Source organism: Columba livia, chromosome 3 (assembly GCF_036013475.1).
Source record: "Columba livia isolate bColLiv1 breed racing homer chromosome 3, bColLiv1.pat.W.v2, whole genome shotgun sequence".
Classification (NCBI taxonomy): Eukaryota; Metazoa; Chordata; class Aves; order Columbiformes; family Columbidae; genus Columba; species Columba livia.
Genome location: NC_088604.1, coordinates 57,657,516 through 57,945,873, shown reverse-complemented (window position 1 = coordinate 57,945,873; position 288,358 = coordinate 57,657,516). Strand labels below are relative to the sequence as shown.

The window sequence follows — 288,358 nt, the reverse complement described above, 5'->3', positions numbered from 1 at the left end:
ACAGCAGGCAGGTCATTTGTGTCTGCGGGTGTCCGCACAGGGGAGGTCAGGGCTGTGCCTGCGATACGCATGGCAAAGGGCCCAGAAACAGTTGACCCCGGGGCAGGAGGGCACAGACCAGCTGAGTGAATCATGACCATCTCCCATTTCTTGAGCTGCCCCTGGGGCTCCCAGGGTGATTCAGGTATTGTTGGGGGGCTCTGTCTCTCAAGGCAGATGTTTTCCAGCCTGCCACACCATGGGGCTTGCAGTGCCCAGCCACCCCCACATTTTTCCCTCTTGTTCTGCCCTGTCTCCTTGGCACGGCAAAGAACGTTTTCTTGTCTGGAGCCTGTTCTTTGGGCCAGAGCATAAACAACCCATAACAGAAGATAAAATGGACACTTCACAGGCCAGAGCTCCCAAGTTCTCACAATAGTTTATATTCCACTATTGAGGTCAGAGCACATTAAAGGATTCAGGGAAATATCCTAAAACCACAGAGCAGGTAAAACTGGTTTTGAAGTCAGGGACTCCTGGTGGTCAAGGTCACCCTGCTGTTTATATAACAATCTGCCTTTTCCTGACATGACACACAATCTCAAACACATTGTTTTGCTATAAACTCTTTCTGCTTGGAAGGCATTTTGGAGAACTGAAACATGTTTATTAAATGAAAAGCATGAGATGTGGAAAGCCATTATACCCTTGTGAACTGGTCTGGAAAAATATGCGTATGAAATAAGTCAATGGAGGAAGGCATAGGAGGCTGCAGTCAAGATCAAGCAATATTTTTTATTAGTTTGCCTTCTGTTGGCACTTTCGAGTTTACTTTTCTTTGCAATTCTCACATCTGAGATTGAATCTTCTAAAACTTCCCAGAATTTTTGCATCATGCTTCACTGAACATTTCTTCAAGGAGCCAAGGAACAAAATTACAATTGCATTTCTCATTATCTAATGGCACATGAGGGATGTATTTACCTCTGCACCATGTTCTGACTGCCCCTGACCTGAAACAGTCTTGACAGAAAAGTCCAGTTAGCCTCCCTGATGGGTAAACAGCACTTTGAAAATAATTTCCAGGTTTCCCCCATATCTCTTCCTAGGTTGGTAAGTCAGGTATTTTAAAAACAAACTAGACTACAATAAAAATATTCATATATATGTGTAGCTGTTTCTGCAAGGAACCACCCAGGAATGATGTGTTCTGGAAGTTGTGTACTGAAAATACACAGTGTGGATTAGTCCCTACACTGACAAAACCCAACAATATTAGATAGGAAGGAAACTTTTTTTTTTTTTTTTAAAAAAAAAAAAAAAGAAAAAGGAGAAAGAGGAGGAAAAAAATAAACAGGTGGCTTGTTCCAGGCCTGCCAAGAACATTGTGGAGCCTTGAGAATATGCACTCCCCTGCTTGGCTGAGTGTTGTTTCTGCTTTGTTCACTGCGTGATTTCTGTCTTACCCACCGCTTCCTTCTGCCGCCTGCAAATAACCTGCTCTCTGCCCCTTTTGTCTGTTCTCTGGGGGTGGGCCTTACCATCTCGTTCTCCACCTATTCTCTTCCTAGTGTCAAATCTTCCTGGTTTGCAGATGCCAGCTGCTCATAGAAGATTGCTGTCTTTGTGCTGTCATCTTCCTCATCCTCCCCATTCTTCAGCCCTGCCAAATAAGTCAACACTTTCCAAATGTTTTACTTTGTGACTGAAACTGCTGCAGTTTCTGTGTGATATCTTGAGTGTACTGGTGAATAGAGATGCTCAGAGCAATCATAAGCAAAGGTATGATCTTCCCTCAGCTCACTTGTCCTCCTTTTTCATCACTGAAAAACAGTCCAGCACTTATAGAAAAAAAGTATCTTTTCATTTTACTTTAGTAATACCAATGAGTCCCTTGGGCTGCAGCTAGTCCTCTGACTTTAATAAAAGCAGGATACTGTCCTCAGTCCTCCCCATGCTTTAGAAATCCAGTTCATTCCAACTAGGAGTATTAAAATGAATTACAACATTGACAAACAGATTTATTTATGCTTTTTCTTGCTCAGTAGAGGACCGCATGTTCCCTGAAATGCTTATATAGTCCCAGGATTACCTCCATAAAATCTCTACCGTACTTCATTAATACAGAAGTAGTGCTTTCATATCTCTCTGTATTTCTTAAACATAAATGAACACGCATGTGCCATACAACATTGTGCAGTTAGTTCAGTGCATCCAAGACACATTAAACTCCAAAGCTTTTGTACTATTCATTTATGCATGTGCAGTGTCTGCCCATTTGGGATTTCCAGATGTCTGGAGCCTGGCCAAAGCTACTCCTTCATCAGGGCTGCCATACATCTGGATATTACAGACAAGTGGCCAAAGCCCACTTTTTATGTGAACAATGTTTCTGAGGTGAAAAAGAGAACATATACAGAAACCCTAGACAAGGTGAGGATACTTTGAGTGTAATACAAAAAAAGAGAATGTTAAGGAACAAAACCAAAACGAAAAAAATCTCTATCTCCTACTGCATGCCGTTAGCAGATGAGTACCAAATTTGTCTTCGAGCTTCTTTTGTTCTGTCTTTACAGTGGAAACTTTTCTAACTGTCACTCAACTCAATACACTTTAAAGCTCCCATGTTTACTTCTCTCTGTATGTTCAGCATTAGTCTTATTTTGTTGGCTTTTTCTTCTCCATGGCTTTGTAATTTATGTTTCTCGGGGGACCAGTAGGCTATTTCTTACTGATATACCACTCGCTACATGATATGTGTGTATGTCTTTATAATACTACTATATAAATATTTGATATGAGCTGCGCATTGCTTTATGAAACTACAAATGATTAGGCAGTTGTTTCATAACCAACCAGGCCTACATCACTCCTAGATTTTTTTTTTTTCTAGACTTCACGAATAAATGGTAAACTGTAATTCATCCTAAAAACAATGTAGTTAAAGGAAATGTTCATGCTTAAAATATTTGGGACAACTGAATATGCATGGACACTTTGCTGCTACTGTGGGATGAATCTAAGTCCTGATTAATGGATATAAATTCTGTGGTCAGAATGATAAATTGGACAGTAAGATTGCAAAGAGACTGCTTTTTAAAAAGTTTTATAGACCCATTGGGAAGACATTTGTATCCCAGAATCATCAAAGGAATTTTGGCCAGATGGTTTGCAGTTAATTTGATATACTTGTCTTCTAAATTAACAATTAATCATGGATATTAGTACACATTAATAGATAGAGTAAAAAAAAAAAATAAAGATAGGTAAAAAGTAAACAGTATCAGGTTTAGGAAAGTAGGAAATATTTCAGATCATCATCCTGATAAGACTCACACCTGGAACTAATGTCAGGAGCTGATTTTAATGCCAGCACTGAAGGGTCTTTTCAGATAGTTAATTCTTTTGCCTACATGTTGGTAATCTGTGTTGAAACTTTCTTTACTTTTTTGTTTATAACTGTAAATCTATTCTATTCCCCTGTTCAGTTTTTATATTGGTGTGTAGACTATGAATGATGCATTTGACCAGCATTTTTTGCTTGCAGAAATGACTGATCAAAGAATAGTCATTTGTAAGTTCCTTGACATTCTTGCCAGAGGTGGAATTTTCTTTAATTGTATGGAACCACTGTGAGAAATCACATATAGAAAAAACAACCAAGAGAAATAACCAGGGCAATTATCTACGAGAATAAATAATTGCAGGCAAAGCTCTCTGTAGCCTAGAGAAAGTATGAGAAAATTTATTTTAGTATAAAATTGTCAATAAATCAAAGAGTGTTTGAAAACTCAAACGAGTTCCTTAACTGTATTTGGGCACTGGACAACGTGGGTGGGTGTTGCTATTGCCTGCAGCAGATAGCTTTCTTCAGTGAAAATGATGTGGCTTAGTCTTTATTTAGTCCGTAGGTTGAACATTTTATTGTTGCAAACTTAAATAAGTCATCCTGTTATTTTTATATACTCAATAAATATCCTGTTTGAAATGAATCTGAGAAGAATAATTATTACTGCTTTCTAAGGACATGACAATGAGGGGAAAACAAACAAACAAACCAACCAATCAAACATTCTATGGTTTGAAAATTCTGGTGGAAATTTTTGCAGCTTCATCTGGTAGTTTTCCTCTCCTAGACTGTTCCATCTTTTAATGTCAGTATTAATTCCATTTAGAACCACTGGGTTTTCCCAGACTGCATTTGGTTATCCAAGACTTTCAAGGCCAAAGAATTGTGTAAGCAACACCCACAGGCATTTCAAATAAATCCAGTGCAGGTCCATGTTGACACAGGGGACAGCCTGCCTAGGAATAAATTATAGAATTAAAACATACTTTAAGTTGATCTTAAATGTGTCTTAATTTTATAAAAACAGAAAAAATCCTTTTAATGCATTACTTGGAACTACATAAGATCCTGGAAAGCTTAGTGAACTCCTATACATTTTTTTTTTTTTAATGAACAACATGTATTTTCAAGTTTTCTTATGACCTTGATAAGTAGGTTAAGGAAGTAGTGTGGTTAGAAACTTGACTCTTAGCCCATGAAAGGAAAACTAAACCAACAAAGAGTTAGGTCATCCTGAAAGAAAAAAGAATGTGTTCTGTAAAGGATGAAGGGTTCATATATTCATTTTTAGACTAAAGACCACATGCAGAATCTTTCTTACTTTTTAATATATCGGAACAGATGAAAGTAGGAAGATAATAATAAGTGTGTGAATATGTATTTAAAAAAAATATGAAAGCATTTTAACTCAAAGCAAAGAGCTGTAAACAGAACAATCTGATCTCTGTTTCTGTGTTGGGTTTTGGGCTTCTGATTTGTTTTGGGTTTTGTTGCTGTTGTTGCTTTTTGTGGTTTTGTTTTTGTTTGTTGCTTGTTTGTTTTCCACACAGGGGCTCTTGAAAGCCCCTTTTTGCATTTACTCCCTATGCCAATTGTAATACTGGCCTTAAGATGTGGGGGTGATATCTTTCAGTGAAAGGTAGTATTAAAATGCAAAATATTTCTATTAATAATGGTCATCATTCATTACTAGTATAATCAAAACACTAGGCAAAAAGGCATTAAAGTTTGTATAATATTAATATGTAAAGGAAGTGAACTCTGATGAAAGCTAATATTTTTATGGAATATATGATAAAGTACTTTAGCTGATGAGTTGGAGGAAACAATGGATTCCCAAGCAGATTTCAAATGGATTTCAGTTGTATTGAAATAATGTTTAAAAAAGAGGGAGAAAAAAGTCTAAATTATCCAAGAATACCTGTAATCTGTAATTTAATGCATAACAGCTGCTCTAGCCCAGACATTACCCTACCACAATCTGACTCATTAATGTATAAAAATGACTACCTTGAAAACGCTGAGTGCTGTATGAAATGAAGTAGTATTTACATTTTGAGTGGAAAAATCTTCAGGCATTAAAGTTTCTTTCCAGGTCTTTACCAAATTGCACATCTGACCATGTTAAGAAAGGAAAGATAATAATTGTACCTGCATGCCCGTAAAAAAATCTGAACTCCTTTATGGCAGTACTCATTTTCAGGAATTAAAAACCTCCTTCTCAATCTACAGGTAAAAGCCCATGTTCTGCTAATCCGTATTCACTTGAGAAAGCAGATGGGATTGCTAGAATGAGTAAAAATTTGCATCAGTGGGTTCTTTGGCAGATTATAACATTTTAAAACTCAGTTTGAGTGATTATTCACTGTAACACATAGTTTTGGGAAGTGAAGTGTATTCTACCTGTTGCATGTTTCTCACTGAAAACTTGTTCCATATGAAGAGCAATTTTCTTTCCACTCAGAGTGAAAAATAGAGATCAGACAAAAAACAATTTAGTTCCTTGTTTGAGAAATCACAATTGTCACATTCAGTTGTTAGTTTTTTTGGGGAAAGATTAACTTTTAATTTCAATTCTTGAAGGGTAAACTTACAATTCTATTTTTTGTAAAAATCTACTGATCCTATATAACAGAGGAAAAGTTTAATTTGTTTTCTTATAAATGTTAAAACCTATTTCTTAACACCTTTTCCTGAAGGTTATATCTTGTCCTCAACCTGATTCAACCAGTTTGAAATGTTTCAAACTAAACTGCCTCTCTTCACAATTCTGTTGACTGACACAGTAATTTATTTGTCTGAAAACTGTGGTGGCTTTGACAATAGAAGACTATATTTCTTGTTCTTTATTCTGTTGAGTGGTATTGATTATGGTGTTTGGAAGCAAAATGCTCCTTCATCCCTCATAATTCTTTTGTCTCACATGCTTTCACGAGTTTTGTCTTTGGATGCATCCACACAACATAAAGCAGTGCCTTGGAAGTCTATCCAAGCTACAAGCTACAAGCAGTAGAGCAACATTAACTCAACAATCTGTCTAGATTAATTAACCCAGCTGAGAAGATACGTAGGTGGACCGTCATGCTGATACTGTAGCCTTTATTGCACCAAAACTAGGCTGCAGGATATTTCTGAGCAATAGCACAGCCTTATCCTTCAATATTTGTAGTGTCAGAGGCTGCAAAGGGACAAAACCTTCAGCATCTCAAGCAAGAAGATCAGGATAGAGCTCTGAGGGTCAGAAGACTTGCACAGAGAGCCCCTTGGTCTGCCTTGGCTATTGAGTCCACTGCCATCATTAATTCCTGACAAGGGCTGGTGAAGACTGAAAGCATCTATCTGTGACTACCTGTCTGACTTCAGTCTGGAAGAAATTCAAAGTAAAAAATTCTCCCCAAAAGACAACAACAACTTTTCTTCTCTTCTTTTCTTTTCTTTTCTTTTCTTTTCTTTTCTTTTCTTTTCTTTTCTTTTCTTTTCTTTTCTTTTCTTTTCTTTTCTTTTCTTTTCTTTTCTTTTCTTTTCTTTTCTTTTCTTTTCTTTTCTTTTCTTTTCTTTTCTTTTCTTTTCTTTTCTTTTCTTTTTTTCTTTTCTTTTCTTTTTTTTCTTTTTTTCTTTTCTTTTCTTTTCTTTTCTTTTCTTTTCTTTTCTTTTCTTTTCTTTTCTTTTCTTTTCTTTTCTTTTCTTTTCTTTTCTTTTCTTTTCTTTTCTTTTCTTTTCTTTTCTTTTCTTTTCTTTTCTTTTCTTTTCTTTTTACTTATGTTTGTCTCTCTAATGACTGATAGGATACACACATGCAAGCAAAAATAGTCTGTAAACTCAAACAGATTCATAATGTGCCCATCTTTTTGTGAATGGCTACAAATGAAACTAATCCTATGGCTTTGATTTGTTCTTTGGAACCAGAAATGGAATAATGGAAAAGAAAATATTCATGGTATGTTACTCTTGTATGCAAGATCAGCTCCTGTAACATAATTGGGCTAATGGATAAAGTTACAGATGTGTATGTTTGCTGATAACAGGTTGGAAACAGGAGTCATTCTCTGCATAAGCCATCTGTATGGATTGCTCCAACTCAAGACTTTAAATGACTGCAAAGGAATTACTTTATATTTTAGAAAAATATGTTGGTCAATAAACTGTTGGAATATTCAGGAGTTATACAGGTCCTTTTGCAAAAAAGAGGGCATTTAGTAAAGTATGGTGATGTTTACTGCAAGTCAGACTATTAAACAAACTTCCATTTGCAGTAGAGTCACTATGAGTACAGCCAAATTAATTAATTAATTAAAAGAAGTCTTGTTAATTACCACTAGCTGTTAATTTTTCTTATGGTATTTCTGTTTAAATTCAAATAGCTGTGCCTTGCAGTGGCATTGGCTGGAGGTAGAATTGTTATGCAGTGGGCATGTATTAACTGCAATTTTACATTGATTGTTTACACCGAGATTATTTCTGGCAAGAACCTGTTTTAGAGCTGACCAGAACCTCAGAAATGGCATTTTAAGCAACTCAGAGATCTCTGTACTGATGAGCTCATCAGGCCATCTATACAGTAGAAAAGCAGGACCATGCAAGTTGAGCTGTTCACTTTGCCTTACTGTAGGCAACTGCAACTCCTGATTTGTTTAATTGACTGAGGTCAGACCTGGTGTGTCTTGAGGATTTACCTGTTAAACACTCCTTGTAGCTCCCAGGAGTGTTATTAAAATTGGCTTGCAGTGTAGCTATGTGTTCTGGTTTCTGCTTGGATAATTGATTTTCTTCTTGATAGCTTGTATAGTGCTAGGTTTTGGATTTATTATGAGAATAATGTTGATAAACACTGATGTTTTAGTTGTTGCTGAGCAGTCAGGGACTTTTCAGCTTCGGACAATGAGGAGGCAGGAAATGCACAAAAGGTTGGAATGGGGTACAGCTGGGACAGCTGATCCCAACTGTCCAAAGGGATATTCCACACCATATGATGTCGTGCTCAGTAGAGCTGGGAGAAGAAGAAAGGGCAGGACATTCAGAGTGATGGCATGTGTATTTCCAGGTAACAGTTACGTATGATGGAGCCTGGCTTGCCTGGAGATGCCTGAACACCTGCTTGTCCATAGGCAGCAGTGAACAAATCCCTTGTTTTGCTTTTCTTGTGTGTGTGGCTTTTGCTTTAGTTATTAAACTGCCTTTATCTCAACCCATGAATTTTCTCACTTGTACCCTTCTGATTCACTCTTCCATCCCACCGGGGGGGAGTGAGCAAAAGGCTGCGTGGTGTTCAGTTGCCGATTGGGGTTAAACCACGACACTGTGAAATACTGTCCAGAAGGTGGGTCAGCAGCAAATGCATTTACAGATAGTTTTTGAATTAACACAGCTATATCACTTAGTGATTAATCACTACAGTAGCTCAAACATATATGTTACCTAGTCATGTGAAGCTCAGGATGAAGGCAAATGCCCCAAATTCCTGTTCAACAGGGTTGTGAAAAGGGCTTTAGAAATTTTCTGCCAAGTACTTAGATATTTTATCTAGCCTTTCTTTTTAAACTTGGTGCAAATCTTTGTCACGTGTATATTTATACAGCCTTTTGTAGATTTGACACAGAATGAAATGACGTATAGAAATAAAGAATAAGAACAAGCAAGATACCTGACATTGCTGATGGGTTGACAACAGTCCCACTAACCACTGCTGATCTTGAGCATCATGAGATTCTTGTAGCTAAACAAGACACCAGTTCTGTACTAAATGCCTTTAACCAGTAGTTACCTGTCCTTGTCTCAGTCTTGCTTAGTAAAGGGGGATTTCAGATCAAGAAACTCAGAAAGGTGAATGTAGGGTCAGATATCCCATGGAGTCTTCAGCAGAGGCAAAGCTTGTTTGTGGAGGTGAAGCTTGTTGTTCAATCACTGTATAAGCACTGAGTGACAAGGGCTCATAGCAGGGGAATATGCGTGATGTGTAAAGTGTAAATAAATGTTTTACAAAAGTAAGGAAAGGAAAGGTAGGACTGCATCTAGCTTCCCTAGACTATATGTTGGCTACATGGTTAAGCAGGATGTACCAAAAGGAAGGACCTGAAAAAAGAAACCAAAGGACTAGGGAAAGCAGGTGAGCAGATAGATTACTCTTGAGGAGGGTGCACATGCAAAAATGGTATGCTTTTTCTTAATTCAAGATGATTCCTGAACCATGTCAGAATATAGAAGATTAACAAAGCTACTAGCCAGCCTGCTGATACAGCTCCTGCTCAGGAGTGAACTGCCTCATCAAATCGTAACATTTAGAAAAGGTCCTAGAACGTATCCTGTGTCTGTAATATTAGGACCCTGATTAAACAGGATCACAAACAGGATCATCAGTATCCAGTTATACAGAGCAATGTTTTCAAAAATTAAATCACTTTGATTTACAACAGATGAACTTGTGAGCTGCAGAAATGAGCATTAGAGAAGAGCCTAGGGCAGACACAGGGACTCCAGCAGCTACATCTGATATACCAAGTCATCAATTGGAACTCAAATAATTTTTAACATACTTCTAGTAAGTGTGAAAAAGACAATATGCATCTGAAAAAGATACCTATTTTCTTTTACTAATTATGTATAAAACACTACAGTCCTTGCACTGGTGTGTAAAAAACTACTGTTAGGAAACAAGTTTTTTAATAAACATGCATGTTTTTGGGGGATTTTGGGGGATGCAGATTACTCCTGTGTATGTTTCAAACAGGAATCCTCAAAGCAGAGCCAACTGTGGTAGAATGATTTATCTTCACCCCTGCCATCCGTGTGGTGTTTTCAAATGATCGCTCTGTATCCATGTGTGTGTATGTGCACATATGCATGGAAGGGCCCTCTGGTCACACCCTTACTGGTTTCAGAGGCTTTCAATGGACATCTGTAAGAGAAAGATGAAGGTGGAATTCCTTCAGGAAGGTTTACCTGCTGAGGAAACTGTTTGAAAGTTGTTTGGTTTGACAGGGCTCTGAAAACACTTTTTTAATGTGTCATAATTTTTGTTTTCCATTTTGTTTGATTTTTCATGCAGGGATGGGAGAAGAGAAGGTCCTACTATGAATAAATAAAGAGAGTCTTCAGTTGCTACGTGATGGGAGTTTTGCATTTTTAAGGTTTTGCATGGGCTCCCAGGAACTACAATCTACTATTAAACCCGTTCCTTGCATAAGTGACTTTTTCACACTCTCAGGATGGCATGGGCACACAGAGATCCTGTGCCTTTGATGTCAGTGCCTATGGGTGGTGTGAAAGAACCTTCCTTTAGGGATTCCTCCTGGAAGGGCTTAAGTAGTTTTCTTTGGATTTCATGCATTCAGTTCTGTGAACAGAGTTTGCCAGACAACTCATTGCACATTCAAATGTTCAGTGCAATTAATTCAGTATGTACCGTTCTGCACTTCTGTAAGTCCAGGTGCAGAAGGCTACAGATGTATTATTCCAGATGTAGGAAAGTATACTAGAGCATGTTGGTACAGAAAAGGTAGTTAAGTATGCAAGCCATGGATTTTTTGAGATAGATAACACTGCCTGTTCTGCTGCCCTAAGATCTTGGGAATATATCTGTTGATGTAGCACAGGTTGAATCAAGACTATTTCTATTATTCATGCTACTAACTGAAGCAGATGGGAAAACAAGAGGAGTTTCTGCACTGCATTTTAACGTTGTGTTGGAAGAAACAGAAGATGAAAATCATTCAAAGGCTAACACTTCTAAATCTGAATTTTCATGTGAAGGGTTTTTTTCCAGCTAGATTCTGACATCTTGGGCAGCACAAACCAGCTAATGCATTGATTCGGTCAATGAAAAAAATCTCCAGAAGATAGATTTTCTGTGAGGTATGATTTGCCCACACATTTGAGATCAGTACACTTCAAATGGTTCTTTTACCATGCCATATTCTGTCTTTAAATGTAGATTTTAAGGAATTAAGCAAAATAGTAAGTTTGAGGATCTGATACTCTGCACATGCTTAATTTGTCTTACTTAAGGTTTCATTCACCTGTGTGAATAACAGTCTGCCTATGCCGCACCCCACTGGATGATAAATATTAATGACACATTGATTATTTCAGTTAGATGTAACAGTTAATAAAAAACAGTTAATAAAAAAATCTTCAGAGAAAATCACAAGCTTAGGCAGAAACAGATCTTTTTTTGGTGCTTATTCTGGAAAACATAGAGGAGACTTTTAACAAAATTATTTGAACATGCACAATAATTGACCAATGCTTTTGTACAACATAAATTTCAGCGAAAGTAACGATTTCTGTGTGCCTCTATTTTTCTTATGTTTCCATGTATATGTGCATATATTATTTTGTCTTAAGCAGTTAGTAGGTGCTAATCTTTAATAATTAAGGGTTCACTCAATAATTTACATATGCAAGACAGCGAATAATTCAGTCAGGGTGTTTAATATGTCCTTAAAATAGAACAGGTGAAGTTCAAACAATTAAAGTTTTAACATTTGGCACTCCTTCATGCAGAAATAATTCCAGTCCTTTCTCTTCCTTCTTTTCTGCCCTTGTCTTACTTCTCTATGGTACTGTGAGGATTAATGGCTATTATATGGAGCCCATTCTCAGCAGCGCCCAAAGAAAGCTTCTAGCTAAATGCCACATAACAAGCATATGCAAAGTGTAATAAACCCATCTGTGGGCATAATGATGGACGGTCTAATAATTCCATTCAGTATAGCCTGATATTTTCACCCAGACTTGGGCATGTTTTACTTGATATTAGATCTAGCAACTATTAATATTTCCAAATGTTTGCTGAAGAGACATTGAATACCTTTCTTGTAGCAAATTTTAAGTAACTGTTACTGATTTGCAGCATATGCAAGTTTACCTGACATTAATTCTTAAAAAAAAAAAAATAAAAGAGGAAAATACTCAGTATTCTGTTAGAGTATAATTGGATGAGCCCTAATTTGTGACTTGGGAAAAAAAAAAAACCAAACAGCCCACATTATAATGCACAAGACTAGATTCCACTCAATTATGCTGATATAAATCCACTCTAATTCCATTAGTCAATGAAGTTTTTCCAGATTAATGCCAAAGTGACTGAAATTCAAATGCTTCCCATAATTTCTCTTGTCATCTTGAAGCAAAAGGCAAAGTCTTTCAGTCTTTCTCTTTCTTATCAGGGAGTTTTTAAAGAGGGACTGAGGGAAGAGTAGGCAGAGATTAATAGTATGTCACTTAAGGGATTTTTATTACATGAAGGAAAACATTTTGGATCTCTATAAAAGATTGTGGAAATACCACCTGCTCTGCAAAAGAGGTCCGAGTGGAGGATTGCAGACAAGCTGGTCAGGCTGGGGGTGTTCCCAGTGGGCACAGAGCACACCTTCAATTCACTTTGCTGGTTTCCTTATGTAAATATGTACGCCTTTTTCCAGGTGTAATGATGCAGTATCACTACCACTGCTTCCTACGTGTAGCTAGAGATGACCAGGCATCAAAGGCTGATGACTGCAGGATTTTTTCCATATACCCATCCATTCCAGGAGCTGTCCATTTTTTTTTTTTTTTTCCTAGATCAGTTATAAGCAATAAAAATAAGGTGAGATTACGTCTGTGTCCCATTATGATGAATAATTCCTTCAGTATGACAGGACATTTAGTCCTGAAAAACTGAATAGTACCGTTATGCATAGAAGTGCCTAAGGAGAAGAACTTTGAAAACTGGGGAAATTGTTCCTAAGAATATTTTAAATTAAGTTCTTTTAAAAATGTATTTTATCAAATGTGTGTCTATTTGGAAGAACTTTTTGAACACCAAGCATGCTTCTGCAGCCCATACCAGAAAGCACATGAGCATATTTTGGAAATTTCAAGAATCTCTGCAATGTACAGTTGGAGCAAAATGTAATGGCATGCTTGAAGCTACTTGTTTAAGTCTTTTTCAGTTATACACTTTTAGGGAGAAAAGGGAGCCTTTAAAAAAGACTTTTACAGTATATCTAAATTACATAACATGAATGCTTAGACTGGACTCTTTCTTCATGGCAATCATGCATTACTGTATCGGTAAGTTACATGAGTTTTAACTTCTATTGTTTACTTGTTGATAGTTTCCTGAAGTGAGCTCATTTGGAGTTGAGCTTAGAAGCACAATCACATCAGATTGCTTTGAAAAATCTGGTCAAAACTTTTTGAAATGGTCATTGACATGAAAACTTGAGGGCAGTCAGTTCAATCCCTCTTCTGTTCACTGTGTGCTGTGAAGAAGAAAAATCTCTTTGCCTTGGAATCAAAACCATTGGGCCAGATGCTGTCACCATGCAATACGAAGTATAGAAGTAACATGTTTCAAATGGTGAGGCTGTGTGTCAGTTCTTGAAGTGGATGGACTTCCACATTTGATATGGAAATAGGAGAATGATATCAGGTACCTGCATCTTCTTATGTTATTTGCATTAATGCTAACACAGCCTACCTCCTTTGTGGAAGGAAGGTACATTTATAAATAATGTTAAAGTCAATAAGAATAGGTAGGTGCCTCTGGGTGTTCATTTATCTAGGTTTTCTAGACTGATCCTTAAAACACACTTCATCTTCACCTTAAGAGATCTGACATTTGTTAAGACTTCTCTCCTTGCAGCTGAATTAAATTGGAAATAATTTCAATTTTGAGTACACTGATATTGATGAAAATATTCTGAAGCAAAAAATTTGAACTGAAACAAGGAATGACATTAGAAAATTACTCTCTATACAAAAATTATAGCAGTTCAGTTCCATCCATTTCTTTTACTCTCTATACAAAAATTATAGCAGTTCAGTTCCATCCCTTTCTATCAGACCTGATTTCTGCAAGGTTTTTAAATTGTGTTTTTTTTTTTGTTGTTGTTGTTTTTTTAATAACTTCCACTTATTTGGGTTTCAAAATGATAAAAATGATATGTTGTTGAGCTTCAAAGACACAGAGCCATGCCAGTACACAGAGTGGATGTTTTGTAGATAAGAAAGTGTTGCCTGAGCAGTGACTGGGAAGATATTTTAAATATGTAGAATCAGTTACTGGCATCAGAATGCACTCACTTTAACTCATCATGTTTTCTCTGTTATTAAATGTGATTCTTGCTAGAAAGCCTGGCTAGCTTTAGTCCACAAGGTAAACTAACTTGATAAAGGGTCAGTGATCATTCTGCTCACTAACACGGAACACAGCTTAATTTTCCCAAAGAAACTGTTGTCACTGATACAGAATGACATTCACTTGACATCAACACCTTAGGAGTCCTTGTTTCTACTCATGTTCTGAAATTAACAGTCCCAATCACAGCCATGCAAACGGAGAGTCCCAGGTTCAAACTCCTTTCCAAGCAGAAAAATTATAGACAGCTTAGAAACTCTAAAGACCTCTTACCTTTCCTAAACACGCAATTAGTGTTTCACTGCTGTGTATTTATAAACTTTTGTTATTCGAACTTTTTTGAGGTTTTGACTTCCAGCTAAATGTCTGAGAAATGTGAAAGCAGGACTGCAAATAGTAAAAAAGTGGAAGGAGGGATTTTGTTTTGTATTTGCGAAATACTCAGGTTTTGGTTTCTTTTAATTTCAGTTTTCTATCTAAACCATGCTTTGCAAACAGTAAAGTGATAAATCTATAGTGTGTGCTTAAGCATGAAGCTTCTTATTTAGGGAATAAAATGGTCTTAACTTGTTGCTGACACAGAAACCACAGTCATTGACAGCTTATCTGGGAGAGCATCAGAAAAAGAATCTTGATAATTTTCAAACAGTAGATAGCAGGATTTTATGTTGATTTTAGTGGTTATGACCAAGTGAAACAGCTGAAGCATCACAGCAGCATTTCCTGCCTTCATCTCCTGGCCTGTGAAATCAGGGCAAGGTTACAGCCACATCTGCCTGTGGTAAAGAAAGGAGGGCATACGTTTCATACCAAATTATAACATCTTTACTACAGGACAAGTTGCAATTATGGAGCAATTGCTCTGACTATCTGGTTATGCTAGCACTTTCCTACGGAGTTGGAGAGGGAATCAGGTGAGAAAAGAGACAGGTATGCACCCTCACCCCTTCTCCACCTTTTTTTTCCTTTGACTCCTTTTAAAATTTCACTACAAAGCAAAGCAGACTGGAGAATGTAGAAAATCCAACAAGGATTTTATTTTCCATACTGAACTCTACCACTTCTAATCTCTTCATGGTCTCTGAGACTGTGGTGATTGATAAGCCTTCACTGATAGCAGTCAGTGATGCTTAATGGGGCATGCAGCTGACCAAGTGAGCTGTGGAACTCTCCCTAAGAGGTTTCCAGCTGGGAATAAATTCTTGTCAACCTCAAGCTACTATCTCAATTTGCAGATTAATTTCATTTGGACTGCTGTCACACCACATTAGCTCTATGAACATTTCTGATGGTAGCAAAATACAGATTTGTGGTGTAAAAATGACACAGGAAGATACGGATTTTCTGTTATTCAGTGACTCAAGTATAATCATCGCATAAAAAATAATTCCCCCACATTGGCCTAATTGGTAGCCTTAAGCCCCTAACTTGTGATCTTAAAGGATAGATCTTTCTGCAAGAAGCAGTGGGTGATCTGCCTGCCAGCAGCTGCTCTGATCTGAATCCAGCTGTGGTGGTGGGAGAAGTGGAAGGGCCACTTATCCCTCACTTCACTTATCACTGTTCCTTTATGGGAAATTACTGCCTGTCAGACTTGATGGCTGAACTGCTTGTTTTCTGCTCGTGTGAACTACGTGTTGTATAAACTGCACCTTGACTTGCTTCAATAAAAGTAAGCTAGTTTAAACAATTTACCAAGTAGGCTTTACCAATCTGGCTCTACTTGTTGCAGTTATTACATGAACCTCAGGTCTGATGACATCACAATTCCTGACCCAACAGTGGTCAGGACCAGCCAGGTGTGGTCCCAAGGGGTGATAAACAACGTCTTGCCTTGGCTTTGATAGAGAATGCATGTATCTGCATCCATGGTATGATTATTGTTGGGGGAGAGAGCATTGTGTGCTCTGAAAAAAATTAATAAACCAAAAACTTTCTAAAATGTCACTGAATTCAGCAGAAAACACACATACAGCAACTTGAGTGAGGAAGAAGGTGCTGTTTTCAGATGACGACTTACCCTATTTTTGCACTTTAACAAGACTCCATTCCTTATGAATAGGCTTTTTGCTTTATTTCCCTTTCCTTGCTATGCCCAGGAACAGATCCTTTAGTTGCATCTCACTCTTTGCTGTGTAAGACTGGCATGGAGATATCATCCATTTCCAAACACAGTGTTTTCTGACTTCTTTTTTTCTGCTGCCTTCCCCTGTTCTCACACATTTCTAGTAGTGGAATCATTTTTGTTCTAGTCTAAAAGCATTGATGCAATGGGACAATTAGAAATATGCAGGACAAGTGGCATTTCCCTCACTGATACCTTTCTTAAAATGTCTGTTGGTTTCTTTCTTCAGCCCACAGTGCCAATGATGGCCTGTTGCAGGGTAGAGGCCATCTCAGTGTCTACAGAAAATCTTGAAATTCTGTTTTTAGTGACTGTCTTTTAAAAACAGGGTCATTTTCTCAGTTTCTTGACATACCTTATGATGCCATGTCCTTGGTCTCAGACTTGTAGTTATGCTTTACTGTCTTCCATTTAATTTCACTTAATTCCTTTTCAAGTATCTTCTTCCAGGATCTTTACAAGTTCTAAAATTCAAAGTACACTATCGAAACAAGATCTTTGCTCTGCAACAAATACTGCTGGGGATTTCAAAGCTTCAGCTTAAATTAAAGGCAATTTTTCACACAACTATTTTTGTCTCCAAAGTCATCAGATGGAATAATTTGTGAGAATTTGCATGAGACTCCCAATTGCTTGTTCTTCTTCTCAACACCCCCTATATCTCTGCTTATTTCACCATGGTTACTCCAGGTTTACACATCAGGCTCAAATGAAGTCTATACGAGCTGGCCTTCAATATATAATGCCAAATATGCTGAAAAATTATATCATAGGTATTACAAGGTGGTGAGTGAGAGTTACTAAATACTCTTGATTTAAAAATCTCTGGCCTACATCTGTAACAGGAACGTCCAGGAAGATATCCAGAGGTGTAGTGTCCAGTCAATATGCATAGATAGACCTTCTACTTTTTGCCATGTTTATGCAGAGAACCGCTTACGTCTTGACAGCTCTGAATTGCATGAATCCTCCTCCACAGGTTAACCTCAGCTGGGTTCACAAAACAAGCTCAACTCTGATCCAAAATTTCTAATAGAAAGGGGGAAGTTCTGGATAATGAGGCTGAGTATCGGAGAGACAAGAGAGGCAGGTTGTAGGTCCTGATCTGGTGAAGAGGCACTTTACAAAAGTGAGCTTCATGGAGGAAAACTGACAGCTTAAATTAGTCATGGACAGTATACCAATACCATGGTAAGAAATGTCTGCTGATAATAAACATATCATCTTCTGTTGTGATATTGAAGTGTCAGCGATGCCAGTGGGATACCCTGTGCTGGGGGCCCAGTCTGGTGCTGCACTGCCGAAACACTGCTGGCTCCTGACTTCAACCCTCTGTTTTTCCAGCTGAAGTCGATGCCATGCTGCTGCACTGTCAGAGTACAGGGCTCTCCTCTCCTGAACACACAGTGTGGGCAGTCCATAAAAGATCTCTGCTCAGTTTGAAAATCCCATGCCTTTGAGGGGTGGAGGGCAGAGTTTCTTAGCAAAAGTTCCCCAGAGTCAGGTCCCAGCTCCATGGCAAGAACGAAGCAGTGGGAGAGCAGCAGGGGAGTGAGGAGAAAAGTAACACCTTCTGAAACCTTGTTTCAGATAAACCTACAAGTACTGCAATAGATGGTGGTATGACATATTTGTTTTCAATTTCAGTACTGTCATATCCGATTAGGATTAATCCAAATTAAATCTAGCTATGCAGAAGAAGGATTTGAATATCTTTTTGGTAATGTAGATAAAATTTATTACGTACAGACTATACCGCACAAGAAGAATGGCACTGACTCCATCAACCTGCTGCTCTCTCATTTAATCCCACAAGTATGTCCTCGGCTGTGGATGTTGAGAGGAATGGAGGTCTCCCACTCTGGGAAAAACAGTGTTGAATCTGTACTATTCTAGACAAAATGTTTCTTTGGTTAGCTAGTGATCTTCTTTGCTCTGTTTTTGGCAGACCAGGCACTAAACGGCAGGGTATTTAAAAAGCAGATGTTACAAATTACTTCCTTAATCCTCCTAGGAAACTAATTCCCATGTCCTGGTTCTCAATTTCGAACATAACTACTCCCTCCTACCTTGCATAGGTGTTGAAGAAATGCATTCAGGTCTAAGAAGCACTCAGATATTATAGTGGAGGGAAAAGCAGAAAAGCCTATGGAAGCTAACTCCAACTTCAGAAGAGGTTATAGAGTGTGGCACATGACACTTTGTGAGCTGCATGGTGAAAATTGAGAAGAAAGCAAATAATAGATAGCTAACAGCTGCATGAGAATCTTGTGCTGAATGGGAGGGAGGTAAAAAAAAACAGTTTATCATAAAAGTGTGTCATAATTTGTAGGCTTACAGTGAAATAATTAAGGATCTATAGGCTTATATATGTACAGTGTTTTTCTTCAAAAATGAAGTCAGGTACTTCCCTAGAAAGCTTTTTCTCACATGTCCTAGGATAACTTTCTTACATAAAAGCAAACCTGAAGGCTGTCCTGCTGGAGAAATGGGCTGATTTCTTTAATTCTCTTTTTCTCTTTGTGCACCACCTTTCCCCAGGGTAGACCTGCATGGATAGGTCCCTGCTGGAACTCCATGTTTCACATTTTGTTCACCAGGATCACCAGGCTCCTGTGTCTCCAACCCCTGATATCAGTCCATAGTTTGCCAGATGTGCACCCTGCAGCCTGAGGACAGTTGCGGACACCTGTGGGGTGGCTTCTCCATTGCCCCCCATGCAGGAGTGTGCAGAGCCCAGCCATCACTGGTGTCTGCACAATGTTCTCCTCCCTGCACATCTGCAACCAGCAGCTGCTTGGAGCAGATCAGAGCGGCTTCTGCCTGGTGGAGGTGTTGCTCATTTATTCACAGAGGCAGAGCCGGCAGAAAAGTGTTAAACACACACATCTGTTTATCTGCATGTTGCTTGCCTTTCTTAGAGATTAGATGGATGTCCAGCTGTCTCAGGCACACACAGCCAAAGTCCCAGATTGTTCCCCATGCCTGCTGAAGGCACCACATAGATGCCAGCGTATATATGTATGTATATACTCATCCCTTCGCAAAGTACTGCTGCTTGTCCCACTTCTTGTTCTCTTTTGTCAACATGTTACTCTTTTTTTTTTTTGGATGGCATTTGTCTGAACTTAGATTTGACCTCATCTTTCCTACCTCACAGCAAGCAAGGTATTTTCTGTTAACAAGCTCTCTTTTTGCATCTTGAAGGACTCTGACTTGTGCTGTTCATCGCTCTGACCCACACCTGACAGTCTCAGAGCAGGAACCAGCAGGTACAATAAGCAGCCATGCAAAGCTCACTGAATTCCTCCAGTCTGGGCAGACATTATAATGCAGAGCAAGTGCAATTCTCAGCTTCTTTCCATAGTAACGTTACCTACTCAAATTCTTTTGCACTGAAATCTTTACCACTTTGCATCAGCATAGCCAGGCTTTGGCCTTTGTCAACTTTAATTAACATTTTGAAGGATTCTATGTGATTCCCTTTTGAGGTTGTCATGTAGAAGGCCTTAAGAGGTGAATCCTGCTGAAAGAGGCAGCTTTAGGAACAGTGCCAGCTAACCGCCCTGGGAAACTGATGGAAAAGAGAGCTCTTTAAGAGCAAAAGAGACAGAAGGGACAAATAATTTTATATGTCCTTCCCACATGCACAATGACCTTCTGTTTGCCACTGAAAAGCAGAAGCTTGGAAACATGTAATTAACTTGTCTTTCTATGAATTTCATTTTCAAGCTGTGACTGCAAACAGAAAGCCAGTGATAATCTGTTATCTATAGCAGATACTTCAAAACAGCTCTTCCTTTGCTTAAAACACACTGGAACAAAGCTTCCAGAAGCAACATCAAGATATCAAGTTCATGCACCATAATCAGTGTGCTGACAGAGTAATGCCAGTCCCTCCTGCCTAGAGGAATCAATAAAAACCCATCACTTAAGCTGGTGAAAAAAAAAACAGGGAATCAAAAGAGTATTGCAGTTTGTCAAGTGTCTCACACTGGCTTTCAGATTCTTTTATATCACTAAGCCCATATCTGTGTTTTATATCAAGCCTTTCAGACCATTTATATCTGGATTATGTGCAGATCCTGAAACAGTAGCCAGAGCATGATGGCCATGAGGTTCTGGTGTTCGGCAAAAGTAGATCATCTTCCTCGTGTGGTAAAGTCCATAGTTTGTAAAAATGTCTAGTTTACTGAGATCACTGTTTCCTATGGCCTCAGGTGAACTGGCAGAAGTGGGCAGCTCGGTTTTGGATTGCACAAGATACAGAGAAATTATGCTTCCAAACTAAAAAGAAAAATGATAAGCAAACATGTACAGCTCCAGCTCACTCTTACTAAATCAGCTTTACACTTTTTATGTAGCACAACATGATATTATGACAGGATTAGCTGGCTTTTTAGAACCTGACATTGTGTTGAGAACACAGGGATGGGAACTTTTTTTTCATACCTTACCCAACATGCCATTTACTCTGTCAGTACTGAAACCTGAGCAGACTAAGAGCAGCAATGACTTTTAACAATATTGGTGTACAGAAATCAGCGAATACCAATGAAAATAAAGGCCTCAACTTCATAATTTCTAAAGTTGGATTAACCAAAGAAGATAAAAGTAGATAGATAGCTACACATATATTTTTAATTTTAAAGCTTCAGTAACTTTATGAAATTATGCTTTGTCCTTTTGGTACTACTTCATGCTTTTAATTTCAGAAGTTTGCTCTTGCTTTATTCAGGCATATAGTCTTTCAAGGCTTCAACAGGAGGCAAATAGCTTTGGTTGTGAGACAGAAGCAAAGTGATTTCTCTCTTCTTTCTGGATAGTGGCAAGTAACATCCTTCAGGATCAGCTCAGTTAGGAGGCTTTGGGTTTAATTTTTAATGTAAAAAATACTCCAGAAGAACATATAGTTGGGGGTAATGTTTTTCCTTCCACCTTCTTCATGAATTAGCAGAGAGTTAATAAAGCTTTAAAGAGACATCTCTAATGATCTTTAACAACAGGTGCTAAAACTCACCAGTTTACCCAATACAAGCTGTAAATGAGGGTCCCTCAGGAGAACCAGCCACAGAATGGCTCACTTCTTTTAATAATACCAACCTCTGTTTCTATGGAAACAGCACATCATGTTTGCTGCTTGCAAGACATATGTTTAGCCCCTTTTAAAATAAACTGTGTTCTCTTTACATTGTCTGTAAGACTGAAAGAAGCACCCAGCTTCCAACACACCAAAGTATTAATCCCCCTCCTTCCCCTCTAAGTAATAAAGAAGACATGAGATGGGTAGCCTGTAATTGCTAATTATTGTGAGAAGTAATGGCATTTCTGCAGGTTACTGTTTCCAAGAACAATGGATATTTCACTGCCCTATGGCAGGGCATTGGAAATTTTGGAATAGTGTCTGAAAACAAATGCTATCCTGTTAAAGATGGCAGCCATTTGGCTTAATGAAGCGCATACTCCCCTGCATGCTTTTCCAAATATGGGAATTTGGTGATTTGCACTACCACAATTTGGAAGTGCTTGGTCTTCATATTGCTAGATACTTAAAGATGCTAAAATACCATCTGTTAAATACCTAGTGTGTAGTTTATGCATGTCTGAACTTACCTGGGCCATCAATTTTCCAGCCTGAGTCACTGCTGAAATTAGTGGGGTTTTCCTCCCAAATTGTTGAAAAAAAACAGTATTGGATAATTGTTATGCAAATAAAAAAATATGTTGAAAGTTGCAACTTGCCTACATCATTGATGAGCGCTTAGGTCACACTGAAACAGTTTTATAATCTGATGAGTTCACCATCGAAGCTATTTTTATAGCTGCTCATATCTTGAGCAGTGAAATCGACTTGTATCTTTCAAGCTGTGATGGAATGAAGATTTACAGAGCTGGGACAGGCAAAGGGATGGCATTATAGGGTTGTCAGAGTAACAGGCCTTGGGAATCTGCACTGTTTATGTTTAAAGGAAGAAGTCAGCTGGAGGCAGACATCTGAGGCATGTTGGATTGATTTGCAACTTAAAAGCAGATTGTGGTTGGGGAGAAAAGAATGGAATTCTGGCTTGCAACTGTCTTTCAGAAAATGTAACAAAAAAGACGTTTTCTTGAAAAGATGGTGTTAGCACAGCCTTGCTTCAGCAACAGCACTCATGCAACACAGCCCCACCTTCACAATAGGTCACTAAGAGAGAAAGTCGGTGTCATCACAAACCAAAGCAAATCACTCTACTCCAGTTAAAAATTCAAAAATAAATTTAAAAAGGAGTTATTCAAGGTTCAAAGAAAGATTCATCAGGCATATTTCATACACCACTTCATATAGTATTTGAATACCACTTTTGAATTATGGAATAGATTTGACCCTACATTTCTCACTCAGCAAGCTGCCCTCATTTGCTAGGACTCTCTTCAATGCTCATGAGCCAAGTATAAAAGAATAATTTGGATATTGAACATAAAAGCCAACGTTGTGGTGAGTTTACATTGAGATGAGAGAAAAACCCTCAGATGCTGTAGAGCATTCCCAAGATCTAATGAAGGATTTATTCAGTCTATAAATTAACTCTCTTGAATCACAATGCAAATTTGTCTCATAGAAAACTAAATGTCTCTGTCTTTATCTTGTGGAAAATAGAAGTCTTACAGTGTTAGGAATCTTTTGACACTTCTGTTTCTCTAGTACTTCTCAGAGTTATCCCCTGTACTTCTTTACTACAATGGAATTCCTTGCCTGTTAGTTAAATAATACTGCTCCTTAGCCAATTTGTGAAGATCTGCAATTTCCTGTCTGCTCCTATTGTGTTAAACTGTACTTCTTCTCTTATTACTGTAGCATTTTAAATTCTATATTGATCAACATGGTGCACCATCATTTAGAGGAGAACATTCTCTCTGCAGTTGAAAAGGTTTTGCACAAGACACACAGTAATTTTCTCTTGAAGTGAGTCGTCTTTCCCTCTGCCTTGTTCTGTGCTATTTCTCTGGGTCTTTCCTTTACAAAGAAAAATTTTAATATGAACTTTTAAAAGCACATAAGATGTGTCCTTATTAGAGCTGAAACTGTTGATTAAATGCATAGAGATATTGCAAACTTTTTTTAGTCAGTTCCTCATAGCCACTTTAACCCTCAATTCCACATGATCCAAGCTATTTCTAGAAGCATCTTTTTTATTCTATAATAATAAGGTCTTTAGACCTCTCCATTTTTAATTTCTGTTTCAATAAAAGTATTTTCTGCAATTACCTGGGAATTTCTACCTGGTTCTGTACTGGGGGCTACTGACCATCAATGTGCCTTTTGATTTGCCCTGCTCTATTCCTGTAATTTTTTTTGGCTTCTTTTCATCATAGAGTGCTGGGAAGGGTTGTGTTGACTTGTGCAGTGCATCTTCTATGAACCCTGTAACTATCTATTAAATGGACAGATGCAACAGGCAGATGCTTTTGTGTTCAACAAGAAGAGCCTAAAACACTAGAGCAACACATACATGTAATTTATACATTGCAAGCAAAACAAATATTGCTGCAGGAGAGAGGAACCACACAAGATGAGAGCTCTCATCTCACACAGGAGAGCCCCCCCCATGCCTGCCCCTGCACTTGGGGTGTCCCTGCTATCCCTCACTGCAGCAGGTCCTCTGCTGATGGCATGTCCCATGCACCCCTCTAACACAGAGGGCATTGACAGACTATGTATCAACTTTTCTAGCACAGCTATAACAGTCTAAATGTTGTGTTCAAATTGGTGTTTAGTGAGCTGATTGTTTCTCTGCTGGTAACCAGGCTGTCAGAGAACACTCTCCTTCCTGATCTTTCCTTTCAACATCTGTTTAAAAGTCAGGACTGGATGCAAAAGGAGAAAATACAAGTAAAAAAAAAAAAAAAAAAGTTTCTCTCTTATCTGCAATAGCCAGAGTAAAATAATTGGCTCCAGCTGTTGAAAAATGTAAGCCTCTGTATAACCTTTGTACAATAAATGGAAGAAAAAATACATTTTTGCAAATGTAATGGAGAATTATTCTAGGCTGTAATTGTTAAATTATTTGTTCCAGTTTGTTGATCTTCACCAAATTTTGAAACGCATGCAGGTTCTGATACATATTCAAAAATACCATCTGAAGTTTCACAAGGTGATCACTCTTAATACCAGGAGGTACTATGATTGTGTCAATCTCCTGTTTAAGGTAAACCAGGAAGATGCATAATAAATACAAATTCATGTTGAAACCCATCAGGTTTGTATATTTTACTTCTTTAGTCTTTCTTACATTATTATCATCAGTGTTACTTGTTCACTCTCAAGAAACAGTTACAGCTGTGCAAGGATTTCTTTTAGTATTTAAAATCCTCTTAGTTTTTCTTAAATCTCCAAAAATTTGCATGATGTGATATGACAATGTTTGGTTATACTCAGAATTGTACTTTTTGCTACCTTTGCATCAGTAATTATAGTAATAGTTGTTAGTCCAATCCATAGGATGTCACAGAGCTGAGAATTGTCACAAGAGTTTGGCAACTGGACTCCTCAGTGATCAAATGTGGTTCCAGTACACAGTTTGGCAAAGAAAAGGAGGACATTTCTGCACCCATATTCACTAAAAAAGAAGAAGAAAAAGGGTCTTTTATTACTTGTAGCAGTAAATATGATCAATGTTGTAGACCAACATATAAAGGGAAACTTATAAAAACTGTTATTAAACCTTAATTTTATTTGAAGAGCAGAAGGAAAAGGGAGAAAGTACTGATGAAGCATTTAAATACAGCTTTCTCTCATTTTAATAATTTTCTCTTTTTCTTTTTGTTTGAGCTAATATTGTATGGGATGATTTGCAAAGACATCACCGGCTATTGCACCTCCTTGCAAATTATTCTGAAATAGGAAAGCCTTTCAGCACTGCTGCCACATTCACGTTTAGCTTTTAGGTTGCTTTTCTGGCCACAGCATCACAAGACTGAGCCAGATAACTTTGCTAGAATGCTAGCAATGAGAAGCAGAATAGTCATGGGGAGCACTGGAGAGAAAGGTTCCTCCTTCCAGCCTTCCCTTTATCTCCTACACAATGACCATCAGATAAACAACACTCAAGCACAACTCTGGTTAAAATTAACTGTTTCAAATATAGTTCAGTGATTTCAGCCACAAGATTTTTCATATTTCTAGAATGTTTCAGATTACAATTATTGTTCACAATCTTGAAGACCCTTCAACATAGCTCTTGTAACATAGGTGGTCCATTCAGCTCTCATTTGTCTTTTCTAGACTGGACTACATAAAACTGTTTCACAATCCTAAGCAGGCTTCTGCTATCTCAGGCAATTTAGAATAAAAGTCCCAGCCCTTGAACCTCATCTGAACCATCAGATGCAGATCAGCAGCAGCTCCCAGAGCTAAATGTCAAGGTGGTCCTGCAAGAAAGCTGTGAACTTGATGAATAGAAGACCCAGACAAAAGCCACGATAGACACTGCTGCTTCCTGTGTCCAGCAAATGCACCCAAACAACTAGATCTGCAATTCCGTTCTTCAGTCTTGCTCCCTTTTTCCTCTATTCAAAGTCTTCCCAGTGCAAGTTTTGTGGCACTACTAAGTATCTAGCCTGGCAAGTGACAGCTAGTGACTGAACAAGGACTAGGATTTAAAGAGGGAGAGAACAGAAAGTATAATACAGAAACCTTTCAAGAAGGTAATGAATTAGTGAATACAGAATTGTGATAGTGATCAGTGATTGTACAGAAGTATGAAAATGTCAGGTAATATAAAACAGAATGCCCCTGTTCTCCAAACAAAACCATAATGACTCTCTTTGCTCTTCCTTGGTTGGAAGAACAGAGCTTGACCCATACCAGAAATCAAAATCATGCATGTTCTTATCCCTTTTTCTAGTTTTCCACATAAAGATTCAGCTGATATAAAAAGGGTGGAGTGTGAAATCTCCCATTGAAAGACTTTTTTCTTGAAGTTTGTTGTACCAATCCGTAGGAATCACAGTTTGGATAATTCATTGTAATCCCAGAGACACACAAGTTAAACTTAAACCAGACAATCAACTGAACTTTGACAAATTTAACCTTAGGGACATTTTAATCTTTTTTTTTTTTTTCTTTTTCTTTAAAAATCTACATTTTATTAGAAACATAAATTCTCTTCTGTGTTTTTTAAAATACAGAGAAAGATCCTATGTTTACACTCACTCATATATATATATATTTTTTTCAAAATTAGTGTTTTCTGCAAGTCTGTACATTTTGTCTGTGAAATGGTAGTGAAGAAGTGAGAGGAAATTCAGTACTTCTTTGCTGACCACTATGAATCCCATGTAAACTGGGGCATATGTGTATGCATGTGTTTCTGTGTGTGTGTGTGCCTACGCATGTGCATCTCATCACAGGCTCTGACACCTTGAGCTTCCGTCATCTATATTCCAGCTTCAAGGGTAGGCAAAATGGAAATGAAGAATCATGCCAAAACAGAACTGTATGTATTTATGAAGGGTGATTTAAATATTTTTTTATGTAGAAATCAGCCACTGACATTTTACCTGTGAATCACAGTTTAGATCTAAATCCATAGGCAAAAATTGTAGATGTGATTTTGCTATTTATTCAAACAGATGCTGGTCGTATTTATTCTTTGATTTGTCTAGTTTATCTCTTTCAAATCTCTGGTTACATATTGATGTGGCTTTAAAATCTGTTTTGTTTTTCTGCTAACCTGTGAAAACACCTGTAAGAGTCCAATGTCTCCAGAATGCCACTTCTGGCTGAACAACTTAATGAGAAACTGAAACAAACTGTTCAGGTTTTAAGTCGTGTCACCAATGTTAGCAACCAGGTCTCTCTTGCTTCCCTAATTATTATTCTTTACCAACATTTATTAGCATAATTGCATCAATCTTCTCGGCTTATGTAAAAAGAATAAGGCAAAATAAGAAGGCATTTTTATTGTCACCTCTATATCATAGACTTGCCAGAGACTAGAATTTGCAGGAAGGCTTCAGACTATGCTTGTTACATAGTTGCCAGAATAAATTGCCAGGATCTCTGCTTTTAAGGACAGGCTTCTCATCATAGACTTTCACCAGAGACTGATAAATCTCAGAGATAGCAGGAACCTGGCTACACACGTCAGAGGTGCAGACAACATTGCTCTGCAGAGTTGGCTCTGCTGCTCCTTCTGCTGTCCCGAAAAAACAGCAGGAAAAGCTCCTTTTTCAGGGTGGAATTCAACCTTGCAGCTTTCTCTTCATGCATAATTTCAAAATGTTAGATTTATTTCAGAGTAGACTCCCTGTGGGAATGAGAAGCCGGAACAGACCTCCTGATTCATCAAGGCCAGTCCTCTGCTTTGTCAGGCAGCCACATCACACACTCTTAATAACTGTTTAAGTGCTGTCTTAAAGCTAGATCCACTTAGATATTTTGTGCATTAGGAGACTCTCTCAAAGTGCTTCTTGGGCTAAAACCTCATGATTTCTTAGTCTAATAAACCAAGTAAAAGCATTTGCAACTGGATATATGCTTTCATGACCCAATAGGCTGTAGACTTTATGGGCTCCCTGACTTAAAACCAGTCATGTTTCCACCTCAGGCTGGTCCATTCCCATTCCCCTTATTCACCCAGCCTTTGGCTTGGTATCCCAATTTTCATGTTGGCCCTTTCCCCTGTCCTGTAAGCTCTCTGTGTTCTTAAATATTCTTTTTGAGATGGCTTAAAGATTTTTTACAAATATTTCGCCTTTTTGAGATGACTGAAGTTCCAGATAGGTTGTGATTTAATTTTTGAGTACAAACATTTGATTTCAAACCCTTGAACACTCCAGGCTCCTTTACCGATTTGGATTTGCCATCATTGGTTTTGCCTCCATTCCACCCTAATGATTGCTTCCAGGATTTGTAATTCAGCAGGAGGGTTAAAAGTGTTTGAGCTCATCAGTGCACAAGGCTTGAAAGCATTAAGTATGGAATAAAATGTCTGAGATAAGTACACAGCAATCTGTCAGCAACAAGCAAAATAGAGAGTGGACCAGAAGATTTGGCCAGATTTGATCTCTCTGCAACCTCATGACTCAGTTTTTATGCCAGAGAGGAGGTTTGTTCCAGGGAGGGGAATAAGGAGGTCTGTCAAGCAGTCACACAAGAGTCTGCTCAGGACAGCAGATAGTTGCTTACAAAAGCAGAAATACTCTGAGATGATGGCAGCTGGTGAGGAAGAAGCTGAAAAACGGTAAAACATGTAAATTCAAAATACACCAAATTGCAATCTAACACAACTTCTGAAATGCTCACACTGTTGGTGTCCCACATGGTCTGGCACAGCCTGCAGAGGTCCAGCATGTACTCAGGTTTTCATCACCTCCTCCTGGAGCCTCTTTATTTCTGTAAGCCACAACAGCAGCTACTATGTTCAGCATAAACATGGAGCTATGTGAGACAGTTCTGTAAATAAAGAAATGATTGAAAATGTCTTTTGCCTTCAAATAAACTGTGAAAAGACTGAGCTGTATAGTAGATGAATGAATACTATGGAGGCTTTGCCTTTTTAAATACTTAATAGCATAGCAATCTGTGGGGATCATGTTTTCTGTCAGCTGAAGGAAATTATATACATCTAATGCATGGCCGAAGGCATACTTACAATAGATAATTCTTCACAAGGTGTCTGTTTATTCTATAAATGTTCAATTATTTTGCATGTTATGTATGTGTCAGGCTCAGTACTGTGAGATGAAATACAGCTTAGTGCATGATTCAGTTCCTAAGGGTGTATTGCTCTAATATCTAAACATGGGAAAATGAGTTGCTGATTACTACTCAGTCATTACTTTTGATTTTTTGGTTTTGTAGATTTAATCAGATCTCATTTATTTAAGTACTCAGAATTACCTTGTGATTTAAAACATGCAGCTGGCTATGCTGGTTAGTGTTTAATTCAGTGGACAAATCACTGCTTTTTCACGTTACAGTCTTTGTGTCTTTATATCATGACTAATATAAATGACATAATTTTCTCTCAGTGCTTTTCGTTTTAAAGAGCTTCAAAGCCTTATCACAGGTATAATAGCAATGTGGCTTTTTGTATCTCCTTTATTTTACAATAGTAAAATAATGTGAAGTCTCTTGGCACCATTCCAAGTTATGACTTTCCCAGTATATGCATATGTGAACTACTTTGTGTATAGAAAAATCTCTTTTATGCACTGCATGAGATCTGCTTAAATCTTTGGAAAAATAATTCTTTTAAGCTTTTCATACCAGTGAATGTTTTATTCTTCCAGCAACCTTTTTTCTTCCTTTAACCGCTGTAGGAATGGCACTCTAAGTAGAAAACATATGCCACCAGTATCATAGTAGCTGTATTATCTTAGCCCTAATGTCAGCTAAACTTTAGAAAGCTTCATTTAGGCTCCTAAATTCTTCTAGAAGACTGTCGTGTTGAGGACTACAAATAGAGAACCAAGTTTGAGAAACTCTTTCAGGATTTAACATTCTATTCAAATGAAGCTTAAACTTAGACAGATTGATTTTGTGTTTTTATCATCTGTTCAAGTTCATCACAGAGATTTTTATCATGAGGCAAGCTAACCTCACCAATAAGCAGTGTGTGTCTCAAGATGCTTTCCAATGGGAAACACTGTATTGTAACCATTCCACAACACACAGGTGAGCAGTTCAAGTGGCTGTTAAGATGGTGACCTCTTGCACCTCCAAGTGCCCCCACGTGCTGAGTTATGGCAATATGACCAGATCCAGCAAAGCATAATCTGAGTGTGAGTTATCACATATCATGGATAGCCTCTTCCATGGGTTGCCCAGTCCTTTGAATTATGAGCTCCTAGCAGTGCTGAATGTAAGCCCTTTGTAACCCCAGTGGAAAGTCCTGTGGCTCTGATGGTGTCCAGGTTTCACAAGGATGAGGCAGTGCTCAGATTAGACACCTGTTTAGTGTTCATCTCACTGTGGATTTACTGAAGGATATCAATGACCACAGGGAATCTGTCCTGCTCTTCACACGCATTTTTCTCTATCATCTGCTGTCTTTCAGAAGGCAGTCCTGTCTCTGTGCCTGAAACTGCTCTCTATCACCATGCCTACACTAATATTGCTGTTTTCAACAAGATAACACTGTTTCTTTTTGATGAGTCTCTAAACAGATTCATCAGGAAGTTCCCCACCTACAAGGAGCTGAGGGCCCCACAGCTCTTCCCTGCAGGGATTCCGGCCACCTAGCAAGCCCCTCACAGGCAGCCCTTCTCCAGCAGACGTCCACCTTTGCCAACAAAACACCACTGTGGAATATGAGGGAGACCAGACAACTCAAATTTCTGATACAGAACTTAAGGTAAGGTACAATCAAAGCAGTGAACCTGGAAGAATTTGGTTTTCCACATTGCAATGGCTAACAGAGACAGCAGAGACCTGTGCTACATAGTGAGCATCACCCCAGGCAGAGGTGAGCTTACCCTGCCATGAGAAAATGTAATTCTCCAAGAAATGCAGAGGATCATTTGACTTATCTTGCCAATATCTCCTGATGATGAGACTGTGAAGAGTAAGAAGCTTATGTCAATGCAAGGAGCTGTTCCCAGATATTCTGGCAGTAGAAGTTTTGAAAAATGTAGTTGAAACAGCCTGAGAAAATATAAAACAAACAGATGCTCATGTTTCAAAGCAAAACAGAAGTGTAGAAGTTGATACCTCAATCGGGAAAATCAACTTCACCCTATGAAGCACCATTTATTGCTGTAGGTTTAGAAGTAAATATAAGAGACCATTATTTAGTCTATAAATATAATAGAAAACTAATTATTACATATCCTTTTGAACTAGAAATTGACAGGAAACAGGTTTTTCAAAGTAATGCCTAGCTGTTTTTTCCTACCCCTTTTGCAGGGTAACTGATATTTTCAATCCTTTTTTTTTGAATGACCAGCTGTTCAGTGTGACTGTAAAGCATGAACTCAGAAAAAAAAAACAACCTGAGTACAGTTTGATTCAGAGTGAAAAGTAAATCCCTAAACTGAATTTGTGGATTTATTAGCAAGTATGTATTGGGGAGCAGGCAGAACCCCAGAAGCATGAAATCACTTTCTACGTACACTCATAAATCCCAAAAGCACTATTTTTATAAGCAAGAAAAATAGGTGATGACTCATTTTGTCTTTGTGCATTTGTACATCATCTTGTTTTCTTTGTGTTTTCTTTCTTTCTCCCCTACATATATTCTCTTTAGAGAGTAAGAGCATTGTTTCTACCTGTTTTTATTCTCTAAATGCCATTAAAACTTGTGAAATATTTAGAGGAAGGATGAAAGCTTTGGGCTTACTTCAGACTTAGATAGGTCTGTTAGGTGGTTAGCTAGTGACAGGTATCTACAGGATTCCCAGTAAAAAGTGGAGATGTGGCAACAGAAAATCAGGTGGGGAAATTCTGGCGATTTGTTGTAGGGATACATAGCTTTGCATGTGCAGTGTAGCCCCTGCCCCTTCCACACCCCCCACTGTGATATGGGAAAGGCTGCTGAGGAAAAATGGTGGTTGGGAACAAGCTGTTACATCTGCTAGACTAATTCAGCCTGCCTAAAGCTGGATGTCTAAAAGAGGCAAAGAGGACCAATGGGCCAGGTGATTAATTTTCTCAAGGGCTGGATTTGAATCATAGACTGTGGGCTGAGTGCTCCTCATCTTGGAGTGCTGGTTTGACTTCCCTGCAGGCCACTGAAGGTTGGTTGGATCAGTTTCAGCTCACAGGAAAGAGGCCAAAATGGATATTTCTGAAGTCAAAAGCATTTGTGGGTTGTGGTTTTTTGGTTGTTTTTTTTTGTGTTGTTGTTGTTGTTGTTGTTGTTTTGTGTGGGGTTTTTTTGTTTGTTTTTTTTTTTTTTTGCATGAGCCACCTGCTGTATATTCACACTTGGTGGAAATGGCAAGGAGGAAGTGGTTTTAGGAGCGCTTCCTCACCAGTGCAGAAAGCGGCTTGAAGCCAAGCTGGACACACCCCTTGTGGTCTGTTCATGTCTGTATTTTCAGTGTCTTTGCTATACCTGCTCTGTAGTCATATTTGCCATGTCTGTCTCCAAATCTTTCTCTGCAGTTGTTTATCACTCAACATACCTGGCCTTCAGGTGTCAATTTAGTAGAAGACTAATCACACAAAATCACAGAATGGTTGGAGTTAGAAGGGACCTCTGGAGATCATCTAGTTCAACCCACCTGCTAAAACAGGTTCACCTAGAGTAGATCACACAGAAATGCATTTTTGATGAAGATCATACTTTGCAGCTGTTGATGAAGCCAAGCACAAACCACCTTACATATTAAGGTCACAGATGAACATGCCAGGGGTCAGCACTACAGTGGGCAATTCTTGCACTGTATTTGCGTTTTCTTACTGTCAACCTCATGTTTTTCTAATTTCATTCCCCAGGATCTTGTTAATGTACAGATCATGATAACATTAAATATTTTAGCTTGGGAGGGATATCTGCAGGTATGCTATGTGACTTTTTCAAATGTCATGAGAATGTTTGTTTTCCCTTCCTCTACACACAGGAAAAGGTTTCATCAGAACAAGCTGTTTCTTAGCAATTGTACTTGGGGTCAATAAATCAGTTCACATGTTTACTAGGACCATCCCATTCATTCCTGGGACTACTAGGCCAAATGTTACTACCAATTGGACCATATTTACTTAGCTGCATGTGGAATGAGAATCTAGCTTTCATACCATTTTACTTTTCGCAAGCTAACTAAAAACAATGCAGTGGAATTAAAATTGGTAGTGGTCTACACAGTATCACAAACTAGAAATAGCTGATCTTTAAAGAAGTTCTTTGCCCTTCTGCACAGTGCTGTGTAATCTGCCACAGAAATAAATACTTTGATTCACAGTATTTATACTTCAGAACTTGAAATACTACCTTTAGTTCAAGGCTTTGTGAAAGCCACTGTGTTCTTCTGAAGGTGTTGCCCTCAGAACTCAAAATGCCAACAGTTGTAGAGGAGAGAGAAGAAGACTCATCCTCAGATGTCCGCGCCACTGCCTGGTTAGTGTGTTTGCCTGCTCATGTGTTGAGAGAAGGTCTGTATGATGTCTACTGAAAACAGAGGGTGCACGAATGATCATGTGTTTTCAGAATGCATGAACTGTCAATAGACTCATGATACAGGGCACAGAGTTGTGCAGCCCACAAATGATGATGATGATGACGATGACATGTACAAGGACAATGATATGTGCAATGGGCCCTGACACTGATCTTTTTCATAAACAAATGGGATGTAGGAAAGACCATATTTATTTGGACCTTGCATAAAAGTATATGAAAGAAATATTTCCTCTGATTTTTCTAAAAAGCCTCTGGGAGAAAGTGGATGCAGTGTGACATTGGAAAATATGGTTTCAGCACAATATCCAACCTACTTTGCATGCAGCTATTGCTCAAATGAGAAAAAAAAAGAGTGCCATGAGCCAGCTGGACACATCTTTTGCCCATCTGTTCTGTATTTATTTATTTTCTTAACATTTGATTTACTGTTTAATGTTTACGTTTCTCATGTTTGGTACTCAGAGGAGAACTACAAAAAGCCATCAATGCCTCCTTCCCTCCCAGCTACCCTGAAATTCCCACAGTCAAACATGGCTGCGAAAACAAGCACAAGCTTTGTCACCAAGCAGATTGGTGGTTTATTTATGTGCTTATAACACTTTCAATAACTGTATATTTTCCAGATATCTTCAGGCACTCAATACACCAGTAGCATAATACTCTCCAGGACAAAATAATGTCTAATTTGACTTGGGAGTTTTCTCCTTTCCTTTTAAAGAATGGATAAATTTATTATAGATGAATGAATCATAATCCTAAACCTAGTACAGGAACAATCCTAAATCCTCAAACCCTTTCTTCAGTGCCTGCCTTCAAAAGACAAGAAACATGATGTGTTTATTCTTGGAAAATGTAACAGATATTCTTGGGGGAAGAACTGGAGGGAAATGAATCCTAAAGTTGAACGTGTCTCATAGGATGTGCCTTTCAGTTCCGATTTATATCAGTCATTGCATCTCTGGGAATTGTCAAGGCTGCTAACCTGCTTTGGAAAGCAATTTCACAAGCACAGTCTCAATAAATTAGTTTAGTTTTGTTCTTACAAGACCGTTCCTTCACACTTGTTAATATTTGTATTGTAGCTCTGCTGCCGGAGGGACACAAGAAAAGAGAACTGGGAGAAGAAAAGAGTTACCAAGTGACCATAAACTTAATAAGCATTTAATGATACCAGAGATCCCCTAACAACCACCACTCCTGGCAGCAGGGAGAGTTAGAACCAGATGAGGTTGTTCTTGCTTAGAGCAGCTAAATCCTAAGCACTCCCAGACATCTCAGGCCTATCAAGTGTAGGAAGCCTATGTGCAGAAACTGCAGTTTTGAAGGAGATTAAGACAATGTTACAGGGTTTGTAATCAGTTTCACTGCAGCTCAGCAGTGAGCGCCATCACAAACACCCTCTATCATTTTTGCTGGGTCACAAATATGATCAGAAGTTACCAGTTTTACCAGCACTGCAGAGAAATCTGATTTTCCCTGGAAAGAACAACCACTTGAAATGTTACCCTGCATGTCTAAGTTTGACCATGTCCGCCACTTTTTCATTAATCCATTTTACATGCCATTGTTTGGAAAATCACAGCTACTCAGCTTTCACCTGTTGCCTGAATTCCTCACCTTGTATCCAATATATGGGTAAGCAACTGCATACACACAAAGCAATAGGAAACAACCCACTTTTAATCTGCAGTTCTGCTGTCATTGCTTATGACACCAGTTCTGGTTTTGCAGTTTCACTTGGATTTGTAAATACTTGTTGGGGAACAGCAACAACCATCCAGATGGAACAAGGAAGGAGGATGGAATTTGCACCAACCATGAGGGTAGAGCAGGAGGTGGTCAGCACACCAAGTTCCCCCACTGTTATCGTATACTGCCTGAGTAGAATGAATGGATATCTACTAGTAATATATATGTACTTTTAGACATTTCAGTATTTTCTTATTTAAAACATTGTTAGTGAAATCACAGTATCCAGTTCATTTTGCTATGATGATGGTGGGGTACTGAACAATCCAGGTTTCCTGATTTTCATATTGTACAAATTAAATTGTATTGTACTGTATTCCTGCTGTTCATCTGATTTCCAACATTTTGACTTAGGATTATTATCAGTACCTGGGTTAAGTGACACTTCTATAAACAGTGATCACAGTACAATGAATTTGGAATTGAGCACCTCTCACTTAAGACCATCTTTGTTTCCCTGTGTCTCCTAAAAGTTTGCATGGTGTATTATTTTTTTTTTTTTTTTTTTTTTTTTTTTCCCCCCCAGAAAAAAGAGGACAGAGTGGAATTGTTTGGGAAAAGGTCAATAGAGTATTTTTAATAGCAAATTCAGTGCTCTTGAACTGCATGGGAGCAGCAATACCATCACTGCCAGGAAAGCAGGTGGTCTGGAGAGCTCCAGCAGGACTGGACTACCCACGTGGTTATCCCAGAATCAAGAAGCTGAAAATGCTCACATCACTGGATTCAGTTGGTCAGGAGAAACATCACTGAGACAATTCCTAAGCACAGAATCACAGAATCACAGAATCACAGAATCACAGAATCACAGAATCACAGAATCACAGAATGGTTATGCTTGGAAGGGACCTCTGGAGATCATGTTGTCCAACTCACCTACTAAAGCAGGTATACCTAGACTAGATGGCACAGGAACGTGTCCAGGCTGGTTTTGAATGTCTCCAGAGAAGGAGATGCCACAGCTTCTCTGGGCAGCCTGTTCCAGTGCTCTGTCACCCTCAAAGTAAAGAAGTTTGTCCTCATGTTTAGATGGAACCTTCTATGCTTCAGTGGGGCCTGTTGCCCCTCATCCTATCATTGGGCACCACTAAAAGCAGTCTGGTCCCATCCTCTTGACACTCACCCTTGAGATATTTATAAACATTGATGAGATCCCTTCTCAGCCTTCTCTTCTCCAGGCTGAGCAAATCCAGCTCTCTCCGTCTCTCCACGCAGAAAGGTGCTCTAGGCCCCTCATCATCTTTGTAGCCTGCTGCTGGACTCCCTCCAGTAATTCCTTGTCCTTCTTAAACTGGGGAGCCCAGAACTGGACAGGGTAATCCAAATGTGGCCTCACCAGGGCTGAGTACGGGGGGAAGATAACCTCCCTCAACCTGCTGGCCACACTCTTCTTAATGCACCCCAGGACACCGTTGGCCTTCTGGGCCACAAGGGCACATTGTTGACTCGTGGTCATCCTGTTGTCCACAACTCCCAGGTCCTTCTCTGCAATGCTGCTGTCCAGCAAGTCCGCCCCTAACCTGTACTGGTGCCTGGGGTTATTCCTCCTCAGGTGCACAACCCTGCACGTGCCCTTGTTAAGCTTCATCAGGTTCTTCTCTGCCCAGTCCTTCAGCCTGTCCAGGTCTTGCTGAATGGCAGCACAGTCTTCTGGTATGTCAGCCCTTCCTCCCATTTTGGCATCATCAGCAAATTTGCTGAGGATGCACTCAGTCTCTTCATCCAGGTCATTGATGAAGAGTTTGAACATGGCTGGACCTAATACTGACCCCTGAGGAACCCCACTAACTACAGGCCTCCAACCAGACTTTGCACCATTGATCACAACCCTCTGAGCTCTGACATCTAGCCAGGTCATGATCCATCTCACCATGAATTCATCTAGCCCACACGTCCTGAGCTTGCCACTGACAATGTTGTGAGAGATAGTGTCAAAAGCCTTGCTCAAGTCAAGGTAGACAACATCCGCAGCTCTTCCCTCATCTACCTCACCAGTCATACCATCACAGAAGGCTATCAGGTTGGGCAAACATGATTTCCCTTTGGTGAACCCATGCTGACTACTCCTGATAACCTCCTTTTCCTCCACATGCTTGGAGATGATAGCCAGTGGTTCCATCACCTTTGCAGGGATGGAGGTGAGGCTGACTGGCCTGTAGTCTTCTGGGTCATCCTTCTTGCCCTTTTTGAAGACTGGACTGATGCTGGCAGTCCTCAAGCACCTCTCCTGTTTTCCAAGACCTTTCAAAGACAATGGAGAGTGGGTTAGCAATAACATCTGCCAACTCTCTCAGCACTTGTGGGTGCACCCCATCAGGGCCCATGGATTTGTGGATGTCCAGCTTGTGTAAACCATCTCTAACCTGATCCTCCTCAACCAGCAGAATGTCTTCCTTTTGCCTGACTTTCTTTTCTCTCTCTAGGGTCTGGGGTACCTGAGGGCCAGTTTTAGTAGTAAAGATGGAAGTGAAGAAGGCATTCAGTAACTCTGCCTTCTCCGTATCATCTGTCACCAGGGCACCCTCCTCATTCAGCAGTGGACCTGCATTTTCCTTAACCTTCCTTTTGCTACTGATGTACTTAAAGAAGCCCTTCTTGTTGTCCTTGACATACCTGGCCAGATTTACTTCCAAATGGAGCCTGGCCTTCCTCACTGCATCCCTGCATACTCCATACTGCAGCCTCCTCATATTCCTCCCAGGTGGTCTGTCTCTTTTTCCACGTTACATAAACATCCTTCTTCCACCTGAGTTTTGACCAGAGCTCCTTACTCATCCATGCTGACTTGACAATAAATAGATTGGGGCTGGGCAGGACAAAAATGATTGTAGGACACACGTATGGTCCTGGAGATCCTGAGCATGATTTTAAAATATTTAGATAGCTTGTACATTTGATTAGGGCAGCATCAGACCCACTCTCACTTATGCGAGCTGCCTGGCAAGTGCAGATTGCAACATGCAGGAGACATAAGGTTGGACTTAGTAGGGCCCTGTTGTCTACAGCCAGAGGGGTGCATTCCACTTCATGCAACTTTTTGCCTCTTATATCTGTCACAAGAGGGGGGATAATTTAAAGAAGTTATAGTTTATCTTCATCTGATTTCATGACACAAAGTCACAAGATATAGTTGGGGATCTGTCTGGGAAAAGAAAAAAAATAATTAAGTGAACTGTGCCAAGCTTATCTTCTTTTGTGTATGTGTAGGGTCCAAGAGTTAATAACATTATATTTAAACAGCAAAAAGCACTTTTGCAATTAACTTTCTTTGGAACAGTATCTGGCTTTATAATGTTGATTTTACACTTCATTGGACTGATGGTTATATTGTTGGAGAAGGACTACAGCCTTTTACATATGATTACTATTGTTCAAGACAAAACAGAGTTGAAAGGCTTGCCACCTGCCATGGCTACTACAGGTAACTAAGAGAAACTAGAAATAGTTGCAAAAATGAAAATCATAGAATCATAGAATATTTTGGGTTGGAATAGACCTTCAAAGGTCATCTAATCCAACTCCCCTGCAATGAACAGGGACATCTTCAACTAGATCAGAGCCCCATCCAGCCTGCCCTTGAGTGTCTCCAGGGATGGGGCATCTTCCACCTCTCTGGGCAATCTGCCGTTGTTTCACCCCCCTCACTGAAAAAAAATTTATTCCTTATGTCTAGTCTGAATCTATCCTCTTTTAGTTTACATCACTTCCTCTATACCCATTCCAACTTTCCCGCTAATCTTCATGACCTTTGTCATGAACCCAAACATAACTGATTGGATTTGATTCAAAACGCTGGTGTTTTCTTAGTCTCTGTATTAATATCCAGCACTAGTGCCATGGGATAAAAGAGAAAAAGCAAAACCCTGGAGAGAACTGGCAAGAATATAAAGTACTTCCAAACAAAGCCTGTGGTGTGCTTCCCTCCCCAAACTTCCTTTACAGACAGGCCTAGGCAAAGGGAATGCCAGCGGATGTGTAGTACCGGTGAATCAGCATGGCTCACTCCAAGCACAGTCCATGAGTCCTAATTGGGTTCAATGTACCTGATGACAGCTAAATCTCCTGCACTCACTTTAGCCAGCTCATGTGGGAGGTATACACACAGGTGCAGGGAGAACAATGATCACACGTTATTCCATACGTTGTTCTTCATATTGTGAAGGTGGGGAAAGGTTCTGTTGTGTGCTTTGTTACAATGTATTCATTAAAGTACACAGACACACCCCTGGAAGAGTAGAAACAGTGGTTAGTGACGATAAAATGGCAGAACTACTGTAATAAAAAAATGCCTAATTTATTAATACCTTAAAAAATATCCTAACAAAAACTCTACTTATATGACAAGGTTTTGTTACCAGTTTAGTAACTGCCATTTTTCTCCTTTTATTCTTAGGCCCTACGTTTACGCATGCACAGGAGCATTTTTGGGATCAGACCCTTTGGAAGCAGGGCCTGTGTCTAACTTATGTGAGTACATAAATAACTAAGAGTCAGGCTGTCTCTGTGGGCAAATGTCAGTGTAATAAGATGTGGGGTAAAATGGGGAGCTTGGAGATGTCATTGCTGAAGGGAGTTAAGTCCCTGTCTTGTCCAGAAGGTGAGGATGCCACGTGCCTGAGAGAAGAGTAGTAGGTTGTGTGATGGTTGGGAGCTCCAGGATTTATCTCATGTGGCTCTTCTGCTTCCTTTTCTGTCTGCCAAGAGCTATTAGCCACACACATGCACAAACCAACCAAGAATAGATAGACACGCTTTTTAAAAGCTTGCACTTGAATTGCTGCTTAAAAAAGCATGTTTATACAGCCAACAAAGCCTATAACATCTCCCAGACAGTCAGTCACACACACTGTTACTTGTAAAATACACTCTAATTTCTCCCCTACTCTCCCCAGTCAGGCCTCCCCCACCACAGTGGAGGACCCCTGGTTGCAGCTCCCTACCCACGCACTCCACTTTTGACTCTGTTCAGGCAGTATTAGAAATGCCATGCTCCATCTTGTCACCGGGTTGATGTCTGTCCAGGAGCAATGGCATTCCTCTTTCACACAACAAGAAGCAAAGCTTAGTGCTGGGAGAAGGGGAAAAGTTTCAGGTCCAATAGTCTCCCATGTAAATCCATTTGCACACTCAATGCAGTAGAGCTTGCTGTGCCTGGGTCTTATAGAGGGCTTTGTGTGGAAGAGCATCTTTGTGGGGTCTGCTCTGTTCCTCAAACATGCGCTGCACTTTGAAGTTTAAAATCTTTTACTGGGAAGTAACTGAAAAGTAAATAATTCATAAGCAGAAAAGCACTGAACAATTTGGAGGACACAACAGAGTCGCAGCAGGAATTGGCTGAAAGTTTGATTAGGCTCATTAGTCTATAGATGTTCAAACTCACTAATTAATACTGAGTGGTGATATCGATTATTTAATTAGCAGTCTCCAATGCACTGCAGCTACTGAATTCTGTATTGTAGTTATTTCCCACAAAAGAACATTGCCTTTCTTTCTTGCCTCTTACGAACAGAGTTAAGAAAAAATAGAGTTCAGTGCAAGGTTTCAGAATAGCAATTCTAGGGAGTCAAGTCTTCTAATGATCTAAAGCACCACAGTGCAAACTTTCTCGGCTGCCATGACAATGTGTCTAACAATGCCATGGAGAAGCCCAGCACAAGGTGTTGAGTGGGTGTTTCGTACTCCTTGCTTATCAAAATCTTGGTCTCTGCTCGAACTTTCACAAGGGCTCCCAATTAGTGCCAATTGTGGTGATGATTTTGACCATGTGGATGCTTTTCCTCTAGAAAATGGAGCAAAGTCCCACTGCAGCTCTAAAACAAGGACTCCTCAGTAGGAAAACAAATCTAGGAGCTCCAAGAATAGCATGTCTGGATGCGGTTTGAATCATATATCTTCATTGTATTAAAATCCTTCAGATATCAGGCTTATAAAAATGTATTATGAAGAAAACAATTATAAATAATAATACCAAAATATATTCTGTTCCTTAAGATAGCAGTAGCAATTACTTTTCAGAAACCAGAGAAAAACAGTGATAGGGAGCAGTTAATATTAGTGATAGGCTGCAAATGTGAGATAATTTTACACAAAGCCACTACTATCACAAGGCTTTACTTAAATCATTTGCCTGTGTTCTAAAAATTGTTTGGACCAGCAATACCCTCTTCTGAATACATATCAGTCTCTAGTATTAAAATCAATCTATTCTCCAAAGATATTGTTGAAAGGCATTTTTGCATTTCAAAGAGGCTTTGAGCAGTATTAGGTAGGTTACTTCTGAAATTAAGGCATGTAAGCGATGAGCACTTCTATAGAGACAGAATGACTTGAGGTCAATGCAATTTTGTCTCCATCAAAATTCATTATAGATATTGGGAAATGTAACAATGAGAAAGGACTGGGAACCTTCAGAGGAAGTATAAAGGTTCAGCAGCTTTTTGACTTGGCATCATTACCAAATTCTTGCTCATATAAATTGAATAGAAGGAAAACAGAAACAAAATGGAAGAAAACTCCTGCATATGTGCATCCTAATCCATGTGATCATGCAGAAAGCAAAAGTGGCAGCAGTGAAGACAGAGCTCAGAGAAGGTCTGAATGGCCTGTAAGTGGTCCCCAATGTGTGAGAGAAACAAGAGCACACAAATGTTTACTGCTGCTACCAAATTTCAATGGCTTCGCTACTTTCCCCTTCAAGTTTCAGACCTCTAAGTGTGGACTGGGAGGTGATATTCCTGGCAGACAAGGAGGGCATTTTGTTTTATCGAGGCAAAACCACCAATAACACAGTATTAACCAATACCTGGCCAGATCTTCTGAGAAAGGCAGCAAGGAGGCTCAGCTAGGCAAGTGCAAATTTCTTTAAATATTTTTCTCAAAATAAACTTATGCCCCCATGGATCTCCCTTTCCTTCTTAATCCAGAAGCCTCATAGCAAAATTATTCTTATAAAATGTAAATTTCATCCTAGATGAAACTATCCTGATAAGTATCAGTAGTCATCACTTGGTTGTTCAGGCCAAAGGCAAAAGGCCTCTCTCTTTCCTACTTTAGCTTATTTCTTGAAAAAGAATGTCCTTTTTGTTGAACCAGTAAGAACATCAAGTGCAGAAGGAGGAAGGTGGGAGCTATGTCAATACACAGGGAGAGATGTTAAACTTTTTTTCCCCCATATTAACTATTTGTAAAAGGAATTGCTCTGGAAACAGGATAATTTAATGAAATTGTGTCTTCTCATCCTTGCACCACATACTCCCTCTGCATTTGTACTAAATTTGGCTCAGGTGGTTATTCAGGTTGTCTGTGCAACTAGTCAAAACAACAACAGCTGAAAGGGAAAGATGAGCAGACATGTGTTACGGAATATCTGTACTGTTGAAGGATGATTCAAAGATCCCCTGTAAGAATTATGTTTTGGGGTTTTTTTTTAGTATTGAGGGATACTAGATATTTTCAGCTTTTGAAACATTTTTGTTGAGCATCTTTCTCTTGAAACAGTTATGTGATTTGCTTTGCTTAAAATATCTAAAAACTGCCAAAGAAAATTGACATTTCCACATATCCATTAGATGAACTGGTCAAGTAATCAGATTTATGCACTGTTAGCATATAAATGGATTCTATTTTCATTTATTGCATACAAATTTCTGCCCTACCAGGATGGCCAGTTTTTAGCACAGAATCAGCCTTACACTTCGTCTGTGCCTGTGTAAAACATTAAGTTTGGTCTTTTTGGCAGAGAAATGTGTGTTCAGTCCTTTTCATATATTGTATTAGCCTCTTTGGATCGAGATACCAAGTAGACTGTTATCATGTTATTTTTTGTCCAGGTACAGCCAGCACAGTGGGAAAATTCTGTCACACATTAGCACTCCTGGACTCCTGCTTACACCAGGTGTTCACAAAGAGACATGCTCAAGCTATTACTCCTAACCAGGAAGATTTCTTCCCATCCCATCCCATCCCATCCCATCCCATCCCATCCCATCCCATCCCATCCCATCCCATCCCATCCCATCCCACAGTGACTTCACCTGGTTGTTTATGTTCTTGTCCACACCAGACCACTTCACTGATCTTCACGCCTGAAGACGTCCATCTTCAGATAACCATGAGCAGTCAGAGCTGCTATTTGTCCTCTGCTGTGGAATTTGATGGAATGGAGTCAAGTTCAGGATGTCTGTAAAAAGATGGGCACTTACATTTATGCTAAGTTTAGGCCTAGTATCCCTCTAATAATTGGTAGACAGAGAAGCTTTCTGAGGTGGTCTGAATCACCCTTCCGTAGACTCTACTGTTTACTTAGCATATCTGGGTTTGCAGGGAGCTAAACTGAGTTTTGCACATGACTGAACAAGCACATTCCAGTGAAATCCATTGACATCTACTAGATAAAAAGACACCATCTCTGAGTGGGTTGCAAAATGTCAAAGGCATAATTTTCATTGGTTAGTCCTGTGAGTACCTGCATTTACTTATATCTATGGTGTGCAACAGCTTGAACCTAGAGAAACTGAGAATCTTCACCTGCCATAGAATATAAAAAATACACTGCGTTTGGCTCTCCCACCATACCAGAGATTTCCGCAATGGTCAATGCCATTCCACACTGCCCAAGGAGCTTTTGAATATCTAACTCACAGATACCTTTCCCTTTCTAATTGTTGAGCAGTCTGACCACCTATCTTATGACTATGAATTCTACTAGCTGCCTAGATGCTGTTGTGCTTTAGTATTGTCAGTGTTAAGACTGAAGATACAGCTTTCTCTTAATCTCAGAAAAGCAGATTCCAGAAAAAGGGAGGTTGTAGGTACCTTACCCGATGAAGCCTTAAATAAACAGCTTGTAAGAAAAGAGACTAGACCTCTAAGAGTGAAAAGGATTAGCACTCTGCACCATGGAAGGACACATGACATGTTACTATGTTTAGGACCAAGGATTTTCTCAGCATGTGTTTCAGATACTTAATGCACAGTAAGAATCTATTTTAAGGAAAAATGTTGTAGTTATTTTCTACACGTAGGAACCAGTCAGAGCACACTGAAGATAAAGAAAACAAGTTCATGAACCTTATTGGGCTTTGGACCAGGCTCTTACAGGACAGCAAACATCAAAAAAGAACAGGTCACATTGTGTTTTAGCTGAGCCCAGTGGCAAGGACTACTTCCTTTTCAAGATTTTTTGGTATAATAAAGTCATAGAGAGCATCCTGGGAATTAATTTCCCCCTTTTCTAAAACCAGACAGTCTGCTACATAATGTAAATTACACTTTCAGAGTCTGTAATGGCTTTCATATTTGGTTATAAATCAGTCACTGCTGAGATGCCAGGAAGGTTATAAGGAACTCTGCAGTGTAGCAAAGCCTGGAGGTGTGTTGATGTGTAGAGCAAACAAGAGCTACAGTTTTCCTTCCTGAATCAAAGCACTGTTTCATTTGCACATCTTGGCCTACCTTAACTTCTTCACCAAGAGAGAAGGAATGGGAAAGGCATAATTAAAACCTTCTGCCTTTGCTATAATTGAAAATTGAGGGGGAAAAGTCATTGAACTTATCTTTTTGTATGCAAGCTGTATTTTTGTCAAGCTCTCTTATATCTGCAATGCAACGGTGTTCAGAAAAGTCCTAAGGCCACATCTCAGAAACATCTCACCTAAAGTTGCAATGGCTAATTGTGTTGCAACATAAGTCTGAAAAAATTATTCCCACATCAAGCAACATTTCATGCCAAATTTATATAACTTTCATAGTAAGTTCCCTCCGCTTATGGTTGTCTGTCTGGAGACTATCAAAGTAAGCTTTGCAGCAAATGCTGATAACCATATTAAGTGAAGGGAAATATAACTTTTTGTTGTGATGAATCTCATTTTGCTGTTTTAGCTCTGCCATATGCTCAGTTCAGGTAAATATGATACTCCTTCACTGCAGTTGTACAAAGAGGAATTTTTAGGTTATTTAACTTTGAAGCCTTTACATACTAAATTCAAATATATTTTTTGTCTATTTTGACATAAATGCACACCCACATGTGAGAAAGTCTATCCCACAGCAAGACACATTTATAGAAAAGCCAGCTAGCCATATTGTGCTGCATCAACAATGATAACAGTGGAAACAAAAAAATTCAGTTCACACCTATGTGTTGCCTGTGTCTGATTATTGCCCAAGCTGGACAGAATGACAGTTTGTAGGACCTGCTAAAACAACACTTTGCTTGATGTCAAAGAGAATTGCCTTATGCAACAAGAATGCATTTCAAGAAAATCTTGACATTGTTATTTAGGAAAAAAGTAAAATTGAAAGCCTCTTGCATCCATCCTCACCCTGAAAACAAAAACCAGTAGCTGCTTATGATAATACTTCCTAAAATAGAAAAATAAATATTAACTCAGAATAAATTGGGCCTGAAATGAAGCAGCTACCCTTGCAGCTAGCAGCTTAGATGTCAGCCTTGCTGTATAAGGTTTCAGGTTTTGCTAGGCAACTGTGCATGGACCTTTTAAATATTAAAGGCATTGAATCTACTGTCTGTGGGAGTAAAAATAAATGTTGCACATCACTTGGCTACCTGGGAGAGGTTTTATGCTGAGAAATATATATGTGGTCAATTTATAGCATTAGTGAGGGAAAATGCAGAGAATTAAGTTGGGCATTTTCAACAAAGAAAAAACTTTGAACAAAGCAGATTGGACAACCCAGTGTAAATTAAGAATGACAGTTAATTTAGTATGTGGCATAACAAAGTCCGCAGCACTTCTAGCTTGGTGTTCATCAGACATTTCTACTAGTTGTGAAAAACAACACTTAAATTATAACACATGTAAGTAAAATGTATATATATCACTTTGCAGAAGTGAAGTATTCTGGGTAAAATTCTGAATTCTGATCAGAGATTTTTCTTTTAGGTATGAAGTCTTGGTTTACTAAATTAACTACACAAAGAACATATTTGACCAGGAATTCCATAGTTCTTTCCCTGAACATGGTATTAATTCTGCAAGGTTTCACCTGGTTGAAAAAATTGTGCAAAGTAGGAAAGGGTTATGTTACAAGACCTTGCACTCATTATGTATATATTTTCATATTTCATATTTCATATTTTTCCTATTTATTTTCTTTTTCAGGCAGGAAAGGGAACAAGTCACTAGAGCCATGTTGTCCCATGAGAGACAGGACATGGTTTGACACAAGTAATGCAACAGATCATTTGAATTGTAAAGTATCCACATTTTAATCTCTACATTACATACATATGGATAGTGATAGGATTAGAACCTCTTTCCAAAGATGTTGGTGGTGTTTGGTTTGCTATTAATAGTATTAATATTAATATTAGTACTAATATTAATATTAATGTTAATGTTCTTGATATTGCTATTAATGGAGTGTTTGCAGGTTCTTATTTGGGAGTAAAGCTCTGTTATGCCAGATGTTATGAGCATGCACACAGTGACAGCAGTCCTTCACTGAAAACTCTTTCAAATCAGGGTTATTCAATCATTTATGTATAATTACAATATTTTTCTTATGAGTCAGCCTGTTCCTTAAGCAAGAAACAATTTGATTTTTAGGAGGTCAGAGTTGAACCATTATGGGAATATGTGTCAGTAGTACTCTTCCTCACATTGATGCTGGTGAATGTCTATTTAAAACCAGACATATCACATCATAATGTCCATTAATAAGAATCTTTATTTCAGACCAGCTTAATGCCAGAAATTCCTTAACACTGGCTTATACTTAACATTTTTACTAAGTATATTTCGTATTTTTTTCAGTAGGTGAGTTATTAACTGAACTCCATCATTAGTTTTCATCATTCTTTCCCTGACTTCACTCTGTCTATAGGAACAGGCCGCTTAACTGTTAGAACAATACTACTATTACAACTATAGCTTTGGTTAAAAAGTGTAGGGGAAAGGGACCTGGGGGTCCTGGTGGACAGCAGGATGACCATGAGCCAGCACTGTGCCCTTGTGGCCAGGAAGGCCAATGGCATCCTGGGGTGTGTTACAAGGGGGGTGGTTAGTAGATCGAGAGAGGTCCTCCTTCCCCTCCACTCCGCCCTGGTGAGAACACATCTAGAATATTGTGTCCAGTTCTGGGCCCCTCAGTTCAAGAAGGACAGGGAACTGCTGGAGAGGGTCCAGCGTAGGGCAGCAAAGATGATTAAGGGAGTGGAGTGGAGCACCTCCCTTATGAGGAAAGGCTGAGGGAGCTGGGTCTCTTTAGTTTGAAGAAGAGGAGACTGAGGGGTGACCAAAACATAACTGTCACTGGCAAAGTAAATGTTGCAACTTATTCCCAGAATAAACAGAGAACCTGAGACAGAAATGTTTTATGTTCATTTGAAGAACAACAACAAAAACAGATATCTATTTATTTTTATTCTGTTTCAACAAGCATGAGTATTTTCGTTCACCCACAGTGGCAAGTGCAGCAGTGCTGGCACTTGGAGCTAGAATACCTGTGTGCCTGAAGATGTTGCTCTCTGAAAAATAGTTTCTTTTCCCAGACAGCCATGAAATGATGAAGCAGATTCAATCCTGACACCCACTTCTGACTAACTCCCAGCATGATTAGAAAGCTTCGATTAAAGCCTTTCACTTCTAAAATGAAATAAGAGGAATCAGGCATAGTGTGCGGAAAATGCAAATGCTACAGAAAGTGGCCTGCAGGTAGCTGAATTATTTTGACATGCTTGTTTTAATAGCTGCTAAAGCTGGGAGGATGCTGTAGGCATTCAGGCCTGCCAGAAGTGTTTCGAGTTTCCTGGAACCAGTCAGGTTAGTAAACAGGAGGAGGAACCTGGAGAAGAGGTTGAGCTAGAAATTATACAGGAAGGCAGTATGTACCTGTCACCCTCTCAGATGTCCTTGAGACGGGAGTCCACAGGAGGCAGCTGCCTTCAAAGCCTTGCAAACCATTTAGAAACAGTTCTTGCTGGATCCCTGCTTTGCTTCTCTTTGTGTGCTTTCACTATACTCAGCTGAAAAAGTAAAAGGCTTCAAATAATGGCCTGGAATTGGCTAAAGTTCTACAAAAATACTGATAAAATCATACTGTGCTAATTAGCACAGGGCGACTGTTTAAAGATTGAAGCATAGATAAAGAAATGCTCTGTTTGTAGTCAAGCATTACAAAATCCACTTAGTATGGTAGTTGTGGTAAGGCAAACTGTTGTCTAAGAAGACAGAAATTAAAGCTGAAATTTGACATACAAACTAATTAGCCAACAGGGGAGTAATACATTTCAAAGTTTCGTAGACTTTCATAATGAACTAAGGACTTAGACACACTTTGTTCTATGGTATGATCAACACAAGCACAAGGACTTTTTCAGAAATCATGGTAGCGTTTAGTTACTTTGAATTCTCATTGTCAAAATTTCAAAAGGAACTAATTCTGCACTAACAAGCAAGCAACCTGAAAGATTTCTTGTTTGTAAATCAGGTTTGGTTTAATCTGGAAGAGTTCAAAGAAAACAGCTATGACTACAGAGGATGTAGTGTAGTTACTGGTGGTTTAAGGATATCAGCAATAAAAACTTCAGCTTACTTTCAGATACAGATTTCAGGAAGCATTGCAGCAGCAACTCCCCACAAGCATATGACAAAATAGTAAAGACACAATCTGCCTCCTCAGACCATGTTAAACAAAGAGCTAACTTGAATCACTTTAAGCTCAGGCTATCCTTCTGTAGCACTCAGAGCCCTTGTGAAGATTGAAGATGGTTCCATTCTGTCATATGCTTTGAGACTGAATAAAAATTACCATCCTTGCCCTCTGACAACAAGCTTTAGGTATGGGGGAGTATACAGAAGGTATGAGAAAATATTATTTACCACAGAAGATAATGATTTCAGTACACCAACAATCAAACCACTGTCAAGATCGATTTGGAGGCATGACAGCAAAGGAAACCATAGCGAGGCTTCCATGGTGATCCTGTGGATATTTGCTGCTCAGGCAGGAGGATCAACTGTGACAATAAAATGGCAAGGTAAACTGGTCTTTCAGACCAGTTTAAACGTGTAGGGTAAGGTGGCAATGTGCAGGTGTAACCATCACAATACTGAACGAGAATTGCTGTGTCCCACTCTGTTCAAGAAGATTGTTGTAATCTTCACTGAAAGCAAATTCAGCAAGACGCAACAGCCAAACGGAGAGGTGTGAGGACCAGCACACAGAACAGCCAGGGAGCTGATACATGAGTGGGAGAAGGGAAGGAGGAGCTGGAGGGAGAGGCAGACACAGTGGTCAGTTTTGGGTAGGCTTGAATTGGGAGCAAAAAATGTCGAAAGTAATAACCATGAGTAGTAAAGCGGGAGCTGAAAACAACTTGTGCAAGTGAAGAAGAACCAAGCAAAGGAAAGCAGCCAAGAAATCTCCATCTCTGTGTATGTCAGAAAGTGAGAGGAGGGAGTTGTCAGAGTGGAAGTCAACAAGAGGAGCAGATAACAGGAGGGACAAGTATTCTGTCAGCTTTCTCTTTGAGGAAAGCTACAAGAGCCCGTGCATCAAGAGGAGACAGAAGAGTAGGATGTGAAAGAAGTGACACAAACATAGTAGAACAACAGCAGACTATTAATAAAGATGCCCAGGACTGGTGCTGCCTCCAGCTGCCCCCCGTCTTGCCCTGCTCTGTGGCTGTGAGTGGCCAGGCAGGGCATCAGCATTCAGAGACCATCCCATTACTCTCTGCCCACCTGATTTGGTCACAAGACACCATCATTTTTGCCAGTCTGGCCAGGGCAAGAAAGACTTAGTGGAGTCTTAAAATTTTTTCTCCTTCAAGATTCTCTGAAATTTTAACTCTCTCTAGAGATGAACACAGTGACTCTGAGTCTCTCACCCACTGCCTCACACAGCAGGTTCACCCCAGTGATCCTCCTGATGCCTGTGAGGCCAAAGAATCCTTAAGTCAAGCAAGGAAGGAGTTACCAACTCCATGATTTGGAGTTGGGTGTCTCAATTCTATCAGCTTCTGGCTTTAGTGATCTAAGTATCTCAAAACAGAGCTGCTCAAGGCCCCAGACATGCCCTGAAATGGTAGCCTAAATTAGTCCAAGTGCATCAAATAATATCCCACTCTCTGGAGACGTTATGTCTTAGTCATCAGCCAAAAGTCTTATGCCACTAGTCATGAAAAATACAGCTGATTGATCCTTATCAAATAATTTAAATTGAACTTCAAAGCTATATTTGTACTTTTAAAATATGCCTTTTTATCAGAAATCAGGATCAGAGTACATGTTGATTTAAAAGAGTAGGAAAAGATCAACAAAGAGTGTTCCATAAGTATGTTACATAGTTTGCATGCAGAACAGACTAACCTTTGGGGCAGTGTGTTATCTTACTATTGCCAGGATCATTAATATAGCAAACAGCACATTTTTCCTGGGATGTGCATTGCTTCTCTCAGGAACGAGACTACTTCCCACACACTTCCTTTAGAAAAAATGTAGTGCCTTCCATTACTCCCTGATTAATCACTCAGTCAAAGCCCTGCAAATAAAGAGTTGAGATAAATTTACACTCTACCTCTTGCAATTCTGAGGTGAGACTTAATGGAGAATGTGAACCTGGACCAAGATTACCAATGTGGTTTACACTATTGGTAATCCCTCAGGTAAAAGTATTTCAAGAAACTTTTGTACAGAAAATACTTTAAATACAAACCCAACTCAATTCTCACCAGGTATTTTCCTTAAACAGTTCTTAAAGGATCCAATTCTTTAAATTTCTAAGTGTCTTCTGTGAAGTACTGAGCACTGTCAGTTTTCATGGTCATCAATCATTCCTTTCAGCACAGAAATTCAGGACACTTTCTTCTTTAAGGACCATTAAGGTCAATGAAGAGCAGGACATGGGTGAAAAGAGAGACAAATGCATGCAGAAGTGACACTGCTGATTTGGGGAATCAGGTACAGAGAATAGGAGTTTAACTACTAAAGCAGTCTTTGTTAAGAAACCTGCTGTAGTACCTCTTTCTTATACCATCGGTGTCACAATTTTGTGACAATATATTGATTTCATTTGACACTCCTAATCCTGCAACTGTTGAGTAAAAAATTTAACCACATTGTCTGTTAAAGCCTCCAAGGCTTCCACATTCAGCTGAGAGCTTCAGTGGTTCCATTTGTAGTTATGAATAATGGATACAGCTTTAACATCTCAGAAATCTTATTAGTCCTCCTGTAAAGGGGTTTCTTATTATCAGCACCAAAGTTTCTGTGAGGTCTTATGTGTGATAAGAGTAACAATGCACTGTAAAACACATACCTCCCTGCTAAAATTAATCATCACTCAAATTTGTGCAAGAAAACTCTGTACCTATAGAGGGAAAGTCATCTCCCTGCCTATCTTAAGAGCTCTGTAACTGCAAAAGATGGTCGTCATCCTTCATCTTTTCCCTTCTAACTGTGCTTTCACTCATGTATTCATTTGTCAGTGTATATGATGATTATTGGACATCTAGTGCTAGGCATGTGTTGCTAGTTTAAGTTGCAGAGCCAGGAGTTGGCTACCACTGTGTGTCTCCGGGAAAAGGAATGAGTGATCAAAACCTTGGACTAAAGCTAGACTGTATATACATAGCAATGGATCACTAAGATACCCAGCGTCTTTTTACTTACCATCCTACCATGGCAGTCAAATGTGAGCAAAGAAAGTAGTACCGGGTTCTGCTTTCTGCCGTGGCACTGATTCTCAGTGGAATCTCACCAGATACATCTGGTGTCATGTGCATCCATTTCTTCTGCAAAACAGGTCTCTAACCCCTCACACATATGCTTCTTATTGTATATCTGGGTAGCCATTATAGGCATGACAATATTTTTTTACTGGTCTGTGGTTTCATGAAGATTAGTAAAATTTGCAACCCAGGAAAGATATGCTAGGAAAAATAAAATATTGCTTGAATTTCATTCAGTACAATCCACACATTTAGACATGCTCAACTAATTACTTATCAGCTCTATCAGCGAAAAATCAAACTTTGGTGTAGACAGTATTAGGGCATAAAAAAAAATGGAAAATACTGTGATAAAATAATTTTCATCAAGAAAATAATGTATGAACAAATTATTTCTGCGTCTGAGTCATCTGTTGATAAAAGGTCATCATGTAAAAACCATGGTTTTGAGCCCTGCCATCTGCCTCAGTACAGCTTATCTTCATTAAAGTCAGTGAGTCTTCTCATGAGTGGACCACAGCATCGATTTACACCCCCTTGAAAGCAGCTGGGGGCTGTTCTTCAGAGCATCCAAAGCAGCAGCTGATGGTATTCTTGGAACAGAGAAGATTCATTCAAAATTCAGTTGATAAATCATACTTGCAAGGAAAAAGTTTATCAGCCTTTGGAATACATTTTCATATTGACATATGGTTGTATTTGTTTAACCCATTTTTTCTTCTGTTTTTCAAAATGATACATAGAATACAACAAATTGCTTCCTGTTATATATTTGTCATTGATGTGAGTTCTATGATGGCATTAGGAAACACAGACCATTGCACAAGGCCTTGATTTATTTTTAGTATGCTACATAGCCATTTGTTACACAATTTGAGTTACTATCAGTACAATATCATCCCGTTACTCAGCAAGGGAGCTGTCAGAAGCATGTGAGCAGATTACTGAAATTTCCTATGGCATTTCCCGTATTTACCATAATTATGCTCCAAAATGGTACAGAAGACAAGCAAATAGATTCATGTCAGTCAGGGCAGGAAGAAACTAGAGAAAACATTTCTCTAGTAATACATTAAAGTACACATACATTAACACTAGGCTTTGAAGAATTGCCACAGTATGTATACACTGACTTTCAAAAAATTGGTCTCTGCATGAGACCAATGGCAGAGGGTCATGATGGGAACTTTGCTGATAAAAGGTCTGCAAAACTCTGGTTTTGATCTTATTTAGTATCTGTTCATTAAAGTATAAAATTATTTGTGCTTCAACTCTTTGCATGCAAATATGACCAAAATCTTGCTCTTTACTGCTTTGAGAAAGTGTGTCACATCACCACTTGACTCTTAGCCAAGCCAATGTTTGCTGTTGGGGTGCTATTGAGAAGAGCATAATTTGTTGCAAGCTCAGAAATGCTGATGCATGTGCTTAATTTTCTGCCACAAGTAGCCCTGCAGAAGCCAATTAAGCTATTCTCATCAGCAAAGTTAAACATGCACAAAAATATAAATGGTAACAGGGATCCAGCCTACAGTTATATTCAGACAAGAACTGAAGTGTGTTTGGGGCGAGTTTAGGACATAGATGTCAAAAGGTATCCTGCTTTCTAGTCAGAAATAGTTTTGGAATTACACTTTTGACTTCCGGCTAAAAAAGGTATTTGCAACAACACTTAGTACTGCCTTTGTGTTCTCTGTATCTCCTCAAGGAAAACATTTAGCAAGGCTGTTATGAAGGTATATGACATGATTTTCAAAAACACAGAGGGGAAAGGGATAGGAATGTTTTTTCCATCACACAAAAGAAAAAGAGTATTTCTGAATGTTCTCTGTGTTGGAGGATGAAATGGTAAAAGCTTGATTTTGCAAGAAGATAGTCTTCTCCTGACTTCGGGTGGAGAAAAAGGTGTTTCAGCCTTCATAAAGTTAGAACATTTGTGACTTGCCGTGGTGGAAATTAAAAGAAGTAAGAGTAGACTCTTGTGTACAATTTCTTGTCCTCTGACTCTACACCTATAACAAATCACTGAAGTGCACTCATACCTTGGTGTGCGATTCTATCCATTTATTCCATACCTAAGAAAATGTGCGGCACTTTAAGAATAAATTGCAAGCCTCAAAGCATGCTTAGAGATCTTAAATTAGCAAAACTAAATTTAAATATAGCTCCAGATATGGACCACACAGCTGGTTTATCACGCTAGGCTGGATCATAGCAACTCCACTGAAATAAAAGAGGTAAGACCAGTGTATATAAGAAGCCAATCAGAAGTGATTTGCCACCCCCTTCTCCCATGCCCAACTGCAAAATTAGATCAATTTTTGTGTTAACATAAAACATTTCTGTTTAAATTCATGATAGTATGTAGACATTCACCAGAATATTCAGGATAGATATTTGATTCTCTTGAAAAAAAAGTGATCTTCATTCTTGCCATAAAACATGTTATTAGTTGCAATTTTTGCCAGGAGCAGGGGTACCTCTGATAAGAAATAAATGTAAGAATTTGGGAGATTTTTAGTATAGGAGGAAGCCAGTCTTATTCTTTCACAAATCCAGAATTTTGTACAAAAATAAATTAAAAAATGGGTGGGCAGAAGGAAGATAAAAATCAGTGTCCTACATACAGCCTTTCCTAATAGAATTGTTTAATTACCCATCAGTGAGCTTTCCAATTCAATGAAGAATGATATCCTCAAGTTCATCTTCTTCACATGGAACTACAGAGAAGTAGAGGCGGAAGGGATTTTCAGAGACAGTGGCATCTGTCTCCCTGCTTTGTAGTATAAGCAGGTATACCAACATCATTCATGACAAAAATTGAATATCCTTTTCTTATAATTACTGTCTGCTGAAAACCTTCACATAGTGTCCCTTGGATACAGAAGCAGGGAGGAGAGGAAAGTGGAAGATTCATGAAAAGGTGTCAAGAAGATAACAAAGCAGTGAGCAGCTGCCCTTTTTCACTTGGAATTGAGAATGGGTTGTGACCATTCACGGGAAGCAGAGAGCTGGTAACTAACATTAAACACAGGCATGAAGCAATTCTTCCTGGGAAGGAATGAACATTTCCAATGCAAGGCATCACATGAGAACAAATGATCCATAAGGAACACATACTTCCAACAAGCTGAAGGAGCACTGGTTTTGGATATCTACTTCCTATTACAATTGCTAGTCACTCTTTTCCTCTTAATTGTAATACAAACCTTACTTGCTTCAGTTTAAACCTATTGCTATTTATTATATCCATGCCTCCAGTCTTTCCTCGTGAGCATTGTCACTGCTGGGTTCATTTTAATCGTTCTTCATGTCTCTTGAACCATGGATATGCAATATGGCCTTGTACACAGTTTTTCATAAAGCTATTAATTTTAGTGAGAAGAGATATTCTTGGATGGGTTGTATGAGCATGTAATGAAACAATTTCAAAACATGCAAGACATCTACTACTTTTCTCCCACTCACAAAGCAAATTATCTTGTCCTAGAAGGAGGTTACAGCAGTCTGATGTGATTTGGTCTTGAAAAATCTTTTTTCCTCATTATCTGCTAATTCTCACCCACGCTTTGCTTATTTATTACAGACTTTTCAAGAGACAGAAAGTTACCTGACTGGAGCCAAAACTCTGTCTCTTTTTCCCTCTTTTTTGTAAGGATTACTGCATTAGACTTTTCCATTCTTTCACATGTTTACCCATCAATCACAGCTTTTCAGATCACCACTCTTTATCCCAAAATAGCCTTGCTCTGTTCTCAGGTTACTGTAACTCATCTGAGACCTGCTAAACAATTTGAAAATATCTTAAAGAAACTAACTTAAGCATCTAAACTTTTTGCCCAAAATCTAGCCGTTTTTTTTTAATATTTTTACTCTGCTATTATTAATAGCAGAGTTCACTCTTTATGGTTAGCTTTCAAAAATATATTAACCACTTCAGGCTTCTTTTATCTATTAATATAATTCATCTATTGTTGAATAGCTAGCAAAAACTTTGTCTTCCTCTTAAGAATTAACATGCTTTTAAAATTAAATGTTTTTAGCTTTGCTTTTTGCATACACTTTCATATCGTTCCATGTTTCCTTTATAGGCTATAATTATTTATCTTTCAAATGCATCTTTCAAATCTGATGTTGTTTCTGTTCTATCTACACTTTCTCTTTTTTTTTCCTGTGAGGCCATTGCAGAGTTATTGGTGTAGTTATCTTAGCCTTCTAGTACTTTTCCATTGTTCCTCTCATTGGGGCAGTCAGCATTCACAGTTCTGGTGTTACTACTTTCTGGAACAGTTTCCCAGTATCTGGTCTATCCAGCAGCTTCACTCATAAAGAACAAAAGCTAAAAGTCATCATAGCTATTCCGATATTTTAATACTTCTCCATCCTTTTTTTCACATTTAAGACCACATCCAGAGGTGGAGGAAAACCAAGGCTATTATGCTTCTGATTCTGGATGGGGAAACATTCTCTAATTGCATTCACGAACAGGGTGAAATATTTTCATTCTTTTCAATTTTCTAAAAACAGTTAAGCGTGGAATCATTTTCAACATTAAAAAATAATAAAATACATTGTGAATATTTATGTAAAACCATTGAAGCTATTTTGCTGAGCACTGAAGTTTATAGTATCTCAAACCAAATTGACTACTAGTGTCAATAACAGTGCTTTATGTAAATATTACATAAGAGTTCATTTTGGTAAATATGTGATCTCTCTTACGATTTGCTGTTTAATTTTAAACTTTTTATGTATCAGGAAAGTGCATGAAAAACTGATCCTCAATAACAAATTGAAGTAAAACTGAATTTTATGCTGATTCTATGATAATAGTAGAAGTTCTTTGTACAGATTTAGCACTTCCAGGCAATTTCTGTGTTTTAGAAAAACGTGTTAATGTTCAAGATTTCATATGCACTTTTTATTCATGGAGAAACTGAGTGACTGAATGATGCCACAAGTGTTAGAGTGGTGACTGAAACACAAAGAGTGTTTTATTAATAGAATATCTAAATTCTCTGATGGTAGTGCTAACAAGACCTAAAGTTTTTTTAATTTTAGACTTTTTTTTTCTTCACAGACTCTTGTGAAATTAACATTTTACTTTAGCTAAAACTGTAAAACCTTTGAACAGGATTCTGTTCAGAAAGTTCCATTTTTGTAATGGATGGTAAAAATTCTTCTAGCACCAGATGATGTTCTCTGATTAAGTATGAAAATTGTTGATGGTTAGTTTTGCTCAGAGTACAATAGACGCTTTTACAAGACTACAAACAAACAGATGAGAAGTTTCTAAATATTACTAAACACTCGTCAGTATACCTATTTAAATTTCAGTGTTGCATGCATGATGCTGGCATGTGTGCTATATGGTTTGTTGTTTTCTCTTAATACCAAAGCGGGGGAAAAAAAATCCTTCTCAGACCACCATCAAGGGGTAGGAGGAAGAACTTGAGAAATATGTAGTTATTTTTCTTTGGAGATGCTCAGCTACATTATACCAGGTCATAATTAAATCAACAGAAAATGATATCTCTGGAACACCCATTGTAAAGTCAGACTGGTATTAATCATCTCCAAGGTGATACCAGTTACTATGGGAACTATGATATTTGTTTGTGTTCTTAGCACTGGCTGGTCGCCCAAATTTGGCAGCCTCCTTATAGTAATCTAGCAGATTAGAAATGTTAAGTCTCCATCATGAATTTTTCATTACTGCTGTCAGTATGAATCCATCCTTTACAGAAATAATTACTAATTAATAAATCCTACTCTGTGTTCATATGGGAAAGGTTGTCTATGCTAAACCTGCCCTTTTGTAACCAAGCTGTTTAAACCCTTTTGGATTTTGTCAAGCAAAGAAAGAATCATTTTTTCACTCACTAAACTCTTTTTTCACAAATGTGTAAACTCCTTGCTGTTCCTTTTTACCTGTGACTTTTAGAAATATTTGTTGAAAAAAGATGGATCATCCTGAATGGAGGCTTGACTCAGACTGTTCCCTCTTGTTTAATTAATTTCTGTTCTCCAGCTGATCCAGAGAATTTCTCTGGTTAATGAAAGAATGCCTGAAGGCTCTTGGACCAGCTCTGGCACCCTTTTTGTCTCCCAGAGCTGAGTGGGACCTGTCTCTGCACTCACCAGCCCACTGAGGGAGGCACAGGCTGTCCTGCACCCCACTCAGGTCCCCACCATTCTGGGTACCCCAGCAGAGGCAACATCCCGCAGTGCTCTGGGTGGTCCTGATGACTCCAAGGAGGTCCATCATGCCTCAAACATGGAAAAAGTGCCTGAGATTTGTTAAATCCCATCAAACCCAATGCAGAACATCAAAAGCCTTGAGCTGACTGTCCCAGGAATGGGAAGGGAAGGGAGACAGAGTGGAGAAACATCCTAAAATTCCCAGTAACCCTCAAAAGTAATTTATCACCCTGGAAAAAAATTCTTGTGATCCTTGGCTCTGTGCTAAAAAAGATATCACACAAAAACCTGCATAAATTATTGAAAATGTAATTGGAGGAGGGGAAGGTAAAGTAGACAGCTAGCTGGAGCATTTCGTTTTCCTGCTTCAGTGGATATTTTTCCTCTGTGTAGATGCCATGCTTTGCTTCCCTTTTTATTTTGACAGGAGGGAAGTAGACAGCCCTTATGAAGTCAGTTCTACCAGAATCATCCAGAAAATCTGATCTCACTTTGTTATGAAACAATATGAACTCTCAAAGTCACCTTTATTGCAATGGTAAGGGCCGGAGGTATCACAGTACTTGGTGTATATTTCTCTTTTCTACAAAGACATGCTTACCCTAAAGAAGTTGCAACCACCCTGTCCCTTCTCCTTTTTCTCTCTTTTTTTTTTTTTTTTTTCTGTTAAAGAGTCTGTTTCAGCACCCATTTCTAAACCTTACTCAAGCTTTTCATTTGCTCTGAGCCAAGAACAAGAGAAGTTCAGGTGGCTCACTATGAAGACTTTTTGCAGGAATGGGGCTTTAGTGGTAATACCAGAGAGTAGTCCAGACCTCTAACAGGATGGTAAAATAAATAAGGGAACAACATACAAGATTGGGGTAGGGCAAGGTAGGAGACAGAATCTGGGATGTTTGAAAGGAGAGCACTTCTAGGCAAAGTGGAAATTTTCATCTGAACCCTGTTGCTGATGTCTTATTTTAGCCAAACAAATTCATTGGCAGCATTAATTTGTGCCAAAGAATTTGCATCTCCATTTTAAACAGTGCTGTCTTCCCAAAGGTTATCTGAATAAAAGATGTGAGAACTCCAAGGAAGAATCAGTCAAGTGTTTAGAGCCAACTGAAAGAAAATTTTAGAACTGGATTGTTTGAAAACCTGTACTAGGCAGGTTTGTTATCCTAAAAAACCTGCATTCACCTGAAATACACACACCTACAGAAATCTCAGAAACATCATGTTAGAAAGTGCAGGCAGTTTATACTATGCTAGCAACTCTTCAAAGTATGACTTTATTCCACTGTACACTTTGAATACAACAGTGTAGAAACCTTATCACAACAGTTCGATACAACATAACTGAAATCGGTACACTCAGTAAGAACAAAGAACTTCATTTTGAATGAGACTGAAAAATAAAACTATTAAAATATATCTTCCAAAAACGTGAGAATACTTTTATCTCTATACTTTAGAAATAAAATAGAAACTAAAAAGGAGAAGTTTTCATCCAGAATAAACTGTTCAGGTTCCTAATAAAGCATAAATTTGTCAAAGAATCAGATATTGAAAATTTAGTACAAAAAGTCTCTACATTCTGCCACACCTTTCTGAGTATTTTAACACTGAAATATGTGAAGTGACATTCAGTAAGCATCACTGAAAATATTTACATCAACTTTATAGCACCACAGAAACACAAAATAATTTACAATTTTGGATACAGGGAAAGTAACTGGTGAATTGACTGGTAAAAGGATGGGCCACTGAACACTTTGCATTATTTGAAAAGCCAATAAATATCACCAGTATTTTGAGAATATTGGTTCTTTGTGTATCACAGAGAACTGAAATAAATTATCACCAGGACCATAAATCTACTACCAGGAGTAGACAATGTTATGGAGTTTCTAAGTACGTAATTTACACTTCTCCAATTATCTCTGCCACATATTAAGGAGATTGTTCTTTACTCTTATGAAATATTCATTAGGAAGATTATTTTATATTGTCAAACATTCACAATTGTAATATTCCTTCTTTTTCCTTTTCAATTAAAATAGACTTTTATCAAACCAAGTTTGATTTTCATTTGCCTTGTTCCTTGGAGAAGAAACTTTTCAAAGACAAAAAAAGCAATGGTCACACAGGCAGACATCTAATCCAAGGTTCCTGACCTTGTCCAATCGTTAATCTAATGCTCTGACATGCTGCACCTCATTTAGCTGCAATAAATTAGAATTTTTGACACTCCTAATTTGGAAAGACAAGGCATCCTCATAGTCACAATTCACTGAAGTTTGTGCTACCAACAGGTCATTGCTTAACTGCTCGGACCAAAGAAATGCCACAGGTTTATACCAGTGTATTCTCAACATCAATACTCTAGCCCAGTTGTAGCTAATTTCAATTTAGATACAGTATATGAGTCAGACATGTAGATATGATCAAGCTAGAATTAATTAAGATCCTTAGTCAAACAGAGCATGCCACAAATCGAAGTTAAAAAGAAAAACAAATTCATTTTCAGGTTTGTCTAAGTGGATATTGCACAATACAATTGAGGAATTTGGGTTATTCTCTGCTCAGTTTACCATATTTCATGCATGTGTTCTGTAAAATACTCGCAGAGATTCAAAACTCATTTAAGAGGATATCCTTCCTCATCAAAAATGAAAGAGCACATTACATGAATAACTATGAGACTGAAATTAGCTCTTGTTCCTTAGAGGAGCACCAGGTCTGTCTAGTTCAGAGGTAGTTATGGAATAAAGGCAGCCTTGGTGTCACAACTGTTTTTTCAAATTGATATTGTCAACGGGCTGTGACCACACTCTGTGCGTCACTCACGCAAGGCACCCTCATGAAAAGCATCCTTTTCTGGGACATCTGCAGTCAAAGAAGCTGCTGTGAAGGGGACGATAGCTAAGCCGCTTAATACTTTCATGATGAATTTAGTGCTTGTGAAATGTATCAGATGAAAGGGTGTTCAGAACTGTCTGCCCTCATCATAGGTATGGCTAAATTTCCCCACAGGGATCTGGCAGTGTGCCTTGCTGCTCCAAAAAAGCTTCTTTAAAGATAACAGGGAAGTTCAGCCTTCGCATCCAGCCACTCTTTCGTTCCTCTGCTATCTGCACAGGTAGTCAGCTTGCCTTCCTGCAGCTCACAGAGGGTACAGCCAGCTTACTGGCTTACTGTTTGAATATCAAACTCAGACTGTGTGATAACTATAAAATCTACTAGAGACATTTCATATCTGTTCTGGTGGCTAATGCAGTGATACCAGGCAAATATTTGTAAAAACTAGGTTTTGGTTGCATAAATGCATGAATGTTTGGGAGTTACTGTTCTTCATAACTGTCAGTAACTCCACATACAGAAAAACCTGTGTATAAATAATATTATTCGGTATTTGCTTTTCATTGCTCTTCCGTTTTAAAAGCTCCTGTCACCTAGGCAGGCAACATAGGAAATATTGCAAAATGTAGGGCTGCACTCTCCAAAGGCATCTCAGCAGTTAACTGAGTGGCACCAGAATTTACAAACTCTCATGAGCTCTATTAAGAAGGCAAGCTTGGATGAGCATTCAAATGTCCCAGCTATTGTATAACAACCAGCGACATAAAGAAAAATCAGGTTGGAAAACCCCTTCGGGACTACCACAAAGGTACAAATGGAATTTAATTGGGACTACCCTACTTTTGAATTAGTCGTGGCTAACCAGGTGAATATCTGCCTGCTGTAAGCTTGAGTATTTCTCTCGATATTTCTTTTCCAAATCAATGTTTTACAATAAAATCAAATTTTATGAAACAACGATATACTTCATTTCTGGAAGCAGATTGTAAAATTAAAGCTGAAAACTTTGGAAAAGAAAATGGAAAATTACTTAAATCCTACCAGGAAGCGTGTTGTAAATGTTTGTATGTGTACAGGGCTTTTGGTGGGAGGGAAAGGAGGAGTTATGCTTTAGCATAGCTCTTCATGATAGAAAATTAGCATAAGATCTGCTTTTCCTGTTGCATTTTTATCATCCAAGAACTGAAAAAAAATGAATAGATATGTCATTTCAGCTCTTTAAGTGGAACTGTGCTGAAAAAATACTAAACGGAAAATTGACCCCATGTAAGCAATCATGCAAGAAATAAAAAGAAAAACATTAAATGCTCTGCACGTGCAGTGAGACAGCTCAGATATCAGCCTTTCATTGTGATTTCTTTCTTCCACAGGAATGCATCATTCGCTGTTCTCAGCACTGCATTATAATGAATATCAATTTGATGAATCAGAAAAATTAAACTGAAGACCGCCTGATGAATTCAACTGCCTGCTTCACCTGATGGGAGGTGCTCACCCTGGGACATGCCTAACAGGATCCTGGCTCCTTATGCAATCACCTCGACAGCAATGCCTGCACCCTCCAAAACAACATGAAACTGCAGAAGATTTCACCCTGTGAAGCACTTCTGCAGGTGAACAAGTCATCTTTTAACATCAGCACATTTAAAGATTTATTTGACCTGAGGCAAAACATGAAGTTGTATCTATCTCCTTCATCCTTGCCTTTTGGAAATAGAAGAGAGTTGGGCAAAATTTCTCATGCAAAATCTTGTGCAAGGCTTACCTTCCAGGACTAATGTTTAGACCAGCAGTATGCTGCTCTTTGAAGAAAGAACTCAAACAATTGGTCAACTTCACCTCACTTACAAGTTTGTTTCAAGTATGGTTGATACATGAGTATATGTTTACATGGAAGAGGAAGGAAACGTTTTCAAATGGTTTCAAACTCCTTTGCATAACTAATAAGTTGCAATAGTTTTGTATGACAGTGTACATTAACAAACTTCTGTAGCTATCAGTAAGATCTATTGATTCAAGATTAAATGACAAACTTGTGCATGTTTGTCAGGAAAAGTAACCCCTAAATTTGTCTTCTCTAACCCCTGTGGACCATTTGAGAAACGATGGACAGAATTATTGGTCAGTTGAGATCCAAGTAATTTTCATTATAATTTATTCCCACATCTCAGAAGTCTTTATGACAGAGCCATGTTTGGGGTCATTGGAAGAAATGAAAGTCAGATTGAATGCTACTAATAAGGGAATGTTGTCAGAGTGCTAACAATGCAGTAATGGCACAGATCATCCAGAGAAATGAATAACATTAATGGCTTGCTTTTTCTTTTAATTGCTTTTTCTTTTACTGAAAGATTGAGGTTCTGCTTCCCCTCCAGATCTTTTCACAAGTAATTAGTGGGTGCAAACTTCTGTCAGAAGTGAATATTTTTCCATAGTCCTCAAACCAAAGTAGGCAACAGAACATTAGGTCTGGCATTTCTAATTACGACTCTAATTATATAAAACGTTTTTGCCCAAAACAGCAAGAAATAGTTCCTACTGCTTAATGGGAGTGGAGCTCTCACCAGTCAACATTCTAGTACAGTATTCATCTACATAAAAGTCAATTGCTGCACACTACCAACTGCCAACTGTTACCCACATGTAGCTTGAGTGGCAACATCCATCCAGCAGTCTATGATCTTTCCAGCTTTCTTTAAAATTCTGCCTCAGCATGGTGCTTTTCTTTTTCTAACAAGTGCATTATCAACAATAAACTAATATCTGAAGCAACAGGGAATCGCGGCTGTAAGCCAGTGTGTTTCAGTGTTCTTCATACTACCGCCAATGCAACGCTCTCAGTTCTATATCACTTTATTACTATTTCTGCATCTTACAGCCTGTGAGGTCACTGGTAGTTGATATTGTTCACAGCTAATTAATATGTAGCATTTCTTGCTAATGCAAAATCTTTTACACAGATGAAAGGAAGAAGAATGAAACAAAACTAAACAAATACTCAGAACACAAAGCTAGGACACCCAAAGACAGACTAATTTGTGCCGGATGGGCAGGAAGGAGACCAGGGGAGGTTTCTCATGCTGAATTCTTCTCCACATTGTATTGACTCCTCTAACTTTCTGTCCCCTCCAGGACAGAAAAACATTGTCAACTGCTATCATAACCATGGTTTCCTCCACTTTTTCTGTTGGTTTGGTTTGGTTCTTGTTTGGTTTTAGATGTAAAACAATCTGTGAGTTCACGTGAGTAGAAGACAAAAAAAAAAAGGGCAAACATTTCCCAGCAAAAACAGCTTTCTATCTTTGGGAAATGGCAAACAGCTGGCCAGGAAAGAAACGTATCTTCCCAGGACAGTAGACTCCATAGCATCTAGCAGTGACGGGGAGAATTTTATGCTCTTCATGAACAGTGTTTGGATGTACATGAACTACATCATGCTCCATGTGCATAAGGAGATAAGACCATACTCTTGCCTAGGTGGTTGCACCAGCCTGTAATTTCAGTAAGGTATAGACTAAACCAATTCTTGCAAAGTGCAGAAGTGTTGTTAATACTGTCCTTACTGTAAACAGGCATCCCAGAAAAAGTCAGAGGGAATCTTCCTGCCTGCTGATGCAGAGCTTATGCTCAAATTCTGGAGCACAATTCAAATAGCAAAATTTTACCAAGACTTAATTTTTTTAAGGTATTTAGGTGTCCTTCTCCCACTGCTGCCTGAAAAAAAAAATACAGAGAACAGTGTAGATTTGGCTTCACCCATATAAAGGCAATTTTGATTCCTGTGCTTATATGACATCAGATCTGTGGGCACATTTCCAGTGGTATGTCTGTAATTTCCAGCTGTATTCCCAGAGGCTCAGTACTGTAGAAAGGCTTCTGATAAAAAATGCTGATAAAACAGAAAAGATTCCATTGCAGTTGTGCTGTAGCACTTCCACATCAAACATCTTTCCATGTGCTAAGAACAAATCTCAGGCCTCTGCTGGGAATAACAAAAGTATAGCCCCTAGTCTTTGTCTTACCAGCATAAATTTGTGTCTGAGCCACTGACATTCTCATGTTCACAAAGGCTGAAAAAGTGGTGCAAAATGTTCCTTTGTTTGAGAAAACGCAGAGAAAGAAAGGAATAACACATTTTGTTTTCCTTGTTGCTTGAGATTAAGGGTAAGGATGCTATAGATAGTGACTAGTCATAGTTAGGAAAATTGGCAGAGTCCTCGCTATTAGATAGCAGATCAGCACATGCATCCAGCTAAGCTACAAGGTCATTGATGGAGAAGCACACACAAACACTGAAGAAGAGCAGTGAGAGGGAGCCTGCGAGAAAGGAACCCAGCAGCTCCATTCCCAGCAAATGAGGCATTTCACCACAGGAACAGCTGATCAATATGCCATCAGTCAGCTAATTGTATGATTCCTTACCCAGATCTCCAAAAATGACCTTTTAAATAGATTTCTGCCTTGACTAACAGCCTGAAGCTGGTTTCTCCCCACGTAAGGATCTTACCAGAATTCCTCACTTTCCTTACTCATGAGAACAAGGTGTCAAAGGCATGCACATGCTTAACAAAAACTGCCCCTTTTAGCTAGTTAAAACATTCTTTCCTTCACCTTTAATCTTCCATTTATTGAAAACATAATAATTATAGTCCACCCTCATGACTTTTGCTTCTCCATCCTGCAGGAGAATCAGCCCCAGGCAGGTGACTGCTTGAAGGGAACACAACCATGGAGGGGTTCACCTCTGGGTTCTCCAAGGGCATATATATTGTGGAGGGCTCTGCCATGCAGGAAAGCAGCCCCCATTCTGTGCCTTGCATTGGCCTGTGTTTGCTGTTATACTCCCCAGCTAATGACAGTGGACTCCTTCTGTAAATGGTGTTTTCTTGCATTCTGCATTTGCAGGGGAAATCAAAATACAAATTCACTTATGCTGTAAGGAATGCTTCTTACATAAGAACCATTCTTTCCAATCTTGGTTGCCCCAAGAGTCAGCACATACGTAATCCTCTCTGCCCCAGGGTCTCTCAACTATTTTTACCATTTACTTGATGTCTCCCCATCCACGGGGGGTGAAAGCTCGGCTGCAGCCGGCAAGGCGGGATGGCACTGTGTGTGGGTTAGAATGTATATTTAGCTGTCAAGCAGCAGATGTTTAGGAGCCACCCTGTCTGTCAAGTGCAAAGGAGGGACAGGTTTCAGGGTAGTACAGGCAGAAATGGCAGTGAATCCATCTATTTAAGGGTGCTTATTCCACTCGCATCAGCCTCCAGCCACCAGCACCAGCTAAAGCAAACATTTGACTGGGACAGAAGCAGAACAAAGCCCTTTGTTTCCTCAAGATGCAGTCCCTTTGCAGGCTGGCATGCTTGTGTATATCTGGTGTGTGCATCAAGAATGCATTATGGCAGTCTCCAAGGGTCACACATCTAGTCCCAGGCAGAATTTACCCCACAAAATCTTATAGGCATATGAGTCCATATGGTCCCTGCAGGTTCCTGCATACCAGGTAGTGTTAAACCAAATACTGAGCCACTTTGTTTGAAAACCTGGTGAGCCAAGGGCCTGTAGATACTTAAATATTTCTGCTGATCTTTGGAGTCATGCAGATAGAGCTACACCTGGGAGGCAAATGCTTTTCACTCTTCCTAGCTCACAAGTCAAATGATCTCTTCTCACCTTGCTTTGTTTCAAAAGAGAGGTTCAATAAATAAGGGATCAAGAAGTCAATGGAATTGAATTACAAAACCTTATGCATCTAGGAAATTGTCAGCTTTCACCTTCTTCTGTTCAGCAGCTCTGTGCTTTGACCTGGCACTCACTGAATTAAATAGTTCTTAGTACAGGTATCCTTTCCTGTCAAATCTTGTCATCAGTCACATCAGAATAAAGAACCAGATCATTCAGAAATCCAATCCTGAAATAAATATAGTGCCATGAGAAACATCACTTTTTTTCTCTGTCTCTACACAAAAGCATAGAAACTACAGTTTGAAATTGAGTTTTCTGTTCTTTTCTGCTCTTTCTTCCATGTTCCCTTGTAAAGGCACTAAAGCAAAAAAATGGCAAGAACTGGGGGAAAAGGTATTACAGTATGAATCTCTTCACATACACCTGCAGTTGTGTGGTTAATTCAGGGGGTATAAACTCATCTACCCAGTCAGACATTATGCATTCCACTTACCAGTTCCATGTGCAGCCACGGGACAGAGATTCAGACTCACTTTTGGGACACCCATAGCCTTTTCCACATCAGATAATGTTTTCTTTAGGTCCACACAGCTCTGCAAGGAATTCCCTGTTTCTTCAAGGAGTCAGCCTCCTGAAGCAGACCTCTTATAGCTAGCCCAAATTATCTCCAGAGACAGTTCTTCAAAACTGGGCTAAGTCCAAAAAAATCAAAAGACTCCCTTTAAAAATTTTCAGATGTTCTACAAATCTCTTCTTAAATTTACAAATTTAAGCTTTTCCATGATTTTCTGATTCTGAGTATCCAGAATATCCTCAAGTCACACTTGCAGAAGTTTCTGCAGGACAGAGGATTAAGAATGGAGGAGTTTGTTTCCTCCTCCAGTGAGAGCATATATTGCCATAAATCGCAAGAAAATTAGTGTCTCGAAAATTGCAAGGTTTACAACCAAACCATGACAATTGGCAATATGGTAAGAAAAGTTACAGCAGACAATTATTTGGGTCTTGTTACTTTTCAGGGCTCTTTCCAGTGGCCCTTGTCCCCTTCACTTCCCAAAATACTCGATTTCCAACTCTCTACTGGGTCACTGGCTTTGGCAGAGTCCCTTTAGCTCAGTTCTGGGCCAGCTTGTACTGCTCCTATGGAGAGCCACTCCTCTCTCAGCTTTCCTGCTTGCTCAACAACCTGTCCAGTTTGTTGTCACCAGACTCCTACCCAGTTCATAATCTAGGGCAGCCAAGACCTCAGGCACTTTTGCTGTCTCTAGGCCTGAAAATGCCTGCTGATGCTGATTTTTTTCAGGCTAAGCTTCTGCAATAATCTGTTGTAGCTTTGCTGATTGCCAAGGCTTTCTGCCTGGATGGGGGAGCTGTAGATCTGAAGCTTGGGTTTAGGTTGCAGAACCGAAACAACGGCACGTGGAGCTTCAGGAAACATTAGACAAACTGAGTGGTGGGTGATTTCCTGTATGCAAGACTTTGAGACAAACCAAACCAACAACTATTTGCAAAAATATGCCTATCAGGCACTTCTTCCTTAAAGCCTGTTTTTGGTGTCCAAAGCATAGATCCATTTGTCATTGCTGTGTGGCCCTGAGCTTCTGGGATACAAGGGTCACAAGGAAGGCTATCTTACCTTGCTTTTTGTGGTTTTGTTTGTTGTTTGGTGGTGGTTGTGACGTTTGTTTGCCTGTTTTCTCTCTTGAGAGATGCCAGCTACCTTTCAGTGGAAAAAATGGACATTTTCTCCAGTCAGTCAATCTGTTCACCTTTCCATTACTTCAGATCCATTCTGGCAATTTTCCCTCCATTTTCCTTGGCACTCTTCCCACACAACAAGCTCCTCACTCCTCAGCTGGCTGCCACAGCACTTCATAGGCAGCTCTGTTAGTCACCTGCTATGGCATTTATAGAAAATGCCTCTTTACAAAGGGAAAGAATAACAAAAAATTGCTAATTGTCCCTTTCTTTAACAGCTTTGTGTGGACCAAGAATTAGAAAACCACCCTTATTCTCTTCTCTTTCAAAATAAGCATTTTCACGAAACTTTTACTTTCCAGTTACTCTATTTTGAGATTTTATCACTTATTTCTCTCACTCTTATTCAACACTTTATTATTCTCTCATTTCCATCCATGGAGCAAAGAAGAAGAAACATGTAACGTGTTTGATCTTTCTTACATTTGTAATCAAGACTTGATGGTGAAATCAAGGTCCAATTATGTCCCCTGCCCTGCACTGTCTGCACTCTCTATGGAGGAGAGGAGGCTGTTCTGTGGCCACTTTCCTCATGACTATTACTGAGTTTTGGGTTGGATTTTTCTTTCAGGAAATCAGTTAGTGCCAGGCAGGTAACTAAAAGGAACCTGAACACTAAGCAAAACACCTTCCATCTCACACACAACCTTTAAACTAAGCAAAAGTAAAACAGATTAAAATTAACTGAAGGAACTTCTGTCTTATTAATCTCAACTGTGAGCAGTGCCCTATTGTGAGCACATAAGGTTTCTTTCTGTGGCTGCTTTAGAAACATTCCCAATAACATCAGTTCTTGGTTTTATGAGTGTTCACAGTAATACAGTTCTGTGAACCCAGCAGAAACTGTTGCGTTTAACTTTCTGTAGATGCTCTGAAGCCACTATCTCTTCCTTTGCTCACTCCTCTAAAAGCAAAATGAACTTATGTTTGGGATTCTACAAAGAGATTTTTAACAGGGACTACATTGTTCTCCAGCATTCAATGGCTTTGGTGGCACCTTTGAGCTAAGGAAATCTCTAGCTTGAGGCTCATGATCTCACTGTTGTAAGGTGCAGGCTGTGAAGGATAAGCAGAGATCCTGCAACTGAGGTAGAATGGCATAGAAAAAAGCAACTTAGCCATCGCTTGCAATGGAAAGACTGCAGGAAAGAAATAGTCTGTGGAGACATGAAGAAGACAGCAAATATTAGAAATAGAAAGAAAACTCCAGTATCTGCATAAAGCAATGCTGGAATATGAGGTGCACTGTCTAATAGGAAGTGATGTTAGCTAAAAACGACACAAAACCTTTTTTTTCCCCACCCTTCTTTTTGAATCTGTATGTGGGTGAAATGAGGAAACTTTTAATGGAGAAAACAGAGTGGATGTACACTCTTCACTGTGTGAAGCAGCACATCAGGCACACTAGTCTGAGTTTTATGCCATGACCCTGATTTTGCTGCATTCTCTTAAGTACTCAGTAAATCCTTTCTCTCCATGAGGAGCTAAAGATGCTGCTGTTCCTCCTGAAAACAGCCACAGTTTGAAAAGGATGGACAAAGTCAGGAGGAAAAGCCAGTTAATTTAAGTGTAGCAATTGGAATGGCAAGTGGCTGAAATAGGAAGGATTTTGACAGTCTGCTGGGCAAAATGATTCCCTCTCATTTTCTTATCTGTTAAAGCCAGCATTCACTGTGACAGACAACACAGATTGGTGACAGGTCTAAGAGAAAAAGTAATATAAACCTTAATTCCTACCAACAGAAAATGGAATTTTTGTTACTATAACTGGTTAAATTTCTGCTATATCCAACCACATACACGCCGTGGATGTTCATATACTTTTCAATATGTTATTTATGTTCCTTGGAGAAAGCAAATGTTGTTTTCCTTTCAGATAATGTTACAGCAGTTATATATGTCCTTTGTCACTATTACTTGTGTAGGAGAAAAAACAGATGGTTCCTCCTTACTGAAAAAGGCAAATACTTCATTCTGAGCTTTAGGATGATGCCCACAGGCTTGAGTAACGAAAGAATCCTGAAGGAAATTATTGTAAATTGAACTATGCTGATTCAAAGAGAGAGACAAGCTTAAGTGGAAACTTAGTGATAATTTCAGTGTCTGGATCCTGTTTGTCCTTGATTGCCTTTTCTGATACTGTTCAGCTTTTCCCATGTTATTAGCTAGAAGTCTGGAAACTGACATTTTCATCATTTCTACTAGAAGCTAAGCATCATTTTAAAGTAGCTGAATCCTTTGTAGTATCAGCTACTGGATTTGCAGGAGATATGGCTGACTACGTGAAGATCTGTACCCAACCCTGATGCAAACCTTACTATCCAAGAAAAACAGGCACTGAATAGGAGCTTCTTCCACTTCAGCAAAATTCCCAATGTAGCTAATGTTATGAAGATAATGAAATGTTATTATCCTTTAGAGTTTGGCAGCATATATGAAATAATGAAGGAGTCTTCAATCTGTTTTAGACTCTTTCTTATCACACTGATATTATCGCTAACTTTGGTTATTTAGTTTTTTTCCTACTATTTAAGAGGCATTTAAAAAAAAAAAAAAACAGTTGCCTTTATATTCTGAGAATACTTTCTTTTAAATAGAACAGATGCCTTTTGATGGACAGATATGGAGAAGCCTGCACTTTTATAAAGAGATACTGCCATTCTTACTCTTCTGATGAGCTCCAAAAACCTAAAAAAGAAATAAATTTCAGATAGTTGTGTGCAACAAAGAGTTGGCTAGGACACATTTCTTCAATTCCTTCTGCTCTATAAACGAAAAAAAGAAGCAAAATCCTTATTTCAAACTTGTCCATATAATTTATCCACTCTCTAAGATGGCATGCATCTCATTCTGTCAGCTGGTGATATTTATGTCTTTCCACCGTACCCGGTCTATTCAGAGTTTATTCAGGATTGTGGTTTCTGACAAGGGGCGAGAGTCTTTCAAAACCATTTTCATTCACTTTCTACAGGTTCTGTGACAGACCTTCATCAGAGAGAAGCTGGTCTTGAAAGTTATTTAATTTTTATTCCTGTATGACATCATCTGCTTCTACACCCTGAAAAGAGTAAGACAAAAGACTACACTAGCTTAAGAGGAGAAATGAGAAAAGGCGATGAAAAACATGACCATGTTTGTCCTCCAAGTGTGTACAGTTTTAAATTGACTTATAATTTACATTTTTATACTAGCAGACACTGTTACTCATTCAGGAAGAAAGCCACCTATAGACAATAAAAGCTGAACTCTTCACTAAACCAGGCCCTGGGCTGTTCAGGAGGATATTCAGGTAAACAATTTTGCAGGTTATAGCTGAGTTGAGCTTTCTGGATGCCTAGAAATGCTCCATCCTCCTTATCATAGCACTCAACCTGGATGATCTTCAGTAGCTGCAGAGAATCTATCAGCTTCAGTAGACCGAACTTCCCCTTTCAAGAAAGCCAGTACCAGGGCTCAGGTTGGTGGAAAAGGAATTGTGTTTTTTGCACTGTTGAAATTCATCATTCAAAGTAGATTAGGGAGTGGGAATCCATCCCGTATGTTGGCAGACAACTTTTAGTCATTTTACACCGATCATGAGACCAGAGAATAAAGCATCACTCTAAAGGGGTGTAGGTGCAACTCTAAACATCAGAGAGTTCTGAATGATTTCCAGAAATGTCCTACCGGCAAAAGGAAAATGCAGAGTAAAATGAAGTATTAAGGAAAGGTATTAAAACTTTGCAAAACTGCGTATAGGTAACAGTGAGATAATATCAATCTTACAAGAAAGACAACACTAATTTAAAAAGTCAGTGGACAAGAAAGAAGGTCTATTTTCTTCCTTGGTAGAATAACGAGGACTGTTTTCTGTGGCAATAAGCAAGAGTCCTCCATTTCAGTGTTAGTTATAAGGCATACAGATTTAGAAAGCACAGTTTAAAGTGAACCTAATGTCCATTTTATTAATTTCTAACCCCTCCTAATCTGTTGTATTCACCTGACTCCCCTACACAAGAACCAAAGGGTACTGCCATTTAATTAAGTTATACGTCTAATCCTCTTCTGAGCCCCCATGAAGAGATAATAAAGAACCCTTTTTTTTTTTTTTCCCTGGGGGTAATCCAATATGCTCACATCATATATCAGAGTGCTTCCTGCCTGTTAAAATGATAATGAATTCTCTACAGGTTCAAGACGAGTTTAACTATATTATACCCTCTGTGTGATGATAGTATTTGATGTTCTCCATGTTCTTCATTCATATATTTTTGTTTGCATTCATTGAGACCCTTGAAAAACTAGTGACTGCAATAAGACAGTAAATACAACAAATCTGAGCAACATTCAAGGTGGAATAGAACTTGCCTATGATTATTTCTGAAAAATGCTAAGAAATGCACCCTGGAAATGTTATGACTATACTAAGGAAACTACACAGGTTAATAGTGAAAATATTCTGTTAAATCTATTCCATTAAGTCCACACAACAGTGTTACACTCTCATCTTAGATACTCAGTTTTGGCTCACTGTTTCCAGAATTATTTTGCACAGATATTTAAGACAGACAAGATAAGTAGCTAGAAGGCACAGGAATAGTTTTCCCTGTGATGACTGAATTAAACAGCAGAACTATATTGATCATTGCTAACCAAGTTAAATATTGTCTTTACCTTGAATTTTTACCTTTGCCTTGTAGATGACTTAATTTCCCAGAAAAAAAATGACTGTGAGCAAACGGTGATTGTGACAACTGAGCAGAAATATCCATAGACAGAAGATCCAACAGATGTCTACTGCAAACAATTGCTGTAGCAAGTACCAACTGCCTTTTGTTAAGCACCGCATGTGCTGCAGACAAGATGCTTCTAGAAACTCAAGTGCTCATCCAATTAAGGCTAAACAAAAAGGATAAACTACAGTGGGTCTTCAAGATAAGTGTTGATTTCAGTTGAACAAATTTTGATAATTTCAGAAGAAAAGTTTTTATTGAAACCAGTCAGACAAGAAGGCTGGTGATTTGACTCCCAGGTAAGGCAGAGGGGTTTTTTAAACCAAGACCACACAGACGTGTACCCTGATTGTAGGAACTTCTGGAGACAATTCAAGACCAGGCTGGATTAATGACAGCCTCACCAAAATGACACCAAAAAACCACCACAAGCAAGGAAATACAGTGGGGAAACATACGTAATGGAGCAGACAATGAGTGTGTGAACATGCTACAATGCACAAAGTGTTACATCCAGCTACCCTGTACCCCAATTTAACATTAAACAAACCCCCAAAACCACTGAAAGAGGCAGGTTCATTCCAGATTAAGCCTACATACAAAGTGAATACTTTGCCTCATTCTTCAGCTAGATTAATTATATTAGAAAAAAGTGAAAGGCAAGGAGACTAATAGCAAAAAAAAAAATGATGTGGGAATGGGAGTGTCGAAAGGAGACAGAGAATTGTAGAAAATTGAAGAAAGTGTGAAAATTGAAGCTGTGTAAATCCTCACCTGTGAGAAAGCGTAATGCAAGCCCTGGATGCTCTTACGGTGTGGGGGCGCATGATCTCTATCACACTAGTCTGCAAAAGCTGGCACATGAAAGACATCGTAGGTAAGAATTTCCATACATCTACTGATCCGACAGAGAGAGGGAAGGCAATGTGCATTAAATAATAGTAATCTTTTTAACTCTATTTATGAAATGCCCGAAAAAAGGAAAGAAGGAGTTATCTGTCCACTCTCATGCCTGCTAATATGATCCAGGTAGTATGGAACACTTCAGAAAAAAAAAATCAAGGAACAAAAGACAAGAATGAAAATGGGAAATAGGGTAAGATGCTGAGTAGATGCGCTGAAGACAGATTGTAACACGCTAAACTGATATCTCTTTTTGAAGTAATAATTTTCTAGACAAAATATGCAGTGGATCTCATCTGCTTTGGTTCAGCAATGCATTTGGTACAGTAGCACATCTGAAATTATTAGAAAAGCTGGATAAGAGAATTAGGAGAAATACTGTGCTCAGTATGAACCATCAAATGAGGAGGTGACAAGTTGTGCTGGTAGGGGATGTATAAGGTTTCAGGGAGGTCATTAATGGAGTTTTTCAAGGACATGACATGGAACTAATCTTATCAAATAGCATTTATTAATGAATTTAAGAATAAGGTACATTTGTGCTAATGCAATTCTCAGAAGTCACTAAGGATGTGGCTAAACCAGCAGATTTTTCCAGGTTGATAGTGTTCCTTTGAAACAGATCTCTGAGTTGGCCTCAGGTACCATACTTCAGTTCTTGTCAAAGAGCAATCTCATAGCACACATTGGACTCCTTTCAGAGGGAAAAAAACCCAGGGGGAAATGTCCTCCAGGAGCATAAAACACATTCCAGTTGCCAATGGATGTTCAATCCAACAGTCCCAGGCAGGCTCCAGTTTGACGTAAACTCCTGAAATGCATCTGGTACGAACAGTGGGTCCTCAACACCAAGCACAGACCTAGAGTGGGTAAGCATTATCAATACGGAAGATATCAGAAGGAAAACTGAATTGTCTTTTAATTAGATGGAATTAAATGGAATTTAATATTGAAATTGAAAAAATATGTAATTAGAGACCAAACCAAATACAATATTGCCTACAATGTAGGAACCTATTCTGAGAACAAAAAGATCTAAGTGCTACACCTGTTGTACAGTGAGTCTGTACTCTGAGCAGCCACAGTGGTGAAATTATTTAAAAATACAAAACTCACCCTCTCAGAAATATCTATATATTTACTTTCCTAGTTAATTTTTCTAATAGGAGAGCAGTTGTCTATTGCAATTAAATTAAAGGGCTGATAAGAATTTCAGACTGATAAGAGAAATATATTTATTGGCAAGTCATAATTAAGCTACAGGATTTTGCAAAAACAATATTAGTAAACTGAAGGGCTTAGTGGGATTCAGAAATAAATTAGATGTTTCTCTCACTGTTATCCTGAATAATTACACTAGCTGGCATAAAAACAGATAAGGGACAACAATGATTTTATGATTCTTTCTATAGACAATTCACAGTGATGACTGTAAATTACTCTTCTCTAAAGCTTTATCGATTTGAATTAGAACCAAGACAACAGATTAGACATAGTGCTTTTCATTTAATACAGTGGGTTCTTATATTTCAATTTCAACAAACTATTCTAAAACAAAAGTATTTTAACTATCAAATTTCCATTCTTTAGAAGACTCGGGGTTGTACTTCTGTCAACTGTCATTCAGATAAGTCATATCATTAAAAACTGGGCTTTACTGAATGCATAAAATACTCCAGGCTAATTTGAAATACTGAGTCCTAGAGTACGAAACAACTCAAAATTGCCATACATAGAATATTGATGAAAGGGTTCATAAATGTGACCTGAAAGCTAAACATGTGATAACTACAATCAATTTGCTTCTGATTTTAATTTTAAAAGGTTTAAAAAGAGGGCATGAACTTACCCTTGTGTAGTTAAATCACACTAATTGAAGTGTTCCTATTCTACTTGTTCATCATAAAGTCACAATTGGTAGGAAAATTAACAAAAAGGAAGGTAGTGCTGGGACGATGAAGGAAGAAGTTCCCAGAAAGGGTCAGAAAAAGGCTCATAGAAATAATTTAAGAATGTACAACTAAAGCAATCCAGGAACTCTACAAGCTGCCTGAAAAGCTTTTCAGAGAGAAAACTGCTGCTGTAGATTAAAACTGTTTCCCAGTTTTTACTCAGCAGAAACTCAAGGACTAGTAATAGTGTGTTTTAAGGATAAGCAAAATCAGTTCTAGGTCTGGGAAAGGCACTCTGACATGGTTGCAGAGAATTATTTAACTGTCTGATATGAGATGACAGACATAGATGCCAACCTCCATAACTGGCAGCCTCACCAATTCTGCTCAGTTAAAACATTAAATTTCACTTTCTTTCAAAACCAGAGAGGTAATGCCAGCTTGCCTTTCCATCCTTTACACAGCTCAGGCATCAGAGCAGCCATCGGGGTGGGTAATGCCATGTCAAAGTCCTTTTTCAGCTGAGAAAACCTGTGACAACACCTTCCCATCCATGAAAGCACAGGCCACGGAGCAGCTGGAGCATTTGCCAGTCCCTCTGGCTGAGCCCTGCGCTGCTCTGCGAGGAGGGGTTCGGTTCGCTGGCTCGCAGGAAGAGCAAACTGTGCTCCCAGGGAAGTGGTTAAAATACCAACCTGGCTCGAATCCAGTCCCTGTTTCAAGGATTTTATTCAGCGACTGTTTCAAAATACAGAAGCCAACCTGGAAGAGACAATGTAACTCAGCATTTCGCTCTGTCCCTGCAGTTACACCCTTTGTTTCCTGATGAAACTTGCCCAATAAATGAGCAGTGAAACAGCCTTGGGTAGGGTGGAGGGACAGATCATAACATCAGTCTAACCCATTGGTAGTGATTAAGATGCTTACCTGAGAGGTAGCAAATGTATTTTTTTTAATAGTTGTAGGCAGAAGAAGGACCAAACTCATTGACTGCACAATCTAAACTCTTTCTTTTTGGAGTTATTACATACAAAGGATGCAGTATCAAAACATTTCTTCTGGCTAGATATAAGGTTTAGCTTCTTGCTCCATGAGAAGCCTTGTGGTGTACACTTAAAAAAGGACCACTATTCCCATATATGATGGTACCCAAAAAACAGTCTTTTAAGCTACGATTTAAGGTAGCTATTAAAGGAAATAGAAGCCTTCATCATTCATGTCTTTAACAGGTGTTCTCCACTTTTATAAGAATACTTACCACCAAACTAAAAAGAACAGGATGTTCTTTTTACACAAAATTTCCTTACAGCAAAAGTACTTTGAATATATTTCACATTACGTGAAAAAAATACTCAGGCTTTGCACACGTAGAGATGCCACTGAAATCAATTAGTCATAGCCAAATATCTTGTGGCAGGCTAATATATTAAGCACAATGCTATATACAATATTATGATACCAAATTATACTCTGATATGCAAGATTTGAGATCATAGAGGAAAAAGAGGTCTTACAATGGATGTATATAGATAGACGTTTTATTTTATTTCAAAAAATAGCAAATGTCTTAAGAACACAAACCAGAAAGTTATTAAAAGCTTCATAGCAAAATATTTAGCCAACTCTGTTACAATATATAGGCTTGAGGTTCTAACAGTTAACACCATGCCTCAATTCACTGAGCAAGTACTGCTCTGGACACATAAACATTGCGCAGTTGAAATATGGAGCTGAATGTTAAAAAAAAAGAGGGTATTTTTATCTTTGATCTTTCATAATCAAAGTAATTGAAGAACAATGACACTTTAACAGGTTTGATTCTTTTTGGGAAAAGCCGTTAAAATAATTCCTGAGTATTTAGGATAAGTGAATGCATCAAAAATGACCAATTAAGGCCAACATCCGGTTAGGTGAGCCTTGCAGCTTGACGTGACACTCTCCAGCATGGCTGTGTCATGGCAGAATCGCACCCTAAATACCTTCATGAAATACATAAAAACTTTCTGGTGTGCACATTCAAATTCTCATTTTCTTTAGCGATACAACTGTCAACTGTGAAGCTTGCTTTGCTGAGAAAAACATTGGTTTAAATGTCACTTCCTTTTGCAAAATCTTGTAATGCAAATTGCCACAGCTAAGCCTCCAGTGAATCATCACACCAATAATTATTTGAAATATAGAAATAAAAATTTAGGCAGCGGGCTTTCATACTATGTTGGTATACATATTGAATTGTATGCTTTGTATCAGTATTTTGAACACAGAGACCTGTTTATTTAGCATCTTGTTATTGTAATGAGAGGCAATATATTCATTATTCTCTTCAGATGCATGTCACAATATCATCTTACTATACACCATGTTTCTAAAATCCTGTTGGCATTCAGCAGGTTCCTATGATTATAATTTAATCTGTATATTTTTTTTTTAAAACTGCTGCCAATCAAAGTGGTTGAGAGAACCCTTCCCAGAAGAATTTTCAGATTTCTCACTTTATATGTTTACCCAGAACTACAGGATTAAATTACAATGGATGTAGAAAGATTATTGTATAAAGCATAGTTAATAATTCACAACACTGGTATTCAACTTGACCAATTACAATGAATTCACAAAAATGGTTTCAATTATACCCACTCTTTTCTATCCACTCACCCCAATATGCAAACAAGTTTCTCACAATGACAATGGCAAGCCTGCGGTTACCGAGATGTACCGTATGTGATTGAAAACACCTAGGATAAAGGCCTGGATTTGATAATTCCAGTATGTGCTCCTGATCACTTCCCATTCTAGACCGCAAGCACTGTTTTTAGAGTCTTACAGTCATTAAATAAACATACCTAACAGGTAAATGGAGCTTTTTTCCTAATGCAGGCTTCTGGAGTCAAATTGATAAAAAGTAACATGCTTATATAGAACAAAAATAATGACGTGGGAAAAATTGCAATCAGTCGTACCAAAACTCTGTGAGCAATGACAATGTACAGTATTGCAGCTGTATGCTACTAAGACAAAAAACTCTTGGCATTACAAAGATGAAGTTCTCTGTTCACAACAAGCCAATTTTAATGGGTTATTAAGCATTTGGTTAAAAACAGGCTTGTACCAGTCTCGCTGAAGAAGAAACACTTGTCAAAATGTTCTTTTAAAAAATACTGTATGACATCTTCTAAATTGCAATTTAAAGATTAAAATCTTGTTTCGGAAGTTCCTCGCTTCAGGTTGTTACTCAAAAACTCATCATGTTCAAAACTCAAATTATTATGAGATCTTGATATCATAAGAAGCTTCTCCTTATTAGTAAAGTCTTTCTTGACTGCTGCCTGTGGCACAAGTAACCTGTCCATTGGGTCCTCTTTGTTTTCTAGTTTCATGTACCCCTTACTGTTGCTTCGATCCAGTCTGGGCCAGCTGGGGTGTTTCCTTTGTTCCGCTTGGACAGTGAGCGTAGATGGACCTCTGTCCAAGTCCAGGGACTTTGAGTGTGAAGACAGAAGATGCAAAGATGTGTTGGACCCAAACTGCTTCCTGGCAGCACCAGGGGATAAAAGCTTCCCCGTGCTTGGTCCAAGAGTCATAGAAAACTTGAACTGATCAGATGGCGTGTCCACAAATGAATTGTGTCGTGGTAGCATGGTAGCGGCTGGTCTGTAGGATTCATTCGTGTCTGTTAGTGGAATGGCCAGAGAATCCATCGACAGATTTCTAGAGCGACTCCTAGTGATCTCTGAGTCCTCAGTTATGTTGTCTATACTGGGCTCATCAATAACACAGTTATTCAGTTTAATTACTGGCAGTGTGAAAGCACTAATGGAAGATGACACAATGGATTTTGTTTCACACTTTATAGAGCTAGTGTTTTTGTCATCTGAAGCCTTGCTGGAGTGAGGGTAAAGTCCAAAGCCTGAACTAGATTGCTCAGTCAGCAGAGGTGGCAGGAGACTACCAGCAGTCCTGTCTTCATTTAGAGTAACCTCATCTTCTTCAGCAGAACTATCCATTCTAAAATTGCTTTTGAGGCCAGAGAAAGGTGCCACGGTGTTTGCAGCCAGCCGTGATGCACAAGAGCTCCCGCTGTGCCTGAGTTCTCCTTCTCCCAACAAGCCAGTGAAGGCACCACTCAGCTGCTTTTGTTCCTTGATCCTCAGGGTGTGGATGTCTATTACAGTGGAGTAGATGTCTCTCATGTGTATTATTTTTGTCTCCTTGTCACGGTTTTCATGCAGAATGGCATTTGCGCAAATAAAAATGAAGATTCCAATGCCCATAGTAAAAGGGCCCAGCATTTTCATCTTATCTGAGTGCATGTGCTGTTCAAAGAAGCGAAGCAAAATACTTCCTTGGCTTCTCAAGACTTGGGTTTCATTTACAGACAGGTTATCTTCAGGTCCTAAAAGCTGTTCCTTTTGGGGCCAGTATCCAAGGATGGCCATTGCAATTCCCAAGAATGCGATAAGCACTCCCAAAACAAGGAAGAATCCCGATGGAGAATAGAGCCGGATTTTGCCCCTGACAATTACTACATCTGCCCTGGGCCGGCGTCTAACTGGCTTCTTCTCCTCAGAAGTTGGTGCTGCGGCAAGATTTATATGTTGCTGAGATCTGGCAGAGTCTTGCCTTTTTAAGGCAGCCAGTCCTGTTATGACTCCTCCGGTTGCTATCATAATTCTATATGGTGTCCTGGAAGAAAAAAAAGCAGAAATATTAAGGCAAGCAAAGGTTCTGTCTGCAAATACAAATAACACTTTGTTAATCTGTAGATATTTCTTGATAATCAGACTATTCATGACTTTATAAAAACTACTATATCTTAATCCAGTTATGACATAGTAGCAGTTTTAAGATTCACATGGCATCTTAAAAAAACTTTCCAGAAGTCTTTTATCACTGTAAATATAGGTAATAAATCTTTCATCAGTGATACAGACAGTAGCAGAAAGCTAGTGCTCTTAGTGGTGAAATATCAGGATTAAAGATTAAAATATTCAAAAGTCTTAACAGATGATTTATCTCTGGACTGGTCTGCAGGAAAATCAATAATATATTATTACCTTGTATGTGTTTTGGATCATTTTAGCACTTTAGCTAGCAGTTCTTTTAAAAACTTCTACGACACACAATGACTATGAATACAGATCATTCTACATATCCTTTTTAAGAGCTCTTTCCTCACAGATTTCAGCTTATACTAATACATATTTATTCCATCATTGAAAGAAGCTTTTATTAAGCCCATTCAGATCATCTGAGTCTCAACTACAGAATCATTCTGTCTTTCCTAATAAAGCTGATCCTCTTCTATGCATATCTAGATCTTTTCTTCCCCCTTGATGGTTCCTCACAGACTACAAATCAAGCAGCTCAGTTTTGTTTACCAGATAGGAAATCTTCATAAATTTCAAGTTCATCAATTCAAAGCCTTACCATTATATGAGGAAATTCTTTTCATTTTAAACTTACTTTGGTACTTGGCTGTACCAGCATGGGTTTAAAATAGAAAATCATGTTTGATAGTTTTTTATGAGTAACAAGTGGAACAACACAGTTCAGCATAATTGGATTTTATTTTACAAGACATCTTATAATCAGACTCAGTAAGAGTTTCTGGGCTTAATTAATGAATATTAGAATGAATACTAGATAATATTATAGAGTAAAATTAAGACAGTATATGCCAGGTATGAAAAAATTATGTTCTCTTTGGTGGCCTTACTAGGCTCAGAGATAATGAAAGGCTGGCAGTCTGTTGCAGAGGAAAAGGCTCCATGTCAAAGCTGGGGGTGGTTTAACAAGGAGACAAAGCTGAAGTCGGACTGGGTGAATAATGCAAGACGCTGAAAATCAGAGGAAAACAAACTGATGACTGCTTGTAATTTACAGGCAGTAATTTTCGTCAGAGCTCTTAAAATATTGATGTTTTTAAAAAAATCTCACCAGTGCTCCCCTAGGGAAAAGAGAAGATCAGATCCATCACAGTATGAGAAACAGACACTCTGTATTTGGACACTATCATAGTTTTCCAACACTGCAAGTGGGTGTCACATCCAAAATGTCTCCAACCCACCAACCCACCAATTATGAACTTGATTATTAAATTAAGAAGGAATTTGACAGAGGTGGCCAAGTGGAAGGACTAATCCAGGAAAAAAAAATGTACCCAGTGTTCATTATTATCTGTTCAGCAGCAATTCAGACGACAGACAGAAAGTGCAGCAACCTGAACTCCCTCCCTATACCATCATTGCTAAAGAACAGAGCACATCTTCTCCTTCTGTGAGAAACCTTTTCTTCATGAAGGAAAGACCCAAAAAAAGGCCTAGGGTGCTACGTATACAGCACTTTCTGAATTTCTGAAAGAGAAATTCATAGTATTACTCCAAAAAATCTCAGAAATTTCACTTTTAGTGTCAGGTTTCATGGTTCTAATTTCTCTGGAAATTCTCACCCTTTGTATTTCACTTCCATTTTTATGTTAGCTGGGCAATTTAAATAATTCAATGCCAATTAATTTCTTGGATGCTTCATGAAAAGCTACTTTTTAAAAAATGTAACAATTTAAAAATCCCCCAAAGAAAATTATTTGACATTGACAGTCCTTAAAAACTGAAACAAAACTTTCTCATATGCCTATTTGTTTAAGGGTTTCTGCCAAAACAAAAGATCATTATTCTGTAAAACAATGATTTGAAGCTCTAGACAGAAATAAATAGGACTTATCCACTATAAAAGCTGTGGTATTTTGTCATGACTCAGTCTACTCACATGGTTCACATCTGCTTGCTAAATATTTTAAGCATCCCCCTAGCAAGAGCTCCTCTCTAACTCTGAAAAGTATGGCCAATGAAAACATCTTGGGGGGTCTTGCCATAGAAAGTTCTCACTTGCAAATTTTGCAAAAATTGCAGGAAAATCACATCTCAATTTCATTATTAATTGGGTTCTCGGTAACTTGAAGGACAGACAGAAACTGAGATTTCTTAAAGTGAAAATGAGAGAGAAAGTGAGATCTCTCAAGCTGCCTGGCTGGTTTCCTCCCAGCATTTCAGGGGAACACGCTGTTCCCCTGTCCACTTTACCCGCAGCAGAACTTGAGCACAGGGGAGAGAAAGTCTGGCAGCAACAAGATGCAAATATATTTTATACACAGAGAGGGTTTCTTTCCTATTTCTTGAGTGCACATCTATATTATTAAATCTTTCAGGGAAAAAAAAAGTCACAACCCAGTTTCTAAATAATAATTTGCAATCAGTCACAGTGTTGGTAAGGCTTATAAGCTACTTAACATTAACAGCTGAATTTTGATGTCTTCTACATCTAACAAAATCAATGGTATTAGCAGACATATTGGTATGCGATCATGCTGACAGTTTTTCAGAAACCAATTATAATGAAGGGTATATTAAGAGGGAAACATTTTTTTTTAAATATTATATTTAGAATAAAGTGACATTGTAGATACATTTGATTTATTCTGCAAATCTGCACAGTTTCACCATGTAACAGCCATAATGAGTGCCAGTGACAAATGCTGTTTCTCTTATTTAATTTAGTACAGTGATCACATTTAGTTTTAACCTGAAGCCTGAATTCAAACTTTTCAACAAGCAAACAGAAAACTTTGACCAAAAGGTAAGTAAATATTATACTAAGAGCTCAGACCACATCTCTTTGGTAGCACTGTGAATGACACAGGCTGGCTCTAAAATGAATTGAATAATGGTAAAGTGGATGTGGAATACAGAACCAAAAGAAAGGGATGGGCCTGTAATTAATTTTATAAAACACAACCCTCTTGCTGATACAAAAGTGCCACAGGATCAAGCTCCTTTCGAAGAACAAATGTTGAGTGACTCTCTAATGTTGTAGCTGCTTCGTTTGTGTCATCTTCAGCGAGAATGTCAGGTCCAAAGGCTTGGACAGCTTAGGGCTTTAGTCTTGAAAGAAGCAGTGGCCCAGATTTACCTCTACATTTCACTTTGCTTTGCATTGTGCTGTTGTTACAGAGTGGCCCTGACACCAGCCCTGTCTGCCACTCAAAGATCACCCAAGAAAACCCTGTCCTGACAGAGATCCTGTGAAGCAGCTCCTGCTCACTCTCACTCTTGCTCTCTCTGCTCTTTTTGCACAGAGGAGAATGACCCAGGCTCTTGATGCTTCTGTTCTAACCTCTTCAATGGCCATTAGCAAGATATTCTTTGACTTTTCATCCAGGCTGTAGGCTAAGCCCAGTCCCCTGCATCTGGCATGGTTTCTAGAAGATGCCTTAGAAAACCCCAGCAGCAAAGGGAGTAACAGGTTGTTATGTTCCCCCTTAGCATGAAGAAAGGATGGATTCCTCAGCAGATACTACTGGTAGTTATCTCAGGTCACTGTACCCTCAGTAGGGCTTGCAGAGAGCCATGAGGCAAGAACACAAAAATGGAGATGAAGGGAAAGACCTGGGTAACACCTACGAAAGTATGGGTGGATAAGGAGACACAGGAGGGGATGCAGCCCATCTAAGAAGAGAACACTAGAGCCAGAGGAATCAATTCATGCAGGAAAGGTTTGCAGACATAATGCAAAATCTGTAATGATAAAAGAAGCATCAGCTTGGGATGTTGAGTGACATTTGCTTCTTTCTTACATTACCCTGGCTACCCAAGCCAGAGAGACTGGAAGGGATTCTCCTTTATTACCTTTCCATATGGGGAAAGGTTGCTCAGATGCTCAAGGAAAAGCTGTCATAAAGGAAACTTCAGAAAAAGGGTAAAAACTGCTTTCATAAACCAGTTTGTTGTAACCACTAGACTTGCACTTGCGAAGCAAAGAATGAAGTATTTTCCTAGCCAAGTCAGGAGGTCAGACAATTCAAATCAACACAGGAATGGTAGATTCACTCAGTGATACAAAGGTAAGGCATAAGTAAATTACCATAGACAAACTGTAATTTAGCACAGGTGGATGAGGATCCTGCTCTTCTACCAGCTCTTCAGGCTGTCACTGATGATCAGACGAACACGGTGCATTTATGCTGCTAGCGTTACCCATGGCTGACTGTGCCAGCCCAGAGGAAGGCAGGAGGCAGGTGACCTGGGGACTCGCTGGAGAAGCTGCAGAGCACAGAGCGACCTGAACAGCCTGGACACCTCCCCAGGGAGGGACAGCAGGTAAGAGAGTTGACTCAGAGCCCTCCTGAAGAGAGGAACTGTCTACACAAGTAATACCGGTTATCCTTTGGAAGCTAAGCAAATGACAAAAATGGGTGAGATAGGATTTGATGGGATTTAAGCCCAGTTGACTCACTGATTGATTATCCCAGGTATAAGAGATGTGTCAACTGCAAGAACGTATTACAGATTTCACATTTCTGTTTTAACAGCAGCTGAGGCAAAGAGCTGCTATTTAGACAATGGCTCTAATGCTGGGCAGCCTAGGAAAGCCTGAAAGATGTGTGTGCAAGAGCACAGATTCAACGGAAGGAACTGAATACAGATTCAAAGGAATGAACTGAATTCATAGCATTTTCTAGTGGCCGCAACTAACTTCTCCTGGTTCCATGAACTATAAACTATTTATTTATCTCTTTTACCTAAGAGGCCACCACCTTAATACCCCTTTTTTCTTCCTAATGACTAGCATTACCTTAACCGTACTGCTGTCAACTAACTTTTTTTCAGAGATGGTCTAACTTTTTAAAATCTAATTAATGTCTCAGCAATTTTTCTCAACCTGTAGTAAGCTTTAAAGCTTGGAGTTTCTATTTTAAGTACCTGAAAGCTTATCTATTTTTTTCAATTATTTTGTTACATAAAAATTACTGCTACTACCTACAACTTAGTCTTTTGAATACATACGTAGTCATTTGAATTATACTGAGATCTTACACTTAATTTTAAATACATGCTAGCAGCAAAGACAGGAAGCGAACTAAAGAATACTAGAATTGTATTTTGTTAATATGTGTTATTGAAGATATATTTCAGTGTCCCTTATAACTTAAAATCTTTGTTGTCTGCTTATTTCTTCTTTTTCCTCTCATTTCTTGTTTGGAAAATGACTGAAACTTAATTACATGAAATTACCAGAACTGTACATGCTATTTCCCTGTAGTTTAACTTTACGTAAAACTGTCTGAAAAGTACAGCACTTGTGTTTCAGCAAAGAATTAAATATCACTGCAGTAAAAAGTAGTGTGTGACAGAACCTGATTTCTATTACCATAGCGTTTCCTATCTTACTGTTTCAGCTAATTAGGAAATTTATTTCCCATTAGTACTTCATTCGTTATTATTTAAGTGATTTAATTCCAGACTTTAACAAGAGGACAAATTCTAACATCAAGGAGTTTCTTTTACCTTTGATAAACCTCGAGTCCTAGAAACGAAGGAGGTATGTGAGAGACTGTTTACTTGTTAAATATTTCTCATAATCAAGAGTGCAAATTATAAAGTAAGAAGAGAACTCAAAAAATAACTGAGTAAAAAGTCGATAATAAGCTGTATTTAACACATCAAAACTTTTCTCTTGATGTACAATATATACATATCAATATGTTCACTGTGCATGGAGGTTGTCATCTGGTAGAATCTGTTCTACTCCAAAGGTAAAAATAGGTAACTTTATAGGTCCAAAGCAATAATCATTCTGGTAGAGACAATATAGCAAAGGCAAAACAGAGGGTAGTTCCACAAAAAGCATAAAAAAATCATCTCAAATTACATTTTTATCTAGCAGTTTAACAAGCAGCTTCTTCTAAGTGCCCAGCACACCAATGGGACTACTTTATGATGCATCTCTCGCCTTATATCCATTCCTCAAAAAATTAGCTGACTGAACAGATTAAAAAAGAAAGAAAGAAAGCAAACGACATCTTTTATATTCATGATTATGGGGTATTTTAAGTGTACTTTAATTGATAATAGGTGAGAAGAAAGCATATGAAATGTGGTATTAAAAATCTTTATAACTTCAGCTAGGATTTTAAAGTCATGTTAGCAAAAGCCAAGGATAGGAAATTGCACGCCTATTTAAAACATTAAAGCTTTGAAATTTCCAGCTGAAACAAACTCTTTTGGTTCAAATTCCCTTTAATGGTGCCTCTTTTAGGTTGTAAAGGGATAAGCTTAGAGCCCAATCATGTCCTTTTAACCTCCTGCTTGCCAGTCTGATTATGGAAGCAGGCCAAACCATGCAAGCAGTTTGACAGCATAAAAAGGAAAAGGCAAACTGCACATGGGTCAGGCAATGCGAGAGCACCAGGGTGGCAGCAGCAGGCGGAAGGTCCATTGCAGAGATTAAAATCTGAGCTTCTCTGGATATTGGTACACCATGCAGCCTTAGCGAATGGTCTATATTTGCACTACAATAGTACTATGTTAAACAGTAAAATCTTTTCACTCATAAATGGAAAATAAAAGCTTGGTATTAAGGACACATCAAAATCTTCTGGGAAATTTGAGGTCTGATCATGATCCATTAATTTAAAAAATCCAGATCTGGTAGCGGTTTTCAAACCTGTGGTTCAAGCAAGACCACAGGGGTCCAGCAGTTACCTCCACAGAATCTATGAAAGACAAATAGGAATGGCACATCAGAACTTTCTGTATACATATTTCTAAATATTTTTTTTTTTTTTTTTACAGCTTTAAGGAACCCAGGGAGTCCACAAATTGTGAAGGACAGAAAATCATTGATTTGCAAGGCATCTAGAGGATGGACTGAGCACATGCTGGGAACAAAAGCTCATTGTTTTACCATAAGTTGGATACTGAAACAAACTAAGAAGGGAAAATGTTGTTTTAAAAAACAAATCCAGGCTTTAATGAGAGTTATATAAATCAACAGATCCCCTTTTTTTTACATATTCCTGTAACTATACTATTCCACACTGGTTTGAAATATGTGCAAAGAGGTACCTCTACATCATACAAAGGGGCACAATTCCCTTGTGGCAAGTAGCTGAAGCTTCCTTCTTGCACTACAAGTATGGACACCCTGATGGCAAAACCAGTATTGAGTGATTATTTGCATATATATGCTATATCCACACTGAAGATATCAGATTTCCATTTGGACTTGCATTAACCCTGTTTCATTAGCAATTCCACGCCGTGGTATTCCCTGTCCTGATCTTTATGGCTGTCCACTGCCTTGTCTTAAAGCAAGACTCTCACAGCTGGGAAAATCCAAGCATGACTGTGAGCAGCCCAACTTCCTAATCTAGCCTCCCTCAAGCTGTTACATTGTCTGCATAATGACTCATTGCAAAGGTTAGAAAATTACCTCAATTCACAATCATTACAATAAAAAACTCTTTAATGCTCTACTATTATTTGGAGGGGGGAAAATAAAACCCCAATCCAAAAAGATCCCCTCAACCCAACAAACTAGTCTTATAAAATTATACTGCACTACTATTAAGCGAACCTCTCAACCGGACAAGGAGTACAACTCAGTTACAAAGATCCAACTGATCAATACCCAAACTTTCACAGCTAATCAGCCAGTGTCTGCAGTCACGCAAGTCTCATCTTCCTTTAGAAAGCACAAGGAAGTGAGCTTGGAGAGCATCATTTTATTTTTCACATGAAATTTTGGGACATACTCTCTGAGACTGCTGAGTCAGCAGGTCAGAGCCCTGGTTCACACATACAATGTGGATATGGGATCATATGACCATCGGATATTCCAGGCTAAGGGGGAGCTCAGGAGGTCTGTAGTCCAAACTCCTGCCCACAGCAGGACCAGCTGTGTGGCCAGACCAGGCTGCTCCCTGTATCCCATTTGAACCCCTCTTGTCGCAACTTGGGTCTGTTGGCTCATGTCATGTCATGTCATGTCATAAACCCATGCGGCACTGTGAAGAGCCTGGCTCTTCTTGCTCAGCTCCTTGTAGGTACTGGGGGGCTGTTGTTAGGTCCACCCAGAGCCATCTCTTCCCTGGGGCTGAACCAGCCCCACTTGCTCAGTCTGTTTGCAGGACAATAGAGCTCCAGCACCCAGCCTCCCTGGGGGCCCCATGCTGAACTTGCTCCAGTCTGTGAATGTCTTTCTCCACATTTTACTCATGTGAAATTCCTTTTTTGAAATCACCTAGGATTTTATTTGGCTCTAAACTAACTTGAAATAATGAAAGAATAACTATGAAAATTGAACTAAAAATTACATACTCAGAAATACTGATAAATGGAATTGTAAGATAAGCGAGCATGCCTGTTACCCAGATTTGGGGAATTCCATGACTGCATTCTTTTAATCACTCCAGACAAAAGTCCCTTTTGAATGCCTTCATCACTTACAGTATCTGCCATATACATTAATTATTTCAACTATTATGCCAAGGTCAAAAGGAAGGTGAACATCCAGCAATAGTGCACAAAGATGAATGTCTGAGCTGCTTATCCTCTTTGCTATTATTTCTTCTTCAGCCTGATCCTTTCAGTGGGTCATACATTGTAATTCTGTGCAAAATCAGCAACCTTCAGTATTGGCAGCGTTACACAGAGCTCATTAGCTACTCACAAAAGCACAGAACACACATCAAAGCGAGAAAGAAGGAACCTGAGAGTCCATATTTTGCTTTCAAGACACTGCTCTGACTTGGCCTAGATTTGGTCTACAAGCTTTTGCCTGGCCCAGTTGCACTCACTTTTAAATTTGTTCCTTCCTTAATTACATCTGGTGGCATGCTGCAGTAAATCAGGTGAGAGTCTGTGAGACTTCATGGATTTTACCAACATAAAACTCATGTAACATGAAGTTGGCACTAGGTCTCTTACATCTAGAACAGCTTCCCAGTCATTATAAACTACACCAAATATGTTCTCAGGCCACAAAACACCTGTCTTATGCAGCGTAATCCCACCTGTCCCGCTATCGTCATGTGTGATGTCCTGAATTCCCAGCTGTCCTGCTTCTGTAGCTGCACCAGTTAGCTCAGGTCCTGGATGATGGACTAAAGAAACACAAGCTCTCAGGCACTGAGATATTTGTGGAATGCCTACCATAATCTCTGTATCTAGTGTATTAAATTACCAATAAATTGAGAGGTGTAACTTGTTTTTAGAAGTGTGCACTGATACTGTCTTTACTTATGCACAGAAATGTTTACATCTTATGTATGGATACATCATGTCCTGTTCCAAAATATATCACAGAACTACAATAAAAAGCAAGAGGGAGCTAAAAAAAGACTGGGGAAACAAAAATGGGAAGAAGCTTTATAAGATTTGAAAAAAAGGTGTTTAAAGGGTGATTGACTAATAAGGTTTTTTCCACTTTCTTCCTAGAAGAAAAAATAGACCATGCACACAGGAAAATAAAAGCTGGATATAGTAGGCTTTACTTTTGATTTTATTTGTTTGGATTTCTCAGCTTATCTGAGTTTTTCTACTAAAAAACAGCTAGAGCTTTTTAACCTAAATTGAGTAAGGTGATAACTGTCCTTTATAACTAAAGTGACAAAATCTGTTTCTAAGCTATTTTAGCGCTTTAGCTTACACAAACAATTTTCTAGAGAAAATCAGTGCTACAAATGGAAGAAGATATCAGCTATTTAGCCAAATATTAATAATTATTTTAGACACATTTGTCCATTCACATTATTAATGTTCATATCCAGTAATCAGAAAAGATCACACAGTATCACAGTATGTTTGGGATTGGAAGGGACCTCAAAAGATCATCTAGTCCAATCCCCCTGAAGGTGAAATAAGTAGCCTATTTTAAATATTTTACGGTATGCAATCTGTCTGCTTTCAATATAAATATAAAGTAAACCTTTTTATTGAAAATAATCACTTTATCAGCACAATCTAATTTAAAATGTGTAAAGGACAGATGTGGATCTTTACGCATTTATTCTGGTTTGCTTTTTTTTCAGTTTTCATAATTTAGACATTACAAATAAAAAAGAAGGAATTTCTTTTAGAAGAAAGTGAAAACTGCAAGATCATACTACAGCCCAGTAACCCAAGAACTAAAATACAAACCACACAGAACAAATGGGAATTTTGAAGCAAGCTCACACAATGCAGAGCAGAGTATTAACCAGCTATTGACCACGAGTCATGAAACAAATTTTATAAAAGCCTCTAGAGGCTTCTGAAAGACTGAATGTGTAAAAGCACAGTAAAAGGTATGTTCTCTGTCACCTATTGCAAACATAAGGCACAACTGAACACTCCAGGGCTCAGTCTGCCACATAAATTCAGTTTCCTAGTAAAAACCAAACAGGAAACAAGGTCAGAAATAGGAAATATCTTCATTTAAAAGCACTAGGATTGCTGATACTTCAGTTCTTATGCACAAAATTTCAAATAAAACAGTAGGAGGCCCTTGGTGTAGAGGTACATAAGCACAAGCAATGCTGGAGTGCTTCGGCTGCCGTTTACACTCACATCATCTAGCTGAACTAGCAATCTGTTCCTTGATTTAGTCAGAGGCGAAATCTCCAGCATAAACACACACTTAATGTAGGCAGTGACCAGCAGTCGGGAGACCAAACAAATGTCCTTATCTGCACGACACACTCAGTTAATCAGTTAATTAGCAGGTTCTAACAGCTGTAATTTCCCGTTGTATACACATCCGGTGATTGTAAGATCAAGTAATATCAGGAAAAAAATGAAGTAAGTATTTCAAAGAAGGCTTAAATAATATGCATACTAGATATGAAATCAAATCTATTTCCTCCACAACTATGACATCTGAGCAAAGCTTTTTGTCTTACCTAGAAAACACTTCTTGTTCTATAAAATGTACAGATTCAAAGGATTAGGAGTTATCATTCTCTGTTTACCATCAGAGACTTAGGACCAAGCTTTCAAATACACTCAAATAATGCAAGAGCCTAACACTGAAAAGCACTTCGGTATCTACAATTGTGTATTTGTATTTGAAAATATCAGTGCACGACAGAGGTACAAAAAACATGTTGAGTTCCCAACATAGCAGAATTTAAGAGCCTATGGCTAACAAGTAACTGTGAAAGCCACAAATTTATCCCTGCTACCTGTCCCTTCACCCTGTGTGGCAGGATGCAAACCCCCCTCTTTCCCCCTCCCTCCTTCAGTATGGAAGGAGTAGACACATCTCCCTCTCTCTCTGCTACTTGAGGCTAACAGCTTCTTTTGTTTGGCCCCAGAGCACCCTGGCCAGGGCCTTTAGGAGAAGGGAGTGCCAAGGCGCCAGTGAGCCGCTGGGCGCCCGCGGCCAGTGTGGGGGATGTTTGGAGGCTTCAGGGGCACCCACAGCCAGGGTGGGGGTGCAGAGAAGCTTCTAGAATGCCTGCAGTCAGATCTGATCAGCCAATCTTAAAACGGGACTCTCGTCGAGACTCCGCCCATTGTCGCGGGTCTCTCGGAGCACGAGCAAGATGCTGCCGCTGAGAGCCCCCCCGGGATGGAGACTCTGCTTGCCTTGCCGCCACGGGTGTGAGTAAAACTTCTCACAGGATTGCGAGTATATTTATACTTTCCGTGCACACACACACATGTAACTTTCCATGCTCAATATGAGCACGTGTAAAATCAATCCTCGCATAATTGCGGGTGTATTTTCCTCCCGTGCTTCCACATAAGCACGTGTAACTTTCCGTGCACATTTGCACGTGTAACTTTCCGTGCTCAATACGAGCACGTGTATAAATTATTTCCTCGCACAATCGTGAGTGTATTTTCCTCCCGTGCTTCCACATAAGCACGTGTAATATTCCGTGCACATTTGCACGTGTATTAACCCAGGATTGCGAGTGTATTATAAATTTACCCTCACAGAATCGCAAGTGTACACTTTCCGTACTCACTACGAGTACTCACTACGTGTATCTCTTTAAAAATAATCCCACACAGTGTTCAGGCAAGTGTGTATTCCTCCCGGACTCAGAGACAGCTCTGGCATTGTTTTGGGTGAAGCCATGTGCATGCACTCTGTGGACCGCCTGTTGTATCAGTTGCTGCCCCTTAATAATTTTCCTCAACTGATATCCAAACCTGTATTTAAGTCACTTTTGGAGTGCTAAAACCCTGTTTCTCACTGGTTTAATAAAAGTTGTTTTGGACCCTGTTGTCCCTTAAACTAACCTCAGGGTGCCTCCATGACACCCTGGCAGAATAGTTTTAAATTAGTGGCCAACACACTTGCCTGGAAAGTGGGGCATCCTGGGTGTCAAGCACCTCCATCCTCAGGAGATTCTTTTTCTACATCATTAGAAAAGTCCATGCAAGCATCTTTGGAACATGAACAAGAATTTGGGTTCTTTGAGTGCCCCAGCCACAAGGTGAGAGTATTTATATGGCCAACAGGAACAGCTGCTTAAGGATAGCTGTGGCCCTATCACTACGCTCATCTGGTCTGTCATTGCCTTTTGAAGTCTTCTTTGAGGACTATGACCTAAGGAACACTAAGAAAACATGGGTCAGCATTAGGATGTCTTTTATACTGAAGACCTTTGTGCACGTTAACTTATCCTGCCAAGAAGTAAGACAAATCAGCCCCTCCTAAGGTCTCTGTTGCTGTAACTAGCAAGGTCACAGTATCTGGGCTGTCATGTTTAATGACAGTTCCATCATCTCTACACTAACTTTCAGTGGCTCAGTGGTACAGGTGGACTCTCAGATAGTTACAACAGAATAATTTTCATCCATAGGGCAGAAAAATCAGTATATGAGGTTTATGCTACTCTATGTTGGCAAACCAGTCAGGCCATCATTACACCATAGCTATTATTAGAACTTTAATAATGGAATGAGAATTTTCTTGGGTCTCAGGAATCCCACAAAAATAAGGAAACTGGTTAATGCGATGCTATTCCCAATATGTCAACAATAGTTTCAAAAGCTAGATACAAAAAAGGGATAGTCAAGCACTATTTTGTAGAAAGCATAGTTCAGAAATACTTTTGGTATCCCACATAGTCAACATTTTTTGCCCATTAATGGATGTCGCAGAACTAAATTATTATTAAATTAACAGTAAAACTCAACCATTTCTCCAGCTGCAGACCAGAGGGATCTAGGCAGGCATCCACATGGGGGCATCAGTAGAACCTGCCAATGTTCATATTGCTACCTAGCTTACACATCAGTAAACACAAGTTTCAAAGTACACGTAAGAGCAGCAGTTTCAAGACACAAATTAATATTTCACATGTATAAAATGATAGAAATGTCAGTATGAAGGCTTAAGATCATTTCCATTATGTAAATTATCCCTCACAAACAATTTCTTCTGTGCTTTTAATCAGCCCCACTACTGCTTGCATTTTAATAACCCCTCTGTGTTGCAACACCCAAACCTAAGGATACTGCAAACAGGAAGAACCCACAGGTAGCAAACAAACCTATAAGTAGCAAAATGCTAAGAGAAAGACTTGCTGAAATACTGTGGGTCATATTCTTGGAATAGTATCTTAAGCTTTGGTGGCAGAATTTACTTATATAGATATATGATTGGCTTAGTAAATCTCTTTTTCCTTTTACTGTGAACGATTCAACTCATGCTGTATCACTGGGTGATGAACCCAAACAATTCCTGAGTAGTACACAGAGTAAGGCCAGTTAAATAGAGCAGAACTACTTCCTACACTGCCTCCTCACTTCTGCTTGTTTCCAGGATGCCTACGTGTTGTTCACACAGGGGACATCGCATCTACTACAGAACTTTCTTTCCTGACCCTTAAAAGGTTTCCCTGGCTCACCTCAGACATCCACACTCCAGCGTGTTGCCCCACATTTCAAATATACACAGCTTTTCCATGAGACCATGGCCACTGAAAAATGGCGGTTTCTGTTACTTCATTTCGCATCTGTGAATCAGCATATGCCTTTCCTGCTGTTCTGCAGAAAACCAGCTCCACCCAATTGCTCCAGTTAGACTGAGTCCCTAATAGAGTTTGTGGAACTGTAGCCTGACAGGCCTGAGAAAAATGAGAATATTCCTCATACATGAGGAGTGATAAATGGTACTGCTAGCTAAAATGTGGTGCCCTAGTTAAAGGCCTATTAATGGATGCATTGCCAATGGCACACTGGCTTATCTAGTGTGTCATGCAATTTCAATGCCCTTCATTCATAAAGCTATACATCTGTGTTTTAGCATACTTCAGTTACTCTGTGTAATTTAAAACATTATCACAGTTGATCTGTATGATCAGGACAGATATCAACACTGGCTGATACTTTGTAACATTTCAATTTTAGCAGGAGGTGTCAGCTTTTATTAGCATGTACTGCAGGTTGCAATTTATTCACAAATGACTTGCAGTAGTTTTTTTTAGATCCTCTAGGATTCAGGGGTGTAGAAGTAGTTACATTTATACAGTCCTAAAATTACATTTGGCCCTTTGAAGGCAACCGCAAGGCTGATGTGGCCCCCGGTGAAAATGAGTTTGACAATCCTGCTCTAGGTCCTCACTAACATTGCTATTGCTACATGACCTTATGCTATCAATATTCTACCTACTCTTTTTTTAGCCTAGATATGGTCACTGTTAATCACAAAGACAAGTATTAGTTTATTTTAATGAATATCCTCCTGTCTTACACAAGCCAGCATAACATTCAGAATCAAGCAGTTTTAAGTAGGGCATGTTTAAACCAAAATGACTGAAGTTATTTGAGGCACCTTGTTAAAAACCATTGGTTGATCTGTGATGCAAATATAGACAGCATAAACAACTAATGGATTATTTCAATCAAGAAGACAGAAAATACAGAGTTCAAGTTTTTCCAGTTAGTGCAAAATTTACATTTATGTCTTATGGTTTTAGGGTCTTCTTAGCTCATCACAAAGCATTACAGGCTGGAGAGTTGGGTGGGGAATAACCTAATGAAATTTAACAAGGGCAAGTGTAGAGTCCTGCATCTGGGCAGGAACAACCCCAGGTTCCAGTATAGGTTGGGAAATTACATATTAGAGAGCAGTGTAGGGGAAAGGGACCTGGGGGTCCTGGTGGACAACAGGATGACCATGAGCCAGCACTGTGCCCTTGTGGCCAGGAAGGCCAATGGCATCCTGGGGTGTATTAGAAGGGGGGTGGCTAGTAGATCGAGAGAGGTCCTCCTTCCCCTCTACTCTGCCCTGGTGAGACCACATCTGGAATATTGTGTCCAATTCTGGGCCCCTCAGTTCAAGAAGGACAGGGAACTGCTGGAGAGGGTCCAGCATAGGGCAACAAAGATGATTAAGGGAGTGGAGCACCTCCCTTATGAAGAAAGGCTGAGGGAGCTGGGTCTCTTTAGTTTGGAGAAGAGGAGACCTTATCAATGTTTATAAATATATAAAGGGTGAGTGCCATGAGGATGGAGCCAGGCTCTTCTCGGTGGCAAACAATGATAGGACAAGGGGTAATGGGATCAAGCTGGAACACAAGAGGTTCCGCTTAAATTTGAGAAGAAACTTCTTCTCAGTGAGGGTGACAGAGCACTGGAACAGGCTGCCCAGGGAGGTTGTGGAGTCTCCTTCTCTGGAGACATTCAAAACCCACCTGGACATGTTCCTGTGTGACCTCACCTAGGTGTTCCTGCTCCAGCAGGGGGATTGGACTAGATGATCTTTTGAGGTCCCTTCCAATCCCAAACATACTGTGATACTGTGATTTGTTGGTATCAGTCAGTCCGGTATGTCTAAATCTTTAGCCCAATTTATAGATACACTGTCGAGGATAAAAGAAAGGCCAGTAAAACTCAGCAGATATGCTATGGGTTACTTTTTTGTTGTTATTGTTCTTGTAAGAAAATAACCAGTTTTATGTAAGAAAAGCAGGATGAAGAAATGGGGAGAGATAAATTGAAAATGTAGTCACAGGTTGAGCAGCAGGAAGCTGCCAGCAGTCCACCATAAAGTTTTCAGTTGAGAGTATAGGGGAAAAAGTGAAATACAATGTCATCATTTAATTATTTTTTCAGTAGAAGTTTAGCAATGTGTTACCAAGTTACTTGAAATAGATTTATTTAGACAGCTAAACAACAAGCAAAGCCAAAATTAAAATAATCCAAGCATAATTGAAGGTATTCACTAAAATTCATAGAAAATATACAGAATACTTTTTAAGAAATGTTTGGGTTTGATTCCTTTTTTCTCACAGTTGTGTTTAAAGGTCACCATTCAATGCTTGCTCATCCCAGTTGAAACAGAGCAGCAACACCTATGTAAATATGGATTAAAAGGCAAGAGACATTGAAATACAACAGGCATTACGGAACAGCTGGGATTGTCCAGTTTAGTGCAGTTAACACCAACCAGAGTGTGCCTGAAGCGTAACCAGACTCTCATTTTGCAAGAAACAATCCTAATGGGTCAGTTCTGAAGACAGGTACTAAGTTACCTCTTTCACTTCCTTGTGGAAGCCTTGAGGGCTTTGATGAAAAGCCACTTCCCAGGAAACCATGGGTAGAGTAAATGGGTGAGACAGCTGGATTAGTGTGTATATATATATACACAAGCTCAAGTTCATTATAGGACTAAAATGTGAAGAAAGTAATCACTTATTCATGGCAAGTAAAGTATTGCTGCAATGCCACAGTAAGCCAGAGATATGAGAAAGTAAAAGGACAAGTATTATTTTTTTTCCTAAAATGTGCCCCAGAATTAGCAGAGCAAATATTAGGAGGAAAACATTCTGTACAACATGAACTGAGCTTGACATTTGAAATAGTGGCTGATAGAGCTGCAAACACTGAAGACCACCCAGAGCGAATAAAGAGGTAGAGAAGCATGCAGAGAGATGAACTAGATCATGCAACTATGTGCAAACAGCTGGGAATGTCAGAGATAGAATGCAACTTAACCAATGCAAATGCCAAAAAACAAAAAAAAAAGAAGATAACAAATGAGAACACACTAGGAGGCAAGGAAAAATCAAATCAAGAGACCTATACAAGCAATGATGAAACATGATGGATGAGAATGAAACCAAAAGGGAAGATAAAAGAAGCCTCTGGTTATGAGAACTGTTTGATTTCTAGGTAATGTGTAGGGTCTGTGGGAGTTAACTAGTCAGATACACTTGCAGCTGCTGGCAGATTTGAAGCTGATCACATCTTCCAGGTTCAGCTGGAGGATAAGATTTTACAGAAAAACAACCTCCTTTTCCTTTCACATCACACTGTTGTTTTTCCTCTACAAAAAGGATCAGCCATCACCTGCACAGAGGATGAAATGACCACTTTAGACGTGCTTCATTTAGCTTCTCATTTACTCTTCAGTTTTCTTTATCCTAGAGCAGGGGTGTCAAACTCATTTTCACCGAGGGCCACGTCAGCCTCGCGGTTGCCTTCAAAGGGCCGAATATAATTTTAGGACTGTCTAAGTGTAGGAGTAGTTACACTCGGCCCTTTGAAGGCAACCGCGAGGCTGATGTGGCCCTCGGTGAAAATGAGTTTGACACCCCTGTCCTAGAGCATCACTGAAACACCAACAACAAACAAGAGAAGTTGCTACAGTCCTCACAGAAGTCACGGACTGCTCTGTGCTGATTTAGCATAGCCACCATCGGAGAGGGAAGTATTCGGTGCTCGGAGCGGTTCATAAGCACCTAAGCTTCAGACACTAATGCCAGCTGGCTCCCTTGGAGAAGCGCCCACATTGCCCTGGTACACACGTGCAGCTTCTCATGCTGCCTCCACATCCCAGGGTGTGGTTCTAAGCAAGGCAAATCCCAACCAAGCTTGTTCCAAATTCCAGCCAACTCTGATGTTTCTGTCTTTCAAATAGCTGTGAATTTGAGAAAAGGTTTAACGAAAGCCTTCTGCAATTTTTCATGGCTCAGTTGTTGAGTGGGTGAAAGAATGGGTTAGAAGAGAAGACACTTGCAACATCTCTGCTGTAACCCTTGGAAGCGAAATTCAGAGCAGTAAGATCCAAAGATAAGATGCCTACTACATAATTAGAAATATAATTTCTGTACTATCAGAAAACAGGCAGGATCATGTGGATATTTTTGTTGTTGTTGTTTTTGTTTGTTAATTTCTATTTGCTGTAAAGTTTTATTCAGGATCTTTGAAAGACTCCTAGCCAGCTGCAGACTGCGAACATGAAGACCCCCAGCATTTCAGGTTGGCTGAAAGATGTGTTTAGATTTTTCACTTGGACAGTCCACCTCCATACAGTTCCAAGTCACATTTTCCAAGCCATGGAGAGATATTTGTCTAGCACGCCTCTATTACTTGCTTACAGATGATGACATGTGGAAGCCTTTCTGTGCCACCAACACAGAAGGAGCCTTCCACATACCTAGGAATAGCCAGTGACAATACTGAACTTGATGGTTTCCAAGTGCTGTTCCTACATGCCTTTGGCATAACAGGGGCACAACAGTCAGTTCATTGCTGCCAGGCATGCTGAAAGCAGGGACACAGTATTAGGCTCTCTGTGCTTGATATTTGTCTGCTTTATTTAAGCTGACTTAAATCAGCAAACAGAAACCCAGCTGTGCACTCTTTTCCTATCTTTTCAGTTCATAATCCATATGTAGGTCCACAAATCTAGCCTGAAAACTCCACACCTGAGAAGTAAAAAAATGAGCCGTTTTACAGGAAGTGTGTGTGTGTGCACATTATATGGAGCTAGGGCAGAACCTCAGACTGTGACACAAGAAAAACCCAGATGAGTCAGCCTGCTTTGGGACCAGTGGGACAGATTCCTAAATAATCCCTATATTAGGCTGAAAGGAATTATTGTTTCTCCAGTGCATAGGTCTTACCAGACAAGACTCCCCTGCATGCAGTCTACTTCCATAACCTTTCTTGAGGAAATATTCTCACTTACAATACAATCATTACTTCAATGTCAGTAAAGAGTGTTAATGACATCAGCCTCCCCGGTGCCATAAATACCATCCCATGTGATCCTGCTCACAGAGGATCAGCATATATAAGGAGATTCTCATTTTCTTTCCCCCTGAGGTATGATACAGATCATGCAATTCCTAAAGCAGGACCATGGTGTCACCTAAACTGCTTTCAGAACAGCTGGGACATTCATGCTGCTCTAAAAGCCTCAAGTCCCGAGAGTTCTGTCAGGTGGCCAAATGCTGTGATACCAAAGTGCCATCTTTTTCTAACTTAGAAACTCAGAATCCATGCATGATTCAGTATCCTACTCCTCCCCTATTCTATTCTATTCTATTCTATTCTATTCTATTCTATTCTATTCTATTCTATTCTATTCTATTCTATTCTATTCTATTCTATTCTATTCTATTCTATTCTATTCTATTCTATTCTTATTCTTATTCTTATTCTAATTCTATTCTAATTCTATTCTTACTCACGAATAAGCATAGTGACACCTGTCCTTCATATTATACAGTCCTAACTGCATTACACCACCATGTAGTACTTAGTCTGAAAAAGCATTACTGGAGAACATGGATGAAGTGCAGTACAGCCAATAGAATATTTCTATGAAACCTTCAATTTTCCAGCATTTCCTGATTATCTTCTGACTTGAGCTGCGTGACCCAGCTGAGTATTAACACTGATTTTTGAATTTAATTACAGACACACTGGCTTCGAAAGCTGTGACACGGTGAAATTCAATTGAATTGGCCTTGCCCTGGCCTCCTCCTAATACATACTGTGCTGATTAATCCAGTCCTGTTCTGATTTTCTGCAGTGCAGGCTACATTTGTCTGTTCCCATTCCTTCACAATGAATGCTGTCTACCATTTGCATCCCTGATTCAGCACTGATTAACCATATGCCCCACATCAGCTTCTTGTACGTCATTTGAACAGTTACCACAGAACACTATTGCTTTAAAAAGAACAGGAGCAGTAAGAACAGGCCAAAGGAATGACACATTGGAGCTCAACGTGTTTTGGGGAGGGATTTACAGATTTAGATTTGTATAGGTTGCAATAGGCATATATTTTTCAGAACATCTTTATTCATCTACATCTTTATTCCTATCGTTTTCCTTTGACAGCACATGTTTTTGTATTACACGTCAATTTTAAACAACCTTTATTTCACCAGTAATCTAAGTAGAGGACATACACCCAGTGCCAACTCCGGAAGACCAGTGTCAGCTGTAGGATAATGACAAGTACTTGTTTACTCAGTTGGGCACAGAAGGGGTAAGTAAGAGACGCTCTTCCTAGCTAGGAAGTCCTGATTCATGTTTCTTACGTACAAAATCACAACCAGACCCCTGCATACTGGAACCTACTCTTAGTCAATATCACAATAAAGTCATGTTCCAGGATGCCCAGAATATAGCTATAAAAAATATGTTATCAGGAGATTATCACTAGTAGAATTTAAAACACTTTAAAAAGTTTAACATCCATTTTGTCTTCATGGAACAACTAATCCATAAGAAAGCTTAGGGCAAAATGTTAGAGAATGATTCAGAACTTCTTTCAGAAGTTACCTGGGAATCTTCATTCAAAAGGGAAAGTGAGTTCTTAAATTACTTCAAAGCTTTCACCCTTAGGGTCTGAACCTGCAATTATGGAAAGATTTAGCTTTAAGCATTTGAACATTAGAGCTTCCCAGTTTCCATCTATTAACTGGGCCATGGCTCTTCTATTCTGACCCTACAACACCCTCGTCAAAATCCTATTTACTAAGCAACAAGTAATTAAGTTATAACTGTTTCCATTGACAGCTATTCCTTCCTCGTTCTTGCCCTATTTTCCACATATCTTGACCTTATGAAGAACTGGGTTTTAAGACTTCAGGCAAGCTTTCAGCTGAAGAATTCACACCTTGCTGTCTGCAGATCTGTAGAGCTTTACTGTCTAATGGTCTCTGTTAACGGGAAAATGAGAAAAACCATTTTAAATAAAAATATTCAGGCCATACTTATGCTTCTCTAATGTGTTCATAATAATGATGCCTGTCATTATTTTGGGACAAAATCTTCTCATTTTTCACTGTTTCAGCAGTCTAGTCTGCTTGAGATTTTGAATTGCACACAAAAAGTAGATATAAAATACATTAAGCAATGCCCAAATTCAGTAATTCTTCCTTTAAATTATAGTAGGCTTTATATAGCAACAAAATATAGGATGTGCATTTGTGTCTATGAAGAAAACTCAACTCTGTCAGTTCAGAAGGCCTTAGCAAATTTACTGTGAGAGATTTACTAGTCTTTTGCTGAAAGGACCTTTCTAATTATAAAGTCTTTCACTTTTGCTTTTTAAAAGCATGCTTCCTTGTTGTTCACAACCCACCTGTGAACTTCTGAAAAGCTCTCCTATAGAAAATTACAGGGGAGGAGGTAAAATAATATATGGAAAACATTATTTATTATAAAATATGCCTATGACATATGAGCAGTAGTAACAGTTTCTTCTAGAGCTCTCTGTCTGTTGACTATTTAACCTGAGGAGTTAGCATCAACATTATTAACACGCTTAGTAACAAGAATGTCGAAATACATGTAAATTCAAAATCGTGCATCTGTCTATTGTCATATGAATGATTACACAAGGGCTATGTTGTTAAATATACCACACATTCCAAATTGGTTTGTTTACACAAACAGAAAAGAAACATATTAACAGAATAAACAAACTATATAAGCCTTTCTTTTTCCCCATACAGGCTGCCTTGCTGAAACATTGAAACACTGGCCCCTAGACACTGTCTTCTTCATAAGGATCACTTCACATTTTATATGTAATATTCAACTGCTCAGTAAACATTAATTGTGTTCTTTTTTCACACAAAATTAAAAAGGAACCCTTGCTTTGTACCATGTCAACTAGGGCACTTTAACATTCAGAACAACTTTTACAAATACAAACTCCTGCCAATTAGGTGAAAATGTGTATTTGAATAATTTTTAAGTACTCTCTCTGGAATGCTGCTCTTAAAGCCAAACTAAAATCTGGGGAGAAAACAAATAGTTTAGACCCTTGACCAATGTCAAAGATAGCACCAGATATTGTTTTAAAAATACAAGATTGGAAAATATGCTTGGTTCACTACTTTGCAATCAAAACCCATTCATAATGTCCTTCACTAAATCTACTGCCCCCATTGTAAAGTGATATATTTGTTCCCACCCTCCCACTGGGATTCCTTTACCCCAATGTCTAGTAATAGTCTTCTCACTTTCAGTTCCATTTTATTTTTAGATTACAATCATTTTATGCTCATTTGAGTTTGTGTCCCATATTCTGAGACAGCTGGAAGTCAACTCTATATTTGAGCTAAGCTGCATCTCTGCTGTTGAAACAACCCATTGCTATTTTTCTTTCTAATGAAATAATTTACTATGGTACCTTCACAATTCCCAGTAGTATGAAGCAGGAGGGATTCGTCACTTTTTACATTCTTGGAGTGCTTATTTGATCTGATACCGTGAATTGGTAATACGTTTGAAGACATTATAAACTGTAAGAATACAAATATCACAGCTGACCTTGACAGCATTACAAGATGCTTCACATTTTTTAAGCTAAAATGCTCTGTGCAATGAAGGGTTGAAGCAATATACTCAACAAGTTGCAGACTGTGGCCAAGGGATCAGCATCTGAGGTAGCCAATACAAAGAACAGGCACAAGAACAGTGAGGATGAGCTTGTTCATCAAGAAAGAACAACATAGGATAAGGCATTTTGGAGGGGTTGCTATTAACATTAGTCTAACAATCTACACTGTATTCACATACGATGCATCTGATGAATCAGACATCAAAAAAGAAAAAACTATTCTACCTGATATCAGTGACTGAGAGTTTGTTTTTGTAAAGTAGCTAAAATATCTCTAAATTAGCTATTTTTAAGCTTAAGTCTATTACAAGGAATAAATATAAAAACATTACTTGTGAAACATCATCATACAGTACAGATTGAAAAATGCCCTATTCTACAGTGCAGGCCTTGAGTATTAAACTCTATTTGTACACTCATGTAATCCAAAGCAAATATTCAAGTACCGTCCTATCTCCTCCTGCTTTCCCAGATTCTAAACCCAGGCTTCTCTCTTTCTGAAATACAGTAATGATAACAAAAGGTGGGCTGTAGCCTTTGGTGCCATCAGCTCCTGTGAGGAAACATGGAAAGTGAACTGAAGTTCTGAAAAATAAATGCAGGATCAAACACTGAGTGTTGTGAGGTGGTGGATGTTTCCCAGTTGCACAAACTGGGGTTATGTCCCAATACTTTCTTGTTCTTGCAGTTCTTTCCTGAGCTATAATCCTGCTCAAGCTTTTATGTGAAAGATTCACCCTGAGATGCTGAGGAGCTCACATAAGTAAATGCTGCTGCATCAGGGTGGTTCTTTCAAATGGACCGTAGGCTTTAAGATTTCTACAGGTTCAGCACTTACTGTCTTTTGACTTACTAGCTGTTTCAGAAGAATCTGCAGTTTACTTTTATACTGATCGGTGACTTTAATCCATATAAACACATTCGTGCAAATCCCTATTATGGACCCTGCAACATACAGCTGAAGAAGGGCTACGTTTTTCATACTTTTTTTCCTTTGCTTGCTTCTGGGTTGCTTGAGGTTTTTATTTATTTATTTATTTATTTTTCTTTTCCCATGGTGCTCTGCGTTTTCCTTATTGTCACCTTTATTTATTTGTTGAACTATTCAAAAGTAACATTTGGCAACTGTGAAGAAAATACATATAAAAAAAAATTATATTGTTCTTCCCAGATCCTGAAGACATTGTTACTCAGTTAATGGAGGGAGAATATACTATTGCCTTCTGCAAACACTGAAGGGCTTGAGGTCTTTTTCTAACCATAAAAGGCTGATTCCTTAGAAACAGAGAATATGCAACATTTTGTATTCCAGACTATCAGTTGATAATAACATGATGAAACCATATGTATCTACTGTATAAAAAGCCTTTTAAAATCTGGCTTCAGAACAATTGTCCAGTTATAACAGTGAAGGCAGGAGTAACTACCCAACTTTACTGTAATGCAAAGAGAATCTTAATCATTTCCCTAAACTTTATTTACAAAAATCAGTCTGGTGAATTGTGGCAGTAAGGCACACAACTTGGTATCTTCCCTCTGTCTGGTAACACATGGAAGAAGTCCCGTGCCACCACTTGCAAGGCATACCAACCACAGAAAACAAATTTTTCCCTAATTACCTTTATTATAACAAAAAGATATTTTGTTTTATTTTTCATTATTATTGTCCAAAATACTGTCAGAAAATATTTAATCTTCTGAAGCTTACAAAATGATTTAAAATACAAAAGGCGAAGTCATTTCCTTTGACTAGTTTTTTATTTGTTGAATGCAGTCATTCATTTTACTCACTGATTTGTACAACTTCACCCTGTCTTCCATTATACATCCCTCACCTGAGGTCCAACCCTTTTGATGTGGTTTCTTTCAAAAATTTTGTCCTTTATGAGAACAGGTCTTATGAAAATTCTCCTACTGCCACTCTAAATCTGTTTCTCATAATCTTCCACAGTCTTCTCATAGTCTTCCACTCTGGCTGCCATCCATCAGCATGAATGAAGAGCAGCTGAAAATGTACATGTTAAACAGAAAACTTTAAGGGGCAGACACGCTGAATGTGATTCTTTGTTGCCTTCCAAGCTGCTCAGGAGTTCCCACCTATGCACAGCAGGTTGTGTATATACAGCGCTACCACTCAAATGTGGGAGTGTGTCCCTTCCCACTTTGCATTCCCCCAAGTCAATAGCAAAAAACTAGCCAAATTCTGAATCATTTTTAATTAGCAGGTGTTTTTAAGTGTTTTCTGATGCTAGAAGCATTTCAGAAATTAAAGCAATGCTCAAAATGAAGTTTGCTTTGACACTAATTAATGAAATCCTTTGAAAATATAAAAAGCAAAACTTCGGTTTCAGTTCTAGCCTTGGACAAAAGTGCTCTCATTGGAACCATCCTGAGAGACACTTGAAAAATTGTGAGATCAGATTATGTACTATAACTCCTCAGGGGAACATTATTAAAACAAAGATAAACTTTCAGCCAGTGAGATTTAGATGGGCTGTTTGTGCTAAGCATAAACACAGATGCTTTCCTGAATCCAGGCATCCCAGATTAAGAAAAATTAAATTCTCCTATCATCATAGACAAAATACAGATAAAGAACCTACTGTGTACTCTTGTAAACAAAATATCATATACTTAAGATAATATCTGTTGCATAACTACAGTGAATTTAATTATTTTGTTTCAACAGTGAATTTAATTATTTAGTTTATCTGTGAACATTTAGGCAAAGACACATATCTCCACATTTGCATCTTGACATGACTAATGAAAATATGGTATTTTGTCTGCAACTAATTCATTTTCACTTAATTTGGCAATGACGGATTAATTTCATTTTCTGGTGTGGAGGACATCCTGTAACACAATCAATGTTGCTTCAGAACCCTTGAATTTACCTCCAGATAGAAGGCAGAGTTATAGATACAAATCTTCTCTCTCTTCTTCTCTTTCTTTATCTCTGAAATTACCTGCTGCGTACCAGAAGATTTTTCAAAGATTTATGGCTACACAAATTCGACTCTTATTGGTGCCAATTCTCAACAGGAACTTTGCATTAGTAAGGCAAGTAAAATTTGATCTGCAAATGTCTGTTAGGATTATGCTTAGTACCCTTTATTTAAACTAAATTAGAAAAAAAAAAAACGTCTACAATTAGAGGCCTGGTCCTACTTTCCTAAGTGCATATAAAATTAAGATTGGCTTTTATGGAAGTTTTGAATGCGCAAGGAATACAAAATTATATTAAAGGATATTACATTGCTCCTCTAACATGAAATAGGATTAGGAATACCGAATGAGTACACTGTGGTCAAAAGACATTGGTGATGAGATTGAATTTTGAGAACACAAATTTGCAAATGTGCCCTCTCAATGTAGAACAGAGGTAGGTGTTTTAGTTCAATTTCTAATTCTTTTAAACAGCATTCAAAGATTTCTCACATCATTACCAAAGTGTTTTTCTGTTCCACATTTGTGAAATGGAATCCTGCATTCGGAGACATTATTGAAAAATAATAAAGCAGGTATGTTGGCCACTCACAAGAATCAAGATGGCCGTGACACTACTGGGTGACATTCTAATTATTAACATCAGTTGCAAAACTTGCATGGACTTAAACAAGGATAGACTTTCATTTGTGAGATCAAAGTTTATTTTATGCATATTCTGAAGAATTCCTTTCACACACACTACCATAATTTGGAAGCTATACAAATGTGGGCAACAATACATAAGAAATGAAAAATGTAGCATGCAAGAATGAAATTTTTAGAACAGTGCCAGTTTTTCAAAAACAAAATATAATGATTTCTAGAAGATATTCAGTAACATATGTGCCAATTCAGCATTCTGAATTTTTAGTTGCCCAGATGCTGGGAAATCTTTGGCCCAGTATCCCCGCAGTGATTCTAAAAATGGGATGATAAGGAGAACTGTTTGGACATGAACATAAATAGCTTTTAGCTTTCTTAGCAAAATCTTACCCAAGCACAACTACTTTTGGATCAAACAACAGGTTTTTTTCTGTGTTTCATTGCCAGTTTAAAAAAATATTTATTTTTAGGGTAAATTTTGACTAAAAACATCATTTTGTGAGGAAAAAAGAGATTTTGCTCCCAAAACACTCAAACAATATTTTGGTTGCTTTGACTTTTGGTTTCAATTTGTATTATTTTAAGGAAAAAACACCTGCTGAAAATAGTACTGATGCCCATACAGGGTTTGATTTTTTAAAATTTATACTGCATTTTTGGCAAACAGATTTTATTAGCAAAAATGCTATTCCGATATACTTGTAGTGTATCCTCAATTTTAGCTCCATCCTATTTCAAAGTTTTGACAATGATTACCTTAAAAAGATGACAAAAAGAAACTCTACAGCAGCTCTTCTTTCAGCTTATTGTCAACACTGAGTCAGAGTGAAATGTTTTGCATGTAAAAGTGATTTTTTTAACCAAAATATTGCATGTACGGATTGAGTCATATTATAAATCATATCATTTCTGTCAAAAGAAAGAAACACTTCACACAGAACTGACATTCATCTGGTTAAAAAAATTATCTGTTTTTATAAAATGCGACTTTGATCTCCACAAATCATGCTGCTCGTAAGACACTTTCATCCAGTACGCACACAATTTTCAGATTCGTATATTACCAGCTGTCACAGACTGAAGCCAAGCTTGCCCCTTGAGGTTTTCCAAAGTCTTGTCTTTGCTATGGAACATCCTACAAACTTGCCAAAAGCTGAAAAGTTGCTGTTCAAATACAGCAGATTTATTACAAGAGCTGAAGATGTTTATGGCAATGACCAGTTATTTTGCCTTAATGTATCCCATTGTTCTCTCACCAAAAGCTACTCCCTGTTGCCAACATTTTTACATATCCCTGTCTGCTGGTTTTTATGAAGAATGGAGTTTTAGACAGTAGCTGCTGAGCTACTTTAAATCAAGCAGCTCCACCAAATAGATATTCTCTAAGGATGATTGACTTTCTGAACTTTATCTTCACTACTGTTTTTGTTAGGTGACACACTTCTCATCCTAGATAGAAGCTCAGTCAGGAAAACTTCCTGCAGGATATTAATCACATTTGTGGCAGCCCTGTTGCACCTTCCTCTCTGCAAGGCAAGAGACCACATGTACCCACAGAAGCTCTGATTGCTGCCTGGGAACTTCAGAGCAGCATTTGTGGAACTTTCATGAAAGTGTCCCCTTTGTCCCCTTTTTTGGGCTGCCAGCATGGTCTCATACGTGGGAAGATAAGCAGAGAAGTAGAACAGATGGTGGCAACAGATGCCGCCTCTTGACACAGGGGAAAGGCCATGGTTAAATTCACGATCCCACAACTCCCATCTTTCCCTCAGCCTCCCCTCCACCCCTGTTATTGTCACAAATCCCTTGGCACTGGCAGTAGACATCTGCACCCTCCCCAGCTGTAACTGCTAACTTCCATGCACTCACATTTCCCAACTTTGACACCGGTTACAATACTCAGCTTCATGATTAACTTCAGCATTAAAATTACTTCAATTTGCATAAAATATCATGTGTGTAACGGCATCGGCATTGGATAAAAATTAACACATAAAATATCATTTAGAAGTGAGGTATCATGCACTGGTAAAGCCCCATATGACCTCCAACTGAATGCACTAGCAAAACTACTGTCATCTTTGGTGCAGGATCAACCTATAGGTTGCCAGGGGTCAATATTACAAGGTATTGAGCACTCTGGCTCTGAGTGCTCGGAAATAATTTTTTAGCCTGAGACACACGATCAGGAGAGGAAGCTGGTTACACCACAGCCTCAGACCCACACAGGAATCTTCCAATTCAGAGCAAGGCCGATGCCTTGATGAGGCCCTTGACTCCACACTTAAAATTTAAACAGAGCTAGTTAAAATAAAAACAAACTTTAAATATCTTCTACTGCTTGTTTCCTTGTCACAGTAACAATGGAGAAAGGACATATTTTACTTTTTCTCGATTTTGCGTATTTGCCAGTATTTTTGTACAGTGAGTTTCTCCATTTCATATGTGGTCATTTAGACTGTTATTTGTAAGAGTTTTTTACATCACAATATAGAAAACAGAAAATAAAAGGTGTTAACATTTACAGGAACACTCAGAAGTCTAGCATTTGAAACTTACATTAGGTACTGATTTCTAATGCATGCTGTCTCTTTTAATATTCTTTAATACACAGATAATAGATATTTAAGAGAGGACTTTAGAATTAGTTGCCCTGGTCCTAACATCAAGCCATAAAACTGGCAAGGGAAAATAAAATGTATATGTCTTCCAGGAAGAGGCTTCAAGATAAATGCATGCTGCCACCAGCCAAAAGGCAAATACTAAATTCCAATTTCCAGAGCTAAAATGCCTAGGAAAGACAACATGCAAAGAAGAGGGCAAGCCTTAGCACCTGTAATTGAGTTTGCAAAAAATTCATTTTCTTGATCAATGATTTTCAAAATTCTGATGTTTGTAGACACCTAAAAAATTTCCAGTGCAACCTCCTGTGGAATTAATATATGTGGACGTTTTTCCTTAGTCATATTTCATAAGTATCTTAGAAGCTGCTCACTGACCCACTCCCTTCTATATGCCATGGAGGCCAAAGATCACATCCTGAAGGCCACAATTAGAAATCTAGCAGTCAAAGGAGCCATCTTTTAAAAATAAAAATAATTACCATTTTAGAAGACAAATCTATGAGGAAAAAATATAGGGGAGGAGGGAAAATACATAAAATTTCTTTTTTTGTATGTCAGAAAGATTCTATAGAGGTGTCCAGACATCATAGCAACCTTCTTAACTCTCTAACTTGTCGAAGACTGATTCCCATTGTCCTCATCCTACATAAATTCAGATCTCCCAATCTTTTAGGGCCTTAGTGGACTGGTACTGAAAGCTAATTGCCAAGTCTCCTGTTGCCTGACTTCCGGATGGCAGAATTGGGGAGTGATCAAATCTCTCTCCATGCCTTCTATTTCTCCACCAAGTAACTCCTTAAACCTTCATGGCAAATTATTATTTTAACAGCCAGATGTCTTAAACAGTCACATTTGTGCTATGAAGAAGATCTTCCACACAGATGGGTCCAGGTCCTCGATACTGACTCTGACTGAATCATGCTCTCCCTATGCTCCCTGCTAGGAAAGCCTTGGTAGTTTCTGAGATAGCCAGGAAGTGTTTCATACACACATAAAAGTGGAGGGCACTATGACAAATTAAGTAAGATCTCTGCAATATTAGAATAAGTATACTGGATCAGAATAAATTAAAGGAAGAAATTAGAATAAGTCAGAAGTAAAAAAAAGCCCAGTATGCAGCTTTTACTTAGAGGAAGATAGCATCCATACATCAGCCTTGGATTAGCCCTCAAAAATAGAAAAAAAAAATAATATGTGATGTCTGATCCTAAAAAGACTTGTTTCCCCAGTGTTCGTGGAATTTTTTGAGTATATAAATATGCAGTTACTTTTCCACAAATGTTCACATTGGTCACTTATTATTCAATTCATCTGTGTTAGTGATTAAGCCATAATAACTGATTTATCATTTTGAATAGTCTAAGAATTCAACATTCCACTCCACAAGTACCGAATGGAAAAACACTTAGGCAACAAAGTAAAGGGTTCCTTAATACTGCTTATCAAAGTAGTAACCTCTGAAGATGAATTCAAACATGAAACATCTGTTGCCCTGTAGTCATAAAAATCCACAGCTGCATTACAGACCACATACATTCTCTCAGAATATGTGCCAAGATGGGGGAAATGAACCCTAACCCAACAAAGGAAGAGGGGTTAAAAAACTTCCCCCTGTGATAAAGATATTGATACAGACATGGCATCAACATAAAGCTGAAATTCAGCCATACTCTTGAACACAGGATAGGGATTTGCCACCTATATTTGCAGCCATTCTTGCCACAATCAGTACTTTGCCGTCTGGGACTGGATTCTGCTGCTGTGACTCATCTGGGATATCACCATGCCGCAGGAGAAATCCTGCTGTCATCTACAGTCTGTTCAATGTAGGAGTATTACAGTAGCTCAAAGAAATTCTGGGGCCCTTACAGATGCCAAGTAGTACCTTACTACTTCTATTACAAACAGTTCAAGTGGAACTGACTGGGGCTACTCATTGAAGTAAGACTTTATTTACCATCGGTACAGATGCGAGAGCTGGGCCTTCACATTTCTGAAGAAAACCATATTTTCTAACACATAGTATAATGCAGATTATACTTGCAGATTATAAAATCCTTAAGGAGGTTTAAAGGAGGTCATACAACTAGCACACTTCCAATGTTTCCTTTGAATGCCTTTTGGTGCATCTTCTTACTTCACTCGCAGTCCTAAACTTTCCTCTGTGCTACATTCTCATGAGGACCTGTCAACATCTCCCTCCTTCCTCAAGCAGGATCTGGCTGTCTCTCACTTGGTTACCAAGGATCCCTCTAATCATATTGCCAGGCTTCCTTTCTCTCCCATTGCAGGAGAGCTGGGCCTCTACACATCTCCACTTTACCCATAACTCTCTTTGTACTTCAGTCTGTGTGCCTCTTAGCTCTTCACCATCCTATCTGCACTCCATGCTTTCTTCAATTCACTTTATTCAACCTTCCTCATTTTTTCCCTATTTAGGAGATGAACCACTCAGGCAGTCAGTTTTACTGGAAGGACTGTAAGATCTGAGATAGAGATGTGTTATGCCAAAAATGCTAGGAGCTGGCACCAACCAGCTCTTCAACCTACTACAATGTTTCCCACACTCTTATCTGTGCATGATGGGCAAGTGGAGATCCAGGAAACAGAACAAAAACATTTAAAAATCACTAAATTTAGCAAGATAAAACTCTAATGAGGATTAATTAAAACATACATAGGGTATGTTCACAAGGCTACAAAGACAGTGACTGGAACTCTAAGCAATTAAGCCAGGCCAGCTTCAGCTCAGCAGGGTTGGATGTTGCTACCAGGGGAAGCGCCCAGATGCATGAAGTCCAGTGGATTAAGTGCTTTGCCCTGCTGCATCCAAGCCCAGATCTTCTCAGTTAACTCTTGCAGTGCTCTGGAGGAACAGCAGAATCAGATGTGCCAGGGCCAATGTTACTGTGACTTGCAATGGAATATACAAACACTTTTTAAATCTTCATTAATGATTCATGCTAATATGCTAAAATATGAACTCTGGCAACTGAGGAGTTGTCATATGTTCACACCTGCTGCTCAGCAATGAAGGAAGCTTTGATAAGCACAGGGATGGACAGTTGCAGGAGAAACATCTTAAACCATCACAGCTAAACCTGCCACTGACCTGGGGTCAGAGGCCAGAAGCATTGTCTAACTGGCCAGATGTCTGCATAGCCTTTGGGAAGGTTGAGTACAGGTTATCAAGCACAAGTTGTCACCCCTACCAACCCTAAAGCCTGTTTGTGTAAGAGAATGTGGAAGGTGAGAGTATCTGCTTCATTAATTTTATCCAGTCAAGGACCTTTTCAGTACAAAAGGGGATAATAAAGAAGGAAGTGATAAACAAAAGCACACAGACACAAACTGATAGACAAGAGATAAATAGAGGCAATGCCAAAGACCTGCAGTCACTAATTGATGAGCCATTAAGAAACTAACTGAGTGTGCAAAGGGTGTGCCTGTGTATTCACTCACAAACCTATAGGTGAATCAGCCAGTAAATAGCAGGCTCTGTGACCTGGCACGGGAGGTCAGATGGGTAGCAGGTTCATGATGGTGTGGGGGGGGCACCATGAGTGTGGGGTGCCTGTGGGACAAGTGTGTGAGTACATGTGTCTGTTTAGAGCAAGCACCAAGCTGGACCAGCTGGCGAGTGGTGGACCCATGGGGTAGGTAATGGGGCCCGGGATCTGGGCAGAGGTGCTGAGCAGACAGAGGAGCCACAGTGGTGCATGAGGGATCCATGAATGCAGTGTGCTTTCGCTAGGGAACGACAGTCCTTACCAGCCACAGATGGGGAAGGCGACTTGCCTATTAGGTCACTCCTGGAAGTGTTAAATGTGGGTGCTGTTGAAGGAAGAGCCTCGTCTGTGGGAGTTTCGTAGCTGTGCACATGTCCTGTGTGTGTGTGTGTGTGTGTGTGTGTGCGTGTGTGTGTGTGTGTGTGTGTCTCCCTGGGGTACACATGTAGCCTTGCCACAGGCTGAGCCTGTAAACAGGAAAGCAGTAGTCATGTTCATCAGTCTGGGGTGGAGACCTCCAGGTTTCAGTGTGCATCACGGTTGGGCTCCAGCAGCCACATATGAGGAATTGCCAGGCTCTGGAGCTGCTGAAGGTAATGGTTGCTTAGAGCATCCCTTAACTGTTTGCTGTTTGCTTAAAGCTGATGTATAGATGGCCTTCAATCCTACAGTCATATCAACATTTCTTAAGTAACAGCAAGGTCTTCTTTATGTGCCCCATACTACAGCCTTTCATTTAAAAAAAAATAATAATAATAATAATCACAGTATCACAGTATGTTTGGGATTGGAAGGGACCTCAAAAGATCATCTAGTCCAATCCCCCTGCCGGAGCAGGAACGCCTAGGTGAGGTCGCATAGGAACATGTCCAGGTGGGTTTTGAATGTCTCCAGAGGAGACTCCACAACCTCCCTGGGCAGCCTGTTCCAGTGTTCTGTCACCCTCACTGAGAAGAAGTTTTTTCTCAAATTTAAGTGGAACCTCTTGTGTTCCAGCTTGATCTCATTATACCCCTTGTCCTATCATTGTTTGCCACCGAGAAGAGCCTGGCTCCATCCTCGTGGCACTCACCCTTTATATATTTATAAACGTTAATAAGGTCACTCCTTAGTCTCCTCCAAACTAAAGATACCCAGCTCTCTCAGCCTTTCTTTATAAGGGAGGTGCTCCACTTCCTTAATCATCTTTGTTGATCCATGCTGATAGGTCTTACCTCCAAGCTCCTGGAAGACTGTTGAATATTTTGGAATAGAATACAAAAGCAATCCATCGTACCCATCACAGCAGAAAGACAGCAGTAAGTAAAGGCATGCCATAAAGGTGAATATAAGTCCACAATTTGTAGAGTCATCTAGTTATAGGACTGTTATGTGCATTAATCTTCAGTTGAGAAAAAAGTTTACTGAGGAAGAGGTATGGAAGCCAGCAAATTCTAGGGTTAACTTTCTTCTACATCTGTATTTCCCCACACTTTGCATAATTTTCAAGTCATTTACCTTAATCAATTAGATATCTGAATGCCCACATATGTGCTTTGAAAGTGCATAACAAGACAAAAGGTTAAACCTTAAGTTCAAGCAACAGGAGGTTGCCATCAGTTCAGAATGTTATATGTGATTCAGAGTTATTTTTTTTCTTCTCAGTATTTCTTGATGTGCACCTTGCTGCCTTTTCAAAATAATTGCTACTATGGCTTATTATTTATATGCTTTGGAGTCTTTGGAGGCTGTCTATTTCAAATCTTAAGAGATCCAATCTTGTTATTCATTCATGCTTCAGCATTAAATTGGCTTATTAAACAATATGATGATAATTACTGTGGAATTTAAAAACGCTGATCTTTTCATAACCTTAAAAAGTGAAAGACTCATTTTAATGTACCCACAGGAATTACAGGAACTTATATTATTATTTCCATAGTGACAAAAGTATGCTTTATGTTTACAAAATTAGCATGAACTTCTATAGAGAGCTTGAATTGTAAACATCTGCTTACCTGCGCTAATTTTCTTCTTCATTTTAGGTTCACAAAACTTTTACAGTAAAAGAGTTATTGCACCTTGCATGCAAAATATGATCTTACAAGTTGGGTGTGGAATTTGTTTGGAAACAAAATGCCTTTAGTGCATCTAAATCCTGAAATTCCCTGCATTAACATCAGTGTGATTTTTCATGCAACTGATGGCTGCTAGAACTGGCAAGCATTTGTAGAGCTGAGGCCAGAGTACTACAGCTTTTCACATTGCTGTTTGGCAGGTGAGGAAAAATTCTGTTATCCCATGGAAACTGGCAGACCTAATCATATGGTTTTGCTTATCAATGAAACACATGAGCTGTGTGATTTTTCTAAGCTTGTATTTTAGTTCATTTCCGCAATTGATACTTTGACCAGACAGAACGATTTAATAGCAGACACGTGGCCAACAAGTTGAAAAACTGTTTTTAAAAGTGCTCCTGCTGTGTAGAGTTTCTTCCATTTTTAACTTATGAAAATAGTTCAGCTCTTAAGTTATTAGCAGCAGGTCATACACAGTAACAACAGCACCTACAAACTCCTTCACCAACCAGGACCTTTCAGTACCACGTGCTCTAAAAATAAAACACAGTAGTCCACGTCTCAAAAAGAAGTATTTGTTTCTTAGACCTTAAATGTATTAATTTTTCTCTTTCTATTTTTTTATTTTCCCAATAAGTTCATTTTAAAAAAATAAATTAAAAAAAAAAAAGACAATGACTTCTCCATTGCGTTCAGCTCACCTAACTGTGGTGACTGCAGAGAACAAACTCCTTCCCTCCTGAAGGCACATCTGTGTATATGCTTCCACCAAACTGTAATACTACTGTAGCTCTCCTGAACTCCCTCTAGATTTTCACATTCTATTACAGTGCATCAACTATCCTGAGTCCTTCCTCATATTAAAATTAATTGAAAGGTGCATTCAGCAGTATATTTTCATGTGCAGTAAGCTGACTGCAGTTAAGTACGGTATGACCACAGAGAAAAATATTTTCTGTGACTATCTTTTCAATCTAGGCTTGTCATATGCTTCTGTGCACTAAAAGCCTTGTTTTGGCTTGCTCCCAGCCTTCTCTTGAAACAAAGCCTGGTCTGTCTTGGGTAGATTACTTGTCAGCATGTTGGCATACATGTTTAGATCCTGGAAATAGGAGCTGGTTAGTTCCTTGCTTCTACAGAGCAACCAGGAAAACTCATATGCTAATTTTTATCTAAGTCACTCTAAAATGCTGACTATTGGAATTACATTCTAGGGAATGCCTACTACCCTTGCCTCATCTTCCTTCAGAAACAGTTTCTGAGTGGCAATAAAGGCCTCATCCAAAGCAACCTTAAGACAAAACAACCACTGAAGTCTACTACATGGCGCAGTATAAAGTAGACCACATGAAAAAAAATATCACTGAGTAAAAGGAAATTACATTACAGGAAGAACAAGCACTTAATGAAAATACTAGCTCACGTTGGATTCTCATTGTTCTCCTTAGCTCTCTCTGCTTCTCTTCATCTTTCATTTCATGACTCACTCATTTGTCCCAAGACCTTAAGAATCTCACATAATGCAGCACTGGACAGATTGGTTGGTAAAGGCAAATCATAATCACTAGTACCTTTAAATCATAAAAAAGCTATACTGATTAATATATGCTATAAGTGCGCAGTGGTATAGCTTTTACAGAACTGGAAATAAATAAAATGTACTTTATGTTACACTGTGTAAATGTACATTACTACGAATATATAATACTAATATTCAGTCAATGCCGAGATCTCAAGAAATAAAAAATAGTGCCTAAATTATTACTTTCAGATAAGGCCAGCTAACATATCACAAAATGTTTGTTTTTACAAAATCAATAGCATTTTTACAAAAATCATTGTATACTGTTGTCTGGCCTTTGAATACAGATGAAGGATGTTTTGCACAGACCACAGAGTCTTTTCCACTTCAATTATCAGCCAGAATTGCAGCCACTGGGCACACTTACACTATGCAATGAAATGCAGTAAACTACCTCTGAGCTACAGCTAACAAAGTCCAAACCAAAGCACTGTGCAGCGGTGACATGAATGAATATGAACTGAGATATTAACCATGCTGTGGTCTATACTTGCAAATCTATAAGTAACACAGTAATTCTTCTCAGTACTATCAAAAGGTACCAGCTGCAAGCTTTTTCAGCTTGTTAATTAACCCATAAACATGCCAAACCAATTTCTTCATGAACACTGTGGCTTGTACATTTTACATTCTTTGCTGAAATACCCGAAGTCTTATTTTGCTTATGAAAGCATGTATTTCTCCTTAAACTAAGTATTTATTTACTATAGTATTTGCATGAGATATTAGAGGGATTAAGTATGTCTAAAAATACTACATTCATAGTTATTAAGACCCCATTGTCATCTAATTTGTTTCTGTTTGGGAAAAACTGGCATATCTAACCTTCCTTCTCCAAAGCCTACCAATGGGAACAGTCCAATACCTCATCAAGAATAAAATACAAATGTCATAATGCCCTTCCTCCAAAAATATGTTCCACCCTCATCAGTGCCTTGGACAAAACCTCCAAATCCCACACCTGAGACTTACCAGGAGACAAAACTAACTGTGACTCAACCAACAGAAGCTGCCTATAAGAAGCAGAAGCAAGAGGAAAGGCAGTCTCCTACGGTGGCATTTCTTCCCTTTGGATGCCCTTCCAGGCACAGAGCCATTAAGGGTGTGAGCCAGCTTGGACGGCAAGTTCCCCAGGGACAGGAAGAGCCTCCTCACTGACTGGCCTGCACGTGCCACCCTCCCCTCCAGGGCAATCTTCTCATCTAGCCCTATAGCTAGTGGACCTCATCTCCACAGTCAGTAAGGATGTCTACAGACGCCTCCACACCTGGAGTTGCTCCAACTATATATATCTGTCCAACGACACGGCCCTGAAGTGTGCAGACTCTTTCTTACATGCATACAAACTAAAATCACTTATTCTTGAATCACAGTACCACAGAATAATTTAGGCTAGAAGAGACCTCCACCACTAACTCCAAAGTTGCACCAAGTATGCAATTCACCTTTATTTTCCTATAAACGGCAAAGGAAGACAAAAAAGAATTATTGTTTTAAATCAGAAATGGCTCAGAAAGTGCTGAAATTATATAGTAATGTGTGCCATATAAGGCACAATTCAAGTCTTTGTTCAAGCTATCAAGAATAATATCAAATTGTTTATATGCAGTACTGTACATTAAACCTTGTTCTTTACAACTTGTAGCATGAAAACTGGTCCTGAACTCACAGGGTTTGTGTACATTACCCAGTCCTACATGGAGAGAGCTGGACCAGCTCATCTGGAACACAGATGAGCCATCCCACATCTGAGGCATCTCCACAGGGTACTGAATTTTGTTAGGAGAGTTTGCCAGTATCAACCCTACTTTTGCTACACACAAATAATGCATTAAAGGCACAGTGTGTCTGCAGAATTTTACTCCTACTTGGACAAGTTTGTTCCATTCACTATACTGAGCATGTGCAATCTAAACTTTATCCAAGGAGCTGTGTGCTGGAGAACCACAGCCAACCTCTCCAACATCTGTTTATCAATATAGCAGTAGAGACTTGCCTAAAATAAACATCTAGACCATTCCGTTTGTCTAAATAACAAGCTTACATTATACATTTCAAACTAATAGCTTTGATGGAATTTAAATCCCTCTAGGAAAAAGCACTACTTAGCTACAAACACATGAGCGTTCCCTCCCAAAAATATATATATATATTCATGGACATATTATGCCAGAAAAGATCATTTTCATCTGCATGCTGCATACATAACCAAGGAAATTCACCTCTGATTTCTGTATCAAGCCTATGCCTTCTTCTTGAGTTAGGTATTTCAGAAAGATAGTCTTGATTTTAAGAGAGATGACTCAGGTGTTAGACTGTACTTTAAGAATTCGTTCTTCTCACTATTAGAAATGTTTCCAATTTCAATTGTTATTTTATTTTCAGTTTCAATATTTTAATTTCCAATACATTTTGGTGTATTACGATGCCTTCTATCATTAGTGATTCTGCACTGGTATCAACATTCAGAGAGCTCTCTCACTCAAGGTATATAATACTGGTTTGATTTTGCATAGCACCTTTCATTGAAGTATCTCAAAAAGCCCTCATTAGTATTTATGAGTGTTGAGCATCCTATAGAAATATTCCCATTTTGCAGATAGGCAAACTGAAAGAAAAGATACTAAAGATTATTTTCTCCAAAGGGATGAAAATAACATGGGAAGAACGTGCCTGTGCATTTCTGGTCAGGCAAGTTTTCCAAAGCCACAGACTACATCTGGCAAAGGTAGGAAAAAACCCCCGTTGTCAGGTTCTTATGCCCATGATTCTATAGCAAGATCATTACAATTTGAATACATTATTTCTAGATACTGTTGTATAAGATTTAGGTGTACAATTCAGCATTTAAAACAGGTTAGAAATGCACTACTAATTTGATACTAATGTTTCAATTACATTAATGGTACAAACTGTCTACCATAGGAATGTAACAGTTTTTACACTGCTTAAGCAACTGGCTGTTCTTACCCCATTTCAAGCAATGAGATACTTTAAGCCTAATGAATCACAAGCACCAATATCCACAGCAAGCCCAAATTCGCCTTGGCAGCTGCTGAAATTCCGACCTACGGCAGAGACAACAAAGATCTCAGCCTGGCAGTTCAGTCCCCGGTGACACCGTGTCCATCGAAGTGTGCACATGCAGTCGCTTCTTCTCGCATCTGAACCTGGGAGGAAGGGTTTTTTTCTGGATCAATGAACACTACTGAGTAGATGAAAGAACTTAATAGGTTTTCTCCAAAATGCAGCTAATAGCTATCAGAGTGTATCCTGATTCCTATTAGGCACAGACCTCTTACTCTCACAGCCTTACGTCATAGGAAGCAGCAGGGCAGATCATAAAACAGGGCAGATAATTACAGTGTTTCCCATTCCAGCAGATGGGATTGCAGACCCAGAAGAAAGAAAATTCTTAGAACATCTGTACAACTTTTCCTACAACTCCAATCTTATTGCTCAAACACACTAGAACGTAAAGGTTACTGAGATTTTACAACTCCTTTTGAAGTAAGGGATATGGGTTTTCATGAATGGCCAGCTTTTTGCAGAATGAACATCTGACCTCCTGAGATTTACTGGCCTCAGAAAGACTTTCTTATCTGTGTTAAAGCATTTCTAAAAGTTCTCTAAAAAGTGTTTCTCCAGGACTGGAAGAGACATCTTACCCATTACGTTTTCATTAAGAGTTTGAATATCACTAATAAGAAAACTGAACATCTACTTCATATCTTGATTAACCTGATTAACCTACTTATGATAATCAAATAAATTAGAAGAAAGAAAAAAAAATCTCCCCTACTTTCAAAGTTCATTTTACTCAGGCATGTTAGATATCATTTAGAAATTTAGAAGACAGGCATTTTAAAATCCAGCCAATGACAGCATATGTTTAGGGATGTTAACAACAAAAATACCACCTTGACACAGCTTACATAAACAAAGTGTTATTTGAAGAAAGCACAGTCTGGAAGGCTTAGGGGGTTTCCAGGATGGCAGCTCATAAACTCAAACTGACTGTCATGGCTTTGAACTAAAATCCTTCTGTCTCCTGAGAGCTGTGTTGGCTTGCTTATGTAATAAAGGCATGATTTCACAGAAAACATCTTTGATATTTTTGGGCCATGTAAGAACCAGCATTAGGTCCATGACTAGCTAACACACTGAATGAAAACCTAACCTTGCCTTCAATTTCACATGGTCAGGATCTCACCACACTCACCAGAACAACAGTAAGCAAACAAGAATTCAGTCCTTTCACAGTGTCCTGGAGATCACAGCAGGGAAAGGCAATTTTGGACTTGCATCATCCAGTTCTCAGTCTGTAACGTCTAACTGTTCACCAGTTTCGTGACATATATTAAAGTTTCAATTAAAATCAAGGATCTATATGGATATAAAATGTGAGTAATGATAGCAGAGAATCCAAATTCTTATGTCTTTGCTGATCTGTGTAATTTGTACAGCTCTAGAAATTAGCTTTGCAGGAGTCATTCAGTGTCCAGCATGCAGTTCATGGTTATGTGCACCCTAGATATAAGCAAATCTAAATACCATTTGCTTCCCAAAGCATTTTCTACTTTCATGTAGGCAGAGAGCAAGAAGAGAGATATGAAGCAATGGAGGAGAGAATGGATCTCCTACAATATAAATAGAGGAGAGAGCATTGCAGGGACACAAAAAAAACGGAAGGCTTTAAAGGACTGTTTCAGAGAGGTACAGAGCAAACCAGCTGTTATCAAACCTTTGACATAACATCACGTCCATGAGATTCTTACATGATTCAATACACTCTGGTATCTTGTCTGTATCTATACAATGCAGAGGTGGCCTAGGTTCACATCATAAAGTAGGGCTAGAGTATTAAGGTACTTTTCCTGCTATTCTTTGAAGCACACAACAAAACTAGGGCCCTACAAGCCTCCATATGAGGCAAATCCACTACCTGATTTTTATTATTTTTTTTTTAACAAAAAGCAGGGAAATAAGTTCCATAAATGCTCCACTCTCCTCCCAAGATTATGTGTGTATATATACATATAGAAATATATACATGGAAAAATCAGCCAGAAGAGTTATACTAGATTCAGACAAATGTTCAAATAATGCAATACTAGCTTGGCTACATAGCCATGCTTTTTCATGCTCCCTCTTCATGAACTTTTCAGCCAGAATGGAGAAAGTTGCTGCGCTATAAATAGAGTCTGCCTCAGTAAAAACAAACAAAACCCATACTGAGAATGAGCAATAAAAAGTTTGACAATAAAATATCCTGAAGTCTAAAACACAAGCCAAATGTAAAATTATTAACACGAGCCATTCATCAACTTCAATTTTATCATTCCCCCAAAGCCATGACATGGAGTCATATAATCTTTTGGGTTTTGATGAAATCCAGGATGGTTTTTCTGGCTGTATTTCAGATCTCTGCTGTGGCTCATAGATTCTGTTTTTACAGTTTGATCATTATGACTAGTAGCTCTTCTGAAAAATCTGTGTAGAGCAAGTTATACTCAGCAACAGGCATCTTCTAGCTTTTGTACACAATGAGCTTGTCTAATCACAGCCACGTGGTTTTACATGTAATGTATGCAAAAGTGGTTTTAAACGCTTTTTAAACCTTTTTTTTTTTTTCTTCATGAAAACATCACTGCATCTAAAACAGTAAGAAATGTGTAAAGTAGGATCTGTAGGTATTTTCTGTCTCATTCATCTCATTGATGTTTCCATCTGAGTAGATCATTTCCTACCAAGATGGGATTTTAGGCACAGGAATTGTAGAAACCTGCCCTGCACCTTAACTTCAAGGTCCATGTGATTATATGCACAAAATCTCAGCTTTTGAAAACAAAGTGCTCAAGACCTTGAAGAAAGATCTTGAAAACCTGAACTTAGTGCTCATCTCAACAACCTCTGTGAATATCCCTTCCTCTTCTGCCTACCTTCCATATTGTGAACCAGCATATGTGGGCTGGAGCTTGGCTGGAACACATCCCATGACACATAACCATAGCACATCATCATGTACAACACAGCCTAAAAGGCAGAAGTATGGTGAAAAGGCAGACACGAGGCAGCACAGACATGCATATGACCATGCTGAGGGCAATGTGTCAATGCAATGCAGTTGTTGCTAGAGAAGCTTTTAGGTTGAGTGTTTGCAAAGAGCTCAAAAGCCACAAATATCTAGAGAACACTAGGCAAAAAAGCAGATCAGACTCCTTTTCTAGGGCCCTTTTACTGCTGTTTGTCACAATCTCTGCTGTCACTGCTGAAGACTTCAGTGTTACCCCACCATGTCTTTTCTAAAATGCCAACCATAGGAAATGCCAACACCTGGTCTCATAATTCCTTGTAGACTTACTGAAAGACAAGAAGGAAAACAGTGTTATGATATTAATGCCGCAGGTAGTCACAGTACGTGACAAGACCCACTTCTCCTACTTCCGGTTACTCAAATAAGAAGCTACTACTTGTCTAAGACATTACTTGCAAAAATATAGTCTTCCCCTATAGAATAACCCATGTCTGTGGTTACTTTTATACCATTGACCTATCTTCCTTTCTGTGTTCTGCCTTTATAACATCATTATATTCACAGTCCTGCAGTTATCAAGGTATGAACTGTGTTTACCTACAATTTTTAATAAAGTGTAATAAACTGTGTCAGAGTCTTTGCAAGTTTTCTGTACAGCACAGAGCTACTAGATGTATGCAACTGAATCAAATGCAGGCAGTTAGGCTCAACACAACAATAAAATTATTAAAACAAAGCAATAGAAGAATCCACACAATATACACTGCCCATACCTTCAAGTACCAAGCCTAACCTAAGAAGCCCCTAAGTACTAAAAGATTTTCAGCCACATAGAATCATAAAATGTGCTGAGTTGGAAGGGACCCACAAGGATCATCAAGTCCAGCTCCTGCCTCTTCATATGACAACCCCAAAATTCACACCATGTGTCTGAGGGTGTTGTCCAATTGCTTCTTGAACACTGTCAGGGTTGGGGCCATGACACCTCCCTGGGGAGCCTGTTCCAGTGCTCCACCACCCTCTGAATGAAGCACCTTTTCCTAATGTCCAACCTGAACCTCCCATGGCACATCTTCCTGCCATTTCCTTGGGTTCTGTCATTGGTCGCTAAAGAGAAGAGTTTGGTGCCTGCCCTTCCTCCTCTCCTTGTGAGGAAGCTGCAGCCACGATGAGATCTCCCTTCAGTTTCCTCTTCTCCAGGCTGAACAAACCAAGTGACTTTAGCTGCTCCTCATACAGCTTCCCCTCCAAACCCTTCACCAACTTCACAGTCCTCTTCTGGACACTCTCTAGTATCTTAGTACCTTTTTCTATCCTGTCGCGCCCAGAGCTGCACATGGTGCTCCAGGTGAGGCCACGCCAGTGCAGAGCAGAGCGGGACAATTGCCCCCCTTGACTGGCTGGCAATGCTGTGCTTGATGCAATCAGGACATAGTTGGCCCTTTTGGCTGCCAGTGCACACTGTTGGCTCATGTTCAACTTGCCATTGACCAGAACCTCCAGATCCTTCTCCGTGGAGCTGCTTTCCAGCATCTCATTCCTCAATCTGTATGTACAGCCAGGGTTGCTGTGTCCCAGGTGCAAAATCCAGCACTTGCCCTTGTTAAACTTTGTGTGGTTGATGATTGCCCAGTTCTCCAATTTGTCCAGATTCCTCTGCAGGGCCTCTCTGCCCTTGAGAGTATCAACAGCTCCTCTCAGTTTTGTGTCATTGGCGAATGTACTTAGTATTCCATCAAGTCCCACATGCAAGTCATTTATGAAGACATTGAAGAGTGCTGGCCCTAAAATGGATCCCTGCAGAACCCTGCTAGTGACTGGTCACCAGCCTGATATAACCCCATTTATTAGAAGCCTTTGAGCCCAGCCTGTCAGCCAATTGCTCACCCACTGCACTGTTTGTTTATCCAGCTGCATGCCGGACATCTTGTCCAGGAGAGACAGTATCAAAAACTTTACTGAACTCTAAAAAAATAATGTCAACTGGCTTCCCTTGGTCAACTAGGTGGGTAAATGCTCTTGTGGATATCGGTATTCCCAGACACAGTCTCACTGTTAAAGGACAACATCCAAAGCAATTCCAGGACAAATGACTCATCAGAAAAATCTTCCAGTCCAAGTTTCCGTAACATCAGTACCTTCTCCAAGGGCCATCTCTGTTCCAGGCTGGTTTAACCAGTCTCTCTCCCCATCTGACTTCATAGCTTGCTGTACTGGACCTTCCTTTTCTTTTTCCTTCACGTTTTTCCCAGTAGATGCTTCTTCAACTGTATATTTAGAATAGCTAGATTAGGAGAGAAAACTTAGAACTGAATTCTGAAGTCCACCTCTTCAGCCACAAGGTTTAACAAAAGCATATTTAACCTGAGGGTGATGCTGATAGGCTTCTCAAGGAGTATGAACCAATGTGGTAGGCCTGTTTCCAAAGCACTCAATATTCTGGGCTGAAAACTACCTCCTAAGCTCAAACCTGAAAACCACAGATGACAAGCCCTATTCAAAATGAAACTGTGTCTAGTAACAATTAGAATATTCTATACAAGAGATAATTTTCCTTGAGACTACATCTAAATTCTGCAATGAAGGATTGCAGAAACTGAAGATCACATTTTTGGCTCCAGGTTCTCCCTTTGGGCTTTGCCTTCCCTAACACAGGGTAAATACTTCCACTTACACACAATGCACACAACAATGGTAATACAAACAAAGATTAAATATCCTCAAAATTCTTTGGAGAAAGTAGGAAAGACGACGAACTTCATATGTCATAAAGTCATGTCACAAAGCACAATAATAATGCATTTGTATGCTATGAAGGTAGCACAAGAATACACTGGTAAAATTATCTAGAAAACATTAACAGAAAGCTATGCTACTTTATCTGGGCCCAGCCCCTCATAGTCTAAGTCTGACTCTGTGATCTTACCTCTTGTATACAATACCATCTAGTCATAATAACCAAATTCCTCAGGAAAAAAAAAAAAATCTAATTGAATTAAAAAAATTCACAGCATTATGTACTAAAATAAAAAGAACCACAGTGTCTGCTATAACCTACTTTCCATTACCAATTCAACTCTACAGCCAATAGGACAATGAAAAACTACAAACTGGAGTTCTGAAAAACATTACATTGCTTGTCCATAACCAGTGAATGCTTCTGTGTGTAATTTCATTGGTATGTGTATTGTTTGCAAGCCTGGATTGGAAAACAGTGACTTGTGCCTTTCTAACATAATATAGCCTATTGAACTACGTTCTAGCAACATTTTTAGGATCTTGCAGATATTCCACCACGGGCATCAGTTAATGAGGCTGTGTCCTAGAAGAATAAAATTGGATTAGAAAAAGAATGGCAATAAATTCAGAATAGGCGTCTGCAAAGTAATTTGAAAAGAAATTTCTTCCTGGCAAAGAGCAAAGCAAATACTTTGCAGGGGTCATAAGAAAGGTTTGAGGAAAGCACTTTGTCATTGAATAAATGTGAACCGATTCTACTGCTCTAAAGTCTATAAACTGTATTAATAACCAAGCCGTTACTTACCAAGAAGAGTCTGTTAGGCCTCTGGATGTTTATTATTAATATCTGGTAGCCATTTTTGTACCACACTATTATTACCAGGCCAATAACTGTGGCATTAAGGAACTGTCAGCTGGAGATTTATTTTGCATGCAACTTTGTGCTTGTTTGGTAAACCTCTTGTAATCCATTTGGGAGTATGGTGCCCTAGTATGTTCCACTAATTCCACATGTTTTGTGTATCTAAAGTTCCAAATTCCAATTTCCATAATATGAAAGTTACTACTGTGACTACTACTACTGACATCAGATTTCCTTAACGTAATTAGAGCAGACAATGGCTTCCAAATATACCTTTTAATATCTCACTTCTATTCCAAATCCATATTTCAAATCCTGGAACAGGCTGTCCAGAGATGTTGTGGAGTCTCCTCCTCTGGAGACATTCAAAACCCACCTGGACACATTCCTGTGTGATCTGCTCTGGTGAACCTGCTTTAGCAGGTGGGTTGGAAGTAGATGATCTCCAGAGGTCCTTTCCAACCCAAACCATTCTGTGATTCTGTGATATTAGGATCATTGTGATAAGATTGCATGGGCTGAGGTAGAAAATATTTTAACAAGTCACGGATCAGCACCCAGTACTGGCTGCTGTGCCCAGGCACAGGCCCAGCGTGTGGGACTCCACTGTGTCTCTTTCATGCTACCAGAAGGATACCGGGGGGCATTTGCAGCCAAGGCCAGCTAGCACCCTCTTGGGTGTTTAGCTGGTTCAGAAGCTCCTTCCAACCAAGCAGTTTGGATATGACCATCTCAAAGACAGCTTAACAACTGTACACAGCCAGAGCCCTCCAGCTGGCCTCATGGCCAGAGAACAGGCCTTTGCCTCATTAGTTTCCTAACACAAACATAGCAAAAAACATATCAGAAAGAAAACTCTGTTTGAGTATGGTGGCTCAGTATTCACTTGATAAACACTATTTAATTATCCATCATTTTGAAGGAAGTCCCCATTGTGCTTATTGTGCTCAGTAGTCTTCTGTGAGGTGACAGATTACATAGATCTGCATGGTGGTAACTTTTGGGTTCAGGGTATTAGTCGGTTTGCAAATGGAAACGACAGTTGACCTAACTTGCAAATACTTCAAAATGCAGTTTCCATCTTCATAAGCAAACTATTCTCCATAGATCCCTTTCCTTTCATATATCTGTTTGAACTGATTTTATTACAGTATATCTTCTGTAAGAAGTGTTTAACATCACTTTTGCAGAGCATCCTACTTTGATAAACAACAAAGACATATCATTCAAAATGCATCCTAGGGAGACAAGAATTAATCTCTTCATTTTCCAGAGTCAAAATATGGGAATGCTTCAAAAAAAGAAACACCATCATAACTTCTAGTCTTACTATACTATTCATTATTTGAATTTATTTCCATTTATAACACTGAATACAGCATCATTCATCTTTAAAAATGCAACTGAACTGTAACTCTCATGTTTTCTGCCTTCGTTTTTTTCTTTCTTCAATATTTCTCTTTTGTCATTTGCTCTGTTTTCCACTTTCCATTCTCTTCTGCTTTCTTCCTTGTTTTTTATTGTCTTATCTGTCATTTAACTTCTCTTTCCTACAGAAATATTGTCATACCTCAGGTGAAACAAGCCAGCTGTTAAATACACAGTGATTTATAGCAAGAAGTACACACCTGCAGAGTCTCAGAGTATCAGGTTTATTCCAGTTGACCTCCAACAACACTACCACAACATCCACATCTCCAGAACAGCACTGTTCCATAGTGCATCCCTTTTTCAGGGTCCAGCAGGTTGCCCCATACCTTATACACCAAGTGAGCCCAGCACAAGATCATGCAAAAGAAAGAAGCTCTAGCAGCTATGTTGCGTACACCTTGTGTTCTCCAAGGAACATCTCCTTCAGAAAGGTTGTTTGCTGCAGCAAAACACAATGCTGCTCTCATTCCTCTTCATGAAGGAATACATTAAATGTACATTTCAATGTCAAAGCACACCAGATTTAATAGTTTAGCAAGAGAAACAGTGTCTGTGCACATATCCATGCAGAGAGGAACGTATCTAAGTATAGGTAGTGGGATCAAGTTAATTGCTAGGCTAAAACGTGTGTCCTGGACAATCCTGCTGACTTGTATGAAGACAGGCAAGTAATACCAACACAACCCAATTCTTGATTATGGGTTTTCAGTAACAACTCAGAGCTATTCATTTATGTGTAGTTTCTCACACACCGTATCCTAACAAATCATAAACAGAAGCTTTTTGCTAATGGAAGAAAAAAAAAAAAAAAGTAACTGGAACTGTTTTTAATTACAACATACCTTCTTGTATACTTCCTCTGTATTTTAATATGCAATATGCCTTTGTTACTTCGAGTTACATAAAGGAAAGAAAAAACTCCAGTCTTTCAGCTACAATTTTACACATGCAAATAGGTAGATGGATAAGTTATGGTGCAAGTAATGGCACTTTTTAAAATTTAATACATAGCAAAATGTGATAAGATTAATTATAAGCAAGCTTTTTCTTCAACAATAGGTGACCGATTACACATAAGCAGAGCCACTTATTCAGGCACATTCAGAGAGAGAATGTGGAAAAAAAATTCAAATTCTATTACTGTTGCCACTATCACATCAAATTCAATACAATAAGTGAAGTTTTTTAATGGTGGTTTAAATTGACAAAAGAAATTACTTTCAGAATTACACCCTTTATTGGAAGAAAGTAGTGTGGCAATCATTGGAAAGTTCTAAAAAGTTTGCTTTGGTTTCATATCCACTCTCTGAGCTAATGCTGTAGTTCACAGCATAGGTCAGGGATAAAAGTACAAACCTCTGCTACTTGGAGCTAAAAGAATTAAGTGTCACTGACCAATTGCCAAGACTCACAGGCTATTAGCACCCAACTCCATTGAAAACGTCCTTTCCATTTTACATCCAGAGTGAATTATGCAGTTTCAACAGGCTCAGATTTTAGCACTTTTTATTAACGAGTTTTAAAACCGTAGGACTGGGATGCTTGGTCCAACTGTCTTTATGAAACAGCAAAGAAAAAAATAAAAAAAGAAATAATATAAAGAGATTTATTTTTCCTCTCTAGTTCTTTGTATTTAAACTAGTTGCTATGAAAAGTAACATACGCTATGTCTCACATCTCATGTGATTTTAAAAAATTGTTTGGTTAGTGTATGTATCTGAAATGTATTTAGTTGAAGTAACAAAATCCTATTTTCTCTGATACAGTAAGAGTTTCATAATTTAGCTCAGTGGGGTAGAATTAAAAAATAATGTAGACAAATATGTTCTTTGATTTTACTTATTTTAATTGGAGGAAAATGGTCACACCTTCAACAAAAGGAACAACTGACTAAAATTCCAGAGAATTATAAATAATAATGTGAAGTTGATATTAATGGACACAAGAGAACGAAGTGACAACTGCCTTACAGTCCTCATAAGGCTTTTCAGAGACTTCATACACAAGAAGGTAGTTCATTGCTTCATTTTCAACAAGTTTGTTTTGGTACTACCTTTCCTGAAATCTCTGCTACATCATGACATTTCATTTACAATGTTCCTCAGACGTCTAGTTTTTTAGGTGGCCCTGCACCTCCCTATCACTTTTTTAGGTACTGAAATATGCAGAAAAAAAGAACTATAACCTTCCCCAACATGAAACACAGAAGAACAGAGGAGGCAACTGAGGAAAATCATCCTTCTTTCTCAGGTCTTTCGGCCATTGAATAATTTCAAAAAAACATCAAGTGCTCTCTGCAATATTTCTGTCACCAAAACACCAAAATAAGAACAGTAAATGATACAAACATGTTCTGCTACTGTTACAGATAAAAGGTTTCAAGTATCTCTGTACTACAGAAAATTCATTTGATTTAGTTAGCTGTGCAAAAAAACTTGATTCAAGAAAAGGCACCCAGACTGCAATAAAGTTCTAGAAGGAGATTGTAATTCAATTTATGCTAAGAGAGTAGTATAATAAGAATATTTTAGTACCAAGTTCAGTCATCAGGTCCACTTGAGCTGCTCATGGCAAAATTCACCTATATAAAAAACAACTATATATATAGTTGTATATACACACACCCAGTAGTGAATTGTGTTATGTGGAAATGGTTAATGGTGGAGTAAAGAAAGAACTTATTGCTGTACAGTGAGACTGAGGTCCCAACATGGAAGTCTAGAACAGTGTTTATTCTCACAAATTCCACAAAAGGGGGACACCCAGCAAACAGTAAAACTACTGGCTATGATAACAGCTGTGTAAAACATCTGTTGGGTAGCTTAATTCACTGATGTTGTCAGCATTTCACCTTTCCATGCAATTAACAGTCCACTTATTAAGAACCTAATTACCCAGAGACTGTGTGGGTGATGTGTTACCCAACAAAGAAGAAAAACAAAAACTTTCCCTTACAGTGTTTTTATGTTAAAACTGAAGTACTAACTAAAAACTAAAGCACTAACTCAAGCACTGTCTGCAATTTCCTTTTGTTTCTAGTGGGCTTGGAGAGTGTACACGGCTCTCCGTTTTAAAATATGTATCAGACTTCCCTAGGAAGATTTCTAGTTCTTAAACTATTGATTAGTATCTTTGACCATCCCAAAGGCAATCACCAGTTAGCAGCACAGGAAGTAATATAAAGATTCTGCTGGTAAATAGACATTGAGAATGGACCTCCCTAAATCCTCATAGTACGGTCATATTTGGGATATCCTCCCACATCCATCATACTGCAGCATCAGAAATCTTAACAAGGTTTTCAGAGAACAGATTCAAGTCCTCTTAAGTTTTTTACATAGAGCTGTAATACAAACACCTAATAGGATACTCTACCTGGTCTTCAGCTGCCTTTCTAGAAGCGTTCAGGTCCTCCTTATACATTGTCTGACAGTCTCATGCAGAGTTCTGAGACTTCTTAGGGTGTCTAAACAGGCACGAGATGCCTATGTTTTCACAAATTAATCCTACTAAAAGTCTCCAGTCTTGCACACTAAAAAATTATTCACATTTCCCCTTTGTTCCAATATCACAAGATCAAACGTGTAGACTAAAAGTAATTGATCTGTTTATAAGGCATAATGGCATCCAATCAAATGTAGGCATCATCACTAGGCAAGGATATCAAGTTCCTCTTATTTCCACTACATTCTGTACCACTGTCATAGACAAGACTGACAGCATCCTTTGGAAACCATCCATGCCAGCAACCTTCAGGTTTGATATTGTTTTTATGTCATAACTTTGTCTGATTTCAGTAATTTTAGTGAGAGTTTTCACTGATTTTCAGCATTTCAGATTTTTGGCTCCTAAAACAAACTGAACCAAGCACAAGAAGTAGCAGTCTCCTCCTGCTGTTAAATACATGTACTTCACTCCTTAACCAGTTTTCACTTTTCCTTTCCCCTTTTGCCCCCAGAGAGGTACGAGTCAATCAAGAATATACAACCTGTGAGATGCGGCTGCTGTGAGCACCTCTGCACAGCACAGGTATTTTGTGTCATAATGACCAGCATTCAAGGAAACAGAAGCAGAACATGTTGAAAGAGGGCTTGGTTCAGGAAAGCTCCAGCAATGCAGTTAAACCAGCAAACAGTTTCACTGAAGTTACTGGACCTATTGCTACATGCAATGAACTCACACCGTAGGTGATCATTAGTGATGAAGGCTGGAACTACTTACCTGAGGGTCAGCATACATTTGGGTGCTTTGTTGGAGCAGGGCTTGCTCAGTCCATATTTCACAGGATTAAATTCAGACAGCCCACCTTCCATAATCTGATTACAGAGCTTCCATAAAAATGAAGCTCTGTTCTAGTTCCAGGGAGATTTTATTGGACAAAACCATTTCTGTACATAGAATAACTAGTATGCTGAACTCTTGCACCAGTACTCCTTTTCCAGCTTTCATTTGGAGCATTGTTGCAATCCAACAAAGGAGAAAAAAATAAATTAATAATTTTATTTGCCTAGAAACTTTATATGATTTTATTTTCCATATTACTATTTAACTACTTAACACTTCCATTAGGGTGTTTTTCTGTGCTCAGGACAAAAACCTAATGTAACTCATGCTTCAAATTACTAAAAGACAAGTATTTTGCTAAAAGTACATTTACTGGCAACATGAAAAGTACAAACTTGAAAGACCTTTTGGCTTCATTATCAAGTGACTTAAGTTATATTCAATTGAAATATAATTTTCTGTTTTAAACGGGCTTTTTCCTTGACTTTCAACAAGGCAGCCCAGAAAAAAATTAAAGGGAAAAAAAATACACTCTTTCTTTCTATCTGGACACTTACTAGGTTTCCATTGCATAGATTGGAAGCACCACTTGCTTATAGAAAAATAACAGAATACTTGCTACTGTATTGATCTAGAGCCAGGGTAAGACAGAGAAAACAAAACCTCTGTTGACAGAATTTTATTGAAGAGTATAGTCCTCAAGTCCTAAAACCATTATGAAGTTCAAGTCCACTATATTGCTACAGGTTATTTTGTAGCTCATGTTACACAGAACGCTACACTAAAGGAATACTTTTGTCTGCATACTTTTGCCTTGAAACAGTAAAACCCGTTTTATTTTCATAATCACTGCATAAAATAGACTATCAGTCATTCATTACAATTAGTCTTAAGTGTCAAGTAGATACAGCTATTGCAGTTCTCGATCTGCAGAACAGCTGCACACGTATTGAATTCAAGCACAAGCACTAACAATGGTTACGTTAATAAGAGATGAGGAGTATCTACCATGCACTCAAACTGTCTGCAGTACTTTTGTTTGAAAGTCTACCTTCCTAGTAAGCTTATGTCTACCCGATGAGCTATTTATTTAGCAGTAAGTTATGTTTGCACGCAAGGGAATAGGGCAACCTCCCCGTCGTCCCCATCTCATCCTTCCAGATAAGCAGCACACCACCATTTTTGCCTCAAACAAAGGTTAAGGAAAACCCAACTTCTGTGAAAATAAAGGGAAAGGGGAAACTTGCCGGGGCGGGAGCGGCGAGGGGGGTGAAGCCCGGGAGCAGCCGCTCGGCAGTGAAGGGCTCCCGGCCGGCAGAGCAGGCGATGGCAGCACGTAAAGTATTTCGGACCCGAGAGCAGACAAAAGAGGGTGTGTAGCAGCTGCACGGAGGGCGGCAGCCGTCGGCACGCCAGCCCGTTCCGCTCAGGAGGCAGAAAGTCCATCTCTGGCAGGGAAAAAACCTCACCTCTCCGTCCCCGCTCCCACGCTGCCCCTTGCTCCCGAGGGCAAGGGCGCGTCTCCCGATCCTCCCCGCCGCCGCCGGCAAGCAGCGGCCACGACCCGGCCGCTCCCCGGGAGGAGTAGCGGCTGCGGGCGAGATGAAGTTTGGCGGCGAAAGAGAGACCCCCGCCACACGCACCCCCTGCCCCGCCGCTTACCTGTGGGGAGGTGCGAGGTGTCCGCCGCCCTCAGGGTGCAGGGAGCTGCCGGGCTGCGCGGCGGCCGCAGGACATGGGGCTTCGCCGGTGAGGCGGCGGCTGGCTCAGGGAGTGACAGGGCGGTGGCTCCCCTCGCCCTTCCCCGGCACCGTCCTCGGCGAGGCGCTGGCGGGGGCACGCATGGCGAGCGGGCGAGGAGCGGGGCCGGGGCGGTCACTGCCGGCCGGAGGAGGACGCCCGCCGACCGGGGGCTGCGCGCCCCCCCGCCGCCGCACGGCCAGCCGGAGGCGGCCTCCCCCTGCTCGCCCCGCGGCGACGGGCGGGTGCCATAGCAGCGGGCTCCGCGGGCCGCCGGGAGCTGCGGAGGGGAAGCGGCCGTCAGGCAGTCACCGAGGGGGGCGTGGGCGGTCGGCGGCTCCGCGGCGCAAAACTTTGCCGGCTCCTCAGCGAGGTGCCCGGGCGCCGCTCGCCTCCCCCGCCCTCACGGCCGCCCCACCGGCCCGCACGCTCCCCTCAGCGCCGCCGGGGCTCCCTCACCAAAGTTTCACTCCGAAACCTCCCGGCTGCGGCCGCGTCTCCATGGAAACGACCCCCCCATTACCCGCCGCTCCCCACGGGACGCGGCGGAGAAGAGGCGGAGAAGGGCAGGAGCCGGGGCGGCCTTCTCGCCCGCGGGATGGCTGCGGGGGCGAGTGCCGAAGCCCTGCAGGGTGGCTGGGACGGGAAGCCCCACGGCGGGCCGGGAGAAGAGGCAGGCAGAGCCGCGGGACGGGGACACGGCTCCTTCCCCACCTCCCGCGGAAGTTTCCTGTCTCCCCTGGAGAGAGCGCGGCGAGTCGCCGGGAGCCCCGTCGCCCTCCAGAGTCGGCCTCGCCGCACCCCTCTGCCACCAGCCCCACCGGAGCGGGGGATTTGTAGGGCGCTCGGTTCCGCCCAGGCGGCCTGAGGGGCCGCGGCCGCGAGGGAGGAGTCACCGGCGGGGGCAGCCGAGGGGAGTCGGCGGGGGGGCAGCGCGGCCGTGCCGGTGTCAGTGGCGCGGCGGGGAGGCTGGCGGCGGGGGACGGCGAGAGCCCCGGGATGCGGGGCCGGGTGCCGCCGTCCCTTCCCCCGTGTGAAAGCCGGGCGGAAACCGTGGGAGCGCGGAGTGATTCACCCAAATGTGAGGGGGTTTTACCTCAGAAGCAATTACACTTTTATGATTCAGCTCTTTTTTTTTTCCGCTTACTTTGGTTTTTTTTTTTTTTTGCTTTTGTTTGTTTGTTTGTTTTCGCCGCCCGCCCACCCCTCGTGTCCAGCCAGGGACGGCGGAGTTGAACTACCGGCTGCTTGCACCTTCCAGTCATTCGAGGTAATCCAGCAGATGGATTTGGGAGAGGGGGAGACTCCAGCCTGTATGGGAGCTCGAACATATATTTTTTGGGGGGGAAAAAATAAATCTGCACCTGTTTTGAGTTGATAGCTGGTTTTATTCATTTTCAAAACTTATTTGTACTTCAACGCTGCCATTGGCGTTTCATTTTAGGTGACTTAACATGATTCTACCTAATGTATCTCCCAAAAAAAGAGTGAAAAATGCTGAACTTGGCATAAACATATCTAGCTTTATCTCAGGTAGTGCTCTCCTCAAGACAGGTAGTGACTTAGGAGCTTCTGTCCACCCTGCATCAGGACTTCAAATCCTAAGTGCGTACAGTTTTGGTTTTGTGGTTGTCTTGTCAGTTCTCAGTGTACGCTTTGTAATAATTATACTCCTGCCTGATGCTTGCAGTGGCTTCCACACTAAATATATCCTCCATTATTGCCTTATTCTAACAAGGAGAGACACATGCCAGCAACTCTGGACTAGCAAAGAGAAGAGTAATGTTCCTCAAAAGTTTTAAACATTGCATTTCCAGCTGTTCAGCATGTTTTGATTGAAGGAGTGAAGATTCACTTTCAAGTGTTGGATTTCTGTCGGTTCATTCAGCTATTACTACATCTGTAACTTGTTTTGTGCATGATGTAACATATTTGATGTCAGCTAGGGAGAGGATGGGTCTGCAGGCAGGTGTGTACTTCAGAGACCTCATTTTTGTAAGACCCAGTTGTGTGTCACAGAGGGAATGAATGAAAGGATTATATCTGCCCACCAATTCACGTTCAGATGCAATGTCTCTACAAGTAAAAATTCAGAAATTTTCTCTAGAATTTATGGAAAATATCACTGTGGAAAAGATATGGAAACTTCACCTTCTTGTGCTGTCAGTAGATGATGAAATGTGGACCAAGAGTGTGGTGTGAGCCAGCACCAGTTTCACCACTGTTCTAGTATTCTCTCTGGAAAGGCTGGGGCTTGTAAATCTGCAATGAAAGTGATCAGTTCTTGCTAGTGACCTCTGTTTTCCCTCCAACACTGGACCCGGTATAGTATCACCATATCTTTCTTCTTTATTCATATTTTCATGCCAGAAGATGTTTTTCAGATACCTTTTGTCTTTGTGGCACTGCTGACATTTAAAATAAATCCTAGGATGATTTATGCTCTCAAACAGCCCCCTCAAAATAAAGATCCTAGGCAAGTGACAGTAAGAGCCCGTGTGGTTTTAGACAGAGTGAATAAATTCAGTAGTGATACCAAGTGAGAAGCATATTTGGGATAGAACTTCCCCCTGTACGTGCAAAAAAACCACTTTCCACATGGCCCGTAACTTATATGTAGGAAAATGTGACAACTTAAATGATTGTGGTCAACACACTTTGTGGGAAATTGCTGTGGATTATAGTAGGAGCTGCCCACCCTAGTGACAGACATTTGAGAAACGTGTCTTGCAAAGAGATGACACTCGGCTTTGGTTCTTACCTGTGTTGACTGGATTCTTCTAAAATTCTATCAGCATGCTCTTAAAGAGGGGTAGTGCCTGCTTCTTTTCCTACTTTACAACAGTTTTATACTGATCTTAAGACCACCGATTTAAGGAATTTACTCCTGATCTGCAGTAGAAAAGAAGAGAATAAGGCCCTGAGGCTCTTCAAATCTCAGTCATCTACATGTCTCTGGAGAGTGAGGCAATGTCAACACCAATATTCCAGGCTTTAAAAGTCAGCACAGCTATTGCTAATGCCCAGTAAAACAAGCGTTTTAATGCATTAATTATGAAGGTGGTTGCTTCTGAGATTGTAGCAAGCATCAGTAATAAGCTTCATGAGTGAGATCCTCTCTTTTAATTTATTTAAAGGAATGAAATACTTTTATTTGAAAGTTAGGATGTTAGCAGTATTACACTAGTTAGCCTTCCAACCTACATTTTTCAGTTCATTGTATGAAAAGTAATTCATTTGCTGTAATAAGCAAGGCAGTGAGTAGATTAAACTGTATCTTGCATAAATTTAATGCAATTAAAGGGAAGGCTGGCATTTTTTTAGTTCTCACCTCTGTACAGGATCTTTTTCTAAGGTCTGGACTCATTTCTACTTAGACTTTAGCTAGTATTTGTCTAGAATTTGTGACACCTGTCCTGTGCGATAGGGAGATAAGTGTGAAATATCGTGAATCTGGAATATGAATGAAATTGAAGGCTGAAAGGATCCCCACTAGACATGAAGAGCTGTAGTCAAGTCTGGACCATTATGGTGGGAATAAACCACGCTGTAAATTTTTATTTTTGCTAAGACTTAATGTGAGTAGTACTGTGGATCGGTTATCTTACATAGCTCTATTTCCACATTATATAAAACTAGACAATTATCCTAAAGCTGTTATCCCTTAAATTCTGATCAAGACATAAAATAAATCTTCAATCTGTCATATGTTCATACTCAATTTTTCTACAGTGTAATCAGTGAGAATTTGGTCTCCATAAGCAGTGAATAAGGATATCAAGAGTTCCTTGGTGATAATAAATGATGTGTTAGGCAATAAATAATTAACATGTAACTGCCAAATATGCCTAGGTCTCTGTCTTAATGGCTGGTTTCTGCCCCTAAAAGTATAAAATCTAAGATCTTTAATCTGTACATGAGAAAGTGCTTAAGCAATCAAAGACCTGAATAGTGTCTAAATATTAAATCACAAGCCTGTTACATGTAATCAGAAGGTACAAGCTAGTAAGTAACCAAAACTCAGTCATAAAAGATCTGAATCATCCCAATGTTTTCCAGCAGGAAATTGAGTTAACAGTGTAGATACTTCTATTATATACTTCTAGAGCACACAAAATGTCCTTACTGTATTTTCCCTTGAACTGACACAGTGAAATTATTATTAGGGAGGAATGATGCCACAAAGGCTGTTGTTTTAACCTGTGACTCTATCACTGCCTCCCACTATCTGTCTCTTCAAACAAAAGCCACCTTTCCCCTCCTTCAGAGGTCTAGAAGAGGTGTCTTTAACTCCTTTTCTTATCCCTTGCTATACTGATAGGTCAGCTCCTAGACATGTAATGCCAGCATCCATTAGCCAACTGCCAAGATGTTTAACAAGCCATTAATTCTTTTTTTTTTTTTCTGTGGTACCTTGTGCACTAGTCCTTCCAGGAGCTCATCAGAAGTACCAGTAGAGCTACCTCACTGGTCTCCTTATAACGCCAGTGTGAAACTCATTTCTGTAATAGCTAGAAAAATCTTGAAAGCAGCTAGGCTGCTGCAATGCTGAAACCACTCTCAGGCTGACCAGGGCAGTTCCCATTACTCATCTGTTATGCACCGTTTTTACTCAGCTGGAAGCTTTTTCATGGCAGGTAGCACCTTTTTCATTTGCATCTGTATGCCACTGAGAGAAACCAGTGAGATCCTCTTCAGCAGAATTATGGTGCAAATATTTGGTAACAGCAATGTAAGCCAAGAAACACAGTGCCAAGAAAATGTCAGAATCATATAAAGGATCCTGGCATGTGCCACTATTTATCCTAACAATAGTTAAGCAGCATAGAATACTATGTAATTTACCATTTCTTGGCTTGAGCTTTACCTTGAACACTTTCTGAAGCTGGTGAGAACACAGATAGGAACGTCTGCTGCAAAATTATTTGTGAGCTGTCAATAAAACTTAAAATGCTGATTTAACTTAATCCTTTTATACTTTCCTACAGTCTATCTTTTTAAAAAAGAATATTCACCTCTCCAAGTATGACAAAAATGTATAAATGTTGAAAATAAACCTTTGAAAATAATGTGTTGCTAGTTTCTATAAACAGAAAATCAGCTTCTTCCCTCTGCTCAGCACTGAGAATATATATGGCTTTTTGTATAGAAAGAATTTGCTGGAATATATATTCTCCTGTTAACAACTGAAGTATGAAACAAGTGTTTTGAGTTTAGTAGGTTTTCATCTGTCTTGAAATGGTTTAAGAAATCAGGCTTTCTTAAATGTGTTCCACTGGCATAATAAAATTTTATTATGCCTTTATTTGAAATGTTTTCTGAAGAAAGTATTATTACATATTATGAATACCTGGATATTTTGGAATTTACAATTTTGGTATCTAATAAAAACCACAGAAATCCTCACCTAGAAATAGAACTATTATTTATTGCACACATGTAGATGAAGAGACTCTGAACAATACACTGAATAAAGGAAGTTACATACATATTAACTGGAATTCTCGTTTAGTGCATAGGGTAGTGAAGAAAAGATTCTTCCAGAAAGGTGTGAGTATTTTTCTTTTCATTTTATTATTAAAGTCAGTGCAGTGTAAGAGCTTTGGCCTATCTGGAGACTTTCTCAAGTTGGCATCTTTAAATAGCAGCACTATCTTGAAAGAAAGATGGAGAGTAATACGTAGCTTTTATGTTCGTTATAGAAGAAGCCCTCAATAAATAATCGTGGAATAAATTTTTAAATGAACAAATATATAGAGAATGTTATCTTTTCTCAGATTACTGAATTGTTTGCAGCAGACACTTTTTCTTCTCTGCATGTAAGGTTCCCCAACACTCCATCATGAATCTTCTCTGTTTCAGATGTTTCAAGACAGGTGGGCGGGATGCTGGAACCACAGGTACCATATTTCTTTTTTTGCATGAGGGCTTGTCTCTGCATTTTTAAATGCCAGCAGTAGTCCCAGCAAAAGAGAAGATGGCTTACAGAACTACCATCTTTTCATCATATATTTTCCAGGAAGATAACAAAAAGCAACATACTGTGTGATTCAATGTGCTAGTTTTTGTAGCAAGCTTCCCATGCAAGTACTGTCATGAGCAGTAGTCATCCTACTCATTATAACATTCTGCTGGGGACTTAGAGAAAATTAGGAGTAAGCGAAGCAGAACTATCTTTGAGAAAAGTATTGCTGCTCTTCTGAATGAAGATCTAAATAATGGAGAAATTATAATTTCTCTACAATTTTGAATGGTGTCACCAAACCATTTTATATGTCACATTGCAATTATATGTGATTATTTCAGCTGTGGTGATAGTGGGTTCAGACTGCATTCCATTCCATGCCATCTCAAATTCTTCTCACTATCATCGTGTCCAAAAAGACTATGAAGCACTAGGAAAAGTGAATAGATGATCTTATTTGAATATTTATATGCCTATCTACATGCGTCATTAAGGGAAGTAGCAATTATTCTTTCTGTTGCTTACGCAGAAAAAAAAAAGCCATTTCTATGTAATACATTCAATCTTATTTTGTAAACCACATACTTAATTACCAACAAGGGCTGCCAATGAGCTTCCTAAATGCTATTGTTTCTAGACAAAGAGGAAGGTAGGTCTGAACAACAGTGTACTTCATTAAGAAAGTTTGAGAGTGTTAAAAGCCTCCTGTGATGTGACCACATATGCATATTTTGCTAAAGCATGAATTTTACTGAGTTACAAGTATCCTAAAGAAACTGTACCTCTCTTGTAGTCATTAGCATTTATCCACCATAATCATTTGCCACTACTACCTATCCTTAATTAAAGAGCTAGACCTTAATGCCTAAATTACAGGAAATACTTAAGGAAAAATATTGATGTTCCAGGGAAGATAGCTAAAACATCTTCAGCATGGAAAACTGGCACAAAATCATCTTTACAGATTTCCATTATGCTTAAAGATTGTCCGGATGGGTTTTTAGGATGCCACATAATAGTGGAGTGCTGGAACATATTCTAGAGGGAAAAAATGCATTTGCATTAAGTCTAGTCTGATGTCGTGAGGGTCTTCCCGTGTGATGTGATTATGCAAGTCCCTTGAATAACTGAGTCCTGCTGAGAGTCTAGGTAGAAGGTAGCTTTTATTCAAATACTTTAAGAAGGTGCACAAAATCTTAAGCATCAGGTCTTCATGGAAATGTACTGTAAAACATCAGTCATAATTTCCGAGCTTTATGAAAACTAGATTGTGAATTGTTGTTCTATTAGTTTTTATACCTGTTTCTGAAAGGTAAATGCTGAGTAATTCTGTAACAAAGGATATCAAATGTGCAACTTAAAGCAGACTAATTGATGACATCTGGAATTTAACATTTAATATGAAAATAATTATGAAAATGGTATTTATAACTAATCCAACATTTTGGTTCCTACACAACACAAATCTATAGTCTATACGACCCTATATAAAAGATTAGTCCCTGTAGATTTTGTCTCAGCAGTCTGACCATTTTAGCCACCATCATTCTCTTCCCTTCCCTTCCCTTCCCTTCCCTTCCCTTCCCTTCCCTTCCCTTCCCTTCCCTTCCCTTCCCTTCCCTTCCCTTCCCTTCCCTTCCCTTCCCTTCCCTTCCCTTCCCTTCCCTTCCCTTCCCTTCCCTTCCCTTCCCTTCCCTTCCCTTCCCTTTTCCTTTTCCTTTTCCTTTTCCTTTTCCTTCCCCTTTCCTTTTCCTTCCCCTTTCCTTTTCCTTCCCCTTTCCTTTTCCTTTCCCTTCCCTTCCCTTCCCTTCCCTTCCCTTCCCTTCCCTTCCCTTCCCTTCCCTTCCCTTCCCTTCCCTTCCCTTCCCTTCCCTTCCCTTCCCTTCCCTTCCCTTCCCTTCCCTTCCCTTCCCTTCCCTTCCCTTCCCTTCCCTTCCCTTCCCTTCCCTTCCCTTCCCTTCCCTTCCCTTCCCTTCCCTTCCCTTCCCTTCCCTCCCCTTCCCTCCCCTTCCCTCCCCTTCCCTCCCCTTCCCCTCCCTTCCCTTCCCCTCCCCTCCCCTCCCCTCCCCTCCCCTCCCCTCCCCTCCCCTCCCCTCCCCTCCCCTCCCCTCCCCTCCCCTCCCCTCCCCTCCCCTCCCCTCCCCTCGGTGGTGTTAGAAGCTAGAGCATAGAGTCAGAGAGCAATGTTCTTTGATTAGAACTGAGAGAATAGGGTGAAACTAAGAGTAAATGCAATAAAATTAAGGGAATTATCCCATTTCTGTTGAAACTGACAGCAATACTCCTTTTAATTTCAGTATCTCAAATATTTCTCTTACTGAACTGCAGCTTAAAGCCTCCTCAAGATGCAGAGTATTCTGCCACTATGAAGTAAAACATTTCAAGACATGTTTAACTTTAAACATGAATAATGCAAAAGAAAAACCTATATATTGCTGTTGACAGTGTTGTCAGTGTCCTGCTAAACTGACTCAGTGACGATTATGAAGTCTTTGTGCTATAAAAATGACAAGGTTTGAGTCTTAGTTCATAGTAGACTTTTTAGTAAAATACGAGTATTAGATAATAATGACTATTTTGTAATTTTCAGAATTCAGTTTAGCTCAGCAGTGAGGTTTTCAGGTATTCTACCTGTCCTCCTCAGGAGGTGCTCTGAACCAGTGGAGAAATATCCTAAGCCCTGAGGGAAAGAAGACAGTGTGACTTCATGCCTTTTTTGTTTGGATCTGCATGAGAGATATTTCTGTACTCACATGGCCCATCAGCACATGCATGGTAGTCTGTTGCAATAAGTTACTTTTTTTTCCAGCTCCTTAGAAAATGTTTTGTTGCTTTTTTCTGATATGAAACTTGTACTTATAAACAAGGGATTTTTAATACATTCATGCATACACACATATTTATATAAATTATAATTACTACTTGAAAAATATGCATTACATTCAGATTTCCCTCCTTGCACATAAATTTTGCAATGCTTAGGGATTTAAGTTTTCCCATGAGAACTGAGCAAGACATACTGGTAGATATATTACTTTTAGAGGGCTGTATACTAAAGCAATTCATACTGAAAGATATGTCCTATCTGACAAAATTAAATGGAGAAAAACCCTTGAAAATTTTAGCCCATTTTAAAAGTGCATTCTACTGCCTATCATTTTTGTAGTCTTGAGTGACAAGCCCATAAACAACACTTTCATTTCTGAACCAGTAACCCAGAACACACCATATTCTTGGCATAGTTTATATCAGGAAATTTTCTCAGATAGGACCTTGGGGTAGCTAATATGCTAAAATATAAAATGAAAAATGGAGGGGTAGGGCAAACCTCTATACAAGGATGCCATTGAAGGATTTTATTTGTTTTTAATGGTCTCTGTTCTGCTTAAAGAATTCTAAATGTGTGTTAGGCATGATTTAGATATGAACAGGTAATCTGTTGTCTTTTTCCAGGAAATTACTGACAAAAGATGCTTAAGAGGGCAATGCAGAAAAATAACAGTGGAGCCGTTCATTGATGCTAAACATTTTCATTATTAATAATTATATAATAATCATATCAATCTACCATTCAGCATATTTAATCACAGCCTCATCTCAAATCTCAGTTATGAATGGGTTATAACTAAATAGTTATATATGAATATTAGATTTGTTTAAATGGTAATTAACATAGAAGCTTAATAAAGGGGAATCTCTTACTCATTATTTCCACATGTCTCCCTGGATTTATTATATCAAAATCCTACATACAGCAGAATTATTTTCAGGGAAGTATTGATACCTTCACTGAAGTGCTGAAGATGGAAAAGGATCATGCCAAAGCATATTAATATGATGTTACGAGAAAAATGCTTCAGAAGAACTGTTATTTTAAATATATTTTTAAGCAATTTTCAAAAAAAATTTAATTTAAAGGATATACTCTGAAAAATGCTCTGCAGAATGAGCTTGACTACCTTAGCATACTGTTAATTGCTTCAGAACATCTGCAGATGAGCAAACAGCAGGCTGACTGGAGTGTCTGTTGATGAAGTTTGCCAAGTATAATATCAATTCATTCTTTGTGTTGAAATGAAGCACAAGGAACTTTGTCAGTATCTGTTTGTTTATTTTACTGTCTCTTCTGAAGATATCTTTTTTCTTCACAGCTTGACCAAAGCTGGATAAAATCTTCCTCAGGAGAGCAGTTCTGTTGCAGTTATTTATACATAACCAGACAGTTTATTATGCACCCATCTGCACTCAAATTCTCATTGACTTTAGTGTGAATTTAGTGCACCGGGTGGCAGAAGGAGGTACTGCCTAGTACTTACTTTCATTTTATCTGTCAGTGAAAGCCATCATATAAATAACTTTCTTTTTCTGGTATTTTTTCCATCCTAAGAAAACTACCAATGGTAACCTTGCTCTTCCAGTTACATTCCAGCATGATTTTTTTTTTTTAGTTTAAATTTTCTCTGCAATTTCCAATTGTCAGAGCACTCACCAATAGCTGTTAACTAGCATGGCTGCACACTGAAACATGAGAGCCTCCATTTTTCATTTGGTCATCAACTGTGTTTCAGGTCTACAGTTCATTTACCACGGGATCTGAAGCATCTTGCTATTCCCATAGAGCTTCTCCCATCAAGGGAAGCTTAAATCCATATCTTTAGTGGAAAAAAGAATGTGATTTGCAACCAATTTTTAAAACTATTCTGTTACTAACTTCACTGGTAACCTGTTTAATTCAACTGAAATCCTATTAGCTGGGATGTAATGTCTTTAAAAGCACTTGACAATGCTGAGATCAGTTCCAGGCATACTGACCAGGCATGATTAATATTGTTTCCTAATTCGGTGGCTTTCCCTGTAAGGATAGACTGTGGTCCTCTGGAGTCAGCGACTGCTGTGGATGGAAGAACATGGTAGAGTATGATTTCATGAGTATGCTTTCATGTGCATTGCTACAGCCTCTTTCTCCCTACCTTAGGACATGCTGTCTCATGACAGACGAAGGGTTCAAGCAGCCTGGCTCAGCCCAAACAGGGAGGAAATCGTCATGTTTCTAATGAGGAACTTCTAAGAGGAGGCATTCTTGAGGCTTGAGACAGGGGGGATTCCTGCTCTGGGACATCGAGACTGCAGGCTGGCTGTTATCGGGGAAGAGCAGGAGACAGTGCTTGAGGAGAAAGACCATGGATCTGAAAGACTCCACAGGAGTGACTCCATATTCTGGGGCTGAACTGGCCGTGTGAGAGGCTGGCACCAAGCAGGTAGGCTCCAATAAGCAGACCTTGTATTTGCAGTGTCCAGATATATTCATGTGACTCCTGCAGAGCTGGTGTCCCATTCCTTTCTGCACTGAGCTTGGTTTCCAGCTGTGGGTGAGGCCTCAGTTACTGGCCTTGAGGGGACACAGGGTGACATGAGGGTTACAGTGACAAACAGCCCCAAGGCTGATATTGCTCTAGAGATAAGTCATGACTGTCTAGCTGAGGGGGTGACTCCAAATCCAGTTGAGAAGTGGTCACACTACAGACAGCACCTCTGGGACACCAGAAGTGATGACAAGCACAACCTTTTTGTTCTGGGTTTGTAGGACACCCACAAGCAGCACAGAGGATCCTGCTCTGTGGCAGGAGCTCATGGGTGTGATATTTTCACCAGCAGCAAACACTAACTTCATCTGTTGGTTAGAGTGACAGGCAGCTTTGCCTGATGTATTTATGTAGGTTTTACTAGAGCTGTTTACTATCAGTTCAAAGAGTAATCTCCCATATTGGAATTCCTCAGGACCACATGGAGTAATGAACTTTCATTATGAAAATGTAGGAGTTTGTTAGCCTAAGTTTTCCACACATGCTATTAATTAGAAGCATTTGGGTTGAAAATAAATGTTCCAGCATGAAAGACAATGAAAAGGCAATGAAAAGACAATGCTCAAAAATAGAGATACTAAACATAAGCCTATTACAATAGCAGGTGCAGCAAAATGGTGTTTGTCTTCAGTTGCTCAGAGTAACAGGGGATTTGGACCAGATGATCTCTGGAGGTCACTTCCAACGTCAAACATTCTGTGATTCTATAGCTATGACTTTTAATAAATTGTGGTTTACTCATTGCAGGAGGATTTATCAGATAAGATGAGGGCAAAACTAAATTTTGTCTGCATTACAAAACAAGGCTGATGCTTTTCTTAACTTAGATATTAAGTGATGCTTTTCATCTTGAGTTATCAAGCCAGAGTTTGTCCTTTGCAAAAGCTAGGGAAAAGGATTGAAGGTAAACTGAACTGAATCAATTTGTTTTCTTACAGGCTAGCTTACATACATTTTTTATCAATTTAAGTTAATTGCAAATACTTCACTTGAGTAAGTGAACTTTATCAAAACATAATGTGTTTATAACAATGCAGCTGCAGCCACCTTACTGGTATACCCATTTGACTTTCCATTGGTTTGTAAACTTAAGTATCATATTGATCATAATAAGATATTAAATATTGTATTAATAATAATAAGATATTAAATATCTTCTGTTATCTCTGCCTCTATTGTTTTCTCAGGTTCCCTCAAAACCTGTATGCCACTTTCACCGTGTGGTGGCCAGGCTTATTGCAGAGGTGTGTACATAAGAACAGTTATGAAATACTATCCAGCACTTTCCACACCATGGGTGATTTTGCAGGAACTCCATCAGGAAAATTCTACATTCAATTAAATGTATCTTACAAAGCTCTAAGTACAGCTTCCAAATCCAATGGCTTTGAATATAACAACGCAGAACCTAACACACAATCAAGTACCTTTATTTATACAAACACCTCCCCTGAGTCCAGAAATATTACTTGAACTGGAACACGTTGCCAGGATCACAACCTTATGTTTGAAGTACACGTCAAATATTAACATGTGTTTATACTGTTAAATGCCTCATTGATTTCCTACCCTGTCCACTCTTCTAAAGAAACACCTGGTAGTTTCCTTATATGAATGTTTGAATGAATTATTCTTTTTTTTCCCCTAATCTTTGGGATTTATAAATTACAAATTGATTCAAATGAAGCCTGTAATACCTTATCTATAACTGAATATCTCATAAAATCAAACCTCACATCAAATACTCTTGTCCAGTGGATTGTTTTTCATTGGTCTCCAAATCATGTAAGTAACTTAAACAATGATTTGTCTTTCATTCACTTTTTGACTTTGATTGCTTTCTAATGAAACTGAAAGTTTCTTGTATTTAGCAGTAAAACAGAATAATACATTTCCCAGCTCTCAATACCTAGTAGCAGATTGTTGTTGATTTTCAGTTTGTTTATATTTTAAAGTTCAGCAATTATATGTAGAATTATGTGAAAAACCTTGAGCTTAAAGCCAAGGAGAGAAGTCACAGAACAGAATAACTTAATATCATTATATTAGGCTATTGTGCAGTGAAAATCAATAATGTATACTTCAACTAAGAGGAAGATAAATGGGTAGAGGAGACAGGAAAATTAATCACAGAAAAATAAGTTTATCCTTTCCAAACAGATGTTTACTGAAAGAAAAATGTCTGCTTTTCTTCAAATAAATGAAGTTTTGCAGAGCTGCAGATTCAGAGCTTGAAAGCAGGTGTGAATGTGTTTATGTTTCTTAATGCAAATTGTTTATACAGTTTTAGAGCTGTACCTTTTGACAAACCTTTTGCAAGGCGGATAGTGTGCAGTTATTCTGCTTTTGTAACAGCTGATAGAGGAATTATGTTTCCCTGCTTCTCTCTTCTCCATGGCCAAAGACCTCGGGATGGTTCCTGTCTAGTTTACAGCACACTCCTGGTTCTGCGGCCTTGATGCTCACTTAGGTTTGATGCCTGGCATGACAGGGAGTGGGCTGAGCCTACCACTAGCCCTCTCCTCATCCTTGCTGGAAAGGAAACATGATTTCCATGGCTAAAATACTGACATCTCAGAGGATCAGCTTGTGAGATGCAGAAGACAAGGTGGTGCTTAAGTCCTCATGACTAAGAGGAGACTCAAAGAAGCGAAAGGAACTTCATGCTAGTGTAGTACCAGTAGCAAGACTTCAACACGCTTCAGTGAGAGTATCATCAAGGCTTGAAATTTTGACATCTGATCATCTAGTCCTTGCTCAGGAAAGAAAGGTTGAAAATAGTATTGATTTTCCTCAAGAAAACAGAATTGAACAAATGAATAGAAGTTTATATATCATACACTAACATGTGCAGTTTATAAAAATAAATACATATATTTAGGTGTTTTATCTTTGCTCTACCGAACTTCATACTTCTAGTTACTAGCTATGTTGTGCTTTATTTGAATTATAGTTACGAGAGTTTCTCTGATTGTAGTATTTTCTTTTACTCCATTCCCATGAAATATATACAAGCACTATAAAAATACAAAATCTGATCCGTTTAATTATAAACAGCATAATCTACAACACATTCCATGTAATATCTGAGCCACAGTCCTTCTGCTTGCCAAAAGTCTGAAAGCTTGTGTCAAACCCAATTGAACACAACTATAAGTTCATCAGGGGATGTTGCTGAGATCCTAAACAGCAAGTCCACGTCTCAGGCAGTTAGTGAATAGTAGCCAGTTGCTGTGATTAAATACCAGGACTAGAGTCTAGCTCAGAACTGCGTCGCTGTCATCCAACACACTTGTTCCTTTCCTATGGAAAGAAAGTTGCCAAAGGCATAAGAAACAACCCCCAACTACACTGCAAAGTGACCTCAGAAAAAAAAAGTAAGAAAAAAATGCTCAATTTAGCAGGGCAGGGATTAGTGCTGAAGTTTGGAATAAAAAGTAACTGATCTTGCAGTCATTAATGAGGGGAAATTAGACAGACAAAGAAAATATTGCCTTGCTAACTACTGCACAGCTGGGTTACCCATGAGTTAGCAGCAGCAGTAAACATGCATTAAGTGTAACAGGCTGAAAGCTGCATTGCAGAAAGGAGATTATTGGATAATTACGTTTATTTGTACCAGGAAAGAGCTTGCTTACAGAACATTTTAGTAAATCACCATTATCCATTCTGAATTTATGATTGTCAGTTGTCAAGTGTGTATGGAGGTGAGAAGGGCCAATCAGTTCATCTGAATCTTAGAAGCTGAGAAGACTGAATTATTTTAGTCCATTTACCAATGTATTTTCATATCCGTTTTCCCTGCTGAGCAGGTTTTAGCCAAGGTTTTTGTCTACAGAGAAGAATAAAAAGCTGTCAAAATCAGAGAGAATCTTGCAACCAGATAAGAACCATTTTCAGTCTCATATGCAGCCAGGTGACTTCAGATACAAGTTCCCAGCATCAGTGTAGTTTGCAAAAGGGTCAGCCCCAGAGATAAGCTGCTTCTCCACACACTTTGTTCTCCCATTTGGCACCATGCTGTTTGCCCTGTACCTAGTTCTGGAGAGCACAGGCAGTGATTATATCTCCTGAGGTGCAATTTTGACTAAATTTCTGCCTTGGTTAGGGCCAGCTCAGACTATTTGTAATACCTTTTAGCAGCTGAACATTACATGCATTACATGGTGTTTGACAGGGATTTTTGTTGTTCTGGTATTTGGGGTTTTTTTTGATTGGTTTGGAGGTGTTTTTTGTGTTGTTTTGTTTTGTTTGGTGGGGAGGATGTTTTTCCTCTTTTTTTTTTTTTTCCCCTATTCTGAAGCTGCAATTTAGATTTCAGCTGCTATAGACTTTATTAAAAACCCTGCTGGAACCCTTTTTTAGGAATTTCATTTTTTCTGTTCTGTTTTGGATCTTTACCACACCATAGCACCTGTCATTTATCTTAGATACAGAGCTTAGCCTTAAATGAATACGTGTTCGGAAAGAATGTCATGTTGCAATAATTGTAATTTTTTTAATATTAGCTTTCTAAGAGACTATTTTCTGGTATCTGTTTTCGTATCTATCTTGCCCCAAAAGTATATAAAACATACTTTGAATATGAGGTAGATTTTTCAGACAATTACTAACTATGCTGCCACCTAGTGAATCTGTACTGTCACTGATAGAACTTTTGTTCATGAAGACATTTAGCTCCTTTTCCTGGTTTTGGTTTGGTTTTGGTTTTGTTGTTGTTTAAGGACAGGAAAAGCTTTGTTTTAAGAACGGTTTCAATAAAACAAGAGGCTATAAATGGATAAAATCCATTACAATTTTATTTACAATTTGTTTTAAAATAAACAGATACAACCATTGTAAAATGCTAGTGCTTTGAGCTTGGACAATGTTGTTAATCATTGAATACCCTTTTCTTGTAGGATCATCCTAGAGGATTCAAAAAAAAAAATCCTAAAGTCTAAAGCCACTCTGCATGTAAGTATCTGTATTCTTTGTGTTCTCTCTAATGGTTAAAACATCACCGTTTTACTGACTGTCGTGGGTTTGTCCCTACACAACTAAAATCAATGTACTTACTTAAATTGAATTGGATTCTTATGCAGCTACAAGACTTAATCTGTATATTTGCCAAACTGTTTTTAATAAAAATCATCTGCTCAATGAGCATATCAGCCCCTGTTTGCAAACACTGTTTTAAAGAAGAAAGACTGCTTGGATTTCATCTAAGAAAATCAAACATTCAGCAGGCTTGATTTTTTTTTTTTTTGGTCTACTGTGCATCTTAGTGCAGGAAAATGCTGAGTAAGATTATTATTACTGGGGAGCAATAGCAGCTGATCCACAGTGGAGTGAATTCTTGCTAATAGTAATTAGCATTCCAAGAGGAAGTGCACGGCTTAACCCCTTGTCATCCATAATTTTGAGTCTTTCCCAGGTAAGTGAATAATTACGTAGCACACACACGTACATACATAAATACACTGCCAGCCACACAGATGTAGCCGCACAGACACAGAAACCGCAGCACTCACACCAACAGCCTCATCCTGCTCCCCTCTCTGGCTGATCCAAATGTTGGCCTGCTAATGGGGAATACACACGTGTATATAGGCAGTGGGGATCTCTCTGGTAGCTTGGCTTAGGTACTTAGGTCCACCCAGTATCTGGTCTTGCATCTTCATTCACCCCAGCTGCTGGCACCTGTGCATGGGACCCCATCATACACACCAGTGCACACACACACACATACACACCAGCACACACACACGTTGCGGATGCCTCCAGTAGCTGTCATCAGATGGTGGGTCATGCACCCAAGTCATGGCCTTGGATCACCAGTCTCCCTGTTTGTCTCATGCACACAGACACAGGCACCCACACCCCCCTCTGGCACTGCTGGCACCCAGACACACGGCGCTGGGACCCATGGTCCCACTCCAGCTGCTGGCACTTAGACTCCACATACACACACACAGAGGAAAATAATTAGAAATGGAGCTGAATGAAAACCCAGTTCATGCTGCACAGATGAGGCACAGGGCACAGCCAGACAATGCACCTCTATCTCACTAAGCCTGAAGAGCATTTGATTTTCCGGATCAGATGTAAAATGGAGATCTTGAGCACCTGTAGTCTTTAAAGTACTTTGTAGTTCTTTTTTTTTTTTTTGTAAGAGTGGTTACTAATCATTATATCCTAGAATTTATCCTAACAAAAGTACCAGCTGGTAGAGTTACTTTTCATCTTATCTCTGTTAAAAAGTATCTGTAGTATTAAATATTGAAGAAAGGGTGTTGTGAACAAAGACTGTTTTTCTGTTCTTTTCTATTCAAGGTAGTTAAAAACAGGAATAGGAGAATGAGCAATTCTTATGTAGTTTGTCAAACATTTGTGAACCTTCAGCACATAATGTAAGTTCTTCTAGACCTGCCACTTTCCAGCGGGCAATTATCTGCTTTTATTTCTGGTAAATCAGTAGCAGAATGTGGTACATAATCCTAAACGCAGGATTATATGACCTTTTGTGAACCAAATACATGGTTTATAATAATCCCTTACAGTACTTCTGACTTTAGAGAGATTTTAGAACTTTTTTTTTTTTTTTTTACTTCAAAAAACTATTAATTAGAAGCAATAACCAAGAAGAAAGCCTAAGCTATGTCACATTCACTGATATCTCAATTGATTATGAGTTACTTCAGAATACATCCACAGCGATGTTTTTTTTAATACCGGTAATGTCTTACACAGATATTTTCCCTGAGATGCAGTTCTGCAGGTGCATAACTCCTAAGGATAGCGCACACTTGACCACACTATCACTGTTTCCTTGACACATATATAGTGATATGTAATGATCTTACTCTAACAGTAGTAAGCCACATTGTTGTTTAAAGCTGCTGTCTTTTTTCATCTTCCAAAAATATTATTAAATTGCATTTTAAAAATAAGAGTACCTCCAGAATCAACAATGGCATTTGGGCAACATTTGGCAGCCAACAGCAGGAGTAGGTGATGGCTGGAGGTATCGCAAGTCTGAAGTTCTGAAGAAGAATGAGTCTTGTCTGGGAAAGAGGTTTGCACTGGCGGTGGTGAAGTTTCAGTGAGGACTAGATGGAGATTCCAGTACAGTACAACAATATGCTTGTCACCCTGAAGGTGCCAGTCATAGAATTACCTAATCATGTAATTTAGGTGATATTTCTGCAGATTCCTCTAAAGGAATGAAAAGGGAGAACAGCCAATCATCTGAGATCACAGAATCAGTCTGACCTCACAGAAGCCTTTCTGCACTGAAAATGCACAGAGAAGGCTGAAGGGCAGGTAAATTGAGGCAGAAAGGCTGCTCCTACTCTGGTGAAAGCATGTAATCTGAATCCAAGCCATGTTACTATTTCTAAATAGTCCTGCCAGGATCCCTAAAAGCAACTGTTGCCAGACTCTTTCCAGTAGTGCCCAGTGACATGACGAGGGGCAGTGGGAACAAACTGAAACATGGAGGGTTTCATGTAAACATTAGCAGAAAATTCTTTACTTTGAGGTGCCAGAGCACTGGAACAGGCTGCCCAGAGAGGCTGTGGAGTCTCCTTCTCTGGAAATATTCAAAACCTGCCTGCACACATTGCTGTGCGATCTGCTCTGGTGAACCTGCTTTAGCAGGTGGGTTGGACTAGATATCTCCAGAGGTCCCTTCCAACCCCAACCATTCTGAGATTCTGTAGATCCAATGTTATTGATCTGAGAGAAAGAAGAGGGAGAAGGTCTTTGGGCCACACAACTCAGGGAGATCATATCATTTCAAGTTTTGTCCTGATTACACTCAAGAGATGGAAAGACATGGCAGAAATAGGGATTGGTGTAATAGCTCAGGTGTGGCATTATCTAAGTGAAATTTCTAGGTGGGAGGATCGGTGGTTAGCAAAACTTACATGAGTAAGTTCCATCTGATGAGTGCCACATCAGATGGGACCACTTAAGGCACGGGAGTGGTTTCAGAGTAAAAATTGAGGGAGCATCACATGTTTTTCAGAAGGTTCTCAGGCTATTCACACACCACATTTCTTCCTTGCTTCCTAACTGTGAACCCTTTTGTGCAATCTCCTTGGACATTGCGCACTGCCAGCAACATGGTCATGGTGCCTCTCTGCTCTTCTCCTCCTCAGCCCCTTCTGTGCTATCCAGACTTTTAGTAGCTCACAAAATATTCCTCTTTTTACATTCTGCACATATCATTCACCAGATGCTGGATGCCTGACAAGAGTCATGATATCATCACAAAGGATGGGCAGTGAGGTGGGAGGGAGAAGCATTTAGCAGCCACATTTTTATACCTCTGCAGGCAGTCCGTATGTCAGAAGAGACGTCACTGATGAAGAATCGGAAGAAATGCCTATTTCAAAAGGCCTAAAGGGGGCACGGCAAGGTACACACCGACATAATTCACCAGCATGATCCCACCTGACATCCTTCAGTTTTGAAAGACCGGAGTTTCCTATTTGGAGATGAAAAATATAGCAACTCTCCTTCTGATGCTGGAACTACAACAGAGTTACTTTTATGCACGAAAGTTGCATTTTGTACCCCCTGTAGACATGCACAAAGTGTACAGTGATGTGAATGGAGTTTAAACAACTTTTGAAATTCTTAGAGGGTGCAGTGACCTTAGCCTGTCACCTTACCAATACCTTATTATTTGTGCACGCTTAGGCATTCAACAAGCAGAACACTGTAATTGCTGAGTTTTGTATGAGACATCACCACCTCCAGTCGTCCTGCTGAAACAGTATGCATTTGCGCTAAAGAAACGGCAAAACTCTCACCACACAGTTCCATGGAGTTTTACGATGTTATTTGTAACTTTGTATGCAGTCTTAAAAGAGCATTGACCAACTTTTGAGAGAAATACAATAATTTTCATAATTCAAATTCTGCACTGTACATGGGCCAGGCAGGAAGGTCACTGTTGTAAGTAGAGAACAACCGCACATCCAGCTCCTCATAAGCAAGAATAAGCGTAGAAGAAGAAATAAATGTTTTCTGTCAGGTGACCTGGTTAGGTACAGAAAATCTTTAAATGCACAGGCAAGAACAATCCCTCCCTGACACAAGCAATATTCTAGTTATGAATACAAAAGCCCTCAATGTCGGTTCCGGAAAGTTAAACCAAATATGTATAAGAAAAAACAAATCTGACCAGAATCTCATCCTGAAAAGAAGGAGTCACATCCAGAAATCTGGCAGACTGAGGAGTCTTGTCTGTAATCTTCTCAGAGAGCTTTGCCTAACAAGGAGGCTCTGGTTTTAAGTGACTTTTATCACATTCCATTATGATCCTGGCATCATCTCCATACTGCAGTATCTCAGTACCCTTTTCCAAATCACAGGCAGACAGAAGTGTCTGGCAAATAAAGCCTAGTCCAGCTCCACATGATAAAGAACAAAGATCAGCTAGCACTGGAGGGTCACCTTTTTTCTTCCCGTTCTTAGGAGACTGTTGGATTTTTTCCTGTGGTCCTACACGGCAGCACAGACATTACTAGACGAACACCATAGTTACAGCTTTGTAAAGGCCATTGCTGTGAAGTTTGTTCAAAAGACCAAATCATCACCACTTCTCGAAAGACCAGAAGAAGCATGGTGTATTGCACTATGTAAGGCACACCTTGAGGGTGATGTACCCTCAAATTTAGAGTGCTTTCAACTGCAGAGAAAGCTTTCCAGCAGGAGATGGTATCTAGCCAACCCCAGGCCAGTAAAGGCCACATGGATGGACTAACCAGCCAGCGATGTGAGGATGCAAGTCTTGAATATTGCCAAAACATCAGGCACTGCAAATGAACATAAGTGCATATGAGCTTAATGTGCTGTGAAGTTGATATTCCTTCAGACAAAGGTCACAAAGGTCTGTACTTCCTCAGCAGATGCTCAGACATGGGTCATATGAGCAGTGAGCCGAAATGGCACCTGGTGCAAGCAAGAACACTGATCCAGGTCTATTTAAACTGATCTGATCCCAGTTTGCCATGGTCCTACCTTCCCTGCATCAGTGCTACCAGCATGGGCAACAGGAAGGAAAACACTGAGGCTACCATAGATGCCATAGCTTGAACAGTCTCATGTGAATGTGTCCTACAAAGAAAGTTGTGGGTTTTATTTATTGATTTTTTTTTTCTCCATAAGGCATTTGCTTGGACAGTTTCATTTCATGCAAGTTACTTGCAGCTATTGATCGGTAATGGTACAGTGTGTTTAAAATAGGATTATGATCACCGCTGTTAGTCCTCATAAATCAGTCAAGTTCAGGTGGGAAGAGGTGTCCTAAAACATCATCACGACCCTTTAAAAGCCATTTAAACTTAACACTGCCACAGAAGTAGAGGTTACAAATTATGAAGAAAACTTTTAAGGGCATATTGATCAGTGAGCTTGTAAGACTGGATCCGGTAGCTTGGGGGTTGTTTTTTAACAAAAATACTTTCTTCTTGGTATGTGTTAGGATTTTCACTGCTCCTCCTATCATGTCCAGTTGTAAAGTTGGTTGTACTCTATGAGATCAAAAGTCTACAGCACTAAACTCTGCTCTGCCCAAAAGAATTTAACTTCATTATTAGCAAACATGTAAACCATGAAAAATGATGGAAAAATGTGCCTTAGATTCTAATGATCTTTCCTCATCTATTTTGCCAAAAAAGATGTCATACCTGATATGTCGACTAGCAGAAATTGCTTCCAAGATGCAAGACTAGAAGATAACTTTTGCTAGCTAATGTTTTGTAACTGGTTTTGAGAGTTAGAACACGAGTGTAGTAACAAATGCAGACAACAAAATTTTATAATAAAGCTTTGAAGAATGATAAATTGTCTATGAAACCGAGTCATAAATTTAGAAACCTCTTTGTAATAAAATGTCTGTAAAAGTGTCGTAGTTATGGTTGTAACCAACAAAATAAAGTGTTTTACAAAGACATAGGAAAGAAGGTAGGTGCTTTTGGCTTAAGCACCTAATATCTCCATACCGGCTGGGTTTGGCTTGAAAGAGCATGCTATATGCAAGCTGAAACATCAAGGCTTAGAACAACTTATCATCTGACTATTTTTGCTTTAAATTTAGTAATTAATTCCGTAATTTGCCTGTGTCAAGAGGACTAACACCAACGTTAACTACACTACCAGCAGGGAGAAAAAAAAAGGTTTTGTGGGCAATTTATAATTTTGTCAATGCAGGCATTTTGTTATTGAAACACAAAAGGCCAAGACTACCATCCTGCCAAATTTCAAATCATCTTCTTTCAATGTCTTCTTCTTTGCAAACACATAAACAAGCCCCCCAGGGAAGTGGTCATGGCCACAAGATTTCAGTGTCCAAAAAGCATTTGGACAACACTGTTAGATACATGATTTAATTTTTAGGTTGCCCTGTATGAAGTCAGGAGTTGGACTTGACAAACCTTGTGGGTCCCTTCCAACTCAGGATATTCTGAGATTTTATGATTCAAGCTTATTTTCTGAAGTAGCCATCAGGTTTTACAAAGTTGGTGTTGGTTTGGTTTTATGGGGGTTTTGTTTGTTTGTTTGTTTTGGGTTTTTTACTTGAAATAAATTTAATCTCTGAACTGATTTTAATATAAATATTTGTACAATATAGGTAGAATTTTTTTACAGATGCAGGATTACCTGGAAATATTTGTGAAATGTTAATTAAATGTTCTATCCTTAGGCTGCAGGTGAATCACAATTTCTGATAAACTAGTAACTAAAAGATGTAAAAACCCTGGAGCATTAGGAAGTCTGAGCCAGTAGCAATTATTTTGTCTGCAGTTGATGTCTTAGTATGCATATAAATAAATAAATTAATAATAGCAGCCCAGTGAGATTATAGAAAAAACAGTTATTGCATATTTTTACATGGAATTAGGAAAATGTCAGTCATAAAAAGGATAACTGGCAAGTGTCCTGTATCAAAGCTTTAGCAAGCTGTCTACTGGACCACTTCCCATGACCCCCATGTAGAACAAATGTAATTAAAACTATTGCTTCATGTGTAACTTTAGCTACTGATACAGATACCAAACTGATCTTCCTCCTTTCAAGCAACACATTATATTCCTTAAATTTGAGGAGCACAACTTAAAAGAAAGCTCTGCTCTGGGAATATTTAAAGCATGTTTATTTTGGAAGCTAGAACTTCTCTCAGATCTTTAAAAGTTAGATCTTCTGGCCCAGTAGCATAATTAAGAGGGCACCAGGCAATGTTTATGCCACTGAAAGATTAAATTTGCTCGGGTTATTTTAGTGTGGGTTGAAATTTTCAAACAGAAGTAAGGGAGAAAAATCTATTCCCACAGAAATGCTATTATCAGATGCCACAATTGGACAGAGGTGAACCAATCCACCAACACTTCAAGGTATTACACACTTAACTCCTAGACAAATTATTGTGGCATAAAATCCCTAATTCTGAGAGAGATATCCGGGGTTTCTGTACAACGTACATACTATGTTTGGTATAAAATGAGAGGATCTGCATAGACTGGTGTTAGCAAATTAAACCCAGCAGCTTCATACTGCTCCTGGCCAAACCAGGTGAGTCTGACCAGAACATCCCTTCAAGCAGTTTATCTGTTCCTGGCTCTGGGAACTACCCCAGCCTGCCTTATGGCAGAGTCTCCTCTCCTCTCCCTCTCCTCTCCCTCTCCTCCCCTCTCCTCTCCTCTCCCTGTCTCATCAATGCCATCTAAATGTACTTCTCTAGAGGTGTCTTGGGGTCCTAGACAAGCATCTGCAAGGCAAAAACCACCAATTTTGCCTACCAACTACAAGCATCAGAGCAGCAGACAAGTTGCTTTGACACCAAGGTTGCATGTATAGGCAAGGCTGATGTCATTTTGTTCCTCACCAGCTAAATTGTGGAATTGCTGCCAGATCAGACAAAGCAGCAGAAACCAACTTGGTCCTTTCTGAGCAGGCACTGCGCCTGTAGTTGGGCTGCAGGAGCCCATAGTCCAGGAATGGTGAGGAGTCAAACTAGAGCAATGGGAATACAAGTTGTTCCACCTGGTGCATGAAGCATTATCACACGGACAATCCCAGAGACTTGCTTAACACAGCAATGTAGACATAGTCTTATCTGTGTGATGCAGACTACATGGTTTTACTTGAGTGTGCCACATTAGAGCCAAAGTGTCAGCTGTAATCAGAAACAGCCCATCATAGCAGTATTTTATTAAATAAGAACCATCAACTAGGCGCCGTACAGGGGCACGATGCTTCCAGTCCTTTGCTCCCTTCTCTAACACAGCTTTGTCTGAAACCAGCACAGCACAGCACAGCTTCATCGCTTGTGTCAACCAGAGCTGAATGTGAAACATTTTTGCTAATTGCTGGTGGCAGTAACATAGGAAATTTCACCACAGCAATTACACATCGTATTTTAAACAACATTTATAAAATAAGGTCTGGTTTTCTGCCAGATAGTATCCAGCAGACAGATACAAGAAGATATTTTATTTTCTTGCTTGCAAGTCCCTGGAACGCAGCAGTTTATTGTTGCTGTTGCTTCCAAAAGACATAAGGGTGCCTTTCAACCATACAATATCAGAACTGGACTAAAATAACTAGCAAGAATTTAATGTCAATAAAAACTGCAATAAACCCCCTGTTTTGTTACCACCTGCCTATGCTGAGTAAGGTTGTTAGCTTCAACAGTGTCATATGATACTTTTTATTAAGCTGAAATTCTATAAAATTTGATTGCTGTTTGGTCAAACTAATAATACATGTAACATATGCTTGGCACAAAGGAGCACATTAACATTCTTGACTATAAGGCAATTTTTAAAAGAGTTTTGTTCTGTATTGTTCTTGTAGTTTTTGAACACTTGGAGTTGTTCCTTTCGTTCCTGTTGTCCCCACCCACAAGCATTTCATTCGTGCTATGTACTATGTGCTATGCCCATGTACTAGGGTCAAATTTCACATTCTCACTCACTCAAAACTTCCTTTGACTTCAATTCTTTACTTTACCATTCCAAATAGTGATCAACATCTGGTTACTTCCAAAAACTTCTACTGTAAATAAGATTGTATAACAATATTATATACAAACACACACAAAGACAGGTAGCTGGAGGGACTTTCAGGGGTTTCTTTTCTGAAATTTACAGTCTGTACAACAAAGAGGGTTGAGGTGGTTGTGAAGCAGTTTTTCAACTAATCCAGTTTATACCTCAGTATTTCAAAGTAATGCAAAATTACCTGGGGCTTGCTTTCACAATTCACTGCCCTAGCAGGGACATGCATTATAGAAATACTGATGAAAAACTGTTAATCTCTTCAGAGAAGCTTGGTGCAATTCTTTAATGTGAAGTGATCCTAAGAGTCAAAACTGAGAATGTAGCTAATTATTTCCTCTTGGTAAAACTGGATTTGCAGATAGCTTTGCAAAACATAATTGATAGTATACATTGTATTTTACAAGCTTTTATAAAAACTATAGAATAAGTGTGATAGATGTATTGCTGTATGGTAGCATTTGAAACATCATCTAGCAGTCACTGTACTACCCTTTGAGTGCCTTAATTACATATTTAGTTACATAAGTAATCACAGTTTGCATTGATTATTTTTAGCCCTTTAAGATATAGCTACATTTTAGATACTTCATAAACTTTAAGGCTGTAAAGATACATTCAACCATCTAATCTTAATATCTGTATATCATTGTCAATTAAGAACACTGACAACTCTTTTAGCTGATATTGGATGAGGCAATTTGAAGGGCAAAGCAATCCTGAGACTATCAGATTTTTGAACAAACAAACAAAAAAAGTACATAAATAATTGTCAGGACCTGTTTTGAGGCTCCTTGTGCAGCTTTGCTTTCCCCACCACCTCCCTGCTCTGCACCTGGCAGCAGGAAAAAAGTGCTGCATAGCTCTCACCAGGTTCACCCAGGACCCCAGAGCACATGCTGGAGGGCAAACTACAGTACCTGTGTGTTGAATGAAGAATGAACAATCTCTGTTTCTGCAGAGAAACCTACACCCTTTTTACAGTCATGGAGTTCCTGTCCTGTGCTATACGATGCTCTAGACATAGCCTTACATGGTGCTGGACTGACATGAGCTATGACGGGACATCTGAGCTCCAGCACTCTGACACCCCAGACCTCATGCTGTGGCAGCAGGAGGACTCAAGATTTTGAAGATGTTACTAAAGAGCCTAAACTTCCAACTACACTTAGGCAAGAAGATATGAAAAAAGTAACATCTGTCTGCACTTACAAGGAATACAAGATTTACAAGTGTAATGTGAGAAATTCCAAATACCAGCAGTCTTAAATAATTCAAGTTGCCTATTAATACTGATTTCCCCCTTCACCCTTCAGCTATTGCGAAAGATTATCTCATTCACATCAAAATGGTAATGAAATGTGTCTGCCCACTGGAATCCAACAACTTAAGTTAAACTAACAGAAAGGATTTAAACACTCACTTTATATCAAAGTGGCTATGAATGTATTCTCTTCCATCAGCTGTTTGAGATCAGGGAGTAATGAGCTGCCAAGCAGCAGTGAGATGCAGCCAAAGCATTGACTTTCTAATTGACTGCCCCAGCCGTTTCTGCTGCAAACATGTAAATGGAGCCCCCTGGACTCACATCAAGCCTAAAGACTGAATCTGTTCTGCACTGAATTTGGATCTGATGAACACTCACTTTTCAGAAGACCGAGCCTGAGCAAACAGCAGCACTAATATCATCCTCAGAAAAATGGAGAAACCATGGTACCAGCCATTGCCCAGGATTTGGGGAGCAATAAGGCATGGATAAGATTAAAAGTCTGGAGGATCCCAGAGACAAGCCAGACCCTGACCTGCAGGAAATCCTGCTTTCCCTCATTCATCCCTTACCAGACATTCCTACCAGTATGGTTTGTATGAACTGCTGCAAATATGGTGACAAGTGTGACTCTAATGGTGGTAAAGACTCACCCACTTGGCATCTGAAGTTTTGGTCAGACTCATTGTGAAAAACAGCTGCGGTGATTTAAGGTTTCATGATGGCTGTGCCAGTGGTTGCCTGCTGCATAGCTGAACTGGCATACAGGAGTACTCGAACAGCTTGATTTTAATAGCTTTCCAGACGAGAAACAATAAGCAGATGGAGGTAATGCTTCGCAACAAGGCGGCTTTTTCCAAAATGACTGTTTGTCTACATCCTATTTAAATCAGGCACTAGTTCAATAGATATTTTAGGCCAACACTGTTACGAAAATGAAGAAGTTTTGCCCTGTAAACACCTGATAGCTCATTGCCATCTTTGCATCACCACCTCGCTTTCATCAGCACAAGTATGACTGTACAATGAACAAGATGGGGGACCTGATGTGACAGAAAACTAACCATCTCCTCATCTTTCAGTGCTGTTGGTCCCCTAATCTGCCTCCTGTGGCCACAGAGCACCTGTGCTGGCAAGAGGAGTGGGGGCACTGTGGGCAGGAGAATGAGGAGGCAGGAGAGGGGCCAGGGACAGCTTCTTGCAGTGACAGTGTCTTGTTTCTCAAGAGCATCCCCAGTGCTCAATTCAGCTGAGCAACAGAGCATCCAGAAGGGAGCTGGCAGGCACAGGGACTGCATTGAGCTTTTTCTTTAACCAAACAATAAGGGAAGTTTTTTTTTTTATTATTTTTTTTTTAGTGACGTGAATTAGCACGAAGTTTTGGACCAAAAAACATACTAATCTCTGAAAGTTTTTTGATTCTATACAAAGCATGGTTTCTTTATCACAGTGTCTCTCATAAATGTCTAGCTTTAAGTATTTACCTAGGCTGTATGTGACAGCTACATTAGTAACGTCTCTGGACAGTAATATACCTAGTAACTGACACATCGAAACATAGGAGTAACAAACCTGAGGCCATTTACTTACTTGCATAAATTTAATATAGACTTCTTAATTAGATATGAAGTATTCAGGGAAGTGGTTATTCTGCTCTTGCATTCAAGTAGGAAAACAAAGTGATTCTAATAGGTTTTCTTCCATTTTGATCACAAATGCTGTGATTTTATGGTGTCCATAAATACTTAAATAAGTATGCATGCCTATCTTTATACTACTGTATCCATAAAAACTTACTGATATATCTGTGCGTGAGTGCCTATATGCTGGCTGCGTGTAAGCTGTGTTCTCTTTTGATATGATCCCAAGGGTGATGTAAATGAGAAAACAAAGGCTGTGAATATCAAGAAAACAATATTGTTGCATGCTTGTGGAAAGAAAAAATATTTCAAAAATTGAATTTTCTTGATATTATCCGAGAAAGATGAAATGCAGAATATGGCAACAATGACTGTCTGTCACAGAAGCATCCCTCTGCCATTTGCTGGATAGAAAAGTGCCTTAATTCCTGGTTTTGTTAAAGCCAGCAATGTGACTTTGGGGGGCGAGGGGGAAAGATCTTGCTATCCTGCTTATCCTGACTGCTAAGCCATGTATACCAAAGTATGCTTTTTTTGTATTTGCCCAGTGTGTATAACTAAATACAAATACCTTGCAATGTGTGTAGCTCTTTGGGATACACATTTGCTTAAAATTATTAGCATTTTAACAGTGAAATGATGTTTTGACATTAGCACTCTACTTAAGACACATGTAGGAAGAATTTCACACCTCTTTTGGTGTTGTATTGCTTCACTCTGCAATGAAAACAAGACCTACAGTCAGAAAAGATTTATTTATAAAACATGTAGGTTTAGGAGCCACAGAATGAGTGAAACAAAGCTACATCAGTGAACTCGTACATTTTCCCATATACATTGTAACTGCCTGCGACTGAATCACAAACCCGTATTATTTTAGCTATTTTGGAAAACAAGTTTAACTTAATTAATTCAGCATACAAGCATAGCATGAATATTATGTGGCTGTTTTGAATGCACTGTCTCTACTTATCTTCAGCCTGGAGTGAGGTGTTTACTTTCCCTTGAGATCCTAACCCCTGGCACCTCTCCTGGAGAGAGGGGGCTCTTAAGCTGAGGTCAGGCCTTTCCTGACATGCCCTCCCCTCATAACAACTATCCCTCCCTATTCTGCAATGGTTGACAGCCTGAAGGTGTAAAGCGTATTCCAAAATCCCTGCTCAGCCTAATCTGAACTGGGGATCTAAGAGCAGTTTTCATATATCCTATGTGCTAACCATGAGGTTTTGGGGCAAACCACGGTGAATCTGTCAAACTCAGGCTTCCTCTTTACATAAATTATTCAGAAGTTTTGAAAAGTGCAGATTACAACAATCAACTAGAATGTGGGCTTGCTAACTGATAGGCTGTCTAAGGATGCAATTTCAGTAGATCCTTAGACTGGAAAATTTACACCCTTGTCACTCAAATACATGGTTCTACATGTATAGGTTGTTATGTGTTTGAGGTGAGGTTTTCTTTGAGGCATATAAATTAGCATAGCTGAAAGAGTGGCAAAAAGCAGGATGGAACAGTCCTCTGAGGTGGGCTTGTGAATTCTTTTACTTAAGTCATAATTACACTATCCCAACAAAACAGGAGTTTACAGATGTTCACACTTCCCAGTTCCCTATCTCCATTGTGCAGACAGAGATCATTGATTATCTTTCCATTAATGGTTTCAACTAATGTTCTTATATCAGATGTGGAGTGTTCACATGACTTCTTAATCTGGATGTGACAAGAGCAAGGTAACATAATGGCAGTGGGCAGTAATGGCCTGTTTGTTGTGGTAATATTCTAGGAAATGGCTGTGTATCCACCAAAACATCAATGAACTAAATATATGCATTCTGTGGGGACATTTATTTTGGATCAATACTGTACTACTTAATTCATCCTTTAGAATAGCTTGTACTTCAAAAGTTTGTGCCAATAGATGCCAAATTATTTAAACTGCTGCTTCTAGTGTATAAAATAGGCCTATGAGACAGCCAGATTTGTTTCTACCATCTAGCTCAATCATAACCACCTCACCTGGCTTCATCTGCCAACACAATTCCTTAACACAAAAATCTATCTCTGACTGGATCTGTCATTATGAATTAATAGTACAAAACAAAATATGTGCATCATTAAATGTGTTGAAACTTAATTATTCATCATCGTTTCTGTACTTGTGTGATGGATAAACTGGAGGAGGAGTGCTGTCATTGGTGAGTAACCATATAATTCAGCAATACTCAATCAAGCTAAAATAGCAATCCAGCAGTGGCAGGCGACTGCACGTACTGCTTTGCAGTGATGCTCTCCTCTTTGAACCAGTGATTCCTAAAAGAAACTGAGATTTCTTACTAGGGACTGGGGAGGTGCATGATTCCTGCTCACGGGTGTCCTGCCCAGCTCATGGGGTAAGGAAGGAAGGGCTGGTGCAGGAGGGACTGGCCATGCCCCCAGCCATCCCTACGCTGTCGGCAGCACAAGCCAAACAAAACCCAGAGGTGTCTATGCTTGAGCTTGTCAGACCTGGTTCCTGTGCTTTAAGACACATTTACTTGCTTTACTCTTTCAAATTGCTGGTGAGATGTGAGCTTCCTACTAATTATTCATAAGGTGTAGCAATCTCTAGTTTTCCCAGTTATGCAGTGGTCACCTGAAAAGGGAAGTCTGGACAGTCTCACTGGCTGGCCAAAACTGATTCCATGTACTCTTTCTTTGCCAATGACATCACTTTGTTCAGTTTCAAGGTTTTCTTGTATGTATTCCCAGTAACTCTCACTCTACCTGGCTGATTCATCCAGCTGACCAAATGCCAGGAGAAATCAAAAACATTGTTGATATTCTTGTTTCTTTGCTACTTGGTAAACATTTCTGGATCTAGTAGCTCCTTTTGACTGATCAGCCATCTCAGACATGTGACCATGCCTGATGATGGTATATTTCACAGAGACTAGCGAAGATCCTTTTCAGTGAGAGGTAAAATTCTGACTTTGGGCATAACTGGGTCATTGTTTGCAAAGTCTTACACTGATGCAAAACTTGTTTTAAAGAGATACGCAGTTGTTTGTTGCAGTCCCTGTGAATCTGGAAGGACAGTGCAAGTAAGGAGTTCCAAGAGACAAATGCTTCTATATATTTTTTACACTTTGAAATGTATAGCAGCTGTACTGCTGTGTTGCTTCACTGTTTAAACGTAGCTGAGAAAATCTTAATTTGAGTCCAGTAATACAAAATAAGATAAATTAAAATGTGAACAAAATTAAAGTGATATATTTTGTAACATCTCTTGTGTATTGAAGGTGTTGTGTAGACCATTTACGTGTTGAGAAAACCGTGTAAATGCCCTGTATCATGTGGTTCCATACAGTAGCCCCAGCTTGTGTCATAGTTCAGCTATGCAGACTCACTTAAGGACATGCATCACTTTCTAGACGTTACCCAGGCTAAAGAAGTTTCTGTATCCATCCCTCAGGAAAAAACAGAGAGCAGCTTTGTCAAACATTAGCACCTTTGAGAATCTGCCAACTGAATGACTTCTAAATTGCTACCAACCCTTTTTCATGAGAATACACTCGGTAAACCCTTATTTTCAGCTACCCTTACCCATTTTTTGTAAGGTCACTGTGACCACTGCTTCAGCTCTCTGAGGTGGCTTACAATTCTAAATCAAAAGTGGAGCAAGCAAAATAATACGATCTTGCACCTATCCTTCTCAGTAATTAATGGATTAGTTACATTATTATGAGCATTCTCATCTTATTAGCATAAGTCCCATTCATCAGGAAAGCTAGAATGGGTGTCAAATGGGATCAAGAGTAACCTTGCAAGAAGCAGAGCCAGCATAATTCAAGCAAAATTATTTGAGGGAAAGGAGATGGATTCATTTCCCAGTTGTTTTTTTTTTTTTGGTGGTGCAATTGTTGCTACTCACAATTTGAGTCTCTGCCCTAACTTTGCAAATCAATGCTTCATTAAGATGGAAATTTTCATAGCTACAATGCATTATTTTGTCTCTGCACCGCTCAGTGACAGGAGCCAGAGTCCTTTGCTAAACCAACAAAAGTGACATGATCAAAAGCACTGGTCCTGCTCAGAAATTTATACTTCTGTTCTGGGGAAAAAAAAAAAAAAGTGAATGTGAGATCACTTACAAGAAGAAATTACTTTTTTCTTTAGTTTTCTGAAGAAATCGCTGTGTTGTACAGAAGACCTTCAGTCCGTTTGCTTTCTTTGTGACATGAGCAACTTCATCTTTGTGATTCACGAATTTTTAACCTTTGTTTGTTTTGGTGTGTTTTTTTGTTTGTTTATTTGTTTGTGTGTGTTTTTTCTCTTTTTTCCTCTTCTCAGTGTTCAGTAACCTTGTATTTTTAATTTGCCTTTGAAATAAAGGCATTTTCTTCTATAGCTAAATGTTTGTTTCATGGCTTGCGCAATCTTGCCAATTATAGCAAGGACAGAGTCTCATCTGCATGACTATTAAATCACTTTAAAACACAGAAAAATTAACTTTATTTTCTTCCTTTCAAATTACCAAATAACATGTCTAGCTGTAACATAGAGAAGTACTTGGTACTTGGGTTGAATCTTATTGCTGAGGTAGGGCAGCTCATTTTTCCAGTACCATATAGTAGAAACTTAGATAGTAGAAACAGCATATTTAATCAGAAACACATGTATTAAGAAAAGAGTTGATTTTTTAATAACATTCTTCAGAGTTAATCCCTGCAGCAGACGAATTTTTCTGCTTGATAAGTGCAATAGATGGGCATGTTCAGAACCCTTGATAATCCCCTTAACTCCCATCGAGGTTTAGAAAGGCTGGCTTGTTCCTCTTTATCTACATCTAGAGTAATGGTTGTGCATGTTTTCTTCCCTAAATCTTCTTATATAGCCTTACTCTTAGATGATAGGGGTTTTCTCTTACATCTTCTGTACGTTTGCATGCCTCCTGATCTTGGAGCTGCATGTGTCTTACTCTACAACAACATAGAAATTTGAACTGAAATGTGCACTTTGAGATTTGCTCCTACGTTGGTATTCAAATTTTCTTTCCCTCTCCTCACATTGCTTCTTTCGGTCATCTCTGTGAGCATTCAGTGCAATGCTTTGTGCTAGTATGTGCTTGATAAATGTCAACATAAGTTGTTGGCATTTTTTTGGAGGGAGGCAGGCAGAGATGCTCTCTTAGAGTATTTCCCTACATGTTTTTGAAAAGGTTTGTGGACAACTGATGTTCTTTTCGTTATAACTCAGCACCGGATCCAAGATGTCATGTTTTGCCTTCTATAAAGTTGCTTTAATATGTTTTTAATTATTTAAAAAATAAGTTGGTGGTAAGCAGAAAGAAAAAAAGCAAATTCTCTATAATGCACAGAAAGTTGAAAACAAAATATGATAGCATCAAAAAAATGCACATGGGATACTTTGCTTATATCTTTGGTATGCACCAACTCCTACTCATCACACTTTCAACTTCGTGACCTAGCCTTGTACAAAATACGCCACATTGCTGTGATGTGTAGATGTGCACGCATCACATTCCTCACTCTTGCACTAAAATGTACTAAAATTAACCTTAATTCCAAACTCAGTGACATCCACGTACAGGCTTGTTAAAGGCTGTTGTATTTGTAGTCTGCGATGCCACAGACTCTCTCACATGTCAACATATAAAGTGGATATAACCACTCGCTTTTTCTCTCTAAAATGTTTTGGCATATAGATTTATTCATTCAGAAGTGTCACTTCAAGTTGATGGTAACTGATTATATCTTCTTGTAAAACAAGCTGCTTGGTAAATTAGTGCAGGTACAGTATGGGTCTGCCAGCACAGGCATACTGTTCAGGAACCTCAACTCTCACTATTGTGTAACCAACTACACCAGCAGAATTCAGTTCCATAGATAGGTCTTTATCTTGAGCTGATTAAAACACAAGATTTGCATCCTTTGGTCTTGAGGGATTTTACAGTAAAAGTGTTGTCTTGACTCATCCTAGGGCAAATTAACTTTCATTAATTTTATTACCTAATGTAATTAACCAGGGCTGGTTAAGCCCTAATACTATATAGATGTTCACCCTAGGTGTTTGAAGAAACCGGTCCCAGTGGTTGGCTGTATTTATTAACTGACAGGGATCACTCACTTAGAACTGTTTTGAATTTAACTTGAAGGTGTGCTGGAAATTGCTACAATACTCCCTGTCTTTAAAATGTTGCCATTGTTGATTTTTTTTCTTGTTCTGGCTTTTCACAGTTCATTGAAAAAGATGAGTACTCACATTTTTTTACAGCACTGAGCACAGGGAAGCATTTACTGGATTGCCTTTTGATGTTATGGTAATGAACAGAATTATTAGTGAAAGCAAATATCAGCATCCAGCCTTTCTTGTTGCCTCTGTAATACTGCTAGAAGACTGGTGAGCTCTTTTCCCAGCTCCTTTATATACCCAAGTATACGCAAGTAAGTGAAATCACTTTTGAGAATCATTTAATACATGTAATCTGATTTTTCTAAACCAGCCTCTAAACTGTCATCAATTCCTTCCCCCCTAAAGCACACAGCCTGCATTTCCATGTGGAAGTGGACATTTTGCTGTAGAGTCAGCCTCACAGGGCTAAATGTGCCCTGTTGTTTGCTTGACACTTTTTGAAACGCTGATATCTGCCTGTCTGCTGCAGCAGGACTGTTCTAGGATGCCAGTCTTCTTAGAGGATGAAGCAGTGACCTTTCCACCATTTTAATGTATGGTTGATAAGGCAAATATCTTTCTGCTTTGCATTCAGTTTTATCTTTCAAGTTTTTGGAGCTTTTTTTTGCCCTACTCTTTGCAAGGAAGTAAGAAGTGTGACAGGAAGGTGTGATTTTTAATTTACACCAGAGTTCTCAACAAATAATGACTTTTCACACCCTGTTATTGCTGCTTAGCCTGGGGGAGGATTTGTATGGCTACTGTTGTCATATCAAGTTAAATCCACTCATGTAATTCAGACATTCCTCTCAAACTTAACCCTTTTAAGTTGCTGAAGTCTACTGGCACAAGAGCATAAGCTGAAGTGCAGCTATTTTGAAGGTATCTGCTGTTGAAGGTTGAAAACGGAAATGTTTTTATTCAAGGATGATGCACCCTTTTTTTGTAGTGCAGTGGAACAGATGCTGCTGAGATTTATGCGGGTGAATCCTCATGTTAGCCTGCAGTTCGCTGCAGGCTCAGTGTATCTTTGTGGATGTATTTTAAGCAAGATAATGTTTGGCCAGCAGTGCCAGGCACTAGGATTCTAATCCGAACAATTTACTGGAATAATTTCCTCTAATGTTCCTCGCTATGGATTGCAAGCACAGCCAAGAAGCACTTGGTACTACTTTATGTAGTAGAGGTAAAACACGTAAATAGGAAAATCACTCTCTGAGAGTTTTCTGCTCTCAAGGAGCTGGCAGAGGACAAGCTTTATCTCTACAAGTGGTCTTCTCTTGAGAACGTTGCTGTTGATTGTGGTACGCGATGTGTCCCCCCGCGACTGACTCACCCGGGCGTCGCTGTCCGCCCCCGGGACCGGCTCCCGGGGCCCCCCCTTCCCAGGGCAGCCGCTGCCTCTTCCCAGGGAGGGCTGGAGCCTGAAGGTTGGGACTAGCAAGTAACAGGGCGGGGAGTAGTCTCCTCCCTCCATTTTCCAGGAGCTTTATCGCCCCTGACTGTTGGTAATTCAGGGTTAGAGTATTTACTTGAGTACCTGCTTGGTGGTGCAGAAAGGGTTAAGGTGCTTGATTTACTCTAAACACACGTGTGATAGACTCTTATCTGATGGTGTTGGGTTTTTTTTTTTTTTCTTTCTTTTATTTTTTTTTTTTTTAATTTTTGTAAAATGTCAGCCATTTCCTGATGAGCGTGGTAGTGGTGAATTTCACACCTTTTTTCTTCTCTGTGTGGAAACCTGGGTGTTAATGGTACTGAAACAGGTCGTGTTTTATAAGGAATGAGGCTGTCTCTTAGAGCAGAGGAAAGCAGGAAAGGGAGAGGAGGTGAAGAGAGGGATCCAAGGAAATTGCCACTTGCAACAGGCATTAGCTGGATTGTTTCACTCTATTTTTATTCGGAACATGTAAATGTAACACTATTTGCTAAGTGCATCTTTTCCTACAAAATGTTGAAATGAAAATATCCTCTCTTTTCATTTCACAGCAAAATTTAGCATTGCAACACCTGAAGATGGAGAGTTGGTCGGTTGAACAAGTCTGCAGCTGGTTGAGACAGAGAAATTTAGGAGAATTAGTCCCTAAATTTCGTGGTAAGCTTTTTTTCTTTGTTTGTGTGAGGCTTCTTCAGTATTTTTTTCTATGCCTTTAATTAGTCACTGTCTAAATTGTTTGGGGGTATGTATATATATGCTAACTTCAGACTTTTATAGAAATTTATTATGGCAAGAACTGATATAGATCTGATGAATCAAGGTAAGTGTGCAGATTTATTGTGAAGTTTCTGAGAAATGCTGGGGGGTGAGATTGAGTCTATATATAAATAGATACAACTTCTTCAAACAGAGCTGGCAGTTTAACAGGCTTGGCAGGGCCTATTTTATATTGTATAAATCTTTTGAAATACTGCAACTATAGTGTGTAAACGTTTTGTGTCTGAGCATATAAACACTCTACAAAAGAGCACATGAGAAACTGTTGTGTGAACCGGCTACTTCTTGTGTGCTGTCCTAAAAAGCTTGTGTTCCTTCATTAACAAAATAGCTGTCTTATGTGGTCTAAGCAAGGCCTGATTTAAAGCATTAAAACAGGCAGCTCACTGATTCTGTGTGTTTCAGATGTGACTTTTTGTCAGGGGAAGGTTTCTGGCCAGTGACTAAAACTCCTGGTGCTGCTTGAGAAAGGACAGTAGCTAAAACATCATCTTTTTAGCAGTTGAAGAGAACTCTTAGTAGTAGAAAGCGTTCTTGCCTTTGACCTGTACTCCATTGGCATGTTTTTAGGCATATAGGATATTACTGTAACTGTAGCTATTTAACAGTATTTCTTTAATCCTCTTCAATCTGCAGAAGAAGAAGTAAGTGGAGCAGCTCTTCTGGCTCTTAATGATCGTATGGTACAGCAGCTGGTGAAGAAGATTGGGCACCAAGCAGTACTGATGGACCTGATTAATAAATACCAGCAACAAAAAAATAGGCTAGAATCCCTTACATGTTGTTGTGAAACAGCTTCTCCAAAATGTCCTGAAGTAGTCAGTGGGTGAGTGCACATATGGCACAGAAAAAGTCTGTCTGGGTATAGTTGTATTATTTTCATACCATTTTAAAACTGGCATTTACCAGCTCTACGGCTGTAACTGTTTGTTATACTTTGAATACCACTAACAACATGTCAAATGCAAAATAGGTTATTACCTTGTGTTTTCGCAGGTTATCAACATTCCTGAACAACATCATTAATTTAAACTGCCCTTAATTTCCAGTTTTAGGACCTAGTTTTCATTTGGATTAAGCATCATCAAACTCCTACTATAGTTAAAATTTTCTGCATTTGTGATATTAAGTTTTTGAAGAACTTTTAAATGTTTGCAAACCATGCAGTAAAATCATGATTTGGGCAGTGATGGCATTTTTGTCACAGATGTATTTAAGTTCAGTCTCTCAAGGGAAGCTCTGAATTTGATCTAGATGTAAGCATTTAATTATCCTACTGTGTGTACCTAGATAGATTTTTAGAAAATAAATTCCACAGAGATTGTCTTCATTGATCACGTTCTGGCTTTTGGTTGAGCAGAGTTTTTGTTTGTTTGTTTGTTTAGGATTTCTTTGGAGGTGAGCAGAGGTTATTTGTGGGTTGGGGTTTTTTTTGGTTGTGTGTTTTGGTGTGGGTTGGTTGGGGATTTGGGGGTTGGTTGGTTGGATTCCCTCCCATCCCTCCCCTCCATTCTGATCTGTTGTAAATCTTGCAGGATTATTTTTCTGGATGTCTTGGCTGAAGAGAGACATCTCTCAGAGTGGTCTCTTCTAAGCCTAAGAATCCTGGCAGTAGAGAATGGCTTACCATGGATCCAAAATGCTCTTTTTTTGAAGGAAAAGACAAGCACTAATCTTGTATTAGTACACAGTGGCAGTCCAGTAGGAGTAGATCTGTAGAACGTTCTCTGTAACATTTGCTATCATCCAAAATGAGTCCAGATTGTCCATTCTGAGATGATACCACAGTGTAAAACAAAGCACGGTATATGGGTAAATGGTGATGATTTGGTTATTTCCAGCCAAAGTGCACTCACGAGCAGAACTAAACTGCTTATGTAGATACATCCTCTTGTCCTTGTGGAGGTATTTATAAAACCCCTTGGGTAAATGGTCCTGCATTGCTGGAAGGAAGGGGGGTGCAGGAAGAAGGCACTGTCACTGCCTGTGTGATTTATCATAGACCTGAATTATGCAATCACAGCCAGTCTCTGTTCCCTGCACCAAGGTCCTGTCTCACTTGATTTATAGGAAGCTCCCTCTCTGAACATAGAACAGATGTCTGCTGTGAAGAAGACTACTGTGTGTGGGCTCTGTGCTTCATCCAAAGTGCAGTAGATAGAAAGTTATTTCAGCAGAGGGCTTCTGAAGAAGGCATGTTCTTATGCTTAGGGCACTTTCAGTGCTGCTTTGGATATTTAGATTTCACCCTTGACTTTATCAGGGATGCTTGGCTAGACTGAATCTCAGATGTGACCATTCCCCGTGTACTTCTCATGTTCTGCAAGTCAGGCCTCAATATCTCACAGAAAGTGTGCAGTTGCAGTAGTGTGAGGACACAATTTTTCTTTGAAGTTCTGCGGACTCAAAAAAAAATCAAAAGCTGACAATCTCAAATATTAGTGAATATGATTTACCTTAAAATATTTCCCTAGCTAGCCTTTTTGCCTGGAGAATAAGAAGCTGCTATTTCTCTATTTACAGGGAAGTTAGGTAAACAAGCTGCTCTTTCTGAAACATCTTCTGTGTCAGAGTCAAGAACCACAGACTAAAACTCAAGTGTATTTAAGAAATGCATTCAGTCGTATTTTTTAGGATGAGTAAAAAGTCAGGGTATTCTACGCAGTTTGAGGTATAGAATGATGGAAACAGAATGATGTAGGAACAGTAAAAATGCTATTTTGTTGTAGAACTAAAAGCTGTCTTCTCATATGCAGGGAGCTGTTACTCTCATTTTTTGACCCTGGAATGCTTGTCTTATAGCTATAGTTATTTTGTCTGTTTTGTACAACTTGAACAGAATCTTGTAAGAATAATTTTTTCTGACTTAATTCAAAGAGTCGTGGCTAGAATAAAGTGTACGAGACACTGTTTTGGAGTAATGTGTATTGTTTGTTTTGTTTGTTTGGGGGTTTGTTTTGGATGTTTGGGGAGGTAGGGTTTTTTGTTATTTTGGGTTTTTTTGGTGTGTTTTATTTTTTTTCTAAGCTGCTTTGACACTGAAGAACAGAATCCGTCAAACCCAAAAATTAATAGATCCACAATATAAGTGAATTGAACCCGTGTTTCCTCTGTTGCTCAGTGATGTTAGGCTGGATTGCAGTCTTGGTCACATGAGCAAAGTCACCGCACTAAGGTTCACAGTCAGTAGCATCTGTAGCTGAGCGTGTGGGTCCACAGTGCCTGGGGACAACTGTGAAAACTGAGTCTGTGTGTGCCTAGCCCTTCTCCTCTGGTGCTTGAGCCCAGGTGAAAACCAACCACCTTTTTGGTTTTGCAGATGTATTTCTCAGTCAGGCCAGTTGCCAGCACTAGCTCACCCTGCCAGGACCAGAGCCAGGTTGGAGAAGACATTGCTCAGGGCAGAGGAGAAAGCAGCACCATAGCAGTCTCCTTCTGGGTCAGCTGAAACTGTGGTGGAGCTTCCAAGATCTGTCAGCAGTATTTCCATGTCATATTCCTCACATGAATGTTATCCCCAGTGCTTGTTGTTGCACTTCTGGCTGGCCAACTCTTTGTCCTGGTGTCCTTAGCATGTCTTCTAACTGTGTGTGAATGGTGCTCAGCTCACTTCTCTGCTAGAAACAGAAATAAAATCCTAGATTGGACATAGAGTTTTGAGTATGGTAGGTGAATACTTTTTTTGTGGAAGTAATGGGCTTGAGAAAGGAGATTGAATGTGTTTGGATTAGGACATGGAAATAGTGTCCTGTGTTTGTCGCTGGTAAAGTGGAAGTGTTCTGCTTCATATGCAGTAGAAACTGTGTTTATGCGCGCATGAGGAGCTCACATGTAGGCGTTACCAGGTAAATATCAAGATGCTTTCCAGTTCTGAGATTGATTGTTTCTAGGAGTCAACTACAGCAGAACATACTGGATTTTCTGGATTTTCTTTTTTTTTAACTGGACAGCTGAAAAAGTATTGATTCATGAAAAGGGGAAAAGCCCCTTTATAAACCTGGCAAACATAAATGCCACTTCCAATGATAGCCTTTCATGTGTGAGTGCAGCTGAGGCTGGAACAGTTTATAAAGTATCTTTGAAGCTCAGAGGTTCTGAAGAGATGAGGTTCAGAAAGGAAATGAGGTCCCCTCTCCCCAAAAAATTGGTTGATGACTGCTGTGAGTTCTTGGCAGCATAACAGTAGCCCCTGTCTTAGCTCACCCTTCCCCCAGTGCAGGATAAGACAGTCAATGTTGGCTTCTACTGGCAAAAGAAGAGGAAATAAGAGAAAAATGAGGAGGAAGAGTGGTGGACACAAAGGTTAAACGGAAAGCAGTAGTTTGGACTGGCACAAAGAAAAGTGGGTGTCTGGAGTTTTTGGTGTTAGTTGGAGCAACTAACCAGGAACAGCGGGCATTCAGGATCTTATGGAGTGTTAGGAGTAATGCAAAGTTGACTTGAAGGTTCAAGACAGACTTGAACTCCAGCAAAAACAACTGTTCAAGGTTCTAGTTGAATGGAAACTGCCTTATAATACTGTGTAAATCACTCTTTCAAGCCAGCCCTTGCATATTGTAGTGATTAGTTATTCCCAGAGAATAGGAGATGCCAGGCTATGAAGATGGCAGTTACCCTGCAACCCTGAGAAGGTTTATTTTTGTGAGTTTTGTGACAGTGTAGCAATTAGAATACCACTAGGCAGTACTTTTTACAGTTTTCCTAATTTTGATAATTGATCTGAGAGATTAAGAGGTATTAGCATCATGTAAAATCATGACTCTTCAATATGTTAATTCTTCCCCTTTCTATTGTGGCCACTGATATTGTAGAACCCTAAAATACCTCTTTTCTATAAGCTGCACAAAACCTGACAGTGAAAATCCTTTTTTCTTCTTTCTTTATTTTTTTTTTTTCTTTCAGGGCTACTGACAGACAAATGTTCAATTCTTCTGGTCCTGTGGAGCAGAAGTATCTATGCTCACCTGAAAATGAAGAAGGACTAATTGATCACAGAGTGCTAAAGCAAAAGTGAGTCTATAATGCATTTATTAAATGTTCCTTACCTTTTGAAAATGACATAAACACTTCTTTTTGCTTTGTTAAGATTAAACAGATACTTTATAAAAACTGATCCTAATTATTGGAGGACAGGTTCAAGTATATCCAGGTAGGATTAGAAAACAGCAGGAGCAGAAATTTATTAGGATCCGACTGAATGAAATATTCTAATGGTGATTTTTCTGCCCTCCACCCTCAGTCCTTGCTCACTATCTCATATATTACCTCATGCAGAGGGCAGGATACAGATTTGTCTTTATTTGTCTAGCTTTTAAAAATCCTCTTTTACAGATGTGTTTTCAACAGAGATCTGGTAAATTAATCATTACAGGGTGGAATATGGCTATAAAATAACTGTGCTTGAGGCATCTTAAATATAGTGCTTGGGAAGCAGGCATGCTGATTCCATTTGCACACTCATTTTCTTGAGTATTAAAATGAGTCTTCCTAAAAACTGGAGACAAGATGAGGTGTTTGGATTATTTTTCCTTTTTTTTTTTTTCTTTTTTAATTCTCCTACACATGCTTTTCTCCTTTGAGATGGGCAGTTGGTGTTGGAAGAGAGTTCTATTCCTTTTTCAAAGCAACTGTTTTCTTGTTTGTGAAGATTTACCTGCTTATCATCATCCCCCTTTATTCCCTCCTGCTATAATTTCTCTGCCTGTGATCATTCTCCCCCATAGATGTGACTGATGGCTTCACCATTCTGATATAAGCTGAGGTCTTCTTGCAAAAATGTCTATTTTATCACTTTGAAAAAGTAACAAGGAGTTAGGGATAAAGCTGTCTGGGAACAGAGGAGAGAGCTTAGTGTGTCACACAGTTATTGCTTTTAAAATAAAATCCTGCTATGAGTTTCAGAAGAATAAAACAATAACTCCAAACCCAAACATCCTGTCAGCATTGTTACCAAAAAAACAAACCCAAACCACTTAAACCCTTGTAATAAACCATTAATATGCTCTTTCAATGGTGGGTTTTAGCCTGTGCTTCCAAAGGATGCTTAGTTTTAATTAATGATGAGTAATTTGCCTTGTGCTGTGTGAAGAGTTTTAAATGGGTTGTGTGAATCAGCTTAAACCAGAATAGACTGGCTTTAGGAAATGTTCTCAGCAAATATTGTCAGTATGGAGTTTTTAAAGGCCCACGATGACCTGTTAAGGAAAAGGGACTGCAAAAAAAAGCAGTGCCACTTTGCCTTGGGGCAGAGAAGCAGAAGTCTGCTGCTGTAAATGGCAATGGCCCTTCTTCATGAAGTAGTAGATGTCCTGAAAGTCAATGGAGCTGTGATGGTTTGTAGTCCTGTAGACATGAGTAAATTTTATGAGGGCTACTTTTTAAAGGTCAGATGAGAAGCTGACACTTGTCTTTCTCAGAAACAGCTGTTTTAATCAACTAAGACTGAGGTTGGAAGTGAGCAGCCCTTGTCCCCATTAACTGCTGCAGTAGGTTCATCCCAAGCTTAATACTATTTTTAGAGGTGAATGCTGCTGTTCAGATACATCCATGACTTGACCCACACTGATAACTGTGGTGTTGTAGAGTTTAGGTTTGACTTTTGCTTTTTCCTTTTCTTCCTGCCTTCATATCCCTACTGTACTTGCTGCATTTTCAATGAATGATGAAAAATTTGAATGTTTTATACGCTTGAGGGGATTATGCCACCTGTAAGCAGGTTGTGAAAGGTTTAACAAGATGTTTGGTTTAGAAATTTGATTATGGGAAAAGAAAAAATTGCTTTGACTATAATGTAACGATAGATGCTAAGCCTAGAGTATAAAAGCAACCGCCGCGTCTATTCTGCTAATATACTTGCTTTGAAAGCTGGGTTGGTTGGTTGATTTGTTTTTCACTCGAGTTCCAGCCTATGGATTTATGTGCCATGGTGAAAAGTGGGTTTTCCCATCAGATTAATGGTGGTTGTTTTTTGTACTTTGACATAATGTTAACCGATATTTCTTTTAGATCAACTATTAAGTTTTTTTCCGTTGCTTTAAATTTGGAATGTTTAAAGTCTGTGCCTTTGTTTCTCTCCCCTAGTCTCTCATCTGAAGTGATGGGGGAAGGGAAGCTTGTGGTAATAAAGGGAGGTGGTTGTGCAAATAACACAGTCTGGGCGGTCTTCTTACTCTTACTTCTTACTCTACTTACTTCTTACTCTTACCCATTTCTCAGCCAGAAAGAGCAGCTAAGAACAATGATGACCCACTCTTCCTTAGTGGGTGTTCCCACCTCACCCACTTACTTGGTGGCAGAGCTGTTCATATAAGCACTGCTAGAGTCAGTTCTGCCAGCAGTTAGCTTAGTTCAGTGGGGCTGGTGTAAATGTACAGTTCAAATGATCGATACTTGGCCAGGGTTATACTTGTAGTCTTTGTCTCCTCATTCATTTCATCCAATCTGAAAAAGAAGAACTTAAAATTTTGTGGATTGTGGTTTGGTTTGGTTTGTGTGGGTTTGTTTGGTTTAGTATGTGTGTGTGTGTGGTTTGTTTTGTTTTTCCTGTAAAAGACCCATACAACTACAGCTTCAAAAACCGGCATGGTTTTGCTTGAAATTAATTTGTGGTGCTTTTATGGATTATCAGTGCTGGTGAATTGGCTTTAAGTTTCTCTCTCTGTTTCCTGTGTAGATAGTCCTGACAACTGTGTTTAATACACTCTACTGTATTACTAAATATTACAAAAATATCAAAGAAGATTGTTTAATAACAAAAACAAAGAGTAAGTGGCTGCCACAATTGTATAATTTTATTTTTCTTGCATTGAAATTGTGCATACAGATAACCAGATGAGGTTTTTAGGTTACCTCGGTGGACTAACTCTTTGCTAGCAGCTACAGGAGTAGACACAGCCAGTCTTTTTGTTAATCTCCCAAGGAGATTAATCTTGAAGCAGTGCTTTTGTGTGATGACAATAAGATCGCCACAGAGGACAATTCAATAAATACATTTCCCCTATACCTACTTGTCTGTATCAGACTACCAGCAGTTTGTTGGCTCCTGGCAGCCTGGTGTTTATCTTGTTGCTAAGACAGAGGCTGTCATTACTTGTAAATATCTGATACTGCTGTGAAAAACCAACCTTTTATTGGTGGGTTTATATGTTCTGTCTGCCTTTCCTCAAGGTGTTTGTTTATCAGATGACATCCCTAATGTATCCCTTTTTCACAGTTTCCAATGTGATGGTCCAGCTGTTTTCCTTCAAGAGTGATGTCCTGATACAGGTTTATTTGTACATTTATTCTTTCTATAAAAACATGTTCTGTAGCTCTTGAATGTTGTATAACAGATTTACTGTCTAAACGCCTTGAAGTAATTTGCTCAGAGCAGGCTTATGTGCACAAGCAGAAAAACAGATCTTCTGGTCAGCCTTGAACTTCTCTTATTTGCTGCAAATTTGGAAGATGTGGTCACTGTTCAACTAAACCTGGGTCTGCTAAGTGTTAATATACCAATATTTCCATTGCCATCATTGACAGCGTATTGGTGCTAGTACCCACATAAATTTGGGCTGATAGCAAGGGTAATGAATTGGAAGATTTATTTGAAAATAAACTTGGCTCCTGTCTCCCAGCTGGCCGTGCTGGCCTGCATGGTTGCAAACCACCATTCACCCATTTCCTCAGTGGAGCCGGTTGCCTGCTGCAAACCCTCTCGAGGTTGGTCACCAATGCGACATTTGAACTGGTAACACGTCCCGATAGGGACTGGAGGTGAGCAGAGCATGAAGCGACATTCACAGTGCTGTACATCTCCTCAGCCAGGGCAGTCTGGCATCGCATTGAGTCGGACTGCAGGCAGCGGGGCTGACTACTGGGTAGCTGCATCTGAAGTGTGTTTTAGTTTTGTCGCATTATTCTGTTAATGATCTTTATAGAGCTCCTTCCTTTGCTCCCCCATTAGCCGTACATCAGTATTGTTGGTCTGTGTTTAATGTGTTTTATCAGAAACATGCTTGTGCTTTAAAAAGAAGAAAAGGAGAAAAAAAATTAATAAGAGTAGCTAGCCAAGTCTTATAGATTACTTGCAGGAGATACTAACTGTATTGCTTTGTTAAGGTCTAGCAAAGTCATGAAAACAACAATAAAAATCCCTCAAGTAGGTAACATTATTTGCATACAGTATAACACGTCCTGCTGAATGCAAATAAACCCTGTTTCTTTAAAATGGCCTGGTTTATCTGGCTGTTCTATCAATCATGTTCCCCAGGGAGCACTTTTTCTCCCTCATATGTAACCCACTGCTGCTCTCCTTGCATGAGAAAGAAGTGCAGAACCTTCACTCACATGATGCAGCTCCTCAGAATGGAAACTGTCAGAATATCTTGACTCCCTCTAGAAGAAGGTTGTGTCTGCATCTCACAAACTTTTTTCAAAGCTGGTTAATTTTGTCTGTAACTTTTTGCTCGTATTGAATATGATGATTTCCACAGCAAGGCTACTGCAGGAAAAGCTGAAAGAGGAGCTGCTCTGGGATATGGTTTGTCTGTGAGCTCCCATGTCCTGGCCTTGCTGAAGCTGACACTGCTGTGGGGAGCTTCTGGTTCTAAAGGATACCTGCCCCTGCATTTAGTGGGAACTGAAAAAGTAAAAGACAGCATCAAGCACTAGGTAGACTGCAGATCTCAGGCTCTAGCGAATAACTGGGAAGCTGTGCAATTGTGCTGGCAGGTAGGAAGCAGCAGTGAAGCACATGAAGAGAAAGGCACGAGAATCTTTCAGGTACAGATCTCAGAACTGCAAATAGAAAAAGAGAGCCCTATTTTATTCTGCTATTGAGAGGGGGAAAAAAGAGTTTCCTTTGATATTTCATCATCTGCCATTATTTCTTCCTTCTGATGTAAATAGCCTTTACAACCTTAAATAGTGTAATAAAATTGAAAGCATATTGTACATGTGTTAGGGAAATGGAATATTTTCTACAGCTGCAGACTTTTCATTTCCTTCACATCTCTGATTCCTTGTTTTCTCTTCTCTTTCTTCCTTGACTTTGTAGACATGGACTTTTTTTCAGCCTACGAATCTTCAGACAGGAGTCTCTTGCTGATGTGTGGTGTAGACATGTGAAATGCTAGACCTTCACCTGTGAAAAATGCGAATCTGGTGAAACTCCATCCATGTGCTGAATTTTATCTGGGTGTACTGAGCCTGGGAACCCACTGAGGACAGCAAAGTTCTGCTCAAGTGTGATGTCCTCTGACTAACTGGGACCTGAGTTGATACAAGATGTAGCAATGGGTGCCATAAACTCATGGACTTTAGTGAAGCAGACAATAAGAAAATCTTGTGGCACACAGCCTGTTTATGCATGTGTTCAGTTGGCCTTTAAGCCACATTTTTTTTCCTAAATGAACTAAACAGATCAGGAAACTGATCCTTCTTACCAGCAGGCTCAAGAAGCTTAAAAATGACAGTCTTGTTATGATCTAGTATTTTAACTTGTTTCTAGGTCTTTACTGCACTTTGCACAGCTATCTAGATTGAACTGTCCATATTGATGGCAAGATTATTTTTACTGACTTGTTACAGGTAATGCGGTCATCTCTGTGTGAGGTTGCACATGACACTGAATTTGGAGACCATGACGCTGTGTTCACTCACCACTCTTCTCTCCAGTGCAGTCTAAAAACTTCATCAAATGGCCTGAGTGACACTGCAAGTGTGAAAATCTTTGCTTTTTGGCAGTAAAGCAAGATATTCCCTGTGATGAGGGATGCCAGGGGTTATATAATTCAAATAGGTGGGGTCGAGGGGGGTGGGGTTTTTTCTGTTTGGGTTTTTTTGCCAGCTGAAGGAGACAAATGGCTCCTCCCAAAATGATGTTGTAGTTGTATGTCTCAGTAAACGTGCTGTGTGTGAGCAGTGTACAGTTATAATGGAGCCAAAGAAAGAAATAGCTATGTGAAACAGCGCTGTGCATTAGTACAGTACGTAAAGTGGTCATTTACAACAGCGGGGTGGCCTAAAGCTGTGTGACTAGTTGTGTCCTTACTGAGGAGATGCTTCTTAGGATGTGGTTCCATATTGCAGATAAACATGAAGGTCTTGCTTAATCTGTGCTGGTATTTATCTCACCTCCTGGGGAGCCATGTTGGGGACCTAAACTGGGAGAAAACTAAGCAAGAAGAAAAATTAAGAATTCCGTCACTGTAGCTCCTTGAAGTAACTCATTGTACCAGAAAGGAGTAGAGATAGGTGACAGCAGGGGGGAGAGGAGACTGACATTTGGCAGAAGATAGCCATTGAATTGATTGAGATGCAGCATCAAATGTCTCAAGAACAGAGAGAAAATAAAAGATGTAGTAACTTGCATTTGGGGATTTTGATCTTATCTCTGTCTCAGGTTAGCTAGGAAGACCAGATAGGGATGGTTAGAAACAGGCTATGTACGTTTGTACCTAAATCTTCAACTGTAAAGCTGTTCTCCACAATCAAGGAAGGTCTTGGCTATACCCATAAATACCAGTGCACATACAGTTTAACTGAACTGTTCTTTTAGTTAAACAATATTGTATGTGAGCCTCTCTAGAGATAAAGTTTAGTGTGTAGTTGTGTCTCTTTTCAAACAAACTTGTATTTCATTGTAAAATATTACTGCACATATTTAACACAACTGCCCAACAGCGACAATTCCAGCAAAAGCTAGTAAAATATTTAATCTCTTGCACTGTGGAGACTAAAGGAATTTTTGGATCTTGTTTGCACAGCAAGGAAGTATTTTATGATGGGGAAGACCAAAGATAAATGGAGTTTAGAGTATTTTTGTTGTACTGGCAACTGTGAAGGGACTGGTGGAGGGGAAAGTTACCATGCCTCCCTGGCTGTTAGCCATCCCACCTGCAAGAAGAATTTATTTTCTTCAAGTAACTGAGCATAGTTCAGTTTGTCTGAACTGAACCTGCTAAACCATGCCGCTTTTTGAAATGGCAATTCAGCTTCCCTGGTTATTAGCAACAACAGGAATGTCAGTGCTGCTCAGAAACAAATTACTGTAAGTTTTAAACTTCTTTCCATTTTTGAGCTAGTTTAAATGATAGCGTGTTGAAAATACGACGTAGTAACTTGCAGCCTGTCTGCTACATCGCTTTACATCAGCAAATTTGGTGAAAATACAGGATTCAAACTTAAAGGCTGCTCCTTATTGATGCTACATTGAACATCTACACTTTATTTGCATAGGAAGGATTTCCACGTGATTTCAGAATCTGGGTTTGTTTGGGTTGGGTTGTTTGTTTTTCCCATTTGTGTATTAATTTATCACCAAAAAAAGGACATTAATATGTCAATGTGGATAAGTTGCCACTTCTCACATAGCTTTTCCTTCTTTTGGGACTGAAAAGTACTTAAAGAAGTTCACTGCAGTTTGCATCTGCTCTTAACCATCTCTGTCCCATAAAATCTGGTATGGTTGGAGAGACAGTAGCACTGCCTGTTTTGTACCTGTTTGCACAGGGAAATGGTAGTACCGTGAGTACTGTTACTATTGTTCATATGAGGATCAGATGACAGTACCCAAATTATTTTTTGTTTCAGCACTGCATTGTAATTTGCAGTAGCGTTGGGGTTGGTGCGGCCATTTCACAGCTGTAGAGCTTTTGTTCACCTCCAAGCTACCAACTATATTGAAAGATGGTGTGGCAGCATAACCAGGTCAACAAGGTTGAGAGTTACAGGCTAATCTACTCAAGAAGGTATTGAGACTATAACCGGCTATAGGGGCCCCAGATGATCTGCCTGCCAGGTATATAGCTGTCTTTCAAAGTGGTCTGAACTAAGCTGTTGCAAATGCTCATCTATTGCAGTTGATTTTGCAAGGCTAAAGATACTGGCTACCATATGTTTTGTATTGATTTTTTTTGGTGGGGGGCAGGTATTTTTGTTTGTTTGGTTGGTTGGTTGGTTTTAACATCCTTATCTGAAAGAGGCTGGATAGGAAAACCTTCCAATGAAGACCTTGCTAAAACTCTACACAACTCTTACTTATATACCTAGTTCTTGTTTATAGGCTACCACAGAGACCTTTAGGAGTGAAAACTTGTGTATGTTGCCTGGACTGAAGTCTAGCAGGATTTTCCTCTGTAACTTGCATAGACTCAAATGCTAGTGCAGCTTGGAAAGGACACTGAAACATGCCTGGTCCAGCTACAAGTCTTTGAGTGGGAGCTTTCACCTACATTCAAGTAACGGATTCCTAACTTCAGACATATACGGTATAGATTTCAACAACTGTAATACTATCTTAATTTCCTTCATAATTAGTGGAGAGAAATAGATGTGAGAGAACATCTGGTCTGATTTAGATGTCTTCTGGTTGTTCTGTCATCCTTCAGAAGTGTTTATGTCTCCTCAGTGACTATATAGGGACTGCAGATGATTAATTTAGGTACAGATACCTGTATATTTATGCCAGGTAAGCATCTACATGTGTTATCTATAATGACAGCATTTTATTCTAAAAAATTATTTTAAAAGTCTGCTAGTTGTTTCCAAATTGCTCTCTGCAATTTAAAGCAAACATAAATTGCAGTGATACCACACACATAACAGGACTCTCTAGTTGGCATCTCTCATCTGAAATTTCTTCATTTGGTCTGGATTTCTATGGCTGGGAAGCTGTCTAGGGCTGCCAGAACCACTCTTACTTTTAGGTGGCTCTTGATTGACTGTCAGGTCAGTTTATCTCTACTTTTTCTTGTGTTCCCTCAGAATTAAGGTTTGGCAGGGTCTTTGCAGGTGGGAAGCACTTGGGTAGCCAGTGGTGATATCGTGTCTCAAGCTGATGCCACCTGGGCTTTGACATTTGTAAACAGGGCTGATGGCTTTCTTCTTGTGGGTGCAACAGGCTGTCTCTGCTTTGTTTCCAGCCATTGTGCAGATGGCAACTGCCTTCATCCCTTCACTGCTTTCCCCTTTGGGAGGGGAGAACAGTCTTAGCTAATGTGCTGTATAGTTGTTTATTTGTTTGTTTGTTTGTTTTCTGTTAAGCTGTTTGCCTTACTGTCAGTAGTAAGTTAGCAGAATTGATAGAAAAACCCATTATAAATGATAACAGATATTTTGCTCAGTGACTTGCTACTCTGCCTTCTGCTTTCAGTTAGTGACCGCCTTCTAGTGTCTGCTGATTATAACATTTCACATTTAACATCTGGTTTTAACCTCATATGTTTTGACTGCAGCTTTTGTAGGTATTCTCTACATAGAATATTCATTAACGATTTAGACGAGGGAATAGAGTGCACTATCAGCAAGTTTGCTGATGACACTAAGCTGGGAGGTGTGGCTGACACACCAGAAGGCTGTGCTGCCATCCAGCGGGACCTGGACAGGCTGGAGAGTTGGGCGGGGAACAACCTAATGAAATTTAACAAGGGAAAGTGTAGAGTCCTGCATCTGGGCAGGAACAACCCCAGATTCCAGTATAGGTTGGGAAATTACATATTAGAGAGCAGTGTAGGGGAAAGGGACCTGGGGGTCCTGGTGGACAACAGGATGACCATGAGCCAGCACTGTGCCCTTGTGGCCAGGAAGGCCAATGGCATCCTGGGGTGTATTAGAAAGGGGGTGGCTAGTAGATCAAGAGAGGTCCTCCTTCCCCTCTACTCCGCCCTGGTGAGACCACATCTGGAATATTGTGTCCAGTTCTGGGCCCCTCAGTTCAAGAAGGACAGGGAACTGCTGGAGAGGGTCCAGCATAGGGCAACGAAGATGATTAGGGGAGTGGAGCACCTCCCTTATGAAGAAAGGCTGAGGGAGCTGGGTCTCTTTAGTTTGGAGAAGAGGAGACTAAGGGGGGACCTCATTAATGTTTATAAATATATAAAGGGTGAGTGCCATGAGGATGGAGCCAGGCTCTTCTCGGTGGCAAACAATGATAGGACAAGGGGTAATGGGATCAAGCTGGAACACAAGAGGTTCCGCTTAAATTTGAGAAAAAACTTTTTCTCAATGAGGGTGACAGAGCACTGGAACAGGCTGCCCAGGGAGGTTGTGGAGTCTCCTTCTCTGGAGACATTCAAAACCCGCCTGGACATGTTCCTGTGCGACCTCACCTAGGCGTTCCTGCTCCAGCAGGGGGATTGGACTAGATGATCTTTTGAGGTCCCTTCCAATCCCAAACATACTGTGATACTGTGATAGAAACCAAGAGAGCAAGCCTTGAATTTCTATAGCAATGACTTTCCTTTGTGTTGAGTTTTTGCTTGTATTTTTATTTCCTTCGTACCTGCATTCCCATAGAAGGATGTGCTTATGATATAATGTTTTCTATTACAGGAAAAATCTGAAATCATTTTTTGCCAGATACAAGATGTCACAGTGGACCAGTTCTTACGCTTTGCCAGACTTCCCTTATGATGTCAAGTGCACATTAGCAGAAAAGAAATGCCCTGATCACAGTATGAGAATAAGGATTATTGAATTTTTACAAGCAGATATGACAAAATACTTAGAAGGATCACTGTGAGTAAATATTGTTATATTTATTTGGGGGCATTACCTATTGGCTGTAGAAGCATGTTTTCAAATGGATGTAAAGCCATTGTCTTTAATATCCTTGCTTAAATAGAGGGGGCTAAGGGCCTAAAACCTGTTGAAGCCAACAGGAAGATTTCATGCAAAACTTAAAGCTGTTCCCTTTGTTATTTGGAAGGGAATCGACAGTCTGAGAAATAGTCAGTTTAATGTATATCAGTATAGACTCCAGACAGCATCTAATACTGCCTAGAATGACAACTGTTCTTTCACATCTCCGTCTTGTTTGCATAGGTATCCAAACAGCCAGCAATATAATATTGTTGTCAATGCTCTGCTGCAGACCTACCCATTCCTCGATGAAGATGGGAATGGCTTTGTAAGTATTCTAAATAGCACTGTCTTTTTTTCACCACATAATGAATCACAAGAAAGTAAGCCAGTTCAGAGGAAATCAGTATCAATTTCTTAAATACTGGTTCTATTCAGAGCTGTAAGCTTCACTCTGACACATTTGGCAAATCACATTCTTATTTCATTATATTAATTAAAGATTAATCCAGTTACAGCTGTTCTTCAAAGCCTCTGTGAGATCATGCAGGCCTGTATGCGAAGTCCCTGGTTGCTTGTTGGGTGGTTTCTTTCTGGATTGATTTCCCTCAAAGTAAGAATTTACAAGATGTGATTTACTTTTGTTTTTAAAAACAAAGAAACCAAGCTTTTAGAAAATAGTCTATATGAGAATTAACATGACTGATACCCTTGCCATGCACAGCAATCCCTTGTGTGTTAGGTATCTAGCTACAGCATGTAGAAAGGCTGCTAGTTTAGGTATTTTGGGAATCTGGGCCTAATTTTTTTTAAGTTATTTAAAATCAGTGGTTGAGATCTCAGTGGGAACATAACAGAAAGCAGTGGAAGGAGATGACATAAATTTGAACTATGGCTTTTTTCACTCTTGTGACCCAGAATACATATCTGTGATCTCAGAGGACAGTGTTCACCTTTTGACTTCACATCAATGCTTTGCCATGTGATACTTTTGTTGCATCTTGTAACAGCTTGTGAGACTCGGTGGGGATTGTTAGCTTTAAATGTATATAAATATATATCTCGTGCAATTAAGTCAGAAAGCAAAATAATTTTGAGAATAAAAAAAAAAAGGATTAAGGGGATGGCTAGGTGGCTATTCTAGTTCTACCCTGAGCCCAGGCATTGTAGGAGGGAAAGGACTACAGAAAGTAAACAACTCAGAAAGGAGAGAGGGAACAGAAGGATCAGAGCACGATGGTCCACCCTTATTTTCAGTGAGAATTCCTCTCTGAACACCACAATACAGGTTCCCAGCCAGGGTCCTGGGTAACACTACAGCTTCATCCGGCCTACCCTTGTGAAGGGGAGCTGGAATGATGTTTGGATCAGGTCCAAAGACCTTTTCACAGCCTTTAACTTTTAAAAACTGTTCTTAAACAGAGATTCTCAAGCTAGGTTTCCAAAGGGCTTTAATCACAGCAGGACTATAGACTGAGTGAAACTACTCATAACTCCATTCTTTGGGAAATGGCTCATCACTTCTCAGATCCATCCCAGGACTGGCGCTGGCAGACATTATGTGATGAGGCAGAGACTTCAAGAGTTGTTCTTTATCCCTTGATATTTCTCTCATGCTTCCTAGAAAGCATATCTGGCAGAAAGCACCATAAGGAAGCAAGGAAGCTGGAATTTTCAGTTTGGGATATTGCTAGTCTGACACTTCTGAGCCAGCCGCTCTCCGTTGCCTGGGTTGAGACAGGAAAAAATACACTGAAGATGTATGTCTGCACACTTAAGTTTGGAGGAGGGAGGGAGAATGAATTACTATTTTTATTGGTCCTACTGTTAGACATTCTGTTCTTCCTTCATGATCATAAAGGCTTTTTCTTGATCTGAGGTAGTTGTGTGCTACAACAGCAGCAGCTTAAACCAAACCTAACATATGCACAGCTATTTATAATGAGGCTTGCAGTAAAACTGACTTCATATACCTTTAAGAAAGAAATTAACAACAAGAAAAAAATGGGCTAACCAACGTTCTTTCCTGTTTCTCAGAAAAAAATTCTTCAGCAGCTCAAAAAAGGTGAAGTTTTTGTAGGCTTTTCTTCTAAATTTGTCTCAAGCTATCTAAAAGTAATGAATCACAGGCCTTGTAAAATATAAAATATTGCTTATTGAGAGGTTTTGAATACCCTAAGATTGTTTATCTGTTGTTATTGTAATTAAATAGTTGCTATTACAATTTTCGAGTAGTAAGTTGAAAGTATTTAAGAAAACTATCATAAATAGAATAATTCTGAAGTAAAGCAGAAAGCTCTTTATTTGAGGACTGATAGCTAAATGTAGAAAACTGTAACATCAGCATAGTACTTTAAGCAAAAATGCAAGTTACATTAGTTATTAAACTTCTGGAGATGCAGTTCACACGATGTTTTTTTGGTGTCTACATTAGAAAGAGAGAAGTAGCACTGTGGAAGTTCTTGTTTCTTTCTGTGGACTTCAAAGGGAGCCTCAGGTGACCATCTGTGCACAGATGTCTGTGCCTGATAGGTGACCCCTCCTTTTGGTGTCTTGTGAGGCCAGAGAAAGAGATACATCAAACATGGCAATTGAGCTGTGCAGGCCTCTGAGAATATAGGTTTCAAGGAGCAGTAGATTAATAAAGTTATTTGAGTATATTTAGAATACCAGCAAATGTGTTTTCAAGTATTTGGACTTTCTAATTTCTTGACAAAGTTACAGGAAAAAGAATTAGTTTCATGGATTTCAAAAATCAAATGGGCTGAACATAGTTTGGAGTGCTGTCTTGTGTTCCCTTTGGTTTGCTGGAGCTCACTTCTGCCATCGGGTGTTTTCCTTTCTACCACAAAAAAATGCTCTGTCTTACTGTATTGTTAATGCCATTAATTTATCACTATTTGTTTATTGCTGTGGTTCGTCTCGATTCCTAGCTACAGTTGAACTCTAAATTCATGCTTAAAAGGAAAGCAATTGCTTACACTTTGGGGTAGAGGAGCAGCCACAGCGTCTGCTGGGCTCTGCAGAAGGCTGCAGTAGTTCTCAATGCGATGTGTGGAGAAGGCCTGTCTGTGGTGTGACTTTATTTTTAACTTATGGTTTGGAGCCCTTCACCAGGAATCAATGTGTCTTGGCTGCAAGAAGGATGCAGTGGAAACCATTTGGGGTTCTTCCACAGCCAGCGTACACGTCTGTGGGTGCTGTGGGTGAGCAGGGGCAGCCCCTGGGGCTTTCTGACTGAGAAAAGGGAAGTTGTTCATCCCATGAGACAACTTGACATTCCAGAATTAACTTTTTCTTCTGACCAAGAACAGAAAATCAGAAGGTAAAAAACTTGATGTAATGAAAAACTTGGAGAAACTTTGCACTGGAAATGTCAGCACTTTTGTTGCAACATTTTCATGGAAATAAAATGGCTTGGAAAACTGGAAAGAGGAAAGATCTGCTGGAAAGCACAGAGGAACAACAACAGCAACAACAACAACAACAACCAAACAAACCTCAAAGCACCTAAATCCATACCAGTATTTTCACGACAGGAAAAAATTACTTGCAAATTTTGAACGTTCCGTTTTTGGGGTAGTTTTTGGGTTGGCTTGTTTGCTTGTTTTGTTGTTGTGGTTGATTGGTTTGTTTATGTTTGTTTGTTTGTTTGTTTTCCAAAATATGGACATTTTTTGTTTACAACTCCGAACTATTTTTAACAAGGAGTTTAAAAAACTAATTAAAACAATGTGTGCATTATGTAGAAACATAGTCTAGGATTTTCAATATACTGTTGCAATGAGATGTCATTAAGAGTTTAGCATTTCAAGATTTTTTAGTAGATTATCTATAATTCAATTTTCTTGGTTAAAAGGTTTCTTATTTAATTTTGTAGTAGAGAAAAATACACTTCTGTGCTTTTGGCCCTTGAAAAAAATAGCTAGTGGATGATTATAGTGATCCTAAATTAATAAGTTTAAAATAAGGTTATGAATAAGCTACTTATATACTACGAATTTCAAAAAAAGGTTATTTACTAGGTCATAGTAGAAGCAGGAATTAAGGAAAAATTATCTGAAATCCTAAATAAAATTTTTTTAAAAAATCATTTTATAGTAAAAGCAAGACTCAAGAGGTCTGTGGAGCACATGGAATGAAATCAATTTCATGCAACCCTGTTGCAAGATTGGCTTTGGGAAAGAAGTACTTTAAAGTTTTTATGTAAGGAATTTTTCCCATGATGTTTTCTTCTACTTAAAGAATGATGTTATCCTAAGGTAACACATATGACATTTTAAAAATTATTCTACATTTAAAAATGAAGTAGATTATTAGATTTCTTATATATAGTGTAACCAGTGCAACATTTGTTGTTAGCTACCAAGAAATAGGTTATATAGAAAAAGCTAAGGTTACAGTCACAGCAATCAAAAGAAAATTGGCATGACACTGTTTCTTGACCATTTGTAAGATACTATTCTACTTGTATCTATTCCTTTTACGAGGCTTACAACCATCTATTTGGCAAGACTCACTGCCCTTATTTCATTTCAGCCAGCAACTGGAAATTGTATGATTTCCAGACAACTAGGGATGAGGAAGGAGAAGAGAGGGCTCTGACATTGCACCGCTTGCCAGTGGGTTTTGCGTAAGCATCTCCCTCGAGCTCGGGGCTGCCGAGTAGTGCTGGGATGCCGGTGACACCCGGGATCCCCACGCTGACATGCCTGACTTATGTAACCACTGCGCACAAAATGATTATTTGCTAGGAAATTACTGTTTTTAATCTGTACGTAATCCTTTCCCTTCCATGTCAGATAGACACAAAGTAATCCTTCTGCTCCCTTACAAGCATTTTAAACCTTCCTGGAGTGGTTTGGCCTTTTTTTTTTTCTCCTTTTTTTCTTTTTTTTTTTTCTTGTTGGGGGTGGGGAGGGGGGCAGAATTAATAGAAAATAAAGTTATCAGCTCAAAAATAGTAATAAGATGCATTACCCACTAGGGAAACCGCATAAATGTGCGTGCTCAGTCTCATTCATGTAATAGGTATGTGAGAAGGGGCTCGGCTAAGCTTATTAGAATCCTATTACAGAAGTAGATTTAGTTAAAACTCTTAATTTATCTGGGGACAGGAGGTTGAAACAGCTGACTGTTTTGAACTTTGAGGGATATTTAAAGCTCTGTATAGGTGTCAGCATATTGTCTCATGTAGAAGAATAAGCGAAAATGTCTTCTAGCCAAACAAAGGTTTTCAAAAGAAAGAAACTGTGCAAAACTCAACTAAGGGGATATTTAAATTGTCAGCTGCTAATATATTCTGGGATAATCATGTTTTAAAATACTTTAACATCTGTTGAGCACTTCAGAGAAGCATTGAGCTAAGGTTTTTGTCTGCATGTTTCTTAACAGCCTTAAAATAGCAACGTTCCAAATACAGTTGGCTAGGCATATAATGTTGGAGTATTTGCATCAAGATGTAAATGCATAGGGCCAGCATTGTAAACATATTTAGGAACCCTAATGGTTCAGGCCGATACCAACTGGGATTTTCAAGGCATGCAATCATGTTACTGCTTGTGAAAACAGTGCTGGGGTATAATGCTCAAATTGAGGCTGTAAATGTGCCTTGGGACAAGATTGGATGACCAGTTGCCATCTATTTCTAATCATTACGTTTAGGTTGGTGAAAACATAACTTCTGTTCTGGCAGAATCCTTAAAGTCTGAAGTTTACATTCTAGAAATGCAGATGGGTCTCTTTCTTTCCAGCTTTCGGATGTTCACATGTGACTGTCAGGGAGAGGGTACTTTTGTAAAAGCCTGTAGTAGGGTGGCAGAAAGTGTCCCACTGTGAAGGACACACCTGCCCTGGCTGGCCCAGGTCTGCCCAAGGAGACCTGAGGTAGATGCAACAGGGGCTGTATTCTCATAGCTCTTCTGCTCTCTTTTGTCACCATTCATGGAGGTCTTGCTTCTAGGACTGAGGACCCGTAAGTCAGCTGCTACCCTAGGGAGATGAGAGGAGTATTTTCAGCAGGAGAAAGGCAAGGTCATGGTGCCTTCACCACCATATTTTAAGAGACCTTCCCACCCATATCCCATGGGTGAGAATGGCAGGCATGTCAGACTCACTGCAAAGCAAGATACTGTACTATTTACCCTACTTTTACTGAATTCTGGTTTACACCAAAGTGAAGCCTTAAAGTCATACAACCATGACTAATAAAGGACATCATTTTGGTAAGAAATTTGTGGTAATCATTCTTCCGTTTTGTATCATGTTTTTGAAGGTCAGTAAGTACAGGCTTGAGTATAATTTTAAGTGAGTATAGTATTGGAGTCAATTTTAGAAAATGCAGTAACAGCTATTTGAAACTCTCTTGCCATATCCTGTCATTTACTGTCACTTTTCTGACTAATTTTTGTTCCCTCTGGCTGTTGCAGATCCTCAATAACTGAAATAAGCAGTTGTTTTTGAGGATCTGACAAAACATTTTCAGTATTCACAACTGCAGGGTTTGACTGCAGACATGTTTAGCAGCCTTGGTGTAGTAATTGTTTCCCTTTGTGTCAGTAGTTAGCATGGCTGGGTCCTGCCATACAACGCCCAGCCATGGACCGCAGGTAAACAGCTCTCTGTCCATAAGGTTGCATGATGAAGTCTGATTGCCAAGGAGTGATGAGTGTCTCCATTAAACAGGGACTGTATCCCCTCGTAATGCAAAACTGTCATTAAGTTGCAATTCACATGTTTTGAGGAGTCTCACCAACACTAAGACCTACTTAAATGATCCTTTTAATTCAGCAGTTTTGAGTTCAGGTTAATAATACAGTTGATCCAGTGTAACTGTAGGCTTCCTGCAAAAAGGAGTGCACCACTGCCTCTTTGCTGCTCCCTTGTGTTAGATATAATAATCATGCAATTGCACAACTAGTCAGAGGCAGGAGAAAAATAACCCGCTCTGTGGCATCAGTAAGCTGAGCTGCTTCACCGTATAGTTTCATGACCTGATGTCATCAACTGAGCATCCAAAAGTAAAGCTAAGAAAAGGAAAGCAAACTGTAGTTTCACTGACAGCCCTGGTTAAACTGGATAAACCCAACCCTTAGGTTCGATTACTGTCATCCTTAACAAACCGCACTAGTGCCAGTAGCCCTGCTGATTAGTTGCCATAGGGTCATATACCAGAGATGATTGGGTTTCCTTCTGTCTGGAAGGCACCAGTGTGCTGATGCTACCCTGCAAGTCTTTTTCTGATAAGTGGCAAACAATTGTTTATAAAACAATGTTAGATAAAATGAAGCGACCTGCTTTAGGAATAGGACAAGAGATACTGGTAAGAGCTGATATTTTCCCTGTGCAGCTGCTATGGAAACGGGCCCTTAAAGATCGTTTCAAATATGTGCGGAGACCTATTGATGACGATGAGCAAGTCCTGAGGAACAAATGCAAGTTTGGCCACAGGCGAGGACAGACCAGGAAATCTTCATCTGCTGAAAACAAACCTGAAGACATCCAGGTGCAGGTAAGGGTAGAGATCTTTTTTTTGGTGCTCAAGTTCTGTGTCTTTTCACTCCTCCGTTGACAGGAAGGCCACTAGCTGGTAAAGGAGAGAATCGAGTGATCTCACCTCATTTAAACTTATTTTGTATAGAGTTTGTCCTAAAGCCAGACCTTTTAGCTTTTTTTTTTTTTCATCCTGGAGAGCTAAGTATCAACAGTGGAGCTGAACCTGATACTGGAGGCCTTGTACAGTTGTTGTCAGTTGGACATGGAATTCCGTCTTTTTTTTTTAAATTCAGTATACCCATTCTGGTTTAGGTTATACACCTCTGGTTAGAGTGAAGAAGAATAGAGACTTATGTTCAAGAGCTGAAACCTCTGTACAAAAAAGAAGCAAAGTGATATTTGAGCTGGTAGCAAATGGCCATACCCTACTGTTATGTTGCAATTTGTTATATAAAAGCTGTTTGAGTTGATGTGTGATATACACAGGAATGCTTATAAATGTGTGCATGCAGTTGTCGTACTTCCCTTAAGTAAGATAATTCAGAGAGGTATCACTGTCCAGTGTTTGAAGCATACTAATTAATTTATACACTTTCATAGATACATTAAGGTTCCAGATACGCTTTGCCAATGTGCCTTGCACTTCCTTCAGTGCTGCAGTTAAAATGTTGTAAAATGTAAACAATTGTAAGAATGTGATTAAAAAGATGTGTAAGCAGATATTTGACTTTGGTTCACATATGTCCATCCTTCTGTTTACCAGACACTGTCTTTATGGCAGCAAGAGTGACTTACTGGATGCATTTCTGCATAAATAGCCCTTGTGTTTGAAGGTAGCTGTAGTTTTCTACCCCAAAAGCAGATGCATGTTTTGGTCATTTTTTTTTCCAGAAGCTTCAAAAATTTCTGTTTATCCTCTTTTGATTAATGTATACAGGAGTAAACACTTCCCTCTTTTTGTCTGCTTTAGTTGAAAGGTTTGCAGAATGTGTGAAGAAAGAAACCTTTGCTTTGAGTGCAAAATAATAAACTGTCTTGAATGTGCTAAAGGAGAAATGACAGGCTCCTGGTTTTGTGCATGCATTAAGAGTTAGCCATCTTTTATCCGCTAATGCTTGGAAAGGGCAAATGTTGGTCTTGTTTGTCACATCAGCTAGTTGAGAAGGGCTCTGCAGCGATCCTGTAGGGACTGCACGCTTGACTTCATTTTTCTGTAGAGAAGGTGTAACTGTAGTGGGCTGTGTGTCTGTAAATTCAGAATCACTGCTCTTCTTAACTTCATTGCCAAAAGCCATCACTTGTCATTCCTTGTTTACTTTAGAAACTGAAGAAGGAGTTATGTTCCTCCTTTTCTAAAGTCATAGGTATTTTCTGCTAGCCTTAATATTGTAAGCAAATAAAGAGTTAAGGAGGCGAAAGGATTCTGAGTCTCCCTGAAAAACTTTTACTTTCTTTCTCTTATTTTTCCTGTATCCTAAACAGCACAGAGATGTAAATTGTTCCCGTCTTCCCCACAAAGAGATGTAGCAGCTTCACTTCCCTGGCTGTGGCAATGACTAATAAAAATGTCCCACTAGCCGAGGCTTTTACAAGAACATGGTAATATAATCTCTAGGTGTATCTTGGGAAAACTCAAAATCCACTAAAAGGATATTAAGGAATTGGGTCTTTATTTAAACACCTGTCTATGACCAAATGGCTACCTATCCTCTTGGTTCAGGAAATGGGAGGTATGAGACATTTGGATTCTAGTTCTTTTACACATGTATGTTTTCCTGCTTTAATGTGAGCATCCTAATCCAATCCTTTCTGCATCCTTTTGACCTTTTTCTCTTTTCTGCAGTATATCTCAGGAGCTTGTGACAAAAAGGCAGCTTGTTTTTTAAAGGCATTGAGGTAAATTCTTGTTTGCTCCAGAAAGACTGGGATTTTTTAAATCAAACTTTTATCATTTAAAAATAAATTCTTTGTTTTAAATTAAGTATGTACATTTTCAAATAAGACAAAATTCTATATATATATATAAGATAGAGATAGCCAATTAACATTTCTTTTATCACTGCAAGGAAAATGATTGTTACTGGTGACAACTGAAAATCTGGTCAGAAGAGTTTGAGTGGCCTCAAGAATGAAGAATTCCTTATTTTAAAAGACTATTTTTCAGTTCTCTTCTGCACATATGCTGATCTGTTCCTTTTGGTTTCTTTTCTTCAGATGTTAAGATAGGAGATCCTGGCTTCAGTCTAGATAGGATTGCTTTTCTGCAGTATATTGAAATAACTGAGGTTTATTGTCACAATTTTACTGGAGTATTGCTGTGCTGTCGCTAGCTTTCTTGCTTTAATGGTTAAAGTGGAGAGGATCTAGAATCTTCCCTAAATTAGCACGTGATAGGCTGATAGACTGGTTGAGTAACCAGCTTTCCAAACCCAGATTCTTCCTATTCACACCTGCAATCTTGAAGCTTTAAAATCACATTTGAACTCATTCTCCAATAAAATTTAAAATACCTTGTAAAATGGTGTCCCACTGAGGTAACTTCTTTCCTTCAAAAGAAAGCCACTTATTAGTTACTTTCCTACTTACCTTAAAAATCAACCTGTCTGCAAACTAAAAACTAAAAGGAGAAAATGAAAACACTCTAAATGAATCCTGCATTTAGGTGTGGCTGAGTTAATACTCATTCATCGCACTTTACTACAAAAAAGGCAAATTTGAAAAATAGGAAGAAGGCCTGAAGATAATGGAAATTGAGTTATAAAGCAAGTTACACACAGAACATGTTATGCTACAAGCATGGTATTATGTAATTTTTTCATAAAAGCAAAAACTTCTTTTGATGTTAGAATCTAAGAAATGTTGAGGTCAGAAATCATTTGTGTAAAATTCAAGTGTTATCAAACTTTCCTGCTCTATCAAAAACCTTCAGATTTCATTTGAATGACACTATACTTAGAAATAATGAAAACATAAATCAGAATGCTTTTGCCCTTTAGATTTCAGCTAGGTTGACTGAAAAGAGCTACTCATCCGCAAACACTTAAATTCACTCTTCTCTAATTCTACGCTGGTTCTGCTAAAGACAAGTATTGCTATTCGACCTAAGGTACCAGTAAGGTCCAATTGTTTGGCTCTGCTCTTGGTGAATAAATGTGCACCACTTGCAGTCAGAACTAGAAATATGCAATGATGAAGTGAATCTATCCTGTCAATTGTCAGCTAATCCATATTTAGATAGCACTATATACTGTCATATATTGTTTGTATTACCTAGCAGGAATGAAACCACTCAGAGACAAAATGAAATGAAGTTATCAGATAGAGAAGGCACAGAGCTGCTGTTGTATTAAAGGTATTGTGTATAGACAAGGAGTCCTCAAAATCATAGCAACTCTGGTCACTAATGTCAACCCTAGAACTCAGTATTCGTTCACTCTTTCATTGCAAGCAGCATAGTTTTACAACAGTCCAAGTGTTTTACATCATACTTATCATTGCCCATCCTCAAATACTTTGTTATGTTTCCACTGGACTTTAGTTAATGAGAAGTAAACTCTGGAACAGCAGTGGCTACTACGGTCAGTAGATAACTGTCATTAATTGGTATCTAAATGATGCTACCACAGACTTGGTACATTTCTGGAGTTCTATTATTTGACTGAAGTTTTAAGATGTGTTTTATGGCTGGGTATGTGTATCTATTACATAGACTACTAGTTTAAACAAGCTATGTTAAAGAGCTTGAAGTTCAGAACTACCAGTACCTTTCTCCAGCCAGAAGCGCAGCTTAAAAAGGTGAAAAGCTTACAGATAGTGATTGCTCTAAGCAATCTGAAATCTGCAAGAAAATAAATTCTGACCTTTGCTTGTGCTACTCGTATGTAATGGATGATTTACACAATGAAGTTTGTCCTTCCATCACATTTTTTTTTTCTTAATAGGTAAGTATGATAGCAACTCTTTCTTATAACACTGCTGTATTTCTATTGGTAACTTGCCATTGATGCTTACAAAAATGACAGTTGATCTCATTTTGCTAATTGAATAATGTCATTAGCTAAACTAGCTTTCAAGGACAGAGCTGACTACATGGAAAGTCCATCAACTTGAGTGGTGTTTGCCTTGACAAGGGGGATGGAGATTAGCTGTAGTAAAGGTCACAACTTATTCTCCTTGGTGTTTGTTTCCAAGCAACCCTGTCAGTTTGTCTGTGGTTACAGCACACAAGTGGAGTTTAGTTTGCTTTCCTGCCGCTGCAAGTAAGACACTGAAGGTGGTGGCCTCTCTGGAAATGAGCCACTGTGCTCCACATCAGGTGGCTGAAGAAGTTCCTGCTCTATGGTCAGGAGGCTTGGAAGCAGAGCCGCAGGAGAAGCCAGTAGTTTGTGTGTGCGTATGTGAGAAAGCACAAGTATCTTGAGGCTGACAAAAATGGACCAACACTTGTTTTTGTGTAGAGGTCATGCTGAAGTGGGACATAAATCCATCCAACTTAGTGCAAGTTAACAGGTTAAGGAACAGCTGAATGGCTCACTTGGGGATGTATGGATTACTAGAATGGCATTCACAGCCAGTAACCAAGACAAATGAGATACCAGAAAACACCAAACACTGATGCAGGGAGATTGCAGGTGACATGCGAGTAGCAAAACAGGACTCTAATGACTGTGAGCAATCCACTGGAGATTTACTCAGAATTGCCTTTGTGGTTTCCTGCTTTTTCTGCCCTGGTTATAAAGGCTTTTATAAACAGGCAAGAAGCAGGAAGCCTGAGGCTGCTAAGGGACAGGAGTGCTCACCTCTCCAGGTGCAGGAGTGCTTGCAGAATATAAGATCATACTAAAAAACCAGGCAAACGTTGCAAGGCTTTTCAGACAAGGAGGTCAGGCAATCAGGTTACTGGGACCACTCTTCCAGGGCATCTGTCTCAGATCAGTGCATCAGTAAAGAGATTACAGAATAATACACTGAGGTGAGCAGTAAAACATTCCCAAGACCAGATGACATTCGTGGAAAATTTTCAGAGGTGTCCAAGGATAGAATAGGTAATTTTCTAATAGCGATGTCCTATTTCTCTCATAAAATATGACACTAGAAAACTGGAGGTAGCTGATGTGATGCCAGCTTCTAGAGTTTCAGGAGAACACTAGGGAACATATTGACCCAGAAACCTGCTGTCTTTACTGACCAGATTGGCAAGAATAGTAATGCACACCCAAGACATAGACACAATGGGAAGGCATCAACAAAGTTTATATAAACAGAAGTAATTCTTCATCAATCATTTAGTTCTTTGAAGTATTCAGGAACCCTGAGGACACTGGAAATCCAGCTGATACGGTTTACCTTCAAAAGAGTTTTTGCCACATGCCGTTCAAAGTCTCTTAGGGGATATAATGTGAGGGCATAAGCAGGAAGGTCCTTGCATAGATGAACAGTCAAAAGATAAAATAAAGATGTCTAGGCAGAAATAGTTGGGTTTTACAGTGCAAAAGATTATTAATACTTAGTTTATGCAGTTCAATATATTTCTAAATGATGTGGAAATAGGAGAATAGTTGGTTGGTCACATTTGGTGATGCTACTAAAGGTACTAAAGACAAAGACTGACTGAAGAACTGCAGAAGGACCCCATGCTACTGAGTGATAGAGCAAAAAACCAGCAGATAAAATTCAATAGTTATAGATGTAAATATAAGGCACAAGGAGAAAACTCTCTCCTAACACCATGTACAGCGATGGGCTCTGAGCTTACTATTACCTTTCACTAACAATATTTTTGTATTACACCTAAGAAAACTTGGCACAATAACAAGCAGCAGTCCGAAAAAAAGTATTTTGAATGCTCAGAATTATTTAAGAAATAAACAAAAGCTAGTGCATTATTCCATTGTATGCACTTGTGGTGACCCAGCATCTCAACTAGTATTCAAAGTTTTACTGTGCCTATTTCATAAAGACTGTAGTGAAATTAGAAAATATGCAAAGACAATTACAAGGGTAATTGAAAGTATGGCCCAGCTTTTGTTTCTGGAATGATTAAACAGCTTAAGACAGTCTTGGCTGGAAAAGTGGTGGCTGAGGACTGAATATCTATAAAACTACAGTGGCAAGGAGATGGTGAATAGGTATTGAATCCAATACAATAATTAGAAGGCAGAAGCAGCAGGAGAAAATGAAAAGAAGGTGGCATTTCTTCCAACAGCATAGTTAAACTGCTGAAATTAATGCAGGATGCTGTGGAAGGCGTGATTTTATGAGTGTTGGAAAAGTGACTGAGAGAAGGAATGGAAGAAAAAAAAAATCTACTGAAGGCTATTATATGTAAAGACATAACCCCAGTTCAGTGGAATCTTGACAGAACTCAGAGCAGGTACTGCTACACACCCACCCTTACTCTCTATTTTTCCCAGCATCCCTCTCAGCCAGGTAGAAGAGGGTATGAAACTAAATCAGCTGACCCACCACCTCTGTTGCTGTGCAGTGAGGAGCAGGAGAGGAATGTCTCCTCAAGCTGGACACAAACAAACATTACTGTTGTAATACAATTAAGACTAAAATCCTCTATTAGAGAGAGCGCAGACTGTGCTAACACAGCCAGGGCCAGGGCAGTATCTGCAGGGATCACAGTAGGTAACTGCCCTGCATGCAGGGCTCACTTTCTTCGGTGGTACTGATGGCCACTGAAATCCATGGATACAATAGTAGGAGAGAGAGAGTTTTTAATTGTGTACCTCGTGCAACCATTCTTGGAATACCACATGCACTAATTTAAAAAGGATGTTAATTAAACTGGAAAGTTTAAGTGCACATACAGAGCACTGCAAAGCAGTTCTGGATGTTATATGTTCTGCAGTTCTGTGTCCTAAATGTTGTTGGGAACAGGATGAAGTGTCTCAACTCGCTCTGATGTTGACCCACAGGACACCACTGGCATAGATCACAGCTGCATCAGTGACAATATATACAGGAAAATCAAGTGTAAATGCAGCCTGAGAGTGGTAACTGTACTACAAGTGCACCTCTGAGTGTCCTCAGCTTGTTTCAATGGACAAATTCACTGCATCCTCTGATAGAAACGAAATAACCCCAGGCTACTGCCACAGAGGTACTGCTTTGGATAGCCACTCCTCTTCTTCATAATTACTGGTTTGGAATTACATCAGGGACAATAACAATAATTTTGAGGAAGACTGTTAACTATCTTCAAGTACAAAATAACTCTTTGAAAACACTAACAGTCAAAATTCTCAAATAATACTTTCCATTAAGAATTTTCTAAGTTCAGCTGGTTTCCTTGGGGGTAAATACGTCAGTTGCGTAAGTGTGAAAGTTAGTTGTCCTGCTTTTAGGACCTGTATGAGTAAGAAGAAAATACTATTTCTCTTGGTAATACAGAGCTAACATTGCTAAACACCGAGTCATTATTAGAACTGCCTACTAATTTCCAGTAAACCACAATTAGGCAAACCAGACACAAGCATATGAATTTCATGAACATCCTCAAATACGTGATTTGAGCTCCGGAGTCTTTGCTGATCGCTATAGTATTATTTGAAAACAGATCTTACTCTAACTATTAGAATATGAGGATGAGTTCCCAGAGCTGGTGCTGAAACCACACTACAGGTACTTTCTGCTGAGCTTGACTACACTCGAATCACGAGCCGCATCAGACAAAAAGACTTGCTGATTGCTACAGTTCTGTCCTTCATTTCTTGATAGGAAGAATCTGTTCATCTTGAAGGCAGTGCAATGGATGTACATATTAAGTGGCTTCAGCAAGAATATCTGAAAACTCAGAGGAACTGGAAAGAAGTGGAAAACAGAATGAATGTGACAATAGAAGTACGGAGGAAGATGATCAGCTATAAGGCACCTTTGAAAGACATTCTTAGTCTATTTCCTTTCTTAAGATGTCCTTACCAGGTAACAGAACTATTTTTAATAGTGACATCTATGTTATAGATGTGATACAACCATAGGCACCTATTTTAGTGGATGTTTCCAGTGAAGTATCCATCAACATTGTTCTGTTTAATATCATTTGTATTTCTGCTGGCAACTCCACTTTAAAAGATTCACCAGTCCTGTGCTCAACATGCCACTCGCAACACCAGTGGGTTTTCTGAAGTATTTTGGTGTTACTTGGTATATTTCTTCCCTGCTTTGAAAAGAAATGAAACCACCCCCTCCAGTTTATAATCTTATTTTATTGAGCTAGTTTTATCCTGTCTTCAAAGTGTGCACCTTATGTGTTGTTTTCAGTTTGGGTTTTGAGGATTGCAGTAATATCAAATTTATCTTTTTCTTCTAGCTTTTTAGGGAGTTCCAGCTTCTCACACACATGGACATTTATAAGAAAACAGTTGAGATTTTGGAGATTTATTCAGAAAACATATTATCTTTGTATGTGGTGAGGAATAATCCAATTAACATTATGCTGCAAGAAAATCTGAAGCGGCACACAGAGGAAGACATTCTGAAATGTCAGTACAAATCTTCTATGCTCTGAATATCAGAGTTTTGTTGTAGCTAATTGTTGTTACTTACGTAACTAAACTAGCTCTAATTTTACTGCAAAAACATTTTAAAATGTCACAGTTGCTTGAAAAATATATAGTGATGGGGAAGCATTAAGAGTAAAAGCTAATAACTTAGTAGGAAGATTAAGTCTGTCAGGTATTGACACTTCATTTTTCCTAATGAATAAGATATCAGGCTTGGTAAAGTTAGTAAGTGCCTTAAAATAAGATGAGCAGAATTATGTATTTCTTGATATGTGAAAGACTTCTTATTTTCTAAAAATATATGTGGAAAACTGGTTTAGAAAGAGAAATAGTCCCATAAAAAAAAAGACAACTTCCTTTAGAAAGAGAGATACTGTTTCTGCAGTTGAAGTCTTTATCCCAGTGAAATAATGGGAAAAGTAGTTACTGATACCTGTATTTCAAGTACCTGGTCTCTGCAGAGAGAAATTGCAGGAAAAAGTGTGCAAACTGGTACCCCTGGAAAGCTGGTACCACAGTCATGCAAAGAGATGCAGGTACCCTGATGTGTTTGGCTCCCTGGCTGTGAGGGAGAAAGCATCTGCTGCCCCTCAACTTCCACTCTGAGAAGTCTAGGAGTGCAGTTCTGCAGGGACAAAACACTGAAGGAATTACTCATAATCTTTATTCTTCCCAAACTGCAGCTGTAGATGTCTATGCCTGGGTTTAGCTCTGTGAGAAGTGTTCCTTTGATTGTCATTTTCTATCAAACAGGCATAATGCCAGGATGTCAAATCTAAGGCGACACAATATGAACATGTGTGTTTCCTGTAGCAGTTTCTCTCAGCTTCTTAAAGAAGTAAGCAGAGTAGCTTAACATAGTGGGTTTTTCTTCCTTTAACAACACGAGTAAGTAATTTCCCCTATGCTTACACAATATGCCCACAGAGATTTTAACTCATACTTTAGTAAAGTCCCAATGCCTTTACTTTCCTGGTTTTTCTTACAAAGAACCTGACCTGGCACCTAGATAATAAATGCCTGACAGAACAGTTTCAGTGCAACACACAACACCAGAACTCTGACCTCCAGAAAAGATGTTACAGTGATTAACAGCTGAACTGGAGGAGTAGCGGGTACCACATCCCAGGAGGTTCAGCAGCACCAGCTTGTGCTGCAGCCTTTAAAGTGGAGTCTTCTGGCAACAGAGCACCCCAGAGATATCTGATTTACTGGGGAAAGAGAAGTCTGGGCAGGGGTGGTGGGGCAGGAGGGTTACTCAGCTCACAAACTCCACTAGAAGCAAACGAAAGCGATGCTTACTTAATGTGAGAGAAACTTAATCATAATATTGAGCAGTAGAGTGTCATGAATTATTTGAATACTACTGCCCATTGCCACCTGAGGTCCATAAACCTTCAGTGTGGTACAAACTACTCTTCAAAATGCACTGAACAACGGTTCCACTGCTGAGCTGTTCACTGTTTCATAGGCTGCAATTTGCTTTTACAGGACATTTTAATTTGTGATTTAGCAGAAATCCTTGCCTTTGACAGATATGAAAATGACTGCTGCATGTTTGCTCCTGCCAGTTGTCTTTGGAGATGATTCCAGTCTGTTTGCTGCAGTGAACGAGGAGGTAGGAGACAAAGCACTAGCAGTCTTGGTCTCTCTTCCTTCTATGAGCGGCCCGGGTGCATCACTTGGCCTGTTAGTAGCTCAGCTTAGCTCCTGGAAAAGGACGACATTAGCCTGCCTTTTGGGTAGAAGGCAAATATTCATAGAAATACTAGCTAAATTCAAAGCAGTGGTATTATGCTTACTTACTTCTCTGACCTGTTCACCAAAGTGATGCTGTGACGTCATTTGAAATACTCCATTTTTAATTTAGGTGAAGGTGGCGACACCAGTGTTGGAAGTAAAAAATCCCTTCAATGTGAATTCATGCAAGTTTGCGCTGTACATAGAAAGAGAAGAGCTTGCCCAGCTCAATGACTGCACCATGGCCCTGGCAGCACTGGTGGCTTCATTTCATGTGTTCGATATCGCATGCCCCAAGAGAATCCACAGGACACTCAGCTTCCTGGAGTCCCTGGTCTTTGAGGTGAGGAGCCCTGCATCCCTGCCCGCCCAGGTAAACAGAGGTCTGGAGGTACCCAAGTATCCCACTATGTGATGGTGCACACAGCATTCCCCTCAGGAGTATTCGACATTTTGTCAGAATAAATCCCTTTGTTGTGAAGATAAATCAGTGCCATTCTCTCTGGTGGAAGTGTATGTATATTTATAACTCCGTTGTGTTTAATAATGCCCTTTTTTAAATGGTATTGGCTACTTTTTTAAAAATTATACACCTAAGCATTTATTTTAAATGGAAATTCTAGAGCAGTTTAGAGGCATTAGAAGCAATAAATTTTTCTAGATTACTACGTGTTGTGTATTATTTTTCCATATAGAGCATTTAAAAGATTCAGATAGCCTTTTGACTGTCCGAATTAAAAACAACACACTTGAGAGTTAATGTGAGCACTTCACTGCTTCAGATGCTACTACATTTCATATTTTGAAGTGGCACAAGCTGAAGATCTACTTGTTACCATAATTTCATTATATTATGGTCACTGAAAGCCTACTGTAATGATCTTCGTGTTTTAAAACGGTGGAGCTGATTTATAATTTGCAGGATGGTGAATTTTCACTATTTTCTCCACACATTAAACGTGGGGTTTTGTTTGTTTATTTTAAAATATTAATCCTGAATTTGCTATGTAGGAATTCTGAGATGAGCTCTCAAAGTAGCAAGAATGACTTACCTGGGATGCTGCCACGTGCATTTGTAACTACAGCTTTGGGGAAGGGGAGAGGACTCCTCATTTGCTTTTTGAATCTGTTTCCCAGAACAAATCGCTTTCTCTACATGGCAACCCTCCTATCTGCCCACACAGAGTGGAGGCCCCCTCCTCTCTCCACAGCCTCCTCCTCAACACGTTCCTCTTAACTCTTGCATGTCTGGAAATACTAGGGATTACTGCCTGACAGTGCGCAACTTTGGACAAGCACCTAGTAATGGACAGTAGCAGCAGACAGCAAACAACACCCATTATATTAGAAATTAAAACGTCTCTTTATTAAAACCCTTAGTTCTAATGAAGAGATCAGTCTTCCACCAGTTCTAAAATGGCCCATGTAGCCACAGCAGTGTTGGTGGTCAGCATGATTCTTTAAACACTCACACGCATAGCTTGGAAGGGCACTGAAGTTTTGTTAAAGCCTCCTGGGCAGCGCTGACTCTAATGCAGAGGTTACAGTGTAAGACCCTGCAGAAGGAGGGGGGTGACCACTGCAGTTAATGGACAGACTCTCTTGCTGAAGTCTTGAGATTTTTTCATGTCGCTGCCATGCAAAGCAAGGGACAATCTTTACCTGTGTGACAACTGGGCTACCTCTGACACGACATACAAAACCAACTGCTGGTTTAAAGATTCAGTATGTCTCCTGAGTGTTCTTAGTTTCCGAGTGAATTTGCTGGGCATACTTTTTGCAAGAGAAGCGGCTACGCTCTGATACCTCACCACGTGGGATACAAAAGTAAGGATTATGCATGTCCTCACTGAGTGACAGCTGTATGAAGAAAAAATTGGGCTCTGCATCATCTAAGCGAGGTTTATTCTACATCTTGTAAACAGTATTAATTAACACATTTCCTAAACCACAGTACTTTGTAAGTAGGTATATCAAAATTCAGGCAGCTACTAACATCCTCAAACAGTATCTGTCAAGATGGAAATCTCTTCACTGGTTCTCACTGCAGGCTAGAGGGCTGGCACACGAGAGAAACAGAGGGTGAGGGAAAAGAAACTACATGAAATGACAGAACGAAAGAAAACAGAAGAATTTGACATTTTACTGATTTGCATGGGCAATTTTAGCTCCTGCCAGTGACAAAATCCAGGTCCATAAACGGGGATTCCGATTGTGACAGCAGGTGGCCTGTGGGCCTGAGGTGTAAGTGTTCTGAGAGAGGGCAGAAAGCAGTAGCCAAGTTGGTCTTTTAAACTCATGGCCACATTGAGGAATTATTCCACACCACCCTGGCGAACAGATGAGTTCACCTGAGAATCCTGGGCACACACAAATGTAACAGACAGCTCCAGTTCAGGTTTTATTTGTATTGTAGTACAATAAGAGTGCAATTTGAATGTACAAATATTGAACAAAATGTAAAAATATTATTTACGCAAGGCTATGGAAGGAAATTAATAGAGCAATGCAACTTACTTCATACTGACCCTGTTTCACCTCATATTATGGCAGCCAACAGTCACCTACATGATCTGGAAGGGCACAGAGACTTCTTGAAATCCCAAGGAACTCCAGCCAAAGAACAGCCTAGCAAAATCAGTGGGAAGATGTGAAATTCTCCCAGCTCTGTGCAACAGAAATGCTCTGTTCTCAGCTTCAGAGGCTGAGCTGAGCAACTGCCCACTGCAGCTCTAAGAAGAGGGCTGCCAAAAATCTTGATCCAATTCTGTACTTGTAGAAGTGACATTCTGCAACAGTCCTCTGTATACAGGTAGCTAGGCTTTCTCCCATTCAAAGTGCATCTGGTTTACATCTTACATATATATATATATACCAAGTGTAATGACTTTCCCTGACAAATCACGATAATAATCCTCCAAGAAAGAAGGTTGCCTCACCTGAGTACCTGCTGGTGGCAACCGCAGCCTTGCTAATGACCTGGTGACACTCATGCATTTTGCACCTAGGATATGCCAATGCACCATATGCCATTAAGTATCCTTTTCCTCTGAGCTTTGTCTTTCTCCCAGTGCCTTATTCATTTACAAATCAGACTTTCCAACTAGGAAATGGTGGGTGAAATAATTCTCCCACCATTGGGAAAATAAACCTATATCGAATATGAAGCCAAAGTAGCAGTCATAGCTTTAGCACACGGTTTTTCTCCACTGTCGTGGTAACTATACTGGAGACTGGCATGTGCAGATAGGACTGAATATATTTTATTTTTTCTAATATCCTGACCTCAAAATGCATGTATTTTCCTTCATGTGCAGAAGGACTGTAGCAGGCTCCCGTGGCTGGGGCTCTATTGTGCAGCATAAAGAAAAAGCCTTCTGTGAAGTCAACCTTTATTTTTCAGTTGCAGCCTTCTGTATTCTGATCTTTTGGTAAGGTACATTAAAGATGCTGGTGGAAAAACTCACATAACATTTTTGTAATCGTGCAAAAGTAAAAACATTCAGTTATCAAAAAAGCATTGTAATTTCAACCCCAACAAGGTTTGTTTTGTTTTGTTACAAGCAAACAGACAGTTTTATAATCTGTAAAGTTATATGCTGTAGCATAAAGTGTCACATATGTAACATTAAGTGTTTCATTTTTAAACTATGGCACAAATACATTTAGCCATAACAGTCTTATCTGGCTACCTGTAGCCTAATTTTTGGCTAATCAGTTTTTATTTTGATAGTATGAAGGAAAAGCTTCTGAAAAGTAAAATGGGTACATGAAGGAGAATTCAAGAATTCTTAGAAAATATTAACGTTCCCTTATATAATACAGCATAAATAATTAATGAAGGTTTTCATGATGTCCAGAGAAAGTTAGGGATCCTAACCATCCACGGAGAATTAGCGCCATTAGTTTGCTAAATAAGACTAGCTGACTCGGTTGTTACACAGCACCTTCTCAAAAGCTCAAACACTTCCCAGAAGGATTCGGATGTGTACTGGCTCCAGGAGAATATAAATAGTCCATCAGTGCTGAATGCACATTTCTTCCTTTCCGAGAGTCCCTGCTCAACAGTTCTGGCGAGTCTTTGTGCTTTGAATAAAACATGAGCTCCAGTGGAGAAAGCTGGCTTGTACACATTACCTTCAAAGTTCATTGTGTGAGTTTTTCTCTGCAGCTTTGAACATCAGAATGGAATTAAAGATTTTTAGGGCTGGTCCCAGTTTAATGCTCATTATTTTGACTATGTCCGATTGGGTCATTAGCAGAAATGCTTCTCCATCAATTTGCTTTAAAAGAAAAAACACACAAAGCTATTAATAGGTCTGACAGCACAGCGGTATAGATGTTTCAGAAACATGAAAACTCCTGGCAGTTTTAGGCAGTGTAAAGGAATACCTGAATACCAACCACTTGCTAACGCTTTCAGGATAGCTTTGATGTCCACCTTTTAGACAGATCAGCTAGTCCCAAAGAACAGGATGATGATGACCTTTCCGTGTGAAAACAACTGTTTGGCTAATTTTCAGCTAACCAGTTCTTATTTTCATACTGACAGTGTAAGGTAAAAGCTATTGAAAAGTAAAATGGGTAAAAAGTAGAATTCAACCGCACTGCAGGAGAGTAATGCTTTATAACATCTTAGTTACTCCTTTTATGCAAGGGTTCGTAAGAAAGCTTCTGGATTTTCCCCTCCAGCTGAAGAAGTGGAAACCCCTTCGGGAATCCCCCTGTTCAATCAATAGCAAAATGAATTTGGTCCCAGATGTAAACAGGGCCTAGGCTATATAAAACTTCCTCTTAGACACAAACACAACATTTGAAAACACTGATTTTTTTTTTTTTTCTGCTAGCCTTGTGGTGTTGCCATTTTTATAAACGTTACAAGTGAATGTTTTCCTGTAAGTGAACTGCTCTGTCAGCAGGAGTGCTAAATCCAAACGTGAAGAGCCACAAGGCAAGGCCCTCACTACGAAGGGCTCCAATGGGGCCAGCACTTCTTGTGTAAACTTCAGGTCACTCAGGTATCTGCTCCAAGCTTTCAGTGTAACAGATGCAGCACAGCTAGGCCTAAAAGCCAACTGTGGTCAAATCAGGAGTGCTGCTTAGGATTAGAGATACTAATTTGAGATAAAAATAGTGTAGTTAAGTTTCTGTAAGACAGAAGACAAGCTTTCTGAATCAGACACGCCGCAAAGGAAGCCTGCAAGGTACACCCCAGCACTGCAAGGCAAGAAACATGGCAGTGAGAACAGCATCACACACTTACCACAAATACTTTCTACTCATTTAATACACAAAGCCAGGCTGGGTAGGCTCAGAACCAGGAGTGTGGGAATGTGGGGGTGACCAGCTTTTTGCAACATCTTAATATATGCAGGATGAGGGTTCATTTCCACAGCAGAAGTTTGAACCAGCACCTTCCACCTACTGAAAGACCTACTGATGCCAGCCAGTCCTTGGTGGTTAGCCTCACTGGGAGAGGTTTAATCTACTACTCACAAAGACTGAGAGGCTGAATCCTGAAGAGGTAGGCCAGGGATTTGCCACTTGGAAGACACAACAACTGGTTGAGAAAGAAGCCTCTGCGTGTTGGGTTCTTCAACATCTTTAACAGAATTTTCTTACACCTCTGAGAATGAAAGCACTTAGGATTCATCCATTTCTGTGGCACTCTCCACCTGCTGACTTGATGAGCAATATGCCAGCTTGTATTGATGTTAAAACCCATTGGTGAGACACCCTAAGAAAACACAGGGGATGATCTAGGCCTGCCTACCTCCTGCAAATGTAAAATGCCTAACATCTAGGCAAGTGAAAAATGTCCAGAAGATTCAGCCTGTCAGTCCTTTGATATGCAACTGTCATAGTCATTACACACAGTCTGAAAACTTTTGTGGTAGGAGCTTAGCAGGGCCATGTATATGCATTTTCCTCAGTAGGTGCCTTCTCAAGTCTAAGTACCACAATTATTCTTTACTTGAAAGGCTGCCTGACTTGGCATATTACAGTATCAGACTCTGCCCATTCAGGTGGTCTGGCTGGGATAAGCACCTGAACTATTCACTCTAGCAATCTGTGATCAAACAGCCTTGAAACTAAGCATTAACAGGAGTAACAAACCTCTGAGCCACAAAGAATAAACCAAGCTAGCTTATAAAGGCTTATTGTACCTAAAAGCCCTATCAGTTCCTAATGACAACTTTGGCACAACAATCTTCTCAGACAGCAGAAATGCAAGCCTGGAATGCTCACGCAGTGAGTACACACTCCTTTGAACCTCCTCAGAAGCCTTCAGATCTTCTCTCTTCCCACTCACTCAAATCACATTCATAAACTGGCTATATCAGGAGGAAGAGCATCAAGAGCCAAGTGTCATCAGACAAGATGCAAAGTTTTAAGAAGTGGTTATCTTAAACCACTGTTGTGCTTTATTTTACTTATTAACCCTGCAGAAACAAAATTCACCCACCTCATCTTTGAACACCTTGCCATGTTCTTCACATCCTGGTAAACTCCGTATAAATTCAGAGACCTGCCACCAAAGTATACAACAAAAGATTTAGTAAGACCAGTGTTTTCTCAAAATAGTCTTAAAGGCTGACAATCATTAAGGCAAAGTAGACATTGTTTGTACAGCCTTATATTAAGTGTTCTGCCTTCTCCTATAAGTTCTTGGTGTCCTGCAGCTGGTTGTTTAGGGACAGGATTCACAAAATCTGTAAGCTAAAAGAGCATGTGCCACTCTTGTCCACAGAACATCGAAGAGTGGGACATGGCTACTCCCTCAAAATTACTCAGGTTATTCTATCCATGAAGATTCAGAACCATTAACCTTCTCTCAGTGAACCACTTATCACAAACCAGAATGGCTGGTGCCTTCCTCTTCTTTATTCTTTATAGCACAGGGATTAGCAAATTCTTTTTCAAATTTCATGCTTCTTTCTTCTCTGATTAGAGGAGAGCTGATCATCCCAGCTGCAGAAAACTGCCTTAAATCATAGGTCCCTCTGAAAGTGAAGCAGGGCTTAGACCCTGTCTGTCCAAGCATCATTATGTACTTGAACAGTGACAGGGCCCTAATCTTGAAATCAGGTGTCAGGGCCTGACCATATCCACACAGTTCCTCTCTGTACTATATTCTCACCCTCCAAAACAGTGTGCCACATCCAAACTATGCACCAGGAGTACTTCCTTGTTCCATGCTGACCCCTAAACCATTCCTTCAAATTATTTCTGTGCATGCTAGATGTTATTAGCATAGAGCTTGAGCACCTGACCTGTGGAGCCACACATTTAGCACTTTTCTTTCCCTTTTGAAACCCTGTGGATATATATGTATAGATATATATTTCTCTATTTGTACAGATATGACTTAACACTTACTGCTTCTGGGGCTGGGTAGCAGCTGAACAAGCATTTTGGGGATCTGTAAAATTAGGTCCGGCTGACTCTAATCCTGAGTAGTAATGCACAATTGTTGATTTATGAGGTTAATGTAAAGCTCTGAACCAACCAAGACTTCAAGGGCAGAGGCAGTGAGGCAGAAGATACAGGGGAAACCTACCTCATCTGTACTCCACTTGGAAACTTTACTGGCTGGGATCCCAGCTACACTGGGAAGGAGTTTGCTCTGCTGTTCCCAGCGCAGGGGTAGGCCAGGGATTTGCAACTTGGAAGACACAATAACTGGTTGAGAAAGAAGCCTCTGCGTGTTGGGTTCTTCAACATCTTTAACAACAGGAAGCAACAAACAAGCATTAAATTTCTCAGTCAGTGATGAGATCAGCCACAGTAAAAGCACGTTCATTTCTGTTGACATATACGGGCCTCCCTCCACAAGCTATAGCTTTGCTTACACCAGAATTAGAGGAGTACCACGACTGGTGTTATTCCACCTGTTATTATATCCCGCCTGTTATTATATTGGCTCTATATAAATGTAAGTACTCTTACATGGCAATAATCTCTTCCAAGACAACACAATTCTATGCCAACACAACTGTTGGCATACCACACCATAGGGCAAATAATTTTAAATATTTTGATACAATAAATCACATCCACATTTAATAGCTGTATCGTAGCACAAGAACAAACTTAATTGCAGGGTTGAGCTGTTATAACTTCATCAAAAGCAGAACAGCACTGCTTTAAAATTCCAAGTGAATCAGTTGTATGGTTCCAGCCCACACAACATCTATGTCTCATCCACAACAAAATGTTTTTCAGTTCTTCTGAGGAAAAAACACAAATGTCTGCAAATTCCCTGCTCCCACTTCAACTGAATGTTTGATTTGGAAAATAACATTTAACTCCTCCGTGCTGCTGTGGGATGTTTTTGCAAGGTCAATCCTCTTTTTATCTCACTTACACACAACGGAAAGAATGAGCTCCCATCCCACTGGCCTCAAAGGTAATGTACCAGTGGGAGGGCGGCTTCAGCCACCTGCTGCTGGGGCTGCTGCTGTCTGGAGAGCAGAAGCAGTTGCAGATGTGTGTAGGAGGAAAGAGGGAAGAGGCATACCTCAAATGATGTCAAACTGCATCAGACATCTACATTCATTTAGATCCACTGCAAATGCAAAAGCAACATGCCTGCTATGAACTCAGGCCTGAATGCTTCCCAAATACCAAGTAAAATTGTGGAAAACCTCTGGAATTCATTTCTGAACGAAATAGCTAACAAAGAACCTACGCCTAATATTCCTTACTAACATGGCTTCATGCAATCACTTCCAAATCCCTGGGCTATTTTTGTTTGGAGCATTCACTTCTATTACAGCTCCGTCCTATTTCCATTTTTGGGAAGTCGCTATTATTCACAGTTCTGCCAATCCTTACTGTTCTAGTTTTCCTACATTTGTGCCCAACAAGCAGGGCACAAGTTCCTATTATAGATTCTTGCCAGCACAGTGGGACTGGTCTAGAATATATAATGTGGCCAATACACGATGTGATTACATTTACTTGTGTTGTTCTGCTCCTCCAGCTTAAACTTTTGCTAACTACAAGACTTATCCTCATTTTATACCAATGTTCATTGTTCAGAAGTTGACTCTTAAGGCATTTAGTCAGTATTGTCAACTTACTGATTAAATTTTTAAATAGACTCCTTAATTTTTTTCCTAACATCATACTCTTGGAAGTGAATTCCCTAAATGTCTGTTTACATTTCACTGCTGTTCCTCAAATGTTCCTTAGAGCTTCTACTACTAGTAAAAATCTCAGTGAGAATGGAAAGTCTTATAAGGCAGCAAGCACGCTGAATGTAAAGCCTATTTTACCAAATATAGTATCTTTCTCATTGTCCCCTTGAATACCTTCTCCACACTTATCCCATGATTTTTCTTTCTAAAAAAGGCCTCTTAAGAGTTGAAAATGTAAGTATTTAGCTCTATTTCGTTCTCCATTTGCAAAACATGTAATACACAGATACTGTAACAGAAATAGCAGGCAACAGTAATGTGTGAAGGAAATTCCAAGCAAATTGCACTCTATTTTTGCAACTGCTTAAACACATGCTTATGTAAGAGCATACAGGCAAACACGCAGTGAGCAGCACAAATGATAACTAAGGTTACCTATGTATCACACAAGTCTCCATTTTCAGCAGTTTACAGCTGTGTCAAATACTAAATCCCAGGTGAAAAAAAAAATAATCTATCCTGGGCATCTGTCCATGCTGTGGTTTTTTGGAAAATTTCAAGCAAACACAAGTCAGCTGGTTATGAATGCGGGTAACCGAAAATAAGTTCACTAATGTGACACTGTGTAACACCAAACCTTATACTACACCTATTCACATTGAAGAACTCTGTTTACTGACATGGAAAGGAATTGAGTGCTTAATGCCTCCCGAGGACATGGGCAAAGATGTCCCTGCTTCCCACCTTGCGTCGTATCTGCCTCACAGGTAAGATGAACAACACAAAAGGAGTATGTAAAGTGCCAGTTTACCCAACTAGATGGAGGAAAAGGCAAAAACCAAGTCTCCAACCCTGCAGCAGTTATAACCACCTCCCTGACAAAAGGACGTTTTGACTTAGTGTGGGTAACTTATTGCAAAAGACAGTGCAAAGCACAGTGTTCTGGCTACAATCTATGTCTATAATTCCAGACATATAAAAGTTCTCCCTGTCCTCATGCTTTGGTATTCCTCGCTATGCAAGCCCTGCTTCCCATGGAGAGGCAATCTGTGTTTGTGGGTGAGAGAAAACATATGATGTACTTCAATTTATGTCCCAGTTTGGACATTTAGGAGAACAGTAACTTGAGGTGCACACGGGTTAGCCACTTTCACCACAGAGCCACAATAAGCTCCTTAAACCACATAAGTGAAGAAACAAAATCTGCTTGCCAGCTCCACATTAGATAGCAGAGACAGATGCAGAAAGTTCTCGCTTTTAACACTGACACTTTGCTTCAGCATCAGACCACCTGTCCTGCATTCTTCATCATACTCAATGCCACCTTGTTATCCTTCCCTTGGAACCATATTCTCCTTGATTCACCCTTATCTTCTTAACGAGATACCTTTCAACAAAATATAACCTAATGTTTCGAAGCAGCTAAATGGCAAACACTTTCTGTCATTAATGAGAGACCATTAACACTGTTCATTCCCTCCTGCATGTTCTAGCTCCTAGCATGTACTAGGTTTTTAAACACACAATATGTGTCTATAAAGAAAGGCAGTATGAAGTGGCCATGATTTCAGCGAGTTCTTCAGCTCCAAATAATCCTTCTCCAAAAAAGGGAAAATAGCAATATACATTTTATAAAAGTATCAGTAGAGAACTGGTCAAGTGAGTATGGCGAAAGTAGGCTGAAGAATAATAATAATGTGACACAGAAAAAAACAGGGCAACAAGCACAGGTATCAGAAGTCACAGTTCACAAAAGCCTGCACAACTGTAATTACTTCAGCTTGAGTTTTCCATGACTATGATGGCAAGAACTCAACGATCCTTTTTCATCCTAAAGGTTAAGTATTATGGCACATTTAAACAGACAATGGCACAAAATTATGTGTTAAAAAGGAAGGTGAAAAGGACAACTTTGTTTAACAATGCTGTAAGAAAGTGTTCTAGCTTTGTAAATCTAGTTATGCAAGACCCTATACAGAAATGTATCCTAGTAAGCAGAGCCTGTTGGTGAGACTTTATCCAAATAGTCAATTCTGCCAAACTCAAAATGCTGCACAAAATCAGGCCAGTTTTCTTGGGAAAGAAAAAAAAAAGAGATTTGCAGACAATTTAAAATGCTCTAATTATTTTTCTTGTTTTTTTTGTATTGTGTTATAAAATGCAAAGTCAACATCAAAACAGTATGTTTCCATTCTGCTGTAACAAAACACTTTAAATGACCAAAAATTCTCTTTCATCTGCTTTAGAGAGATTCTTCTTTTCATGCTTCATTTTTCTCCAGAATTCTGAACTACATCATGTTTCAAAACACTGTAACAACCTGGATTTTGTACTCCTTTTGCACAGCTCTTGTAATAGATGGATTCTTTCATAGTTCACACGCTCTTCTGAGTGCCTCTTAGATCTATCTGAAAAGTGCCAGCAGACCAATTATGTTTTAAGATAAAAGAAATGTATCAGATGTTAATAATTAAAAAGAAAACACTACCTTAATTTTCTCTTTACGCAATGGTCTACTAGTCTCGAAGAATTTCTGGGGTTTACAAAGATGAGCTCCCTTAAAAGGTAAGCAATGTAGCCCTTGAAGAATCACAGTTACTCAAGTCTCAAGATTTTTGACAGAAGCCTTACAAATTTTGTGTTGCACAACAAATTCCTGAAAAAAAGTCTAAAAATGTAAGGATTAAATTATGAAATTAAAGCATGTAGCTTTTCATTGAACTTGCACAAGTTAACAAAACTATTGCAGCAAAAGCTGCGCTGAAACAACGCGCTGACTCAGTCCAGTAATGAAATAGCCTGACATACTAAGTTTCACACACCCAAAATAGTTATCAAATGTGAGCCTGTGATGTTCTGGTTTTGGGCTGTATTCTTTCTAAACAAGGAGGATAAAACTGAATCATGAACAGCTACCTCAATCTGTCCAGTTGGATCAGTGAACAGCCCAGAGTTTTGACACAGCAGTATATGTAACCATACAGAATCACTGAACCAAATAAATGTCCGTGTTGGAAGGGACCTTTGGAGACTGAATGGTGCAACCTTCTGTTAAGAGCATGGCATCAGACTAGGTCATCCAGGGCTCTGTCAAGCCAAGGTCTCAGTGCCAGCAAAAGATTCCACCTCTTCTCTTGGCAGCCTGTTCCAATTGTTCTGATGGTGAAGCTTCCCCCTCATGTTCAGACACAATTTCTCCTGAAGCAACCTGTGTCCTTTGCCTCTTGTCCCACCACTGCGTATCTTGAAGGAGAAGGTACCTTCAGCTTCTCTATAACTATGTTTGATTTACTGCAGGACTATGACTAGATTCCTCCAAGCCTCCCTTTCTAGGCTAAACAAAATTAATTCCTTCAACTCTTCTTCATTTGTCAAGTCCTTCAACCACGCCATCATCTTGGTCACCCTCTACCAGTGCGCCTTCAGTTTTGCAACAGAGCAAAAATTTTAGCCATCCCTCTGTAACTGTCTTGAAAAAGAAAGGGTCCATTCTGCATATGGGCTACTGGAAAGCATCAGACTGTACAAAAGACTGACACTGGGCTGCGTAAGTCACCTTACCTTTGCATTATGCCTGTAATGTGTAAACGCTAAACTCTGCATCTTTAACATTCTTTCAAAATGCTTCAGAAGCAGTAAGTGAACATTGTACCTTCAGAACTCAGACAGGCTTAATCACCTATTTTTAAAAGTTAGTGGAAAAACATTCTTGAAATGAAACCTTTTATACCAGTATTCATTTTGCACGCATCTTCCCAACAGTGATAAAGATCTTGGCAAAGCCTTTGATGATTACAAGAAAAAGAACCACAGTGTTAGAAGTGTTACTGTCAAAAAATTTTTGGACATGTGGAAAATAAGTTGCAACGGAGTTTCATGAAAAATATTACGGAATAGCTGCAGATTTTAATATAAAAAATGAAGTACTGCCAATTTACCTTTAATTTCATTTGAAATGAGCAGCTTATTTTCTGTCTCCTCCTCTTCACACTCTTTGTTCTTTATGGAGTCCTTTGTTTGTAGTACTCCACTGAGGAAAATAAGATGTTCATTTTTTATTAATACATCATAAAAAACACTAAGCATGATGACATCTCTTGCTAACAATGCTATTAACACTCCAGGATTCCCACGTAAAGGATGCTGTATCATCATAAAATAAAAAAAGGGACGATCAGATTTCTGACTTACACAGATGGCATGACTACTGACATGAATTTTGCAATGAAAGCTCAAGATTAGTGCAAACTAAGATTATGTAAATTATATCAATGCACCTCAGAACTAAAAATGGAAAGTATACAAATGAAGGTAGAGGATGCGTTGCAGAATATGGGAGAAGTGAAGAACACATATACAGCTGCATCTCCTACAAAGCCTTACTGGTTATGCAGCACATTTTCAGGAGCTGTCTTAAACAACAGCTACTCTCTTTTCTCTGCCCAACCTTCCTCTCCACCCCACGCCAAGTCCTGTACTATACTGACACACTGTTGTACAGCTATTAATGTTCCTACTGAAAATATCTGTATTCTTTTCTTCCTGTTTTTGCATTAATTCTCGTCCAGCCATTGAGACCATCATCAGCAAATTTGCTGATGACACCAAGCTGGGAGGGAGTGTCGACCTGCTGGAAGGCAGGAGGGCTCTGCAGAGGGATCTGGATAGACTGGAAAAATGGGCTGATTCCAATGGGATGAAGTTCAATAAGGCCAAATGCCGGGTGCTGCACTTTGGTCACAACAACCCCCTGCAGCGCTACAGGCTGGGCGCAGAGTGGCTGGAGAGCAGTCAGACAGAAAGGGACCTGGGGGTACTAATTGACAGGAAGCTCAACATGAGCCAACAGTGTGCCCAGGTGGCCAAGAAGGCCAACGGTATCCTGTCCTGTATCAAAAACAGCATGGTCAGCAGGACAAGGGAAGTGATCCTTCCCCTGTACTCTGCATTGGTGAGGCCACACCTGGAGTATTGTGTTCAGTTCTGGGCCCCTCAGTTCAGGAAAGACATTGAAGTGCTGGAGCGGGTCCAGAGAAGAGCAACACGACTGGTGAAGGGACTTGAACATAAGACCTATGAGGAGAGGCTGAGGGAGCTGGGGTTGTTTAGTCTAGAGAAGAGGAGGCTTAGAGGTGACCTCATCACTCTCTATAACTACCTGAAGGGAAGTTATAGCCAGGTGGGGATTGGTCTCTTCTCCCAGGCAGTCAGCAATAGGACAAGGGGGCATGGGCTTAAACTCTACCAGGGGAAATTTAGGCTGGATATTAGAAAGAAATTCTTTACAGAGAGAGTGATCAGGCATTGGAATGGCCTGCCCAGGGAGGTAGTGGACTCGCCGTCCCTGGAGGTTTTTAAACTGAGATTGGACATGGCACTTAGTGCCATGATCTAGTAAACGGACTGGAGTTGGACCAAGGGTTGGACTCGATGATCTCTGAGGTCTCTTCCAACCCAGTCGATTCTGTGATTCTGTGATTCTGTGAAAAGAGCCACTCCTTGCCTGCTGACTGTGGCTGCTCCCACAACTTTGCCAGCCCAAACATTTGCAAAGAGGGAACACCTCCCCTCTACTGAGGAAAATGGGGCAAGAGAGGTGGAAATAAACAGAACTTCTCAAAGGGAGGTGGTGGGTGTATCTGCATGTTAAACTCAGACCCTGGGAAGTTCCTTTTCAAACTGCCTTCACAAGGTATTTCCAGTCTGGTTTCTTAAAGAAATGAAGCTGCTTATGAACTTGCTGACATTATGTGTGTATTTATTTCCTTCAGCTTTTAAGAACCTGAGAACACTTTGGCCAGTTCTTTCTAAACCACCATAGATACAGATCTCTCAGAGATACTAAGTACATAATGAACGTTTCCTAAAAATAGGCATCAGACAGAATGATCTTAAAGACTACAAGAAAATCCACCACATGAACTCACATTTTTCTATCTACCAGAGAAGCAGTCAACAAGAATCCCTTTATGAATATCCCAAATACAGATACAATGCCACACTAGAGCTAGTACCTTATTAGACATAAAGATTAGCAAACCTCAAAACACAAATCCACAGAAAACCAGACTTGTTTAGTTTCATTGTTTACCTTTACACTACTAAATACATTTTATATACTAAATACTATTTATACTCTTAGATACAAGTAAGCATTTGCGAACAAATCAGCCAGGAGCTGCAAGTTCACTGACATCAATAGAAATCTATTTAAAACACTATTAATGGTGCAAAATGAACACAAACTGGAAAGTCCAGCCTTTGGTAGGATACAAATAGTAATGGTATGACAAACAATGCCAGTGGAATGCATACAGCAGGCATGCCTTCTTGCGCTACAAAGGACTTCTCCACAGCATCTTCCTCCAAACCACCACCTGCATTTGTTTACTTAAAAATTATTTTCCTGACCTCCACAAACACAGAAAACTTCTAAAGTAAGATTCTACAAAGTAGTACAATTAATTCCAAACCCAAAGGAAATGATTACTGCAATTCGACATGAGGAAGAGAGATCACCAAAACCTGTGAGGAAACATGTATATTCCTCTTTTCTTGAGGATGATTTTCACAGCGACATAGATCTAAAAATTCTATCTCACTAGTTAAATACAAGTTAGTATTAAGAACTGAAAGTTTTGGGGAAGGAGTTGGAAGATAAATTCTTTCAAAATGTAGTACCATTTCGATTCCCAAGCCTGGGTGTTCAGCTTCCAGAATATTTCCAGAATTGAATTCCTATTACAGTGAACTTCTTTCGCTACTGTGAAGGCAGCGAAATTTCTTTCAAATGAAAATTGAATATGATGTAGGCATGTAATCTTTATCTTTAATTTTAATCTCAGGAACATTCCAGAGGGACAGACTGCAGTTTTTACACACATATTTTGCAAACCAAAGTTTTCTAGTGTAACTGTTTGTATGCACAGTTACCTCTTACTAGAAGGGAAAAGGAGTTAGTAGAACTGGAAATGAGCTGAGTACTACTTAGAATTAACATAACAAAATAAATGTCATGGTTGGCCCCATATGTGGCGGGCTCCTCAATCAAGGACTTCTATGAAACAAAAGATCACCTGCAGTACAAAGGCACATACAACTGTACTTAAGTCAAACATAGTCAAATCCACGCTATGGGCTCAGCAGCTCAAGAGCACACAAGTATAAGTATCTATGTATTCAATTATGCATGTATACTTCGAATAAACATCTAAAAAGATCCACTGGGTATTGCAATAACCAGATGCTCAATATTTTATAACTCCAGCAGTTCATATATACCTAATGTTGTGAATGCTATTATTCATGCCTTTTTCAAAGAAAGTTTACACAACTAAAAGGCCTCTCTGACTATGCTGGATGCATAAAGACTGTGGAAGGCTGGATGATAAAATGCAGATAGTCATCAGTGTATTCAAACAGTTCAAATGCAAACTGCAAAGCCTCTGGGTAGTTTAAAGTTGGCACAAGGCTGTCATTCTCTGAATGAAACAACTGAATGCAGTGAACAGATAGCACACATACAGGTTATTTTAGGTCTTCATAAAGGTAATATTTGTACATATACAATATCATATTTGTACACAGACTTAAGAAAGAAGAATCTCAAACCCCAATAATTTATCTGTCTTGTAGTATTTTGCCTCTCCTCTCTGATATGCATTTCTTATTTCTTAAATACATTGTGACACTCCCTTCCCACCTATTTCTAATATAAAGACAGACAAAGAACTTCCATCTCCTTTCCCATTGCTTCCAAGAGTTCCACAGACACATTGCTGTACTGCATTGCCTGGTAAGCTGCATTTTAAACTGTCTCCAAACGACTCATACTTTGAAAGGAACTGATAGTTACCCAGGTGCCTTCTTTTCTTTCACATCACATAACACGGGCTTCTTGGAAGGAGATGTACTTTCTGTATCCTCCTGCTCAGTTGTGTCTGATACAGTTTTCCCAGATGGTCGATTATGAGCTGAAGATTTCATAGCTATGTGACCAGGGCTGGGGCATTTTCTGTCACTGTTTAAAACAAATTAACAGAATGTTTAAAACCGAGTTGTTGTTCAACTTATTTTTTCTATGGGTAAAGAGTCATTAGTGTAATTGAAGAAATAGAAAGGTTTCATTTGTTTGTTTCAAGAAACAGCAGTTTCTCACTTGCCAACAACAAAACTGTATTTTCAAAAATCACAACACAAAACTCTCTTCCCCATTAAATCAAAGGTAAAACGTTTAGGCAATTTGGCTAGTGTTCTTTTTGATAATAAGCTATCCACTTCAAATACTTGTAACACAAGAAAACTGTGAAGTATCATTTTACTCCTATATGTTATCTCTCTTGCCTTATACATTGCTATCTAGTCAGGACCCTTTAAAAATGTTATGCTGTGTCTTAATTGGGACAGTGAAAAAAGCAGCACTTTTCCTGGTAGTTCCTGCCACAGAGAACACCACTCAAACTGTTACTGGTTTCACTGGGCCAATACCTAAGCCACCCGTCAGACAGCAATTAAGTCACTTCAGATTTGTACAATCCTACACTTATAAGAACAATCAAACCAAGCAGCACTCTTTGAGAGGTGAATATTCTGGTTTTCAAAGTATGAAGTTCAAACTGTCTCTGACAATGTAATTTAAAATACTGTCTATTGAAAATACATGGTCATTACAGTGGGAACTGGAAATCTTCACTGTGAACATTCACATTTTCACATTTACATTAATGAAGCCCTTGAAAAGAATGGAAAGTGTCTCTTACTTTCCTTCTTACATTCTCTGCGTATCCCCACAGCCCACAATAAGCACAGGAGTTGGTGGCCACAATTTCTACTAGGAAATCATCATCTGAAAATCTTCATCTTGGTATCACATCCCTTTGTTTCTTCCCAGTGCTCCTGCTAGAAGCTTCAGCCACAGATTTCAGTATCATCTTTGCAAAACTCACTCCAGTAGTTTGATTCCCACTCCCACAAGAACAACAGAATTTATAGTGGCTATTCTTCAAAGAACAATCTGAATTTACAGTCATGTCAATAAGGCCACCCCAGCAAACAAAAGAAACAGAAATAAATAATTTTCTTAAGTGAAACCAAGCGGCAAACAATCCATTTTAAATTGCAATTAACCACTTTACTAAGGTAGTTACACTGAAGATTAACTGAACTCTTGTTAAATCATACACAGTCAAATCAGTATCAGTCTTTGACAGCTCAGTGACCTTTTCGATAAGCACTGATGAAACCATTTCTTCCCTCTAAACGAAAAATGCAGATAAATAGACAAGCCTCTCTGAAACCATTCAGCCATTACTCAACTACAAACTATGTTGAGGAACACGGAAATCAAGTACTGCTGTTAGTCACAGCCACTGCTTCATTGTTATTACTTGATTACAGGAGAGGTGGATCTTTCACTTGCTTCCATTTTTCTATTCCTGGGGACAGGACTGGCTGCAGGCATCTCCCCACTCAGCCGGTCAGGTAAGAGGCTTTCCTTGTTCAAGTTCATCTCCGAATACGGGCAGGTGACTGCACTAGAAGTTGAAGAAGAGAAATGCCTCATTATTGCTAGAAACTTTACTGACATCAGAGACCAGTTTTCTAGGAGCAGATGCAATCACAATTAGTATAAAGAGGAATAGAAAAACATGCAATAAGTGGTCATACTTGAAATGTGAATAAATCCACTGATTAAAAACCTCAACCTGAATGTTTTACAGATTACCTTTTGACAGCACTTATGTAACACAAATTGTGTTAATTTATATCACAGCACACAGTGTAGAAAATCGCTTGATGAATATTTACCCTGCTCTCTCATACCTCTAATGGTTTTTATCTATAATATACAGAGTGCCGTGACTATATCCACCTTTCTCCAAGCAAAATCATATTCCCATGGTTATTTTTTCCTGGAAAGGAGGGTATTTCTACTATGTAATGTCCACACGGAAGCTGCATTGCAAGGGCACAGTCTGAGAAATGCTACACATCCTCTCACTGCAGTGAATGCCCCATCTTTGCAAACGCCGCTTTGTGATATTCCATTGAAAGACTGAGATATTTACACAGTCTTTCCTATCATACAACACTCGCAATTTCACTACACTCCAATTACGGAAGGAAAGAACTTGACGCTGTGCTTTGGTAGTGACTTGTAAATATTACTCTAAGAAATGTGAAAGTTATACCTCCCACAAGGGGTGGGAAAGGGAAGAACAGCAACACAAATCACACTGGCCTGAACTAGGATTTTGTCTTTAGAAGAACGTAATGCAACGTTCAGCTGATTAGTCAGGCTACGAGTTACTCACACTTCAAAAATAATATCCCAAATTCTGAAAGGTATATATATGACACAACAGTGAATAATAACATGCCCAGTTTTCAAGTCTCTGCTTAAGATATAGGAGAGGCTGTACTAAACTTTATGCTCTATTGGTAGTTCATGAGCCACAACATTAACTATAACCTAAAATCATGCTTTCTTACTTGTTTTATTACAAGGACCTCTAAAATGGTAAAATGTAAAAAACCCATGTCCTGGGATTTTATTTATCTTCTTTTCAAGAATATAACTATCTGCCTTTTCACAAACTACTGCAATGTTGTATTTGTTTCACTGACTGTTACATGCATGATTTCCAAACAGAACTGTCTAATATAAACAAGTCTGCCTTGTCGGCCATATACCTTGCCATGTCCAAATCACAAAATCTAAATAGAAAACCAACAGATTTCATTCTCATGTTTGTTTTACAAAGCACAGAATTTAAAAAGGCCTTTTATTCAAAATATGCCATGTATTACAGAATAACAGAATGGTTGGGCTTGGAAGGGACCTCTGGAGATCATCTGGTCCAACCCACCTGCTAGAGCAAGGCTCCTTTTTCTTTACTGATGAAGCTTTGGATCCACAGTGTGTATGAATCAACTCCTATCACAAGATTGGACCAATATTAGTAAACTAATTTTGGACCTACCAACATAAACAAAAAGTTGGTGGAAATTTATATGTCCCTCAGCACTAGCATAAAAGGCCAAAATTCATTCAGGCCACATCAGCCAGTCCTTGCTGGGGTTATTGACACAGGCATCCAACAGCGCAGCTCATTTTGTCAGTTGGTTCATTTGGAAGTGAGAGAGTATCCACATTTTTTTTTGTTATTATTCCTTGTATAACTGTCCTGAATTTAAATCTCCTCTGAGACACAGGCACTGAAGTTTTTTTCCATAAGAACCTTCACATCAGAAGCTTACATAGGACAATAAGATAGAGCAAATGGGTGGCTGGACTCTGAAGTGCTACAGTTGAAACAGGGTATTTCTTGTTAATGAAAATGTTTTAAAGACATGGAACAGAAGATATGAAGAAAAATTCAACCCGGAGCATTTAACTTTTATTTCAAATTCCTAACACAGAATTTGGCATTTTCTTTCAGATTTCTCTATATACCTCTACTTATATTTATTTTTCAACCCACTGGTTTTGTCTGTCTTAGGAACTAGCCTCTGCCAGACATCTTAAAAGAACAAAAAACCAGCAACTGAAAGACTGAGAATAAAAGAGGGACAGTTATTTTATATTCTCAGTTCTTTATATTGCTGCATCTATCACTATGATGTCTTTTTTCCCTTTCAAATGAACTACAAGATGAAAGATACAGGCTTCTGTTCAGAAAAAGTCTTTAAGGAGCCAACGCTAGTGGGATTTAAGTTCTTGCTGTGACAAACTGCTACCACTGTGATGAAATACAGTTATCAGAAACTCAGGAACATATTGGTTCATCTCAGTTCTGTCACTGCTATAAGGCAAATCTTCTTTTGGCTTCCTATGCTCACAGGGGTGTTTTGAGGCTTAGCGTTTTTAAGCAGTCAGAGGGCTGTCTCTAAACACTACCAATGTGGTATTTAACTTCAGTTGTGTATTATTAAATAAGCCTTACACCACGATGAAATGTGACATTACAATTTCACCTCCAGCAGGTCTTCTGACGGCCAACACCATTAATATGTTTTAAATTAAAAAAAAAAAAACAGAAAAAGCCTCAAAATTCAGTCCTTCATTAGAATTTGCCCATTTACTGCCTCTTCCTTTAGTATTTTCTGGAAAACCAGAAGTTGAATGACAGTTTCAGTCAAAAATACCTATAATACTAACAATACTTTACAAAGCCAGATTGAGTTTTTCTTTGTAATTTATCATTCCAGTTCTTGTATATTTTTTTAAAAAGTCCTTGACAGTCCTTTGATGTTACTATTACTTGAGGCAACAAAAAGAACCCTCGAGGTTTCCAGCAGTAGCTTTGTTTCAACAAAACATGGCATGAATGAACCTGTGTATGAGTTACATGGCTTCAGATCAATCAGTAAATCCTCCTGAATTCCAATGCCCCCAGCCTTTGGTTTTGTTTAACTTGTCTGTTACAAAGAATTAAAAAAAAAAAAAAAAAAAAGAAAAAATCAACCTTGTTATTCCTACATAATAAAAGTACTCAACTGATACTGATACAGGATGGTAAGTTTTGGAGATAATTCATCTCAAGGCCTCAGAAGTCTTGATGTTTAGGTTATTTTAGGATTTTTAACTCTTCTGTCAACTTAAACCTGAATTTCTGCTCCCGCTTGGAGTTTGCCTTAGCACACCATTTTGAAAACAGCAGAAGTTCAGAAGCCTATTTCCAAAATGCTGAGATGTCCTTGACTTGGGGGTACCACAGTCTGCCAGAGGCACAGGGAGCACAGCAAGAAGCAGAAGCAGCAGCAGGTACCCAATCTGAAACCTCTACACTGTAGAGGCTGTAGCACTGCTGCACAGCTTTGAAAACAGTCCAACACGAAGATACTTAATTATCATCTGAGCTGCTTCAGCAGGCTCAACCCATGTTTCAGTAAACAAATATTCACATTAACACCACTCGACTTCCCTGCACACGAGAGCAATCAGCCACCTCTAAATGCTGAAGGATCAACATAGCACAGCAGCGAGCTTTCTGCTGCACGCTTGGCATCCTACTGAAATGGCAGCAGAGTGGTTGGCAATACTCATGTCCATAACATGTTTTTCTGAGGAAAAGGAGCCACTGTTTCCAGAATCTTGCATAGGCTGAGGAAAAACTGAGCATTAAAATAAGCTTTTTTATCGAATCAGGAAAGATCAATAAGGGAAAACGCACACACTAATTACTACTACTTGTATACCATTCTGAAGAATTCCTGGGATCACAGACCCAGGATTTTCAAGACAACAGAGGTTTTACATTATCAGCCATGGTTATTTTGCAGCTGCTCTTCTATCACTCTCAAGATGTATCTCTAGGTTGGATTACACATGCATTTATTTTTCTCTGAAGTTCAAGGGTAGCAGGATAAACTGGCCTGCTGATGGGTGATCATAGACCTTAGACATCTCCAGACAACTGGAGATGGTCCTGTCTTCTAGCAGTATGCAAAGGTTCTGAAGTCCAGAGTCCAACTGGATTAATCAGCCTCAGATACACCTAACATCAGAAGAGAACATAAGCAGAATTCTCCCTTAATCTGAAGAAGAGTAGTAGGGTACTCTGGTAAAATAAAGTTAATACTAAGGTATTTTCAAATATAGATTATTAGTCTTTATGACTGCTTGGAATATTTTGCAAACCTGCGTGAAGTTACAGAGTTTAGTTGTACTGGTTGAAAATGTTACCAACCCCAGCTCCTCATCACTGCCAGGGGATGAGATTGTATGGCAGCTCCAGGAAAATTTGCCCAAACAATCTTCCCTGATGGGTTAAACAAATAGATTGACTAACTGATGGATCTACGGTAGTCTATGTTCGAATGACCGCATCTGCTGGTAGTGATGTGTGATTAGCAAGAAACTCCAGCAAAAGGGTCCTGACAACATCTATGGGATGTATTCTTTTTCTGCTGGATTTTTGTTAAGTGACATCTTTACTTCAGTTGACTTTATGAAAATATTTTTAACTAGTCTGGAAACAAGTGATACAAATATTCTCTTTCACAATTTACAATGTTTATCATCAAAGCATTCTTTTTTAGGAAAAAGCTGCTTCAACAGTCTAAACCTGACTCAAGAGTAGTTTATAGCAGATTTGGCTAGGGCCAATGACCTTACATAAAAGATAAAATTAAACTTCAGACTGCTATCAAAACCAGATGAGAATTACTTCAGCAGACACTGAACAAACAGATGTGACATCCTGCTGAGCTGAGGTTTCCTGCATTTCTCTGCTGCAGTTCTCTTACAACACGGCCTCCTCTGCGACACATACAATTCATCTGAGACATAACGCATGTCAAGTTTCTGGTAAAAATCTTTGTTCCTGGAGAGTTGACCCAAAATGCTAACGACCTGTTTACAACTGGCCGCTTTGCATTGCTGCTTGTGCTTGAAAATCATTGCATGCATTAAATATCAGACAGCACACAATTCACAATCATAAAAACGCAGGTGATATGCATAGTGCTCCAACCTGCACATCAGTCTCAATTTCAACTGCACAGCAGAAAACCCTAGATCAACTGGTGATAGATACCAAGTCCTTATTATCATCAACTTTTCCAAAAAGTAAATGCTTTAACCCCAGTACATAATTAATCACCGAGGATTTCATCTGGTTCCTTAGGAACAAGCTCTCAAAATTATTTCAGAACTACTTAGCATTTTAAATTATCATCTTTTCTGCACACAGGCATTTATGCTGCAGACAGAGATCGTACCTCATCATGAAAAAAAAGAGATAAGCATGTTTAAATACATTCCAGGGTTGCGAAGATAAAAGAGCCAAGCGACTGCTACCTGACGTGGATAATTATACCAATTTCAAAATGTCTTGGTTAATTCAGGAAAAAAGTGATGGTACGACGTCAGAATTTTTGGGGTGACCCAGACCCTGCAGGCTGTAGACTCCAGATAAATAACAAATCTGTCGCTACTGTTACATTTTTATTTCACAGAACTACCACTTGATGTGCGAATAACAGGATTGCTAAGACCATAGTAAAAATAAAACACAATAGATTGCCATGAGTTTATTTCTTTTATTGATATTCAGGATGAGTAAGTATAACAACTTCAAATACCACGGAAAATATAGTTACAAAAGCAAAGGCTACATGAACTAACTAGACATGTAGCTCTTACTCATCCCTTCTCTGTGAAACAGTAGAAGATTTAGTGCCAACGTTTATTTAGAGAGATCATAAATTAAAAACTTTTCTCAAATATTCACTTATTGTTTCTGAGAATGGGTATATTCACCTAAGTAAGTATATGCTAACTAAAGGAGGGCGACCTCTTAAGTACTAACAAAAGCATCTTTAGAAATACAAAGTACAAACAGCAAGTTGTTCAGGCTGTCATTCGGGAATACATCAATTGGAATTTCCTTTTTGGTATTTTTTCCAAGCCAACAAGCAAATCCTCACCTCCACCAACCAAGCAGAACAAAAACATCCAAGCCATAATACAATTAGTAGCCTTGTATTTCAAAAGGCTCAAAAGTTATTGCTTTATATCTATCTGCCTGTAACATTTTTCAATCTGACCAGAAAGCCGAGGAATCCTCATAGGAACCAAATACAGAGCAGCTGGATCTATCAATTGTGACCAAAAAAATGATGTTTGACAAATCTTATCTCAGCACACCCTGGTGAAATGAAGTTAGAGATTGCTAATGTTTATTTCAGCATGCTCACCATGGCAACTGACATCATTGCATACTGAGGTATACAAGATTTCATATTTTTTTCCAGCTTGGATCTGTTTTCTTGTGAACAGCAATTAAAAAAACCCACTATGTGAACACATCACAAATTGAAAGAATAAAATTAGTTTCATAGCACATACCTATGATGGCCGATATGTCTTGCTCTTTTAATGTGTCCAACTCCTTTACATCCTGCTGTGGGACAACCTCCATGCTCTAAAGCTTCCACCAATTCCAAGGGACCTGCATGTCAGGGGAAATTACATAAGACATTTTAAAAAAATCTATATAATCTTTAAGAGTCAAACAAATATGCAGGAATACCAGAGTATCATAGTAAACATGAAGAAGAAATAAGTAAACAAAATCTAATTTTAAAGTACTTTAAAATGAATTCTGTAAAAGCATGATGGAGATTCAAACAAGCTAATCCACTGGAGAAATAACTTTATTCTGTGAGTAAATCTCTACAGGAGACCCATATCTATATAAAGAAGGAAAAACTCGGAGGAACTGTATGACTTTACATTTCTCCCCTATTAACTACCTGTAGTTGCAAGAGCACAAAGTAAGTCACCCTGCTATTCCAAAGACAGGGTTCATAATGGGTACTGACCTTCTCCATTTTTTAGCTCAAGTGAATGAGTTGTGAAAACAAAGGCTGAAAATAGTACTAAGAAGCACAAGTCATCGGGAGATTTTTGGCATTTTACTTATCTGAACTTACGTGTCTGATTTTCATCAACCTGTAACAATGACGCTTGCAGAGACATTAAAGCATGTAGCTGTCAAAACCATCTTTGACGCTCAAGCAAAAATAGTATATAACCCATAGTTTCATAGTAAGCAAGAGACAGATCTACTCCAGTACAAGGAACTGAGAACAGCTCCTGCACATCAGCAAACATGCACTTCCTCGCCAGCACCGCTTTTACTTGACGAGTCCATGAACTTGTATCTCCCCCTACAGATAACAATACTGACATAAAAAGGTCTATTTAAATAGATTCTCCTACATGAAAGATAGATTCTTGCTCGTAGGTAGATAATGAAAAAATGAGAATTATTAGGTATCATTAGGACAGTCCAAGAGCATTTTTAACAACATTCCACCTATGCTAATGTTACAACACTATGACTACCTACACTGAAGTCCAAAGACTTCTATAGGCTTTAAAATGCTCTAATGGATGAGAGAACAGAGAACTTTAGTTTTGATGCTTATAACGTAACAAGTTAGTGGAGTACAGTCCTAAAATTACATTCGGCCCTTTGAAGGCAACCACGAGGCTGATGCGGCCCCTGGCAAAAATGAGTTTGACACTCCTGCGCTAGAAAAAATGAACAGTGCCTCCTACACCACCACCTAGAGGAGCTGATGTGTTGTGGTACGTGATGGACAGCTGTATTTTGTTTCTTTCAATGCCTCCAACAAATTGAAATTAGGTATTTTATACCCCCACCTAGGCTAAGATTTTTTTCTTTTTTTCCAATCTCAGGTAATAGAAATGTCACAACCTTATTCAGCTCTTTTGCCATATGATACAACTTTTACTTACGTGACCACTACTTTTTCCCACCAGCCTGCTACTTCATTCAGCACACGGGATGCACATCTCTGATTACGAAGATATGCAGCACCCTATCCTCTCCTTATTATTCACTTTGTGCTTCAGCATTTACAGTACTCAATTCAGACTATGCTTTGAAGGCAGAATGATTAAGTTCCTAACAGGCAGTCATCACTGTACCACTGGAGTTCTCAGAAAACTAATGAATACACTCCCACCATGCTCTTGACAGGAAACATTTCTTCTTGACATTTTAGAGATGATGAGCTGAGGTACAGCGATTTTCAGGTAACACATTCACACAGTCTGTGTGTGCCTTATCACAGTTATTTTACATTTAATTTTTTCAGAGTACTTAGCATCACTCAGCATTTCTTATTTTCCAAGCACAACTCTTTCTCATCTCTCTTACAGCTGTGAACACTCAGCACTTGTGCAAACCGTACCTTGCAGCTGCGATGTAAAATAATTCCAGAGAAGACCACTCGCTTCAAAATCATCTGTTTAAACTTTAGCTAATGTGTTTTTGCTACCATTACCCAGAAGCACAACGGCACAGGTAGGGATAACCCTTACCTCAGAGCCTCTTCTCCCTGTAACCTTCAGTCTCATTTATGACAGATCTCTCACTTGAACAAGTAAAACAAAATCCCTAGAGAGGGCAAGCCGGTAAATACAGTACTATTATTGGTAGAAGGCTTCTGTTAGCTTTCTCTTCAACGTGGGCACCATTAACCCCTCTTTGCTCAGCTGAAGAAAAGGAAGTTAGCTGGTTTTGAGGGTTTGCCACAGCATTTGCAAGGAGTGCCTTCTCAGAGAAGTGCAGTCTCCTACAAGCCAAAAAGCACACTAACCTTCAAGAGGATGTGGACATAAGATTTTAAGAGTGATACCTTATCCCTACAGAGTGCCACAGCAGTGAGACCACTGGCTTTGGGAGGGCAGGGATTTTATATAACAGATCCTTATTTCCAGGTTTTGCCTGTGGTTCTTACACATACAGAGAAACACGGTATTTCCACTACAGTAAGACTCAACAACAAAGCTATCTACTAAAAAGTGATTAATTACTGACCGTTGATTTTGTACTAAATGTCACATTTACATTATTTTGCATATCCTAGTTGCTATTCCTCCTTGCATGGCACTGGCATGGAAGAACATAGCACAGTACACGTGACTTTTAAAATAATTACATTATAATGTGATTTCTCTTACTAGGTGGGGGCTGAAGAGGGTGTCCGGTTTTTGTACACCAGCCCGCAGGATGGATATCAGGGCTATCTACATCAGTCCAATAATCATAAATACTATCCCAGCCATCAAAATGTACCTAAAATAAAAAAAGGAGAACAATACATTTTAGATCAGAAACATTCTATAAAGTTTCCTTAAGGAATCTCTGAAAATGTCCATTAGAGAAGACACTTTAAGGCAACTACCAATGTTACACAGAAAATATATGTACATTAGATCTGGATCCAGATATACTCTCACTGAGAGAGGTGTCATTTGGTTGTTTATTATGTCTTGCATGATCAGGCTCAAATGCCAGGAATAAAGCAGCCAAGCTTAGTTTTCACATTAATACTTCAATTAAGCATGAATTCCTGCCTTTTTTCTAAAAAAAAAAAAAAAAAAAAAATCCAAACATTTTCTAATTTCCTGTTTGAACAGGATTTAAAAATAGCAGAGCAGTAAGCCAAGGCCTAAAAAATGGCATTTATCCACTAAAAAAAACCCAAAATCCCCAGCATACTGGTAACAATTTTACTAAAATCAGGCTATACAGGGTAAGGAGCTGAAACTGAAGAGAAAACGAAGTATGTGACTTCCCAGAAAATCACCAGTATGGCTATAAATGCTTTTTTTTTTTTTCAGGTGAAAGCTAAGTATCTTCAAATCTTATTTGACCTCTGTACTAGTAAATAGCTTAGATCTCTCATGCATGCATGTGGATGCACATACACACAGCTACATACCAACAGAGCTCGTTCAACATATACTACAGAGACAAATTATCACCCTAGAAGCTACAAATCCTGACATTTTAATATATTAGACATGAAAGGGGGTTTCTGTTTGGTGGTGTTCTGGGTTTATTTTTTGCATGACAAACTTAAAGTTTAGATGGAAAACATTGTAAAGGTGAAGATATTGTCTCTCACAACTCCCTACCACCAGTTAATTCAGAATGAAATGTCAGCTGCATTTCTGCTTGAAATACCATGCATGCCTAATAAATGTGTACAACTGCAAACACAAATATCTTTCATATCCATCTAACTGGATCTCTGGAATATGCCTGCCCTTCTAATGGTTAAGGGCTTCAGAGAGTAACCTGGTTTCGTAAAATAAAAGTAAAATAGTTCAAGTATACAACTTCTGGAAAACTGGAATTTCTTAAAAATACATTACTAATTAATGCAATCTAAAATCCATAATTAATATAAACTTCAGAATTGCGGAATTCCTTGACAAGGCACAAGAGATCACGGTTCTTGTTTCATGTCTCCCTTGTATCTCTCTCCTCTCCCTGGAAGTTTAAAGAGACAGATTCAATTAACCTAGGCCAAACACTTTCTGGGCCGTAATACAAATACCACAGCAGCTCTGTGACACTTGATAGTAAATCATCACATTTATTGATAGAACAGACAACTGGTTTATATCAACTATTCCCAAAGCAATTTTCTAACGTACTCAACTCCGCTATCTAATTACCTACGTCAGCAAATTTTAACTAAGAGGATAATAGAATGACCCCTTCCAAAGGAATCATATGCATATTAATCAGCAAAAAGCTTAGCAGGACACAGCAATGTGACTAATTTCTTCCTGTGCTTAATTTTACAAGTATAGGATTTTGGTTCCACAAAGTACTCATCAGTCACTCAAGCAGGATAGCATAGTAATACAGAGAGACTTACTTTTATTCTGTAGTCATCAGTATCTACAATAGTTGCTACTCTAATAAATACTGGATTTCTCTTGTCAACGACTTCAAGTTTCATGTTTTTCTGAAAGCCATGTGAAGGTTTCTAGAAAAGAACAACAATATTATGTGCAACAGAAGAAAACCTCAAAAATCTCACACAACTGTAAAATATACAAAATCCACAGCAAACTTTCTGCTTTCATTTTCTCAAACCTGCCGTTCTCCCCCAACAAATCCAAGCATAAAGAGGTCATTCAAACCAGTGCTGCTAAACTAGAGAAACAAAGCAACTATTTTGGAATTTCACGTTCTCTATTGAATCCTTCCAAGCAAGGAAGTAGGAAACTTTATTTTAAATCAGTTGTTTGGGGTTTGTGGGGTTGTTTTGTTTTTCCGTTTGGTTTGGTTCTTTCAGTCTGGTTGGTTGGTTGGTTGGTTGGTTTTGTTGTTTGTCCCTAAATTATCTAGAGAAGTTTTCCCAGAGATTTCGACCAACAGTTTCAATGCAGTATTACATACCAGCAGCCTGAAATATCTATGAAATTTTCTACAGAAAGCATACTTGTATTTTTTAGTATGAGTTTTTGCTTTGTGGATCAAACACTTATTTTTCAGTCTTCTACTGAAAACACAACATGGCATAACTGTAAATACTCATTCAGAACGAACAGGACCAAATACCTGTTTCGTGTTGCTATTTTGGTAAAAAGATGTCTGTGTTAGGAGTATCAGATTTTATCTTTGCCATCTAGAGCTATGAAACCTAAAGCATAAGTTATTTCCATTTAAAGGAAGATATATGCAAGACATGTTAGGCTTTTTATTTCAGATTTCTAGGTGTCTGACGTGTCTGTCCCTCTTAAGACTTTCCAGAACATCAGTGTTTTTTCCTCAGCTGTAGCTTAAAAACTCTATTTTCTCCAACAATACAATATAAAATACTGTGACTGTCTCAGGATGACTTCACCCAAACTCCAACATAACCAGCATTTTATTCCCACTAAATCTGCTTTCTTATTTATCCCAATTAGCATCAATATGGTTACCATTATATTAGTACAGAAAGCAAGGAGGGGATTTTCTCTGGCTGTGAAACCAAAAGGCAGAGATGCACTGACTCCCATGCAGTCACACTCTCCTTGGGGACAAGACATTGTACCAGGGCCTGCTATGACAGGACAAGACGTAATGGTTTTAAACTAACAGAAGGGAGATTCAGGCTAGACATGAGGAAGAAATTTTTTACAGTGAGGGTGGTGAAACACTGGCACAGGTTGCCCAGAGAGGTGGTTGAAGCCCCATCACTGGAAACATTCAAGGCCAGTCTGGACAGGGCTCTGAGCAACCTGATCTAGTTGAAGATGTCCCTGATCATTGCAAGGGGGTTGGACTAGATAACCTTTGAAGGTCCCTTCCAACCAAAACCATGTGATTCTGTGATTCCTTCCCCTCCATCTTCAAAGCCAGACAGACTTGTCTGTGTGACTTTTTGGAACCCACACCATCCCCAGGAGCAATCTGCTAGCATGGTTTCTGTAATAGCGCTGAGCCCTGCCAGCTGGTGCTCTCCTGGTTTAAGGCTGTAAGTGCCTGTGCGCTTGTGGCACGTCCTCTCCAGTTTCCCAATGCAGACACAGCCAGCCGACCCTGTGGGCCACTGGTGGGGCACTCCCACTGCCAAACCCCATGTAGAGGGGGAGAAATTAGAACATGGATGCACCATGAGAAAATGTTTGCTTTTAGCTCGATGTAGTAAAGGTCACAGCCCTCCACTGTTTTGCCAAGGGTACAGATACAGGTCTCAGATACAACCAAATACCTTCCTAATTCTTGCTCCGAGTACTCTTGCTGAGAATGTAAGATTGAGACATGTGATTAAGCCAGAGGTACAGAGTGTTTCAAAAAGATGGACCCAATAACAAATATATAACGATTTCAAAGGAGTTCCATCTTCTTGAAACACCCTGTATTTTGGGGTGATAAATGGCAGATCAGTAATAAACTCTGGTGATCAACTAACCCCAGGGAACTGCTATAAGCACCACATTTCTGCTTTCATTAATCCAGCTCTTAGCAAAGTGTTATTCAGAATTAGTGACCCTAATCTGCAAAGCTGAAGCAAACCAGCTTCAGTGTGCTCTGAGACAAGGGGCTGTGAGCTACCAGCCATCTGATGCTGGCTCCTAATTGCAACCCTTTCTCCAGGTCCACTTTTCTTCACCGAAATCATAAGAGCTCAAGAAAGATGCGTGTCACCGAAAGAAAGAAGCAAGTGCAAAGCTGAAATAAAAGGATGCTGCCCACAAACACCATAGCTGAGCTGGGGAGCTGCCCATGGATGCTGCCCCCACGCCCTAGTCACAAGCAGAAAAAAAAGATTCCACCAAAGGGTATTAAACGCAAACTCTCTCTTGGCTACTGTCAGAGACAATGGACTAGATGGGCAACCAGACTAACTCCCTACAACCATTTCTACATTCTCACTGTATTTATTGCACCCTTCAAAATGTATAGATAGAAATATATATATGTTCAAAATATGTTATGATGACTCAGTAGCTATCTCATTAGTTCTAATAACCAGGCAGTAATTTCCCACAGCAAATTACATTCATTAGTAAATATTTTGTTGCATTTAATCCCATTTATAATGATTAAAATAATAAAGTAATAGTGATTTATAATAATTACCTGATTTCTAACAGTGAACTGCAAACTTGCATAAAAATAAACCATCTATTATGCAACTAATTAACTAGATACATTTGGAATCATGGGAACACCAGATATGTATTCTCAAACTAATTAATTATATGCACTTAAAGGCATGCAAAAAATATAAGCATTTTCTCACCACTTTAAAAGCCCGTGCAGGTGCAGGTAATGAACTGGTTTCTTCCAAATACTTCTCCCAAGAAAAATGCTTAGCATGTGGATAATCTGTCACAGAAAAAACATGAGATAAGTTAAACATGGCAGTGCAAGCAGTAAAACTGATGTCTAATTTACACAATGCCCAACACTACTAAAATTCTGCTCTGATCTGTGCTTCAGATTTATAAAATGATTACAAGAAAGGCTATCCTAAATTGTCTCTGACACATTCACCATGTAGGTTAAAAAACCCAACAATCTTCTCACACACAACACTGAGTAGCTAGCAGAAAAAAAGTCACAATTGCTTTGGATATGAGAATATAAATAATGTCAACTGGAAAAATCTGTCCACTTAATTCAAGAAATTCATTCAAGTATTATAAGCCTAAACCTGTATTTTATAAACAGTAATTTACTAGTAAACACAATCTAATCAGTGGTAACTTTGTACGACAGTAAAGCACACCTGACTACCTGCTATTCTTTTAGTGAATTTAACTAAATTTCTAAACAAATAGCCTGGATATTTACTACAAGAATAATTTACAGACATCATGAAAGAAGATGGTGGCTTTCTCAGAAAGAGTCATGTTTGCACTTTATGCAAAAAAACAAGAGACAGCTTTGCTCTTAAAGTCAGTGCCTGTCCACCTTCAGGCTGCACTAGAAGTTTAACTTGAAGTTTAAACACTTTGATTCATAATCTAGAACAGAACGGAACCAAATCTGATTTGTTTTAAAAGCGATTTTACTGAATGAGAGGCTTTAATGAACCTCCTGACAGTTGGAGTGCTTATGACTTTTCAAGACTGCTGGTTATTAGAATTCCTGTCAAAACTGTTTTTAACCAATTGATATTTTCCATGTTCTTAGACCATGGATGGCACTTTATGCAACAAGGCATTTACATTATTCAGCTATACAAAACTGTCCTGAAAAACAAAGATGGTCTTGTATTTCATACTAATGAATATACTTTCATTCTTCTGTATTGTCTCTCTCATTGTGTTTTCCTCCCTTCCAAAGAACCCTTACAAGTTTGATTCCTTGATCACATAAGGCAATCTTCTCACGAACCCATTATCTTCCAGGTGTAGTTCACGTGAAGATGTTCTTATGCAACAATCTCACACACCTGGAATTTGTTCTATCAGCATTTTCACAATGTGAGTCTTAGAACAAGTGAATACATTCAGCCAAAAACACAAACTTGTTCAGATGCCAAGGGGTAAGTTTAGTGGACAGATGTCTCTCTAATAAAGCAGCATACATGTGCATACTTAACATATTCTACTTCTACTTTCAGTATATCATGTTCTGTAAAACTCCTGAAATACCAATTCCTGATTGCAGAAAGAAAAATTCAGGAGAGGTAACAATAAGTTTATTGTAAGTTTTAATGCTGCTAGCTGACTAGAACCTCCTTAAATTTTCCAGATGTGTAATAAGACACAAACCTGGTGGGGTGATGAGAGTTCTTTTATGTTCTTTACACCATCCAACAGGATGAATATGTGGGCTAGCTGCCTCACACCTGGAGGGGGGGGGGAAAAAGGGGATTAACAATGCAGTCCTTCAGACATCCTATTATGCTTAGAAAAGACATACAAAAAATATTTAACAAATTCCAAATAACCTATGACACCTTCAACTCCCACTTAAACTGCAAACATAACTTTAAGATATGAACGCATTTACAAAAGACTTGTTGCCACCTAAACAAGCATAAGGTTTTATTTACAATTTCACTGGAAGACCGAAAAATCAAGTCCGTTTAGTCAGTGGCAGATCTCCATTGAGAAGCTATAATGCTGGAGCCGAAAACCTGACACATAGAGAGTCTTGGTAGAAATGTGTTGGCTGGTTATAAGAACACAGATGGGGCTTTGCAATGCCAAGACCAAAACATTAAACCAAAAGCTTAAAGACCTTGATTAACAATCCAACTTGCACCTAGGGGCAGATTAGAAAATCATGTCTAACTGCAATGCACAAGTAAAAATCAAAAACCAGATTCTGAGCTACAAACACATTGTTATAACCCAGCAGCACAAAAGCAAATGACATCTGAGAGAAACTGTCAGCACAAAAAGAATGAAATAGCATTTTAGGCCCCAAACTGCCTGAAATAATCTAGAACTAATCAGTGATCCAAGAATGCAAATTGCTCTAAAAAAGCTCACCAAACTCTCCTACTCAAGAGACTAACAACTTCCCATATTTTCTGTAATGTGCATCAAATTTTGCGCTAATGCTGTTGCCTGTGGCAGGCCACAAGAACCACAGAAGACTAACGGAGGCAGGGTGAGCTACACTTGACATGCGCTGGCATCTGTCTGAAGCAAGGCAAGAGAGATCACTCACTGTGCTCACTGGTTCAGTTACATCGTGCTTACAAGAAAGCAGCAGTGGATGCTGGCTACCTAATTCTTTTAGCAATTAAAAAAAAAAATCCCCCCCCCCCGCAAAACCATAACTGATATAAAAGCAGATGAGAGAAAAACTGTTTAAACATTCAGTATAATTTAACTATTATATATAGAACCATATAGTTTTATTACATATCATTATATTATTTCAGAACATAATACATTATGTACAATATAACATATATATATCATATAATGTATGTACTACATGCTATAGTTATTATTACTCAGTATTATTAGGAAAGCCAAAAATTAAGACTGAGCTACAAGAAATGTAAAAAGCCATCAGACTCTGTTATTAAACATGTACCATTCCTATCTCTGCATGGATATTTAATGATTGTTTTTGCGTTGGCTTAAGAATTAACAGTGCTTTTTAAAGAAGCAGACAGCACTTATGTAGTCAGGGTGAATAAGGAACATCAAGCTGACACAAAAAGCTAGCACTACTCCTCATGGTACTGTGCTACTCTATGCAAACACACTGTTTGCCTCCATTTGGCTGGAAACTCATATATACCCTGTTTCCTCAAAAATAAGACAGGGTCTTATATTAATTTTTGCTCCAAAAGATGCTTACTTTTTTACATGTCTAGTTGCCTGGACACTATTTAAATTGACTTCTTTATGAACTGTAAGTAGGGCTTATTTTTGGAGTAGAGCTTATATTTCGAGCATCCTCAAAAATCCTGAAAAATCATGCTAGGGCTTATTTTTGGGGTAGGGCTTATTTTTGGGGAAACAGGGTAACCATGTAACTCCCATGTAGATCTGTCCTTAGGGACCTCACTTGTCTCAGGAGCCTGTTCCACTGAACCTATTCTTTAGTTAGATAAATCAAATATTACAGTGCAGTAGCTCTCTCTTCCACTGTTTTCTAACCCTGAAGGTGCTTCAGGAGCTGACAATACACATTCCCAGCTATAAGTCCTCTCTCTTGGAGAATCCCATCAGTGTTTCCATCTCTCCAGTAGCCACAAGCCCAGTGCCTTACTCCAAGGACCCACCAAGGCCAACAATCTGCAGCCTGAGTAAGCCAAAGTAGTTAAGACCTTCATTCCTCATTCAACAGGGAGGGATCATAAAACAAAGCTGAAGTAGCCAAGTGGTACTCTGGATAGAAACACGTTCTCTCCCTCCTGCTGAAGAAATGCTGCTTTCCAAACACTGCGCTTTTTTTTTAATTGTTTCGGTTGGAAGAGACCCTCAGGATCATCAAGTCCAACCATCACTTAACTCTAGCACTAAACCATGTCCCTAGGAACCACGTCTAAATGCCTCCAGGGATGGTGACTCTACCACCTCCCTGGGCAGCCTGTTCCAATGTCTGACAACCCTTTCTGTGGATAATTTTTTCCTAATGTCCAATCCTTGGTGCAACTTCAAGCCGTTTCCTCTGTCCTATCACTTGCTACTTGGGAGAAGAGACCAACCCCCTCTATGCTGCAACCTCCTTTCAGGTAGTTGCAGAGAGCGATAAGGTCTCCCCTCGGCCTCTTTTTCTCCAGGCTAAACAGCCCCAGTTCCCTCAACCTCTCCTCACCAGACTTGTGCTCCAGGTCCCTCACCAGCTTCGTCACCTTCTCTGCACTCTCTACAGCACCTCAATGTCCTTCTTATGATGAAGGGCCCAAAACTGAACACAGTATTCAAGATGGGGCCCCACCAGTGCATCATGAAAAGAACACAAGCAGAGAGCATCCACGCATGAAGACATATACTTCATATACAATAATTATGGCACAAAACACTGAAACACGCATTTTGATCCAGTTTCTATTTAATACCTCTGTGAAGTTCATGTATATCAACCGTCAGGCTGGAGATGTATTCTCTCCCTTTCCCCTCAGCCTAAGAGTTACTAATGTAAAATACCTGAACAGCAGGTCTGCCCTCCCTGATTGTTATAAAATAGTCATTATCTGTCTCTACCCAGAAAGTATTAGCACGTGGGAAGTTCATACTAATTAAGTTCCCTTAATTAGCAGTACTAATTCATATTTTTTAAAAAATATTGCATGTTCATAATCTGTAATACCTCAGAGGGTGCAATGAACTGTGCTTGACAGAAAAAGAAGTTGATGGTAAATTAGCAGACACCCTAAAGTCTTAAGGCTTAGGTCAAAATGCTGGGCCTTCAAACCTTAAACACAAACATGTTTTAAGGACTGTGAAAGGAAACACAGCACAGAGAACACTGTAGACTTAACCCTGGGCTACAGTCACATTGCAGTTTTGAACCTGTGCTGCATAAAAGAATACACAGAATAACAGTAATATATTTTTTTTAAATCTAAAAAGTGATTTTATATTACTTTAAAATTCAGTACAGATGTACTTCAACAACAGAAATGCAGGTTGGGTGCCTCAGCAGCACTGCTTCACAACAAGCACTTCTCCAGCCTTGCACCTAAAAAGAGTCAAACACCAATGACGAAAAATGTTGGTCAACCCACTACAATTATCTTGTGGCTTTATGTATGAATGAGCTCTCCTAGTATTTCTTTGTAATGATGCCAAACAGATCAATTTCTAGCAGATAAACCTACCTTTGATAGACTCTGTAATGGTCCTGACAATAGCCAAGGGTTCAACTCACCTCAAGAATACCAACCTTTTGTCCTACTACAATACATAAAGCTATGCTGTATGTATTTAGTATTTATGGTATCACACCAGGTACTTTCTAATTCACTGAAGTTGCCATTAATAAAAGGAAACAAAAGGACTTTTGTGATAATTTTTCAATGTTATAACACAGCATCTGACCCTAGAAATGCTCTGCCATAAACAAATCAGACAAAAGGTGAATGCTTCGTGCTCCATGTCCTCTTCCTTTCTCTTTACCGTAACTGTGAAGCTCATGTGCAAGGGAGGCAGCTCCTCTCCTATAGTTCTCAAGTTGGAGTTTTACATGGAAGAATTTTACATAGATGAGGCATACTTCTGCACTGGAAAGCCGTATCCTCCCCTGAGTTAAATTTGGGAACAAGATCCATTCTCACAAGTCACTACGGTATTATCAGTATTATACTTAAAATAATGTGGCAGACATGTAAAAACACTTATCAGGGCAAACCTAAATGTGTTTGTCCTGCTTTGTTTTTTCAAGCATAGTATGAACACACATTTTTATAAAATTCAGAGAAGTAAATGCCACCGCACACAATTCTGGCTTTGAAGATTCAAGAAGCATCAAGTGACCAAGGTATGTCACTATGAAAGAGGTACTCCTAGAAGTTGTTCTTACATTGCAGCAATGGGAGCAAACGTGGAACACAGAGCAACTAGTGCTCCACACCACAGCACTGCAAAATAGCACTATAAAACATCCACAACATTTTTATTCGCTTTAAAAGAAAAACCCAGTCATTACATATAAGCCTATAAGAAACTTCTGTAACCATGGTGGCCTCAGGAAGAAAAGAAAAAAAAACAACAAAATCCCTGTTCCAGCAAAACCAGGTCACACAGTCAGTCCATCTCTACCTACTGATTTCACACAGCCTTTTAGTTTCTAACAGTCCATTTAACAATAAAAAAGTAGAGATAGTAAAAGTCACAGACAATTTAAAGTAAAGCTATTATGCTTTAATGTGTGTTATTTCATGGACATATTATCTAGTTTGGAAAAACAACAATAGTCTATCACTCTAAGCCCAAGACTTGTCAGCTGGAATGCGAAAGGCTACTCTGACTTTTCACAATCAATTTGCCACGTCCCACAGCTTTTTATCGCCTTTGTTCCAAAACAGAAGGCAGATCACCCGGGTCATGCGCTTCATAAAACATGATGATCCATGAATTGTAAGGATGCTTGCTAGGCCAAAAAGGGTTACCAGCACTAGCAGCAGCTGAAGAATTTTGCACCTCCAAACCTACCTGCCCCTGGATTGCATTGGAGCAACACCACATTCCACCAAGCAGTGCAGTAGTGACATTTAGGAGTGTTATTTAGGTTGGAAAAGACCTTAAGATCATCAAGCCCAACCTTGTTAATCTAGCACTGCAAAGTCCACCTCTAAACTATGTGCTAAGCACCGCATCTACACATCTTTTAAATGCCTCCAAGTATGGTGACTCCACCACTTCCCTGGGCAGCCTGTTCCAACGCCTGACAACCCTTTTAGTGAAGAAATGTTGCCTAATATCCAATCTAAACCTTCCCTGGCGCAACTGGAGGCCATTTGCTCTCATCCTATCACTTGTTACCTGGCAGAAGAAACCAACACTCATAATTCATGCCACTTGTAATCCATTCTTTCTGTTGCACAAGAACATGCAGACAGAAAAAGACATCTATTATCCACACCGGAAACTGAAGATAACTCAGCAAGCTGAAGCAGAAGTACATGCCACCTGAACCCCTAACAGGAACACCCAGAGGGCAGAATGAGCGGCAGCTCCGCTGAGTTATGGACCGCTTAACCACATCTTAGAAAAGACGGCAAAGCAGGGAACAGCTACATGATGCGAAAGGCCAGGAGGAAGTTCAGCAGTAAGGAAAGCTGAGGGCAGGTGACAATGTGAGCTCCTCGTGCGTTCACTGCTCTGCAAGAAAGGAACACATGGGCAGCTCAACAGACCTGAAATCACAGCAGCACAGCACGGCCCAGTGGAAACTCAGACTTGGAAGAAGACTCAGTACTTTTCTACTGGTCACTTTCACACTGTCCTGTTTAATTTTTCCCAAAAATCTGTTTCACATATACAGGCCACTAAATGCAGATCAAGAGAGATGGATGATAACGCTTGCTGTTAAAAAAATGAATATTCAATTCTTTCAGAAAAATATTTTCCCAAATGGGTCTCCACCTGAAGATCTGTACAGAGTTTTTATTTAGTAAACCGTATTGTCCTTAAAATAAGCTGTATGTGCTATACAGTTTTTAATGTTTTGAAATAATTCCTCATTTTCCCTTCTGGGGAAACAAACCTTTTGGTATTTTGATTTTCACTTTATTAAATATAGATCCAATCTGTAATGAAAACCTTATCTATCCAAAACCACTCATACACACATGCATTATACTCATAAATAATAATACGTACTCAAGAATGCTACTTCTACAACTTCTTGATCGTGAGATGCCATTAAAGCATTTAAAGCAATTAAAAAAAAAAAGCAACATCCTGCAGCCCCATCTAGTGCCAAAGTGAAGAATGCTTCACAATTGACAACTGGCATTATTTTAGGTCAGGGCCTCCCAAAATGTGGCCCATGAGGTTACGGTATGCGCCCAGAGGTGTTATAGCAAGCCAGATTACTCAATTTTCTATTTAAAGTCTTATCAGACAGCTTCATCATGATTTTAATGAAATTTTAGAGCTTTAGGGTCAGGTAACAGTCCATTATCCATCTAAATAGTTTAAAGCATGCACTGTGACTCATGATTCTTTAAGATTGTTTTATCTTCTTTTTGACATAATACAACCCCTTCAAAAAGACTGCTCCTTTCAAAAAGAGATTGAAGCAAAATTAATTATCTCAAAAATTAAGCAAGCAGAGCACAACTTTTAAGGACTTGGCTGTTAGCAAAGTAGCAGATGCTGGTGGAGAGCAGAACTGGCCTCTTACTTAGTCTCACACCAAAATCCAGCCTGTTCCAAAACCCGTACAGATCAGAAAACGGTTCAGAAAAATCAAAAGCCAATTTGTCTTCACAAGGCACTTTAGAAATCATTTTTTCTAGGCAAGACAGACAGGAACAGAATGGCGAGTGAAGCACGGGACATCGTATTTTCTCAACGCTCCAGGTAAGCTGATGCCAAAAGTTGACCGTAGTGCCTTCTCTGCAGGAGAAGTTCAGCCCAAGCCAAGGACAAGGGCAGGCAAGCACCCCCTGACCCAGCATGGCCATCGCTCTATCTCTCCTGTGGGCAAGCAGCAATGAGTTAGCACAGCTTCACCTCCTGTGCAAGCTCCGGCTGTGTTTGGGTTTGGTCACAAAAAAATTAGGAAGCTGAGGTGATATAAATCTGTGTAAAATCAGAACAGATGCAAGAGAATGGAGAACTGAAGTCCAGTGTGGACCTGTAGTTAATTCATAGTTCAGACATACCCGAGGATTCCCAAATTATATTTCCAGATTCAAACAACCATAAGTAAATTCGGAAATTCCACTCAGAGGGAATGTCTTTGGCTCTCAAAGAAGCATTATTTGTTTCATAAAAAAAGATGGGATAGATGGAAAGGACCTCATGATTACTTGTGTCATGTAGGTCAAAACTGTCCTTCCTGAAGGAAAGTCTTAAATTTGTCAATTTTGTTCACTTTTCTTCCCTCCAAAAGCCACAGCCAAAGGACAATTTAATAGGATTTATAATCCACTGAAAGTATCAATGCCACGCATTAAAGGGCTGTAGTAATGACTATTTCTAGACAGCATTCTTATTCTCAACCACTAACTTATTTTCTAATGCTCAGGAAAAAGTCAGAAAGAGTATCTTCAGGCTGATGGCCTGAAGCCTAAAAAAGCTTAGGCGATGCTAATAGATTTCTGTTGCTTGAAGTCCAGTAAAATCACTCAACTGTCTTTTAGTTATCCAAAAGTGGAAAGAATTTTTGTACTCAATGAAAAAGTTCAATCTACCCAAACTAAAACGTAAGAGGTATACAGAAAAAATACCCATTCTTGTTTGTAATATGTTTATAATAATCAACTACATAAAATAAATACATAATTTTTCCTTCACTATAATTGTGAGATTAAAACTTCTACATAGACACAACAAAACTGTGAGGCTCCACTCTGGATAATCCCAAGACAACTTTTCCATTTTAGTTACAACACCAGTTGGTAGATGTGAAACTTCTGCACCTAAGATATTTTAAGGAACCTACAAACCTGGTATCTAAAATTAAAAATGTAAGTGGGATGCATTCAGGATGCATTTTCAGGCTCTCTTTTGGTTGGTCATTCCACTGCTATTTTCATTTGCTCTTCTTTTCTCCCATGTCTTTCCTTCCTCCTCTGTTCACTCCTATTCTCTGTCCCAGTAATGCAGAGAGGTAGGCCGTGCCACTCAGAATCTAATTCTCATGCAGAGTATTTCCAGCAGCATTTCCTTGTTTCTTCCAGGAAGGTATTTTACAGTTTCACCAAAACAACAAATCTTCAGCTTGGCTTCAGTATAAATACAGCTCAAGTGATCTCTCAAACACCTATACATTTTTTAGTTCCATTTTCCCTTATCCTTTAAGAAGATATTACTTCATGTATCCTCCATATGAAATTCAGAAAACCCACTTCAGAATACTACAACTGCAAAAATTTAGTGTCTGGTTAGGTACTTAGAAACAGCTTTGTGGACAAACTTCCTGCTGACATGGGAATATTAACAAGCCTGAAATGCAGTGTATGCCTGCTATACACACTGCAATATCGTAGAGAGATACCTATGCTACCTCTGAACAAACTGCAGGTTATATTGCATTGTGTTTGCCATAAAAGCTTTGTCTAACTGCTGTTTTAATGATTAAAGGCGTAACTGTTATTAGTGAGCATTTAAATATCAGGAAATTCAGAATACCTTTTCCCAGTCCACAGTTTCCTGCTGCTTTGTAGAGGAAATGTTTATTCTGAGGTACTTCTTCATGAACATCATTACCAGTCTTTCTGGTCTTTGACTCATATGGCCTATTATCTTGATATTCAGTTCGTGAATTCACTGTTCGCTGCTGCTTCAATAATTTAGTTCTCCTACAGCTTATTTGTCACGTAGCCCATACAATCATTTTTTCAAGAGATGGACTCACAAAGTTTTAAAGTTACATAACAGTTTTACATCATTCTCACCTAAGCAGTCATCAAATACAGATGAAGAAACCTTTCATTTATGTTCACAGGATCAGCCCTGCAATTAAGTTGCCACTGCTGAACCCCAGACATAGGCTTACAATGATGCACCTGTTCTGCAGTAACTTAGTCTTCAAAGAATTTACGTCATCTAAACAATCTTCCAAAAGAAGATCCAAGTGCAAATACAAATCCGCCCTGTGACAGACAAAGCCTGAATTTCCTTCAGGATCTTTATGATTCTAGTATATCCTGCTCCATCCACTGACTTTTCATATAGATACACAAAGCACCTCTACAATACAATATGCAGAAGGGTCATCTCTGACACAGGTCAGGATACCAGGATCCCAATTTCCAGAGCAAAGCAGTACACAAAACACTAAAAGCGGGTTTTACCACTATCCTGATGCCTTAAAGATGATGGCTAAGGTTTGGTCTGAACAACACAGTGGTTCAAGAACCTTATGAGAAAAGACAGCCTTTCTTTCAATTTACAAATATATGCAAACCTAACTCCAAGTAAAATTAGTCACGTTATCATGGTCCATATTCTTTGCTAAAGATATCAACCTGAACCACAGTATGTAACTGAAATGAGAAATTAATCCACAGCTCCAGATGTAGCAGCACATGAGAACACTCACTTGGCACAATCTCTGGAGATTTTTTATATGCAACATGATATGTAAACTTTGATTCCTCCAGTCTGCCACTGAGACACACTTTGGTGGCCATGATTACAAATCTAGCAAAAGTTGGTATGGTAACTGTATCGACAGTCTGGAAAGTATCACAGAAAATACTGCTTAAAGCTAACACATTTCTGATATGTCTCACTGGGATACAAAACAAAAACATCATACCAGTAGTCGTAACTCTCATCCCAGTTGTCAAAATGAACCAGAAAACGATTGTCCACCATGTCTGTTACCGTAGCAACACAAATGAAAGTCGGGTTCTTCTTGTCTACGGCTTCCAGCTTCATCCCCACTCGAAATCCCGATGGAATCACTGTCTACATAGAGAAAGACATTTAATTGAAAATAAATACTGTAAATCCAGAAATCTCCCCAGTGCCCACAATCAATATACTCATGTTATTTCTAAGTTTCCCAATTAGCTGCCCCAACAAAGTGGCAGCAGCCTAATTAGTTGACATGAGAGATGCTCAAACACAGAGACTTGTAGTTTATGAAATAAAAAAGCCCTAAACATGCTGCTAAAATTAAATGTGTTGGTTTTAACTCTTGGATACTCTCTTGGAAAGACCATTCTTGTTCCACAACATTATAGTGCAAGAACTAATAACAAGACTTAAAATTAATTTAATATAACATTTCTGAATGTGACAGATCAGATGTTTAAACAGATGAGTAAAACACTAAAGGATAAGAATTGTGGAAGTGAACTAAACTGGAGATTGTTACTGAATTTCTTGTAACCATTTTTATCTGAAATATCAGGTCTTGGGTCTGCCATCACTGAGATGTGCTGTGAGTCTCCTCCACACACGCGCATACTAGCAACTTTCCACACCATTAGTAACAAGCGAGTACTTACTGCATTCTGGTTTTCAAACAGTGACTTAGGAGCCGCTTGAGCCTTGCATGCCTTTAGGTATGAGGGCCAGCTGAATTCTTCTTCCTTATACCCTAAATCAGGATCATAAAAAAAGGGCAAGAAATTATAGGCAAGAAACACAAGGTGCAGGCAAGTGATTTGATCCTAACTGACAAAATTATTTTTTCCATCCAGTGCTGAACTGTTTCTTACAATTTCAAAACTGAAAATATTATGCACTGTTAACTGTTTACTCTAATTTAACATAAACTTATTTTAAAACTGCTTCTTAATGCTACCCCAATATGAACTCAACGAGTCTGAGGGAGGACTGGTTTGGATTATTAGAAAGTTTAGCACAACACACTTCAGAGGAGCTTCTAGAGTTCAAAAGAAAGTTGATGAAGCCTTTTCTATTTTTATTTGGGCATCTGGTATTACAAAGAAGAATCACGTTCTTTATTTAGGGCTGGCTGAGCTTCCTTACCAAAATGTCAAGCTTTCTTTACACTAACTGAGCAAAATACTCTGCTTTCTTGAGCTGCACATTATTAGTTTTTTATAGTTGGCTAGGACTGACATTTGAACTGTTCCTAATCTTCATCTGGGAGGAAGAATAGTCATATAAATAAAGCACTGGGCAAGAACTCAGGAGATTTCACCGCAGTTTCAATTTCACCTTCAAAACAAGCTGGGGAATATTTCTTACAAAATCACTGCTCCATCCCTGATCTCCAGCCTCACAGTTTTGGCCATCAAGGGACCTGACAGTCCTCGAGGGGCAGAATGCCTAGTGGCAGCCTAGAAACTGAAATCCATAATTCTACCAGGTTCCAAAAATTAGTCTCTGCAAGATATCAGTTTTATACTACAATCTCTCTCCCTCCCTCCAAGTGGCACAGGCTACAAGTCAACTCTCTCCTCTTCAAATAACTCCATAAATACCAGTAAAACATCAGTAGTGAAGCCCTCCTCTTGAAAAAATAGTAGTATGTTTAATTGATGAACAGCTGGTTGCTCTCAGCCTCCTTTGAATGCATGACTCTACCATACTGCTTGTTCCTCTTTCATCCCACATGCAAGCTTGGCTTGCACTAGGACAATGGAAGAAGTCCCATGAGTATAAGAACAGGTTTCAGCAATCACACCACACCTCATCAGTGATTAAATTGTTTACCACTGAAGTGAAGTGACAGAGCCAAGCCATGCAAAGGGCAGAGCAGAGAACAGCTGTGCTATTCAAAATCAAGAATATGTCCTGGGGATGGTAGGAGTACATAGCTGTGCAGAATGACAACCAGGACCCTGAGAATTACCATCATACATCCTCCTTACTTGTCTCCTTCAACACTTCTGATAGGCTCCATGACTTTCCTAAGTAAAAGATCTATCCACTGCTTCAGTAGGGTGAAAAAAAAAACAAAACCAAAAACACCACAGAAGAACAATCTTCCCACCAACTTAAAACTAGAAGAGAAACTGAAGAAAGTTTTCATGAAAGTGACTCAGAGACAGACAGTAACTTTCCTCCAGCAGCAATAATTCATTGATAACAGAAGTTTGAGCTTTCTAAACCAGGCATTTAAGATGGAAACGATGACACCATCACAGATATAAAAGCTACTAAGCATGCTGTAATAACATCAATAACACTATAACTGGGGACTGCTCATTTGCTACATGTAACTTATTACTTCAGTGAAGGCCAGCCTTCTGAGAAATTCTGATGTACGTTCAAGAAATTGCCATTTATGCAGAACTACACCCAGCGAGAACTCTGGTACTAGAGCGGTGCAAGTACGCGGCTGAGGAAAACATGCAGGCCGACTCAATGTGAGTGATAAAGCATGATTCAACTTTATTGCCCGAGATAGCGTGCATTTATACCAAATACCATAATTACGCATACTTGTCTCTATCTAATAGGCTAAGCACTAAAAGGTTACATTTACTTACTCCACCTACTTGGGTTTAGCTAGCTATGCGCATCCCGCATTCTTCTGACTCTTATCTCTTCAAGGATATCCTGACCCTGCCTTAGTTAGTACTTTTCCGTTCCCCCCTTTCCCATGGCCTAATAGACAAGCTAACTAAGGCCTACTTATGTCAACTAAAATGGGCTCTGCTCGTACAGTTGCTCGGTGGACTCATGTCCATGCTCCTTGAGCCAATCCCTGACAGAGCGGCAGCACAGAGCACCGGGGCCTGCAGCCAGCGGGGCTCGCAGGGCGCTCAGAAGAGCAGCACATGCTCCTTCATACTCCTCCAAGGCTCAGCTGCAGAAATGCCACCCTCTCCCACACTGGCAGGCCCTCTGCCTGGGCACTTTCAGCGGCTTTACTCTTACCTTCCACATCCCAGCAGTTACATCCACAGATTTATAATTCTCTATAATGCATCCTTGTGACTGTGTACACTCATCATTTTGCAGTCTTTTCAAACCACACTATCCTACCCACATTGTGTATGTCAAAACATCACATTAATTTATTTCTCACTCTCCTGTCTCCAGGACTTGCTCTCTTCATCCCCACATACTCCCTTCCTACCCCAAAAGAGAGCCCATTTCTCTCTTTTTTTCACGGTACAGTTCAGTGCAGATGCCCTCCATCTACCAAAATAAATGAGTTACATAATCTGAAATAGAATAATTAAACAAGCAAATTACACGTATTTCAACACATGTATACCATTTACATAAGCTATATACAAATTATGCTTTCAGGCTTGTAATCTTACTCTTTTTTCTCCCTCTTTATCTGTTAATTCCTCTTCTGTCTGTATTTCATGCTTACTCTTTGTGTCAACACATGTACAATAATGGTGACCAATACCTAGTAACGGAAATGTCCTAAGACCTTCCACTAAAGGATTTTCAGCTGCCTCTTTAAGCATATGTGTCACCAGTATGCTGCCATTTTACTTGCAATAAGCATTCACTTGGGGTCTAGGTTTGTTGTTTCTTTCTTAATGCCTTATGAATGTTCCTGTGCGACCTCACCTAGGCGTTCCTGCTCCAGCAGGGGGATTGGACTAGATGATCTTTTGAGGTCCCTTCCAATCCCAAACATACTGTGATACTGTGAATTACTCTCATGGTTTATTTTCTTTCCTCTGAATTTCCACTGAATGAAAAAGGTAGGATTTAAACCTCAAGATTTTAGCCAGAGTTAGTGTATAATTTGCCATGTTCAAATACTCTGATTAAATGAACAAAAAAAGTTTCCTCTAGAAAAGAATAGTTACAGCACTGCACAGATAGTCTTAATCTCAGAGCTACGGAAAACAGACACATTTCATACTAAACAATACCTTTAGGTGGATGAAGCTTGTGACCTGTTTTCTCACACCATCCAACAGGATGAATGTCAGAAGAATCAGCGTTCACCCAGAAATCGTAACAATCTGGGTATCCATCAAAATGGAGTCGTATTCTGTAACCACAAACCTAAAAGCAAGAATGTACAACATACAGTACTATGTCTTAAGATGTTTTCCTCTACACGTAACAGCTTCTGTTCAGTATTATGTATCTTAACAGTGTGCTTTCAGTCAGCCTTTTACTTCTGCTCAAGCCAACACCAGATGAATAAATTCATTTGACATAAAGGAAAGAACAAAAAAGCAAAGCTATTCTCAGTCTGAGTGCCTCCTCTTCTGGTGAATAGAGTTAACTAAAAGCTGGATATTGCCATTAGTGTTCAAATACTTGAAAACTGTTCAACCCAACAACAAAATAAAACAGAAACCTTACAAAAGAGCATGAACACATCTGATAGGATCATGGAGAAAGCACATATTATATTTTCAAGCTATCCCTGTTAATCAATATGCAAGAGAACACTAAACAATAACTATGTTCAACAGGCTCTCCAGAGAGATACTGAGAACTGTTATTAGGCATAAGAAGTCAGCAGAGGTATCCCCCAGAGCTTCATTAGTCCATGAATAATAAGTTAACCACCAAGAGGAACAGAAAAACAGGACATAAAATCCCTCCCTCTGTATAGAAGTTCTTCACATCTTTCTGAGTGCCAAATGCCATAACTTTCCTGCAGTCAGGAGTGAAAATCTCTTGATATCAAGGTCATCCTGCAGTAAAATAACCCATCACTTAGTGCCAAGCACAAGGCACACAGGAAATACCCAACCACTGACCGGCACACCATCATAAACTGCAGCAAAAAGACAAACGGAGTATATATGGTATACTAATTTGTAGAAGGTGTCAACATAGGTAACTTCTGAGGCCATAAGCCCAAAAAACTGAAGCACAACTGCCACACAAAAAAAGTGTCAGGTAGGCACTGGAACAGGTGGAGTCACCATCCCTGGAGGGGTTTACAAGACATGTAAATGAGGTTCTTTGGGACATGGTTTAGAGGTGGACTTGGCAGTGTCAGGTTCATGGTTGGACTCAATCATCTTAACAGTCTTTTCCAACCAAAACGATTCTATGATTTATATCAGTGAATGGAGCAACTGTAAATACTATCAAACCTCTATAAAACCACTATAAATCAGTTGTCATGTTTTTTTCTACTTATTTTTTCTTAAAAATAAACTACAGGATTATAGAAAAAACCATGCATCATCCAACTAGCGTAATATGTCTTCCCTAGCTGCATACATTAAACATACATAAACAGTCCCTGCTGCATGGTATCTATCATAGTCATCAAGTGTTTGTCAAGCAGATTTAATACAGCGTTATTCATTTTAAAGCTTTCTTCCTACATCCAGTTTCTGCCTGCCTGCTAGGGATGAGCAAGCACCTCTGGCTGCTGCTGTTGCAGTTCAGTGTCTCCCGCAGCCCCGTGCCAGGGCTGCTCGCAGCCCCCACTCACCTCAGCCACCGTCAGAACACAGTATATCGACTGGTGCTCGGGATCCACCCCCTCCAGCTTCATCCCCACTTTGAAGCCATTCTTGTTGTATGGGAAAGACTGATACTGCAATGGAAAAGAATGGTTTCAATACTTCTGAAAGTATATCAGAGAAATACAGAATATAAGGAAAAGAACAATGATTATTTATTAATATTATTCATGTTTCTTAAAGAACTAATGAATTGCTTTGAAGTAAGTTCTGCATTTTAAAAAACTTACTGTGGGAAAGGAGAAATTGATGATTGTTTGAAAAATACGTTGATACTCGAATGACATAAAACTTGACAGTACTCAAAATTACAAAGAATTAGCAAAAAGATTAGCCAAGGGAAAGAAGACAGCATGATATGCCCTCAACTTTTTTCACTGTAAATAAAACATTTTAGCAATGTAATTGTTTCATTTTCAGCCTGTACAGTGACACTTTGACCTGGTGGTCATCATTCCTGTAACAGTCACAGCAATTATTCTCTATTTTCCCTTTTCATTTCCACATCTTAGGCCATCAAAGATGAACTGCAAGGCAGAAATATAAAACGTTGTTTGTATACAGGGATGGCCTCTTTGATGCCATTTTCTCCTTTGTATGTTGGGTCCCAATTAGCTCATTTTCCAGGAATGTTTTAGCATCACAGGAACATGACTATCCTTATATCACATTACAATGAACCCAGAACACCATCTTTCCAAAAAACAAAAGTAAAAACACGACTAAGCAGAAAGGATGTTTTCAGTCAGAAAACATCAGCATCTCATGTAGCATATTCCCGGTGTTCTGTTAAAGAAGGAAGGAAGCAGCAGATACTAGGGTTAAATTGGAGAAAAGATCAGACACAAAACTGAGTAAAACTGAAGAAGGTTTTCCACAGGTTACCAAATTCACAGCTAGACAGTTTTTTATGCCTCAAATGGTTACAGACAAAACACAGAAGCAGCATCCTATATGTTCCCCCTTCCTTCTGCCCCTGTCTAAAAGCCACACGTGCTCCCCAGCCACCAGTAGCTCTGCAGTTAACGGAAAGAGAAGGTACCAAGGGTACTCAGAGAGGTCTCATCGACTTGGAAGGGAATCACATCTCTCTGGTGGCTTTGGCTGGAACTGATGCAACTGAATGATAAACCAAGGAGGAGAAAAAAAAAGCACAGTGCATGGCACAAGAGCTGGACTATGCAGTCAAGGGAATGGAAATGGAGAACCAGACCAGTTTAAACCAGCCTAAAATGGTCAGCTAACAGATGTCTCACCACACCTGTAGGTCCCTATCTGAAAATAGGTCAGATCATTTTGCAGACCTCAGTTAAGGGATCAGAGTATCTGACCACAATACATGCTCTTGAAAAGTTATTTCACCCTAACATCACCACACTTAGCATTTTTATTATCAATGAAAGTTTAATGAAGTTACACTACGCATTATTCTGCATACTTCCTCAAGAGGAATGCAAAAGCAGAGCACTTTTTTTTAAATCAATAAAATGAAATTTTTAAAGTTCATCCTGGTGCACAAACTTGGAGCTAATGCCATCTATATCATAAATACCTTACAAATAAAAATGCCCATTGGGAAACTGAAATGCTAGAAATAGTGACACACCGAGGAACAGGGGCCAAAAATGTAACTGAGATTTTGTAAAAGCAAGCACAAATAAAATTACCAAGAAAGAAAACAATTAAAAAGTCACAGATCTGTTTATTCTTCCATTATTATAATAAAAATTACTGTACAAACAGTAAGAAATTCTACAAACAATACACTAAAAATTGAGCAATTATCACACAGATTATTTCCTGAAATTTAAGACATGAATTAGTCACTGTCCTTTCTATTCTCAAATCTAAAATTTCTAAGGCAACACAAACTTTGGTTTCTGTTATAGCAAAATAACAGGCAAATTTAAGAAGACTAATAACTCAAATATTATTTAACAGATTTCAATTTTGCGCACTACTCTTAATACATCACCCAAGGTAAAACTTATGACAAACTTAGTAACATTATCTTCACAACATACATTTGAAGATTCTTTGTTAAGGAGACATACAAGAACAAATTAAGAGTAAAGGTATAATGAGTCAGCAAATGAGCAGATGGCAGACTAAGGATTAGACACATTTATGTATGGTGCCAGAACATCCACAAAACCCAAGAGATTACATCAGGAGAGGTGGAGATTGGAAAAAAAAAAATTTAAGGGTCAATAATTTTGTTTTACTGGAGCAGTAACAGCTTATCAGTCACAGCCTAGAAATTACTCCAAGATTTAACCACCAAACAGAAGTCAAGGATTCAAAATCGGTGGCAATGTTTGGGTGGTTTTTTTTTACTTTACTGTTGCTGTGGCGTGCTTGTCAATCTGCAAAATGGAAAAATATTACCTGGCCACTTCTGAGTGGTGTTAAGAATTCTCTCTCCGCTACAGGCTTTAAATATTGCACACTAAATAAAACCCTGGAGTTACCCAGGGGCTAAAGAGTTTCAAAGAAAATATTAAATAAGATGCACTGAGTGAGAAAGGTACACTGTGGAGAAAAATAAAGGAAACAGTATGTCATCATGTAACTTTACCACCATGTGCAGCATTCAGAAAGGCTGGTATGCCTGGGTGCCACAGCAGCATTTAATGGAATTTTAGACAGGCAGAGCAACACTTCGTAAATCTGTCTTCCAGACATAAAAACTACTTACTCAGACTTTTTTCTTGTTAATTTTTCAACCAGTATATAGCACCAGGGGATATAACTAAGGATGGTCAGGAAAACTGTTGTCCTTGAACCTTGATTCTGCTCATTGTAATCCTAGTTCCTTACTTCTGTACCTCATTAATGTCTAAAAATACCAATTAAAGGTCAACATCACACACTCATGTAAGCTGCAAAACTAATCTCTGTGCAGAAGATTCAACAGTTGAAGTATAAAGCAAGTAAACAAAAAAAAAATAAACAGACTACAAGTAAGAACAGAATTATCAAACAATAAAACCAGATATACATAGCAGAGGTACAGCAGCTGAGACATGTTAACGTGTTTTGCCAGGTTTTGCAAGAGAAGAGAACAGCATGGAAGCTTTGTGGATTTCCATACAGAGCTTGCTTCCAAGAAAGAGCAACAGCACACAAGAAAGCACTGAAACGACAAATGACAAAGACTACCATAGCAGGCAAAGGACAAGCAAGAGATGATGATGTGACATCCAATCAGATGACAGTCTAAATGGCAACAAGCCAGACTAGTATCTGATATAGTAAAACAATATGTCAGAAGGAGCTGCAAAATGCAGGTAATATGGTCAAAGCAACAAGCCAAAAGATGACCGTTGTACCACCTTTCTCAATATATCTAAAGAGAATGATATGGCATGGAAAAGAAGGGTATGTACCAGACTTTTAGCTTCAAAGATTAGAAGGAAAGGCTTGAAGATTTTGGAAAAGCATCTGCTTTCTGTAGTCTTGGTTGACAGCATTAATCTATAACTACAGAATTCTTTAAAAGAGCAGAGAAAGATAACTGATTTCACACGTTTCAACTATGTTGATTGCTGATGGATAGCATTATTTTAATCATGCAGATTCCAGGAGAAGTGCAAAATCTTCAATTTTTTTTTTAATTGATTTCCTAGAAATTTCATTATCTTAGGTGGTTGACTGATTTAAACTTCAGAAGGTCATACCTCTTTAAAAAGCTTAGTAGGTGCTGCAATAGCCTTTTCTTCCTCCAGATAGGATGCCCAACACCATGCTTGCCTTCCTTTAGAGGGTACAGCTGTAAAGAAGCACAGAACAGCAAAATAATTTTGTTACTGCTAACTTCTCAAGAAAAAACAAACCCAAAACCCAACACTTTCAAGTTTTGAGAATACCTATCTCAAATCTACATTTTATTAAATGCATTGATGGTATTTCTCAGGACTTATTTCAGGAGAATAAATAGATCTGTAAGTTTAACAGCACCAGAAACATGAAAGGTTTCTGGCAGTTCAGATTTCGATCAGTAACAAGAAAAAGCTCTTTCAGGTGACAAGAACAACTTAAAAAGTCTTGCCCCCCGTCCCTTTTCCCTTTTTGCTCATAAGAAGCATTAAGATACACAATTTGCAGATGTGTAAAAAGATCAGTTCAAATCATGAAGTAGTTAAATATTTTAATTTATTTTTCTGAGAATTTGTTTTCCTGGAAAGCATTTTCAACTGGATAGCACTCATGACATGTTTTTTCAATCACAGTTTAAATACTTTAACAATATTCAGAATGTTTCTAACCTACTCCATCTCTTTGTAGTTTGATGCTTTTTGGTAGACAGGAAGTGATTTAACAGTGATTTCTCCAAGCCATCAAAACTGTCACCAGTGCTTTCTTAGCCCATCACATCATTAGCATATGACAGAAACCTCCAGTTCGAGGTCTGTTCACACAGTATGAACACTCTCATACACTTGTGTAGTAATATTGGCTACAGTCCATCTTAATATTGGCTACTGTCACATCAGTGAACAACAGTTTTTGGCCTTGAAAATAAGGTATTAACTGTACTACCAAAAGCCAAGAACTTTAAAAACAGATGGCTTGTGAGGCTGGCCTTGTATGTATCCACTTTCACACACCTCCACTCTGCTCTACTGATCTTCACCTAAAATGCTGCCACTGCACAGGAGCTTTAGCATTTCCGACCATAAACTCCTGCTGCCAGGAGGATTCCACACAGTCCACAGCACAATTCTGGCCTGATCCTTACTGTGTGCTACTCACAAGAGAAATAAGCCTCTTAAGTAACAGTCTGGCTAAGCATTTTTATGAGTAAAACACAAACCATAACAATAGCGATTCCAAACTCCCCTGAAAAAAGCTAATAATGTAAGAAAAAGATAACAGATGTCACAACGACAGCAATTGCTCAACACTATTAAAGCACATTCATTTTATTTGTGATTTACCCAGTTTTTATCTATTTAATTTAAGAGATGTGCTGCTCAGCACAATAATACACAGTTATGTGCTTGGTTTTGAATAATTTGGTCTTTCATACCAAATATCTTGTGCTGAACTGACATTTTCCCAAAAAAAAAAAAAAAAAGAAAAAAAAGAAATCTGTACAGATCATTCTGTCAGTGGACGGCAGTAATTTCCATAGAGCATCAGCTTTGTGCTTATATCTCACACGCTTATCACTGTAGCTTTGGAAACAACTGTAGAAATAATATTTATCTTTCAGGAGTAACTCTACCTCAGGAGGGGGACCTTCCATAACTTGTATATGTTGCATCTTTAATCAGTGTTTCGTCTGCCTAGTGTGCAGCAGAGCTACTTGGAGCTCTGTGCTGATTAGTGGCTCAGTAACTTCTGGTAATGCCTCCCAGTTTACCATAAGAAACACTTTGCAGGGCAAGATGTAGGTTTGTGCTTGGCGTACCACTGAGGTACAATAGCTGCTGATTCTCCAATTCTTCCTGGAAGTATCTATCACACAAATAGCTGGAAAAACCAGCACTCATTTAAAGTATGTTTTATTATGCCACTTGATGCAGTGTATGTCCCTTCGGACTGATTATAGCAATTACTCTTGAACAGTTCCATAAATGTGCCTATTTCCAGCACAAACTGTAGATAGAAAATTGATCCCCAAGGAAACAGAAGTAAACTTTCACTTCTGCTTAATACATGTCTTTCAACATCTGGGAACTCAATGCGCCTGATTCCCTTTCATACTGGCACTCGTTAGAGGGATGAAAAAAAAATGCAAAACCTAAAATGTGCATCAGTTACATTTACATTCACTATATCCGCCTCCACGCTGCCAGAGGTATATAAACTGGCTCTTTGCAACAGGTAATCAATCTCCAAGTGATGGAGGTTTTCTTTCCAGTTTTCACTTTGCTCTTTCAGTTCTTCGATCCTTAAAACTTAATTGCTATAAATAACACTGGCACTCTCTTTTTATAGAATTGAAAAAAATGTATTCAATAGGGAATACAAATTCAGTGAAACAATGCTGGCAATTCACAATAAGGGATGGATATTAACTAAAGAATTGATACTTGATATTTTTGTTTCATAATCTAACTTACTTTGTTTCAAAACTGTTATTTCTCCTTTTCTTTTTCTCCTGGCTCTCTGTGAGACTCTCAAGATCCTTCCTTCAGGCTTATCTTCCTAAATTTAAAAGAAAGGTACAGTAATTAGTTCAGAAGTCTAGTACAGTAAAAATGGAAATATCCAAGGTTTAACTGTCACTTTATTTACATGGCTACTGACATAGCTCTCCGCTATGGCATACAAACCTGTGGACGTCTAATAAAAACAAAGTGAGCGCTCAGTTACAAACCACAGCAAACACAATGAAAATGACAGACAGAAGGACTCCCAACAGCTGGCACTCAGCCAGCCAGACTTGTCTAAGCCAGGGACAGATCATGAAGCCTCCAGCGGGCCTGGCTGAGCTGCAGATATACAGTAATATCTTTGGTATGTTCATACTTGCAAAATAATTTAAAGGAAAAACACTCAGAGCTTTAGTCTGCGTTTTTCAAATGTACAATTGCCATACTAAATATAAAATGGCACTGATCCTTTTTATTAATTTCATTGTTTGTGTATTAACAGTTTTGTTAGCATCTGAATAGATGAACAAAGTACTCGTTTGGGAGAGCAGATGCATGGAGGCAAAGAAGGTGTTCCCTGACTTTTGCCTAAGATACACAGAACTATGAATTTGCTTCTGACAACTCCAGTGTCTTCAGCCTTTTGACAATTTGGCAGTTGCAGAGCTCTCCCCTTCTCCCTTAAAACTCTGCATCTCCCAGCAGTGTCAGAGCTATTGGGAAGAAAACAAATATTACAGGAAAACAAGCACTATGGAAAGGTACAGTGATAAGTTTATTCTAAAATGAAGAATAAATCCAAATGGAAAAAAGCCAAAAGGTGCCCCAAAACACATTACACTGCAACACAAAACAAACCAAATCTTTAGCTATGATTTTCTAAGGCAAATTACACTAAGAAAAGTATTGGCTTCTTAACAGTAATGTAACTTGCTTTGTAAATAAATTATTGGTCTACAGTCATTTACTTATGTGCAGAGTGACAAACTAACAGGTGTTGGGAAATATGTATTCCTATTTTTCTATGCTGGAGACATAGCAAGTCTGCATAAGTATCATTTTTCCTTTAAATTATTCTTGTTCTGCTCTTAAAAAAATGGGGAAAAAGAGAGAAAAAACAGTTCTTATCAGTTGTCGATAATTACAATTTGCTGATGAGGCATAACTGAATTGGTAAATGAATCAACTATTTATTGTGGTTGTGACAGAGTGAGGCCATCACTTCTCTTTGTAGACTGATGAAGTTCCTGACATTGCAGTATAAGGCAAAACTCCCACTGAAATACTTGCAAGAATGGGTTTATGATGCATACTAACAGTTTCATCAGGATTCTCTTTCTTCTCCCCATTATCCCTGGATTCTTCTTTGAGAGGTAACTTTGCTTTTCTTTTCCGAATGCCTTTGGAATCATCTTCCCCATTGTATTCCATGCTAGGCTTTTCCTCCTTTGGTTCTCTGTTACAGCAGTGACACAATGACACAAAGCCAGTATTATTTTACTTCTCATACGCATAGAACAAGTAAAAAGCAAGTCAACCTGAAGGTCAAGTGTTTGTAGATCCCAGGTTATTATATAAAATACAATCTTAGAAATACTACTAGGAAATTACATCTGTCAAAAAAATTAATCTGAAAGACACTCAACAGCAACTGCAAAAGGAAAGCTGTCACCTTACGCTGAACAAGTCCACATGTTTTAAACAGTGTGTCTTTTCCCATGTACTACCAAGTCTCACAGAGAAGCAAACTGTGAAATGTTTAGGACTGCAGGGCACTTTACAGAAAGGAAAGCAAAGGCAATTGTTATGACTGGCAAATTCAATTGGAGAAAGCCAGTATGTGACTGTTCAAATTGGTAAACAAGCAATTAGAACAGAAAACTTTAAAGCAATTAGCTAAAAATGAAGGGAAATGCACAATATCATGGATGTTAAAAACTACCATAATGCAGTAATACGCAATACAGAAAGGACATACTAACACAAACCTTCTTTTACAGTTAGATGAACTGCACTGACTGAAAGGAAAGGAACTGAGAAACTACAGTATGTTCATGTTTTCACTCACTGTCATCTATAACACAGCTCTTGCACTTAATTATAATTAACATACCACACCAACCGTCTCATTACTGATTATCTTAATTCCAATTATTATGAAACGGGGTGGGAGTCTGACAGTGATTCATGCATCCCATAGACTGTTTTACTGCTTGCATCTGACAGTAGAACACAGCACACTCTGAGCAAAAAACACTGCCCTCACCATCAGCGTTAGACAAAACCAAACGCATTCACCTGAAAAACAGTTAAAGAGCATTATAAACTGACAGAGACACATCAAAACATGGCTGCTTAATACCTCCCTTTGCCCCACGAGTAACTTTTTTATCTCACCACTCCTATGCTCCATTTATGCAAAATTATTTGTTTCTATGCTTTATAATAGCACCTACTTGTTTTTTACTTGTTGGGCACATTTCTGGCTGCAAAATTTCCCTTCAGGAACAAATTCTTCTATGGTACCATAGCTGTAACAGTTTTCACAGAAAACAAGTCCATCCATTTTTGCAGTTTCCTTCAACCTTGTAGGGATCCCTGTCTTTTCTGAGAAGGCTGCACAATGAAAAAAAGTAACTTCACTTAGGCAGAGGTGATACATTTCCAACCATCCTCAGCAGGCCTTGCCAAGAAAACAGAAAAAAGACAAGTCAAGCCACTCTTGTTAGAATGAAGAACTGGGAATCAGTGCCTGTATGGGGTCCGTATTCCTGACAAGCAAGTTGGGTTTTCATATTGCTGCACTAGAGAGAGGAATCCACCAACCTCATGCTTCTGTCATCAGTAGCACATCAACACAGCTTGATGTGGCTGCTTGTGGAAGGAGTGAATTTTGTGACAAGATCTGTGCTGACTGCCCAGTCATCACTGCCCAGAGCCCATTACCTCATCTCCTGCTGATGTGCCTCATTTTTTACCTACATATAGGGTCATCTGGGAAAAAGCTTTGTGATGGAGTTATCTTTCAAGAGGTGAACTTATTTGTGAAAGTAAATCACTGACTACAATCTACAGTCTCTCACAGCAGTAACTATTGCTCAACCTGCCCGAGGTCCACCAGAAGGAAACAAAAAAAAATCACTAATTTGTTACAAAGAAATTTTCAAATACTAAGTTACTCATCCTAAGCTACAATTTCCCCACAAGAGGCTGTAGCCTAGGAGAGGATGCTGCTTCTTTCATTCACAGGCCAGTATGAAGTATGTCAAGTTCTCCAGCCTCTAGAGCAGGCCATTGACTTTGCGTCCCTGCCAAAAGGCAAATTTGAAGTCAGAAACTATTTCTTTTGCTTGAGCACCATACTGTCTCTGAAAGCAGAGTCAAATGAACTCATGTGAAGACTATCTCCATTACAAGAATATATTATTTACATGCTATATTTACACTCCAACATTGGCAGTTTAAAACAACTACTTCCTCTTACAATGGAAAAAATTAGCAATATTTTTATCTGATCAAAGACAGTGTAAGGTAGTAGTAGAATGCCTGTTTGGTATGATTATGTGTCCATAAATACCCTTTAATTCAGAAGTAATATTATTTTTTTAGGTTTACCAGACTATAAGGGATGCTTTACTGTAGGTAACAGTGATCCCTCAGTCTAAGGAGAGAACCTGTTGTGCTACTATGCTATCACACTGTTGCCACTCTCATCAAAGAATTGTATCTTGAATAACTATCATTGCCTTGGAGACAAACCTACAAAACAGAGTAGCTGTGGTCTGAAGCCTTTGACCTCACAGCTGAGGCCCAAACTACCTTCCTACTGGTGTAAATGGTTCACCTATGCACAAAAGTCACGTAACAGTTAAGACTTAATTGTGGGGGAGTAGCAAAGGAAAACTTTCATTGACTTTGCTTATCACACTTATGCTGATTATTAAACCAAAATTTTGACGTCTTCTTTCCAAGGGACTTCCAGAATGCATATTTTTAAAGAAAAATGATAAAATATCAACAAGGAAAAAAACCTAGGTAGTTTTAAGTAACCACAAAACCAGTTGTGATATTCTCTTTCACACTACTCCGCCATTGCTGGAGTCAGCATATCAAAATTTTCAGAATTTATCAGAATACAAACCAACTTTCCTCAAACAAAACATGTTTCCTTACATCAGTATTTTAAATCCAGGAAACGCCTTATGTGGTAGACAGATACTACAACCACTAGAATTCTGTCATTCAAGATAAACATAAACAGTTACTACACACTAATTTTAATGCTGTAAAAAAGCACAGTGAGCAGGAGCAAGGCAACAGTACAGGCATACATTGACACTGGTAGCAGCAGCTGAGCAGTAGCCAGCACCATGTCAGGGCAGTTTACAGTGGGCGGTACTTCGGTCACAAATGTGCTGTAGGCAGTTAGTAAAGTCTGTGGGCAGTCTGGGGAATCAACTCAACAAAAATAACATCAAAAAAATTCTCAAGAATTTGAAGTAAGAAACTGACTACTTCACAAGTTAAATAGAAGGAAAGTACTCATTCTAAACTTAAAACACATTACTGTCAGAAAAAACTGTGGCTGTAACTGAACTTCGGATGTTCACAGTGCGATTATTTCCTCTTACTTAAAACACATTTATTTTCATATTTATTCACACCCCAAGAAATAAGTAAAATCATCAGAGATACTCTGTGCATTAAAGCAAATAAGTCTGCTTGTGTTCCGTTTGTTTTGCTTTATTTTTTTATTTTAGGGGGCAATACTTAAGAAAAACTGATACATTAAACAAATTACACTCTACCACATGTTTACTGACTCTTAACTGACCTTCTTGAGCAGTTGGAACCATCCAGGTTGTGGTAGCAGTTGCCTTTTTAACACTTTCCATCTCAGTTTCATCTGTAATCACTTCCAGGGCCCCAAATTCATTCACCCTAAACTGTAAAACAAAATAAATGGCACAGAACACGGTAAAAATTTACTAATACTTTCTTATGGTGTCTTCTATTCACCAAGATAGATTTTACACAGTGCCCTCACCATATCACCTAAGTCTTATATGTTTCTGCTTGTCCCCAAGAACTGGAAACAAGCCTTTCTTGTTTCTATCAAGCAAAATACAAACTTATTTTGTTATCTAAAAGTATTAATTTGCAATATATATTGATGCAGATACCTCCATAAGCAGATCAGTATCTAACTTACGCAAAAGAAGCAAAAAATCAGTAACAGAAATCCATGGGAGATTCTCCTAACTGTATGCCTTTCATTATCAGCAGAATAATGCAATCCAATCACTATTTTTGTTAAGGAAAAGGGAACCGAACATCACATACAAACACTTCACAGAGTACAGAAACTTCAGTGTCCTCCGAAAACACAGCACTTCTTCACTGTAAAGTGAACGTAAATAAACATCTCAAGGCAGTTTATGAGCTGTTTAATTACACGCTGAACATGATATTACTGTCAGCCAGAAGCAAAGCTCAACAATGCCCCACATGCTGTGCTGACACGGGAGCACCGGGAGTTACATCCACTCTGCTGCCAGCAGAAAAGTGTTTTCCAAATGCCGTAATGATTACAGCGCTACCAGACACAAATAAACTTCAGCTTCCCAGTTACTACATGGTTTGCAGGCCCAGCTGGTTGCATGGTCTCTAGCAGTGAGGCGCTCTCCTCAGCGGAGATCAACAGGAAAAATTTAAGCCTGAGAGGGTCTTCAAAGCTTCCCAGCACCCACCTGCAAAAATATTCTTTCAGGACAGTAGCATGAATTCTATTCTGTTTCTTTGGTCACGCAACTTGACCTTGGGAAAATGAGAAAGGGAATAATTGTTTGGCATTACACACTGATCTTGTCTGTATCTCTAGAGGCTACAGGATCAATCACTCCTACTCGCTTTGGACCCTGCTATGGTATAGTTCTGAAAATAAGCCATTTCGACTGAAAGCAAAGGTGAGCCCCATGACAGACATACCACTACAGTGTGCTTTCTCTAATACAGTCCTCCCACCCTCAGCATTTGCAAAGAGCTACCAGGTCCTAAGGTATGTGAACAGCTCAGGAATCATAAGCTGAGGGGACGAAGAGGAGGACCTCACACAGTCGTATAACTTCTGGAGGCAAGATTTTTGCTTGTGATCAGCTATGCTCACAACAGATACACAAGTGTGGACAAACTGTCAATAAATTCATCTGGACTGAAATACGAGAAGTTCAGCTTCAAAAGGCAACCAAATGCAGTAACACCACATGCTCATACACCAGTTTGTGGACAGACACTCACACTGTTCCACCCAAAGAAAAGCATTGGAGTTACTACTCAGAAGATGATCCTCATGTCTTATGACTGACTTATACACCCAGCCTGGTTTCTATTTTGGCTAAGCTAATTTTTGCTATAGGTGCTTTGCTGCCTCTGCAGTGGGTGGATGGCAAAGAAAAAACATTCCTTGCTTCCAAGAGTTGTAACTTTGCAAGACCTGGCTCAGCAAGCAGGCTGCCAGCACTGACCAAAATATGGTGCTGCAGCACACCAACCAACAGGTCACAGGGAGATTATTAACTAGTTAGCTTCTGGAAACACTCTCCTCCACCTTCACAAAATATCAGCTGGAACATCCATAGACCAAAGGTATTTCCTAATAGTCCAATGAATAACTGGGATATTTCTGCATGATCTGATAGATGTTCAGCCCTGACATTATGGATACATTCCTGCTCCACTGGGGCCTCCGGTGGTACGCAAGAATGTCACCCTAGTTAATGAAGTGACCCACCAGCCCTTCTGGCTTCAGAGGGCTGACAGACAGGCATCAAATAGATGAGAGAACAAGACAGGAAGAGCTGAACCATTGAGGAAGCAGCTCTTCAATAGTCAGGCCACCACGCTAAGATGGGCTCAATGATGGAGAGTAACCACTTGCCACTGCCTTAGCGGGCAGGATGATGAGACAATGCCAGATGCTTCGTCTCACCTCTTTATCTCCTGTTTTTGCCCACAGCCTCCCCTTTATCAGTGTCAGACACCTCCAGCTCCTGTTGGGACACAAACTTGAAGCAGACATGTCTGCTTTCACTTACTGCCTTCCCCAGCTACAGTTTCAGCATTACTGTGCGTGCCAAGCTCTCCATAGCTGATCGGAGAAACGCCTCAGACCTGGGGAGTCATACTCTGGGATTTTAGCTGGGAAGGTAAAGCAATGAAAAACTTGTGACAGAGGTTAATTGTTTAAAAGCAGGATAAATACATGTACAGAGCACCATGATGCACAAAGCCATCACAGAATAAAAGCTGATGGAGCAATGTGCCAACTAGTGTCTGCTATTGGAAGCATGACAAAAAAAAAATCTAGATTAATAGCGGTTTTTGTGCCCATGAAAAAACTGAACACTTTTGTAAGCCTCTTCTACTTAGAAAGCAGGTGACAAAAAAGCTAAACGTAAAAGTTCTGTTCTGTTTTTCCTCTATTTTTGGTGATCCAAGCTAAAATTTACTAAGAGCAGTTCTCCCATAGACTTTCCCCGGTGTGCTGACAGTCTGGAAGTTTGCGGCAGATAATACAGAGGGAAGGAACCAGTGTCACTGAACTAAGTTTTGAGGATGGACCCAGGGCTTTCTGAGAAGTAAAGATTCGGTTTTAAGTCACAAAACTCCTTAAGTAAACATATAAATTTGCATTGAATGAAGGGCTTTTCCTTGAACCTGTCATCATTAAAGCAAACAGTAAAATTTCCACTGATGGAAACAAAGGCCATTATCAAGTGCTTTTTAAATAATCTCACAAAGAAACCTGACTTTTTGTCACTTCAGTGTTTAAAAGAGAATCAATTACAAAGCTTGTTGGGTATGAATTTAATCCACTTGACTTTTGTCAAATGCCGGTTTGCAAATGTTAAGAAACCTCTCTATCCCACCCAATGGAACCAATGGTCTTAAAAGATCAGAAGGCAAAGAAGAGGAGAAAGAAACCTCAAGAGCTTTCATGAGCAAATCCACAGTAAGATAAGCAGAAATAAACATAACATTTGGATAGAAAATTTAACTTCCAGAGTTTCATGTACAGGTGAGCAACAAGGTAAAAAATACACATTTTCAAGTTACTGTAGTTCTTTCAACACAGATACATCAAACTGACTTAGTAGGATGAGTTCAACTGTTAGTGGTTAAGCATATAACACAGAACTTACTTGGCTGCCTTGTTCAGCAGTTTCCACAAGGATCAAAAGGGAATTAAATAGCAGCTTCCCTCTACACATCACTAGAGATTCGTTCCACTCAGAGCTGAGATACATTTTCACATTCTTGGGAAACAATGCCCTGATATACCCAGACTTCAGCTTATAGTACTGTTAATTTAATCCCCAGGAACTTTTTAGTATTTATTCAACAAATAAAAAATGCACCAAGGGAAACCAAGGCTTAAATATATAATAATCAAACTTTATAAATACTTTCTGAACCATTTCTGTCTCTCCACATGCAAAGTTCTTCTGTAGGGATAAAAATTACTATCAATAAACCTTTTTAAAAATTAAAATTGCATTAAAATTTACACAGGACTGTACCAAGTATCATAAGCCTTTGTTTGTTGCAGGCGCTAGTACTGCACCAAGTATTTCATAAATGTTTCAGCTACAATGGAGAAGCGGCCAGATTTTCTGTTACCAGTGACTCCAATGAAAGTCCATTCCTGAATTTCTTTCTTGAAAAACCTTCTTATAACTTCATTTACATTCACTCATAGTCAGTTTATACCCATTTGTTCTTAACTCAACGTTACCCTATGGATTACATAGCTCTAATACCCAAGCGCTTACTCTCTGGGTCTACATTTGAAGGAAGGAATTATGTATCCGCAGACTTAATTTCATTAAGCTAAGTACAAGCTCTGTCTGTTCTTCTTATGAAAATGGCGCTCCATCTTCTCGATTAGCCCATCATTCTTTGCCCACTATGTGTTGGGCTCAACCATGGAAATTAACCTTTTTCCAGTGAATGTCACTAAGTATAACACCACAGGTGGAATTCTGCTGTCCCTCCTCCAGTGCCTTTAGGACATTTCCATTCTTAATGGAAGTTCTTTGCCTTATCGTGCAGGCTGGAAGGCACTTGGTAGTTTTATGCAAGTGGAATTGTATGTTAAGAGGGCTTTCAGTTCTCTTTCTCCTCATTTTACAAAACTACTCAGTGTATTTGTCACTACATGGGATAAAAGAAAATTTGCAAATAATGAAAAATGTCTACCATATTGCAGACTAATTCTCAGATGCTCAAACCTATTGGGAATAAATATATACAATCTAGTTTCAAATTAAGTCTCTCATGTTGCATGTGTCTAATTCAGAGCAACAAATATCAGACTATGTCCTTTTGCTGTTACTTGAACCCTTTTAAGAGTGTACAAGATTTTATCAGTACTCAGAGAGATCAAATCAGAATAAAAGCTACTATTGCTTTCTACAAGGTTAAAATATAATTTGGGAGAACAGGCAGAGATAAAAAGGAAGAAAAAGGAAGAAAAACTAAGGCGCAAAGGACCAAAAAAGAACAAAGAAACCTATGCACCTTAAAACACAGCTTTAAAATAACACATCTTAATGCACGGCTTTAAAATTAGAAAAAACAGCCAACACTACCATCTACTGGGCAAGATAAGGACAAAGAGTTCACTGCAGTTAAGACAATTGTTGCTGCATTCTGACAGTAACTTCAGAAATAAAACTCATCTTGAACTCACAACAGTACAATTGTGGACTAGCTCAGAAGAAACCAGAAAAAACTGTATTATCCAAAACAGAAGTAAATTGAGTAAAGACACTTCATGTCTATGAAATAACTAAATTCACAAGCAGCAGAGTTATACAGCAGTCTGTCAAAAAGATCGACACCTGGGACTTCAGAGACAAAAAACTGCACTCAGATCTCTTGTTAGCAAACAGGAGTCATCGCTCTTGATTTCAATCACCGTTTGATCACAGTGATTTCAGTGGGACTGCTCAGACAAACCAGAGCCTTTCCGGCATCTTACAGCTCCTCTCTTTAAAGCAAAGGAATTGCCTATAGACACTGTATTGTCCAACCACATCCTACTACATGCCAAACTATTTTTTACATAATATTTAAGTTGAATAAGTTAGTCAATGCCAGAACTTGTCCACTCAACCATTCTCCTCTTCTGTGTGTGTGTGTGATACAGTCTTTACATGCACGATCACATACTATTTTTTCCACAGAACCACTGCCCCAGGCAGAGGCTGGATAGCACTCAGAAAATGAGGCAGCTGTTGGGTATTTTTATACTCTTTCTTCAAGCAATAAAGCCAGTCTTATTTACTCTACAGGATTTGAAAGCAGAATGACTGTTTATTTTCTTTAAAAAACCCCACTGAAATAACAAAGAGCATGTATCTAAAAAAGCTTTAGGCACTCTAGCAATTACTGTTACAGTGCAGTGCAAAGTAATTCCTGAAACAAAACCTCTGTTCTCACACACTTACAAAGGAAAATTAACAATATCTCTGCCTAGGCTCTACATCCTTCTGAGTACTCTGCTCCCAGCTTATTTCAAAGCCCTCAGTAAGCACGTGACCCCTGATGCTTGCCTGGTCACAAAAATTTGACTCTTTCAGGGATGTAGAAGGTTAGGGGAATGTGTCCCTGCACCTGGCTATTCCCTTTCCTCAATGATGAGAAGAGATCCTGCCTGCACACTCCTGGCTCTGGTAACTATGGCAAAAGACAGCTTAAGCAGGATCCCAGGCTATTTAGGGCCCCCTAAATCATAATCAGCCGCAATTAAATTCCATATCATGACCAAGAGGCTGGGCCAGAGCCCCTCTCACTGGAACGATGCTGTCAGCAAGAAAGTCAAACACTTCAAGCAATCTTCGACTGATTTTAAGATACTTCAGTAACACTGCAATAGGCTAATCCTGAAGTAATGAAGAAGAGAGGTCAATCTGCATCCAAAAGGAAAGTTTTTTCCTATCTGGGAAGGCACAAGCAGGAAAGGATCATTATCAAATTACAGCCTTTAAAAAAAAAAAAGTAATAGGAACATTCTCTAATCACTTCTGAACTGAAAGCTTTGGTACCGCCAGAAAACTTAGACCTTTAGCAAGAGACACTGGCTTTTCCCCAGCAAACTGCTGATACCTCAGTCTTGTCTGCAGTAACGTTTATCTACTTTATTCTTAGACAATCCTCAGGCTTTTCCAATCCCCCTTTCGGTCCTGAGTGCTCAAGAATTATCTTAGTACCAGAGGGCTTCTCAATGATTTCTCTCCGCTGCAAACTCAGTCTGCCTTATTATCTCCACTTGAGTAGGAAATTGCAGCTAAACAGACTTTCTTAAGGTGACACATAAATCAGCGACAGAGCCAGAAGTCAAGGCCTGCCAAGTTGATGCTTATTGATCCAGAAGTTGACCTACAAAGCAATCCTGGCTCCAAATTATTTCAGCCAGAATATTTCTAAACACCAAACACTAGTATCTCATGGAGAACCCAAGCAAGTAACAAATAAAAAAAAATGAATGGCTACCTGCCAAAGTTTTGGTTCCAATGAGTTGTTCAGCACCACACAGGAAGGCTGTGGTAGAAGTAAGTGCTGCCCTAAGCTTTCCTCTGTGGGATTCACCTGCATTAATCATGAAACTATTCATTTTCCTTCCTGAAATCCTCTGCCCTGTTATTTACAAGTCTAACAGAATCTACAGCAAATGATGCAGTAGATTCTATGGCAAAATAGCATGTGATCCCTTTAGTGAAGGTTCTACCATGACTACACATGAGGAAACACAATTAAAAATCGAAAGGCGAACCCAACACCAGCATTTCTTGGCTTTGGAGTTTTAGCAATTTTAACAGTGAAACTTCCTTTTTGTTCTTTCTGTTTTTAAATAAGGTAAAATCATTTCAGGACAATGCAAAGTTTTAGCCAGAAATCTATGGTGGTGAAGCAGAGTGTGAGCTAATTAATCACATTAGATTGCAAGAGAAGAAAGTTACTTCCACGTGGAAAAGACCAGGCCACTAGGTATAATACATCTGCTGGGGCTCACACATGGTCAGAGAAAGTCTAATGTGCCTTGCTTTCTCCTCCCTGCACTACCAGCTTCCTTGAAGGGAATTATCTTCTCTGTGGAATAACACCCTTCCAGTGGGAAAAGGGATTTAACCAGCTCCCAGTAGTTGATGTTTCCCACGGACACTGTCAGGGACTCTTCCCCGAGAGAGAGAAATGCCTCCTCAGATTCAGTGCAGCACATGCCACTGTGTGAGGACAGAAACAGCTTTGCACCAAAAAAGCACTGTAGTTAGCTACTGTCTGAGACAATACTGGTGTTTCTGACATATAAACATGTGAGAAAAGTAAAAAAAAAAAAAAACCCAAACTGTTTTCAAAATGTTAATTATCTCAAGCAAGCTTGAACCCAATTTCAGAACTGGCAGGTGGAAGGATGCACTTTACTGCCTTGAGTTGCTGCATCCAGAAACACAGCACGCTGAATCACCCTCACCTTCTCTAGAGTGTGCCTGGAAATATCGAGCACCACTGACCATTATTCCACCATTCATGTTCCACTATTATAGTTGGTTACCTATGATATTAGCTGCGCAACTTTATTTACAGGCTAATTTAATCATCATTATTTTTTTTTTCAAGCACAATTTGCAAGCCAGAAATAATGACCAAAATTCTGTCCATGCAGTATATAACATCTCACTTTCCAAACACAAGCACTAGAAAACTCATTATGAAGTACTTCATAAACTTCTGTCACTGCAGTAGGAAGTGACTGTAAATTATTACAGCTTTCCCAATTTAATGAGCACATTTAAATCCTGAAGAGATGGTGTTACTGCCTGCACTCAGCACACAGATTTAAAAACAAAAAAGAAGAAAAGAAGAGTATTTCACATTCACACCATGCAGAGTAACTGGTAAGCACCGATGTTTTTCAGATGAGCATACATTACTTAGCCTGCCATATTAAGGCATTCTGTAATTTGTAAACTATTTTAAACTTGAAATTTGAGTTTTCTGTTTTATTCAAGCATCCCGAAAGAACTAATATACAATGCTAAGATTTTTGTTCTTAGTCTTCGGTGCATCATACTTAACAATTTTTAATTCTCCCTGTCCCCTGTATAAATTTAAAATTCTAGTGTTTTCCACAGCCACTCACTATTTATCCGCCGCATAGCATGCTCAAAGTAGCGTTCAAGAAGCGTGAACTATTTTATGACTACTTTTGCTGAAGAGTTTTAACAAAATCTGTATGGTAATGTATTTCAACAGCCTTCTCCAACTATGGGTGACAAAATTCTAACAATTAACGCTGCACAAAATTATAGGAAAATAACATTTTCGACATTTCACCAATGTGGAAACAGATGTAGATGTGAGAGACCGTGGCAGGGCTGGGAACAGAGGCCTGGTATCTGACTCGCTCCCTTGTTTTGATGAGCCTGGGAAGTGAGTGTCCCCTGGTGCAGACTATCTCAGTGAAGTCTGGTAGGAATGAAACTACCCACAGGACTTTGTAACAAAAAGAAATAATGCAATTTTCTATTTCTGAGGTAATTGTTCTTCTATATTGTAAGAAAAGTTAAATTTAAGCAACAAGAAATATTGAGAAAAGTTATTTGTAAACGTTTCAAGCATTTTACACTACTTAAAACAGTTTTTTACCAGCTGCTATTCATAGAGGAGCTTATATGCACAAAAATGAAGTGGTTCTTAAAAATAATGGTTGCTCAGATATGCTTGCCTGTCAATCTCACAAGGCTGGGTATTCATACAGTGCAAAAGAAAAGAGATTACTTTAAAAGTGCATATGTAAAAATAAGCATGCAACTTTACCATGCAAACAGTAAAGACAAGTCAAATGCCATATGACTTAGACAACTAAAAATAAGAACTTCAAGTAGGTAACTCCCAAATATTTCTATATTAAAAAGCAGTATTTCAACATTTTGCTATATGTTTAACTTCAAACATGCTCACACGATACAGTTTACCAAATCTGGGTGTTCGTTTTCCCCAACATTTTATGAAGACAAAAGACTAAATGTGAGAATGTAAGCAATGCATTGTCTGCAATGAATAGTTCAGTTATTGCTTATTAGTTAAAAAGAAAAACCAGGCATTCTAACCTATTACCAGTCTGTAAAAAAAGAAACTTTGTGCATTTTGCTACTATGCTGTTTTCACTGGATTTTTCAATTTCATTTCAATGTAAATACACGGCAATGTTTCGATAACATTAGTGGAACAAGTCTATCATAACTTTTGAAAGACATATGCAAGCTCACAAGAAGTAACAGCTATGTAAGGCTATTTTCTCTAGGTTCAGGACACTATTAAATACTCTGTTATCAGGACAGTTCACGTAAACCATCCATGTTAATGCTATTCTGAGAATTCCACAAAGAGCATAACATAACTTCCATGGTCACTTTTACAGTTTCAAGGGATTAGTCACTCTTTTAACCATTAGTATTTAGAAGCAGCCCTGAAAAATGAGTTGTTACAATTATCCTGAAAGCTTAAAAATCCATAATATTCTAACAGCTCAAATTGTTTTGGTATCTAAGTGAATGCCCAGTCTTTCACTGAGTCTTGATGCGCTCTGGTCCAGTGAGTTCCTTAGGCTAATTCTGCATTGTTAGAAAATTCTCTTCCTTCAGTCAGTGTTAGAATGACTGTACTTCAATTTCACCCAGTCACCTGTTGCTTTTGTTTGTTTGTTCATTTTTTAAGAAGACCAGAATGAGCTGCCTCACCAGCTTGCTCTGTGTTTTTCAGCATCCTGAGTATATTACCATTGCACCTCTGATTGTGTCTTCCCTAATACCTGAAACAAAGACAAAATCTCTGTCCAAAAATCAAATACCTGTTTGTTTCCAAATAAAATAATAACTACTAAAAACAAACAAATAACAAAAAAAAAAAAACCCACACAAAAACCACAAAAAAGCCAACCAAACCAAACCAAACCAACAAAAAAACACAAAACCACCACACACAGAAGAACCACCTTAAAATGAAGCTCATGCTTTCCTGAATGGGACGCAGTTAAGAATCTTCTTACATGATTTCTTGACCTTATCCTCAGCTATACCTCCCACTCCCTTCCCCCACTTTGTATGGAAGCTTTTCCATTCTTCTACTAATTAACGACCCAACCTTTACTTCAGTTTTGTTTCTTTTGACATAGGGTAACAGGAACTGAACAAAGCATGTACCAGCAATTTACATGAGATTATTATATTGTCCTGCACTGTTCCCTTTTGTATTCCTCAAACATATCAATGGTATTTTTGCATTTCACACAATGTTGCTTATTAAAAGAGAAAGGAATTTCAAAAGCCTGGACTTTTTAAAAAAACACAGAATTGGTCAGAGGTGTGGAGGCTGATGCCTTGGCAGCAGCAACCATGACATGGTGAAGACTGAAATCCTCAAATAGCAGCACTGGACTTCAGGGGAGGCAGATTTTGGCTTGTTCAGAGATCTGCTTGGCAGGATCATAGAGGAGACTGCTTTAACGGGTAAACAGGTCCAGGAAATCTGGATATCTTTCCAGGGACTCCACACCAGGAGAACGCTGCGTGCCAATGTGCAAGAAGTTGGGCAAATGCGGATGAAGGCCAACATGAATGAACTAGGGACTCCTGACTTAATTCAAATGGAAAAGGAAGTACGCAGAAGGTGAAATGGGAAACATTCCAGACAGAAGGTATACAGTGATCTTGCTGTAGTGTAGAATGATGGAATCGGGAAACCCAAAGCTCAACTGGAGAAAAAACTACCAAAGGCAACAGAAAAGGCTTCTATACGTAGACAGGAAGCAAAAAGCAAATTACAAAATTGGAGAGTCTGGGTGAAAAACTGCAGGGCAGTGTTGCTATTCAGAAAGACCCTGACACACTAAAGAAACGGGCTAACATGATCTCATGAAGGTCTACAAAAGCACATGCAAGGCCCTGCCGCTGGGACAGAGCAGCTGTGTGCACCAGTACAGCCCCGGGGCTACTTGAAAACAGCTTTGCAGAAGAAGACCTACAAGTTGAACATGAGTCAGCAAGAGGCTCTGGCAGCAAAGGCGGCCATGAGCAACCAGGCCTGCTTTAGCAAGAGGGTAGCCAGCAGGTCAGGGGAACTGATTATTCCCTTCTACTTAAACATGATGAGACCATACCCCGACTATTGTGTCCAGTAGGAGAGAGACACTGACATAATGGAGAAAATTCAGTGGATGTCCACCAAAACAAGCAGGGCCTGTAGCAGGTGACATGCAAGAAGAAGTTGAGCGCAACTGTAAGAAGAAGTTGAGCGCAACTGTTCGCTTGGTTTCAAGAACAGAAGGAGAGATTTTACTGCTGTCTTCCAGTAGTTAATGGTCAGATACAGAGGGGATGGAGCCAGGTTCTTCTCAGCTGTGCACAGTAAAAGCACAAGGAGCAACAGACACAAGTTGCAAAAGGGGAAATTCCAACTAAGTATCCACAAAAAGAAAAAAATAACTATGAGGGTGATCAAATGCTGAAACAGGTTGCCCAGAGAGACTGCGGTATCTCTAACCCTGGAGATAACCAGATCCATACTGGACAAGGCCCTGAGCAACCTGTTCTAAGTTGGCTTGAGGTCTGGAGTGCTCAGATGTGGTGTTCTGAGGTCCATTTCCAAACAAAATTATTCTGCAAATCTATTCTACGGTTCTGTGATTTTAAAGGGGAAAAAAAAAAAAAAAAAAAAAAAAATCCACAACACAAAACCACACTTGCAGCATGTCCTGAATTTCAAACATTTTTTGACTCTTTACTTCAACAATAGAAATTGTATCAGGCAGCAAGGGATAAAAAGCTATTTTAAAAACCAACACATTTTCTTGTGAGATTCCTTTTAAAAAAAAAAAGCTATGAGAAAACTTCATCAATGTTAGTCTAAATGGAATGGCATGAAAATATTGACTATAATCCACAGGAAATAAGAGCAAGAAAGTCTTTAATATCAAAACTGTATTTTTAGCTAATGTGGCAGAGAACACCTTCTGATGACATAGTAAAAAGTATCAGATAACAACATCCATAAAATATTTTGTAAAAAAAAATCAAATTGTTATAATTTATTTCAGTAAATAAAACCAGCATAAAAAAATGCAACTAAAAGTACTATGCCAATATCATGCAAATTTCTAAACTACACCAAGCTCAGAAGCACTTGCTTTATTCATTTTTCTAGGCACCCAGATGACAAAAGCACAGCAAAAATGAACTATTTTTAGAAATAAAAAGAACTAAAAAGACAAGACCATAAGAGCAAATGACAAACATAAAGATTCTTAGTGATATGGTAATACAATGCTCCAAGTGGACTGAATATTCACACTTAACTCTTGAGATTTCTTTGGGATTTTGTGCACTTGATTACTTCTGTCTATATAGTGAGGCAGCGCTAATTTATGCATTCATACGGGAATGACGGGTGTCTGAGCCAGCACCAGAAACTGAATCAAGAAACTCCAGAGCTAAAAGCTAACAGGATACAGTCTCTTAACTCAGATCTGCAGATTTATGTTTTATTCATAAAAGCAGATACCTACACACCAGCTTGTGAAAAACATTCTTTTGGCATTATAACATTTTTACTTTGCTTATTAAAAAAATTATATATCTTACCTTTAGGTCACTTCCTGGCAAAGTACCTATGCCATCCTTCCAGTCCATAGCACTAAATACATCAAACTCTTGACCATTTCCACTAGAGGCAGATTCATTCATGATGCATATACTGGCAAAAAAAACAAAGGAGAAAAAAAAAAAGTTTTTATATGAAAATGCTTTAAGTGGTTTAATGCTTGTATCACCAGACATTTCTTCAATTGCACTCCACAGATTAGTATCAAATGCTTCCCTCAGCACACTGGCAATATGGACACCTGATGACAACGCTGATAATATACAGCAATGTAATAAAAACCAGGTGAAATCTTTTGAAAACCTTAAAATATAATACCCTGGTTTATACACTAGGAGAATATTAATGAGGCTGTATTGGGGAGAAATTAAAAATTTCAAACTGCAAACAAAGTGACATAGGGAAAACATACCTCAAGTACACCTAAGGAAAACATTTGTTCTGGGGAAGGCAAGACATGAGTGCACATCTATAAAAAATACATTAAGTGCTGATTAATAAAACTGTTTTCCCTTAATATCCGATAACATGCTGATGTGAATGCTTCACTCACATTCAAACTAAAATTTCACAATGAATTTGAAACTGTCTTTCATTTTCATTGTCTGACTCAGGACACCCAAATATTGCTTGTTTGTTTCCATACAGTTTCACTACATTTTGATTTGCATTTGTAAAATTTGTTTACATGTAGAGAAGAACAAGTACACCAGAGAAAACTGTGGCTTTCCCACACTTTATTTTATTGGATCGCTCTGTTTCAGAAAAGTGAAAGGAGAAGAGAGAATATTTATCTTCAGAAATAGTGGATTTGGACATTCTCTTCTGTGGTAAGAACTCATCCCAAATAATCTGCACAAGCAACAGAAGTTTACAGCACTTGCCACTGACGCCCAGCTTTGGCCCAGTGCTTGTCACTGCCACAAACACAGCACCAGTTGCACTGAACTGCCCATGTTTCGAGCAGCCAGTTGTGACTACCACCAACTTCTTCCTTTCCATTTCTTACAAACGTAACAATCTTTAAATCTGTGGCCTGGCACCTCATTTACTATTTGTTCAATGTGAAACCTGACTTGCTCATTTTCTTTCTCAAGAACTTCTGTGCTATGCCTAACAGCTGAAACAATTTGCAGCAAAATTAGTTCTGTCTTCAGTTTGTGAACTGCTAGCAAAAGCTCACCCCTTTTCAAATTGATGCTTTCTGAACTTTTTAACTTTCTAAGCCTCATATTCCTGTCTGCAGACTGCAAACTTTTCCTGCAAGTATCAGTATTTGAAAGTCAAATAGATAGAGAGCTTCCTCAGTGCTTGACCTTGTTTTCCAAAATCTAATTTTTAATTTGGGTCCCATTCCCAAACTCTGCAAATACCTATTAACACACTCTGGAAATCTGGAATTTCCACCAAAAAAAAAACCAAAACAAACAAAACTTGAGTGATATTTGTTCACTCACAGAAAAAGATGCAAACCAAGCAGAAGTAAATGCAGATCATCTTGAAGTGTTTTAACTGAAAGTCTGAGGAGAAAAAATGCTTAGCTAGTTAAACTCCGTTGTATTGTAAAGCAATCAAATTTACATTTTCTTATCAGAAAAATTATACCAAACACTGTAAGACCACTACTACAGATATTAGTCTGGTTTTGGGGCCACAGTGTGGACTCTGTTGTATTTCTTCTTGTTTTCTTCCTAATTTCTCGCAGAATTCTTTAAGACTCTGAGCAATGTCTTACTCCACAAGTACACTACAGCCACTACACAACATCAACAGGATGAGAGGAGCTGGACCTCAGGCAGTAATCACTGTTTAGGGTGAAAGCTTCTCCATTGCCCTTCATTTCATATGACAACTAGGGTTCACAGAAGACTCTTTGAGGAAAATTCATATATTTCGCATGACAAGTTTGAAGTAAGAAGAACTACATGATTCAATGCATTTTCTACATCTTTAATTTCAGTAATCCTCTATGAGAAAGTAGTGAAAACCATGCCATCAATGTACAAAATTTCTTTTTAAAATAAGTCAATAGATCTGAAGAAACTCAGTGCAAAGTGAGATATTCCCTGAAGCTATAGATACTGTATTTCAAAATCACTGCCAGGCAAAGTCCACCATCGTTCCCCAGGGCAGCTCCTGCAATACACCTGCACGGTACCTTGCAGAGCTCAAGCCCACCAAGCATCCAGCCCTCCACACAGCAGCAGACCAACTGAGGCAAGCTTCCACCAAACCCAACTGCAGCGCCACGGCAGAGGCGCAGGCCTTCTCTCAAGGACACAAGACCCAACCTGCTAGGAGCAGCTGAAAAATCGGATCTGTCCAGAAAGCTGTGAAATGTTAAGGACGTGAAACACGCTGGTTTGAGCACGTTGGGGTAACAAGCTCCCCGTGATTAGCCTGGCTAAGCAAACACAGAGCTGTGTTCTGCATTAACTGAAGCATTTAAGTAACCTTAAATTACCACCCTGTTTCGAGGACACTCGACCCTCCAGCGTTTATCTATTATAGAAAACATGTTCCAATTGTTTCTACAGAAGGCACAATAGAAAACGCGGAGAGACTTGGGAGGCTGTGGGGAAATGCTTCCTCCCAGCGGCTGCTGCCCCACAGAGCGAGTAGCAGAGGACAGCCGCTCCATCAGATGCTGCCATCTCGGATAGTGCCACTCTTGTTACAGACACGCTTTGTAACAGAACCAGTTGGAAAAAATTGACACGGGGAAAAAATAATCTTAGAGCCTAGCTTACTCAGGCAGGATGTAAACTGTGAAAGTAAAACAAGAAAAAAAAAAAGGTAACAAATGTTCAGAGAAATGTTCTGTCATTTCTCTCAAGAAACAAATACAAATTTTTAACTTATTTACACCTAAGGAAGTTTCCTCAGGTAGCAAGCAACAATAAGGTACATTCTCTTGTTTGATAAGGTATTCATTATGGTTTTCCTTTTAAAATTAACTCAACATCAAAGACATAATTTGTACTTTCAGATTCGGCAGCCTTCAGAAACGTTCTTGGTGAGGATGAAAAGGTCACAGGGCAACGCAGATAGGAATGAACTTACCAAAAGGAATTACATTTAACAAAATATCTGTTTCCAGTTTTGCTTGGTTTTAACAGATGAAAGATAGGGCTATATTCCTCTACTAATGACAATAAGGAGATAGAGACCAATTAAATTGTTACAGCTATGAGGTACTAAAAAAGGATGAAAGCATCACAATATACACATCTAAATCACAGAACAAAGAAAACTACAGAATGTCTTATCTAGTCATTTTCGGTTTCATTTCTAAAGCTCTAATGTAGTTCTTTGAACTAGTACAACTCATTCCATAATTATTTCGTTTGCTATTATTTCTGTTGCTACACTTTCCAAAAAGTAGTAAAAATACTAGATGAATAAGAGGCAAAGTAACTACAGAACTGTACCTGTGACTGTCACCAATTACCATCTGATGTAAAAATAAGGACATAATAGTACGAACTTGGAACAGTCATCTTCCAAACATGTCCAAAATCCACTATTAGGGATGTAACTGTATCTCAGTCTTCACAGCCATAAGCTATAACATTTATAAAAAAGTGTGCTGAATGCTAATATTTCAACATTAACTTTATTTTAGACATATGCAATAAATTAATTAAAATAAGTAAGCATATAAAACAAGATTAGACACATCCTTTAGAAAATACTTCATTTTTACCAGCTGGTGTAACAATAAATGAGTACCTCACAGAGTAGCAACCAGCACTAAAAATGAGATAGTTTCATGCAGTGAAAGACTCTCTAAAGATGTAAAGCAAAGAAACAGGAGAGAATATGCCAATTAAACTTACAAGCAGTTTTTGAAATAATTATAGGGTTATGCACTGAATACATAAAAAAATAATAATGGAAGAATTCTTTCTTTCAGTCAGTGCTTTTAAAAACTACCTGACACCTACCTAAATTTTGAAAGTCTAAGATGCCACCTGTAAAACATCCATATGATTTCTAAGCAGCGGGGCCAACTCAGTACAAGGTCACTGGGCAGCAGAGAGAGGAGATTTCAGCAGTAAAGTCACAAGTCAGCAGTGCCAGATTGGCACAACCCGTCTGCAATAGTGTGTCTTGTATTTTATGCATAGCTTTGTATTTTTATTTTTACTTTCAACAATTTCTGTAGCTACCCTGACAGGACAACTTAACAGATTTGCCCCGTGCTGCTCCTCTCCCCAGCCAATGGTTCCTTCAAGGTAAGGCAAAACTGGGCATGTAGAGCCAGAGAAGAAGGTCTCAGCAAGTAACACTACAGGTGAGGTCCAAGAGACAGAGGTCCCAAGGAAGGTGATATCCTTATGGAGCTGAGCCATGGTCCCTCTTGTCCACAGAACTAGGTGACACCAGCATTTCAGAAACAAAGGCAACAGGTGAGTTTTTTGTCCTAATACCGTGGATGGTTATTTTGGGCATTTCCAAGGAGGAGGCTGCTTGGTGTAGCACCCATGGGCTAGAGGGACACATTTTCCCTGCACAATAAATCAAGAAAACAAAATGGATCAGAATGGGACAAGTCTGCAAATACACTAACTTTTAGACACCAGGGGATCAAGCAGATACTCAGCTTCAGCTTTATTTCATGTGTAAGAATGCGAATAGTACCAGGGCTGACTTGTTATAGCACCAAAGCTACACACAGCAGAATTACCCCTTGCAACATAAGCTCCCTCTATTTCAGACAGACTCGGTATTAAGCTAGCTTCATAATGACAGCAAAGGCAAAGTCACCTGACTATAAACCCACCAGGGTGAGCCCTGCTTTTCTTCTTTCAATCCTCTCTTTGAGCTGGGTACACCCCACATTTGTCTCTTTTCCTCCCTTCATCTTTTTGCACCTGATTCTTCACTTAAAGAAAAACAACCACAAACAGGAACAGTGCAGGAAACGGTGAAGTGCTTTGAGGCTATCCACCACATTTTAATATGTGCTTTGTTTTGTACACGTTTAATGGGTCAATTATTTTAATGTTTCAGCAAAATAACTACCTGCAGATTACACATTTCCTTCAAAATCTCATTTTTCTGCCGTTTAGGAACTACTTTACTAGCTCTACCATGTTTCTATTCTGTGTGGTGAAGAGCTGTTTGAGTAAATGTCACTGTTTTGCCTGTTGCTCATGAAGTTTATAACAAGTTATTTTAAAGATGAGATATATGGCTTATATATGTATTCACAAAGGGACCACAGCATAAAATTCTTTGCCACTCTTAACACTTGTAACAGAAAATGTACCAGAATTCCTACTGATGATGTCCCTGTATTTCCTCTTATCTGTTGCTACTCTTCTGCCTGCTAGATTCTTCAGGGGTACTGTGTATGCTTCCTCCTGCTTCCCAGTACACCAGCTTAAAACCTTTTTCCTCGCAGATACAATCTGTCTACAGATGCATTACAAAAGGCTGTGAAGTCTGAGCCTGCACCAGTGCCAAAGGAGATTCATGCTGTCCTCTCCTGAGTCTGGTCTCTATCAGAGAGCCAGCACAGGTATTGCCGTACCATTGCTAGACACTGGGTAACAGTTCCACACAGCCCTTATCTACTACCTCATTTTCAAATATTCACTGAACATTATAACAATAGTCACGCAATACCAAGGCTAATGAATCTTAACACTGACAACTTTCATCTTGTTTATAAAGAACCCATACCTCATGCCAAAAAATTATTTTGCAACACTTTCATGGCTCCTTCATTTCTGTTATTGTCTGTGCAGTTTAACCTACTCAGACAATAAGACTTGAGTACAACAACTTTGAAATCTTATTTCTTAGTTTCTCTTAATTCCTTGAACCAGGCACATAAAGTTACGGAGAACTTCTGCCTTTGTTTATTTGTGCCTGCCTCCCTCCCTTCTCTGTGCAGACACCTCCTTGAGAAGAACTGTGACGCACCAAATCTTCACACTGAATATCACCTGGCTTATTTCAAATTGTTATTTCTTACCACAATTCAATATATGTCTGGATGCTCTTTTTGTCTGATTAATGCCTTCCTCTTCTGCTCCTTCTTAGCAGCTGCCATGAGTTCTGCTGTCCTTAAACAATTAATTCACCTTTGTCTAGCTCCTAAATAGACTCGGCAGGTTACTGCATTTATAGATTTTCCCTTCTCTCCAATTCATACAGAGCTTGTATTTCTCATTGTGGTGAGCAGTCCTACTACTGCAGCACTAATAAGCTGTGACTACACACACACAATCACTTTCTTCTGTAAGTGCTAAGTAATCACTGGTTCCTCACGCCCATCACTCACAATCCACCATCATACTAACCAGCAGTATTAAAAAAAAGAAGAAAGAGTAAATGGACTAGCTCACAAAAAGACAGCCATCTCTCTTCAGAGTAGGCGATGCCCAGATGCCCAATAAAACTGAACAAGTCAGAGGAAAAGGACCCATCACCTCATCACTTTCTTAAGTTATTGGAACTTTAAAAAAACCAACACTTTAGAAAAATTCTTTAAACCAAATGTGAAACATACACCACTGCAACAAGCAAGACCACAGTTCACTACAATTGCTCAACTGACAACAGAAACCATCCAAGAAGATCACTGCTTCAGCCACCTTCACCAGAGCACCACGTTCATGAGATGACCAACTGGACCACAGTCAACGCCACTGAAATCTCATCAGGAAAAAATGAGCACCTGGCACCACCCGGATGGAAGTGCAGCACTCTAAGACCTTCAGCCACTAGTTACAGGGAGCTTCCTCTTACAGATGTTCACCATATAAACTTCTGGAAATGCAAAAACTTCTTTGGTAAAAAGCACGAGTTTCCTAAACAGCTTTTATATTTAGAAAACTGTGTTGCGATCCTGAATGTGGGATATTTCCTAAAAAGACACACACTGAAGTTTTACTTATACTCAACACTTGATTTTTAGCACCCATGACGGAGAGTCCATTCACAAATAGAAACAAAAAAGCGAAACGGTCAGTCCAACGCCACTCAGCTATACAAGGGGCACGAATAATAAAATAGAGCAGAACTGAAAATATAACTCATGCTGCCTTTCACTGTAAAGCTTAAACACACCATGCAATTAAGAACAGGTAACTAAAATAAACGGAAGAGGCTGCGATCCTCACCGCCCGGGGAGGCTGCTGCATCTCCACGGGCCTCCTTCCCAAGAAGCGTTACTCGCTGAGGCTCAAACCGCGCTCTCGAGTGGGACAAGTGACACGGCCACGGGACGCGCCGCAGCCGCTCCCCACGCTGGCCGTGGGGCCGGGCCCACCCGGGGCGGCGCGGCTGGGTGGGAGCCGGCGGGCCCCGGCAGCGGCCGCCCCGGAGCCGGCCCTCCCTCCCGCCCGGCGCGGCGCGGCGGAGCGGCGCGGCAGCCGGAACGCGGCGGCGAGGCCCGGCGGGCGCGGCCGCCGCTCTCCGGAGCCGGCAGCCCGCGGCCTACCGCCAGAGGTCCCTCCTTGGCCAGTTTTGCGGCGTGTTTTTGCTGCACTTGAAACTTTCTGGAGAAAACCCGGGCTCAGGTCCGCGTCTTCCCCAGGCTCGGGCAGAACCACCGAGACAAAAGCGCCCGCCCGCCCATCCCGACCGGCTCCTCGCAGGGAGCGCTCGCGGAAAGCGGATCTCAAGTTGCTCCGTTTCCTCAGTTTGCCTTTTTCTCTTTCCCCTCGCCTCGGGCAATTAAATCGAGCGGTGGAAGAGTGCCCCTCTGCCCCGGCGCGGGGGAGGCGGCGGGGGCGAGCGCGCTACGGGCGGGGGGGGAGAGGAACTGGGTGTTAAGTGTTCCTGAGGAAGTTGCACAACGAGAGAGGGACTCTGCTTGTTTACCGGGTCCCTGGCTTTTTTTTTTCCTCCCACCCCCCTCCACCCCCCCCCGAGACCGGGATCCGGGAAAAGGAGGCTGTCTCCGAGTGGAAAGGAAAAAAATAAAAAAATGTTACCTTCTCCTCCCTCCTCCCCTCCCCCAGCGCAGAGGAGTAAGAGGGGAGCGAGCTCCTTTTTTCCTAGGGGGCTGCGGGGGTTTGCTCCCCGGCCGCTCGCAGCCGTCCTCTGGGCATCCCTCGGCGAAGAAGTCACCCGTTCCCGCGGGAGGGGCCGGCACACGCCGCCTCCCCGGAGGGCTCGCCCCCGCCCGGCCCCGCAGCCTCCAGCTCCCGGCCCCGCGCTGCAACTTTTTCTCTCACGCTCTCGTGCGCGCCCGCTCCGACGGGGAGGGGAAAAAAGCGAAGGGGTGGGGAGCGGGCTCCGCTGCGGCCCCGACGCGGCGCCCCCCGCCCCGGGCGCTGGCGCCCCGGCGGCCTCTCCCCAGCCCTGGCCGGGGTCTGGCGGCCGCTCCGCGGGAGCTGCTTCCCGTCGTCCGCCGCTCCCCCCACCCCCCCCCCCAAAAAAATCGCTTTCCCCCTCCCCCCGCCGAAAAAACACCGCCTCACACACGTTAGCGAGAACAAGTGTGCCTATATCCTGTTGTTATATGCACCGGCTGCGCAGACGGGGAAGGAGAGACGGGCGTGTACGCGGGGGCCGTTCCCCACCCCGGCCGCACTTCAGGCGAGAGCGCGCAACTTAACAGAAAAGCCGTGTCCTATTCCCTGCCCCCCCCATCCCCCCCTCCTCAGCGAAATACGCACTCACGTGTATGTGCACTCACATACACCGCCGGCACCCCGGGGCCATCCTCCAGGAGCCCCCCCAGGCCAGCCCGCGCAGCCGCCGGCGGTGACAGGCGCCGGCCCCCGCCGCCGCACGCAGCCCGGAGCGGGCAGGGGCCGTTCCCCGCCGCCTCACATGTCTGCCGCAGCGAGCGCGGCGCACGCACCGCACAGAGGCAGGAACTGAGCACTCGAGCAAAAGACTTTTTTTTTCGCCTCTCTAAAAAAATAAAAAAAATTGCTAGGAGCTTTTTTTTTTTTTTTTTGGTGGTATGTGTATGTGTGTGCAAACTTTCCCCAAAATGGCGGAAATTGGGAGATGATTATATTTTAAATATCTCTCGCACACAATCACACAAAGTGCAGGAGCGACGGAAAATACAAACTCTCTCCGCTGCGCGCTGAAGAGGCCTTCGCACACGGGGACCCACGGCACATTCAACCGGTATATCCCGGCAGCCGCCACCGCTCACCGCTTCCGACCAAAAAACCCGGGGCTTTTTCACACCCCTCTCCGCTGCGCATTGCCCCCTCGCAGCTCGCACTTCTCCCCGTCCTTCAGCCTCTGTGAACAAAGAACCGGGGCTTGGGGGGGTGGAACTCGGGTGGCAGTGAACCCCCTCCCTCCGCTCCGCTCCCTCCCTGCCCGGCGCTCACACGCACACCCATGCACCCCCACTCCCCCCCCCCGCCACCCCGCCACTGCACCCGCATCACATTGTTCCCAACAGCGCGGCGGTGCCCCGTAAGTGTCATTAAATGGAGCCAACTGACAAGCCCATTGGTGGGGCAAGTCTGCAAAATGTCTCTCCCCTTCCCTTCCCCCTTCCTTCGGAGCCCCCTCCCCCCCCTAAAAAAAAGCCCCCTCCAACACATTTCCACAGCTCCCTTCCCCGTATATATATATATATATGTACATATACATACGTGCGTGCGTGCCTGTGTATGTATATAAATACATTGCGCATATATATATATATATGTACTCCCTTCATGTGTTTGGGAAGAGAAAAAGAAATATCAGGCACCTCTCTCTTTCTTTTGTTCCTCTTTCACACTCGTACACTTATGATTTAGTGAGACCCCCGGTGCCCCAGCCGCTCCCCAGCCACTTGCGAGTCACTTGCCCACTTTCCCCGGCATTAACTTCCATCCTTTCTGCTCGAGGTGGTGGGGGAGAAGCCCCCCTCCCCTTCCCCAGATACGTTTCGTAAGGGAGGGAGAGGAGGTGCGTCTCTCCCTTTATCTCTCGCGCTCTCTCTAACTTTCATCCTCACCTAGGGGGAAAATTAAAACCCATCACCAGCCTTTGCCATCGCGGCTCCCTAAACGGCTTGCGGATTAGATCGGAACCCGCCGCTCCTTACCCCCCCAAAATTCTCTCTCTTTCTCCGTCTCTCGAGTAGTCCTGACAAATATGGTCCAGGGCTGCGGGCACAAGTGAGCATGCGCCCGCGGAGCCAGGGCTGGGGAAAGGGGAAACTGCCGCCGCCGCCGTCGCCGCGGCTGCTCTTCCTCCTCGCCTGCGCTGCCGCTGCGCCCCAGCCGCCGGCAACCGGCAACCGGGCGGCGATCGGCGGCCCGTACCAAAAATACAGCCGCCGACAGCGGCTCCGGCGGAGGTGCATCAGCTCCTCTGATTTACGGCCGACGCTGGAGGAATAATAAGGAGACTTGTGCAGCAGCCGCGCGCTATTTTGGGCGCTTTCAAAAATAATGCCGTGCACTTTTCGGGGTGGAAGGGGGTGGGGGGTGAGGGCGTACGGGGCTGGTCCTCGGCGGTCCCGCCAGGTGCTGGTGTGGCTGGGGATGGCGGGGGGAGTCTGGTTGCGGTTCTTGGCAGCGTCTTCTAAATAAAACAGAGCTGGGGCAGAGGTAGGGCAGTTCCGCACCGGTGATGGACGTGCAGGTCCTCAGACCGGGGCAGCTTCCAGCCAGGGCTCGCCCGGGGGGATGGCCTGAGGCCAGGCAGAGCGGAGCCCGGCTCCCCCAGCGCTCCAGAAATAGAGGTTTCATTCCGCATGGAAATGTTCCTTGTAATGGGCCTCGTCTCATTTAAAACCCAGCCAGTTTCCAAATTAAAAGTAGTTTCCAATGTGCCACCTGCCTGAATCTCTCCATCGTTGCCCTGTATTCACAAACAAAAATACTGTCTTCAGCAGTTATTTTCTGTCACTTGTTGAGAAAACAGCAAAACACTGAAGGCCCTTGGTATTTTATGGAGTTGGCCAGAGCGGACTTCCTTCACCTACAAGGAGGTCTGTTAGGCAAAAGAACATTAAGCAAAATAGACCTACACGAGGCCTAACTGGACTGGTGAAGAGGGAGCATGGAGGATTGCAGTCAACTGTACACATGATGATTTTAAATACATACATATAGTTGCAAGCAAAGTGTAAAAACAACACAGAACATAATTGTACTAATCTGAAATATTTTTTCAGACCACTGAGTATCTCCCTAAGGTGACTCTGTCCTTAAGGCAAAAATTGGCAAAGTGAATTTTGAATTTTTAATAGTTTGGCTTATTATTATGTATCTCTTAAAATAACCTTTACACCTCAATACATCTTTTGTTATTCCCAGTAATTATCAACAGCCAAACATTCTCTTGATATTATATATACTTCCTTCAACAAATATAGTGACAACTGGGCCAAATTGCTAGAAATCCTAATAAATAATAATAAATATCCAGGAATAAATATCAGCATTAACAATCAATTGAACAAATAAATGGCAAAATGCTCACCTACAAAGTCAGAATAATTAATAAAGTGGTTTATACAAGGCCAGATGCAGCCTTTTTACTATTATGAATATATATGGTGTTACAGTAGTTTCCCCATGGCAGGGACAGCATTGCACTGGGTACAGCTTAGAGGTGGTGTTTCTCTAAAAAAGAAATTTTCAGTCTTCAGCTTCCATACATTAAAGTATTTACTGAAGAATGTATATTAACATATTTAAGAA

General features: G+C 39.4%; 3 protein-coding genes across 18 annotated transcripts; 1 reads left to right on the top strand and 2 right to left on the bottom strand.

Annotated features, from left to right (window-relative positions):
• Positions 1-77,645: 77,645 nt before the first annotated feature.
• TMEM200A (transmembrane protein 200A) lies at positions 77,646-134,174 on the bottom strand. Of its 3 annotated transcripts, none has more exons than XM_065056935.1 (2): positions 133,935-134,174; positions 77,646-80,806 (listed from the first exon to the last, which is right to left on the bottom strand). In XM_065056935.1, exon 2 carries the CDS (start codon positions 80,788-80,790, stop codon positions 79,315-79,317), a length of 1,476 nt encoding a protein of 491 aa, XP_064913007.1. In that variant the 5' UTR covers positions 80,791-80,806; positions 133,935-134,174; the 3' UTR covers positions 77,646-79,314. The 3 variants fall into 3 exon arrangements, with proteins under 3 accessions (XP_064913007.1, XP_064913005.1, XP_064913006.1); XM_065056933.1 differs by lacking the exon at positions 133,935-134,174 and adding an exon at positions 132,210-132,781; XM_065056934.1 differs by lacking the exon at positions 133,935-134,174 and adding an exon at positions 119,890-119,912.
• Positions 134,175-134,954: 780 nt separating this feature from the next.
• On the top strand, positions 134,955-204,657 carry SAMD3 (sterile alpha motif domain containing 3). 7 transcript variants are annotated; one of them, XM_065056931.1, is made up of 16 exons: positions 134,955-135,093; positions 135,230-135,282; positions 139,875-139,912; positions 142,622-142,752; positions 144,953-145,235; positions 150,242-150,296; positions 170,459-170,564; positions 171,321-171,510; positions 175,587-175,694; positions 185,997-186,182; positions 186,489-186,573; positions 193,594-193,755; positions 201,465-201,668; positions 202,057-202,228; positions 203,785-203,867; positions 204,120-204,657. In XM_065056931.1, the coding sequence occupies exons 7-16, from the start codon at positions 170,486-170,488 to the stop codon at positions 204,402-204,404; spliced, it is 1,554 nt and encodes a 517-aa protein (XP_064913003.1). In that variant the 5' UTR covers positions 134,955-135,093; positions 135,230-135,282; positions 139,875-139,912; positions 142,622-142,752; positions 144,953-145,235; positions 150,242-150,296; positions 170,459-170,485; the 3' UTR covers positions 204,405-204,657. The 7 variants fall into 7 exon arrangements, with proteins under 7 accessions (XP_064913003.1, XP_021152810.2, XP_021152813.2 ...); XM_021297135.2 differs by lacking the exon at positions 142,622-142,752; XM_065056932.1 differs by lacking the exons at positions 134,955-135,093; positions 142,622-142,752 and adding an exon at positions 146,528-146,584 and having other exon boundaries at positions 135,145-135,282.
• A 1,720-nt stretch (positions 204,658-206,377) lies between these two features.
• L3MBTL3 (L3MBTL histone methyl-lysine binding protein 3) lies at positions 206,378-286,937 on the bottom strand. Of its 8 annotated transcripts, XM_065056927.1 has the most exons (23): positions 286,753-286,937; positions 276,707-276,818; positions 264,755-264,821; positions 263,839-263,950; positions 261,461-261,620; positions 260,322-260,460; positions 258,972-259,056; positions 256,581-256,672; positions 252,870-252,974; positions 251,335-251,470; positions 248,023-248,114; positions 247,326-247,477; positions 237,689-237,765; positions 236,209-236,294; positions 233,347-233,457; positions 231,635-231,749; positions 228,986-229,088; positions 222,519-222,665; positions 220,988-221,152; positions 217,071-217,162; positions 211,551-211,714; positions 210,456-210,518; positions 206,378-208,272 (listed from the first exon to the last, which is right to left on the bottom strand). In XM_065056927.1, exons 4-23 carry the CDS (start codon positions 263,897-263,899, stop codon positions 208,129-208,131), a joined length of 2,289 nt encoding a protein of 762 aa, XP_064912999.1. In that variant the 5' UTR covers positions 263,900-263,950; positions 264,755-264,821; positions 276,707-276,818; positions 286,753-286,937; the 3' UTR covers positions 206,378-208,128. The 8 variants fall into 8 exon arrangements, with proteins under 8 accessions (XP_064912999.1, XP_064912997.1, XP_064912998.1 ...); XM_065056925.1 differs by lacking the exon at positions 264,755-264,821 and having other exon boundaries at positions 286,753-286,918; XM_065056926.1 differs by lacking the exons at positions 264,755-264,821; positions 286,753-286,937 and adding an exon at positions 286,414-286,568.
• Positions 286,938-288,358: the final 1,421 nt, after the last annotated feature.

Excerpts from the sequence above, each read along its gene's own strand:
- L3MBTL3 (XM_065056923.1), bottom strand. The coding sequence starts at position 285,410 with ATGGCCCCGGGGTGCCGGCGGTGTAT. Across the intron at positions 260,461-261,460 it reads GCCCAACAAGTAAAAAACAA|AGAACCAAAGGAGGAAAAGC; the intron begins GTAGGTGCTATT and ends CTGCTGTAACAG. Across the intron at positions 259,057-260,321 it reads AAGAGAATCCTGATGAAACT|GAAGATAAGCCTGAAGGAAG; the intron begins GTTAGTATGCAT and ends TTTTAAATTTAG.
- SAMD3 (XM_021297139.2), top strand. The coding sequence starts at position 170,253 with ATGAGGCTGTCTCTTAGAGCAGAGGAAAGCAGGAAAGGGAGAGGAGGT. Across the intron at positions 175,695-185,996 it reads CACAGAGTGCTAAAGCAAAA|GAAAAATCTGAAATCATTTT; the intron begins GTGAGTCTATAA and ends TTTCTATTACAG. Across the intron at positions 201,669-202,056 it reads TCTTAAGATGTCCTTACCAG|CTTTTTAGGGAGTTCCAGCT; the intron begins GTAACAGAACTA and ends TTTTTCTTCTAG.
- TMEM200A (XM_065056933.1), bottom strand. The coding sequence starts at position 132,301 with ATGGAAGGTGGGCTGTCTGAATTTAATCCTGTGAAATATGGACTGAGC. Across the intron at positions 80,807-132,209 it reads AAATGTATGCTGACCCTCAG|GACACCATATAGAATTATGA; the intron begins GTAAGTAGTTCC and ends TTTTTCTTCCAG.